The 288,358-nt window shown below is 34.8% G+C and overlaps 16 protein-coding genes, 1 long non-coding RNA gene and 8 pseudogenes across 19 annotated transcripts in view; 7 read left to right on the top strand and 18 right to left on the bottom strand.

The window, feature by feature from the left end:
• Nucleotides 1-8,287: 8,287 nt before the first annotated feature.
• Nucleotides 8,288-17,615, top strand: LOC133877115 (linoleate 13S-lipoxygenase 2-1, chloroplastic-like). Its single transcript, XM_062315355.1, has 9 exons — nt 8,288-8,688; nt 10,286-10,554; nt 12,092-12,329; nt 14,033-14,359; nt 14,460-14,545; nt 14,700-14,810; nt 14,977-15,278; nt 15,418-15,684; nt 16,754-17,615. Exons 1-9 carry the CDS (start codon nt 8,337-8,339, stop codon nt 17,511-17,513), a joined length of 2,712 nt encoding a protein of 903 aa, XP_062171339.1. The 5' UTR covers nt 8,288-8,336; the 3' UTR covers nt 17,514-17,615.
• Nucleotides 17,616-20,242: 2,627 nt separating this feature from the next.
• On the top strand, nt 20,243-29,771 carry LOC133878294 (linoleate 13S-lipoxygenase 2-1, chloroplastic-like). Its single transcript, XM_062316827.1, has 9 exons — nt 20,243-20,640; nt 23,308-23,576; nt 23,719-23,956; nt 26,676-26,999; nt 27,082-27,167; nt 27,269-27,379; nt 27,486-27,787; nt 28,193-28,459; nt 28,921-29,771. The coding sequence occupies exons 1-9, from the start codon at nt 20,298-20,300 to the stop codon at nt 29,678-29,680; spliced, it is 2,700 nt and encodes an 899-aa protein (XP_062172811.1). The 5' UTR covers nt 20,243-20,297; the 3' UTR covers nt 29,681-29,771.
• Nucleotides 29,772-40,789: 11,018 nt separating this feature from the next.
• Nucleotides 40,790-48,089, bottom strand: LOC133877458 (beta-glucosidase 12-like). Its single transcript, XM_062315771.1, has 13 exons — nt 47,887-48,089; nt 46,607-46,676; nt 45,833-45,891; nt 45,589-45,664; nt 44,658-44,735; nt 44,443-44,530; nt 43,111-43,366; nt 42,875-42,990; nt 42,340-42,557; nt 42,173-42,204; nt 41,743-41,845; nt 41,507-41,615; nt 40,790-41,277 (listed from the first exon to the last, which is right to left on the bottom strand). The coding sequence occupies exons 1-13, from the start codon at nt 48,043-48,045 to the stop codon at nt 41,109-41,111; spliced, it is 1,533 nt and encodes a 510-aa protein (XP_062171755.1). The 5' UTR covers nt 48,046-48,089; the 3' UTR covers nt 40,790-41,108.
• LOC133877462 (uncharacterized) lies at nt 46,785-47,785 on the top strand. Its single transcript, XM_062315772.1, has one exon. It carries the CDS (start codon nt 46,892-46,894, stop codon nt 47,708-47,710), a length of 819 nt encoding a protein of 272 aa, XP_062171756.1. The 5' UTR covers nt 46,785-46,891; the 3' UTR covers nt 47,711-47,785.
• Nucleotides 48,090-60,191: 12,102 nt separating the features above from the next.
• Nucleotides 60,192-84,189, bottom strand: LOC133877660 (beta-glucosidase 13-like; annotated as a pseudogene).
• A 599-nt stretch (nt 84,190-84,788) lies between these two features.
• LOC133877459 (beta-glucosidase 13-like) lies at nt 84,789-100,341 on the bottom strand (annotated as a pseudogene).
• LOC133877463 (uncharacterized) lies at nt 92,130-95,118 on the bottom strand. 2 transcript variants are annotated; one of them, XM_062315777.1, is made up of 7 exons: nt 94,213-95,118; nt 93,865-94,109; nt 93,535-93,767; nt 93,315-93,406; nt 93,104-93,205; nt 92,517-93,009; nt 92,130-92,408 (listed from the first exon to the last, which is right to left on the bottom strand). In XM_062315777.1, exons 4-7 carry the CDS (start codon nt 93,390-93,392, stop codon nt 92,353-92,355), a joined length of 729 nt encoding a protein of 242 aa, XP_062171761.1. In that variant the 5' UTR covers nt 93,393-93,406; nt 93,535-93,767; nt 93,865-94,109; nt 94,213-95,118; the 3' UTR covers nt 92,130-92,352. The 2 variants fall into 2 exon arrangements, with proteins under 2 accessions (XP_062171761.1, XP_062171757.1); XM_062315773.1 differs by having other exon boundaries at nt 94,246-95,118.
• Nucleotides 100,342-105,352: 5,011 nt separating the features above from the next.
• LOC133877658 (linoleate 13S-lipoxygenase 2-1, chloroplastic-like) lies at nt 105,353-112,234 on the top strand (annotated as a pseudogene).
• A 1,522-nt stretch (nt 112,235-113,756) lies between these two features.
• LOC133877456 (beta-glucosidase 13-like) lies at nt 113,757-118,961 on the bottom strand. 2 transcript variants are annotated; one of them, XM_062315768.1, is made up of 13 exons: nt 118,748-118,961; nt 118,541-118,610; nt 118,053-118,111; nt 117,819-117,894; nt 117,411-117,494; nt 117,217-117,304; nt 116,457-116,712; nt 115,886-116,001; nt 115,349-115,563; nt 115,178-115,209; nt 114,555-114,657; nt 114,300-114,408; nt 113,757-114,060 (listed from the first exon to the last, which is right to left on the bottom strand). In XM_062315768.1, exons 1-13 carry the CDS (start codon nt 118,913-118,915, stop codon nt 113,892-113,894), a joined length of 1,545 nt encoding a protein of 514 aa, XP_062171752.1. In that variant the 5' UTR covers nt 118,916-118,961; the 3' UTR covers nt 113,757-113,891. The 2 variants fall into 2 exon arrangements, with proteins under 2 accessions (XP_062171752.1, XP_062171753.1); XM_062315769.1 differs by lacking the exon at nt 114,300-114,408 and having other exon boundaries at nt 113,944-114,060.
• Nucleotides 118,962-122,042: 3,081 nt separating this feature from the next.
• LOC133877465 (uncharacterized) lies at nt 122,043-122,736 on the bottom strand. Its single transcript, XR_009901742.1, has 3 exons — nt 122,705-122,736; nt 122,281-122,383; nt 122,043-122,152 (listed from the first exon to the last, which is right to left on the bottom strand). It is a non-coding gene; the product is annotated as an uncharacterized LOC133877465 (long non-coding RNA).
• Nucleotides 122,737-131,711: 8,975 nt separating this feature from the next.
• On the top strand, nt 131,712-134,877 carry LOC133877657 (linoleate 13S-lipoxygenase 2-1, chloroplastic-like; annotated as a pseudogene).
• Nucleotides 134,878-136,275: 1,398 nt separating this feature from the next.
• On the bottom strand, nt 136,276-141,765 carry LOC133877457 (beta-glucosidase 12-like). Its single transcript, XM_062315770.1, has 13 exons — nt 141,552-141,765; nt 141,345-141,414; nt 140,861-140,919; nt 140,627-140,702; nt 140,225-140,302; nt 140,033-140,120; nt 139,272-139,527; nt 138,712-138,827; nt 138,171-138,388; nt 138,021-138,052; nt 137,070-137,172; nt 136,838-136,946; nt 136,276-136,598 (listed from the first exon to the last, which is right to left on the bottom strand). Exons 1-13 carry the CDS (start codon nt 141,717-141,719, stop codon nt 136,430-136,432), a joined length of 1,542 nt encoding a protein of 513 aa, XP_062171754.1. The 5' UTR covers nt 141,720-141,765; the 3' UTR covers nt 136,276-136,429.
• A 4,193-nt stretch (nt 141,766-145,958) lies between these two features.
• On the bottom strand, nt 145,959-154,316 carry LOC133877656 (beta-glucosidase 12-like). Its single transcript, XM_062316047.1, has 9 exons — nt 154,279-154,316; nt 149,939-150,085; nt 149,708-149,745; nt 147,829-147,887; nt 147,637-147,680; nt 146,751-146,968; nt 146,624-146,655; nt 146,200-146,302; nt 145,959-146,071 (listed from the first exon to the last, which is right to left on the bottom strand). Exons 1-9 carry the CDS (start codon nt 154,314-154,316, stop codon nt 145,959-145,961), a joined length of 792 nt encoding a protein of 263 aa, XP_062172031.1.
• A 1,331-nt stretch (nt 154,317-155,647) lies between these two features.
• LOC133877655 (linoleate 13S-lipoxygenase 2-1, chloroplastic-like) lies at nt 155,648-158,872 on the top strand (the record flags this gene model as incomplete). Its single annotated transcript, XM_062316046.1, is given in 7 exon segments — nt 155,648-155,984; nt 156,074-156,160; nt 156,262-156,371; nt 156,480-156,781; nt 157,185-157,451; nt 157,915-158,248; nt 158,250-158,872. Coding segments are annotated over 7 exon segments (1,866 nt in total), but the record flags the coding sequence as incomplete, so codon positions are not given.
• A 1,340-nt stretch (nt 158,873-160,212) lies between these two features.
• LOC133877461 (beta-glucosidase 12-like) lies at nt 160,213-164,876 on the bottom strand (annotated as a pseudogene).
• A 3,080-nt stretch (nt 164,877-167,956) lies between these two features.
• LOC133877379 (beta-glucosidase 12-like) lies at nt 167,957-175,000 on the bottom strand (annotated as a pseudogene).
• Nucleotides 175,001-179,562: 4,562 nt separating this feature from the next.
• On the bottom strand, nt 179,563-185,690 carry LOC133877802 (beta-glucosidase 12-like). The gene is made up of 13 exons (XM_062316215.1): nt 185,532-185,690; nt 185,335-185,404; nt 184,312-184,370; nt 184,103-184,178; nt 183,786-183,863; nt 183,610-183,697; nt 182,149-182,404; nt 181,416-181,531; nt 180,829-181,046; nt 180,695-180,726; nt 180,132-180,234; nt 179,918-180,026; nt 179,563-179,822 (listed from the first exon to the last, which is right to left on the bottom strand). The coding sequence occupies exons 1-13, from the start codon at nt 185,688-185,690 to the stop codon at nt 179,654-179,656; spliced, it is 1,533 nt and encodes a 510-aa protein (XP_062172199.1). The 3' UTR covers nt 179,563-179,653.
• A 4,040-nt stretch (nt 185,691-189,730) lies between these two features.
• LOC133877652 (cytochrome P450 714C2-like) lies at nt 189,731-190,597 on the top strand. Its single transcript, XM_062316042.1, has 2 exons — nt 189,731-189,982; nt 190,070-190,597. The coding sequence occupies exons 1-2, from the start codon at nt 189,731-189,733 to the stop codon at nt 190,595-190,597; spliced, it is 780 nt and encodes a 259-aa protein (XP_062172026.1).
• A 1,672-nt stretch (nt 190,598-192,269) lies between these two features.
• On the bottom strand, nt 192,270-198,597 carry LOC133877641 (beta-glucosidase 12-like). Its single transcript, XM_062316029.1, has 13 exons — nt 198,415-198,597; nt 198,201-198,270; nt 197,165-197,223; nt 197,009-197,084; nt 196,837-196,914; nt 196,652-196,739; nt 194,422-194,677; nt 194,213-194,328; nt 193,885-194,102; nt 193,202-193,233; nt 192,877-192,979; nt 192,680-192,788; nt 192,270-192,592 (listed from the first exon to the last, which is right to left on the bottom strand). The coding sequence occupies exons 1-13, from the start codon at nt 198,562-198,564 to the stop codon at nt 192,424-192,426; spliced, it is 1,524 nt and encodes a 507-aa protein (XP_062172013.1). The 5' UTR covers nt 198,565-198,597; the 3' UTR covers nt 192,270-192,423.
• A 1,961-nt stretch (nt 198,598-200,558) lies between these two features.
• LOC133877250 (beta-glucosidase 13-like) lies at nt 200,559-218,137 on the bottom strand (annotated as a pseudogene).
• Nucleotides 218,138-220,406: 2,269 nt separating this feature from the next.
• On the bottom strand, nt 220,407-228,196 carry LOC133877249 (beta-glucosidase 12-like). The gene is made up of 13 exons (XM_062315491.1): nt 227,883-228,196; nt 227,697-227,766; nt 225,980-226,038; nt 225,810-225,885; nt 225,590-225,667; nt 225,409-225,496; nt 224,150-224,405; nt 223,257-223,372; nt 222,898-223,115; nt 222,428-222,459; nt 222,088-222,190; nt 221,861-221,969; nt 220,407-220,778 (listed from the first exon to the last, which is right to left on the bottom strand). The coding sequence occupies exons 1-13, from the start codon at nt 228,045-228,047 to the stop codon at nt 220,574-220,576; spliced, it is 1,575 nt and encodes a 524-aa protein (XP_062171475.1). The 5' UTR covers nt 228,048-228,196; the 3' UTR covers nt 220,407-220,573.
• Nucleotides 228,197-239,831: 11,635 nt separating this feature from the next.
• LOC133877554 (beta-glucosidase 13-like) lies at nt 239,832-245,273 on the bottom strand (annotated as a pseudogene).
• A 1,818-nt stretch (nt 245,274-247,091) lies between these two features.
• Nucleotides 247,092-253,952, bottom strand: LOC133877303 (beta-glucosidase 12-like). The gene is made up of 13 exons (XM_062315556.1): nt 253,753-253,952; nt 253,567-253,636; nt 251,727-251,785; nt 251,557-251,632; nt 251,330-251,407; nt 251,160-251,247; nt 250,020-250,275; nt 249,154-249,269; nt 248,803-249,020; nt 248,353-248,384; nt 248,017-248,119; nt 247,790-247,898; nt 247,092-247,492 (listed from the first exon to the last, which is right to left on the bottom strand). The coding sequence occupies exons 1-13, from the start codon at nt 253,915-253,917 to the stop codon at nt 247,324-247,326; spliced, it is 1,539 nt and encodes a 512-aa protein (XP_062171540.1). The 5' UTR covers nt 253,918-253,952; the 3' UTR covers nt 247,092-247,323.
• A 26,407-nt stretch (nt 253,953-280,359) lies between these two features.
• Nucleotides 280,360-285,769, bottom strand: LOC133877632 (beta-glucosidase 13-like). Its single transcript, XM_062316022.1, has 13 exons — nt 285,608-285,769; nt 285,418-285,487; nt 284,616-284,674; nt 284,405-284,480; nt 283,311-283,388; nt 282,961-283,048; nt 282,542-282,797; nt 282,051-282,166; nt 281,412-281,629; nt 281,296-281,327; nt 281,029-281,131; nt 280,800-280,908; nt 280,360-280,528 (listed from the first exon to the last, which is right to left on the bottom strand). Exons 1-13 carry the CDS (start codon nt 285,767-285,769, stop codon nt 280,360-280,362), a joined length of 1,536 nt encoding a protein of 511 aa, XP_062172006.1.
• A 1,855-nt stretch (nt 285,770-287,624) lies between these two features.
• LOC133877630 (beta-glucosidase 12-like) overlaps nt 287,625-288,358 on the bottom strand; it is a 6,812-nt gene continuing 6,078 nt past the window's right edge. Inside the window, exons 12-13 of the mRNA XM_062316020.1 lie at nt 288,302-288,358; nt 287,625-288,021 (exon numbers count right to left, since the gene is read on the bottom strand). The exon at nt 288,302-288,358 is cut by the window's right edge and continues 52 nt beyond it. Coding sequence (XP_062172004.1) covers nt 287,853-288,021; nt 288,302-288,358 — 226 coding nt within the window. The 3' untranslated portion in view covers nt 287,625-287,852. The remainder of the gene's footprint in view (nt 288,022-288,301) is intronic.

Here is a 288,358-nt window from a genome sequence, read left to right as displayed (position 1 = left end):
TAAAGGGAAGCAAGATTGGAAATGGGCTGCAACTCATCAAATCTAACTCGGTCATTAGGGGTTTGGCGGTGGCCGCTAATGAAGAGAGATGAGACGAAAATCGGTGCGACAATGAGGGTATTTACCTCAAAATAATGTTAGGAGTATGTCTTTTTGTTTTTCTAATCTCTTCTTAGGTTTTCACTAGGTAAGAGTTGGCAAATTTTTTTTTTTTTTTACAAGAGCCAATGACATGGGCTTATTTTGAACCGTTAAGATACAATGAATTGCAGCTGCAATACCTTAAGTATTATACAAAATCTCAATCTTCGATATATCGAGTTATTTATTTATTATTATAAAAATAAAAATTGGTAGAGTTAGTTGGTGCTTGTACATAGCTTGGTTACCAAAGCCGCATAATTAAGCTGATTAAATCGTACCAAAAGTATATATGGTGCCCTGGTTTTAATTAAGACCATGCTGACAATAACTATGTTGTACGTTCATATTTGTTTATTTTTTTGTTAGGGTGCCTATCCAGTATCTTGGTGGTGGCGCTACATACAAAGCCAACAATGATATGAAATAATATTATTATGGATCTATCATTTTGAATCTCGCAAAATATTGGGTACGATATATATATATATAGGACACCAACACCAACACACTCTCCTAGGGATAAACCAGATAGGGTTGTTGGCATGTTGCTGACTTGCTGTAATCCCCAAAGAAACGCCAATCTTACATCTTCATCTCTTTCAGCACAAACCACCAGAAGATAGGAGAAAAAAGTATTGGGTGGCTGGAGTTAAATTAAGAAGGGCTTCCATTGGTCGTCCATGTCCATTTTGTCCATTTTGTCCACGGGGTCATTTGGTCTGTGAGACTGTGATGGAGAGGATGGCACATCGTGAGGAATCATATTCCATCGACTTTTCAATGCGAAAGGACAGCAACGAAAAACATAACCATATAACAAAGAGTTATGAGATGATTTGACTATTGAATAAGGAATAACTTAACTTATAATCATTTAACTTTTATTCATTTTAAAAGGTGCGTAAATTTTAAAATGTCTTAATTTAAGGTATTTATTATTTTAGAAAGTTTCAATCTCAGTTCTTATTTTTTCCAGGAAGATTATTATTCGTCTCTAAGGCTGGTCTTTTACTCGTCTCTCTCGAGAAAACCCTAGCTGTTAGGGGGGCTCTCGTTTTGCTAGTTTTAAAGGGGGGGGTTGCCTTGCCCCTGACCCTCTGTTTGTTTTAGTCCTTGTTTTTCGTATTCGTCCAGCCTTGGGTTGCTATCTGTTCTTCTCTCTCAATGTTGTTCTATGACACAAATAGGTGAAGGTCTTATTCTCTAATCCTTTTGCAGATTGGGAGTTTGAGGTATTCAATCTATTGTTGGGTTGTATGGGTAAGGCGCCAATGACCACCCAATGGAAGAAAACATGGGCTTGTTTGTTAAGCTCATGTGCATTACAGAATAGTGCTGGTCACCGGCCATTCACATTTTTTTTTTTTTTTTTTACATTTTTCAATAACAATCAACATCAAAATATTATCACTTTTTTTACTTTTTATATCACATCAATAATTTTTTATTATTATTCAAATAAAAAAAATTCACTACAATACAAAACTTTTTCACTTTTTTATACAAATTCTTTTTATTTTATATCACATCATCACTTTTTACTAATTCCAAAATTAACAACCCACTACTCTGTTCTGTTCTGTTCTTTGCCAAGCAAGCCCTATATCTCTTGATATTTTTGGCTTGGTTTTCAGGCCGCATCTTTGAAAGCAGATCTGTACTTTCCTGCCAGTCTCTGCATGACACGCGCTTCTCCATGGCGTTCGTTGTCATCCTCTGCCTCTGTCGCCAACATGCGCACTCTCCCCGATCGTTCTCGCATCGGAGCGTGGTGTGCATGTGCTAGTAAGTGCTACTCATTCGCTAGCGCGTGATGGCCCCACCATCTCTTCCAGCTTGCAGTTGGCAGTTCCCGGAGGTTTCAATGGTTTCTTTGATGGTGAGAGATCTTCTGGTGAGGGTGTGTGGTCTTTTCAGCTTGTTAGTGTTGTTTTTGTTTTTGTTCTGTTATTACCCTTTGCAGCTTTTACGGGTAGACTTTAGATATAAACTGGATTGTAATGGTTATTTTTAGATCAGAATCTACACTCTCTTATCTACTCTTAGGGGTGTGCAAAACCCACCCGCACCCGCAAACCGGCCCCGCCCCGCCCCGCACCAACCCGCCCCGTCAATAACGGATATAAGACATTTCTAAAAAAGTGCGGATCCTAAATATGCCAATCCGTGATTTATGGGGCGGGTTGCGGTATGAAATTTTTTCTCACCCGCACACCCGCCCCGCCTCGCAATCCCTTTATACTCGTACCATCAAATTTTCTCCAAAAAAATTATAAGAATCATGACTAGGGGTGTGCCTTTGATTTCATCAAATTTTCTCCAAAAAAATTATAAAACTCACGAATTGCCCAGATTGTGTACCTTTGATTTCATTCAATTCTGCACTATTCATTTCATCTCTATTCTTATTCCATTTTTATATACACTTTCATTTCTACATTCTCACATACACATATTCATTTAATCTACAATCACATAAAAGAATAAAAAAATTATTTATAGTTAGGTTTGTTGGTAATTCTAGTTCTTTCTTCTTGTTATTGTTTGCTGGTGAGGTTGATTCAATTGGGATTTTAAAATTTTGAATTGGGTTAACAAGATTGTGAATTATTTTTCTGGTTTTAGGCCCATTAAAAAAAAAAAAAAAAAACCCGAACCCGCATGAACCCGTCCCGATCCGCACTACCCAAGGCCTAGCGGGTTGACCATTCACTATGCGGGTTGCGGATCTTGATTTTCAAACCCGTTCATTGCGGGGCGGGTTGTGGGAAACATGCAAATCTGGCCCAATCCGGCCCGCGCCCACCCCTATCTACTCTAGTGAAACTCGTGAAAAGAAAGGCTTTACTATTGTCCATTTACTAGGCAGTTGCTCCCAAGTCAGAATTGAGTCTCTGACTTTGTTTTTAGGGAGTTTTTGTACCCCTAATCTTTGTCATTGGCCCTTGGGTCTCAAATTATAATGAATGGTTTATTTGTTAAAAAATAAATAAATCTCAGTCATCTGTTAGAATTTTTCGTTAAATTTTGTCAAAATTTCTAAAATATGTACCCATCATTTTTTTTAGGAAAAAAGAAAAGAAAAGAAAAAATGCAACATAGAATCATTACACTCACTGTATGTCTTGTAACCTTGTAATGATGAAAACTAGCCAGAAATCAAACTAGTAATAAAATCACCATTCTCTCCATGATAATGACCTTCATGCTGCAGCTAGCTAGATCGAGCTATTTGTTAGCGATCGATCGATGCAGGTGGAAGAGGAAATGAATAGTTAGCTTATCTTTTTCGGTAATAAGGAAAGACATTATATAAACCAGGAAATTGAGCTGGTTAATTAAGAAATTAACGAGTTTTTGTACGAACAACATGGGAAAAATTTGAAGGAACGACCTTAATTACTTCTGTCTTCCTTAACTAGCTAGCACGTCCGAACATGCTAGCTAAGAGAGAGCATTATAAATTGGTTAGTAATTTGAGGAGGATAAAATTAATTTTTTTCCCTTTTTTTTTTTTTGTTTAATAAGAGCAGGTGAAAAAAACGAGTAAAATATTGCGTAAGATAGAATTAAATAATTAAGGTAATTGACAGCGGACAATTTTATTATTTTTCAATTATCTTTTTTAATCATAATTAATCTTGTTTGCTAATTTAATAAAGGAAGGTCCAATGCCGCTTCAAACGTACTGTTTTTTTTTGCTTCGAGGTTTCTATTCCTTTTCCTCTATAAATTAAACAAGATATTATAATCCTTAGGCATGATCAGCATGTTCAGTATTTTATTATTTTTTTTTAAAGAAAAAAAAATATTCAATCTTTTTACTTCTCGGAGAAGATATTTTTTATTGTTTACTTTGCATTACTAGTGGATTTCAAGATTGATGAGTGTGATTTCTCTGTATCCTACTCCCATAGGACGGTCAGTTTTTCTTAAATTTCTATTATTTATATTGTAGTTTTACCTCAATTTATTAAGATTAAAATATGTGGTTTTTTTTAAGATATTAATTAAATGATTAAATATATTACTTTTTATAAATTTAAATTTTTAGAATAAATAATGATTTAATATTATATATATATAAAATGCTATGAATTGAAATATAATCTTCGTTATTCACTATCCATCCCAATAAAATATCTTTTAAGTATTAGGCCTCCCTTGGTATATACATAATACAACCACCTAATTGATCATTAGAGCATCTTTAACAGAGTTGCTACTTTAGCCAAAATAGTCAAATTAGACTATTTTGGCCCTTCTTTTTTTTTTTTTTTTTTTTTTTTTTTCCCACCAGATTAGCCTCTTTAGCTTTTTTTTTTTCCTTAACAGTATTCACTGTTCATCAGCTAAAACTTTGTTTATTAATATTTTCTCTCTCCATCTCTCCCTCTCCGTCCACACCGCTATCACCCCTTCCATTGAGTCTTCGACGACACGTATAGCTGACTTCACTGTCTCCGTCTCCAGAAACTCCACAATCTCTGGCTTCCCCACTATTAGATCACCCACCACATGGTACAAAAATATCGATACCATTCTCAATCCCTCGTTTATCTGCTGAGATTCCGAGAAACACCAAGGAGAAGCAAAGAAAATGTTGAATCCAGCTTCTCCACTGTCAAATCGCCCACTACATGGTACAAAAATACCGATACCATTCTCAATCCCTCATTTGTTTGTCGAGAAACACTAAGGAGAAGCAAAAAAAATGTTGAATTTATGACAAATTATCTCAATACACCGCACCACTGACAATCAACCACACCAGCCACCATCGACCGCATCAGCCACCATCTGGGTGGGTAAGGCTAGTTTGGTTCTAGGCTTTGGGCGTGGGTGGGTAAGATTGGTTTCAGTGGTTTGGTTGTGGGTTTGATGGGGTTGGCCGATTAAGGATGAGGACGAAAGAGAGAGAAAGAAAATAAAACAATAAAAAATATTATTTAAAGAAAATGAAGAGTGCAATAGAGATTATTATTGGAGTGTTTTTAAAAAATTTGGTAGTTAAATAGAGATTTGTACTTTTAAAGTAGTTGCTTTAATTCAAATTGCTAGAGATGCTATTACAAGCTATTTTTTCTAAGGCCTTTAACATCAAAGCCGACCTATGTTAATTGGGAGCTCATTAAGACCAACATTTAATATGTTCAATCAAGTGGACGATGTAATTAGGAAAAAAAAAAAACTAGAAAATCCCCCTAATTTTCCTAGATAGTTAAAAATAAAAATTGATAATTTCTTCAAAGATTTGAATATATCCTTAATTCCCTTAAAATCTAAAAAAAATGAGAAATGATACTTACACATCGATCACCCTCACAATAACTACACTCATACAAGACACATTGGAGTGGGTCCCAGTGTGTGGACCCTACCCTAATGTGTCTTGTGTGAGTGTAGTTGTTATGCACAAAAAGTGTAAATATCATTTCTCAAAAAGTATTTAAAGTAAATATTATGGGTTCAAACTCTAAATATATAATTTATCCTAATTTTAATTAAAATAATCTATATTTTTTTTAGCCTCACAAAAAAAAACTTCAAGCAGACAACGACGAGACTAGCTACAGTGCAAAAGTCGAAAAATGCACCTAAAGGGAAAGCAAGATTGGAAATGGGTTGCAACTCATCAAATCTAGCTCAGTCGATAGAGTATTCGGTCTTAGTAGTTTCATCAAATTTTATTCATTAAAGTAGTTAAAAAATAGTGTTTTTTTTTTTTTTTTTTTTTTTTTTTTTTTTTTTTTTTATTTTGATGAACCATTTTTTAAAATTCTCCAAGCAGTCTCACCATTTTAACTATTCACTATCAATATTTTATTTAAATAATATTTTTTCCAGATTTCTTTATTTTTTTTATTTAATCTTTTTATACAACAAGTTACCTTACACCTTACACCTTCATCTTTATCTTTTTTTTTTTTTTTTTGAATTTCATACACCTTCATCTTGAGATTAGATCATTGTTAAGAAATTCACAGAAGTTTTCATTTGCTTCTCAACCAAATTCAAAAAAGAAATAAAGAAAAGATAAATGAAATAACCACAAAGTTTATGTCAGGGACAAATAAACCATCATGTCTATAAAATAAAGACATCATCGTGTGAGAAAGATGGGAGAAGAAAATGAGAGAAAAAAAAAAAGAAAAAAGTGTGATGATCGAGAGAGAAATGAGAAACAAAATTGGAGAGAGGGTTGATGAGTGAATATTACTCATTGAAATTGATGAGTATTTTCACTTACAAAAACTTTTTAGTTAAAGTGGTAAGGCTGCTGGGAGTGATTTTTTAGTGTTTTCATCAAATTAACTCACCAAAATAGCTAAAAATTTATTTTGGTAAACCTACTAGGAATGCTCTTAGGGGTTTGGTGGTGGCTGCTAATGAAGAGAGATGAGACAAAAAAAACGGTGCATAATGTTAAGAGTATGTCTTTTTGTTTTTCTAATCTCTTCTTAGGTTTTCACTATACTATGGTATAAGTTGGCAATTTTTTTTTTTTCTTTTTGACAAGAGCCAATGACATAGGCTTATTTTGAACGGTTAAGATATAATAAATTGTGAACTAGTAATCTTTGGTTCATTAGGCATAATTTTTAATCGATTAAACTATTCCTTAGAGACATATAAAAAAAAAAAAAAAAAACAAAAGAAAGCCGTATAAGCTGATTAAATCGTACGAAAAGTATGGTGCCCTGGTTTTAATTAAGACCATGCTGACAATAACTATGTTGTACGTACGTTCATATTTGTTTAATTTTTTGTTAGGGTGCCAAGCTTGGTGGTGGCGCTATATACAAAGCCAACAATGATATGAAATAATATTATTATGGATCTATCATTTTGAATCTCGCAAAATAATGAAAATATTGGGGACGAGATATATATAGGACACCAACACACTTTTCTAGGGATAAACCTGCAGATAGGGTTGTTGCTGACTTGCTGTAATCCCCAAAGAAACGCCAATCTTACATCTTCATCCCTTTCAGCACAAATTAAACCACCAGAAGAAGAAGAAGAAGAAGAAGAAGAAAGGAGAAAAAAAGGATTGGGTGGAGTTAATTAATTTCCATTTTGTCCACGGGGTAATCATTTGGTCTGTGAGACTGTCTGTGATGGAGAGGGCACATGGTGAGGAATCATATTCTATCGACTTTTCAATACTGCGAAAGGACAGCAACGAAAAACATAACCAAATAACAAGGAATTATGAGATCGATGATCTGACTATTAAATAAGGAACAATTTGCTCTTGAACTTTCACTTATTTTAAAATAAAATTTTTAAACTTTAAAATGTCTCAATTTAAGGTGTCAATTTTTTAAAAAGTTTCAATCTCAGTCATTTGTTATAATTTATTGATAAATTCTGTTAAAATTTTCAAAATACCCCTAGTTTTTTTAAGAAAAAAAATTGAAAAAAAGCTACGATTTAGATGTTGGTTAGAATTTAACAGAATTTACAAAAATACATATTTCTGAATCTTTGAAAATTTTTATAATTTTTTTTTTTCAAAAAAATAAACACAGGGACATTTTGAAAATTTTGATAATTAACGGAGGACTTAAATTGAAACTTTATGAAAAATGAATAACATAAACTGAGACGTTTTAAAGTTTAGGTACCTTCTTTTAAAAGGATTTTGATAATTAACGGAGGGCTAAAATGACCATATTTTTATTTATAATTTTAATGGAAGACGCTTTAGGGGTACTGGTTTTTGATGATCTTTCTGACTATTTGCAAGTAATAGCCAATAGGCAGCTTGTTTGGGTGGCCCTTAACTATTTATTTCCATATAACTACTCTATATAAAAAACTATAGGGGACCAAAAAAAAAAGACAAGAAGAAATAAAAGCCAAAAATAACTTCATTTTCATTATTTATTTATCCCAATATTCTATTGAATCAATCCACATAGTGACATAGATAATATAATATCCTTCTAACTCAATGAGGATAAAAAAAAAAAAAATTTGGTTTGACGATTATTTAATTTGAGCCTCATTTTCCAATGTTTTTCACGTGCAAACGACTTAACAAAAGCGCGTATGAATAACATACTCATTTTCCCCGTTTTCTACAGATTTAAGTGCGCCAATCAGCCACCACAACTCCTATAAAACCCTAACACAAAGTCTAACCACATACAACTCAAATATCTCCCACTGCACAAAGATCGATGTTGAAACTACAGCTAACCCAGCAGTCGCAGTACTCCACCCAAACCCCCTTCCTACAACATTTCAAGCCGTTCATCCATGGCCATGGCAATGGCAATGCTTCGCTTCCGATCTCAAGGCAATCATTCCACAAAAAGAACAAAAGTGTTCGAGTCGGCTTCATCCCCGGCAACATAAAAGCTGTGGCAAGCTCTACCGAGAAGGCCACTTCTGTTAAAGCCATTGTAACTGTGAAACCTACTGTTGGTGGCTTCCTCTCAAACCTTGGGATAACCCGAGGGCTTGATGATATAAGAGACTTACTTGGTCAAACACTCCAATTGGAGCTTGTTAGCACCGAGCTTGATCCTAGTAAGTACCCATTCAAGAAAATTATACCGCAACAATTTAACTATATATATATATATATATATATTCATCAAAAAAAAAAGAAAAAAGAACGGGTTAATTTCTGGTTTTTCCCTCCATTTTGATGTATAAATCTGACGTTTAATTGGTTTGATTTTTCGAATTTATACTTTGGTATGAAAATTTGATTCCAGCAGTCAATATATATGATCAGTTACTATTTCTTCGACTCACACTTCTCTCCAAAAATCTTCAAACTAGATTGGGGTTAATTAGTACCTTCACAGGAGGCCGGGCTCTACTGAGGATTACCTCCAACTTCATTCAGCAGTCATTTAGAGTATATTTTAATTTACTTTATTCGGATTATGAATCCCGCAGCTATATATTTTGGGTATTATATTTTATTTTTCTTCATTTTATAACTGTTGTGAAAAGTAACTTTCGAGGATTAATTCAATTATTAAACGATAATGGGTTGGTTTGATAATTAACGTTTTTTTGTTAGACGATATGTTTTATGTCTTAATTTGGATAAGTGTTTTGATATAACATAAATGTGAAAGTAATTTTTTAATTTTTAATTTTTATAGAATATTTTGGTGTTTACTAATATTTTTACTTTAGTAAGTAGAAACAAGAAAAATGGAAGAGATCTTAATCTCTCAATCTTAAAAGAGTTGTAGGTACACACTTTTGATAACCCATATTTAAGAGGAGGTTTTCGATATTTTGATTAGCAAAGTTTTTTGATATGACATAAAGTTGAAAGGAGTTTCAAATTTATTTATTTATTTATTTTATTTTAATAGAGTTTCAAATTTTTTTAAGTGTTCTATAAGAAAATTAAGTTGTTTGTTCATATTTTCACTTTGTTGATTAAAAAAAAAAAAGAGAAAAAGAGAAAAAAAAAGGAGGAAGGCTTAACAATCAAGCCCGTAATTTCAATTTTCTCTTTGAACATATTATATATACTAGCTAAAACTTAAATTACTCTCATGGAAGCCCTATATATAACTATGATTCTTTGTCTTCAACCTAATTATTGAGAAAGAAAAAGATTATTTGGAACCAACTCACTCATCGAAGCGAAACAATTAAGAACATCTCCCCCACCCAACACAAAGATTAATTAGAGTTGTTTTGTTTTATTTTTATCTTCTCGATCAGTACTGTTTGTCCTCGTCAGCAATGTAAGTGTACGTGTGTTTATTTATGTCTGTGTACGTCGGAGAAAGTGAGAGAAAAAGATATATCGCCAGTTTTCAAACCAGCATGGCCATTGGCCAGACAGTACTGAAATGAGAGGGCATGCATCTAGTACTGATCCTTCACATGGTCCCCCGGCTAGGACATATAGGCGAAGTTGAAAATGACTGTGGTCCCATGGCTAGGGATATATATAGGCAAAGTTGAAAATGACTATGGTCCCAGTTTGTCCGAGAAAGCTAGGCTAGGTTTCAATTAAGTACCAATTAATTAAGGAAGGAGGACATGATCGAATAAATGCAATATGTATATATGTACGTGCCCTATGGGCTATGGAAGTATGTATTAGTGTAAACTGTGCATGTAATTAATGTATTTGTGTATTTTGAAGGGACGGGATTAGAGAAGGAGACAATTAAAGGGTACGTACACAGGACGAGCGACGCGAAGGAGGAAGTGAAATACGAGTCAAGTTTTGATGTTCCAGCAGATTTCGGGGAGGTTGGGGCCATTTTGGTGGAGAATGAGCACCACAAGGAGATGTTCCTCAAGGATATTATCCTCAATGGCTTCCCTAATGGTCCCGTTCATATAAACTGTAATTCATGGGTTCATTCAAAGCATGACGATCCCCAGAAGAGGGTCTTCTTTGCAAACAAGGTCAGCCTGCAGGCCTCCTCCTCTAATTAAGCTTCAAACACGCATGCATGCTATGTGATATATATGTTACCAACCATGATATAATTATTGACTCTTTTTTTAATTACACAAATAAATTACAAAATCATCAAAATGAGATGGGTCTGATTTTGTTTTTGTTTTTGTTTTTTTTTTTAAAAAAAAAAAAATTAGAAAATAATAATAATTATGCCAATAATTATTTTTGGGCGGCATCATATGAGGATATGTCATTTGAGGACGAGAATGAGTCTAATCAACGATGAATCGCTTTATTAGTGATGTCACAATTTTGCTTTTATTTATTTCTAAGTACATAGGTGGAGGGCCATCAGATGTTAGATCTGAGTGCAAAAAAAGTCTAAAGAGCTGTCGTGATTTGAGTGTCATGCCTATGAGTAATTAATGATATATATAAATAAAATTATTTTATAACTTTTAATACCTGTCATTATATAATTAGAGAAAATGTTATTATTAATTTAATACCCTTTAATAGTACTACTCTTCAATTATATGCTAGCACATGTTAAAAATTTGTAAAAAAATCTGTACTGTAAAGTATTACTGAAAACCATCAAATATAATATGAAGTTTCGAAGCAATAAAATTGGTTAACTACAGAGATCAGGTATTATTTATAGTAGAAACGACTGTAACATGCATTTTAGTTCAAAATTAACCCATTTATTTTGTAAATTTAATTAGAATTTATTTTGTGAGATAACAAAATAGGAAAAGTATTTTTGAAGGTATGTTAAGGGACATATATATAGGTGACGACGGTATGCTTGCCCTGCTGTTAATTAGTTCACAAAATATTTAATTAGCAATTTTAATTTCCACTAATTCCTCTTGTTTTTGTTCAGTGGAAAGTTAGCCTACAGGGATTTTTTTTGCCCATGCATGCAGTACTTCATCATTTAATTTCTTCGTTGAAAATTTTGCTCCAATTGCAAAGTGATTTTCTCTTGAACAAAGCTTTAATTTTCTTCTTAATCTTGTTTGTTTTACCCTCGATAACACGTCGCAGTAATCTAAATAAATTGATCTAATTAAGTTTTTATGCAGGTAATTAAATGAAAAAAATTTCGCACTCTGTTTCTCCTACCTATAAATTAATGCAAAAAGTTTATTGGCCCAAGTTGTAATGACGTAAACGGCTTCTGACTTTGGCATTCATTCACGTACGTACTGTATGGTCCAGCTAGCAGGCAATTTCTCAAGTTTTATTTATTTATTTTTTTAAAATTCAAAATTGGTCCCCCTTCAAATGGAATATGTCCTCTCAACCAGTCAATGACTCATACTTCGAAGCAAATAAGATTCCGCATGAATTGATTTTTCTTTTATTTTTTTAAGCCTTTAACCTAACCAACTTATAGAATAATTCCAAGCCAATTAATCCACCATATTTTTATTTTAAGCCTTTTATGGGAAATAAAATAAAATCACATGCATATCATAAATTTATGTTTTTGTCAGATTTCGAAACTTATGTTTGATTTGTGTGGAGCAGTCATACTTGCCATCCCAAACACCAAGTGGGCTAAGGAGGCTCAGAGAAGAAGAACTTGTGATTTTGCGAGGCAATGGGCAAGGAGAACGCAAGACCTTCGAGAGGGTGTATGATTACGATACGTACAACGATCTTGGAGATCCTGATAGTAGTGCTGATCTTAAACGACCTGTGCTCGGCAGCAAAGACCACCCCTATCCTAGACGTTGTCGGACTGGACGGGAGCGCACTAAAACAGGTGTCAAATAATTAATTAGTACAAACTTAATAATTTAAAAAGTTAAATTGTGTTTTTAAAACAAATTGCACGTTTTAAAATTTCAGACAGTCGCTTAATTAACAAGAAAGTTTGAATATGATATTGAGTAGACAAATGACAATGCATATATATATATATATATGGTTGATTCTTATTTCATTAATTATGATGCTAGCTAATTAGCTATAGTTAAGATAGGAATTAATTTTAATCTCTCTGACATTTATTTTCTGAGAGACCCAGACACGATAATCATCATAATTGTGAGAGTCCCGTGACAACTAGTACTGATCACAAGCAATTGTGTGGTTGTAAGATAAAGGATAAACCATATGGATGTGGTAGATCTTAATTATCACCTCTGTTTTCTGATCATGATAGTGATTGATGAGGTGACAAGGAAGCCATACTAGCTCGGTTGCAGTCACTGGGTCCATCTAGCGCGTGCATCTAGATGGTTATGGAGTGAATTTTTTAATTATCGCAAGTTAAACGTACGATGTTGAATTTTTTTTTTTTGTCCTTTTTTGTCACATTGTCGTCGCTTTCTCTCGGTGGTTGATGTGATAATTTAAGGTATTATAAATTTTAATAAGAGTCATTTACAAAAATTGATACCATAGTTTATAATTTATAAAATATATATATAAAAAAAAAAATGGTAAACTGACTTTTTTGTTTCATTATTATACTAATTATTAACTTTCACATTGATCAATTTTGTATATTGTAGGGTTTGTTTGCGCATATGCGAGTTTATACATATATATATTGTTTTGAATTGTTTTTAAAATTGTGAATACTAAAAGAAATTGATTTAAAATTATGTTACGATGATTTAGAGAATAAAAAAAAAAATTAAAAAATTAAAATTAAAACTGAAATAAAAAATAATAACAATAAAAAACTCAAAAACCTAAAACTAAAAAAATAATAATATAAGGGGTGGTTTTCGAACTATATGTATACCCCATGTGTCTAGAGGTGATTGAGCCAAAAATCGATCGGAGGTGGCTCTCAGCCACCTAAGGTGTCCTAGGGGTGGTCAAGCCTTGGTTTAGATATTCATTTATTGCCCCTTTTTTTTTTTTTTGGGAGATGTGTTACATATTCTTCTATTGTTTTTCTTCCATTCGTCCAACTTTAGAAAATTGCTATTACATTTGTAGGGTTCATATGAGGGACTCACATGGACTCCACATATCCAATAATGATTTTCAAAAGTGATAGCGTTAGGATGGGAGAAGATTAGGAGGAAATGAATATTTCTCTTCTAAAAATAAGTAAAAGAGAAATGATAGAACTCATTTTAGTGTCTTTTAGAGATTCTTCTACACTTTCTTCTTCTTCTTCTTTTTTTATAATAAAAATAGGAAAGAGAAATTAAGTTGTACTTTTTTTTTATTATTATTATTAATAATAAAGTGTCATGTCACCATAAAATGATCTAAAAAAGAAGTAAAAAAAATTCTAACATTTTTCATCATAAAATAGGGTAGAGCCCATGGTCCATGGTCATCATGTTTTGAAAGACATGAGACGTCTACATGCATTTTTTTTTTTTTTTCAATTTCCTAGGGTTCAGGAAAATAAATAAAGAACAAATAAAAATATATAAAATAACATTAGAGTAATTATGTAATTGTAGGCATTCATGCATTTCAATTGTTTTGTACATATAGATTCGTCGTCGGAGAAAAGAAGCAGCAGCGTCTATGTTCCCCGGGATGAGAGCTTCTCGGAAGTAAAGCAGCTAACGTTCTCAGCCAAGGCAGTATACTCGGTGTTGCATGCAGTGGTACCGTCGTTGGAGACGGCAATCATCGACGCTGATCTCGGATTCCCGTACTTCACGGCAATCGATTCGCTTTTTAACGAGGGGGTTAACTTGCCTCCCCTTAAAAACCAAGACACACAGTTCCTCCGCACCCTGCTGCCCAGGCTACTCAAGGCTCTCACTGATACAGGAGAAAATGTGTTGCGGTTTGAGACCCCAGAGACAATGGATAGTGAGAAAACAACACATTCATTAAACTTAATTTACGCGTAATCATCTCTTTATGCCCCTTCTCTCTAAATGGTTGTTTTTTAATTTGCGCACACATGCAGGAGACAAATTCTTTTGGTTTAGGGATGCCGAATTTGGTAGGCAGACTCTTGCTGGTCTCAACCCCTACAGCATACAGTTGATCACGGTATGATTTTTGGACATTTAATATTATGAAAGCAATGACCATAAGTGGAGGCCAAGTCTATATGTATATAAAGGAATTTTTAAATCTTTGGTCTAAACACAAAAGTACGATATGCACTTTCTCGATACTAAAAATTTGTATGAAAATTCTGCAGGAATGGCCATTGAAGAGTAAACTCGACCCAAAGGTCTACGGCCCGCCAGAATCAGCAATCACTACAGAAATGATTCAACGAGAGATCGGAGGTTTAATGAGCGTCAAGGAGGTAAAACAATATCATATATATATAAAACTTATAAATGGTGATTATTATGGAGTATGTAAGATCCTCGATCTCCATCTGAAATGAAAGGGTTAATATTCATTTTATGGTATTCAACGTTGACCTTTAATTTGTTTTAAAAAAATTTGTGTCATTTGTGTACATACAGGCCATAAAGCAGAAAAAGTTATTCATTCTAGATTACCATGACCTATTGTTACCATTTGTGAGCAAAGTGAGAGAGATTAAAGGGACAACTTTGTATGGATCACGGACAGTGTTCTTCCTAACCCCCGATGAAACCTTAAGGCCGTTGGCCATTGAGCTGACTCGGCCACCAATCGATGGGAAGCCACAGTGGAAAGAGGTTCGCATGCCTTGTTGGGACGGTACAGGTATCTGGCTATGGAGGCTTGCAAAAGCTCACGTTCTTGCCCATGACTCTGGTTATCACCAACTTGTTAGCCATTGGTATATATGCTCGATCCGTTTCTAAATTTTGCTTAGCATTTGTTCTCATCTATACCCTGCAAGGTGTCGGTGTACATAGCTAGCTTAATTACCAATGACTATATATATATTAACATGGAAGTTTTCATCTCTTTTGTAGGCTAAGAACTCATTGTGCTACAGAACCTTATATAATTGCGACAAATAGGCAACTCAGTGTGGTGCACCCTATCTATAGACTGCTGCACCCTCATTTCCGGTACACTATGGAGATTAACGCTCTCGCTCGAGAAGCACTTATTAATGGAGGAGGGATCATTGAGTCCTCATTCTCACCTGGCAAATACTCCATGGAGTTGAGCTCCGCTGCTTATGACCAGCAGTGGCAGTTCAACTTGGAGGCATTACCAGCTGACTTGATTAACAGGTGACTTGATAACTAAACCTTTTTATGACAAGTATAATTTAAGCTTATAAAAAATAAATAAATTTAAGATAAATCCGAGAAATTAAACTTAATTATCACACAATACTAGTATGACAGAACTAACCATGATATCTGATCCAAGAGATAGTTTAGACCGATACGTTAACATTGTAAAATAATCGTGAGATACAAATATAGTTTCTAACATTACTCTAAATTTAATTATTAATAGCATGTTTGGGTTTTTAAAATCTAAATTAAACCATAATTGATTGTGCGAATTTTGAAAAAAATAAAGTTAAAAAATATATTTAGATGGTTTGACATTTTGAGATAAAATTAGAAAAAGTTAAATCAAAATCTGATTTGTTTTTGAAAAATTGTGAATATCAATAGAATTTGTTTTTGAAAAACAATGCATCTAAACATCACATTAATCAATATTTTAACACTCAGCCTTACGTGTAAGATCAAACTCTTATTTAATAAGTAGGGCCTAACACATGAAGTATTTAACAAAGATGAGATGATTTGATAGAGATAAAGTTTTAACTTATAGCCTTAAATATTTACTTTAATATCAAATTAAATCACTATTTACCTTAAAAGCTTAACCTAATAAAAAAATATAAATAATAATTTAAATTATATTCTTACGTTATTCTCCATGGAGAGGACCAATATATATGTTCACTAAGAGTAGTAGCAGCATTTACTTTATATTGATTTTTTTCTTTATATTTAAAAAAAATTCATGAAAAACATAAAAGAACTTCCCACAGCAAATGCCTATACATATCTACTATCGTTCCCTATGTATTATTTTGATATAAAAAAGGTATATTTAATTGATATAGAAAAGAGAAAAAAAAAAAAAGTAAGAAAAAGAGAAAAAATAATATAAGAGTAAAAAAATAATATTTAATTAATATATATATAAAAAAAGAGAATCTATTGTAAAATGTTTTTTTACATAGAAATAAAAAATAATTTTATTCTTTAAATATTAAAAAAAATAGTTAAAAATTTACTGCTAGTTCTATATGTCGTTGATTTTGCTGCTTGGCAGGGGAATGGCTGTTGAAGATCCAACTGCTCCACATGGCCTAAAGCTCACAATTGAGGATTACCCCTTTGCCAATGACGGCCTCGTCCTTTGGGACTCAATAAAAGAGTGGGTGAGTGACTATGTGAACCACTATTACCCGAACCCAAGGCTGATAGAGTCTGATCAGGAGCTACAAGAATGGTGGACAGAAATCCGAACAGTAGGCCATGCTGACAAAAAGGACGAACCATGGTGGCCGGTTCTCAAGACCCCAAAAGACCTAATCGAAATCATCACAACGATTGTATGGGTGACATCTGGTCACCATGCAGCCGTGAACTTTGGACAATACACTTACGCAGGTTATTTCCCTAACCGGCCTACCATTGCCAGAACCAATATGCCCACTGAAGAGCCTTCCGAAGAATTTTGGAAAAACTTCTTGCAAAAGCCTGAAGGTGCACTCTTACAATGCTTTCCTTCACAAATTCAAGCGACAAAAGTGATGGCTGTTTTGGACATACTATCAAATCATTCTCCAGATGAGGAGTATCTAGGGGATACAATAGAGCCTGCTTGGGCTGAAGACCCGATCATTAAGGGGGCCTTTGAAAGGTTTAACGGGAGGTTACTTGAGCTTGAAGGGACTGTTGATGAGAGGAATGCCAACAGGAACTTGAGGAACAGAAACGGAGCTGGGGTTATGCCATATGAGCTTTTGAAGCCATTCTCGAAGCCTGGAGTGACTGGGAAGGGTGTTCCCTATAGCATTTCCATTTGAAGTTGAAACTAATGTGTATTTCCAGAACGTATTTCAAACGTATCAGATGGCATATTAAGAGAAATAAGAACATATATGTATTGCTTGATATTTCAAGAGTAATGCTAAAAATACAACTCAATCCAACTCTTTCACAACTCCAATGCATAATGAGATGAAATTTATTATGTGACTTCAACCCAATGTGCTTGGAGTTGTATAAGTGGTTTCTGAATCAAGGCCCATATATCAATGGGATGAAACAGATGATCTCTTTCTTCTTCAAATCCAAGGAGAGTTTAGCAACGTAAGAAAATTTACAGAAACCATTATTTAATAGGACAGGAAACAGTGATTGACAAGGTCATTGATCATGAAAAGGAAATGACAAGTGACAGAAACACTTTGAAACTTTGGTTGCGTAATCTACAAAAAAAAATTAAAAAAAAAAGTAACAAAAAATTAAGAATGATGAATGTGATATAAAATATAAATAATATATATAAAAAAAAAAAAAAAAATTGTATGATAGTAAGATTTTTTATTTAAATAAAAAAATTATTGATATTATACAAAATTAAAATATTTTAAAATTAATTATTTTTTAAAAAAAAGTGAAGAATACACCCTTACCAAACGAGGCTGTGAAGTGTCAATTTTCTGAATCAACCAATCAAAAGTAGGAAGCTAGCTTTGTCCTTCTAAATGTAGTGCAGAACTTTTTTATGGCGGAAATGGACTCATGCCGTGTTGTAGTCCTCATGTCCACGTGATGAAGTACCTTACTCTGACAAATCTTTCATCAAAAACTACAAGATCCAAATAAATGGGACAGGTTGAACTGGAGCTGTGAGATTCTTATGTATGATTTATTGGTTACTGTATACCGTACCTCTCAATTATTTTATTGAAGAGACCTGCTATACACGTCTCATCAAAAGTCGTGCAACTTAAAAATGAGTATGTTTATAAAAAATTTAAAAGGTATTTTTTTTTTTTTTTTCTAAAAAGAGGTGAATACACACTTTTTAAAAAATCTTGAAAATATAACTTCTTTTTCAAAAACACTTTTTATTATAAGTTCTAAAAATCCTCATCCTCGTCTTTCCCAAATAAGCTCTAAAAGCCCTCGTTTTTCCCAACTCTATTAACCACTCGGATCTGGCTTCCATGCAGTAAAGAAAATTACCTGACATCTGCGGTAGAAAAAAGTAACGGTCCAGATTCATCTTAATATATTTTAACTCAAACAACGTCGTGGAAAAACGTTTTGATGAAAAACACCTTAACAGCGTTTCAAAGGATGTTAAAAAAACACATCCACATACGTTGCCTCCTTCAACAACCTTCACTCTGCTCTCCTCTGTTCTTCGCAATCTAAACAGAGGCCACCCATGAAGCTGGAGCTTCCTGCTTCACGTCCCTTGTCAATGCGGGTAAAAGATGTAGTGGCAGCAGGGCTTGCCTTTTAATTCCGCGAACTGGGTTTAGGGTCTGGTTCAAGAAATGGGACAGGTTGGATTTGAATCCTGCTTGGCTTGGACAGGTCATGGTCAACTCCTATCTCTTGGATCTCTATGGAGACAAGTGGGATCGTGGACCAACGTAAAGTCTTGGGTCCTTCTGATGGTTTAGGGCTTCTGTAGGGCTGAATGCCAACACATGGATCCTTCTCCCAGTTTTAACACACTTTTTTTTTTTTTTTTTTTTTTTTTTTTTTTTTTTTTTAACGATTCAAAAAAAAAAAAATTGCTAATTATATTTGTGTTATCACAGTAGACAATTTAAAATTTTCTTAAAATTCTTTATAAAGTTTAACTTCACTCAGTAATAGGTAATGTAAAACTTATTACTCATTATTATCTTTATAAAGCACCAACTTTATTTGTGTTACTTCTCATTTTTCAATATGAGATTGGAGTGTTACAAACTATTCATTTTAAACTCTTGATGTCCTCTTCAGACCCACGTCATGCAGTGTTCCAGTATTATATGACTTGATGTTATTAGGTGGCTCTGATATTATTTGTAATAACAAAAAAAAAAAAAATGCTAGTCTATTTGCACCATCACCTCAAAAGAAATAGTCAATTCTAAAGTCCAGTTTCACTTAGAAACTAATTAAGTAATGTTGAATTTAATACTCATAACTATTTTTATAAACTATTCACTTTACGTGGACTACCCCTCATTTTTCCATTATATAGAACCGACACTTCCCCCTTTCTTTTTCAAGTGAAATAATTCCCTTACATTCAAGCAAATAAGCTTAACATAGGATATGATCGAGATAATCGTTTGCAGTGAGGGGGAGAAGCCAACCCCTCACAAACAAGATGGCTAAAAGACAGAAAGAGCCAACACAAATTATCGAGTTCTTACAAGAAATTAAAGCAAAATTAATAATAATAATAATAAAAAAAAATACAAGATCCAACTAGAGAACGATTAACGAGATTGAACATATATATATATATATAGAGGAGTATCATTTGTTTTAAAAGAATTGAGGTCTTTTCATTGGTTTCTAATTTGAGCATGATATCCTCCTATCTTGGATATTCTTCTTTAATTTTTAATTATATGATTACTCGCTAAGCAAAAATGAAAAATTAACAGTTCCTCTATATATATGATTACACACTAACAAATCAAAATTAACGTCTCTTTCTCTCTCTCTCTCTCTCTCACATACACTCTCTATATATACAGATACCGGTGCTTATGCACCACATATATTCAACTCTCAGAGTATCCAACAGCAAAAACAAAATATCTGAGACACCCTTCTCTAGCCCCACGAAAATGTTGAGGCCTCGAGTTTACGAATCTCACAGTTCCAAAACCTTCTTCCTACTAAACAAGCCATTCATCCATGGCAATGGCAGTGCTTCGCTTTCAATCTGGTCTAAATCCTTATTCCAAAAACACCACAAAAAAATTCGCACTGGCTTCGTTCCTAGCAACATAAAAGCTGTTGCAAGTCCTGCTACCGAGAAGTCCGTTAGTGTTAAAGCTGTTGTCACCGTGAAACCAACGGTTCGTGGATTTTTATCAAACCTTGGGATAGGACGAGGGTTGGATGATATAAAAGATTTGCTTGGTAAAACACTTCTCCTGGAGCTAGTTAGCACTGAGCTTGATCCCAGTAAGTATTCTCTTAAGCTAAGGAACCAACCTTATATAATTAATGTGACTATGATATCATGGACTGGACATTAGGTCAACATATTTCTGTTTTTTTTTTTTTTTTTTTTTTTTTTTTTTTTTTTTACTTAAAAATAAAATAAAAAAATTACTCTAAGCTACAAGCAGTTAGTGAAAGTTTTGCTTGCTGTGTTAAATAACTTCGTAAACTCACTCCCCGCCAAATGAAAAACCGATGATAAAGTTTGAGCTAGAAATTGTATTCAATTATCAATTAATTTCCAAGTTGGTCTTAGTGAGATTTTTCTGCCAGATTGGTAGCTTGTTCCTGTTGTTTTGTAAAGTGTTTAATTGTGCTGTGCAATATTTTTGTGGTTCCGTTTGGGATCCTGAGGAGGGTCTCTTTTTTGTTATAAAGTTGAGTTTTTTTTTAACACATTTATTCTTCTTCATTTGAAAAAAAAAAAAAAAAAAACCGAGTATAAGTGTTAATAATAATAAAAAAAATTAGGGATAAAACTTCACGTAAAGCTACCGAAGTATCGGCCGTTTTGATTTAGGGGTACTGAACTTCCAAACGTCTCAAACTAGGGTATCTAATTTTCTAAACGCCTCAATTACAAGTCCTCCGTTAGGATTTGCTGTTAAATTCGGCAAAAATTTTCAAAATACCTCATTGTTTTATAAGAAAAAAAAAAAGAAAAAAGAAAAAAAATTGCTAAGATTTAGATGTTGTTAAGAATTTAACGGAATTTGCAAAAATACCCATACTTAAATCTTTGAATATATATATATATATATATATATATATATATATATATAAATAAACATAGGGATATTTTGAAAATTTTGACGGGATTTAATGGCAAATCCTAACGAATTACCCTTTATTGAGACGTTTGGAAACTTGGATACCCTAATTTAAAACGTTTAAAAGTTTAGTACCCTTAAATTAAAACGGTCCATACTTCGGTACTCTTATTTCAAGTTATCCCAAAAAATATATATAACTGTTAAAAAACAAAGTATTTGAAGTTAAAGATTGTGTGGTCAGAGTTGGCTAAAGTAAAAGCTTTGGGTTTGAACCTTAACTCTAAAATTTATCTTATTCTTAACCTTAACTCTAAAATTTATCTTATTCTTCTTCTTCTTCTTCTTCCTTTTTTTTTTTTGGTTCTAATTGAATAATATTCCACTTGTTTAGAATTTCCTAATAAAAAACCATCAAAATCGGCACTTTTTTTTTGAAAGAGTTGTAGTTCTATTTTTTCCTTTCTTTTGAAGGACAAGCGGAACTTTATAGCTATTCTAATGAAAAGGGAAACTTGGCAAAATAAATGTAGGAAAAATTACAATTTAGACCCTCAAACTGTCAGCTGTTTTATAAGTAGTCTCATGAATTATTAACGTTTGGACTCTGCCCTCCAAACTACTAAAAAGTTTTAAAAATGTCAATTTTGTCGAAATATGCCTATAATACCCCTGTCACATGTCATTTTTCAAAATAAAAAAACTTAAATTTTATTTTATTTTTTTTAAAAAAAATAAAATAAAATGAGTGTTTAAGGGTGGCTTGCAGGCCACCTCCAAACACCCATTTTCTTTTCTTTTTTTTTTTTAAATAAAATTAAAAATAATTTTTTTTTAAAAAAATTGAAAAGTAATATGTGACAAAAGTATTATAAGCATGTTTTGATAAAATGGGTATTTTTAAAACTTTTGGTAATTTAAAAGACAGGGTCTAAGCGTTGACATTTTGTGAAATGTCCTCCTTGCAAAACGATTAGCAGTTTGATGGATTAAATTGTAATTTTTTAATAAATGGTACTCCTCAGGCTTTGGTCCCAAGTAACGTTGGGAAAGGCATCATATGGAACTCTAGCTAGTACTCCTTAGGCTATGGTCCCCAGTAACGTGGGAAAGGAATGTCGTCATTGATGACTAGTACTATGGTCCCAACTCCCACTAAGCAAAATGGAAATTATATATATTATACCTTATTGAAATGATTATTATTATATTTTTTTTATAGTTGAATGGTTAAATAATCACTTATCTAAAAATTTTAAATTAAAAAAAATTTTAGTTATTTAATTAATAATTTAATATAAGACAATAAAAAGGACAATTTATCATGCATTCTAGAGTTACTATTGGACAAATTTTTTACTCGATATTATTGCACCTACGACACTTAGTTGTTGTGGGGGTTGCATTTTTTGTGGTGGGTGTAATTTCTGTTTTTTTTTTTTTTTTTTTTTTTTTTTGAGAGGAAACTGTAACTTTCCATTAGAATGATTGGTGGGTGTAATTTCTGTTAATCCTTGGTGTAGTTATCATATTTTGTTGGCCTTGTATGGCCGGTTGTTGTCTGCCGCCTGCTTGGATGTGTACGTTGCTTTCCCTCCGTTTGCTGCTTTTGTACGTGTACGTTCTCTTTGTATTATTTGGTTCGTCTTTTAATCATATAAGATTATTCAATTAATATTCTAAAAGTTTAATTAACGTTGATTGAATGATTTAATTAATATTTTAACTTCTCACTAACGTGTGAACTTAAATTGATCCTCTTAATAAGTGAAATACGGCCAACACGTGATAAAAAAATAATTGATTTAATCAATCATTTAATTAATATTTTAACATTGTCAACAATATCTTGTTGAAGAGACCGGATTAGAGAAGGATACGGTTCAAGGATTCGCTCATAAGGCAGGCAGGGGGGATGATGGGGTAAAGTACGAGACCAGCTTTGAAGTTCCAATTGATTTTGGGGAGGTTGGCGGTGTGTTGGTTGAAAATGAGCACCACAGGGAGATGTTCCTTGAGGATATAGTCATCGATGGGTTCTCTCATGGCCCCATATATTTGACATGTCGATCATGGGTTCACTCAAAGTTCGACAATCCCCAAAAAAGGGTATTTTTCACCAACAAGGTGATCATTCGATCGATCTCCTTGAAAGCATATATGTTTGATTCTATATATCATCGATCTTAAGAAAAATAGCTCTCTACAAATTAACACTTGCACCAATTTTAATCTAGCTTGGTTTTCCTTTTGGATTGTGAGCATGCAGTCATACTTGCCATCACAAACACCAAGTGGGTTGAGGAGGCTAAGAGAAGAAGACCTCGAGAATTTGCGAGGGAATGGTGAAGGAGAGCGCAAGAGCTTTGAGAGGATATATGATTATGATGTCTACAATGATCTTGGAGATCCTGATAAGAGCCTCTCACTTCAAAGACCAGTTCTTGGCGGCAAGGATCTCCCCTATCCTAGACGTTGTAGGACGGGGCGCCCCCTTTGTGACTCAGGTACCCTAATATATATATATAGCATGCATTAACGTACTAATTAATTCAACTTTCCTATCCATATCTTATTCGTTTTGTTCCAAATTATTTTTTAGTTTTGACTGGCAACGTATATATTTTACTACTAATCTTTTTTTACTTCATTCGATCATGATAATCATAAAGAAAGAGTATGTTGCTCTAATACAAGAATGTACAAATATAAGTAGGATTAATCTCTTGTATTCAAATGTTATATGACCTGTTCAACTGTTGTTTTAACTAATCCACACGCGGTAGAATTAGCTTCTCTTTTGGCGTGACAAACCCGTCAACTTGTAGTAAAAATCGTAGTATTTTGAGCATTTTTCATGATTATTTATTTTTTAATTTCTTTAATGTCAAACATGAATGCATAAATATCTTGTTTGTTTCTATTGTATATTCTTTTAATTTTCTGATTCCTCAATAATTTACTTACCAAAATTATGGCGATTCCTCAATATTTCATATATAGAGAAATTTTGAATTTGTGTTTCTTTCTGTTTGAAAGCGTCACAGACTCACAATGACATATCCAGTTTTTGATAAGCAATTGTGTAGTTAAGGACACGGCGTAGTTTGTCTGGTTTATAGTTATATATATTCTCTTCTCTCTCTCTCTCTTTTTTTTTTTTTTTTGGGTAAGTATATTCCATTACTAAAAAAGATGGGTCACAACCAAACAAAAAGCCAAAAATGGGCAGGCTCTCCAACAATAGAACCAAACAGAATAAACAGTGACGAAACAATAAAAAGAAAATAGCCAATGGGTCCAATAATGATCCCGATGAACCATAAATATATCTTTGGCAAAAGACAATAAAGGGGCCGCATAAAACAGCTAAATCACCAAAACAAAGGACACATAAGGGCTGTGATCATCACGAGACCCTTCAACTCTACCCGAACCTCAAAAAAGAGTCACGAATAGAGGCATGACCTTCAAAATACCTTTGAACCCTACCCATACCATTGCTAGCTAAGGACAACAACCACTAGGAGAAGGTTGAGGGGGGAGGCACTGCTACATAGAACATGATCTGTCATCAAGGAGAACAAACTCCATAAGCAAAGAATCTCCTCCAACAGATATTATTGATCATGAGACCGTAAAAGGCTTGTGAGATTCAAACCCACGAACAACACACAAAAGAAAAGAAAAGAAAAAACAAAAATAAAAGGCAACTACAAAAAAAGCACAACAAAAACAACAAAAATATAGAAAAAAGAACATAAATAAAAATTCAGGCCAAAAAATAAGCAATACTAGATGTAGAGGTGGATGCGACATGGTGGTGCATGTGATCCACGCACCTGCGCATGAAAACCACGAGGAGGCGCATGAAAGCCATGATGATGTGCGTGAGGCGGCTACGGGTTGCAGGGAGGTCAACGGAGAAGCGGGAGGGGTGCGTTGTTAGCGGGACTAATCGAGAATGACAGATCGAGCTTAAAAAAAAATGTCAAAACTGAGACCCAAGTTAGATCTAGACGAATGAGGCGTTACAGCAGCTCTAAGGAAGCGAAACAACGGCCGTGAAGGAGCTCAGACTGCGTTTTTTGAGAGGATAAGGGATAAATCGCCAATGACAATGGATAAAGCCTCATAAGAGATAGATTGGGCTAAAAAAAATCTAGCTAAAGGAAATTTGAAGGCATATAAAGAGTGGGAGGAAAAGGATAAAGAAAGGTGAGGAGGAGGGAAGAAGGCTTCCTCAAGCTTTTTCCTCGGTGTGGCGGGCGCTAAAGAGTGGCCATTTATGGAAAGTTGGAAGAGATATACAAAAGGAGGAGTAAAATTTACAATATATACAAAAAAGAAAAGAAAAAAGAAAGTAGAATATCTTTGTAACTAGTTTTAGAGAATGATCTTAATCCTACGCTTGTCGACTTGAACGTCTAAAGCACATAAATTTTAGTGTTGTTAAGAGTATTACAACTTGTATTACAAAGTTATTTACCAACTGATGTGGCGATTCATAATTAGAGAAATAATTAAACAAAAAAATATAACTTATCAATTTCTCTTAATTATTATTATTATTATTATTTTATGAAAGAAAACTTTATAGAACCAAACACCAAAAACAATATCCCACCAAAATGATGCAAACTACACACAGGGCAAAGGAGAACAAATAACTCATTAAGTGTAACACCTCGGTCCCATATTGGAAAGAGATGAATAGCACATATAGAGTGAGCGGTTTATAAAGATATTCATAGGTGCTAAGTTTCATATTGCCTAGTTACTAGGTGAAACTGGGCTTTATAAGAGATTCTAGGAAAATTTCAAATTAAATAGTCATTTTGGGGTGATAGTGTAGATGTGACTAACGCTTTTTCTTGTGTCGTTACACTACCAACAGACAACAATAACCAAAACAGGGCAAATACAAGCCCAAACCAACAAGCCTTCAAGGAAAAACACAAACCGAGCCCAACAAAAAAGAAACCTGCGTTCTGCAGAACCACAAAACCCTAAACCCTACAATCCATTCTGCATTCTGCAAAATAAGCCAATTAAACTGCAATCTGCATCCAGCAAAACAAACCATTCTGCATTATGCATTCACTTATAATAATTGCGAAATCAGTTTGTAAATGAGCATTTTTCTTTTATAAAAGGCAAAAAGATCCTAAATATATATGCATAATATAAGTTTAATCCATTGATTCATTTTGACCATCGACGCAGATCCACTATCGGAGAAAAGAAATAGCCGATTTTATGTTCCTCGCGATGAATGCTTCTCGGAGATAAAGGAGCTAACATTTTCAGCAAAGACAGTATATTCAGTGTTGCGAGTATTGGTGCCATCCCTAGGAACGGTGATGAAGGACAGAGATCTTGGATTCCCTTACTTCACAACCATAGACTCGCTTTTCACTGAAGGAGTTAACTTGCCATCTGAAGAAAACCAAGAAGGGTTCCTCAAAGCCATCATGCCCAGGCTTGTCAAAACCATTTCCGAAACAGGAGGAGATGTTTTGCGCTTTGAGACTCCCGAAACGATGAACAGTGAGAAAATCACAAAACTTTCTTCCCCCCCTTCTACATACCTAAATGATAATATATAGTTGGTCGGCTTTTGGAATTGCAGGGGACAAATTCTTTTGGTTTAGGGACGAGGAATTTGCCCGACAGACTCTTTCTGGTCTCAACCCATATAGCATACAGTTGGTCACGGTATGATTTAAATAAAAAATTCTCATGTAAATACAATTTTTTATTTAATTTTATTTTTCTCTATGTACAGATGCTTTAAAACTTGTATATAATTCATGCAGGAATGGCCATTAAAGAGCAAACTTGACCCTGAGATCTACGGTCCACCAGAATCAGCCATCACAACAGAAATGATTGAGGAGGAAATTGGAGGTCTAATGAGTGTTAACAAGGTCAGCAAAATGATTAATTATCATATATATAAATTTCATACAGGAATAGCCATCACTTGAATTTCTCTTATATATAAATATGTATAATTTCAATGCATGCATGCAGGCCATACAACAAAAGAAGTTGTTCATACTAGATTACCATGACCTTTTGCTACCATTCGTCAACAAAGTAAGACAGCTTGAAGGCACTACGCTTTATGGTTCACGGACGCTATTCTTCTTAACCACAGATGGCACATTGAGGCCACTGGCTATAGAACTCACTCGGCCGCCTATGGATGGAAAGCTGCAGTGGAAGCAAGTTTTTAGACCTTCTTGGCATTCAACGTCTATCTGGCTTTGGAGGCTTTCCAAAGCTCATGTCCTTGCCCACGACTCTGGCTATCACCAACTTGTTAGTCACTGGTATGTGCCACTCTATAGGCCCGCTTGTCTGTGATATATGCTAAGGTTAGGGTTGTTAATTTTTCACACAAAATTAATTAGCTAGTTAGGATTAAGGGGTACTCTAACTTGTATAATTTTATACCCATGCATTTATACGACTCATTCCTAACACGCAATGTTTAGGGTTGACATTTTATGGCACAACCCGCAAACCTAACACGAAGTTAGCGGGTTAGGGTTGAAGGATCTAACTTTCATACCCATGCCCAGATACGACTCGAACTCGACACACGAACATGTATTGTCACGCTCTTAGCTACGGTCGAACCAGCAAATGATTATCACAACAAACTTTTATATTTGAGTGGGATTTAATTTGAAATATTTTTATTAACATGGGAAATTGTGTGATCTCTTTTACAGGCTGAGAACTCATTGTGTAAGTGAACCTTATGTAATTGCGACAAATAGGCAACTTAGTGTGATGCATCCAATCTACAGACTGTTGCACCCTCATTTCCGTTACACCATCGAGATCAATGCTCTTGCTCGAGAGGCGCTTATCAATGCAGGTGGAACCATTGAGACCGCATTCACACCTGGCAAATATTCCATGGAACTCTGCTCCGTCGCCTATGATCTCCAGTGGCGATTTGACCGGCAAGCATTGCCCGTTGACCTAGTTAGCAGGTAACTTCATAGCCAGCTTTTCATAAAAACCTACAATCCTTTGGAGATAGACTAAACTTCAAAAGATTTTGATATTCTTTTCTGTAATTAATTACTCTGCAACATGTTTGCGATTTTCAAATTAGTTTTGGGGATAAGTGGTGATTAATCGGGAATCAGAGCTATCGACTAACGTCAATCTTCGAATATCCCTAATGGTCATGTAGATTCAAACTTTTATTTTCTTTCGTCTCCTCATCATCCTGACTCTGATTTTCACATGGTATCAGAGAGTAAAATAATATGTGCTCCGAGAGTCCATGTCTATGATATCATGCATTTTAAATCGCCATTTGTCGTAGAACCTTAAGCTTATAGGAATGTATAAATTTATTCATTTAATTAACACTTTAACATTACTATGGCTTATCATTTTACGTGTCCAAACTAACTTCCATATCAATTTTTTTGCAATTGTGTAGGGGAATGGCTGTTGAGGATCCAACTGCTCCTCATGGACTAAAGCTAACAATTAAAGACTACCCTTTTGCTAATGATGGCCTGATCCTTTGGGATGCCATCAAATTATGGGTCACTGATTATGTCAACCACTATTACCCAAACCCTAGCCTTGTAGAGTCCGATCGAGAGCTCCAAGCATGGTGGACAGAAATTCGAACAGTCGGCCATGCTGACAAGAAGGACGAACCGTGGTGGCCGGTCCTCAAAACCCCCCAAGACCTAATTGACATCATCACAACAATTGCATGGGTCACTTCTGGTCACCATGCAGCCGTGAACTTTGGACAATATGCTTACGGGGGTTATTTTCCTAATCGGCCTACCATTGCTAGAACCAACATGCCCACAGAAGAACCTACTGAAGAAGAATGGAAAAAGTTCATGAAAAAACCTGAACATGCACTCTTGAAATGCTTCCCTTCACAACTTCAGGCAACAAGAATAATGGCTGTTTTGGACATATTGTCTAATCATTCACCGGACGAGGAGTACCTTGGGGAGAAGATGGAGCCCTCATGGGCTGAAGATCCATTCATAAAGACGGCTTTTGAACGGTTTAATGGGAGATTGAAGGAGCTTGAACGGATTATTGATGAAAGGAACTCAAACAATGATTTCAAGAATAGAGTAGGAGCCGGGATTGTGCCGTATGAGCTTTTGAAGCCATTTTCGCAGCCTGGGGTGACTGGAAAAGGGGTTCCATATAGTGTCTCCATTTGAATTTGAAATGTGTTTTTATAGTTTCAAACTCTTGAGTGGTGCCCACCGAGGAAAAAAAAAATTTGAACAAAATGCTTCCATGCCTTATAAATATTCAAATGCTTGAATCACAATGGTGATAATTGATTTGTGTGTCTAGGCAAGGTTCAAAACTAGGACCTATCCTAATCCAACAGTACTTGGCTTGCTTGTCACTTGTTGTTTGGAACAATGCCGTCTAATAAAAAAATAAAAAAATAAATTTGAAATGGGGTTTGGTAGGGGAGATAAAGTGAAAGGAACATTTATTTTTTGAATGTGGGTGAAGCAAAAGATTATGGAGTGAGATTATGCTCAAATTCCTTGTAATCCCCATAAGATATGCTTGGGATGAGATTATGAACGATGATGAAAAGAATTGGAAGGGGAAAAAGTTGAAAAGCATTCTTTGCAAGTTGGCTTTTGGTGCTATCGTGTACAATATTTGGAAGCATCAAAATAGTCTCAAATTTTGCAATAATGTGAAATCTGAAGAACAAATTCTGCAAACCATTTGTTGGGAGATTGGTTCAAGAATCATGAGAAAGGGGAAAGGGAAATTCAATTACAACTCAATGAATGTTGAGCTTTGTGAAAATTTGGGCATTCTGTTGAGAGTGTTGGCAGAGAATGGATAACAAAGTTTTTTTTTTCTGTGTTTCATGGTTTCGTTGTTTGTTCTTGTGTTTGTTAGGGATTTACCTTTTTGCTGGGATTGGGCTATGTGAGGGTATATAGTAGGTAGCTTAATTGGTTTGTATGGTAGTGAATTTTGTTTTCTAGGTTCGAGTTTGGTGTTATAAAACTTCTGGAATGTGAGTTGTAATCTTTGTGTTTTTGAATGAAAAGCTAATTTATCCAAAAAATAAAATAAAATCTGCCTAGAACAAACCTATTGGGCAGGTAATCGACAGCCGATCGAGAGGGGCCGTCAGTTCATGAATCTTCCAACTGACCGACAATATATCAGTTGGTGGTTTAATTTGTTGACCATTCCACTTCCTGAGGAGCGACCCGTCGGTCGGGGTTCCATCGATCAACAAGGAATTTCCATTCTCTATCTGTATATATATCCAACCAAATTTCTCTTCTTCAAGCTCATCAACGACAATAATTGATATTAAGTGCTTAGCTTTTTTTTTTTTTTTTTTTTTTTTTTTTTTTTTTTTTTGTGAAAGTGAAATTGTGAAAGACCGCAATTTCACTTTCTTAAAAACTTTTAGTATGTAATCAAGTTTTTATACTAATCTATATATGTAAACTTTTATATTCAGATAGCTCTTTTAAATTAATTATTTATCAATTAATATACACTATTTTGGTTACATATTTTAATTATATGAAATATAATTGTAGTTACTTGAAATTGCAGAGAAAGCAATGATTCCATTTAATTATAAGCAATTTACGCCAAGCATGACAAAATAAATTGTAAATTGCATTTATATATATGTTTTAATCAATAACTAAATTTTGCTGGATTGTTTATTTATTTCATAAGTTATATTCTTTAAATCATAACTAGCCAGATTCTTACTGCCATTAGTAGAATTCTCAGGACAAGTAAAAGATGACGTATTACGATTGGACATGAAATGGCCTCCAATTTATTCAACAAGCATTTGAGTCTTATACAAATTAACAATAATGACATTATTAAAAGATCAAGAAGAAACTTTCTTGATCAGTTTATTGATTGGACAAGGTCCGATAACAGATAGGTCTATCATTTTCATGTCTACTTCTTCAGGAAATTCTTGAGCTAACGGGTTGAAAGCTTAGGGTGTCTTTTCAGTCCATTCTTATAGTCTACATAGTGGATGCCAAACCGAACGGTGTAACCTTTACTCCATTCGAAGTTGTCTAATAATGACCATGTAAAGTATCCTTTAATGTTTACGCCTTCCCTGTTAAAAACAAAAACAAAAGAGTCAAAGGCAGCAAGATTTGTGAGCGAGAGAGATAAAGAGAGTGATTGTTAAGTGAGTAATGGTACTCTTCATAATTATTTAATATTCGCTGATGTGGCATTTTTAAGTGATTTTTTTTTTAAGTAAATAATATGAAAAACCATTTAAAATATGATGACGTGTGAAATAGGTGTAAAGCTAGAATAACATTAATTACTCTTGTTAAGCACTTACATGATAGCCCTATGAAGATAGGAAAGATGGCTATGGTGATATTCAATTCTTTGATTGTCCGCAAGGGCATCCTCGAGCGACAATGTGTCATTATTGAACTCATCAACTCCTATAATATAGTTGTAGATATTTAGGTTCAAATGGACATCTAATGTCTACCGCTATGTTCCAATTTGTCATGATGTTATGTGAAAATAATTGAACAAAAAGAAAAAAAAAATATAGAACTTACCATTCTCGGTAATATAGATAGATTAGTGGATTATGGTACTTCTCCTTGACATAAAGCATAAAATCCAGAATTCCTTTAGGGTACATATAGAGCGAACTTGATGAAGCCTACGATTTAGAGAAAATTTTCATAATTTCGTTAGAATTTTAATTAAAAGATTAAATTTTTTATTTTTTATAAGCTTAATTAAGCTTTTGAGATAAACAATGTTTTAGCATGATATGGTATCAAAGTGCGCAAATGTTTTGAATTTAAACCTTATTTCTGTCATTTAGTTTTCATTTTCAATTAAATATTCTATGTGAATAAATCCCTTTCCTTTGCAACTATATGATTGTGTCCGACGGGAGTTGTCTGAGGATATATAAATTTGGGAGGTCAAGGCATAACATAGGTCAAAGCTAGAAAAAGAGAAAGAATAGGAAACTAACAAAATATTGCTTCTTTTTTTTTCTTTCTTTTTAAATATGTCCACACTGTTAAGGAAGTAAACCTAGTGGAAACAGAAAAGCAGAATGCAAAGGAAAACCTAGTCACTACCGAGTAACGTCTAGTAGCCGTTACTCAGCTCCTGCTCTCCTTTGGCTACTCTTCCATCATTTCTCAGCATTCATCCTTGGGACTCAGCATACACATGAACCTAAGATTGATCATCAGTATCCTAGACTAGTCTGCACAGCCAACCTACAGCAGCATTCCTTCCAGGATTTGAGCTGCATTTTCACCTCTTGGTATCCTGCCTTGTTACACGGACCAAGACATCCTCTTCTCTCTTTGTTTTCTATTTATTTAATTTAGTTGTTGTAAAGTATTGTGTTAGTTTTCCAAAAACCAATGTACATTGATCAATATAAATAACACATCTTCCCTGGTTTGGTCAAGTAACCAAAACCAGTTTTTGTTTAAACTTTCATGGTATCAGAGCCAACCCAAAGCCAACGCTCATCCATGGCCACTCCTAACTCTCCTACCAACTCAGCCTCCTCCTCTCAACACAATGCTCCACCAGCTACCAACCATCCAATAACCAACCTCAACAACTCCACTGCCTCTTCCAACCCATCAACTGATTTCACATCACCACTATCCAACGTTCCCTCCTTCTCTCAACTTTTCAAACTTGAAGGGCCCAACTACCTGGCCTGGGTTGCACAATTTCAACCCATCCTCCGAGGCAATGACCTCCAAGGACTTGTGGATGACACTGATCTTTGTCCCACCCAATTCCTCACCAATACTGACAACACTCAAGTTCTGAATCCTGCCTATGTTGCATGGCAGAAGAAAGATCAGCTTCTCCTAAGCTGGATCATTTGCTCACTTTCGCCTTCTATTGTATCTACAATGTATGGCCTGAAAACATCATCTGAAGCATGGACAACCTTGGCAACTAGATATGCCTCTCAGTCCAAGTCCCAAATTTCCCACCTCAAGCGGCAGTTACAAGGCTTGCAACAGGGAAATAAATCATGCACTGAGTACTTGAATTTGGCCAAACAGTGGGCTGATCAACTCGCAGCTGCGGGAAAACCTATTGATGATGATGACCTCATCTCATTTGTTGTAAGTGGCTTAAACCCCATCTTTCATACCTTTGTCACCATTCATTCCTATGCAACCCGTGACCATGACATGACATTTGCTGATTTTCAAACTGAACTTCTTAACCATGAAACCCTGCTAGAAAACCAACAACGTCCCACCATCACACCAGAAACTGGCCCTTTTGCTTTGTACACTAACAAGCACGTCAGTCTCTCCAATCCCAACACAACTGACCCCACTCAGTTTAAGAGATCCAGATTTCCACCTAGACCCAACTTTCGTCCTCAGTCATTTGCACCAAGAAGCCCATTTAGAGGGAGTAGTGGTCCTCATGCTCCCAATCTACCTTACCCTGCACCCAACCAGCGCTTCAGGCCTTCCAACCTCAGGCCTAGCTTTCTCAATCACCAGGGAACTGCTCCAATGCGCACTGTCCCTACCACTACAGCTCGTCCACCCTGCCAAATCTGTGGCAAAAGCAGCCACAATGCGTTGGACTGCTTCCATCGCATGGATTTCTCCTATCAGGGCCGACACCCTCCTCCTCAACTAGCAGCTATGGTGGCTCAACTCAATGATGGCTTTGAGACTTAGGACTGGCTTGCTGATTCCGGTGCTAACACTCATGTCACAGTCGATCCTTCAAACATTGCCAATCCTCAGCCTTTTGATGGAGGAGACACTGTCGGTGTAGGTAATGGGGCAGGTTTGAGTATCAAAAATTTTGGTTCATCCTTGGTGCATGGCAAATCCTCCTCCCTATCTCCCCTTCTTCTCACAAACATCCTTCACTGTCCGAATGCCTCGGCCAATCTCCTTTCCATTAACAAGTTTTGCTTAGATAACAACTGTTGGTTTGCTCTTACTGGTTCAAGCTATTCTGTGCAGGACAACCTGACGGGAACTGTGATACTTCAGGGACCAAGTGACAATGGCCTATATCCCATTCCTCTGTACTCCCTTAAATCCAAACTTGTCAATCACTGGAAAGGTCTCACAGCTCACCTAGGCGTTAAAACCTCGGATATGGTGTGGCACCAACAGCTTGGACACCCTTCACCTGCTGTTCTCCAGCAACTTTTGAAGCACCAACACCTCCCACTCTCTGGTTCAGTAGATAGGACAAGGGTTTGTGACTCATGTCAGCTAGGCAAGTCCAAACAATTGCCCTTTTTTGATTCAAACAGGGTCTCTACCAAGCCCTTAGAACTTATCCACTCTGATGTTTGGACATCCTCTGTTGCTTCCCTAAGTGGTTGTAAGTTCTATGTTTTGTTTATAGACGATTATAGCCGGTTCACCTGGTTATATCCTATCCTAAATAAAAGTGATGTTTATGCTTGCTTTGTAAAGTTTAAATTGTATGCTGAAAATCTCTTCTCCACTACCATCAAACAATTTCAATCCGATAATGGAGGTGAATACACCTCTACTCACTTCAAACAATTCTTAAATCAACATGGCATTGTGCACCATCTCACTTGCCCACACACCTCTCAGCAAAATGGCATTGCTGAGAGGAAACATAGACATGTCATGGAAATGGGACTCACCCTTCTTGCTTAATCCGGCTTGTCACCTAAGTACTGGGTGGATACCTTCCTCACCTCCATTTACCTAATTAATCGCCTACCCTCCCCTGTGCTGCAACAAGAATCTCCCTTTTCCAAGCTCTTTCATCACCCTCCGGACTACTCTCTCCTTAGAGCCTTTGGGTGCCTTTGCTATCCTCTCTTGAGACCCTATGCCGCTCACAAACTGTCCTTTAGGAGCAAGCCCTGCATCTTCATTGGCTATGGCTCTAACCAAAAGGGATATAGATGTCTAGATCCTCTCACCCACAAAGTCTACCTATCCAGGAGTGTTATCTTCGATGAGACCAAGTTTCCTGCCAAGAGTCATTCTTCCCCACTTGGTTCCTGCAAGGTCACGACTTCTCCAGGTAACTCCCTAGTTCTCATTCCATCTCAGTTGCACCCTGACTTCCCTTCTGTTGCAGCACCCTCTACCCGTTTTGAAGATATGATCACTCCTGTGGACACATCGCAGCCACCTTCCATTTCCACACCTTCACCTCTATCATCTCATCTTGACCCTCCTGCATCTCCACCTGAACACTCTGCCCCCTCCACCACATATGACGGGTCCTCTACTCCTTTGGACACACCCTCAGACTCTTCTCCTTCCCATCTTCACCTTCCTCAACCTTCCCTTTCTCATTTTCCCTCAGCCCCTCACTCCCCACCTTCTGAACCCCTACCTACCCGGATTGTGACTAGGTCTCAAACTGGTCACTCCAAACCAAAACACTTTCCTGACTTCAAAATGTTCCATTCCATTAAATATCCTCTCCAAGCTCTACACACCATTCACCTTCCACCAGAACCCTCCACCTTCAAACAGGCTACCTCCAAACCCGAATGGATTCATGCCATGAACCTTGAATATCAAGCCTTGCTCTCAAACCAAACATGGTCTCTCTGCCCGCGACCTTCCAGTCACAATGTGATCAGAAATAAATGGGTCTTTAAACTTGGTGGGATTGATTATTATGAAACCTTTAGCCCAGTCATTAAACCAGCAACCATTCGTCTAGTCTTAGCCTTAGCAGTCCAATTTGATTGGCCAATCCACCAACTGGATGTCTCTAATGCATTTCTCCATGGGGTGTTGGATGAAGAGGTCTATATGGAACAACCCCAAGGTTTTGTTCATCCTTCCTACCCGAACTATGTGTGTCGTCTACATAAGTCAATCTATGGTTTAAAGCAGGCCCCGAGAGCTTGGTTCACTCGGTTATCTCAAGCTCTTCTTGACATTGGCTTCACCGGCTCTCAATTGGATCCCTCCCTTTTCACCTATCATGCCAACTCTGTTCACATTTATCTATTGGTCTATGTAGACGATATCATACTCACTGGCAACAACAAAGTCACCATTTCCTGGATATTCAGCAAGCTTAAATCAGAATTTGCTCTCAAAGACCTTGGTGAACTCAGCTACTTCCTTGGGATTCAGTCTATCCGAGACTCAACTGGCCTCCACCTTCGACAGTCCAAATATATTACTGACCTTCTAGACCGCACTCAGATGACAGATGCCAAACCTTACCCGGCTCCATGTGTTGCTGGCACCAAAATGTCCAAATTTGATGGAGCACCACTGCCTAATCCGACTCTCTATCGCCACATTGTTGGAGCCCTCCAATATGTGACCCTCACCCGGCCAGACATAGCCTATTCAGTCAATCAACTATGTCAACATATGCATGCCCCCACTACCACTCATTTCACAGCCGCCAAACGTGTCTTACGATACCTCAAAGGCTCCATTGATTCTGGCCTTCACTACACGAAAGGCCCCATCAAGCTCACTGCTTATTGTGACTCGGATTGGGCAGGGGATCCGGATGATCGGCGGTCTACCTCCGGCTTTGGTGTATTCCTTGGCTCTAATCTCATATCCTGGTCTGCCAAGAAACAGCATATTGTCTCCAGATCAAGCACTGAAGCCGAGTATAGAGCCTTATCATTGGCTACTGCAGACATGTACTGGCTGCGTATGCTGCTTCGAGAACTTCATGTTACACTTCCTTCTCCTCCGGTTCTGTGGTGTGACAACTCAGGAGCCCTTGCTCTGGCCTCCAACCCAATCCATCATGCCCGCACCAAGCATGTCGAAGTCGACATCCATTTTGTTCGGGAGAAAGTTGCCAATCGGGATCTCCAACTCCATTATATTTCCACCCTTGATCAATTGGCTGACATCTTCACCAAATGTCACACCGCTGCTCGGTTTTGCTTCCTCCGTGACAAACTAATGGTTCTTCCTCCCATTAGTTTGCGGGGGGGTGTTAAGGAAGTAAACCTAGTGGAAACAGAAAAGCAGAATGCAGAGGAAAACCTAGTCACTACCAAGTAACGGCTAGTAGCCGTTACTCAGCTCCTGCTCTCCTTTGGCTACTCTTCCATCATTTCTCAGCATTCATCCTTGGGACTCAGCATACACATGAACCTAAGATTGATCATCAGCATCCTAGACTAGTCTGCACAGCCAACCTGCAGCAGCATTCCTTCCAGGATTTGAGCTGCATTTTCACCTCCTGGTATCCTGCCTTGTTACACGGACCAAGACATCCTCTTCTCTCTTTGTTTTCTATTTATTTAATTTAGTTGTTGTAAAGTATTGTGTTAGTTTTCCAAAAACCAATGTACATTGATCAATATAAATAACACATCTTCCCTGGTTTGGTCAAGTAACCAAAACCAGTTTCTGTTTAAACTTTCACACACAAGAAGGGAGATGAGAAATTCAAATAAGAACGACCGGGAGACCAATGCGTAGACAACCTTGAAATGCCATCACTAATTTGGGTTATTGTGGGTACGTAAAAGGCACTGTTGAGCTTCTTATATTTGGTATAAGATTTATATATACTTGTGAACCCATCTTATATATATATATATATGAATTTCACGCCGAATATAAGAATTATAATAGACATTGCTTTTTCTTCACGTGGAACACGTCCCACCTCACATCAATGCATCAAAGGACGATCTTTTAATATATTCGTTTGTCCACTCAAATAATGGTTGATTGGTTATTGTGCCATATGTATATTTCCATGATTTGTGTAATTAGGCCATCTCCAGCAGTTGAAGTTAAAATAGCTACTCAAAAAGTACCAATCTTTACTTTAACCACTGTTTATCTCATATTCTCTCCAACAGTTCACTCTCTACTTTTTTTTTAAATATTATTTTTTAATCATTTTGTTTTATTTTTTTTTCATTTCCCTCTCACTCTCCGATCTCCCTCTCACTCTCCAGTCTCCCCCAACCCCCAACCCGTCTCCCCAATCCCAACAGAGCCGAGCGATTACTGTTCGACTTCTGGCGCACGTCATCGTGGACTAGTACTGGCTCATCGCCCTCCTTCCCTGCCTCATCCTCTTCACCTTCCTCATCGTCTTCGCCTTCTACCAGTACTTGGAGAATCGGCGCGTGCGCTTCAAGCTCGTCTCATCCGGGAAGCTGCTGGCGCTGATCGAGGCCCCTCTGCTACAGGGGAAGACCCTCGGAGGAGGGGGGATGTGGTCGGTGGCGAGGATCGGCGGGGCTGTGCTCTTCGGGGTGAACTCGGCCATCGCGTACCTGCTGATGCCGGCGGTTATGTCCTTCAACGGAGGGGTCTTCGTGGTTGTGGTGCTGGGCCTCGCGGATCTCCCATATCCATCTCTCTAGTTATGTCCTTCAACAGGGAGGGACGGAGAGGCCCGGAGCAGAGAGAGACGAAGAGGGAGAGGGAGAGAGAGAGAGAGAGAGAGAGAGAGAGAGAGAGAGAGAGAGAGAGAGAGAGAGAGAGAGAGAGAATTAATAAAAAAAAATGTGTAAACAGATGAACAGTGAATAGCCAATAGTGACTATTCACTATTCATGAAGTTAGGAAAAAAGCTAGAGTAGCTATTCTGCTGGAGGAAGAAAAAGAGACAAAAATAGCCAAATTTAACATTTTGGTTAAAATAGCACTCCTGTTGGAGATGCCCTTATATATACGTTGTAACAGCAGTATATATAGCTGCTTTTGTATATATACAGATAAGTGAATCAAATCATTTTCTTCATATAAGAGCTATTATTCTTTCATTGTATCATAGCAATTCTACTAACGTATACTCTTATTATTATTTTTATTATTATTTTTATTCCGTTTTATTTCTCTCTTCATAAATTTCTACTTCCTTTATCTTATTCTCCTTAATATATGGCTTCTTCATAGGGAAGTAACACAGGGTTCTCCCTCCTCCTTTGGCACGAGTCGCACGACAGTCTAATTAACTTGGACCACAGTTCGGGAGAAAACTTTTAGTGGAGATCGAGAAATCCAAGTTTTTTACAATGTCCTCTTTGAGAAATTATATTTAGTTACCTGTTTACTAAGATCAAATTAATGATTCAAATTAATTTATCATCGTTGGACATGGACTTGATCATGCGATCGGGAATATTGATCATTAGATTCAAGAACCCATTCTTATAAATCATTTTAGTAAATTCTTAATTTTTTATTTGATGAATAGGTAATTATTTAACAAGACCTTTCACTAATTGGTCTTTAACCCAAGCGGGCTGGGAAGAACTTATAAAAAAAAAACCAATTAACCGTACGTTAATTTAGATTTTTAGGGATAGTTTGGTTGTTCAATTTTTTGTATTGTATTCTACTATTTTTTATATATTTAAAATTATGAATACTGAAAAAATTTGCTTTTTGAAATTATGTTTTGATGGTTTAAAGAATCTCAGACAAAATTGAAAAAAGTTGGATATTAATACTTTAATAGAATTTGCATTTAAAAAATCTACCCAAACAAGTTTTTCAAAAATAATTAAAAAACATGGGTTACCCGTCCCAAACACGCCCTTAATTCTTAAATTGTCAAGAGTACAATCAAATATTTGATATTTACACATTAGACATGCATGAATTTTTCTCTCCTCCCGAATAAGGTTATACATTTTGTCTTTATATATTTAAATTTGAAAATTGGGATGTGTTATACATCATTCTCTAGTCTTTCTCTACTGACGTTAATTAGAAAGCCCTAACTTTCTAATCAGCTAGATTAAGACAGACCCAAAAAATCTAATGCATGTGAATATTGATTATTATTCTAAAATCTTGTACAACTATATACAAAAAAGGAATATTTCTAGATTTCGCAAATATTGTACAACTATATATATATATATAATTGAATGTTTGATCCCGACGTTTCTGTCTTCCCGAAAGCTCCATGAATTAATCTGTTATTAGATTATCTATAAAAAAAAAAAAAAAAAAAAAATCTGTTATTAGATCCAAACAAAAAGCTCCAAATTTGGTTTTATGTGCGTTCTGTATTCAATTTGTTTTGGTTGTTCTCGAGTTTTTTTTTTTGTGGTGTGAGTACTACCCAGTCCCCATAAATAACAGAGGAAAACACATTATTTCATGCAACTTTTCGTCATTTTCGAGCAGTATGGTCCTTCTCCTTTGAATCATTATCCACATGCGGCAATAGCTTGGCTGGAATAGGATCTTCTCCGAATAATATCTATTTTAAATGAAGGGTTATGATTTAAAATTGATGTATCTAATGGTATGTATGAAGTCAATATTAGCACGTCTTTTAAAAATTTAAATAATGTAAAAATCATGTGCACCATTAGATGCATTAACTTTAAATTTTGACCATAAAATATATAAGGAAAAATTACAATTTAGCTCACAAACTATCATCCGTTTTGCAAGTAGTCCCATGAACGGCTAACACTTGGACTCTAGCCCCCCAAACTATCAAAACGTTTGAAAAATGCTCAGTTTTGACGAAATATGCCCATAATACCTGCCACGTGTCATTTTTCAATTAAATAATAATAAATAAATAAAACTAAAAACTTAAAAAAAAAACTTACATATATATATAGTTTGATCATTTTCATGTCTATTTCTTGAGGAAATTCTTGAACCAACGGGCTGAAAGTTTAGGGTGTCTTTTCAATCCGTTCTTAAAGTCTACATAGTGGATGCCAAACCGAACTGTGTAACCTGAATTCCATTCGAAGTCGTCCAACAATGACCATGCAAAGTATCCTTTAACGTTTACGCCATCCCTATTTCCCCCACACCGCACGCACCAAAACATGCAAAAGAAGAAGTCAAAACCAACTAGATTTAAGAGAGAGAGAGAGAGCTATTTAGTATACTGATATATGATTGTTATACAATTACCCGAAATGACAATAAAAATCATTTTTTTTTTTAAAGTACTAAATTTTACTGTTATAATTTAAAGTTGTATAGTAGTTGTATAACAATTTAATACGTTTGTTAAGCACTTACATGATAGCCCTACGAAGATAAGAAAGATGGCCATAGTAATATTCAATTCTGAGTTTGTCGATGAGGGCTTCCTCAAGAGACAAGGTGGCGTTATTGGACTCATCAATTCCTACAATATAGTTGTAGATCGATTGATATTTAGGTTCACATGGAATATCTAATGGCTACCACTTTGTTCCAATTTTTCATGAAGTTATTTGAAAATTTATAATTAGAAGAAAAAAAAATAGACTTACCGTTCTCGGTAATATAGATTAGCGGATTATGGTACTTCTCCTTGACATAAAGCAAAAGATCCCGAAGTCCTCTAGGATAAACATAGAGCCAACTTGATGCAGCCTGCGATTTAGATAATATATATATATATATATATATATAAAATTTAATTTAATTTAATTTTTTTTTCTATCAACTTAATTAAGCTTTTAAGATAATAATGATAATATTGTATCAGAGTAAATGTTTTGAGTTCAAACATTGTCTATGTCATTCACCTCATATTTTCAATTAAATCATATTCATTATTCCACGTGAGGAGAAATGTTAAGATTTTAGTTAAATTTTTAAATTACACATTTCATGTACAAGTAATTAGCCCCACCATGAGACTAGGTATACCTTCAATTAATACAGTAAGAAAGAAATGTTGAAATATTTAATACACACCTGTGGACCAATGGGGATCCCATTGCGCTCAGCTGCCACGACAAAAGTTAATTAGTATAATTAATTAGATACATAAGAAACACAGAAAAATTGATTCCAAGTGTTATATATATATATATATATATATATATATATATATATATATATATATATATATATATACTTACTGGTGCGATTAACAAGAGAATCTGTCAAGTAGCTTGGATTTCTAGAATTAAGGCCAGGTGCGTAGGTTGCATAATTGGAAGTATAGTAGTTTAATCCGATGAAGTCAAATGACCCTTTTACCAACTTGGATTGCTCTTTCGTGAACTTGGGCAATCGCTTTCCAACAAGAGATTGCATGCTATAGGGATAGTCACCATTTGTCAAGGGGTCCAAATACCTGCAGTAAACCATGGACAATTTTAAATATGTAGGCCTAGCTAGCTGCCCGAATTGGCTGTAATTTGGTCAGTAAATTGCAACCAATCCCGATCTTCTTTAATCTCTCATGTATTCCAAGACGAGAAATTAGCTAATTAAAAAGAAAGCCAACAATAGGAACCCTAATGATCATAGAGATTGTAGGGTTAGAGATTCAATCGAAGTTATCGAATTAAAAAAAAAAAAAAAAATTATACGAAATGAGAATTGGAAATGGAACAAAAAGAAAGAAATTAAAGTGTGTACTCTAGAAAAAAGACTTAACGAGCTAATTACCATCCCAACACGAAATCAAGGGCACGGAGCGCGGCATTGCGATTGTGCTTGGCATTAGAGATTGGCACAAACCAGCTTGTCACTAGCGTAATCCCTATAACACCTTTTTGTGCGGCCTGAACACATAATGAACTAAACATGATGATTAAATATTTCTTTTGCATAATATATATATAATTTCTGTTTTATAACTAATCATTACATTATAAAAATGGGCAAGATTTGCAAGATGGAACCTGATATTTTTGCTTGTAGACTTGAACAGCGGCTGCATGAGCAAGAAGCAGGTTATGGGTGACCAAATATGGCTCTGTGCCTGAATCTCCACCGGTGCAGTTCAGCTTTTGCCAACTGGAACATCGACCAGGTGCTAGTTGCCCGGTTGCATAACCACCATCGCTGAAGGTGTATGGCTCATTTATTGTGATCCAATGCTTTACACGGTCACCAAATTCCTTGAAGCAAAGCTCAGCGAAATCCCGAAAGTCATCACTGAAAATTAACGTTAACATGCATTTGGTCATGATTACAGCTAAGGTTACAATTCATGGGAATTGGTCTGGGCTTACTGGTTTAATTGGGTTGTGAAAATATTAAACCCAGCCTGCCCATATTTCACTTGGGTTAGAATTTTTCTATCCTCCCCCAATCATCCTCTTTTACCTCATTTTTCTACTATTAGAGTAATGCTATTTAGTAAAATATTATATGACTGCTGTATAACTTGATGATGTGATAGTGAAAGCCAGCACTTGTTAAAAAAAATAAAATAAAATTAGGGTTGATTTGTACTACTACGTTATTAATTCCAGTTGTATATTATTCTACTAAATATCATTACTCTTTCTGTTAAGGGCTGATTGGGAGCAAAGTGAGATAATGGTAGGATAAAAGTGTGGTTTTTACTCTCTAGCATACATGACGCTACATACTTTACTCTCATTCCACTGGGTAGATGTGGTAGTACCAATCAGTTATTGAATAGTTTTATTTTTAACTAGGGTTAATGCAATGGCTGATGGACACTACATACCACATCAGCTCGGCGGGATGAGGTGGCCGGGATGGAGGTATAGTACTATGCAACTCTACTCTTTAAAATAATAATAAAAAAATGTTATATACTATATCTTCTATCCTGTAGTAGTGACCATAAACCCTTGGAGCAACCATTGTTAAAAAATAAATAAAAAAATTAAAAATTAAATTCAAAAATTGATGGGCATAGCCACATCAATCCAATGAAATAAGAGTGAGATCAATATAATATAATATGTAACATTACTCTTAAAATAATGTACTGCATCAAAGAATATAATCCTCTCAATTTTTTACAATCAAATTAATTTTTCTTTTATTCTTGTATCTAATTACATTATACACGGTTCCGGTCATTTACCCATGCACCAAATTAATGGGTCCTCAATCTTTCTCTTTTACCTCTTTTTTCTAACCCCAAAATGGTCCTTATTGAAATCATAATTATGATAGTATTATTATTACAGAAAAGGGTCCTCGATTAATGAAAATGGGGCAAACAATTATATGATTTATTAATAGTCACTTACGCAATGCGGGGACTTAAGAAACCACCATACTCATCCTCTAAGGTCTGGGGGAGATCCCAGTGAAAGATTGTCACGAAGGGCTTTAAACCTGCGTTTAGTTAAAAATTAATAGAAAAATTATAAAAAGCAAGATAAGTTGATGATACATGCATATATATATATATATATATATATGTATGCTGGAATTTTACAAAGGTTGAATCGATCATGTGTACCTTTGTCAAGGAGCTCATTGATGAGGTTGTTGTAGTATTTTACTCCTTCTCGGTTCACACTCCCACTTAGCTTTCCTTCTGAAATTAGACCCCAAATAAATTGTAATATAATGATTATATAGAAGGGTCAGAAATATTGTTTCCAAGGATTCCGATTGTTTCTTGTTGAGAATTTTTGTTATTGTCTCTATAAAGAAAAACTTCACTTATCTTTCCTGATTTTTCTTCGCTTTACAATTATACTTTTAAATTTTAAAAAGTGTCAATTTAGTGTATATATTCATCTTTCAATTTTTTTCAATTTTAACCACCCGTTAGCTTTTTCTGTTAAATCCTGACGGAGGGGTGTCAAAATTTCTAAAATACATTTTTTTTAAAAAAAGATCAGGAAAAAAATGTGCAAGGATTTATGCGCTGATTAAGATTTAATAGAATTTACAAAAATACCCATGTCTGAACCTTTTGTTTTGTTTTGTTTTTGCTTTTTTTTTTTATTATTATTTTTTGCTTTTTTTTTTTTTTTTTTTTTTTTTTTTTTTTTTTAAATGCAGGAATATTTTGAGAATTTTGACAAGATTTAATGAAAAATCTAAATAGATGGGTGAAATTGAAAATAAAAATAAAGATAAATACATTAATTGACACTTCATAAAGTAATAAAGCTTAAAGAGTATAATTGCAAAATTCATGAAAGATGAGCGGTGGTAAGTGAATTTTTTTTTTATTCTTATTATTGGGAGTCAACTCGCCTGAATTTTTTAGACAAGGAGCTCCATTTAGTTTACGTGTCCCTCCTCAACTGACAGGAAATTGTAGATGATTATTTCCAAAATCTCGACATAGATTTGGGTTGTACCCCATTTATTGTCCTTTTGTTTTGTCTAAAGTTTAATTAGGTCAGAAAGTAGCAACAAGAATAGATCTTACGTACTTGGTAAAACTCTAGTCCATGAGATTGAGAACCTGTATGCATCTGCACCCATCTCCTTCATTATTCCAATATCTTCCTATAATATACATATATAATGTGAAAAATTAATTTTGTTGCCAAAATCTTTTACGTTCCTTTTGATCATCTAGTGTTTAGTTAGGCTGAATAATTAGACAAATCAGACTGTGACATTGTTGTTCTTTAATTTTTATTTATTTATTTATTTTAATTATGTGCACTATACCTTGTAGCGATGATATTGATCAATAGCCACATCTCCATTACTGCCGTCCAATATCCTACCTGCATATTTCATATATCTATAAATCTTAATTATTTCGGAAGATATAAAAGATTAATATATTCTACACGCTACCTATATACTTTGAGCTATTATTTAACGAAGATTAATACACATGCATGCCTAACCACTAAAATACAGACGATATATTAACTTAATCAAGAGAAAACTTTTGTTTTTTAAAAGATACTTTCACTTTGTTTTGGTCTCCTGCTACGACCCCTAATTTCGGCCATTAGAACAAGTCCGTTGTTGTGGGCTTTAGGACCATACCTTTTCTCACTGTTTCAATTCAATTTGGCAATAATGTCAGGGTATTATAACTTTTTAAAAAACCTTCTACAAACTCACTGTACAGTTTACATTTTATAAAAGTAAATATCTCGTAAACTGTCATATAATTGTCCGAATGAGTAATTGACTTGTTAAGAATTACGTAAATTTTTACGTCAGTTTATAAATATGGTAAGTACGATCGATGCTATTACCACATAATAGTCTACATTGATTTTACTGTAGCATGAACTGATAAAGCAATTTGTAAAGTACTAGTAAAATTACACTAACTCTTAATTAACCACACTCATTTGTTGAATTTGTCCAGCTGTGTGGGTTCTTATTCCATGTACTTTGTTTTAAAAAATGTTTTTGAAATTCCTGTGCCCAACAAACAGACGATACTTTGTTTTCAATGAAGAGACAGTGAGAGAAAGAAACCCGGATATCTATGGGTGTAAGTGTCCCATATGCTTGCTCCTCTGCCACCTTCACGTGCTGCACCTTCATACTGGATTTTAAACATACATTGGCACATATGCATCATGCTTGGCATCTCTGGACGACACTTGAAGAAAAACTCTACTATGATACAAACATATGCTGAAAGGGAGGAGTTTTTGGAGTGTGAGCATTCCCCAAAGTTGCTCTTGGTGTTGGAGAAAGATTCTTAAACTTAGGAGTATTGCTAAGAATTTTATTAAATTTGAAGTAGGTAATGGAAAGATGATTCATCTTTGGCAGGACAACTGGCATCCTCTTGGAGTGTTGTATGAGAGGTTTGGCTCCCGTGTTATCTATGATGCTCATAGTCGGTTGGATTCTAGACTTGATTCTGTTTTAAGTAATGGCATTTGGTGTTGGAAGCCTGCTCGGTCAGAGGAGCTTGTTGATATACAGAGTCGTCTTCCTGAAGTTCAGCTTGGTTATGTTGATAAACCGATATGGACGGTTGCTCGTAAGGGTTCCTATGTAAGTGCTGACACTTGGGATTTTTTGAGGGATAAGAAATGTGAGGTTGATTGGTGGCATGTTGTTTGGTTCCCTTTTGCAATTCCAAAACATGCTTTTATCATGTGGCTGGCTGTACAGAATAGATTAAGTACGGGTGATCGGCTGTTGGCTTGGGGTTTTCAAGGTGATGCACAATGTGTGTTCTGCAGGAATGGTGTTGAGACCCGAGATCATATTTTTTTCATGTGTAGTTTCAGTGCTCGTATATGGAAAAATTGTATGCAAAGGTGTAATGACTTGGCTCCTTCTCTTGATTGGCAGAGGGTGTTGAATGACGATTGTAGAACTTGGAAGAAGAAGACGATGGCAGGAGTTCTTTGTCGTTTGGTATTGAGCTCTGTTGTCTATAATATCTGGAAAGCCAGGAATGCTATTAAGTATCAAAATGCTCCTAAATCTGAAGAGCAGATACTCAAGCAGATTTTTTGGGAAGTTAGATCAAGAATTTCTGGAAGAGAAAAGTTTAAGAAAAATAGAGAGAATGTTAAATTTTGTCATCTCTGGAATGTAGATGTCTCTATTCTTGTATAATCCTAGTTGTAAGACTTTTTTGGTTGTTTTGGTTCTGCAGTAGTTTTCTGCTGTGTTTGTTGTTCTGGTTGTTTCTTGTTGGTTTGTTGTTTGTAACTTTGGTTCTTAGTTGTTAATAATATTGATTACTTATTCATCAAAAAAAAATATGTGGAGGAAATCTAGGACTTAATTACCTGGTAAGACGCTGATCCCGTCCCGAAAATAAAACCTGCCGGAAAACTGCTCCGGTTGAGTGAAGCAGTGGTAAGGCTTGGAGTAACAGCAATGCTATTACAAGTCAATGAGCCAAGAACGACCACGAGACCAAGGCATAGATAGCCTTGAAATGCCATCACTGATTTTGGTTATTGTGGGTGGGAGGCACTGTCAGGCTCCTTTTACATTGGTGAGATGTCCTGGCTTCCTATATATATAAATAGAGAGAAGCACCACTCAGAATAATTAATTGTTTAAATAAAAGAAGCACCACTCAGGCTAATTATTTAAATAAAAGCACCGTCTGAATGATTAATGTTTAATTAGTAAAAGAAGAAAGACGTACTGATTGGTTAAATAAAAGGAGTAAAGAAAGACAAGGAAATTGATCACCGTCATTTATGTAAGTTACTACAGAGCTAGTTCTTCAATTCATTAATTCGATCGGTTAAAACGCAATGATCATTAAGATATTGTCTTTTTCAATTCATTAATTTGGTATCTTAACATACCAAATGTTAAGCATAAGAGACACGCGAAAAAGACAGAAAAGGTTAGAGTGGCTTGTCAAAGATAGCGGCAGAATGTACTATTTCCGATCCTTGCGTTAGTATCGTAGGTTAACGGAGAGATAAATTGGCAGAATATAGGTGAAGAGAATGAAAGTGCATGTGCATACCTAATTAGCAAGCTCTCGATGTCTCCCTTCAATTTATGGATTAAAATCCTCTATAATATTTGAGAGATTTCAGATAAGTGATTGTGAGAAACCACTTATAGAACTTACCTAACTGGATAAGTAGTTGGACACGCAATCTAATTTTTATTTGGTCATGTGAATTTTATAAGTGGTCTATCACATTCCACTACAAAAATACTGACAATTGGACGCGTGTCTACAGTACCAGTTACTGTAGACACGCGTCCAATTTGACACGTGTCTTATGAGACACGTGTCTAATTGTACAGCCGCCACAATTGGACGCGTGTATGTAATACACGTGTCCAATTGGACACGCGTATTAAATACACGTGTCAAACTGTTATTTTTTTAAAATATAATTTTTTTTTATTAAATAGAATTTCAACAATTGGACACGCGTATTTAATACGCGTGTCCAATTGGACGCTTGTATTTAATACGCGTGTCCAATTAGACACGTGTATTAAATACGCGTGTCCAATTAGACACGTGTATTAAATACACGTGTCAAAATGTTATTTTTTTCCAAATATAATTTTTTTTTAATTAAATAGAATTTTAACAATTTCCAATTGGACGCGTGTGTTTAATACGCGTGTCCAATTGGATACGTGTATTAAATACACGTGTCAAAATGTTATTTTTTTTAAATATAATTTTTTTAATTAAATAAAATTTTAACAATTGGGGACGTGTATTTAAATACACGTCCCGGAATGGTGTAGGTAGGCGCGCAGGAGTTATCCCGCGCCCACCTGATGAGCATTCAAAAAGAATTTTTTTTTTTTTTTTTTTTATACACTCTCGTAACTCTCGTTCGCTCTCTCTCTCTCTCTCTCTCTCTGCGCGTTCTCACCTCTCTCTCTCGCCTCTCTGTCTCTGTCTCTCGCGGGGTCACGCCGGAGGGCCGGCTGGGTCGCGGTTCTGGTATCCTCTCCTCACGGGTTTCGCTGGAAGATCACTGGAGCCGCCGGAAGTCAGTCGGGTTCCGTAACGGCTTTGCGCCGTTCCTGGAGTGGAACTCGGCGAGGTGGGGGCAGGGCTGGGTTCCCCTGAGCTCACCGATCCGATCAGCCCTCCCTCTCACGCAGGTTCACAGCCACTCCAACCCACTCTCGATCTCTCACTCTCTCTGTCTTTGTCTCTCGCTCTCCGTCACTCTCTCTGTCTCTGTCTCTCGCTCTCTCTCACTCTCTCGCTCTCTCTCTCTCGCTCTCTCTCACTCTCTCGCTCTCTCTCACTCTCTCGCTCTCTGTCTCTCGCTCTCCGTCACTCTCTCTGTCTCTCGCTCTCTCTCACTCTCTCGCTCTCTGTCTCTCGCTCTCCGTCAACACCCTCTCGCCTCTCTGTCTCTGTCTCTCGCTCTCTCTCACCCTCTCGCCTCTCTGTCTCTGGTATATACCGGACCACCGGCCAGTTCTAAGTGGACGACGACTGGTTCTGCATGTGTTTCGAAACTGGCCGGTTCTGCATGTGTTTCGAATTCATATTTTTGATTTTAGCAATATTTTAAATAACAATTTTCTTTTAAATAGCAATATTTTAGCAATATTTTAAATAACAAGTTTCGAAACTGGTTCTGCATGTGTCAATTTTTTTTTTTTTTTAAAAGCAATACATTTAGCCACGTGTATACATACACGTGGCTAACAATTTAGAATTTTTTTTAAAAAAAAAACGGTTTGACACGTGTATTAGAATACACGTGTCAACCCGTTTGACACGTTATTATAATACACGTGTCAAACCGTTTTGACACGAGTATTTTCATACACGTGTCAAACCGTTTGACACGTGTATTCTAATACACGTGTCAAATTGTGCAGTTCGTAACATGCACATTTGACACGCGTATCACGCGTGTCAAAATGCACGTGTCTAACTGTTTGACACGTGTACGACACTGTACACGTGTCAAACTGCACGTGGCTATTTGCATGCATTTTTGTAGTGTTCACCTATTTAAATTCTCTTAAATTTGAATAAATAATTGTGTAGAACATAATCCTCGTGTTATATATAGATTTGCCATCTTGAACACTGACCGAGTGATTTTCAGAGGTAAAGAAATAGGAATAGAGATAAGTGTGAAAATTGTGATACATGCATGGAAGGCAGCCACCCATGGGGTTTGTTTTCCCTTTAATAGAGCCCCCAACGTGCGGTGAGTCCCCCAGCAAGACCAACACTAAATCAACAAGATAGTGCTGGGTGGATTGCGTTTGCCTCGTATGATCATATTTAGTTCATTACATAAATGGGGAAGAAATGTGACTTCCATGTCACTTGTGTATGTGAATGGGATGTGCTTATATGTATATTTGCAATATTTTTGAGACAAAGCATTTTAAAGCCGTAATGACTATGAACCTATCAGGACTCCGTAGTTAAGCGTGTTTCTGCGAGAGTAGTACCATGATGAGTGACTTCTTAGAAAGTTTGGTTCAGGGGAGCCAAAAGCGAATAATATTGTATCGTTGAAAATAAGTCGTTACAAATGGTATCAGAGTTATTGCTCAGCTTGAGATAGGAGTGTGCATAAGCCCATGGGGGTCGCTAGCGGGTACTCGTTGGGATGCCAAGAATGGGGTGATCCCATGAGGGTTGAAAGCGGGAATTCTGGGTCCCAAGAGGGAGTGATTAATGTGACATCCCACATCACCTGGGTATAGAAATGATGATGTGCTTATATGTATATTCGCATCATTCTTGACACAACTCGTTTTAATGCCGTGATGGCTATGAACTTATTAGAATTTTACAGTTAAGCGAGCTTCTGCGAAAGTAGTATCAGGATGAGTGATCTCCTCGGAAGTATAGTTCGGAGGATCCAAAAGTAGACAATATTATATCGTTGAGGATAAGTCTTTACAAGAAAGTATCTGATATGTCGTACCCATGCACATGGTGTCCTGTGATCGATCAGATTCTTCCAATTTTGTTTTCCCTTATATGATCATGACGGAGGGAGGAGGGAAGTAACAGAGGGTTTTACCTACACCTCTAGCACGACAGTCTAACTTGGAGCACAAGTCGTAGAAAACTTTTCGTGGAGAGGAAGCCAAGTTTTTTACACCGTCCTCTTTGGGAAATCATATTTAGTTACATATTTACTAAAATTTCTTTCCGTGTTAAAGAAAAAAAAAATTAATCCACATAAGATTAAATTTATTATAGTTGGACTTGATCATACGAGATTGCATCATTAGATTCACGAACCCATTCTTATAAATCATTTTAAAAAATTCTTAATTTTTATTTGATGAATATATAGGTAATAATTTATCGTTAAGGTCTGTGACGGCTTGCGAAAATAATTCAAATCTTATTAAGAAAAACAATTAAATTTTAAGATCGCGTACAATCAAATATTTGATATTTACACACTAATCATGAATTTTCTCCTCTTCATAAACTGTCTCCTCCCGAATGCTTTATAGTACCCTGAAATAAAAAGTAACTGAATTTTATATCAAAAATGCTTTCATAGCTTAGTTGGACTTGTCCGACCATTTTTTTTTTGTCTCACCACTGCTCGTCCGGCCCTCCTGTCTAAAAGGACATGTTTTTGTTGTTGGAATAGGGTTTCTTAATTAGGGTTTGTTGTAACAATCCTTTCATCATTATCGGCATGTTTTGGAAACTTTATATTCTCTGAATAAAAATTACATGCCCTGCCTATCGTGGCATATACAACTTTATTCGAGCAATAATAGACAATTAATTTTTATTAATTTATGTTCATCACGTGAAACATATATATATATATATATACAAAAGATGCCTGCCGATCCATATATATATATATATACACAAAAGATGCCTGCAGATCCATGCATGGATAGCGTGTGGCCCTTTTCCTTGAATCACGATCCATTTATCGCATATAATATTTAAGCAATGGCAATAGGCTGGGGGTCTATTGTCTGAGTCTCAAATCCATATATATATATATATATATACACAAAAGATGCCTGCAGATCCATGGATAGCGTGTGGCCCTTTTCCTTGAATCACGATCCATTTATCGCATATAATTAAACAATGGCAATAGGCTGGGGGTCTATTGTCTGAGTCTCAAACGCTTAGCCGTCCACCGACAGAAAAAATGTACGCGAATCCCATCTAAATTCTAAAGAAAAAAAAAACCCAAGTCATTGCTCCAAAGATCCATCTAATTGAATGTGTGTTTACTCTAAATTTACTCAATTAGATAAGGATTTTTAACCACCCACTGCTAAATTCTTTTCATAAAATTTGTCTACTTATATTCAACAGTGGGAAAAAAAAAAATTAAGAGATGTGATTTACAATTTTTTCACTTTTAAATTGAAAGGCTAATCAGCTCAAAGGAAAACAAAAATTTGATCAAAGTGATATGCATCCACGGTGTTCGTGCGTGCATAGACTAACTAGAATATTCCCCCGGCCACCACGCGTACGATCGAAGCAAATGGTCCAGTGGCCAAAACTTGGCCTATTCATAGGAAAAAAGTCTTGCCAAATATGGAAGGGAGATGAGTTCCTTGTCTTGGTGTGTAAATAGTTTGCACCTTTATGTTGTGCACCTTTATATTCTACCTTGTTAGGGAAATTATCATCCTCTAGGCAAATGGGTCTATACCTGAATCAGGGCCCAGTTGATATTGCTGGCCCAACTTGACCCGCTCAGTCACTATGGCTTAACAGAGTCTTATAACACCTTGAATGCTATGTTTGGAACACATGGAATAAATACATTATCCCATGAGGAGTAAGTGTCCCACTCCTCCACTCTCCCACTTAACCTCTATCTCATCCCACTAAGAGTCCCACTCAGCCATGACATGAAGGTGAAACAATGCGGTTGAGAATTATGTGCTTATAAATAAGCTACTACCCCAGGTACAAAATATATTCTGAATATATGCTGAAAATATACTAAACTTTCGACTCTCAATACTCTCCAAAATGGCCCACTGACTTAGGCATCGGAGAGGGGACGTCGGGAGACCCCTCCTCTGATGTATTGTTTGTTCTTCCTTGCAGATTATGAAGAACACGGCAAATCAAAGATCTACACGTCACCGGACTGAAAACTATTCTAACAGTTTGGCACCGTCTGTGGGAATCGATGAATCGTTTCTTGCGAAAAAGAAATTCAGAACGGTGACTTGTGATCAAATCACATCTTTCATCAACATAAGAAGTAGATTCACGCAGATCTAAGCTTACACATAATGGATCCGAACAGCGGAACAAATCTATGCTAGGCCTACATGTGATAATTTTGACAAATCAAATCTCACTCCAGATCAAAAGCTTTGATGCGCGCTCGGCTCGGCCATGATATGATGATTGCACTATCGAAGCAGTTGGTGGGGGGTCCTACCCCTGGTGCTATCACAATCTCCAAATTAAACGAAAACGGATGCTGAGTTCTAGCAACAATGCCCTGAACAACTGCAGGTTTGGAGAGACCCGATTTCACTGTATCAGCGAAAACTGCCAGTTCCGTGAATGGCTTGGCCGGTTACGACGATAGCTATAACGAGGCCATCATATCCAGATTCAATCTGGTACTCACGTCCCATGTTCATCCAGGCCACCGAAGTCCTTGCCAAAAATCCGCGAGGTTCTCCTGCCCAAGCGGAGGGCCGAGGTGGACCCATCCACCACGGGGCACTGATCTTCTTCGGCCGCTCCATGCCAGTTTCCCCATGCAAGACCAGAATATGGAGAAACGAGTGGGTCGGACAACTAGGTTCTTTCAGATCTTCGTCACATTCGACAATACCAAATCTGTGTCAACACACATCAGATCCATGTTTTTTCATGAAAAAAAAAAATACAAAATGATATGGGTTTATGTAAAAAAAAAATAGAGGCATGATGCTGTCACTCACGGTCTAGAGATACTATGCCATTTTCGCCGGATTTCCAGATAAGTTAACTATTTGTTTTGTGATTTACATCACTTAATCGTTTCATAAACATAGCCTATGTAGATGCTTTGCTATTTCCTTCTTTTTAAGATAAAGACAAAAGGTCACATATCAAAAGCAAAAAGAGAGTTGATTAAATCCTCTTCAAAAATGGGCAAACTTTACGTGAGATTTTTATAATTAAAAAACCTCATTGAAACAAGGAATTTGATTCTTATACTACATCATCACAACAACTGCACAACAACCTCTCACATGAGGGTGGGCTCCAGTGTGTGGAACCCACCCTCATGTGAGGGGTTGTTGTACAGTTGTTGTATTAGTGTTGTAAATCTAACATTTTCCTTGTTACAATATAATTGTAAGGCCATGGAGTAGTTCACGATGCTTGCCAAGAGAAATCACGTGCGTACCTGACACCTGTACATACTCGTGATGTAGATGGCCTACCGCCCACATTAGGTTCATCCTAAAAGTATCAAGTGTTGACAATGTCTCAATTTGCCTAGTAAAATATACACGGTTTATATATTTATTGTCTTCACTTTTACATATCATCATGTTATCTTTAATCTCAAAAAGAAGATTTTGATCCAAAAAGAGGATCCTAGTCTTCCCATTCTGTTCTTTTGTAGCTTCGGACATTCTACAAAGAACCAAATCGTATGCAATTTGATATCGCAACTCCAGGTGCTGCATTCTGTGCTCTGGAGAATACGATCCACAACCGACCAACCGACTGGAGAGTACTTAAAACAGGAGTTCTTCGCCCTTGATCCTTTCCAGCCGGTATACAAAAAAAAATGTTGTTACCTCCTCGGTGATCTGATTACAAACAAAGATAAGCTATTAGAAGCTGTCAAGGCGACTATCCGAACATCCAAGGCACAAGAAGTTCATTTTCGAAGCGGTCAAGGTGGATTCCTGAGAGGCCCAACTCAGTTCTAGTCATCTAAAACAAACGGTATCCAAGTAGTCAGATCTTAAAAATATTGAAAGGAAGCAACCGGTTCATCTACACTCCTCACATGGGCAAATGTCATTAAAGAGAAGTACTCCAATAAAAAAATTCAGGAGTCTAGAAAAAACCATACGGAAAGTCCCTCGGTTCTATTAGGGCCAGAAGTAATGAATAAGATAAAAATCTAAACTGAAGATACATTCCGAGCCTAAGGTCCAATTTGACAGAGAGTCCAATTTGACCGAGGCTCCAATCCAACGAAGGATAAAATCCGAGCCGAGAATAAATTCTACCGAGACTCCAATTCGATCGAGGGTCCAATTTTCCCGAAGGTGAAATCCGAGCCGAGGATCCAATCCGAGCCGAGGATCCAATCCGAGCCGAAGACACATTTCGAGCCTAATGTCTAATTTGACCAAAGATAAAAATCCGAGTTGAAGATAAATTCAGAGTTGTGGAAACATTCCGAGCCAAGGGAGCAATTCAATCGAGGCTCAATGCACAACTTCATCAGAATATTGAGATAAGTTCACTCTTTGCATTTTTCGTTTATGCTAGCGTACTCATAAATTTTTAGATAGTCAAATATATCTCATGCATTGATTGGTAAAGTTTAAAATTAACTTTTCACCGCAACATATAAAAATGATTACACATCAAATATCCTAAACTTTCATACTCAGCTAAAAATCAGCTAAGTATAAAAGTTGGGGGGTACCAACCCGGTGAAATAGAAAACTGAAACAGAAGACTATATTAAGTCGCTTAATTGAATCTTAGTGCAATTTTGCATACTTTGCATTAATAAATTGTTAATTGCTAGATTTTGCTGCATATATGCATACCTATGTGCCTTTTAGACACAGGCAAGGCTAATATTTCATATCATAGGTCTCTATCGAGCAAGATCGGAAAATTCTAAAAAAATAAAAAAAATACCCATGCTTTGTCAAGCTTCTCTTACGCAGGTCTTCCTTGGCCACAGAAGTTAAGAGCTCGTCAAGAGGGCCCGTCGAGAGAATTCTGATGGCAACCAACTAAAGAATATTCTTTGGAAGACAGGTGGCTTCTAGAAGACCCTGTGTTGCATACTAAAACGCAAAAAGCCATCACAACAAACTTATATGACTCGAATCACGTTGAGGGGATTCGAGCCAGCCAAACTCTGAGACTCGGATCACGTTGAGGGGATTCGAGCCAGCCAAACTTTGAGACTTGGATCACGTTGAGGGGATTCAAGTCGCAGAAATGCCGAGACTTGAATCACGTTGAGGGGATTCAAGTCGAAAAAATTCCGAGATTTGAATCACGTTGAGGGAATTCAAACCGGACAAATGCCGAGACTTGAATCACGTTGAGGGGGTTCAAGTCGGAAAAATTTCGAGATTTGAATCACGTTGAGGGGATTCAAACCGGACAAACTCTAAGACTTGGATCACGTTGAGGGGATTCAAGTCGCAGAAATGCCGAGACTCGAATCACGTTGATGGGATTCAAGTCGGAGATACTTATATAACTCGAATCACGTTGAGGGGATTTGAGTCGAGACTTGAATCACGTTGAGGGGATTCGAGCACTACAACCTCATCCTGCCTCGAGATTACTCGGCATGATTTGAACACAAAAAAGCCTCAACACCAGTCCGAGCATCCAAAGCCTCAGCCAAGGCTCCAAAAATCATCAAACGCCAACAACCACAGTTGCTTGGAAATCAGCCTATCAACTCAGGTATGCAAATTGATCATACTATTCGATACATATATACATATGTTCTAACAGATTTCAGGGATCCTGCTTCGGCAAAAGTCATCAAAACAAACCAAACAGGGAGACAACCCTTACAAAAAAATGTCTCCGAGAAAAAAAAAAAAAAAAAAAAAAAAATTCCGAGACTAAAAAAGTCTCCGAGATAAAAAATTTTCCGGGACTAAAGAAGTCTCCGAGACGAAAATTTTTTGTCTTTAAAAAAGTCTCCGAGATGAAAAATTTTCCAAGTCTAAAAATGTCTCCGAGACAAAAAAATTTCCGAGACTAAAAAAGTCTCCGAGATAAAAAATTTTCCGAGACTAAAGAAGTCTCCGAGACGAAAAATTTTCCAAGTTTGAAAAAGTCTCCGAGACAAAAAAAATTTCCTAGTCTGAAAATGTCTCCGAGACAAAACATTTTCCGAGACTAAAAAAAGTCTCCAAGATGAAAAATTTTTAAAGACTAAAAAAGTCTCCGAGATAAAAAATTTTCCTAGTCTGAAAATGTCTCCGAGACAAAAAATTTTCCGAGACTAAAGAAGTCTCCGAGACGAAAAATTTTCCAAGTTTGAAAAAGTCTCCGAGACTAAAAATTTTCCTAGTCTGAAAATGTCTCCAAGACAAAAAAATTTCCGAGACTAAAAAAGTCTCCGAGAGGAAAAATTTTCCGAGACTAAAGAAGTCTCTGAGACGAAAAATTTTCCAAGACTAAAAAAGTCTCCGAGACAAAAAATTTTCCTAGTCTGAAAATGTCTCCGAGACAAAACATTTTCCGAGACTAAAGAAGTCTCCGAGACCAAAAATTTTCCAATTTTGAAAAAGTCTCCGAGACAAAAAAATTTTCCTAGTTTGAAAATGTCTCCAAGACAAAAAATTTTCCGAGACTAAAAAAGTCTCCGAGAGGAAAAATTTTCCGAGACTAAAGAAATCTCTGAGACGAAAAATTTTCCAAGTTTGAAAAAGTCTCCGAGACAAAAAAAATTTCCGAGACTAAAGAAGTCTCCGAGACGAAAAATTTTCCAAGTCTGAAAATGTCTCCGAGACAAAAAATTTTCCGAGACTAAAAAAGTCTCCGAGATAAATTTTTTTTTCCGAGACTAAAGAAGTCTCCGAGACGAAAAAGTTTCCAAGTTTGAAAAAGTCTCCGAGACAAAAAAAAATTTCCGAGACTAAAGAAGTCTCCGAGACGAAAAATTTTCCAAGTCTGAAAATGTCTCCGAGACAAAAAATTTTCCGAGACTAAAAAAGTCTCCGAGATAAATTTTTTTTTCCGAGACTAAAGAAGTCTCCGAGACGAAAAATTTTCCAAGTAATTTTCCGAGACTAAAGAAGTCTCCGAGATGAAAAATTTTCCAAGTTTGAAAAAGTCTCCGAGACAAAAAATTTTCCTAGTCTGAAAATGTCTCCGAGACAAAAAATTTTCCGAGACTAAAAAAGTCTCCGAGACAAAAATATCCCGAGGCCGAGATAGCCCGTGTATCTCGAATAGAACATTGTCAAATGAAAAAGATTGTCATATTGACGCAGCTAGGAAATCTTCCGATTTGTCAACGGCGAGTGAAAAGCTTCAACTGCGAACAACTTCGGGCATTCAAAATTACTACCTCATGCAAAAAGTCACAAGCACAAGGGGGTAAAAGCTATGCCGCTTACTAGACACTCCGACAACCATGGTCTCCACAAGCGTCTAACCATCAACATTGAATCCTCATTATCAACGGACAAAAATAGCCCCAACTGCAAGTACAAAAGAAGATTCCCAATGCCTGACCAGTTGGACAAATCAGCCAATGGGAATCAGGGGGTATCTGTTAGGGAAATTATCATCCCCTAGGCAAATGGGTCTATACCCGAACCAGGGCCCAGTTGATATTGCTGGCCCAACTTGACCCGCTCAGTCACTAAGGCTTAACAGAGTCTTATAACACCAGGCTATGTTTGGAACACATGGAATAAATACATTATCCCATGAGGAGTAAGTGTCCCACTCTTCCACTCTCCCACTCTCCCACTTAACCTCTATCTCATCCCACTAAGGGTCCCACTCAGCCCTGACATGAAGGTGGAACAATGCGGTTGAGAATTATGTGCTTATATATAAGCTGCTACCCCAGGTACAAAATGTACTCTGAGTATATGCTGAAAATATACTAAACTCTCGACTCTCAATACTCTCCAAAATGGTCCATTGACTTAGGCATTAGAGAGGGGACGTTGGGAGACCCGCCCCTCTGACGCATTGTCTGTTCTTCCTTACAGATTATGAAGAACACGGCGAATCAAAGATCTACACGTCACCGGACTGAAAACTGTTCTAACATACCTAACTACCACCCAATGTTAATATCTCCCCAAATTCATAATTGGTATTTGGGAGACATTGACAAATTTAGTAGTTTAGAGAAACATTAACTCAAACAGTAGTTTGAGAGATATATTAATAATGAGATGATAGTTTGATAAGGATACGTGTACTTTTTTTTTTTAAAAAAAAACCCTTCTAAGATTATTATTCACAAGAAAAGATCGATTAAAGGTTTGTTCATTTAGCTTTTATATTTGGAAATGCGTCCTTAACAAAGGTAGACGTACCCTAGAGTCTAATATATTTATTTTATTGTTAATATTCTTAATTAGTATCAACAAGAACTTTTGTACCATTAAATAATTTTACAGCATCTAGTAGCTTTTGGATTTTTTTTTTTTAACAAGGGTTCATTAATTCAAAGATTACTACACCCTACTAGGTTGTCATAGTGAGATATATAGTTGTGTATTTACAAGCATTACTCCAATATCGTTAACAAATAGTTCAAATTGAAGGGCTTTCTCATGTAGTACATACTAGCTACATATATATAAAGCAATTCATTACTTGACAAGCATATAGGACTGCCTCCAAAGAGAACAGTGACATTATTTAAGGTTAAGCCAGATAGCTAGATAGAGATCGAGGATATGATCTTCTGTTTATTTATAATTGGACATTAATTGCCCTTTACGAATAGATATAGTTCAGATTAAGCAAGCATCATGTCTGGCTATTTCTTCAAGAAGCTTCTGAACCAATGGGCTGACAGTTTTGGATGTCTTTGCAACCCGTTCTTGTAATCCACATAGTTGATACCAAATCGAACGGTGTAACCATTAAGCCATTCGAAGTTGTCCAACAGCGACCATGCAAAGTATCCCTTCACGTTAACCCCATCCCTATACATAAGAGGAACGTCAAAGAAATTAAACTTGCAAAAACTAGGGAGAGAGAGAGAGAGAGAGAGAGAGAGAGTTGTTAAGCACTAGCTTAATTAATATTACTTGATAGCTCTATTGAGGTAGGAAAGATGGCGATAGTAATAATCAATTCTATGGTTATCCACAAGGGCTTCCTCAAGCGACAATGAGGCATCATTAAACTCATCAATTCCTGTGAGAAGGGGATCTTATCTTAGCTTTAAAGGAAATATAATTAACTAGCTACCATATAATTCTTGTTGTGGTATATATTGAAAATTTTGATGGAATTAATTACCATTCTAGGTGATGTAAATTAGTGGATTATCATACTTTGTCTTTGTGTAAAGCAAAAGATCTCGTATTCCTCTCGGATAGACAAAGAGCCAATCGGAAGCAGCCTGCATTATTGTCATATAAAGAAATGGAGCTGGTTAGGAGTTTTACAAAGATAATTTTCTCGAGGTTTTTCTGACTTAAAGACTTGTACCATGCATGTATGAAGAACTGTCGCGATATTTTTCTTTTGCAAAAAACATGCATGGAGCAAGTAAATGATAGTTTCCAACCATACACCTATGTAGGATGGGAATAGCTTTTTAATCAATCTAAATGCAAGTATTTTGATATATATACGTATACGTATGTCAAGACTCTAAGCTATTCTAATTAACAAAATTAGCAAAGCTAAAAAGTATTTCTGTTATATAGGCAAATTAATTAGTACCATATTGTATGTTCAATTAAGTACAAGAAAAGGGATTGATTTATTTGGTACGTACACACCTTTGGACCAATGGGAATCCCATTTCGCTCGGCTGCAGCCACATCCAAAAGGCATGGTCTAATTTGATTAGTTTCATATATAAGCAAATTATAATCATAACATCAAGCGTTACGTTGAGTTTTGTACGTTGTACTTACTTGAAAGATTAACACGCATATCTGTTGTGTAGCTTGCATTTACAGCATTGCGTTGAGGTGCATGGGCTGCATAATTAGAGGTATAGTAGTTTAATCCAATAAAATCAAACGACCCATTTACAATATTGGATTGCTCTTTTGAGAACTTGGGTAATCGGTTTCCAACAAGAGATCGCATGCTATGTGGATAGTCACCATTGGTCAAGGGGTCCATAAACCTGCAATAATCCATCGATCTAATAAATGTCGTGCCTACCAATTAATATAGGATAAAACCTTAATTAATTGTCCTAGGCAGATTAGACCATAATGAAATTAGTGGATATGCAATATATGGACCAAAATATATCTAGGATAAAAGTAGGGAGTTTCTAAATGCATGTTATTGTAAAACCAGCCAACTACAAGTGTTTTTGGCCTTGTTTGGCCCGTGCTTAATTGTTAGTCGTTGATCGAACCCATATGTTCTCTTTTTTTCTTTTTCTTTTTATTAGTTTGTTTTTTTTTTTTTATTATTATTAAAGCCTACTCATTAAAAAAATAAAATAAAATTATATTAAAAAAATAAAATAAAATTCAAGCAGTTAGCACTTACCACCCCAACGAGAAATCGAGGGCTCGTAGTGCGGCGTTACGATTATGTCTGGAGTTAAGAGTATGGCACCATCCAGCCTGCCACTAGTGTTATCCCTATACACCCTTTCTGTCTTTCCTGTAATATTTAGCATTTTAGAATTAGCACTATATAGTAGTGAAATAAAAGTATAGTTTTTAGAGCATTAATCATTATTTTAATTAATATAAAATAATTTTCGATCACCTATTTATAATTGATCATTCGATGCATATGGTGAATATTATTTAGGATATACATAAATTAAAACATTTTGAAGAAAAATACACATATTGCCCTCAAACTAATTAACAAAGCAATTTGCAATGTCCTCTCTAAATTAAACTATCAATTGAAGTAATGTCTCCCCAAACTATCAAAAAATTGTAATATACAACAAATGACAAAAATACCCTTAATAACAAACAAATAAAAAATTAGAAAAAAAAAAAAAAAAAAACTGGTGACCCACGGCCACTGTGGCTCTTCACTATGCCTTTTCTTTTTTGAATTTATAAAAGTATTTTTATCTTAATGACAATTTTATGGGCATTTTTGTGTTTTTGGGGACAAAATGAGTACTTTGTAATTTTCTGGTAGTTTGGTAGGGAGACATTGCTTCAATTAAAAATTTGAAGAGACATTACAAATTATGTGTTTGAAAGGAATATGTGTACTTCTCCAAACATTTTGATTTCAATTTATATAGGGAACCTGATATTTTTGCTTGTAGACTTTAACGGCGGCTGCATGAGCAAGAAGTTGGTAGTGTGTAATCAAATATGACTCTGTGCCGGAATTTCCGCCGGTGCAATTCAGAATTTGCCCATCGGAATATCGATCCAGTGCTGACAACCCAATTGTATAAAAATAAACACTGTAGTTCATTGGCTCATTTAGTGTAATCCAGTGCTTCACACGATCACCAAATTACTTGAAGCAAAACTCAGCATAGTCCCGAAAATCATGGCTTTTGTTTATACATGAATAAAAATAAAAAATAAAAATAAAACACAAATTATGTAGACTTTGACTTCAGAGTATGCATTTAATTTGTTAAATACTTGTCTTATGGGGATTTCATTGCGTTGAGCTACCAAAAAAAAAAAACAATAAATAAATAAAAGACAAAAAACAAAAAATTGAAAAAAGAAAAAAAAGAAAAGAAAAAGTAGTTAACATGAATGCATAAGAAAAAACAAAGGAAACCTTTACTTACATCTTTCATCATTTTTGCAATCATACCCTTAAATATTAAAAAGTGTTAATTTAGAGTTACCATCTTTCAGAAGTTTGCAATGTCAACCATCCCGTCCAAATTCAGAGTTAGATCAAACGGTTAATGAATGAATTTTTTTTAAAAAAACCCCTAATATATTTGTAAAATAAAAAAAAATACCTTGATTTAATAATTAAAAAAAAAATATAAATCTTAGCCTCTCAAAAATACCAGACCCACGGCATGTCACCTATGACTCATGTTGAGTCACTTTGTTATTCTTTTGTTTTTTTGTAAAGAAAAACGAGAGCTAACATTTTGGGGATTTCACTTCCTCCATTAGGATTTAACGCTGAATTTGGAAGAGATGGTTGACATTTGAAACTTTTGAAAGGCAATAATCTTAAATTGTCATTTTTTTTAAGTTGAAAAGTATAATTGAAAAAATGACGAAAGATTAAGAATGTTAGTGAAGTTTTTCTAAAAACAAATGAAAGCTCTCTAGCATTGATTGAATTTGTACTGGAAAGATTGGCACGTGAATCAGTCAAGCAGCCTGCATTTTCAGCATTAAGGCCAGGTGCATAGGCTGCGTATCTAGCAGTATAGTAGTTTAATCCGATGAAGTCAAATGACCCTTTTACCAGCTTCGATTCTTCTTTGCTGAACTTGGGTAATCGGTTTCGAACAAGAGATCGTATGCTATGTGGATACTCACCATTGGTCAAGGGCTCCATAAACCTGCATGCATGCAGCCATAAACCCCATGGAAACTGTTAAAAAAATGATGTCTAGTGTTAGATTATATTCGTATTGTCCCATTGTCCCACATGGGCTACGTTGTATATTTGTCCTTTATGTACTAGCCTATATATAGGCCTCTCATGTACAGTATTTGGTGTGATTCAATATATATTATTTCTCTCAACATGGTATCAAAGCGCAGGTTCTGAATCACCTATTTATTTTATTATTCTTTTTCTTTGGCCTCTTCCCGGAAATTTTCCGGCGCCGCCGCCGCTGCTTCCGCCGAACCTCATCGCTCTGTCTTCCTCGGTTCTCTGTCTTCCAGTCCCTGTTTCAACTTGGTTCATATACCAATCGAAACCTTGGGAGACCACCATGCAAGAGCCGTCGAGAACAGCCCTATCTACCCATTCACGCGCCTCCACGCGCCGCCTGAAGTTTCTGCTGCCGCTCCGCCACCAGATCCCTAGACAAGCCGCCTAGCTGCTCGGGGACACCTCTTTGGTCCAAATCTGACGGTCCACGCGCCGCCACGCGCCACTAGAAGATTGCAGCACGCTGTTCACGCGCCCACGCGCCGCCACCCATCGCGCGTGTCATTCACGCGCCAACCTCTGCAGTGCCACGTCAGCCCTAGCGCCACGTCAGCCCTAGTGCCACGTCATCCCTAGTGCCACATCAGCCCTAGTGCCACATCAGCCTGGTGCCACGTCAGCCTGGTGCCACGTCATCGTTGACCGTTGACTTTGACCGTTGACTCGGCTGACCAGGTGTTTTCTACTTATTTTCTCGTTCTGATTTCATTTTTCTGGTCTATTTCTGCTTTTGGCATCTCCAGATGGCACAAAACGAGATTCTTACTCATATTCATGCTACATTGGATGGCACCAACTACATTGTTTGGTCCCAATCTATGAGGAGCTTTCTTAAAGGCCGCAAGCTCTGGCTTTATGTGACTGGGGATATCCCCAAGCCTACTAAAGTCGATGCCGAAACTGATGCTGCCTTCCACACTCGTCTTATTGATTGGGACAGCAAACATCATCAGATTCTTACGTGGTTCCGTGCCTCCACCATTCCCTCTATTGCGGCTTTATTTGGCAGTTTTGATGATGCACAGGGTGCTTGGGATATGCTTGCTTCTCGCTACTCGTCGATTGATGGTTCTCGCGAGTACCAGATTATTCTTGATCTCTATCGCCTGAAGCAAGAATCAAATCAGACTATTACGGATTTCTTTGCTCACATGGAGTTCTTATGGGATCAGTTGGCTCTTTCTGATCCTGCTTTGAGGGACCCTACCGATGCTCAGATGTATGCTGCCCGCAGGGACCAGCATCGTCTCTATCAGTTTCTGATGGCTCTGCGGGATGATTTTGAGCATGTTCGTGGGCAACTTTTGCATCGCTCTCCTCTTCCCACTTTGGACCAGGCTGTCTGTGAGCTTGTTCGAGAGGAGACCAGATTGTTTACTTTGCGCTCTCAGCACACTCCGCATACTCATTCTGTATTAGTTGCTCCATCTCCTCAGACCGAGCACTCTGACAAGTCTGTTCGTGGACCCTCCAAGAATCGTGACAATCCTTTTTGTCTCTATTGTCGCCGTCGTGGGCATACCATTGACAAATGTTGGCGCAAGGCCAAATCTTCTACACATGCTGCAGCTGTTACCACTACTGAGAGTGCTTCTTCTTCGGCTGCCCCAGCTGCTCCCTCTGGCGACTCTACCGGATCTACTCTCACTTTATCTTCAGCTGACTTTGAGGCAATTATCAACCAGGTCCTCGCTCGTTCTGGTAATGCATCTTCCTCTGTCCTCTCCGTTTTGCCAGGTAAATCTTCCTCTTAGCTTTTTGACTCCGCCTGCTGCAACCATATGACGCCATATGCCTCTTCATTTACCACTTCTGTCCCTCCCCCACATACATCTTTAATTCACACAGCTGATGGCTCTTCTATGACGGTTCAATCCTTAGGCACTGTTCATACGCCTTTCCTTTCTGTCCCTGATGTCTTTCATGTGCCTAAATTATCCTTTAATCTCTTATCTGTTGGGCAATTGTGTGAATTGGGCTATAGACTTGTTTTTGACTCCTCTGGTGTGTATGTGCAGGATCCTCGGACGGGCCAGACACTTGGGACCGGGCGTAGAATTGGGCGACTGTTTGAGCTTTCCTCCTTACACCTTTCCATCCCCGGTGTCTCTGCTGCTGTCACTTCATCGTCGCCATCTCTTGCTCTTTGGCATTCGCGTCTTGGTCATGCATCTCTGTCTCGGGTACAGATTTTAGCTTCTAAGGGTTCTTAGGTTCAGTGTCCAATAAGTCATTTGATTGTATTTCTTGTCAACTTGGGAAACAACCAGCTTTGCCTTTTAATAATAGTGAGTCTATTGCATCTACTTCTTTTGATTTAATTCATTCTGATGTTTGGGGACCTTCCCCTGTTCCTAGTATGAGTGGCTCACGCTATTTTGTGATTTTTGTGGATGATTTTTCTCGTTACACTTGGGTGTTTTTAATGAAATCACGCTCTGAATTATTGGATATCTATCGCAATTTTGCAAAAATGGTTGAAACCCAATTTTCTAAACACATTAAAGCTTTTCGTTCTGATAATGCCTTAGAATATACTCAACAAGCTTTTCAAAATATTTTAAAACACTATGGCACTGTTCCTCACTTGTCTTGTCCAGGCACCTCACAGCAAAACGGAAGAGCTGAACGTAAACTTCGGCACATTCTAGACACTGTTCGTGCTCTTCTTCTTTCCTCTTTGGTTCCTACTCCTTTTTGGGGTGAAGCCACTCTCACAGCTGTCTACACTATCAACAGGTTGCCTACCCCTCTCCTTGCAAATTGTACCCCTCACGAGCGGTTGTTTGGCTCTTCTCCCACTTACCATCAACTCCGTGTGTTTGGTTCCGCCTGTTTTGTTTTACTCCAACCTCATGAACGTACCAAACTCGAGCCTCGTTCTCGATTATGTTGCTTTCTTGGATATGGGGTAGAAAAAAAGGGTTATCGGTGTTATGATCCCGTGTCACACCGCCTTCGCATCTCCCGTCATGTGGTCTTCTGGGAGCATAAGTTATTTCACGACGTTGGGAAATTTTGCATGCCCTCTTTTCCTCCCTTTACCACACTTTTCGAGACGCCTCTCTCTCACTCTACCTCTGGTGAAATTTGTCCCGAGTCTTCCTCACTTGAGCCGCAGTCTTCAATTGCTCATGATGTCGCTACACTTGAGTCTCAAGATTCTGTTCCATCCGAGGCTCCAGCTCCTGCCTCCCCACCTACTCTTCGCCGATCCACTCGGGTAAAGTCTCTTCCATCTCATCTCCAAGACTTTCATTGTTTTCATGCCTTAGCTGCCTTACATGAACCTCACTCCTATCGTGAGGCTTCCACTAACCCTCTTTGGCAGGACGCGATGAAAGAGGAACTTGATGCATTACACAAGAACCATACATGGGATCTGGTTGACTTGCCTCGAGGAAAGTTTGTTGTTGGGTGTAAGTGGGTCTACAAAATCAAGACTTGTTCTGATGGTTCTGTTGACAGATACAAGGCTCGTCTTGTGGCCAGAGGTTTTACTCAGGAGTATGGTGTGGATTATGAGGAGACTTTTGCTCCTGTTGCTCGCCTCTCTTCTGTGCGTGCTCTTTTGGCTGTTGCCGCTTCTCGCCATTGGTCACTTTCTCAAATGGATGTCAAAAATGCCTTCCTTAATGGCGATCTCAGTGAAGAAGTCTATATGCAGCCACCTCCTGGCCTCTCTTCTCCTCCGAACAAGGTCTGTCGTCTTCGCCGGGCTCTCTATGGTCTAAAGCAAGCTCCACGGGCATGGTTTGCTAAGTTTAGCGCCACTGTCTCTGGTCTTGGCTACTCCATCAGCTCGTATGACTCTGCCTTGTTTATTCGTCGCACAGATCGAGGCATCATTCTTCTGTTGTTATATGTTGATGACATGATTATCACTGGCGATGATTCTCTTGGTATTCTGGAGCTCAAACAGTTTCTCAGTCAGCATTTTGAGATGAAGGATCTTGGCACTCTCAGCTATTTTCTTGGTCTTGAGATTTCTTCTTCTTCTGATGGTTTATATTTGACACAGGCCAAGTATATATCTGATCTGCTTTCACGGGCCAATCTCACAGACTGTAAGATCGTCGACACACCGACTGAGCTCAATATCCGCCTCAATCTACAGGATGGCGAGCCTCTCCGTGATCCCTCTCTCTATCGGCATTTGGTTGGTAGCCTTGTTTATCTTACTGTTACTAGACCTGATATCTCATATGCTGTACATCAGGTGAGTCAGTTTATGGCTGCTCCCCGTTCTACTCATTTCTCTGCTGTCCTTCGCATCCTTCGCTACCTCAAGGGGACTTTATTTCATGGGATCCACTTCTCCTCTCTGTCTCCTCTTGAGTTGTATGCTTATACTGATGCTGATTGGGCAGGTGATCCTACAGATCGTCGCTCTACCACTGGTTATTGTTTTCTACTTGGCACTTCTCTTATTTCTTGGCATAGTAAGAAGCAGTCTGTTGTTGCTCGCTCTAGCACTGAGGCAGAATATCGTGCTTTAGCTGACACCACCTCGGAGCTCCTTTGGTTGCGATGGCTATTACAGGATATGGGTGTCACTTTTTCTTTTGCTACTTCTGTCTACTGTGATAATAGAAGTGCTATTCAGATTGCCCATAATGATGTCTTTCATGAACGGACCAAACATATTGAGATTGATTGTCACTTTGTCCGTCATCACCTTCTGTAATGCCCTGTATTTTAAGATATTAAATACAATATCTTAAAATATTATTTAAGACCTAATAATAATGAAAAAGAATAAATATGAATATTTATAGAAATAAATATTTATTTAGAAGCCTTTATAGTTTTAATTTGATAAAAAACTCAAACGGATCTTCAAATTTGGAATAACGAAAATTGGGTCAAACGAACTCCGTTTTCGTCGATTCAAAAGTCAGAACGCTCGTCTCAAAGTTCTCTAACTACCCTCCGAATTTCATAATTTTTGGACTCCATTTAGTATCTAAAAACATCCGCTAAAAATTATACCTCTGAATTGGACGAAAATTCAGATATATAGATTTTGTAGGCCCATTTCTATTTCTATAAAAACTCAGCCAAGCCCATGTTAGCCCAGCCCATCTCATCCCAGCCTCCTTACACGTTGATACTGCCCAGTTACTGCCTAGTTTAATTGCAAAGAGAATCAAAGCATCTAGTTAGAAGCTAAGATTTAGTTAGGAAAAGATAAGAAAATTATGCAATCTAATGATTGAGATTCCTTTAGATGAGATGAGTCACCTAGCTATTCTCCTACCTTGATGAATCATGTGCGACTCCTTCCTCTCTTTTCCTTCTCTGATTTTTATCCTTCCCTTGAGATGAGTCACGAATGCCCAGCTCACTTCTACAAGCCCAAACTTGCTGCCCAAGTAGCATTCTTGACCATCAGATCAGATTAAAAATCAAGCGATCTTGACCGTCCAAAAATGTATAAATTGAGGTGCATCCCCCTTTACATTTCACGCACAAGCTGCCCCATTCTTCTTCTTTCTTTCTTTCTACGTTTTGCAGAATTCTCTAGCTTTCTCCCTGTCTTCCTCTATTTTACAGCAGGAAACCAGAAACTCTTCATCTTCTATGTTTCTCTTCCAACCCGCAGCAACTCTCTCCTTCCTTCTTCTTTCTTCTCTGACTCTCTTTCTCTCCCTTTCTCTTCACTGTCTTTCTCGGGTGTCACCTGCAGTATAAGAAAATTAATAAGGTAAAGAAGAAGGGGAAAGTCTTGAGTCAACTTTGATAAAAGGTAATGGAAAAGAAATAAAAGACAAAAGGAGACTCAAGGACCCACTTTTCTCTCCCTCTCTCCCGTAAGTCTCTCCCTCAACTCTCTGTTTTCTTCTTTATGCGTATGTGTGTGACAGGTTGTGTAAGTAAAGAAAAGAAGACAAAAGACTAGATAAGAAAGGAATAGGTAAAAGAAATGATTATATATAAAGGAAGTAAAGAACAATTCTAAATGGACCCATCTCCTTTTCTTTCCCACGTAAGTCCTCCTTTTATTTTGGTTAGTCAACTTAATAGTTAAATAAGACAAAAGGAAATGGACCACTTCTCTTTTTCATCATATGCCCTTTTTAGTTTAATTCTTTTGTATATATATATATATACATATATATATATAAAAGAATGAATATTTGGTAAGTTTTTAATTAAATGCTTTGATTTATTTTATGTAATTTTTAAGTTATTAACTTTATTTTAATACTTTGTGATTTTACTATACTTATTATTTTAAGTATCTAATGTTTTAAATTATGTTTTAACAGGGTATTCCAAATGGCATATTTAAACAATAAATCACGTCATTGTGATACCCAAGTAAAAAGTAATATTTTACAAAAGTGTTGTTGTGCTGCCAAAAATTCTAAAAGTATTTTTAGGCATTAGTGTTACTAATGCCATTATTCTGCCCGGATTTTAGAAGAATAAAATAATGTTATTATTCTATTCACTTGTTTTGAAACATAAAGTTCATTATTTATATTTGGTAAGTTATTATGTTTGTTTGATATAAAAATAAATATATATGCTTTTTCATGTTAAAGCTTTTATAATACCATTTTAACTAAAATGAGTGATTTGGTTATTATTTATAAATACCGTAATAATGCCCACACGAAATACGTGGTAATATAATTAACCTATTTTATGCCGTTATAATATTTAAGCAACATTAGAAATTGGGATAAGTGATAAAATATTAAAATAGGTTCTTAGTATTTTATACTAATATATTATCAAATGTATATAACTGTGCAGTCATTTTTCCTGTGGATCTTTCTTTGTAGCAGAGAACTGTGAGTATTTCTTACTCACTGAGGGTGATGCTGATTTTCCATAACGTTATGATTTATGCTTTATTTAATTGGTTGCGCATGTGGAATTTGCATATTTTGTTATTTAATTAAAGAATTTAATTATAGCAAAGTTGGGAGTGACGTCTGCCAACGGGTCAGGGAGTGACGTCTGCCTGAGCCAAAAATATTTAATAAACAACAGAGTAGGGAGTTACGTCTGCCTACGGAACAGGGAGTAACGTCTGCCTGTGCCAAAAAGATAATAATTATTAGAGGAGTTACGTCTCCTTAGAACGCGCTAAACGGGAGTTACGTCTCCTATCATTCGCTAAACAGGAGTTACGTCTCCTATAACACGCTAGACAGGAATTACATTTCCTTGAATCTATGTGTTAGAGTTACGTCTCTAAAGATTGAACGCAAGAAGCTCATGATTTATTTTATAATAAGACTGTGCATATAAAGCTCTCATTTTATTATGTCATTGCATTGTGATATTTATTTATAATAAATCAGCAATTATATTATTATTGAAAACAGTGGACTCACTAGGTATTTTTGTATTATTATTTCTCTCTATATTATATATTAATACAGGATATGAGGATGAAGAATATCAGGACTATCCAGATGCTTAGATGGATATGAGTAGCAGTCTTTTTTTAGGCTAGGTTACCTCGTGTTGTGGTCTCTTGGATGTGATGGACTACCCTGCTTAGTTTATCCTTTCATGTACATATGTCAAACTCTTTTTATGTTCCTGATGCTATAATATTTTGGTATTACTGATACTTTATTATGTGCCGCTTGTGGCACATATGTTATTATTTTGGATGTAATTATTATATCAGAACAAAAGGTTATTATTTTTATATATTGAGGTTATTTAGTCAGCTCTGATGTGTCATTGTTAAATAAAAATTATATTCCGCTGCTAATTTATAACTCTGATGAGTTAGTAATGTCACGTGAAAATCGAAAAAAAATTCACTTACGCTTTTTATAAAAGGCGGGGCGTTACAGAGTGGTATCAGAGCAGTTCGCTCTGAGGACCGTTAGACTTGACCATAGAAGTCTAGAAATGACACAAGAGCTATAGGTAAAATAAACTTTTTATAAAAGTTTTATGTGAAATGTTATGGTTGGCAGGATTAATAACTGTTGTCTACAGTTAGGATTTCTTAAATATGTTTTTCTATGCTTGCATTGTGTAATGTTAATGATGATAAATATAATGATGTATGCATGATATGACTTTGGTGTTTATGTGTTACCTTGCTAAATGTGATCATATATGCATTGTATGATCTTTATGGATATATCTTTCTTGCTAATCATGTTAGTCGATATGTCAATATCATTTATGTGTTAGAGAACATGTATGATTTTCAAGATTAGTAGCTCATAGATTTGATTAGCATGTATATATATATATTTTTGCATGATTGCATGCTAAATAAAGGATTTGCAATTGAAACTGTTTTGGTTTTGGACCCAAGAAAATGTTTTAAGTATATTGAGTATATCTTTTAACATTATTACTTTTGATTGTGAAATGATTTTCTGACGCGAAGAAATGATATTTGGGCGCGATGAAAATGTTGTTAAAACAAAAGTTTTATGAAACCAATATATCTATATTATAGACATATTTTTGTTTTACACTTGTCTCTAATAGCAACTGAGATACTCCATTAAATAAGAGGGAGGAAACTCATATTTCTCCTCTGAACGCAAGGAGTAAAACTTTTGTTCCTCCTTTGAATGCGAGGAGTAAAACTCTTGTTCCAAAATGGGAATACCCATTCGTGTAAAACAATCCATTAAATAAGAGGGAGTTAAACTCTTATTTCTCCCAATGAATAGATGGAGTTAAACTCTTATTCCGGAATGAGACTACTCATTCTTGTATTAATATTGTATGTTTTCAAAAAGTTTAGAAACAAAGAAAATTTTTATGAAACTTTTTTTGAGTATGTGTGCTATGCATGTGTATGTACACTTAGCACGTAACGCTACTTTAGGTTATGTGCCTAGTGTTGTAATGTTGTGAATGATTGTGTTCATTTACTTTTTTAGAGTCACTAGGTAAATTACAAGATTATCATTTAGAAAAGATTGAATAAACACTCTTTTGCTAAGTTTAATAAGTTAGATGACATAGTACTAGAAAATCCCCTCCTGAATAATAATTTAGATAGGAAATATCTATGTGATCTTCAATGGTTCCGAATCTTTATTTTGTTAACGTAATAGCTTGACGCAGAAAAGATGCCGCCTTATCGACGTCGTAAGAATCAGGACAAACATCACCATGAAAACGGTAACGGAAGGATTCCACCTCCACCTCCACCGCCACCATACAACGATGGAATACACCCGGCCTTAGTACAATTTATAGCTGATGCCACTAGACACCTTACTGAAGCAATATCACGAATTCCACGACCTAACGAACGAGCTGAACCCATAGGTTGTTCGTTGCGTGATTTTGCTAGTTTCCATTTTCGAACTTTTGAAGGAACTGAAGGACCGAATGCCGCAGAAGCATGGCTCACAGACATAGATGCATTGTACACTACTCTCGGCTGTACCGACGAGCAGAAAGTTCAGTATCTCGCACTACAGCTGACGGGTGAAGCTGGGAGATGGTGGAATGCAAGGAAAGTGCTACTTGGGGAAGAAACGGTGATCACTTGGGAGATGTTCAAAGTGGAGTATAATCGGCGCTTTTTCCCTCGATCCCAGAGACAACTTCGAGCAATAGAATTCCAAAATCTGGTTCAAGGTAATATGACCGTAGAACAATATTCTGCTAGATTTATGGAATTAGCCAGGTTTGCAGCCAACCTCGTTCCAGATGAAGAATCAAAGGCTGAACGTTTTGAGAACGGTCTCAATCCACGAATCAAAGAACGAGTTATATGCCTCGAGATTAAAGACTACGCCAGGTTAGTGGAAGTAGCGTCTCTTGCAGAGAGAGGAATTCGCGAATCAGCAGCAGCCTACGATCTGAAGAGGCGATTAAAGCAACAAACATTGTATTCAGAAAAGAGGCTAGCAATTGAGAGTGATTCCAAACTAATTGACAGCAGGAATTTCTCGCCCGCACTAGGAAACCAAAAAGTCCTCTGTGACAAGTGTGGAAAGCCGCATGGGGGAGAATGTAGGATGACGAATCCAAACTGCTTCAAGTGTGGTAAGCCTGGTCATGTCCAAAAGTATTGTCCCATGAATTCTACTAAAGGATCAAAGCCGCAAGGAGGCGAATCTCGACAACAGTATCCTGCCCAAGCACGAGTATATTCACTTATCCCTGGTGGTGCTGAAGAAGATGAGGAATATACAGATGCGGCGGCAGGTAACATTCTTTAAATAGATAGCATTTGGCTTACTATTTATGATTTAGGACTTTCGCATTCATTCACTTGCGCCGATCATGTGAAATTTATAATGGTACGCAATCGTTAAAATAGTACTACGACGGAGCAATAAAATAGATCATGGTACTATATAAAATTTTGTACCTAGACAAAACATTATTTTCTTACACCCTTTTTGATGAGTAGAAATAACCCATATTGAAATCGAGACTTTAAGCTCAGTAATAAGATTCTCTCATAGGAATGGTAGATATAATTTCAACAATAGGAGAATAAGATAAAAGACTTCTAATGAAACAAACGATAGGAAGATTATTTTCTTATGTCGTTTCTCTCCCGTAATGATCAAGGTTAGGATAACCCATGATTAGTAATTAAAATGTTACACTTAAAATTGGTATCGCTAGACATAAACATTAGTAATCTAAATCTTCCCTTAATGTAAACTTTATGCGATATAAGGTTTACGAATTTCGGGGACGAAATTCTGTTAAGGGGGGAGGGATGTAATGCCCTGTATTTTAAGATATTAAATACAATATCTTAAAATATTATTTAAGACCTAATAATAATGAAAAAGAATAAATATGAATATTTATAGAAATAAATATTTATTTAGAAGCCTTTATAGTTTTAATTTGATAAAAAACTCAAACGGATCTTCAAATTTGGAATAACGAAAATTGGGTCAAACGAACTCCGTTTTCGTCGATTCAAAAGTCAGAACGCTCGTCTCAAAGTTCTCTAACTACCCTCCGAATTTCATAATTTTTGGACTCCATTTAGTATCTAAAAACATCCGCTAAAAATTATACCTCTGAATTGGACGAAAATTCAGATATATAGATTTTGTAGGCCCATTTCTATTTCTATAAAAACTCAGCCAAGCCCATGTTAGCCCAGCCCATCTCATCCCAGCCTCCTTACACGTTGATACTGCCCAGTTACTGCCTAGTTTAATTGCAAAGAGAATCAAAGCATCTAGTTAGAAGCTAAGATTTAGTTAGGAAAAGATAAGAAAATTATGCAATCTAATGATTGAGATTCCTTTAGATGAGATGAGTCACCTAGCTATTCTCCTACCTTGATGAATCATGTGCGACTCCTTCCTCTCTTTTCCTTCTCTGATTTTTATCCTTCCCTTGAGATGAGTCACGAATGCCCAGCTCACTTCTACAAGCCCAAACTTGCTGCCCAAGTAGCATTCTTGACCATCAGATCAGATTAAAAATCAAGCGATCTTGACCGTCCAAAAATGTATAAATTGAGGTGCATCCCCCTTTACATTTCACGCACAAGCTGCCCCATTCTTCTTCTTTCTTTCTTTCTACGTTTTGCAGAATTCTCTAGCTTTCTCCCTGTCTTCCTCTATTTTACAGCAGGAAACCAGAAACTCTTCATCTTCTATGTTTCTCTTCCAACCCGCAGCAACTCTCTCCTTCCTTCTTCTTTCTTCTCTGACTCTCTTTCTCTCCCTTTCTCTTCACTGTCTTTCTCGGGTGTCACCTGCAGTATAAGAAAATTAATAAGGTAAAGAAGAAGGGGAAAGTCTTGAGTCAACTTTGATAAAAGGTAATGGAAAAGAAATAAAAGACAAAAGGAGACTCAAGGACCCACTTTTCTCTCCCTCTCTCCCGTAAGTCTCTCCCTCAACTCTCTGTTTTCTTCTTTATGCGTATGTGTGTGACAGGTTGTGTAAGTAAAGAAAAGAAGACAAAAGACTAGATAAGAAAGGAATAGGTAAAAGAAATGATTATATATAAAGGAAGTAAAGAACAATTCTAAATGGACCCATCTCCTTTTCTTTCCCACGTAAGTCCTCCTTTTATTTTGGTTAGTCAACTTAATAGTTAAATAAGACAAAAGGAAATGGACCACTTCTCTTTTTCATCATATGCCCTTTTTAGTTTAATTCTTTTGTATATATATATATATACATATATATATATAAAAGAATGAATATTTGGTAAGTTTTTAATTAAATGCTTTGATTTATTTTATGTAATTTTTAAGTTATTAACTTTATTTTAATACTTTGTGATTTTACTATACTTATTATTTTAAGTATCTAATGTTTTAAATTATGTTTTAACAGGGTATTCCAAATGGCATATTTAAACAATAAATCACGTCATTGTGATACCCGAGTAAAAAGTAATATTTTACAAAAGTGTTGTTGTGCTGCCAAAAATTCTAAAAGTATTTTTAGGCATTAGTGTTACTAATGCCATTATTCTGCCCGGATTTTAGAAGAATAAAATAATGTTATTATTCTATTCACTTGTTTTGAAACATAAAGTTCATTATTTATATTTGGTAAGTTATTATGTTTGTTTGATATAAAAATAAATATATATGCTTTTTCATGTTAAAGCTTTTATAATACCATTTTAACTAAAATGAGTGATTTGGTTATTATTTATAAATACCGTAATAATGCCCACACGAAATACGTGGTAATATAATTAACCTATTTTATGCCGTTATAATATTTAAGCAACATTAGAAATTGGGATAAGTGATAAAATATTAAAATAGGTTCTTAGTATTTTATACTAATATATTATCAAATGTATATAACTGTGCAGTCATTTTTCCTGTGGATCTTTCTTTGTAGCAGAGAACTGTGAGTATTTCTTACTCACTGAGGGTGATGCTGATTTTCCATAACGTTATGATTTATGCTTTATTTAATTGGTTGCGCATGTGGAATTTGCATATTTTGTTATTTAATTAAAGAATTTAATTATAGCAAAGTTGGGAGTGACGTCTGCCAACGGGTCAGGGAGTGACGTCTGCCTGAGCCAAAAATATTTAATAAACAACAGAGTAGGGAGTTACGTCTGCCTACGGAACAGGGAGTAACGTCTGCCTGTGCCAAAAAGATAATAATTATTAGAGGAGTTACGTCTCCTTAGAACGCGCTAAACGGGAGTTACGTCTCCTATCATTCGCTAAACAGGAGTTACGTCTCCTATAACACGCTAGACAGGAATTACATTTCCTTGAATCTATGTGTTAGAGTTACGTCTCTAAAGATTGAACGCAAGAAGCTCATGATTTATTTTATAATAAGACTGTGCATATAAAGCTCTCATTTTATTATGTCATTGCATTGTGATATTTATTTATAATAAATCAGCAATTATATTATTATTGAAAACAGTGGACTCACTAGGTATTTTTGTATTATTATTTCTCTCTATATTATATATTAATACAGGATATGAGGATGAAGAATATCAGGACTATCCAGATGCTTAGATGGATATGAGTAGCAGTCTTTTTTTAGGCTAGGTTACCTCGTGTTGTGGTCTCTTGGATGTGATGGACTACCCTGCTTAGTTTATCCTTTCATGTACATATGTCAAACTCTTTTTATGTTCCTGATGCTATAATATTTTGGTATTACTGATACTTTATTATGTGCCGCTTGTGGCACATATGTTATTATTTTGGATGTAATTATTATATCAGAACAAAAGGTTATTATTTTTATATATTGAGGTTATTTAGTCAGCTCTGATGTGTCATTGTTAAATAAAAATTATATTCCGCTGCTAATTTATAACTCTGATGAGTTAGTAATGTCACGTGAAAATCGAAAAAAAATTCACTTACGCTTTTTATAAAAGGCGGGGCGTTACACCTTCTTCAGGGCTCTCTACAACTTCATTCTGTCACGTCTCATGATCAGTTCGCGGACCTCTTCACAAAGTCTCATCCTCCAGGGCGGTTCCGCGATCTTGTGTCCAACCTCAAGATGGTCTCTTGCACTCCACCTTGAGTTTGAGGGGGGGTGTTAGATTATATTCGTATTGTCCCATTGTCCCACATGGGCTACGTTGTATATTTGTCCTTTATGTACTAGCCTATATATAGGCCTCTCATGTACAGTATTTGGTGTGATTCAATATATATTATTTCTCTCAACATCTAGAATAGGTTTTGAAGAAAGCCATAACATCAAAGAGTTAGGCAATTAATGGCACCATCCAAGCATGAAATCAAGGGCTCTTAGCGCCGCATTGTGGTGGTGCCTCGCGTCAGAGAGTGGCACCATCCAGTGCGATACCAACATTATCCCTACAACGCCTTTTTGTGCTGCCTGCGCGAAGTAAAAGTTTTCTTAATCAAGACAAGCACTCAAGCCAATTCATCGTCAATGAATAAAGCCAGAGTTCTTTTAATTATCTTGAACCTGATATTTTTGCCTGTAAACTTGAACAGCAGCTGCATGAGAAAGAAGCTGGTGGTGTGACACTAGATATGGCTCCGTCCCGGAATCTCCAGCGATGCAATTGAGATGTTGCCAATTGGAACATCGAGCCGGCGCTAATACCCCACTTCCATAACCACCAAAGCTGTAGCTCCATGGCTCATTTAGAGTGATCCAATACTTCACACGATCGCCAAATTCCTTATAGCAAAGCTCTGCGTAGTCCCGAAAATCATCCCTACATGATATAATGCACAAATATCCATACTATTTAGAACATCACACATGACAATATCGTGCATTTATTTATCATTGTTTTATGTGTGTGGTCTAAAGATCTAGTGAGAGCCGACTCAAATGGGGTAAGGCGAATAAAGCTTTTGCTTAGGACCCCTAAAATATGGATCTTTATATTAAATTTGTTAAAATTAAAAAAAAAAAAAAAAAAAAGAAAAAAAAAAAAAAAAAGAAGAAGAAGTTAAAAGGCCTTAAGAAATATAAAATGAGAGGAGATCACTATTGGACATGCTACTAGGGTTTTGAAAGAAAGTTTTTTTTTTTCAAAAAAAAAAAAGTGACGTAATTTAACATGTTTAAAGTCTTTTTGTTACTATATATGAGAAGCTGATGATTTTAGTTGGTCATTGTTATGAGTTTTGCCGTTGATTTTATTAAACAACTAATTAAATCCTAGTTATTACAATTGACTATCTTATTAAGAAATATAAAATGTATTAACCATATTATCTATTGAGAATAAATAAAATAACAAGACTTGAACATAAAAATTTGGTTAGTAATTTTACAACTCAGAAAGCTAAAAACAAAAAAGGATTTTTTTAAATTAATTTTTTAACATTTAATATAAAATTTTATTATATTAATATTTTAAAATTAAAAGGCTCCATTTTAAAATTTTTACCTTAGTTTTCACAAAGAATAAAAGGGCACAAAAGAGGATTACATTTTGCTTTCTAAATCATTAGACCTATGAATTCCTCCTGTAACCAGAAAGAAAATATATAGACGAAATCATGAACAAATAAAGTTTCACTTCAAATTCGGAGCATCGATCCCTTAGCTTTTGCAATGCCTATGTTAACATCCATGATCAAATGGGTCCTCGATCATTTTAAACTATATATATAAGTTATCATCATAGTAATAATAATAAATTTGATCATGTCAAGCATTAGATGCTTACACAATGTAAAGACTTAAGAAACCACCGTACTTCTCTTCCAAGGCTTGGGGAAGATCCCAGTGAAAAAGTGTCACAAAGGGCTGTACACCTGCATTCATCAGTCATGTATAGCAAACTATAGCGATTGAATTATAACCTCATTATGTTAAGTTGATGACACATAATTAATAACAATAAATCATGACCTTTTGCTACTAGCTCATTGATGAGGTCATTGTAATATTTTATTCCTTCCCTGTTAACACCCCCACTTAGTTTTCCTTCTGAAATAATTAGAGCTCCAAAGTGAGATATACTTGATAATTTCCATTTTTATTTCAGAAAGTTGGGATTAATAAAAACGAGAATTCTACTTGGTAGCAATCGAGACCATGAGATTGAGAATCTGTATGCATCTAAACCCATCTCTTTCATAATTCCCACATCTTCCTGTAACATATAATCACAAAAAGACAAGTTACAGAAATTCTGATCAAAATATATTTTTTCGTTGTCTTATATATATATATATATATATATATATATATATATATATATAAGAAAATTTATTTTGAAAAAATATATATATAGGTAATTAATTAGGAGTTGATAAATTAAAGTGAATTTTTTCTTTTCATTTTTTTATTATGAGGGCGATTCCTACCTTGTAGCGATGATATTGATCAATGGCTACATCTCCGTTGCTTCCATCCGTTATCCTACCTGCGATTAGTTTCATCTTAAGTTCACATTATATTTAGGGGATAATAAAGGGTTTTTTTTGTTCACTACTGTCCAGTCATTTGAGCTATAACTAAAACTAGTACTTAATTACTCCTCACGGCCAGTACTATCATACGGGCATTTCGGTCGCCTCGCCTATATACATATATATGTTCAATTAAGGAAGAAATTAAGGAAAGGAGAACAGAAAAATAAATATAATAATAATAAAAATATATTATATAATATTGAAGAAGACGTACGATAGAAATATGGTTATATATGGGCTCGTTAGCGACAAAATAAACAAGCACGAAGTCATGAATGATATCAATTATCAATCAAGTGACCCACCACTTTGCCACATGTGATGCCATCGCTGGTCATGAATAGTTACAATTTTCAAAAACCTTATCGCGATCGGGAAGTCTTGGCTTTTTCATTCAATATTTTCCTTTATTTAATTTCTTAGTTTTTCTGTTGAAAGAAGATAATGCATGTTTTTCATGATTCATGATTTTGGAGTGTTATATTTACTCCCACGTCGGCTTATCCTTAATTTCATAAAAGTAGCTTCACAAGTTCATAATCTTACCGACTTAGTTTTTTTTTTTTTTTTTTTTTTTTCATTTCCCCAATGTCAGCTGAACATTTGGACCAATTTTTTTATTTTTTATTTTATCGAAAATAATTTGGACAGATTACGAATACATATACTAAATTAATTTTATCAAAACTTTAGGAACAATAATCAGCACTAGCATATTAACTGAAAAACAAGACATTGAAGAAAGCCAATACTTTGTGAAAAAGAAAAATATTATAAAATCCAGTAGATTGTAAGAATAAACTCATATATATATATATATATATATATATATATCATTCAACGTTCCAAAGATTTTGCTTGTTCCTGATCTGTATAACCTTTTGGATCCTCAATCAACTGAAAGGTTTTTTTTTTTTTTTAAAAAAAAAAAATAGGGAATTTTCGTCTTTACTATCAGCAGTAATATTATTTAATGCAATATGGCATAATATTAATATATACTTTGATTTGATTGAAGAGGGAGAGTCTGGAGAGAGAGACCTGGATATTTATGGGTGTAGGTGTCCCAGATGCTTGGTCCTCTACCACCTTCTTTTGCACCACCTTCATACTGGAATATATATACACTTGGCATCTCAGGAAATTAAACTTGAAGAACAACTCTCTCTCTCTCTCTCTCTCTCTCTCTCTCTCTCTATATATATATATATATATAATGAAAATTTAAGACAAATTAACCTAGTAAGACGATGATGCCGTCCCAAAAATGAAACCTGCCGGGAAACTGCTCCGGTTGAGTGAAACAGTTTCATGGGCGCCGGTACTGCTAGTCAATGAACCAAGAAGCACCAGAAGGCCTAAGAGTAGATAGCCTTCAAACGCCATCATAGTTTTGGTTTCCCTGGCTGGAATTTTTTCGTTGGCCTTTTTGTAGTGGAGCACTAAAAGAAAAAGAAAAGAAAAGAGAAAAAACAAAACAAAATTTAAATGATTATTAGTCTCTCAAAAATAAAAATACATACAACAAATGTCTGGGCCAGATTTACATTTCTTGCTATGTTATTGAGACTAAAATTCCTTTTGCAAAGGCCCAAAGATCGATCTCCCCTAGGGTTGGCAATTCGGGTCGGCGGGTCGGGTTCGTGTCGACCCGACTGACCCGATTACATAATCGGGTCTGACACGAACCCGACCCGATTATTAATCGGGTTGAAAATCTGAAACTGAACACGACCCGCCTGCAAAACGTGTTACCCGAACACGACCTGGGCAACACGTTTACCTTCAACCAAACCGGCAAACTCCAGTTCAGAGAAGACTGAGATTCTGGGAAGTAGAGAACCCAATCAACCCATTGTTTATCAAAACAAAACCAATACAAGCCCTAACAGTAACAGATATAATGGGAAATTCTGAAATTCACCTAAATCAGCACGATTAAGCTCTGAAAACAGGTTGATTCCAGATTCGTGAGGATGTGAGGGCCGAGGCTATGTGAACTGTGAAGGTTGATTCGCGAAGGTGGCGTGAAAGTGAGAACAAAAAACTGAAAAGAAATGAGATGCGAGTCGTGGGTCTTCCGGCGGTCGTGGGTCAAGCTCTTTCGGTCGTGAATCAGACGTGGGTCTTCTTCCGTTCTCCTCCCTTGCCGGCTCCGGTTTTGAATCTGACAGAAGCTCTTCCGGCGGTCGTGGGTCTATCATCTTCTGAGGGCGAGCCAAGCTTCTCCGGCGGTCGTGGGTCTGAGAGGGGGGAGGGAAAAGTTTGGCGCAGACTGCAGAGAGAGGGGGAAAAGGCCGGTCCGGCCGGATGATTGGCGAACTTGGCGGTCGGGCGTGCGGCCAGTGGCGGGCTCCTGGTCTGGTTCACACTTCACAGAATCAGACTATCAGACGATTCAGACTCAGTGTCTCAGTGAATCACAAATGGAAATGGGCAATTGCCGCATTTCGTAGCTTTCGTTTCGGGTGGGTTTTTTTTTTTTTAATAACCGGTTCAAAATCGTGTCATAATCGAGTTGACCCGATTATGACCCGAACCCGATTATATAAAACCCAAACCCTATTTTCCCGTGTCGTGTTTGTGTCGAGTTCACGGGTCGTGTCAAAAATTGCCAACCCTAATCTCCCCCCTCCCTCAACTCGTTTGGGCCAATCTCTCTCACAACCTCTCTTCCTTTGTTTTTGCAGGTCCAAGACTCGGGCTTGCCTCGTGCATGAGTTCCCATGTGGCTTTTTTTTTTTTTTTTTTTGTAAGTACGAACTCTCATTCAACTGGAAATTATACAAATATTAATGCAGAGGAGTGGGTTCCCCAACAATAAACCCAAATCTGAAAAAAGTTGTACCAACGTAAAGAGTAACATGGTAACCAAGAAGTGAATGGTGAGTTTTCAGTTCCAGAGAAACTGAAAATGTTTTGGCCCTATCTACCTTGAACAAAGCCAAGGCTTGGTCCGCACAAGGCGGATTAAAGATCAAATCAGTGGTAAGGGCATGACCCATGCAGAAGACTTCAACCAAGTCCAAAACAAACCCTTTGAGAGGGTTGGGTGGCCACTAATCTAGATATGGGAGAGGATTGGCACCATAAATAACATAACAAAACTTCCAGTGAACGGATCTCCAAAAGAAACCATAACCCAGCAAAGAAAAAATACAGATAAGGAAAAACATAAAGCATAAACCTATCACAAAGCATCAGAGGTGAAGAAACCTTGTTGGAAATTGTTCTTGGCAGTAGATAGCGGTGTGAATCAGTACGCTCAGTGTCCAGATCTGGAGCGTGGGCTGCACACTCCAACACCGAAGTGTCAGGCGATGAAACGGCTGACAGTAGGTTGAAGGGGGAAGAGTTGTGGTTCCAATGGAGTGGGTCGCTTGGTTGAGAGGCCTTCTGAAGTTAGTAAATCTAAGGTGAAAAACGTCAGATCTAAAAACTTCAAAATACTAAGGGATCCATGGCCATGAACGAGAGGAAGCTCACAAGTCCGATCCGATGGAGGAAAACCCACCAATGATGCTATAGCAACAAGTCTGAGGAGGGGCTAGCGAGAAATCTAACAAGAAAAGTATCACAAAGAAAGATAAGGACCTCAAAGAAGGCATGTGCAGGGCAAACAGGATGGAGAGAAGAAGAGGGGGGAAGAAAAGATGGGGGGAGAGAAGCTCCAAAAGCTTGGAGCTGCTCTCCCATGACAAGTTTGATGGAGGAAGTTGCAGAGAGAGTTGGGGGCGAAGCCTCAAGGATTTTTCCCATGTGGCTTTGATTTGATGCTGAGTTTGAATTTTGTTTTTGTCATTTACGTTTTATTTTAATTAAATATTTTATGTATTGGATCTTACTTATTAAGGGAGAATCTGAGCCCGATTGTGAGAAGAAGTATTAGAATAATAATTAAATGATTAAAATCAATCATTTTGAAATAAGTAGTAATTTAAGAAACTAACCTTAAATTGGGGCTGCTCATATTAAAGTACACAAAAAACACTATTTTATCATTGATGACCTTGCCCTATGGGTTTTTTCTTACCATACATATCTTAATTTTCTCCCTTCTCTCATTGTCTTATTATCTTTGATCTCTTTATAAACTCAGCTGATAGTCCATATATTAGTGTCATGTGATACAAAATGGATTGAAAAAAAGTCGACAAAAAATTTGACAAGAAAATTTAAATATTAGGCCATATGCATGGCGTAATATTATTTTTGCATTGATTTCTAAAAGTTGAAGTGCCTTCTCATGTAGAATGTATAAACCCATTTCATGAGTATGTACAAATAGAAATCAAACTATTTATAGAGCATATAGATGGAGAAGAATTATAATACATCATGAGCGTCAATCGTTATGTCTATTTCGTGAGGAAAGTCTTGAACCAATGGGCTGAAAGTTTAGGGTGTCTTTTCAGTCCGTTTTTATAGTCTACGTAGTTGATGTCAAACCGAACTGTGTAACTTGAGTTCCATTCGAAGTTGTCCAACAATGACCATGCAAAGTATCATTTAATGTTTACACCTTTCCTGTTCCCAAAACAAAAACGAGTCAAAGCCAACAAGATTTGAGAGCAAGAGAGAGTTATTGTTAAAGGGGATCCATATTTTTAGCAATTCAGACAGCAAGTGTGAAAGACTTCTTTTGATTGGGTTCACCTGTCCGAGCAAAAAATGTGCTACTCAAGATTTGTATAGGTATGTGAATTTCAAAAAAAAAAAATCTCACATTTGTTACCTGAATTGCTAACAATTCAAACAGTAAAACTGTTGTGGATTTCTATTCATTATTAAGAACTTACTTGATAGCCCTCCAAAGATATCGAAGATGGCTATAGTAATACTCAATTCTTTGGTTGTCCACAAGGGCTTCCTCAAGCGACAATGTGACATTATTGACCTCATCAATACCTACAATATACTTGTAGATATTTAGGTTCAAATGGGACATCTAATGGTACCAATCTATTCCAATTTGTCATGAAGTTATGTGAAAATAATTGAACAAAAAATAAATATGAAACTTACCATTCTCGGTAATATATATTAGCGGATTATGGTACTTCCCCTTGACATAAAGCAAAAGATGCAGAAGTCCTCTAGGGTAAACAAAGAGCCAACTTCATGCAGCCTATGATTTAGAGAAACTTTTAATTATATAGATAATGATGATTTAACATGATATCAAAAAAAAGGTTTTGAATTTAAACTTTGTCTCTCTCATTCATCTTCCATTTTTAATTAAATATTTTGCATGGGAAAGTGTTAGGATATTAATTAAATTGGCTTCAACAAGGTAAAAAATAAATGTTGGTAGATTTAGCACACACCTATGGACCAATGGGGATCCCATTGCGCTCAGCTGCCACGACAAACGTTAGTCTAATTAAGATACATAAGAAACCCGGCCATAAAAATTGATTCAAAGTGTTGTATATCTACTTACTGGTGAGATTAGCAAGAGAATCTATCAAATAGCTTGGATTTCCAGAATTAAGGTGAGGTGAGTTGGCTCCTTGGCTGCATAATTGGAAGTATTGTAGTTTAATCCAATGAAGTCAAATGACCCTTTTAACGACTTAGATTGCTCTTCCGTGAACTTGGGTAATCGCTTTCCAACGAGAGATCGCATGCTATGGGGATAGTCACCATTTGTCAACGGATCCAAAAACCTATAGTAAACCATGGAATATTATAGTTTAGAGGTAATTTGATCATTTCACGTTTTAAAAAATATATAAATAAATAAATAAACATTTATAATTAACATATTACAATTTTTATTCAAATTAACATGAAAATCCGCAACAAATTCTTCAAATAAATGGTTTGTTTGGGCTTGCAGTTTCAAAATGTACAATTTTTGAAAACGCTGTTAAGCTAGTCGTAAAATTGGAGTGTTTTTAAAGACGCACTCCTTTATTTGTGATTTTGAAACATATATTTTTCTATATTTTTCAAACTCTAAATTTTTAAAAAACAGATTTCCAATTGATTCATTTTTTACCATTTTGTTTAAAATTACACTTTTACCCTGCAAAAATTACAAGGCCAAACGGACTCTTACTATACTAAAAAAAACACCCAAATAAGAACTTACCATCCCAACATGAAATCAAGGGCACATAGCGCGGCATTACGGTGGTGCCTGGCAACTGAGAATGGCACCATCCAGTTGGTATTTAGCGTAATCCCAATAACACCTTTTTGTGCTGCCTGAACAAATGAACATTGATTAAGAAATTCTCCCAATTATGCAACAGCAGAGCAAAAAGAATTTGTACTTGAAGTTCGAATAATAACCAATTAGCAATATGTGTGTAACAAAAACTGTATCTATCAAATTTAAAAAAATTCTGTCAAGATTGACAAAAACATTGGCAGTGTTTAATAACATTAGGATCGATTAACAGTTTTTTACAAGATCCACAAATCCGACACAAATTCAACCCGAAATTCAGGGGTTAGAGTTGAGATCATAAAAATGAGATAAGATATTATATAATTACCCCTAACTAATATAGGTTTTTCATATAAGTACCAAAAAGTTTTGAATAAATATCATTTAGAGTAAGATGGAACCTGGTAATTATGCTTGTAAACTTGAACAGCGGCTACATGAGCAAGAAGCTGGTAATGAGAAGTCAAATATGGCTCTGTGCCTGAATCTCCACCGGTGCAGTTCAGATTTTGCCAACTGCAACATCGACTAGGTGCTATTTACCCGCTTGCATAACCACCATTGCTGTAGCTCCATGGCTCATTTAGTGTGATCCAATGCTTTACACGATCACCAAATTCCTTGAAGCAAAGCTCAGCATACTCCCTAAAGTCATCACTGAAAAGAAACGTGCTCAAAGGTTGCAAGTTGAAACCCATGGGGAATATTATATTACTATTACAGAAAAATGGGGGAAAAAAAATCTACTGATCAGATGGACAAAATTAAGGGGCAAATAAACAATGTGATCTTGAGTTAGTCACTTACACAATTTGAGGACTTAAGAAACCACCATACTCATCTTCTAAGAGCATTACTAGCAGCTTCCCTACAAGGGATTTGTTCCCTAAATTTTAAGGAAAATTTTAAGAAAGTCAAAAAAACCATCCCACAGCAGCTTCCCTACAATTATCTATTCCCTAGGAAGTGAACAGTGCTTCCCAATGCATTGGGAAACACTGTTCACCTCCCATTCAATTGTTTATTCTAAAAATATAATCTCTCTCTTACTTTATCTCTTTCTTTTCTTACTTTTAATTAAAGTAAAAGTAACAAAATAATATTTTAATGATATAGGGAAAAATGAAGGGAAGCTACTGTGGGGTATTTTTTTATAGGGAAGTAAAAGGTAGTTTTATTCCCTACATTTAGGAAAAATGAAGGGAAAGGGAAAGGAAGCTGCTAGGAATGCTCTAACACTTGGGGAAGATCAAAATAAAAAAAAGTGTCACAAAGGGCTTTAGACCTTCATTTGGTAAGAGAAGAGTGAATTATAAGCGCAAGTTATATAGGTTGACAACATATGATGGAAGATAAATGTTATTCTTCACATTCATTTATTACACTTATTTTATACTAGCTGATGTGAGGTACTTTAAGTAGCTAACTTTCTATGTTAGCCACTACTTAAAACATGTCATCCATGTTGGCCGATATAAAATAGGTGTGATAAATAGATATGAATGGTAGTATATATTAATTGTGATGGACTTATGATATTGTGTGACCTTTATGCAGGAGCTCATTGATGAGGTTGTTGTAATATTTGATGCCTTCCATGTTCACACCCCCACATAGCTTTCCTTCTGAAATTTAAACCCCAAATAAACTTGTTATAATTTCATATATATATATATATATATATATATATATATATATATATATATATATATATATATATATATATATATATAGTGTTAGAATATATTATGCGATTTCATTTTAGATTATGGGATTTGATTTCAGCATTGAATATTATCTTGTAATTGAATATAATATCCTAGAATCATATTTGATTGTACTCAAATATATATGATTTTATTCTCTCCACCTACAATTTTGTATTCACTGTACCTCCTTATAAATAGGGACATTTTGTATTGTAAATATTATCAAGTGAATAAGAATAAAATATAGTTCTTATGGCTTTAACCAGTGGACGTAGGTAATAGATCGAACAACGTGAAATTCTTGTCTTCTTCTTCTTCATTTTTTTTTTTCTATTTATTTTCTCATTTCCATATAAAAGGGTGTTACGTGCTTACGTAACGTAGGATGAGAACTTGACAAGAGTGATAGATATGGTACGTATGATTTTTGAGGAATCCTATTCCTCCTATGAGCAATTTGAGGCCTCTTAATTCACAAACACAATGTTTGATAATTTACTTGATTAATTACTTTTATTCAACAACAAAATAGAACTTTCATTTGACTCATAACTCAATAACATAACCTGCTGACAACAGACTCGATCTTAAAAAAGATAAAAGAGATAAACATAATCATATCCAAATAACAACATAAAAAGATAAACATAAGACATCTAGCCACACAACAATAGTAAACTAATAAAAACTAATGAACTAAACAACTAGTAAAGCAATAAAATATTATTAAACTGAATAACCTAATAGACAATACTTCCTAACAAACCCAATACCTAACAAGGACTATACACCTAACAGAGGGTTAGAAAATAATATTGATATCAAATTAAACCTTGATCATGTATATTTTGATTCTACCCTATTTATTATCTTTTTATTTTATCTGTATTTTTATGCAAGAAAGTAGCTAGCTAGAGATTAATCTTACTTGGCAACACTCGGGACCATGAGATCGAGAACCTGTATGCATCTAAACCCATCTCCTTCATAATCACAACATCTTCCTATAATATATAATATGAAAAACAAAATTGTTATCAAATTGTCACGAACCTTAAACTGGGTTAAACCATTAGAAAAGTGATCAAAATACAAGTGACATATATGTTCTTTAATTTTTTATTATGTGCACCATACCTTATAGTGATGATATTGATCAACTGCGACATCTCCATTAATTACTGCCATCCTTTATCCTACCTGCAATTTCATATAAATTTTATATACTTAAGATATAAAAGATTTATATGCGCGTCTTACTTTGAGCCTCGCTTTTAAGATATTAATTAAATGATTAAATTTATTATTTTTAATCAACTTTACATTTTAGATAAGTAATAATTTAATAAGGTATCAGAATAAAAGTAATGACTTCAAACCCTTTACACTTTGCCGTCATTTCAATAAATATTGAGAGTACGACGGTAATGTGTTGGATGGACAAGCACGTGCTTGCTCCTATAATACTACAAGCTTGGATCTCAAGTCATCGTGACTTTAATTTCTATCTTCACTTTTTTAACAAAAAGAAAAAAACTTTTGGAATCCTCAATAGTTAAATATCTTGCATTTTCCATTCCCATCTCTACCCAAAAACTAAAAAAGTGAAATATTTTTTCAATGCTTATAAGTACTAGTATCTAACCCAATATTGCATACAATACATATAATCAGGGCATCTGACTAGATCCTTCGAAGTTAGAACACCGTGTAAAATACTTTCTCCACACAGATCAGATAAAATCTAGACTTTCGCCTACTCGAGCCAATTAATCTCTATAGGTTAATGTTGCATACAATATTGGTAATTCATACTTTGAGAGAGAGAGAGAGAGAGAGACTTGGATATCTATGGGCGTAAGTATCCCATATATCCTAGAATCATATTTGATTGTACTCAAATATATATGATTTTATTCTCTCCACCTACTATTTTGTATTCACTGTACCTCCTTATAAATAGGGACATTTTGTATTGTAAATATTATCAAGTGAATAAGAGTAAAATATAGTCCTTATGGCTTTAACCAGTGGACGTAGGTAATAGATCGAACAACGTGAAATTCTTGTCTTCTTCTTCTTCATTTTTTTTTTTCTATTTATTTCGCTATTTATTTATTTTCTCATTTCCATATAAAAGGGTGTTACGTGCTTACGTAACGTAGGATGAGAACTTGACAAGAGTGATAGATATGGTACGTATGATTTTTGAGGAATCCTATTCCTCCTATGAGCAATTTGAGGCCTCTTAATTCACATGCAAACACAATGTTTGATAATTTACTTGATTAATTACTTTTATTCAACAACAAAATAGAACTTTCATTTGACTCATAACTCAATAACATAACCTGCTGACAACAGACTCAATCTTAAAAAAGATAAAAGAGATAAACATAATCATATCCAAATAACAACATAAAAAGATAAACATAAGACATCTAGCCACACAACAATAGTAAACTAATAAAAACTAATGAACTGAACAACTAGTAAAGAAATAAAATACTACTAAACTGAATAACCTAATAGATAATACTTCCTAACAAACACAATACCTAACAAGGACTATACACCTAACAGAGGGTTAGAAAATAATATTGATATCAAATTAAACCTTGATCATGTATATTTTGATTCTACCCTATTTATTATCTTTTTATTTTATCTGTATTTTTATGCAAGAAAGTAGCTAGCTAGAGATTAATCTTACTTGGCAACACTCGGGACCATGAGATCGAGAACCTGTATGCATCTAAACCATATCCTTCATAATCACAACATCTTCCTATAATATATAATATGAAAAACAAAATTGTTATCAAATTGTCACGAACCTTAAACTGGGTTAAACCATTAGAAAAGTGATCAAAATACAAGTGACATATATGTTCTTTAATTTTTTATTATGTGCACCATACCTTATAGTGATGATATTGATCAACTGCGTCATCTCGATTAATTACTGTCATCCTTTATCCTACCTGCAATTTCATATAAATTTTATATACTTAAGATATAAAAGATTTATATGCGCGCCTTACTTTGAGCCTCGCTTTTAAGATATTAATTAAATGATTAAATTTATTATTTTTAATCAACTTTACATTTTAGATAAGTAATGATTTAATAAAGTATCAGAATAAAAGTAATGACTTCAAACCCTTTACACTTTGCCGTCATTTCAATAAATATTGAGAGTACGACGGTAATGTGTTGGATGGACAAGCACGTGCTTGCTCCTATAATACTACAAGCTTGGATCTCAAGTCATCGTGACTTTAATTTCTATCTTCACTTTTTTAACAAAAAGAAAAAAACTTTTCACTACAAAAAAAAATGTTTTTTGCCACTTGCAATTCGCCACGTGTACGGTCACTGTACACGTGGCAAACTGTTAGCCACGTGCAAGTGGCCACGTAAATACACATGGTGAATCCGGGTGACACTAATTGCACAATTGGCCGCGTGTATAATAATACACGCGGCCAACAGTTAGCCGCATGTATTATATACACGCGGTCAATTGGCCACGTGTATATTAATACACGCGGCCAACTGTTGGCCGCGTGTATATTAATTCACGCGGCCAACAATATTAATATTTAATTCTATTTTTAATTTCTTTTTATTTAAAATATATATTTAAAAATTCTCCAAAATTCTTTTTAATTCTGTTTTTAATTCAGTATATTTTTTTTTTTACTAAAATTCTCCAAAATTATTTTATCTAAAAATATCACAAAATCAAATTACACAAATTAATTAAAACAACAATATTTAAAAATTTGAATACCACGTACTAATAAATGTATTCGTTACTAACAACAAATACTTACACAACAATATTAACAAATTTAAAAATCTTGATCTAATAAAGTTATTCGTTACTAACAAAAAAAAAAATACACAAAATATCTACAAATCTGGAGGACGTCGCTGCGGATCACGAGGTGCAGTCCCCGGCGTGAACTCGCCAACCGGCGATTGTCCCGCAAGAGATGGTGTAACGGGCGATGGAGTCCCGAAAGGGGATTATTGGCTCAGCAATTGTCCAACAGGCGACACCGGACCAATCGTTGTCGCATTACCTGCAAGTAATAAAAATAATTAACCTATATAATATTATATGCAAATTTAAACAAGTAATGAGAACAAATTAAAAATAAACCTAAGTGTATACATAATATGAACCATACCTGCAGGCGCACTACTAACAGACGACGTACTACCTACGTGTGCAGGTGAAGACTGCTGAGCACCAGGGCATACGAACGATAATCCTGTAGAGGACATGAAGGCCTCAACCTGTCGCATGCGCTGCTCCATAGCATCAAACTGTCTTAGGCGCTGCTCCATGCTGTCAGCCCGCTCTCTCTCGGCCCGCACTATGCCCTCCAACCCGTCATTCCTCTCTCTCTCGGCCCATAACATGATATCCATCTCCGCAATTTTGTGGGCAGCCCAATCCTGAGACGTGCCCTCGGCCGGTCGCCCCCGTGTGCAGGCCTTATACGAGAAACAAGTCCCGCGAACAGAAGTAACGTTCGGCCCAACCTGCCGAACCCTACCCTCATACTCGGGTCGCCCAACTGCCTGCTCGTACGCGTCGCCAGGTGCCCAACGCACCGTATCTGATGAAACGGAATCCGTGGCAGTAGGATTAGTGGACAAACTCTGTGTCATCCGCTCCTGTACGTCGTCAACATACAATACATTAGTAATTAATAAATACTTTATCACACGCATAACTAATAAATATTAATAACATAGAAGAGTAGCATACACATAGGTTCCGTGTCCGCTCGTTCAGATAAGTGCCGTCTTTCCTTGTGTGCGTCTTCACAAACGACTCGGTGCGAGTGGGGGGCGTGCCAGATGTAGATGCCTGTCGCCATACAGTATAAATATATAACAAACATTGGATATTCATTTAATGTTAAGAAAGAAAAATTACGCACAAATAAGAATTAAAACATTTACATATTGTTGCATACCTCATTGTGATTAAATCTGGCATAACTTTTGGACCCCAGACTATGGGGGATGTCATTCTGCTCCCGCAGCCGCTTCATTCGTTCAGACCTCGCTTTTGCATTGAGCATTCCGAAAAAAAATATAAGAATTGACACACTTAATTACTTATGTGCTATAATTAAATGAACTGTTTATTAAAAAAACACAACATTATAGTAATACATTCAAAGACCTACATACCTGATTTCTTTTTGTGCACCACTCGTGCAGTACGTCATTCACATCCGTTTGGTCATACTTATCAAAAAACGTATCTGGCATTCTCGCACATATTGTCAATGGCGTGTCACCATCTCGAATATTTAGCTGGGTCCTCAACTTCGACTTCCACGAATGGTGCTTACGGCCCATATCACCCCAGAATTCGTTCTGTGCGAGACGCTGGTCGACGGATACAGGTACATAAAATCTTGCTGCACATTCAATTTAAGGATTAATTTTAGCAGTTCAACAAAAACTTAATCTTAACTTTAATTTCACTAAATACATATATTAGTTTCATACACATACCATTATGGCATCCCACATTGCCCGCTTAATCTGCTTATCTACCTTTGCCCATTCGTCCCGCAAGTGAATGTGGGACCTGCTCAGTAAAAGCTTGCCCGCAGCCCGTCTATAACGTTTGCATGCTCGTCCCACGGGTTGTGTTGCAGCATTGTACTGCAACACAACTTTCTTCCCCCTCGGGAGCACCCAATTTCTCTCTGGGTCCTTAATCACCTCAAAATAGATGCTCCCGTCTGGGTTATACCCTAGTCAATAAATATAAAACGTTAATATATTAACACTAAATAACTTAATTATATTAATATATTAATAAAATAAAAATTCAATTTAAATATTATACGAACTTACTAAATTAAGATATAATGATGTATAAAAATGTACTTATCCATCAGCCGAATATGATCGATCGCTATGAGCTCGGTCGCTGGGTCGCCAGCATGCTCCTCGCCTACCTCATCTGCCGGGTGAGGCTCATCATGATGATCGTCATCCGAAGACATATCCTGGGGGACATCATGGGCCAACTGATCAAGACTCAACATCACATCGTCCCCCTCATGGGGCATCTGGCTCTCCCCCACATCTGGGTCCTGACTCTCCCCAGAAAGCGGCAACTGGCTCTGTCCATAAACAGGCACCTGACTCTCCCTAGGTGTCGGGCCTTGGCTCCCTGCCGGTGCCGACATCTGTCCCGACCGCATAGCCGGCATAGGCATCCCCCCCCCCCCCGCTGTGACAGCGGGAATCTGTCATCCTGAGTCTCACTATCAGGGTTGACTGGCATAGGTGGTGTAAGGGGGTATGGATAGTACAACGGGAATCTGCTTAGATCATGACACTCTCGCGCCCACCATCGATCAATATGACCCGGTGTGGTGATCCCCAACTGCGAGAACGTCGTGTATGGAGAAGGAGAATATCCAACTGAGCTCGTCTGGCCGGGATCTGACCTGCTCATCCCCGCCGTACCCGGGGACAGTGGTCTATAAACGGCGTCCGGGTGGTGTGGCCACGGTGTAGTATGTAGTGCCGCTGACATCGCCGGTGTGGACGTAGGCGGGTATGGAGAAGGAGAATATCCAGCTGCGCTCGTCTGCCCGAGATCTGACGAGCTCATCCCCGCAGTACCCGGGGGCAATGGTCTATAAACGGCGTCCGGGTGGTGTGGCCAAGGTGTGGTATGTAGTGCCGCTGACATCGCCGGTGTAGATGTAGTCGTGCAAGGCATGGGTAGGCGTGCGTTTTAAGGTTAGGGTTTAGTTTTTAAAGTTAGGGTTTTAAGGTTAGGGTTTAGGGTTTACCTCACCATAAAAAAGTTATAAAAAAAAAAAAAAAAAAAAAAAAAAAAAAAAAAAAAAGATCTGTCTCTTTTTTCTTTTATGTTTTTTAATATTCTTCTTTCTATTTTTAGGGTTTAGGGTTTTAAGGTTAGGGTTTAGGTTTTTAGGGTTTAGTTTAGGTTTTAGGGTTTTAAGGTTAGGGTTTAGGTTTTAAGGGTTTAGTTTTTAGAGTTAGGGTTTTAAGGTTAGGGTTTAGGTTTTAAGGGTTTAGTTTTTAGGGTTAGGGTTTTAAGGTTAGGGTTTAGGTTGTTAGAGTTTAGTTTTTAAGGTTAGGGTTTTAAGGTTAGGATTTAGGGTTTACCTCACCATAAAAAAATTATATAAAAAAAAAAAAGATCTGTCTCTTTTTTCTTTTATGTTTTTTAATATTCTTCTTTCTATTTTTAGGGTTTAGGGTTTTAAGGTTAGGGTTTAGGTTTTTAGGGTTTAGTTTTTAGGGTTAGGGTTTTAAGGTTAGAGTTTAGTTTTTAGGGTTAGGGTTAAAAAGGTTAGGGTTTAGGTTTTTACGGTTAGGGTTTTAAGGTTAGGGTTTAGGTTTTAGGGTTTTAAGGTTAGGGTTTAGGGTTTAGGGTTTTAAGGTTAGGGTTTAGGTTTTTAGGGTTTAGTTTTTAGGGTTAGAGTTTTAAGGTTAGGGTTTAGGGTTTAGGGATTAGGTTTTAGGGTTTAGGGTTTAGGGTTTAGGTTGTTAGGGTTTAGTTTGAAGGGTTAGGGTTAAAAAGGTTAGGGTTTAGGTTTTGAAGGGTTAGGGTTTTAAGGTTAGGGTTTAGGGTTTAGGTTTTAGGGTTTTAAGGTTAGGGTTTAGGTTTTTAGGGTTTAGTTTTTAGGGTTAGGGTTTTAAGGTTAGGGTTTAGGTTTTAGGGTTTTAAGATTAGGGTTTAGGTTTTTAGGGTTTAGTTTTTAGGGTTAGGGTTTTAAGGTTAGGGTTTAGGGTTTAACTAAAATAAAAAAGTAATAAAAAAAAAAAAAAACAAAATCTCACTCTTTTGTAGGGTTTAGGGTTTTTAGGGTGTACGGTATTTTGGGTTAGGGTTAGGGTTTATGGTTTTTGCTTGTTTTTTAGAGTATAAAGTTTAGGGGTTTGGTTTTGAGATTAGAGTATAGGGATTTTTATATTGGTTTTGATTTAGGGTTTAGGGTTTATTGTTTAGACCTTTGTTATAAATTGAATAATAAAAGAAATTATTATAAATGGTAGACGGTGGCCAAATTTAATTTTCTGTATCTATCCAATAATTGTTGGATACGATCATTTTATTATAAAATGATTGCGAGTTTACTTTGAAATGTTTTTTTTTTTTGTTTGTAAAAAAATTACCTGAAAATGAACAATTAAACTTTTTTTTTTGTTCTTAAAAAACCAAAAAATTGTTGAAATAGTACCGCATACTTATTTATATTTTATTGGTTTGCATCATTGATTTTATGATGAAGTTAATAAAATAATGGTGAGATTGTTTAATCTGTTCAAATGTTTTAGCATAAATTGCCACAAATAATAATCCACACACCAATTCGTAGTACAGTAAAACATATTACAAAAAAGAAAAATAACACAACTGTAAGAATATTTTCCATGCATAACGACCAACCACATCAAAACACATAAAATTACACAACAATAGATATTCAAACCCAACAAAATTAACAGCATTGCATAGACCATTATTAATTGCTAAATCCACAATTATTATATGAAACTATTAAAACAATTAGAAACAGATTTTAAACAAATTAATTTAAATGCACCAAGTTTATTATAGCCAAAAATAAAGAAAAAATATTAATGCTAAAATTACTCACAAATATTTTTTTTGGGTGTATTTTATGCTCCTTAGCCAAAATGTACCAGCATTAAAACATATTAGTCCCAAAATAATATCCCAAAACAAGTCCCAAAATAGCAATCACGTACAAGGCAAAGAGAGAGAGAGACCCACAGACTGGGAGAGGTTTCAGAGAGAGAGAGAGAGATGTAGAGAGAGAGAGAGACGTAGAGAGAGATAGAGACAGAGAGATGGATGTAGAGAGAGAGAGGTCCGGACCTAGGGTTAGGGTTCCTACTGTGGTTCGGTTAGAGAGAGAGAGAGAGAGATAGAGAGAGAGAGAGCTAGAGAGAGAGACAGAGAGATAGAGAGAGAGAGAGACAGAGAGGAAGATGTAGAGAGAGATAGAGACAGAGAGACGGATGTAGAGAGAGAGAGGTCCAGACCTAGGGTTAGGGTTCCTGGTTCGGTTAGAGAGAGAGAGAGAGAGCTAGAGAGAGAGACAGAGAGACAGAGAGAGAGAGAGAGAGAGAGAGAGAGAGAGAGAGCATGCACCTATAGGTTGGTGCACGCGTGGTGCAGTGACGGCCGGAGAGGGAGCTAGCCGGAGAAGACAGCGGAGGACGGTGGTCGGTGCGGACTCCGTGATCGACGGAGATGGAGAGGGAGAGAGAGAGAGAGAGAGAGCTGAGTGAGAGAGATGAGTGGATCAAGAAGGGTAGCTTCCTCTGGAAGCTACCCTTTTTTTATTATTAAATTTTTTTTATTTAAAAAATAGGCCAGGTGGTGCGCGGGAATTGTCCCGCGCAGGTCACTTGGCCAAAAATTGGCCGCGTGGCGTAATACCACGCGGCCAATATAGTATACACGTCTCTATCTGTTTTTTTTTTTTTTTTTTTTTGAAAAACGAAAAATTATATATATATATATATATATATATTTGTATTTGTAAACACAAACACAAACACAAACCCTAATCCGACCCTAAGTGTATGTAATATATATAGTGTTAAGGTTTACGTAAACTCTAACCCATAAAACTAAACCCTAAACGATAACCCTAAAACTAATTCTTAAACCCTAAGTCTGTGTTAAGGTTCATATATATATATATATATATATATATATATATATATATATATATATAGGTCCTATATATATATAGGGTTGGGTTTTTTTAGATTAGTATTGTATTAACGCAAATCCTAATTAGAGTTAGGGTTTACTTATAAGTATACCATATATATGTAAAGTACTCAACACGTAAAACGTAAATATACTATAAACATATTGCACGTAGCCCATAACCCCTAACCCTATGTCTATATATTATATATAGCCATAAACCCTAACCCTAAGTGTATGTACTTTGTTATGTTGCATTTTTTTTTTTGTTCCTCGCCGTATAATTATGCATATATATATAGCACAAATTTGGTTTTATTATGCATTTAGTACTCTATATAAACATAAACCTTAACACTAAGTGTATATACCTATTATATATATCTATAAACCCTAACCCTAAGTGTATATACTATATATAGCTATACTGTATATAGCTATATAAGTATACTATATATATATAGCCATAAACCCCAATGTTAGGGTATATACAAGTAACTATAAATGTATATAGTTTCGGCACGCCGTTTACATACATGCATGCATGCATATATTATATATATGTATATACAAATATGACAAGATAGTTTTGAAATACAAATACAAATACAAATACAAACACAAACACATGCAACCCTAAGTGTATGTACTGTACAAATTGCTAAACCCTAAGCCATAAAACTAAACCGTAAACTATAAATTAAAACTAAATCCTAACCCTAAGTATATATATATATATATATACTATACTAAACCCTGACCATAAAATTGAACCCTAAAACCCATAATCTTAACCCTAATCTTAAGTGTATGTACTATATGTAAGCCATAAACCCTAACCTTAACCCTAATCTTAAGTGTATGTACTATATATAGTTATAAACCCTAACCCTAAATATATATACTATATATATAGTTATAAACCCTAACTCTAGGATCAAATGATAGTTCGACCAAGTTTTGAATATTGAACTGGATCAAATGATAGAGGCATGCAATTTTATACTTGTGTAAGGTATGCTATAATGATCGGGACCACAAGGCCAACACATTCAAATGGATGTTCTACGAACCCTAACCCTGAGAGTATGTACTACACATACAATAAATTAAGTCCAAACGCATAAACCATATTCAAGAAACTCAACCTACATGTAAACCCTAAAACATAACCATAAGTACAATACATACTAAATATAGCACAAATTTATTGTTGGGGGTATATAATAAGAATTTTTTATATAAATAAATTCAAAAAAATTTAAATACAAGTACTGTACAAAACTAATTAGTTTATAAACTCTAATTTGGTATAGGGTACATAGTAATATTATCATGTACATACTATTTGTTTGTTTTTTTTTTTTTTTTTAAAAAAAAAAAAGAATTCCAAAAATATTTTTTCAAAAAACACCAGTTGGCCACGTGTATTTTTATACACGTGTCCAACAAAATGCCACGTGTAATTTATACACGCGGCCAATTGTTTCTACGTCGCATATGGCCACGTGGCCAGAAAAACACACTGCCATCTGGCCGCGTGTCTACAGTAACCAGTACTGTAGACACGCGGCGATTTTCAGTGTTTTTTGTAGTGTTTGAAATCCTCAATAGTTAAATATCTTGCATTTTCCATTCCTATCTCTACCCAAAAACTAAAAAAGTGAAATATTTTTTCAATGCTTATAAGTACTAGTATCTAACCCAATATTGCATACAATACATATAATCAGGGCATCTGACTAGATCCTTCGAAGTTAGAACACCGTGTAAAATACTTTCTCCACACAGATCAGATAAAATCTAGACTTTCGCCTACTCGAGCCAATTAATCTCTATAGGTTAATGTTGCATACAATATTGGTAATTCATACTTTGAGAGAGAGAGAGAGACCTGGATATCTATGGGCGTAAGTATCCCATATACTTGGTCCTCTGCCACCTTCATTTGTTGCACCTTCATACTGGATTTTAAAAATAAATTGGCATATATACAGAGATGCAGATATATGTGTTATGCTTGCTTGATATCTCAGGACACTTTAATAAACCCAAGCCCTATTATGATACAAACACGTAGGACTTACCTGGTAAGACGCTGATGCCGTTCCAAAAATGAAACCCTCCGGAAAAATTCTCCGGTTGAGTGAAGCAGTGCTATGGCTTGGTATTACAGCAATGCTTTTATCAATTAATGAGCCAACAAAGACCAGGAGGCTAAGGAGTAGTAGATAGCCTTGAAATGCCATTGCTGATTTTAGTTATTATATGGGAAGGAGGCATTGTACGTCAGGGCCTTTTACAAAGGAGTAGAATGTAGATAGCCTTGAAATCCCAAACTGATTTTGGTTATTAGTGGAGGGAGGCACCGTCAGGGCCTTTTATTGACAAGTGCCGCTCAAAAAAGAAAGAAAGAAAAGGTAAATGACTCATAATAATAATAATAATAATAATAATAATAATAATAATAATAATAAAAGAAGATAAATGACACCCAAAGATTCTTGTTCGGTTCTCTATTAAATTACTACTTGATGCGGGTCAGTTTTATTAATTTTTTTAAGATTTATTTTATTTAAAAATATCTTGTCCTTTGACTCTAACATTGGATTGAGACAAACTTCATGGCGTTTAAAAGCTTATTAATAGGGTTATAATTTTGTATTTCATGAAAATTTCGTAATTCTAATGTTTACGAGGAAAAAGTTGTCATTTTGTATTATTTGTACTGAAAAGTGTTTTTATTTCGTTTTTTATTATTTTTTATGGTTTCGAATTTAGGAATTATATAAGCCTATTAAGATGGCTTTATCCTGCGGCTTATGTATTTTCTATCAATTTATCAATATGAAACATTATATAAATCATTTTCTATCTTTTTTGACTTTTGCCTTGATTGCTTGATGGAGTCTTGATTTGAGAAGAATTGTATTTCTATTGTTGCTTGACCCCGCGAGAAAAGCAAGACATTGAAGAAAGCCAACATTTAGTGGAAAAGAAAAAGAATTCTATAAAAATCTCTCTCTTTTTTTCTTTTTTAACAAATAAGTAAGGAGATTGTAACATTTAATGCAATATTACATAATATATATCATTGATTATATAGCACCAGAAGGCCTAAGAGTACATAGTTTTTCAAGCTATATTTGAAGTTTATCAAATAATACGTTCATAATTCTCCTATAAATAGGAGTCTGTTATATTGTAAACATTACTTAAAAACATAAGAATAAAATGTAGCGCTTTAAACTTTATTATGTGGATGTAATCCTGTGGATTTTATTTTATTTTTTGCCGGTTTTTGTATTTTACGGTGACTGTCCCTTGATGTTTTGCAACGAGATTCGACTTTGCGGCCAAATCCGACCGCCCCGTCAGTAGTCTTCGGGCCAATTTTCAAAAAAAAAAAAATAAATAAAATTGAGTTTGAGGAGATGTTACAGTTAAAGACTATCATACTTGAAGATTGTGACCTAATTACAGATGAAGACTATCACATAATTACAGTTGAAGATGGTGACCTACGGTCCTAGCTAATTCTTCTATAATTAAAAGTCTGTGACCTAGCTACATATCCTAATTCTCCTATAAATAGAAGTATGTTATATTGTAAACATCCCTCAGAGACCAAACCACGTAATTCTTTGTGTATACTATTTATATTCCGCATTATATTATCTTTCAATATGAGGAAAAAATCCCTTAAATTAGGGTTAACAAATCCCTTAGTCTACCATAATCAAATTGTCTAAATCTCTTAATTTATGAAATCCAAATCAACATTTATCACAAAAAAAAAAAATTTCTTTCCTTAACAATATCGAGCAAGCTATCCTGCCATTACAATTACCGGCCCCTACCATTATTACGATTTTTATTAGAACCCAATCATAAATCAATTTGCATGTTGCGAATCTCATAGATCGGAGCCTATGGATCATTCTCTCACCAATTGCAGAATTAGGCAGCAAATATATATATATAAAAATTTAAAATTTAAAAAAAAAAAAAAAGAAAAAAAGAAAAAAAAGAAAGGAAGAAGACAAAAAGAAACAAAGGCAGAATTTGTGCATTGAATATATAATTAATACTCCTCATGAAAGCGGAAGAGCCGTCTCATGTACGTAGAATTTATAAAGCGATTATTATTTACCAAGCGTACGTTTGAGTCTGTACACAAAAGAATCACATTATTTAAAGAGCTTAAAGATTGAGAAGAAATGATATCTTCAGTTTAATTATTGATTGGAATTAAACGGTCCAATATTATTATATAGATAGCTGATAATTATATGAGCGTCGATCGTACGTCATGTAAGTCGATTTCTTGAGGAAATTCTTGAACCAACGGGCTGAAAGCTTAGGGTGTCTTTTTGGTCCGTTCTTGTAGTCCACGTAGATGAAGCCAAACCTAACCGTGTAGCCTGAATTCCATTCGAAGTTGTCCAACAATGACCATGCGAAGTATCCTTTAATGTTTACTCCTTCCCTGTTCTAAAAACAAAAAAACACAAACGAAAACAAAAACAAAATAATCAAAGCCAGCAAGATTTGAGAGCGAGGGAGATAGAGAAAGCGATTGTTAAGCGATTTATAGTACTTTTTTTCACACCCATTTCATACTCGATGATCATGTGTCGTGTTTTAAGTAAGTTTTTTTTTTTTTTTTTTTTTTTTTTTTTTTAAAAACAAATTAATTAATATGGAAAGCTACTTAAAATACGTACGTCACGATTATGTAAAATAGATGTAAAAAAATATTTTTACTCTTGTTAGAGCATTTGTAGTAAAGTCATCAAAAAGACGAAATCACCAAAATCAGACGAGAAACCTCAAAAATACCTCCACAACAAACTCTCTACTGCTACCGTAAATCAGCTGAGTGTCAGAGACCATCGTCTCTTCAGCCGAGTGGAGAGACCCTCGTCTCTTTTCTTTTTTTCTTTTTTTTCTTTTTTTTTCTGTTTTTTATTCCATTTTCGCGGGTTCCAACTTCCTTCGTCTCTTTCCTATCCTCTTCTTTGTTCCACTTCCTGCTCATTTCTTTTCTCGCAAACTCAGACAATAGAAACTGAAGAAGAAGAAGACACAATCTCACTCCCAACCTCAAACCAAACCCGTTCAGACCCAACCCTCCACCAAAAGTACCTATCCATCGAGGCCCATATTGCCCAGTCCCAACTCCACAAACCTCCTCTTGATCATCCCCCTCGTAAGTGAAACCATAGACAGTAAGCCTATTCTTTGTGAAGTGGGTTTTCTTTTTCTTCTTCTTTTGATAAATGGGTTTTTAATTTTTGTTTAATTTGGGAAAGAACAGAGGATTCTAGAAGAGGGTTGGGTCTTTCTCAAAAAAAGAAGAGGGTTGGGTCCGGTGGATAGCAGGGGGTTCTAGAAGAGTGAAATGTTGGTCGGTTGAAAAGTTAATAAAAAATTAATATTTATTTGAAGTAGAGAATATTTGAAGAATTTGATATTTAGAGGTTTGTAAAAGCAGATAGCTAAAATAACAAAAGTGAATAAAGTTTTCCTTCAAATTGAATTGGGGTATTTTAAAAATTTTATTTTATATTTTAAAATAATAAACATAGGGGTATTTTAAAAATTTTGACAGGATTTAATGGCAAATCCTAACGAATTACCTTTTATTGAGACGTTTGGAAACTTGGATATCCTAATTTAAAACGTTTAAAAGTTTAGTACCCTTAAATCAAAACGGTACATACTTCGGTACTCTTATTTCAAGTTATCCCAAAAAATATACATAACTGTTAAAAACCAAGTATTTGAAGTTAAAGATTGTGTGGTGAGATCGTTAACTCTAGAATTTATCTTCTTCTTCTTCTTCTCTCTCTTTCTTTCTTTCTTTCTTTCTTTTTTTTTTTTTTTTTTTTTTTTTTTTTTTTTTTTTTTTTGTTCTAATTGAATAATAATCCACTTGTTTAAGAATTTCCTAATAAAAAACCATCAAAATCGGCACTTGTTTTTGAAAGAGTTGTAGTTCTATTTTTTCCTTTCTTTTGAAGGACAAGCGGAACTTTATAGCTATTCTAATGAAAAGGGAAACTTGGCAAAATAAATGTGGAAAAATTACAATTTAGACTCTTAAACTGTCAGCTGTTTTACAAGTAGTCTCATGAACTATTAACGTTTGCACTCTGCCCTCCAAACTACTAAAAAGTTTTAAAAAATGTCAATTTTGTTGAAATATACCTATAATATTTCTGTCACATGTCATTTTTCAAAATAAAAAATAAAAAAACTCAAATTTTTTTATTATTCTTTTTTAAAAAAATAAAAATAAAATGAGTGTTTAGGAGGTGGCTCCGAAATGGATCTAGGGGTGGCCCAAAAGCCACCCCCAGGGTCGGGGTTGGCTCGCAGGCCGCCCCCAAACACCCATTTTCTTTTCTTTTCTTTTTTTTAAATAAAATTTTAAAAAAAAATTGTTTTTTTTTTTAATTTTTTTAAATTGAAAAATAACACGTGACAAAAGTATTATAAGCATGTTTTGATAAAATGGACATTTTTAAAACTTTTTGGTAATTTAGAAGACAGAGTCTAAGCATTGACAATTCGTAAAACGTGTTACTTGCAAAATGATTAGCAGTTTGAAGGATTAAATTGTAATTTTTTAATAAATATAATAAACCGCCATTTCAAGTACAAACTAAGATTATTGCTTTTCGATCTCACGTGTACGTGTACGCATGAGAGAGAGAGAGACCGTATCAAATTTGGATCACAATCAATATGGAGACGCAGACGCTTGAATGAGAGAGCATCTCTAGTACTCCTTAGGCTATGGTTCCCAAGTAGCGTTGGGAAAGGCATCATATGGAACTCTAGCTAGTACTCCTTAGGCTATGGTCCCCAGAACCTTGGAAAAGGCATGTTGTCATTTATGACTAGAACTATATATGGTCCCAACTCCCCACTAAGCAAAATAGAGATTATATATATTCTAACTTATTGAAATTATTATTTTATAGTTAAATTATTAAATTATCACTTATTTAAAAATTTTAAATTAAAAATAAAAATAAATTTTAGTTATTTAATTAATAATTTAATATGAGACAATAAAGAGGACAATTTATCATGCATTCTAGAGTTACTATTGGACAAATTTTTTACTCAATATTATTGCACCTACGACACTTAGTTGTTGTGGGGTTGCATTTTTTTGTGGTGGGTGTAATTTCTGTTTTTTTTTTTTTTTTTTTTTTTTTTGAGAGGAAACTGTAACTTTCCATTAGAATGATTGGTGGGTGTAATTTCTGTTAATCCTTGGTGTAGTTATCATATGTTGTTGGCCTTGTATGGCCGGTTGTTGTCTGCCTGCTTGGATGTGTACGTTGCTTTCCCTCCGTTTGCTGCTTTTGTACGTGTTCTCTTTGTATTATTTGGTTCTTCTTTTAATCATATAAGATTATTCAATTAATATTCTAAAAGTTTAATTAACGTTGATCGAATGATTTAATTAATATTTTAACTTCTCACTAACGTGTGAACTTAAATTAATCCTCTTAATAAGTGAATACGGCCAACACGTGATAAACAATAGTTGATTGAATCAATCATTTAATTTATATTTTAACATTGTTAACAATATCTTGTTGAAGAGACCGGATTAGAGAAGGATACGGTTCAAGCATTCGCTCATAAGGCAGGCAGGGGGGATGATGGGGTAAAGTACGAGACCAGCTTTGAAGTTCCAATTGATTTTGGGGAGGTTGGCGGTGTGTTGGTTGAAAATGAGCACCACAGGGAGATGTTCCTTGAGGATATAGTCATCGATGGGTTCTCTCATGGCCCCATATATTTGACATGTCGATCATGGGTTCACTCAAAGTTCGACAATCCCCAAAAAAGGGTATTTTTCACCAACAAGGTGATCATTCGATCGATCTCCTTGAAAGCATATATGTTTGATGATATATATCATCGATCTTAAGAAAAATAGCTCTCTACAAATTAACACTTGCACCAATTTTAATCTAGCTTGGTTTTCCTTTTGGATTGTGAGCATGCAGTCATACTTGCCATCACAAACACCAAGTGGGTTGAGGAGGCTAAGAGAAGAAGACCTCGAGAATTTGCGAGGGAATGGTGAAGGAGAGCGCAAGAGCTTTGAGAGGATATATGATTATGATGTCTACAATGATCTTGGAGATCCTGATAAGAGCCTCTCACTTCAAAGACCAGTTCTTGGCGGCAAGGATGTCCCCTATCCTAGACGTTGTAGGACGGGGCGCTCCCTTTGTGACTCAGGTACCCTAATATATATATATATATATATATATAGCATTAACTAATTAATTCGACTTTCCTATCCATATCTTGTTCGTTTTGTTCCAAATTATTTTTTAGTTTTGACTGGCAACGTATACATTTTACTACTAATCTTTTTTTACTTCATTCGATCATGATAATCATAAAGAAAGAGTATGTTGCTCTAATACAATAATGTACAAATATAAGTAGGATTAATCTCTTGTATTCAAATGTTATATGACCTGTTCAACTGTTGTTTTAGCTAATCCATACGCGGAAGAATTAGCTTCTCTTTTGGTGTGACAAACCCGTCAACTGGTAGTAAAAATCGTAGTATTTTGAGCATTTTTCATGAATATTTATTTTTTAATTTTTTTTTAATGTCAAACATGAATGCATAAATATCTTGTTTGTTTCTATTGTATATTCTTTTAATTTTCTGATTCCTCAATAATTTACTTACCAAAATTATGGCGATTCCTCAATATTTCATACATAGAGATATTTCGAATTTGTGTTTCTTTCTGTTTGAAAGCGTCACAGACTCACAATGACATATCCAGTTTTTGATAAGCAATTGTGTAGTTAAGGACACGGCGTAGTTTGTCTGGTTTATATATAGTTATATATATTCTCTTCTCTCTCTCTCTCTTTTTTTTTTTGGGTAAGTATATTCCATTACTAAAAAAGATGGGTCACAACCAAATAAAAAGCAAAAAATGGCGAGCTCCCCAACAACAGACCCAAACAGAATAAACAGTGACAAAACAATAAAAAGAAAATAGGCAATGGGTCCAATAATGATCCCGATGAACCATAAATATATCTTTGGCAAAAGACAATAAAGGGGCCGCATAAAGCAGCTAAATCACCAAAACAGAGGACACATAAGGGCTATGATCATCACAAGACCCTTCAACTCTACCCGAACCCCAAAAAAGAGTCACGAATAGAGGCATGACCTTCAAAATACCTTTCAACCCTACCCATACTATTGCTAGGTAAGGACAACAACCACTAGGAGAAGGTTGAGGGGGGAGGCACTGCTAAACATAGAACATGATCTGTCATCAAGGAGAACAAACTCCATGAGCAAAGAATCTCCAACAGATATTATTGATCATGAGACCGTAAAAGGCTTGTGAGATTCAAACCCACGAACAACACACAAAAGAAAAGAAAAGAAAAAACAAAAATAAAAGGCAACTACAAAAAAAGCACAACAAAAACAACAAAAATATAGAAAAAAGAACATAAATAAAAATTTAGGCAAAAAAATAAGCAATACTAGATGCAGAGGTGGTGGCACGTGTGATCCACGCACCTGCGCATGAAAACCACGAGGAGGCGCATGAAAGCCATGATGATGTGCGTGAGGCAGCTACGGGTTGCAAGGAGGTCAACGGAGAAGCGGGAGGGGTGCGTTGTTAGTGGGACTGATCGAGGATGATAGATCGGGCTTAAAAAAAAAAATGTCAAAACTGAGACCCAAGTTAGATCTAGACGAATGAGGCGTTACAGCGGCTCTAAGGAAGCGAAATAGCAGCCGTGAAGGAGCTAAGACTGTGTTTTTTGAGAGGATAAGGGATAAAAATCGCCAATGACAATGGATAAAGCCTCATAAGAAATAGATTGGGCTAAAAAAAATCTAGCTAAAGGAAATTTGAAGGCATATCAAGAGTGGGAGGAAAAGGGTAAAGAAAGGCGAGGAGGAGGGAAGAAGGCCTCCTCAAGCTTTTTCCTTTGTGTGGCGGGCGCTAGAGAGTGGCCATTTATGGAAAGTTGGAAGAGATATACAAAAGGAGGAGTAAAATTTACAATATATACAAAAAAGAAAAGAAAAAAGAAAGTAGAATATCTTGGTAACTAGTTTTAGAGAATGATCTAAATCCTACACTTGTCGACTTGAATGTCTAAAGCACATAAATTTTAGTATTGTTAAGGGTATTACAACTTGTATTACAAAGTTATTTACTAACTGATGTGGCGATTCATAATTAGAGAAATAATTAAACAAAAAATATAACTTATCAATTTCTCTTAATTATTATTATTTTATGAAAGAAAACTTTATAGAACCAAACACCAAAAACAATATCCCACCAAAATGATGCAAACTACACACAGGGCAAAGGAGAACAAATAACTCACTAAGTGTAACACCTCGGTCCCATATTGAAAAGAGATAAATAACTCATATAGAGTAAGTGGTTTATAAAGATATTCATAGGTGCTAAGTCTCATATTGCCTAATTACTAGGTGAAACTGGGCTTTATAAGGAATTCTAGAAAAATTTCAAATTGACTAATCATTTTGGAGTGATAGCGCAGATATGACTAGCGCTTTTTCTTGTGTCGTTACACTAAGCCCTACCAACAGACAACAATAACCAAAACAGGGCAAATACAAGCCCAAACCAACAAGCCTTCAAGGCAAAACACAAACCGAGCCCAACAAAAAAGAAACCTGCGTTCTGCAGAACCACAAAACTCTAAACCCTACAATCCATTATGCATTCTGCAAAATAAGCCAAACTGCAATCTGCATCCTGCAAAACAAACCATTCTGCATTATGCATTCACTTATAATAATTGCGAAATCAGTTTGTAAATGAGCATTTTCCTTTTTATAAAAGGCAAAAAGATCCCAAATATATATGCATAATATAAGTTTAATCGATTGATTCATTTTGACCATCGACGCAGATCCACTATCGGAGAAAAGAAATAGCCGGTTTTATGTTCCTCGCGATGAATGCTTCTCGGAGATAAAGCAGCTAACATTTTCAGCAAAGACAGTATGTTTAGTGCTGCGAGTATTGGTGCCATCCCTAGGAACAGTGATGAAGGACAGAGATCTTGGATTCCCCTACTTCACAACCATAGACTCGCTTTTCACTAAAGGAGTTAACTTGCCATCTGAAGAAAACCAAGAAGGGTTCCTCAGAGCCATCATGCCCAGGCTTGTCAAAACCATTTCCAAAGCAGGAGGAGATGTTTTGCGCTTTGAGACTCCCGAAACGATGAACAGTGAGAAAATCACAAAACTTTCTTCCCCCCCCCCCCCCCCCCCTCTACGTACCTAAATGATAATATATAGTTGGTCAGCTTTTGGAATTGCAGGGGACAAATTCTTTTGGTTTAGGGACGAGGAATTCGCCCGACAGACTCTTTCTGGTCTCAACCCTTATAGCATACAGTTGGTCACGGTATGATTTAAATAAAAAATTCTCATGTAAATACAATTTTTTATTTAATTTTATTTTTCTCTATGTACAGATGCTTTAAAACTTATATATAATTCATGCGGGAATGGCCATTAAAGAGCAAACTTGACCCTGAGATCTACGGTCCACCAGAATCAGCCATCACAACAGAAATGATTGAGGAAGAAATTGGAGGTCTAATGAGTATTGACAAGGTCAGCAAAATGATTAATTATCATATATATAAATTTCATGCAGGAATAGCCGTCACTTGAATTTCTCTTATATATAAATATGTATAATTTCAATGCATGCATGTAGGCCATACAACAAAAGAAGTTGTTCAAACTAGATTACCATGACCTTTTGCTACCATTCGTCAACAAAGTAAGACAGCTTGAAGGCACTACGCTTTATGGTTCACGGACGCTATTCTTCTTAACCACAGATGGCACATTGAGGCCACTCGCTATAGAACTCACTCGGCCGCCTATGGATGGAAAGCTGCAGTGGAAGCAAGTTTTTGGACCTTCTTGGCATTCAACGTCTATTTGGCTTTGGAGGCTTTCCAAAGCTCATGTCCTTGCCCACGACTCTGGCTATCACCAACTTGTTAGTCACTGGTATGTGCCACACTATAGGCCAGCTTGTATGTGATATATGCTAAGGTTAGGGTTTTTAATTTTTCACACAATTAATTAGCTAGTTAGGATTAAGGGGTACTCTGACTTGTATAATTTTATACCCATGCATTTATACGACTCAAACCTAACACGCAATGTTTAGGGTTGACATTTTATGGCACAACCCGCAAACCTAACACCAAATTAGCAGGTTAGGGTTGAAGGATCTAACTTTCATACCCATGCCTAGATATGACTCAAACTCGACACACGAACACGTATTGTCACGCCCTTAGTTACGGTCGAACCAGCAATGATTATCACAACAAACTTTTATAATTGAGTGGGATTTAATTTGAAATATTTTTATTAACATGGGAAATTGTGTGATCTCTTTTACAAGTTGAGAACTCATTGTGTAAGTGAACCTTATGTAATTGCGACAAATAGGCAACTTAGTGTGATGCATCCAATCTACAGACTGTTGCACCCTTATTTCCGTTACACCATCGAGATCAATGCTCTTGCTCGAGAGGCGCTTATCAATGCAGGTGGAACCATTGAGACCGCATTCACGCCTGGCAAATATTCCATGGAACTCTGCTCCGTCGCCTATGATCTCCAGTGGCGATTCGACCGGCAAGCATTGCCCGCTGACCTAGTTAGCAGGTAACTTCATAGCCAGCTTTTCATAAAAACCTATAATCCTTTGGAGATAGACTAAACTTCAAAAGATTTTGATACTCTTTTCTGTAATTAATTACTCTGCAACACATTTGCGATTTTTAAATTAGTTTTTGGGATAAGTGGTGATTAATAGGGTATCAGAGCTATCGACTAACGCCAATCTTCAAATATCCCTAATGATCATGTAGATTCAAACTTTTATTTTCTTTCTTTTGTCTCCTCATCATCCTGACTCTGATTTTCACATGGTATCAGAGAGTAAAATAATATGTGCTCCGAGAGTCCATGGCTATGATATCATGCATTTTAAATCACCATTTGTCGTAGAACTTTAAGCTTATAGGAATGTATAAATTTATTCATTTAATTAACACTTTAACACTACTATGGCTTATCATTGTACATGTCCAAACTAACTTCCATATCAAATTTTTTGCAATTGTGTAGGGGAATGGCTGTTGAGGATCCAACTGCTCCTCATGGACTAAAGCTAACAATTAAAGACTACCCTTTTGCTAATGATGGCTTGATCCTTTGGGATGCCATCAAATTATGGGTCACTGTTTATGTCAACCACTATTACCCAAACCCTAGCCTTGTATAGTCCGATCGAGAGCTCCAAGCATGGTGGACATAAATTCGAACAGTCGGCCATGCTGACAAGAAGGACGAACCATGGTGGCCGGTCCTCAAAACCCCCCAAGACCTAATTGACATCATCACAACAATTGCATGGGTCACTTCTGGTCACCATGCAGCCGTGAACTTTGGACAATATGCATGCTTACGGGGGTTATTTTCCTAATCGGCCTACCATTAATAGAACCAACATGCCCACAGAAGACCCTACTGAAGAAGAATGGAAAAAGTTCATGAAAAAACCTGAACATGCACTCTTGAAATGCTTCCCTTCACAACTTCAAGCAACAAGAATAATGATTGTTTTGGACATATTGTCTAATCATTCACCGGACGAGGAGTACCTTGGGGAGAAGATGGAGCCCTCATGGGCTGAAGATCCGTTCATAAAGACGGCTTTTGAACGGTTTAATGGGAGATTGAAGGAGCTTGAACGGATTATTGACGAAAGGAACTCAAACAATGATTTCAAGAATAGAGTAGGAGCCGGGATGGTGCCGTATGAGCTTTTGAAGCCATTTTCGCAGCCTGGGGTGACTGGAAAAGGGGTTCCATATAGTGTCTCCATTTGAATTTGAAATGTGTTTTTATAGTTTCAAACTCTTGAGTGGTGCCCACCGCGGAAAAAAACAATTTGAACAAAATGCTTCCATGCCTTGTAAATATTCAAATGCTTGAATCACAATGGTGATAATTGATTTGTGTGTCTAGGCAAGGTTCAAAACTAAGACCTATCCTAATCCAACAGTGCTTAGCTTGCTTGTCACTTGTTGTTTGGAACAATGCCGTCTAATAAAAAAATAAAAAAATAAATTTGAAATGGGTTTTGGTAGGGGATATAAAGTGAAAGGAACATTTATTTTTTGAATGTGGGTGAAGCAAAAGATTATGGAGTGAGGTTATGCTCAAATTCCTTGTAATCCCCATAAGATATGCTTGGGATGAGATTATGAACGATGATGAAAAGAATTGGAAGGGGAAAAAGTTGAAAAGCATTCTTTGCAAGTTGGCTTTTGGTGCTATCGTGTACAATATTTGGAAGCATCAAAATAGTCTCAAATTTTGCAATAATGTGAAATCTGAAGAACAAATTCAATTACAACTCAATGAGAAAGGGGAAAGGGAAATTCAATTACAACTCAATGAATGTTGAGCTTTGTAAAAATTTGGGCATTCCGTTGAGAGTGTTGGCAGAGAATGGATAACAGAGTTCTTTCTTTCTTTCTTTTTTTTTCTTTTTTTTTTTTTTTTTTTTTTTTTTTTTTTTTTTTTGTGTTTTATGGTTTCGTTGTTTGTTCTTGTGTTTGTTAGGGATTTACCTTTTTGTTGGGATTCTGCTATGTGAGGGTAGTAGGTTGCTTGGTTTGTATGGTAGTGAATTTGTTTTCTAGGTTCGAGTTTGATGTTATAAACCTTCTGGACTCTGGAGTGTGAGTTGTAATCTTTGTGTTTTTGAATGAAAAGCTAAATTATCCAAAAAAAAAAAAAAAATCTGCCTAGAACAAACCTATTGCGCAGGTAATCGACAGCCGAGGGGCCGTCAGTTCATGAATCTTCCAACTGACCGACAATCAGTTGGTTGTTTGTTGACCATTCCACTTCCTGATGAGGAGCAACCCGTCGGTCGGGGTTTCATCGATCAACAAGGAATTTCCATTCTCTGTATAGCCAGCCAAATTTCTCTTCTTCAAGCTCATCAACGACAATAATTGATATTAAGTGCCTAGCCTTTCTTTTTTTCTTTTTTTTCTTTTTTTTGTGAAAGTGAAATTGTGAAAGACCGCCTAGAAGGCTAGAACAAAACAAAAAGTCAGCCCTCTTGTTGACAATTTCTATTTCTTGAAAATTTTTAGTATGTAATGAATTTTTTTATACTGATCTTTATATATAAACTTTTATATTTAGATTGCTCTTTTAAATTAATTATTTATCAATATACACTATTTTGGTTACATATTTTAATTATATAAAATATAATTGAAGTTACCTGAAATTACGGAGAAAGCAATAATTCCATTTAATTATAAGAAATTTATGCCAAGTATGACAAAATAAATTGTAAATTACATTTATATATATGTTTCAAACGATAACTAAATTTTGCTAGATTATTTATTTATTTCGTGTAAGTTATATTCTTTAAATCATAACTAGCCAGATTCGTACTGCCATTAGTAGAATTCTCAGGACAAGTAAAAGATGACGTATTACGATTGGACATGAAATGGCCTCCAATTTATTTAACAAGCATTTTAGTCTTATACAAATTAACAATAATGACATTTTGAAAAGATCAAGAAGAAACTTTCTTGATCAGTTTATTGATCGGACAAGGTCTGATAATAGATAGGTCTATCATTTCCATGTCTACTTCTTCAGGAAATTCTTGAACCAACCAGCTGAAAGCTTAGGGTATCTTTTCAGTCCATTCTTATAGTCTACATAGTGGATGCCAAACCGAACAGTGTAACCTTTACTCCATTCGAAGTTGTCTAATAATGACCACGCAAAGTATCCTTTAATGTTTACGCCTTCCCTGTTAAAAACAAAAACAAAAGAGTCAAAGGCAGCAAGATTTGTGAGCGAGAGAGATAAAGAGAGCGATTGTTAAGTGAGTAATGCTACTCTTCATAATTATTTAATATTCGCTGATGTGGCATTTTTAAGTGATTTTTTTTTTTTAGGTGAATAATATGAAAAACCATTTAAAATATGACGACGTGTGAAATAGGTGTAAAGCTAGAATAACATTAATTACTCTTGTTAAGCACTTACATGATAGCCCTATGAAGATAGAAAAGATGGCTATGGTGATATTCAATTCTTTGGTTGTCCTTAAGGGCTTCCTCGAGCGACAAGTTGTCATTATTGAACTCATCAACCCCTACAATATAGTTGTAGATATTTAGGTTCAAATGGACATCTAATGTCTACCGCTCTGTTCCAATTTGTCATGATGTTATGTGAAAATAATTGAATAAAAAGAAAAAAAAAAATATATATATATATATATATATATATAGAACTTACCATTCTCGGTAATATAGATTGGCGGATTATGGTACTTCTCCTTGACATAAAGCATATAATCCAGAATTCCTTGAGGGTACATATAGAGCGAACTTGATGAAGCCTGCGTTTAGAGAAAATTTTCAAAATTTTGTTAGAATTTTAATTAAATGATTAAATTTTTCATTTTTTATAAGCTTAATTAAGCTTTTGAGATAAACAATGTTTTAGCATAATATGGTATCAAAGCAAATGTTCTGAATTTAAACCTTATCTCTATCATTTAGTTTTCATTTTCAATTAAATATTCTATGTGAACAAATCCCTTTCCTTTGCAACTATATGATTGTGTCCGATAGGAGTTGTCTGAGGATATATAAATTTGGGAGGTCAAGGCATAACATAGGTCAAAGCTAGAAAAAGAGAAGGAAAAGGAAACCAAAAAAATACTGCAATTTTTTTTTTTTTTTTAAGATATGTCCACACAAGAAGAGAGAGGGGGAATTCAAACTAGTGACATCCACTTCATGAGGCGTGGTCTCCAGCCGATTGAGCTTATACCCTTGGAGACAAAACAAAAACACTGCTCTTATGTAATTACCATGATATAGTAAAACATAAATGTTAATTTATTTAGCACACACCTGTGGACCAATGGGGATCCCATTGCGTTCATCTGCCACGACAAAAAAGTGTGGTCTAGTTAGTACGTATATCTAGAAACACATAAAAAAAAGTTGCTTCTTCAAGCAGTGTTATATATATATATATATATATATATATATAGATATATATATATATATATTTGTACTTACCGGTGAGCTTAACAAGAGAATCAGTCAAGTAGCTTGGGTTAGTATTAATGTCAGGTGCGTCGGCAGCATATTTGGCAATATAGTAGTTTAATCCGAGAAAGTCAAATGACCCTTTTACCAGCTTCGCTTGCTCTTCCGTGAACTGGGGCAATCGCTTTCCAACGAGAGCTCGCATGCTATGGGGATAGTCACCATTTGTCAAGGGGTCTAAAAACCTGCAGTAAACCATGCATGGACAAGTTAAAATATGTAGGGCTGCTTGAATTGGCTACATTAATTTGGCCAGCGAATTGCATCTAATCCCGATCTTCTTCAATCTCTAACGATAGAGATTGTTGGGTTAAAAGCTCTAAGGGCTGCCATTGAGCCCCTCTCTTTTCACAAATATTGCTAGACAAACAATATTGCAATAAGTTCTTCATACAGAGGTAATCAATCAAACAAATTAAAAAAAAAAATACGAAATGAGATCAATTGTAAGTGGCCGGAACAAGCTAGAAGAAACAATGAAAAAAGCGCACCAGCAGAACTAATTACCATCCTAAAGAGAAATCAAGGGCACGTTGCGCAGCATTACTGTCTTCCGTCGAATCAGATAATGGCACAAACCAGGCAGTCACTAGCGTAATCCCTATTACACCTTTTTGTTCGGCCTGAACACATAATGAACTAAACCTGATGATTAAATATTTCTTTTGCATAATATATAATTTATGTTCATTATATAATAGTAGAAGAAATTGAATTAATGGATGTGTAACAAAAACTGTATCTAATTATCTATTAATTAAACTTGACAAATTTATACTAAGATTGACAAAAAGATTAATTGGGTGTCTTCCATTAATCTCTACTTATTTATTTTGCAGGTATAGAAAAACATAAAAATTATTTCGTGTTTTTCAATTTATTTTGACGTAATACTGCTAAGATAGTCATAGTAATTATATGAAAAATTAATCAATCAATCAATTTAAACTGTTTTATGGAGTTTTTGCTTCTTTTTTTTCTTTTTTTTCTTTTTTGTCATTTTGTTAGTAGTGAGTAATTGTTCTATACATAACTGATCATAACACAATAAAAATGGGCAATATTTGCAAGATGGAACCTGATATTTTTGTTTGTAGACTTGGACAGCGGCTGCATGAGCAAGAAGCTGGTGATGGGTGACCAAATATGGCTCTGTGCCTGAATCTCCACCGGTGCAGTTCAGATTTTGCCAACTGGAACATCGACCAGGTGCTAAATCCCCACTTGCATAACCACTACTGCTGAAGGTGTATGACTCATTTAGTGTGATCCAATGCTTTACACGGTCACCAAATTCCTTGAAGCAAACCTCAGCGTAGTCCCGAAAGTCATCACTGAAAATTATCGTTAATGTGCATTTGGTCATGAATACAACTAAGGTTGCAAATTGCATTCCATGGGAATTGGTCTGCACTTACGGGTTTGGGTTGTGACAATATTTCTACCTACACCCAATCTTTCTCTTTTACCTCATTTTTCCTAATGTTATTTAGTACAATGTTATACGACTGGCGTATAACTTGATGATGTGGTAATGCAAATTAGGATTTTTTTTTAAAAAAAAAAACAATAGATGATTTGCACTGCAATGTGTCATCCCAACTGTATAGTATAATATATAGTATTACTCTTAAAATAATATACTCCGGCCATCAAGGAAATAGACTCCTCTCAATTTTTTTAGGGTCAATATTTTATTTTAATGAATCTAATAAATTAAAGTGTTTCCTTATTTTTTAAGGCCTAAAGTGTTAATGGGCTTATAAACTTTTTAATATTATTATTACAGAAAAAGGAGGTCTTCGATTAATGAAAAAGTGTCTTTACTATTTACTTACGCAATGCGAGGACTTAAGAAACCACCATACTCATCTTCTAAGGTTTGGGGTAAATCCCAATGAAAAAGTGTCGCAAAGGGCTTTAGACCTGCATTTATTAATAGAAAAATAAAGAGTGAATCATAAAAGCAATATAAGTTGATGACATATATATATATATATATTGGAATTTCACAAGGTTGAACCATGAGTACCTTTGTCCAGGACTAGGAGCTCATTGATGAGCTTGTTGTAGTATCTAATTCCATCTTGGTTCACACCCCCACTTAGCTTTCCGTCTGAAATTAGACCCCAAATGAGTTGTTATGGGTTAGAAATATTCTTGTTGAGATTTTTTTTTTATTATTCCTACTTATTATTGGGCTTAATTTGAGAGATGACTTTTTGTCTGAATAAGGACTCCTTGCTCAAACAGAGAATTCACAGTTTCTCGGACAAGGAGCTCTTCTCATATATATATATAGAGAGAGAGAGAGATCGATTCAAATCATGTTATCTTGATGTAGATTTGGGTTGTACCCCATTTTTTGTCCTGTTGTTTTGTCTAAATTTTATGTCAGAAAGTAGCTCAAGATCGAGATTGATGCAAACAAGAATCTTACTTGGTAAAATTCGAGACCATGATATTGAGAACCTGTATGCATCTACTTCCATCTCCTTCATAATTCCGACGTCTTCCTATAATAAATAATGTGAAAAATAAATTTATTGCCAAAATCTTCAAGTTCCTTTTCATCATCTTGTGCTTAGTTAGGCTGAATAATTAGAAAAATCAGATTGCTGTGACATTGTTTTTCTTTATATATTTTTATTTTTTATTATTATGTGCACTATACCTTGTAGCGATGGAATTGATCAACAGCCACATCTCCATTACTGCCATCCGATATCTTATCTGCAATTTCATATACAAAGTGTTTTGATGTAATATACAAATAAAAATAATTTTACATATTTTACATTTGGAATTATTTACTAATGCTTTTGTTTTTTTGCTAAAAAAAAAAAAAAAAAAAAAAAAAAAAAAAAAAACTCCACAAAAAGAACGTTGTGAAATGAGGCCGGCCGCTTTATTTTGGTCTTGTTGATCGACCCTTGAACTCAACCATTGGTCTCCTACTACGACCCCCTAATTTCGGCCTTTGGAACAAGTATGTTTTATTAGGCTTTCGGCTCATACCTTTTATCACCTTTTCTATTGAATTTGAAAGATAAATTTGGAGTACCGTACTTTTTTATTTTATTTTAATGTTTTTGAAATTCCTGTGCCCAACAAACAGACAATACTTTGTTTTCACTGAAGAGACAGCTGAGAGAAAGAAACCTGGATATGTATGGGTGAAAGTGTCCCATATGCTTGGTCCTCTGCCGCCTTCATTTACTGCACCTTCATACTGAATTTTAAACACACATTGGCACATATGCATCATGCTTGACATCTCTGGACGACACTTGAAGAAAAACTCTTCTATATATATATAGGTCTATGATTCAAAAATATATGGAGGAAACTTAGCTAGGACTTAATTACCTGGTAAGACGCTGATGCCGTCCCGAAAATGAAACCAGGAGGAAAACTGCTCCGGTTGAGTGAAGGGATAGGGGTAGGGGTAGGGCTTGGAGTACTAGCAGCGCTTTTACAAGTAAATGAGCCAAAAACGACCGGGAGACCAATGCGTAGACAGCCTTGAAATGCCATCACTAATTTGGGTTACTGTGGGTACGTAAAAGGCACTGTTGAGCTTCTTATATTTGGTATAAGAATTATACTTGTGAACCCATCTTATATACACGCCGAATATAAGAATTATAATAGATATTGCTTTTTCTTCACGTGGAACACGTTCCACCTCACATCAATGCATAAAAGGACTATCTATTAATATATTCGTTTGTCATCAAATGAAAGGGCTAGTTTGGCAACCCATTGTCATTCCCCTCTTATATTTTTTTTCACTTCTTTCAAAAATATCAAATAAAAAATATTTTAACTTTTTTATATTTTTTATATCACATCAATCATTTTTTATTATTATTCAAATAAAAAAATTCACAACAAAACAAAACTTTTTCACTTTTCTATAAAACATTCACAAATTTTATATCACATCAATCACTTTTTACTACGCAACACACAAATATTCCACAACCTCAATCACTTACTAAACATATTTCCATGATTTGAGTAATTATATATAAGTTGTAACAGTACTATAGCTGCTTTTGTATATATACAGATAAGTGAATAAAATCCTTTTCTATTATTCTTTCATTGTACCAGAGCAATTCTGCGAACGTACAATTTTTTATTTTTATTTTTTTTTTTTTAATTCCGTTTTATTTCTCTCTTCACAAATTTCTACTTAGTTTATCTTATTCTCCTTAATATATGGCTTCTTCATAGGGAAGTAACACAGGGTTTTCCCTCCTCCTTTGGCACGAGTCGCACGACAGTCTAATTAACTTGGACCACAATTCGGGAGAAAACTTTTATATAGTGGAGATCAAGGAAGCCAAATTTTTTACAATGTCCTCTTTGAGAAATTATATTTAGTTACCTGATTACTAAAACAGGATAAGATCAAATTAGTGATTCAAATTAATTTATCATTGTTGGACATGGACTTGATCATACGATTGGCAATATTGATCATTAGATTCAAGAACCCATTCTTGTAAATCATTTTAGTAAATTCTTAATTTTTATTTGATGAATAGGTAATTATTTAACAAGACCTTTCACTAATTGGTCTTTAACCCAAGCGGGCTGGGAAGAACTTATCCAAAAAAAAAACCCAAGCATACGTTTATTTAGATTTTTAGGGATTGTTTGGTTGTGCAATTTTTTGTATTGTATTCCATTATTCTTTATAAATTTAAAATTGCGAATACCAAAAAAATTTGCTTTTTGAAATTATATTTTGATGGTTTAAAGAATCTGTGACAAAATTGAAAAAAGTTAGATATTAATACTTTAATAGAATTTGCATTTAAAAAATCTACACAAAAAATTTTTTTAAAAAAAATAAAAAAAAAAAAAAAAAAAAAAAAAAAAAAAAAAAAAAAAAAAAAAAACATGGGTTACCTGTCCCAAACACGCCCTTAGATTGTCAAGAGTACAATCAAATATTTGATATTTACACATTAGACATGCATGAATTTTTCTCTCCTCCCGAATGAGGTTATACATTTTGATTTTATATATTTAAATTTGAAAATTGGGATGCATCATTCTTTAGTCTTTCTCTATTGAGCTTAATTAGAAAGCCCAGACCCAAAAAATCTAATGCATGCGAATATTGATTATTATTCTAAAAACTTGTACAACTATATACAAAAGGAATATATATATATATATATATATATATATATATATATATATTATTTTATATATATATAATATGTATGGAGTTAATATTAGTATGTTTTTAAAAAATTTAAATAATATAAAAATTATGTACATTATTAAAAGCATTAACTTTAAATTTTGACTATAAAATATATAAAAAAAAAAAATTACAATTTAACCTCTCAAACTATTAGCCGTTTTGCAAGTAGCCATGTGAACTGCCAACACTTGGACTCTGACCCCTAAACTATCAAATGTTTGAAAAATACCCAATTTTGACGAAATATGTTCATAATACCTTGTCACGTTTCATTTTTTAATTAAATAATAAATAAATAAAACTAAAAATAAAATTGAAAAACTAAAAAAATTAAAAAAATCTTATTCCTGAGGAAAAATCTTATCAAATATGGAAACTATGCACTCCATTCGATTTTTAAAGTCTTATCTGCCTAGCTAGCTCAACAATTATAAAGTCTTGTACATAACAGAGCAAAAAGTCGGTCCTCTTTTGATAATTTTTCTTTTTATTTATTTTTTTATTAAATAATAAAAATGTCTACGTAAACTTCTATATTTAGATTATTTTTTAAAATTAATTGCTTAATATTTTAATTATATGAAATATATAATTGTAGTTATCAAGATTATGGAGAACAACAATGATTCTATTTACTTTTATGAAATTTAAGTTAAGTGTGAAAATAATTTATTTATTTTAGATAAATTATTTATTTCGTTAGTTATATTGTTAAATATTTTTAATCAATTTTCATGACAAGTACTAAAAGATGACGGTTACGTTGGGGATGAAATGGCCTTCAGTTTATGTAACAAGCATTTGAGACTTACACAAAATTAACAATAATGACATTATTTAAAGAGCATACTCATGAAGAATTAGAAACGATCTTGATCCGTTTATTGATTTGACAATGTCTGATAATATATATATATATATATATATATATATATATATATATATATATATATATATATATATATATATATATATATATATATATATATATAGTTTGATCATTTTCATGTCTATTTCTTGAGGAAATTCTTGAACCAGCGGGCTGAAAGTTTAGGGTGTCTTTTCAATCCGTTCTTAAAGTCTACATAGTGGGTGCCAAACCGAACTGTGTAACCTGAATTCCATTCGAAGTTGTCCAACAATGACCATGCAAAGTATTCTTTAACGTTTATGCCATCCCTATTTACCCCACGCCGCACACACCAAAACATGTAAAAGAAGAAGAAGTCAAAACCAACTAGATTTAAGAGTGAGCGAGAGAAAGAGAGAGAGAGAGAGGGAGCTATTTAGTATACTGATATACGATTGTTATACAATTAGCCGAAATGACGTGACAATGAAAATCATTTTTATTTTTTTAAAGTACTAATTTTTATTGTCGTAATTTTAAATTGTATAGCAGTCGTATAACAATTTAATACGTTTGTTAAGCACTTACATGATAGCCCTACGAAGATAAAAAAGATGGCCATAGTAATATTCAATTCTGGGTTTGTCGATGAGGGCTTCCTCAAGAGACAAGGTGGCGTTATTGGACTCATCAATTCCTACAATATAGTTGTAGATCGATCGATATTTAGGTTCAAATGGAATATCTAATGGCTACCACTCTGTTCCAATTTTTCATGAAGTTATTTGAAAATTTATAATTAGAAGAAAAAAAATATAGACTTACCGTTCTCGGTAATATAGATTAGCGGATTATGGTACTTCTCCTTGACATAAAGCAAAAGATCCCGAAGTCCTCTAGGATAAACATAGAGCCAGCTTGATGCAGCCTGCGATTTAGATAATATATATTAATATATTAAAATATTAATTAAATAATTATTATTTTTTTTCTATCAACTTAATTAAGCTTTTAAGATAATAATGATAATATTGTATCATAGTAAATGTTTTGAGTTCAAACATTGTCTATGTCATTCACCTCATATTTTCAATTAAATCATATTCATTATTCCACGTGAGAAGAAATATTAAGATATTAGTTAAATTTTTAAATTTACACATTTCATGTTCAAGTAATTAGCCCCACCATGAGGCTAGGTATACCTTCAATACAGTAAGAAAGAAATGTTGAAATATTTAACACACACCTGTGGACCAATGGGGATCCCATTGCGCTCAGCTACCACGACAAAAGTTAATTAGTATAATTAATTAGATACATAAGAAACACAGAAAAATTGATTCCAAGTGTTATATATATATATATATACTTACCGGTGAGATTAACAAGAGAATCTGTAAAGTAGCTTGGATTTCCAGAATTAAGGTCAGGTGCGTAGGCTGCATAATTGGAAGTATAGTAGTTTAATCCGATGAAGTCAAATGACCCTTTTACCAACTTGGATTGCTCTTTCGTGAACTTGGGCAATCGCTTTCCAACGAGAGATCGCATGCTATAGGGATAGTCACCATTTGTCAAGGGGTCCAAATACCTGCAGTAAACCATGGACAATTTTAAATATGTAGGGCTAGCTAGCTGCCCGAATTGGCTGTAATTTGGTCAGTAAATTGCAACCAATCCTGATCTTCTTTAATCTCTCATGTATTCCAAGACGAGAAATCAGCTAATTAAAAAGAAAGCCGACAATATGAACCCTAATGATCATAGAGATTGTAGGGTTAGAGATTCAATCGAAGTTATCGAATAAATAAAACAAAAAAGTTATCGAAATGAGAATAAATAAAACAAAAAGATAAATACATTAATTGACACTTCTTAAAGTAATAAAGCTTAAGAGTATAATTACAAAACTGATAAAAGAGGAGCGGTGATAAGTGAAATTTTTTTTATTCTTACTTATTATTGGATATGAGGTTATGAGAAACGGCTTCTTGTCCGGCCGGGTAGGGACTCGTGGGAGTCAACTCGCCTGAATTTTTTAGACAAGGAGCTCCAACTCATAATTCCTACATTTAACGTGTCCCTCCTAAACTGACAGGAAATTGTAGATGATTCAAACCATGTTTCCAAAATCTCGACATAGATATGGGTTGTACCCCATTTATTGTCCTTTTGTTTTGTCTAAAGTTTATGGCAGAAAGTAGCTACAAGAATAGATCTTACGTACTTGGTAAAACTCTAGTCCATGAGATTGAGAACCTGTATGCATCTGCACCCATCTCCTTCATAATTCCAACATCTTCCTATAATATACATATATAATGTGAAAAATTAATTTTGTTGCCAAAATCTTTTGCGTTCCTTTTGATCATCTAGTGTTTAGTTAGGCTGAATAATTAGACAAATCAGACTCTTCTAACATTTTTTTTTTTTAATTGTGTTGCACTATACCTTGTAACGATGATATTGATCAATAGCCACATCTCCATTACTGCTATCCAATATCCTACCTGCATATTTCATATATATAAATCTTATTTCGGAAGATATAAAAGATTAATTCTACACTACAAGAAAAATGAAAAATGGTCTTCAGCGACCAATTTTTTAGCGACGACCCAAAAGTCGTCGCTAATAGTGACTTATCAGCGACGACATTTTGGGGTCGTCGCTAATGTCATAAAAAGTTTCAACAATAGCGACGACAATTTTGTCGTTGCTAATATGTCATCGTTAATATTATGACAGTAATTTTTTTTCCACGTGAAGTATTAGTGACAATATTTAACTTATTAGTGATGACTATGTTGTCGCTAATAACAGACGTTATTAGCGACCACAATAGTCGTCGCTAATACTTTTTTATTAGCGACGACTATGCATGTTGTCGCTAATAGCCAAATATTAGCGACAACTATGTTGTCGCTAATAATCGACATTATTAGCGACCACAATAGTCGTCGCTAATACTTGACCATTAGCTATTCAAGTCGTCGCTAAAATCAATCATAAATAATATATTTGACTCAAATTAGCAACGACACTCATGTATTTAACTTACATTTTTTTTTAAAAAAAAAAAAAAAAAAAAAAAAACAGAAAAAAGAAGAACTTTCACAAAAATATTCATCATTTGCTAACGTCCTAGTGCATTACTCCTATGGATCAAACATCTAATCGATCCTAGTGCATTAGTCTGATCGATTGTAATAGAGTTTGATCAATCAAACTTACACAGTGAAGGTTCGATTCAACATCCGATCAAACTATATGAATTTTGAATTATTTTATTTTTGTGCAGTAGTCCGATTGACTGTGTTACGATCAAATGATCAATCAAACTTAATATGATTAAAGGTTTGATCAAACGTCTTGTCAATTTTCCCTCTAATTAAACTACAAAAAAAAAAAAAAAAAATGTCAATGTTAACCCCTCAATGACAAAAATATGCTTCATAAAATTAATAAAATTCTTAAAATTATATCAAAATAAAATAAAATATAAAAATAAACAAGTAAGAAAAAAAATCAAAAACCAAGGGGGTCATTTTAATTTTTTAAATTTTGTTAAACAATTTTTTTTCTTCGAATTTCTAAGAATATTTTAGTCTTATTGAATGTTTTTTAATATTAATAAAGAAATATTGTTATAAAAAAAATAAAAAATAAAAAAATAAAAAAGAAAGAAAGAAAGAAAGAAAGAAAGAAAAAGAAGCCAAAACAGTGCCATTTTAATAATAATATTGCGGCAAAAACTGGCGCTAAGGTGAAAATTGAAAAATTCTATCCGGCAAAAACTGGCGCTAAGGCGGAGAAGGAAATTTTTTTCTTCAAAACCTATCTCCCGTCCTCTCATCTCTCTCTCTCTCTCTCTCTCTCTCTCTCTCTCCCATCTGGTGCTTCTTTTCTTCATTCGATTTGGGTACTACACCTCTATTTTCGCTTTTTCATTGCCCCCAAGGTAAATTGTTCCCATCCTTATCGTTTAAAGTAGGGTTGGCAATTCGGGTTTACGGGTCGGGTTCGTGTCAACCAGGCCGACCCGATTACACAATCGGGTCAGACACGAACCCGACCCGATTATTAATTGGGTTGATTTCTGAAACCCAAACACGACCCATATATCAACCGAGTTACCCGAACACGACCCGGGTAACTCGTTGCGAAGAAGAAGCACCAAAGAAGGCAAGACTCAAGAGCTAAGAAGCTTCGTCCGAGACTCCCGAATCGTGACAATCGTCCGAAGAAGAAGAAGGATGAAGGATCGTCTTCGTCTCTGTCTGAAGACTCTGAACCCCAATTCGTACCCACGGCAGAACCCCAAATCCTCAATTCGCAGTGCAGTCACACTGTCACAGGAGAAAACCAAACAGGTAAACAACACAAACTACACAATCCGGCGAGAGAAGCAACCCAATCCGGCGATCCCTGCAGTTTCCAAACCCAGATCGTACGGGAAACCGTGTTCACAGCCAACAAGCAGTCAAGCGCCAAATCTAGGGCTCCCAAGTCGCTGAACCTCAGATGGCGTGAACGGTGAACAAGCCATTGAGGGCGATGCTGTTTTGGAGGGTTGTGTGGTGGAGCTCGACTTCGACTTCAAGAGCTGAACTTCGACGGTCTTGACTGCGTGAAGTTTCTGCCTTTCTGTTTCTGGTTATATTTCCACTTTCCAGACCATCGAAGTTTCTGGTTATACACAAAGAAATATAACCACAAAAGACCCGCTGACCCAGTGACCCGACTAGGTTCCACCGTTTCCTCACTTCCTGAAGTTTTTTTTTTTTTCATCTAACCGTGTTATAATCGAGTTGACCCGATTATGACCCGAACCCGATTATCCCAAACTCAAACCCTATATTTTCGTGTCGTGTTCGTGTCGGGTTCGCGGGTCGTGTCAAAAATTGCCAACCCTAGTTTAAAGTATGCATTTTATTTTATTTTTGAGTTTTATACTTAATCTGAGGATTTTGATTGACCCTCTACGTAATTTTCTGCTGAATTTGACGTTTTTAGGGGTTGAGTATATGAAATTTTGAAACTTTTGATATCTAGGGCGAATTGGGTGTTCTTCTGGGTTCCTGTTTTATTGATTTTTGGGGACATTTGGATGATTTGTCTGTGTATTCTGTGTTTTCGAGAGTCCCCATTAATTGCCTAATAGCTGCATCAGATTCAATATTTATTTTTTTTTTTTTTTATGGGAAATACTTGGAAAAAAATTATCGTTTAAAAGATCAATTTTTAATTCGTTTGTTTTTTTTGTCCTGCATTTCTCAGCAGCAAAAGAGCTACAAGGGTAACCATCCAATTTTTTGGCTAGAAAATGGAGGAGGATTATTCTAAGACAAATTTTTTCTTCAAATAGGTTGATTGCAAGGGTTATTTGTATTTCTATATAAGTTTGTTGGGTTTTGTATTTCTCTATATATTTAGTGTAATATTGTTTATGTTAATTGATGTTATTCCCGGCTAATATTGTTTGTTGTTTTTTATGTTAAATATTGTGTAATGTCTACAAGTTATCATTGTCAAAACTGAATACAAGCTGTGTACATGTACAAATGCCCGAATCACAAAATAGTCATGTGATAACACCAAATACCACCTAGTACCATATATATGTTTGTAGAAATGCCTATATATATAACCATGTCAATGACACCAAATACCATATGCCTTATTGACAAAATAGTCATTTCAATGAGATCAACCCAATCACATGGTTGTAGAAATGCGGCATGCCTACAATGAAGCAGAGTTTTAATTACATGCTTAGACTTTAATAGCAATGGACCACATAAAATTGTGTGCTTCTTTCAGCAATGGAATGAAGTTGCATGAAGTTGCATAACTTGTATATTTGGATGTTTTATTCGAATGAGAAGATATAAAAAAGGTATTTAAAATAGAGCTACTTGTATTTTCACTTCAGATGCGTTATTTCTTGAAATCTACTTTATGGTCAGTTATGTTCTTCATAAAATAGTTTCGTATCCATGTCCTTGCTTTATTTACTTTGAGAGATTATGGGCCTAGTTGATTTTAGCATATGCTCTAGTAATTTTACCTATAAAAAAAATAAAAAAAATTGTACTGTTTCTTGGTACAATTTTGTATCTATTTATTATTTGACTTAGGTACATATCCTTTTACACTTTTAATTTATGTTGGTTTCATAAGTTTAGAAAATGGCTATGCATGCTGTAGTATTTGTATTTTGAAACCTTCTATTCCATTGGCACAAGTACTTTATATTTCCTTAATATCCATAAACAAGGTTTTTTTTTGTTTGTTTTTTTTAAAGACTGTCCTTTCTACTACAGATTCATTGGCATTTTTTTTTTATGCCCAGCCAATACATTAAGACCATAAGAGCTTTAAGTAGTTTAATTATGCAGTATTCAGCTGTTGGATTTTGTGCGCTGAACATGCTTTAGTGTTCCAATATATTTTTGAAGGAGGATCCTAATGTTTGCTTACTAAAATATAGTTTTATTTTTATTTAAAGTGAAGTGTTATAATTCTATTTGGACTTCGGTTTGCTAATAGTGATAATTTATTTGTTCTTTTGGCAGGGAATCTACCTCCGCCAGAACTCTTATGCTTATGTTAAATTCTGGTTACATTAGTTAAATTTTGGATACACCTAATGTTTTATCAGATTTTTGGATCCACCTATTGTTTTAGAGACTTAGTTTTTCAATACCTAATGTTTTATCAGATTTCATTTTGAGAATGATTGTTATGCTTAAACAATTTGGCAGTTGGGACTGCATTTTAGTAATTTCTTTTTGTTCTTTCTTATTATTTTTTTTTTAACAAATATAGATAGATGCATTGCTTAAAGATGTGAGCCCAAGCAAACCAAAATTCTATTTTTGGTTTGTTATCTTTTATGCATATTAATAAATGCAATTCAGATAATTCATACCAAACATTAAAATATTAATTGGCAAAAAAAAAAAAAAATGCAATTGGCACATTTTTTTTTTTACTAAAAGAAATTATTTATCTTTAGTGACGACTTACGTAGTCGCTAATTAATATACAAAATATTATTAATGACAACTTTTGTTGTCGCTGTTGTGTGCACTATTTGCGACGACATAATGCCGTTGCTGATGTATACATCATTAGCGACGACATTGCCTTTTGTGAAGCATTTTTAGCAACCATTTTTGGTGATATTAGCGATGACAATTGTCGTCGCTAATAGTCATTATCAGCGACGACATAGAAAGTCGTCGCCATTTAGTCTTTAACGACGACTTTTCAGCGACCACTTTTGCGACGATCAAAGTCGTCGCTAATAGTCAATAGCGACCACTTTTAGGGCTGTAGTGATGACTCAGTGTCGTTGCTAAAGACCATTTTTCTTGTAGTGCTACGCGCTACCTACTTTGAGCTATTATTTAATGAAGATTAATAGACATGCATGCCTAACCACTAAAATACAGACAATATATTATAACTTAATCAAGAGAAAACTTTTGTTTTTCAAAAGATACTTTCACTTTGTTTTGGTCTCCTGCTACGACCCCTAATTTCGGCCATTGGAACAAGTTTGTTGTTTTGGGCTTTAGGACCATACCTTTTCTCACTGTTTCAGTTCAATTTGGCAATAATGTCGGGGGTATTATAACTTTAATGAAAATCTTTTACAAGCTCGCTCCACAGTTTACATTTTCTAAAAGTAAATATCTCTTAAACTGTAATATAATTGTCCAAATGAGTAGTTGACATAATAAGTATCACGTAAATTGTTATTTCAATTTGTAAACAAGATAAGTACGATGCGTATTATAACCATATAAGAGTATACATTAATTTTAGTGTAGCATGAACTGATATAGCAATTTGTAAAGTACTAGTAAAATTTACACTAACTCTTAATTAACCACACTCATTTGTTGAATATTTATTTTTTAATTTTTTTTAATGTCAAACATGAATGCATAAATATCTTGTTTGTTTCTATTGTATATTCTTTTAATTTTCTGATTCCTCAATAATTTACTTACCAAAATTATGGCGATTCCTCAATATTTCATATATAGAGATATTTTGAATTTGTGTTTCTTTCTGTTTGATAGCGTCACAGACTCACAATGACATATCCAGTTTTTGATAAGCAATTGTGTAGTTAAGGACACGGCGTAGTTTGTCTGGTTTATATATAGTTATATATATTCTATTCTCTCTCTTTTTTTTTTTTTCTTTTTTTTTGGGTAAGTATATTCCATTACCAAAAAAGATGGGTCACAACCAAATAAAAAGCAAAAAATGGCGGGCTCCCCAACAACAGACCCAAACAGAATAAACAGTGACAAAACAATAAAAAGAAAATAGGCAATGGGTCCAATAATGATCCCGATGAACCATAAATATATCTTTGGCAAAAGACAATAAAGGGGCCGCATAAAGCAGCTAAATCACCAAAACAGAGGACACATAAGGGCTATGATCATCACGAGACCCTTCAACTCTACCCGAACCCCAAAAAAGAGTCACGAATAGAGGCATAACCTTCAAAATACCTTTCAACCCTACCCATACTATTGCTAGGTAAGGACAACAACCACTAGGAGAAGGTTAAGGGGGGAGGCAACATAGAACATGATCTGTCATCAAGGAGAACAAACTCCATGAGCAAAGAATCTCCAACAGATATTATTGATCATGAGACCGTAAAAGGCTTGTGAGATTCAAACCCACGAACAACACAGAAAAGAAAAGAAAAGAAAAAACTAAAATAAAAGGCAACTACAAAAAAAGCACAACAAAATCAACAAAAATATAGAAAAAAGAACATAAATAAAAATTTAGGCAAAAAAATAAGCAATACTAGATGCAGAGGTGGTGGCACGTGTGATCCACGCACCTGTGCATGAAAACCACGAGGAGGCGCATCAAAGCCATGATGATGTGCGTGAGGCAGCTACGGGTTGCAGGGAGGTCAATGGAGAAGCGGGAGGGGTGCGTTGTTAGTGGGACTGATCGAGGATGATAGATCGGGCTTAAAAAAAAAAATGTCAAAACTGAGACCCAAGTTAGATCTAGACGAATGAGGCGTTATAGCGGCTCTAAGGAAGCGAAATAGCAGCCGTGAAGGAGCTAAGACTGTGTTTTTTGAGAGGATAAGGGATAAAAATCGCCAATGACAATGGATAAAGCCTCATAAGAAATAGATTGGGCTAAAAAAAATCTAGCTAAAGGAAATTTGAAGGCATATCAAGAGTGTGAGGAAAAGGGTAAAGAAAGGCGAGGAGGAGGGAAGAAGGCCTCCTCAAGCTTTTTCCTTTGTGTGGCGGGCGCTAGAGAGTGGCCATTTATGGAAAGTTGGAAGAGATATACAAAAGGAGGAGTAAAATTTACAATATATACAAAAAAGAAAAGAAAAAAGAAAGTAGAATATCTTGGTAACTAGTTTTAGAGAATGATCTAAATCCTACACTTGTCGACTTGAATGTCTAAAGCACATAAATTTTAGTATTGTTAAGGGTATTACAACTTGTATTACAAAGTTATTTATTAACTGATGTGGCGATTCATAATTAGAGAAATAATTAAACAAAAAATATAACTTATCAATTTCTCTTAATTATTATTATTTTATGAAAGAAAACTTTATAGAACCAAACACCAAAAACAATATCCCACCAAAATGATGCAAACTACACACAGGGCAAAGGAGAACAAATAACTCACTAAGTGTAACACCTCGGTCCCATATTGAAAAGAGATGAATAACACATATAGAGTAAGTGGTTTATAAAGATATTCATAGGTGCTAAGTCTCATATTGCCTAGTTACTAGGTGAAACTGGGCTTTATAAGGAATTCTAGAAAAATTTCAAATTGACTAATCATTTTGGGGTGATAGCGCAGATGTGACTAGCGCCTTTTCTTGTGTCGTTACACTAAGCCCTACCAACAGACAACAATAACCAAAACAGGGCAAATACAAGCCCAAACCAACAAGCCTTCAAGGCAAAACACAAACCGAGCCCAACAAAAAAGAAACCTACGTTCTGCAGAATCACAAAACTCTAAACCCTACAATCCATTATGCATTCTGCAAAATAAGCCAAACTGCAATCTGCATCCTGCAAAACAAACCATTCTGCATTATGCATTCACTTATAATAATTGCGAAATTAGTTTGTAAATGAGCATTTTCCTTTTTATAAAAGGCAAAAAGATCCCAAATATATATGCATAATATAAGTTTAATCGATTGATTCATTTTGACCATCGACGCAGATCCACTATCGGAGAAAAGAAATAGCCAGTTTTATGTTCCTCGCGATGAATGCTTCTCGGAGATAAAGCAGCTAACATTTTCAGCAAAGACAGTATATTTAGTGCTGCGAGTATTGGTGCCATCCCTAGGAACAGTGATGAAGGACAGAGATCTTGGATTCCCCTACTTCACAACCATAGACTCGCTTTTCACTAAAGGAGTTAACTTGCCATCTGAAGAAAACCAAGAAGGGTTCCTCAGAGCCATCATGCCCAGGCTTGTCAAAACCATTTCTGAAACAGGAGGAGATGTTTTGCGCTTTGAGACTCCCGAAACGATGAACAGTGAGAAAATCACAAAACTTTCTTCCCCCCCCCCCCCCTCTACGTACCTAAATGATAATATATAGTTGGTCGGCTTTTGGAATTGTAGGGGACAAATTCTTTTGGTTTAGGGACGAGGAATTTGCCCGACAGACTCTTTCTGGTCTCAACCCTTATAGCATACAGTTGGTCACGGTATGATTTAAATAAAAAATTCTCATGTAAATACAATTTTTTATTTAATTTTATTTTTCTCCATGTACAGATGCTTTAAAACTTATATATAATTCATGCTGGAATGGCCATTAAAGAGCAAACTTGACCCTGAGATCTACGGTCCACCAGATTCAGCCATCACAACAGAAATGATTGAGGAAGAAATTGGAGGTCTAATGAGTATTGACAAGGTCAGCAAAATGATTAATTATCATATATGTATAAATTTCATGCAGGAAGAGCCGTCACTCGAATTTCTCTTATATATAAATATGTATAATTTCAATGCATGCATGCAGGCCATACAACAAAAGAAGTTGTTCATACTAGATTGCCATGACCTTTTGCTACCATTCGTCAACAAAGTAAGACAGCTTGAAGGCACTACGCTTTATGGTTCACGGACGCTATTCTTCTTAACCACAGATGGCACATTGAGGCCACTGGCTATAGAACTCACTCGGCCGCCTATGGATGGAAAGCTGCAGTGGAAGCAAGTTTTTAAACCTTCTTGGCATTCAACGTCTATCTGGCTTTGGAGGCTTTCCAAAGCTCATGTCCTTGCCCACGACTCTGGCTATCACCAACTTGTTAGTCACTGGTATGTGCCACACTATAGGCCAGCTTGTATGTGATATATGCTAAGGTTAGGGTTTTTAATTTTTTACACAATTAATTAGCTAGTTAGGATTAAGGGGTACTCTGACTTGTATAATTTTATACCCATGCATTTATACGACTTAAACCTAACACGCAATGTTTAGGGTTGACATTTTATGGCACAACCCGCAAACCTAACACCAAATTAGCGGGTTAGGGTTGAAGGATCTAACTTTCATACCCATGCCTAGATATGACTCGAACTCGACACACGAACACGTATTGTCACGCCCTTAGCTACGGTCGAACCAGCAAATGATTATCACAACAAACTTTTATACTTGAGTGGGATTTAATTTGAAATATTTTTGTTAACATGGGAAATTGTGTGATCTCTTTTACAGGTTGAGAACTCATTGTGTAAGTGAACCTTATGTAATTGCGACAAATAGGCAACTTAGTGTGATGCATCCAATCTACAGACTGTTGCACCCTCATTTTCGTTACACCATCGAGATCAATGCTCTTGCTCGAGAGGCGCTTATCAATGCAAGTGGAACCATTGAGACTGCATTCACACCTGGCAAATATTCCATGGAACTCTGCTCCGTCGCCTATGATCTCCAGTGGCGATTCGACCGGCAAGCATTGCCCGCTGACCTAGTTAGCAGGTAACTTCATAGCCAGATTTTCATAAAAACCTATAATCCTTTGGAGATTGACTAAACTTCAAAAGATTTTGATACTCTTTTCTGTAATTAATTACTCTGCAACACATTTGCGATTTTTAAATTAGTTTTTGGGATAAGTGATGATTAATAGGGTATCAGAGCTATCGACTAACGCCAATCTTCAAATATCCCTAATGGTCATGTAGATTCAAACTTTTATTTTCTTTCTTGTCTCCTCATCATCCTGACTTTGATTTTCACATGGTATCAGAGAGTAAAATAATATGTGCTCCGAGAGTCCATGGCTATGATATCATGCATTTTAAATCACCATTTGTCGTAGAACTTTAAGCTTATAGGAATGTATAAATTTATTCATTTAATTAACACTTTAACACTATTATGGCTTATCATTGTACATGTCCAAACTAACTTCCATATCAAATTTTTTGCAATTGTGTAGGGGAATGGCTGTTGAGGATCCAATTGCTCCTCATGGACTAAAGCTAACAATTAAAGACTACCCTTTTGCTAATGAAGGCTTGATCCTTTGGGATGCCATCAAATTATGGGTCACTGATTATGTCAACCACTATTACCCAAACCCTAGCCTTGTAGAGTCCGATCGAGAGCTCCAAGCATGGTGGACAGAAATTCGAACAGTCGGCCATGCTGACAAGAAGGACGAACCATGGTGGCCGGTCCTAAAAACCCCCCAAGACCTAATTGACATCATCACAACAATTGCATGGGTCACTTCTGGTCACCATGCAGCCGTGAACTTTGGACAATATGCATGCTTACGGGGGTTATTTTCCTAATCGGCCTACCATTGCTAGAACCAACATGCCCACAGAAGACCCTACTGAAGAAGAATGGAAAAAGTTCATGAAAAAACCTGAACATGCACTCTTGAAATGCTTCCCTTCACAACTTCAAGCAACAAGAATAATGGCTGTTTTGGACATATTGTCTAATCATTCAACGGACGAGGAGTACCTTGGGGAGAAGATGGAGCCCTCATGGGCTGAAGATCCGTTCATAAAGACGGCTTTTGAACGGTTTAATGGGAGATTGAAGGAGCTTGAACGGATTATTGACGAATGGAACTCAAACAATGATTTCAAGAATAGAGTAGGAGCCGGGATGGTGCCGTATGAGCTTTTGAAGCCATTTTCGCAGCCTGGGGTGACTGGAAAAGGGGTTCCATATAGTGTCTCCATTTGAATTTGAAATGCGTTTTTATAGTTTCAAACTCTTGAGTGGTGCCCCCCGCGGAAAAAAACAATTTGAACAAAATGCTTCCATGCCTTGTAAATATTCAAATGCTTGAATCACAATGGTGATAATTGATTTGTGTGTCTAGGCAAGGTTCAAAACTAAGACCTATCCTAATCCAACAGTGCTTAGCTTGCTTGTCACTTGTTGTTTGGAACAATGCCGTCTAATAAAAAAATAAAAAAATAAATTTGAAATGGGTTTTGGTAGGGGATATAAAGTGAAAGGAACATTTATTTTTTGAATGTGGGTGAAGCAAAAGATTATGGAGTGAGGTTATGCTCAAATTCCTTGTAATCCCCATAAGATATGCTTGGGATGAGATTATGAACGATGATGAAAAGAATTGGAAGGGGAAAAAGTTGAAAAGCATTCTTTGCAAGTTGGCTTTTGGTGCTATCGTGTACAATATTTGGAAGCATCAAAATAGTCTCAAATTTTGCAATAATGTGAAATCTGAAGAACAAATTCTGCAAACCATTTGTTGGGTGATTGGTTCAAGAATCATGAGAAAGGGGAAAGGGAAATTCAATTACAACTCAATGAATGTTGAGCTTTGTGAAAATTTGGGCATTCTGTTGAGAGTGTTGGCAGAGAATGGATAACAAAGTTCTTTTTTCTGTGTTTCATGGTTTCGTTGTTTGTTCTTGTGTTTGTTAGGGATTTACCTTTTTGCTGGGATTGGGCTATGTGAGGGTAGTAGGTTGCTTGGTTTGTATGGTAGTGAATTTTGTTTTCTAGGTTCGAGTTTGGTGTTATAAACCTTCTGGAGTGTGAGTTGTAATCTTTGTGTTTTTGAATGAAAAGCTAATTTATCCAAAAAAAAAAAATCTGCCTAGAACAAACCTATTGGGCAGGTAATCGACAGCCGATCGAGAGGGGCCGTCAGTTCATGAATCTTCCAACTGACCGACAATCAGTTGGTGGTTTGTTGACCATTCCACTTCCTGAGGACTCCGTACAGCCAGCCAAATTTCTCTTCTTCAAGCTCATCAACGACAACAATTGATATTAATTGCTTAGCTTTTTTTTTTTTTTTTTTGAAAGGAAATTGTGAAAGACCGCCTAGAACAAAGCAAAACGTCAGCCCTCTCGTTGACAATTTCTCTTTCTTGAAAATTTTTAGCATGCAATCAATTTTTTATACTGATCTATATATGTAAACTTTTATATTTAGATTACTCTTTTAAATTAATTATTTATCAATATACACTATTTTGGTTACATATTTTAATTATATAAAATATAATTATAGTTATCTAAAATTACGGAGAAAGCAATGATTCCATTTAATTATAAGAAATTTATGTCAAGTATGACAAAATAAATTGTAAATTGCATTTATATATATGTTTCAAACAATAACTAAATTTTGCTAGATTATTTATTTATTTCATAAATTATATTCTTTAAATCATAACTTGCCAGATTCTTACTGCCATTAGTAGAATTCTCAGGGCAAGTAAAAGATGACGTATTACGATTGGACATGAAATGGCCTCCAATTTATTTAACAAGCATTTGAGTCTTATACAAATTAACAATAATGACATTATTAAAAGATCAAGAAGAAACTTTCTTGATCAGTTTATTGATTGGACAAGGTCTGATAATAGATAGGTCTATCATTTTCATGTCTACTTCTTCAGGAAATTCTTGAACCAATCAGCTGAAAGCTTAGGGTGTCTTTTAAGTCCATTCTTAAAGTCTACATAATAGATGCCAAACCGAACGGTGTATCCTGCATCCCATTCGAAGTTGTCTAATAATGACCATGCAAAGTATCCTTTAATGTTTACGCCTTCCCTGTTAAAAACAAAAACAAAAGAGTCAAAGGCAGCAAGATTTGTGAGCGAGAGAGTTAAAGAGACTGATTGTTAAGTGAGTAATGCTATTCTTCATAATTATTTAATATTTGCTGATGTGGCATTTTTAAGTGAATTTTTTTTTTTAAGTGAATAATATGAAAAACCATTTAAAATATGTCGACGTGTGAAATAGGTGTAAAGCTAGAATAGCATTAATTACTCTTGTTAAGCACTTACATGATAGCCTGACGAAGATAGGAAAGATGGCTATGGTGATATTCAATTCTGTGGTTGTCCACAAGGGCATCCCCGAGCGACAAGTTGGGATTATTGACCTCATCAACTCCTACAATATAGTTGTAGATATTTAGGTTCAAATGGACATCAAATGCCTACCACTCTGTTCTAATTTGTCATAATGTTATGTGAAAATAATTGAACAAAAAGAAAAAAAAAATATAGAACTTACCATTCTCGGTAATATAGATTAGTGGATTATTGTACTTCTCCTTGACATAAAGCAAAAGATCCAGAAATCCTGAAGGGTAAACAAAGAGCCAACTTGATCCAGCCTGCGATTTAGAGAAAATTTTCATAATTTTGTTAGAATTTTAATTAAATGATTAAATTTTTCATTTTTTATAAGCTTAATTAAGCTTTTGAGATAAACAATGTTTTAGCATGGTATGGTATCAAAGCAAAATGTTCTGAATTTAAACCTTATCTCTGTCATTTAGTTTTCATTTTTAATTAAATATTCTATGTGAACAAATCCCTTTCTTTTGTGAAGGTGTAAGGCGATCAATAAGACCAAAGAATATTACATGACTAATTGTACTGTGGACGCTTTTATTTGCAAATAACTTGAGGGAAGAAATTGATATATTTTGCAATCAAAAAGCTATATATATATATATAGTTGGTCATTGATTGTTTTGAGATTCAGAATGATCATTTTATTTGTTTTGCATGAGTGGCTGTGACCAAAAGGTGTATTAACATTAAGTTATATGTTGATTCTCAATTACCCAAGAAAAAATAAAATATTAAACTATACATATTCGTGTTTGGTAAAATTAAATATTCTATGTGAACAAATCCCCTTCCTTTGCAACTATATGATTGTGTCCGATAGGAGTTGTCTGAGGATATATAAATTTGGGAGGTCAAGGCATAACATACGTCAAAGCTAGAAAAAGAGAAAGAAAAGGAAACCAAAAAACACTGCTTTTTTTTTTTTTTTTACATGTCTACACAAGAGGGGAAGGGAAGATTCAAACTAGTAACCTCCGCTTCATGAGACATGGTCTCCAGCCGATTGAGTTTATACCCTTGGAGACAAAAAAAAAAAAAAAAACACTGGTCTTATGTTATTACCATGATATAGTAAAACATAAATGTTAATTTATTTAGCACACACCTGTGGACCAATGGGGATCCCATTGCGCTCAGCTGCCACGACAAAAAAAGTGTGGTCTAGTTAGTACGTATATCTAGAAACACATAAAAAAAAGTTGCTTCTTCAAGCAGTGTTATATATATATATATATATATATATATATGTACTTACTGGTGAGATTAACAAGAGAATCAGTCAAGTAGCTTGGCTTGCCAGAATTAAGGCCAGGTGCGTCGGAAGCATAATTGGCAGTATAGTAGTTTAATCCGAGAAAGTCAAATGACCCTTTTACCAGCTTCGCTTGCTCTTCTGTGAACTGGGGCAATCGCTTTCCAACGAGAGCTCGCATGCTATGGGGATAGTCACCATTTGTCAAGGGGTCTAAAAACCTGCAGTATGAAAACCATGCATGGACAAGTTAAAATATGTAGGGCTGCCTGAATTGGCTACATTAATTTGGCCAGCGAATTGCATCTAATCCCGATCTTCTTCAATCTCTAACGATAGAGATTGTAGGGGTAAAAGCTCTAAGGGCTGCCATTGAGTCCCTCTCTTTTCACAAATATTGCTAGACAAACAATATTGCAATAAGTTCTTCATACAGAGGTAATCAATCGAACAAATTAAAAAAAATACGAAATGAGATCAATTGTAAGTGGCCGGAACAAGCTAGAAGAAACAATGAAAAAAGCGCACCAGCAGAACTAATTACCATCCTAACGTGAAATCAAGGGCACGTTGCGCAGCATTACGGTTGTCCGTCGAATCAGAGAATGGCACAAACCAGCTAGTCACTAGCGTAATCCCTATTACACCTTTTTGTTCGGCCTGAACACATAATGAACTAAACCTGATGATTAAATATTTCTTTTGCATAATATATAATTTCTGTTCATTACATAATAGTAGAAGAAATTGAATTAATGGATGTGTAACAAAAACTGTATCTAATTATCTATTAATTAAACTTGACAAATTTATACTAAGATTGACAAAAACATTAATTGGGTGTCTTCCATTAATCTCTACTTATTTATTTTGCAAGTATAGAAAAACATAAAAAGTAATTATTTCGTGTTTTTCAATTTACTTTGACGTAATACTGTTAAGATAGTCATCGTAATTATATGAACAATTAATCAATCAATCAATTTAAACTGTTTTATGGAGTTTTTGCTTCTTCTTTTTTGTCATTTTGTTAGTAGTGAGTAATTGTTCTATACATAACTGATCATAACACAATAAAAATGGGCAATATTTGCAAGATGGAACCTGATATTTTTGTTTGTAGACTTGAACAGCGGCTGCGTGAGCAAGAAGCTGGTGATGGGAGACCAAATATGGCTCTGTGCCTGAATCTCCACCGGTGCAGTTCAGATTTTGCCAACTGGAACATCGACCAGGTGCTGATGTCCCAACTACATAACCACTACTGCTGAAGGTGTATGACTCATTTAGTGTGATCCAATGCTTTACACGGTCACCAAATTCCTTGAAGCAAACCTCAGCGTAGTCCCGAAAGTCATCACTGAAAATTATCGTTAATGTGCATTTGGTCATGAATACAACTAAGGTTGCAAATTGCATTCCATGGGAATTGGTCTGCACTTACGGGTTTGGGTTGTGACAATATTTCTACCTACACCCAATCTTTCTCTTTTACCTCATTTTTCCTAATGTTATTTAGTACAATGTTATACGACTGGCGTATAACTTGATGATGTGGTAATGCAAATTAGGATTTTTTTTTTTAAAAAAAAAACAATAGATGATTTGCACTGCAATGTGTCATCCCAACTGTATAGTATAATATATAGTATTACTCTTAAAATAATATACTCCGGCCATCAAGGAAATAGACTCCTCTCAATTTTTTTAGGGTCAATATTTTATTTCAATGAATCTAATAAATTAAAGTGTTTCCTTATTTTTTAAGGCCTAAAGTGTTAATGGGCTTATAAACTTTTTAATATTATTATTACAGAAAAAGGAGGTCTTCGATTAATGAAAAAGTGTCTTTACTATTTACTTACGCAATGCGAGGACTTAAGAAACCACCATACTCATCTTCTAAGGTTTGGGGTAAATCCCAATGAAAAAGTGTCGCAAAGGGCTTTAGACCTGCATTTATTAATAGAAAAATAAAGAGTGAATCATAAAAGCAATATAAGTTGATGACATATATATATATATATTGGAATTTCACAAGGTTGAACCATGAGTACCTTTGTCCAGGAGCTCATTGATGAGCTTGTTGTAGTATCTAATTCCATCTTGGTTCACACCCCCACTTAGCTTTCCGTCTGAAATTAGACCCCAAATGAGTTGTTATGGGTTAGAAATATTCTTGTTGAGATTTTTTTTTTATTATTCCTACTTATTATTGGGCTTAATTTGAGAGATGGCTTTTTGTCTGAATAAGGACTCCTTGCTCAAACAGAGAATTCACAGTTTCTCGGACAAGGAGCTCTTCTCATATATATATATAGAGAGAGAGAGAGATCGATTCAAATCATGTTATCTTGATGTAGATTTGGGTTGTACCCCATTTTTTGTCCTGTTGTTTTGTCTAAATTTTATGTCAGAAAGTAGCTCAAGATCGAGATTGATGCAAACAAGAATCTTACTTGGTAAAATTCGAGACCATGATATTGAGAACCTGTATGCATCTACTTCCATCTCCTTCATAATTCCGACGTCTTCCTATAATAAATAATGTGAAAAATAAATTTATTGCCAAAATCTTCAAGTTCCTTTTCATCATCTTGTGCTTAGTTAGGCTGAATAATTAGAAAAATCAGATTGCTGTGACATTGTTTTTCTTTATATATTTTTATTTTTTATTATTATGTGCACTATACCTTGTAGCGATGGAATTGATCAACAGCCACATCTCCATTACTGCCATCCGATATCTTATCTGCAATTTCATATACAAAGTGTTTTGATGTAATATACAAATAAAAATAATTTTACATATTTTACATTTGGAATTATTTACTAATGCTTTTGTTTTTTTGCTAAAAAAAAAAAAAAAAAAAAAAAAAAAAAAACTCCACAAAAAGAACGTTGTGAAATGAGGCCGGCCGCTTTATTTTGGTCTTGTTGATCGACCCTTGAACTCAACCATTGGTCTCCTACTACGACCCCCTAATTTCGGCCTTTGGAACAAGTATGTTTTATTAGGCTTTCGGCTCATACCTTTTATCACCTTTTCTATTGAATTTGAAAGATAAATTTGGAGTACCGTACTTTTTTATTTTATTTTAATGTTTTTGAAATTCCTGTGCCCAACAAACAGACAATACTTTGTTTTCACTGAAGAGACAGCTGAGAGAAAGAAACCTGGATATGTATGGGTGAAAGTGTCCCATATGCTTGGTCCTCTGCCGCCTTCATTTACTGCACCTTCATACTGAATTTTAAACACACATTGGCACATATGCATCATGCTTGACATCTCTGGACGACACTTGAAGAAAAACTCTTCTATATATATATAGGTCTATGATTCAAAAATATATGGAGGAAACTTAGCTAGGACTTAATTACCTGGTAAGACGCTGATGCCGTCCCGAAAATGAAACCAGGAGGAAAACTGCTCCGGTTGAGTGAAGGGATAGGGGTAGGGGTAGGGCTTGGAGTACTAGCAGCGCTTTTACAAGTAAATGAGCCAAAAACGACCGGGAGACCAATGCGTAGACAGCCTTGAAATGCCATCACTAATTTGGGTTACTGTGGGTACGTAAAAGGCACTGTTGAGCTTCTTATATTTGGTATAAGAATTATACTTGTGAACCCATCTTATATACACGCCGAATATAAGAATTATAATAGATATTGCTTTTTCTTCACGTGGAACACGTTCCACCTCACATCAATGCATAAAAGGACTATCTATTAATATATTCGTTTGTCATCAAATGAAAGGGCTAGTTTGGCAACCCATTGTCATTCCCCTCTTATATTTTTTTTCACTTCTTTCAAAAATATCAAATAAAAAATATTTTAACTTTTTTATATTTTTTATATCACATCAATCATTTTTTATTATTATTCAAATAAAAAAATTCACAACAAAACAAAACTTTTTCACTTTTCTATAAAACATTCACAAATTTTATATCACATCAATCACTTTTTACTACGCAACACACAAATATTCCACAACCTCAATCACTTACTAAACATATTTCCATGATTTGAGTAATTATATATAAGTTGTAACAGTACTATAGCTGCTTTTGTATATATACAGATAAGTGAATAAAATCCTTTTCTATTATTCTTTCATTGTACCAGAGCAATTCTGCGAACGTACAATTTTTTATTTTTATTTTTTTTTTTTTAATTCCGTTTTATTTCTCTCTTCACAAATTTCTACTTAGTTTATCTTATTCTCCTTAATATATGGCTTCTTCATAGGGAAGTAACACAGGGTTTTCCCTCCTCCTTTGGCACGAGTCGCACGACAGTCTAATTAACTTGGACCACAATTCGGGAGAAAACTTTTATATAGTGGAGATCAAGGAAGCCAAATTTTTTACAATGTCCTCTTTGAGAAATTATATTTAGTTACCTGATTACTAAAACAGGATAAGATCAAATTAGTGATTCAAATTAATTTATCATTGTTGGACATGGACTTGATCATACGATTGGCAATATTGATCATTAGATTCAAGAACCCATTCTTGTAAATCATTTTAGTAAATTCTTAATTTTTATTTGATGAATAGGTAATTATTTAACAAGACCTTTCACTAATTGGTCTTTAACCCAAGCGGGCTGGGAAGAACTTATCCAAAAAAAAAACCCAAGCATACGTTTATTTAGATTTTTAGGGATTGTTTGGTTGTGCAATTTTTTGTATTGTATTCCATTATTCTTTATAAATTTAAAATTGCGAATACCAAAAAAATTTGCTTTTTGAAATTATATTTTGATGGTTTAAAGAATCTGTGACAAAATTGAAAAAAGTTAGATATTAATACTTTAATAGAATTTGCATTTAAAAAATCTACCCAAACAAGTTTTTTAAAAATAATTAAAATACAATAATAAAAAAAAAAAAAAAAAAAAAAAAAAAAAAAACATGGGTTACCTGTCCCAAACACGCCCTTAGATTGTCAAGAGTACAATCAAATATTTGATATTTACACATTAGACATGCATGAATTTTTCTCTCCTCCCGAATGAGGTTATACATTTTGATTTTATATATTTAAATTTGAAAATTGGGATGCATCATTCTTTAGTCTTTCTCTATTGAGCTTAATTAGAAAGCCCAGACCCAAAAAATCTAATGCATGCGAATATTGATTATTATTCTAAAAACTTGTACAACTATATACAAAAGGAATATATATATATATATATATATATATATATATATATATATATATATATATATATATATATATATATATATATATATATATATATATATATATATATATATATATATATATTATTTTATATATATTTTATTTTATATATATATAATATGTATGGAGTTAATATTAGTATGTTTTTAAAAAATTTAAATAATATAAAAATTATGTACATTATTAAAAGCATTAACTTTAAATTTTGACTATAAAATATATAAAAAAAAAAAATTACAATTTAACCTCTCAAACTATTAGCCGTTTTGCAAGTAGCCATGTGAACTGCCAACACTTGGACTCTGACCCCTAAACTATCAAATGTTTGAAAAATACCCAATTTTGACGAAATATGTTCATAATACCTTGTCACGTTTCATTTTTTAATTAAATAATAAATAAATAAAACTAAAAATAAAATTGAAAAACTAAAAAAACTAAAAAAATTAAAAAACTAAAAAAAATTATGGTTGATTGTTGATCGATTGTGCCGCGTATGCATATTTCCATGATTTGTGTAATTATATATAAGTTGTGACAGTACTATAGCTGCTTTTGTATATATATATATATATATATATATATATATATATATATATAATTAGAAAGCCCGAACCTTCTAATCAGCTAGATTAAGACAGACCCAAAAAATCTAATGCATGCGAATATTGATTATTATTCTAAAAACTTGTACAACTATATACAAAAGGAATATATATATATATATATATATATATATATATATATATATATATATATATATAATTGAATGTTTGATCCCAACATTTCTGTCTTACCGAAAGCTCCATGAATTAATCTGTTATTAGATCCAAACAAAAAGCTCCAAATTTGGTTTTATTTGCGTTCTGTATTTAATTCGTTTCGGTTGTAGTCGAGTTTTTTGTGGTGCGAGTGCATTAGAAATTTAGAATCATACACAACTTTATCCGAGCAATATACAATTAATTTTTATTAATTGATTTTCATCACGTGAAAAATATTGGGTTCTGTACTCCCCTGTCCCCATCAATAACAGATGAAAGCAACATTGCATGCAACTTTTCGTCATTTTCAAGCAGTGTGGTCCTTTTCCTTTTAATCATTATCCACGGGTGGCAATAGCTTGCTGAAAATGAAATCTATATTATCTATTTCAAATGAATGGTGATGGTTTAAAATTGATGTATTTAATAATATGTATGGAGTTAATATTAGTATGTTTTTAAAAAATTTAAATAATATAAAAATTATGTACATTATTAAAAGCATTAACTTTAAATTTTGACTATAAAATATATAAAAAAAAAAAAAAATTACAATTTAACCTCTCAAACTATTAGCCGTTTTGCAAGTAGCCATGTGAACTGCCAACACTTGGACTCTGACCCCTAAACTATCAAATGTTTGAAAAATACCCAATTTTGACGAAATATGTTCATAATACCTTGTCACGTTTCATTTTTTAATTAAATAATAAATAAATAAAACTAAAAATAAAATTGAAAAACTAAAAAAATTAAAAAAATCTTATTCCTGAGGAAAAATCTTATCAAATATGGAAACTATGCACTCCATTCGATTTTTAAAGTCTTATCTGCCTAGCTAGCTCAACAATTATAAAGTCTTGTACATAACAGAGCAAAAAGTCGGTCCTCTTTTGATAATTTTTCTTTTTATTTATTTTTTTATTAAATAATAAAAATGTCTACGTAAACTTCTATATTTAGATTATTTTTTAAAATTAATTGCTTAATATTTTAATTATATGAAATATATAATTGTAGTTATCAAGATTATGGAGAACAACAATGATTCTATTTACTTTTATGAAATTTAAGTTAAGTGTGAAAATAATTTATTTATTTTAGATAAATTATTTATTTCGTTAGTTATATTGTTAAATATTTTTAATCAATTTTCATGACAAGTACTAAAAGATGACGGTTACGTTGGGGATGAAATGGCCTTCAGTTTATGTAACAAGCATTTGAGACTTACACAAAATTAACAATAATGACATTATTTAAAGAGCATACTCATGAAGAATTAGAAACGATCTTGATCCGTTTATTGATTTGACAATGTCTGATAATATATATATATATATATATATATATATATATATATATAGTTTGATCATTTTCATGTCTATTTCTTGAGGAAATTCTTGAACCAGCGGGCTGAAAGTTTAGGGTGTCTTTTCAATCCGTTCTTAAAGTCTACATAGTGGGTGCCAAACCGAACTGTGTAACTTGAATTCCATTCGAAGTTGTCCAACAATGACCATGCAAAGTATTCTTTAACGTTTATGCCATCCCTATTTACCCCACGCCGCACACACCAAAACATGTAAAAGAAGAAGAAGTCAAAACCAACTAGATTTAAGAGTGAGCGAGAGAAAGAGAGAGAGAGAGAGGGAGCTATTTAGTATACTGATATATGATTGTTATACAATTAGCCGAAATGACGTGACAATGAAAATCATTTTTATTTTTTTAAAGTACAAATTTTTATTGTCGTAATTTTAAATTGTATAGCAGTCGTATAACAATTTAATACGTTTGTTAAGCACTTACATGATAGCCCTACGAAGATAAAAAAGATGGCCATAGTAATATTCAATTCTGGGTTTGTCGATGAGGGCTTCCTCAAGAGACAAGGTGGCGTTATTGGACTCATCAATTCCTACAATATAGTTGTAGATCGATCGATATTTAGGTTCAAATGGAATATCTAATGGCTACCACTCTGTTCCAATTTTTCATGAAGTTATTTGAAAATTTATAATTAGAAGAAAAAAAATATAGACTTACCGTTCTCGGTAATATAGATTAGCGGATTATGGTACTTCTCCTTGACATAAAGCAAAAGATCCCGAAGTCCTCTAGGATAAACATAGAGCCAGCTTGATGCAGCCTGCGATTTAGATAATATATATTAATATATTAAAATATTAATTAAATAATTATTATTTTTTTTCTATCAACTTAATTAAGCTTTTAAGATAATAATGATAATATTGTATCATAGTAAATGTTTTGAGTTCAAACATTGTCTATGTCATTCACCTCATATTTTCAATTAAATCATATTCATTATTCCACGTGAGAAGAAATATTAAGATATTAGTTAAATTTTTAAATTTACACATTTCATGTTCAAGTAATTAGCCCCACCATGAGGCTAGGTATACCTTCAATACAGTAAGAAAGAAATGTTGAAATATTTAACACACACCTGTGGACCAATGGGGATCCCATTGCGCTCAGCTACCACGACAAAAGTTAATTAGTATAATTAATTAGATACATAAGAAACACAGAAAAATTGATTCCAAGTGTTATATATATATATATATACTTACCGGTGAGATTAACAAGAGAATCTGTAAAGTAGCTTGGATTTCCAGAATTAAGGTCAGGTGCGTAGGCTGCATAATTGGAAGTATAGTAGTTTAATCCGATGAAGTCAAATGACCCTTTTACCAACTTGGATTGCTCTTTCGTGAACTTGGGCAATCGCTTTCCAACGAGAGATCGCATGCTATAGGGATAGTCACCATTTGTCAAGGGGTCCAAATACCTGCAGTAAACCATGGACAATTTTAAATATGTAGGGCTAGCTAGCTGCCCGAATTGGCTGTAATTTGGTCAGTAAATTGCAACCAATCCTGATCTTCTTTAATCTCTCATGTATTCCAAGACGAGAAATCAGCTAATTAAAAAGAAAGCCGACAATATGAACCCTAATGATCATAGAGATTGTAGGGTTAGAGATTCAATCGAAGTTATCGAATAAATAAAACAAAAAAGTTATCGAAATGAGAATAAATAAAACAAAAAGATAAATACATTAATTGACACTTCTTAAAGTAATAAAGCTTAAGAGTATAATTACAAAACTGATAAAAGAGGAGCGGTGATAAGTGAAATTTTTTTTATTCTTACTTATTATTGGATATGAGGTTATGAGAAACGGCTTCTTGTCCGGCCGGGTAGGGACTCGTGGGAGTCAACTCGCCTGAATTTTTTAGACAAGGAGCTCCAACTCATAATTCCTACATTTAACGTGTCCCTCCTAAACTGACAGGAAATTGTAGATGATTCAAACCATGTTTCCAAAATCTCGACATAGATATGGGTTGTACCCCATTTATTGTCCTTTTGTTTTGTCTAAAGTTTATGGCAGAAAGTAGCTACAAGAATAGATCTTACGTACTTGGTAAAACTCTAGTCCATGAGATTGAGAACCTGTATGCATCTGCACCCATCTCCTTCATAATTCCAACATCTTCCTATAATATACATATATAATGTGAAAAATTAATTTTGTTGCCAAAATCTTTTGCGTTCCTTTTGATCATCTAGTGTTTAGTTAGGCTGAATAATTAGACAAATCAGACTCTTCTAACATTTTTTTTTTTTAATTGTGTTGCACTATACCTTGTAACGATGATATTGATCAATAGCCACATCTCCATTACTGCTATCCAATATCCTACCTGCATATTTCATATATATAAATCTTATTTCGGAAGATATAAAAGATTAATTCTACACTACAAGAAAAATGAAAAATGGTCTTCAGCGACCAATTTTTTAGCGACGACCCAAAAGTCGTCGCTAATAGTGACTTATCAGCGACGACATTTTGGGGTCGTCGCTAATGTCATAAAAAGTTTCAACAATAGCGACGACAATTTTGTCGTTGCTAATATGTCATCGTTAATATTATGACAGTAATTTTTTTTCCACGTGAAGTATTAGTGACAATATTTAACTTATTAGTGATGACTATGTTGTCGCTAATAACAGACGTTATTAGCGACCACAATAGTCGTCGCTAATACTTTTTTATTAGCGACGACTATGCATGTTGTCGCTAATAGCCAAATATTAGCGACAACTATGTTGTCGCTAATAATCGACATTATTAGCGACCACAATAGTCGTCGCTAACACTTGACCATTAGCTATTCAAGTCGTCGCTAAAATCAATCATAAATAATATATTTGACTCAAATTAGCAACGACACTCATGTATTTAACTTACATTTTTTTTTTAAAAAAAAAAAAAAAAAAAACAGAAAAAAGAAGAACTTTCACAAAAATATTCATCGTTTGCTAACGTCCTAGTGCATTACTCCTATGGATCAAACATCTAATCGATCCTAGTGCATTAGTCTGATCGATTGTAATAGAGTTTGATCAATCAAACTTACACAGTGAAGGTTCGATTCAACATCCGATCAAACTATATGAATTTTGAATTATTTTATTTTTGTGCAGTAGTCCGATTGACTGTGTTACGATCAAATGATCAATCAAACTTAATATGATTAAAGGTTTGATCAAACGTCTTGTCAATTTTCCCTCTAATTAAACTACAAAAAAAAAAAAAAAAAAAAAAATGTCAATGTTAACCCCTCAATGACAAAAATATGCTTCATAAAATTAATAAAATTCTTAAAATTATATCAAAATAAAATAAAATATAAAAATAAACAAGTAAGAAAAAAAATCAAAAACCAAGGGGGTCATTTTAATTTTTTAAATTTTGTTAAACAATTTTTTTTCTTCGAATTTCTAAGAATATTTTAGTCTTATTGAATGTTTTTTAATATTAATAAAGAAATATTGTTATAAAAAAAATAAAAAATAAAAAAGAAAGAAAGAAAGAAAGAAAGAAAGAAAAAGAAGCCAAAACAGTGCCATTTTAATAATAATATTGCGGCAAAAACTGGCGCTAAGGTGAAAATTGAAAAATTCTATCCGGCAAAAACTGGTGCTAAGGCGGAGAAGGAAATTTTTTTCTTCAAAACCTATCTCCCGTCCTCTCATCTCTCTCTCTCTCTCTCTCTCTCTCTCTCTCTCTCTCTCTCTCTCTCTCTCTCTCTCTCCCATCTGGTGCTTCTTTTCTTCATTCGATTTGGGTACTACACCTCTATTTTCGCTTTTTCATTGCCCCCAAGGTAAATTGTTCCCATCCTTATTGTTTAAAGTAGGGTTGGCAATTCAGGTTTACGGGTCGGGTTCGTGTCAACCAGGCCGACCCGATTACACAATCGGGTCAGACACGAACCCGACTCGATTATTAATTGGGTTGATTTCTGAAACCCAAACACGACCCATATATCAACCGAGTTACCCGAACACGACCCGGGTAACTCGTTGCGAAGAAGAAGCACCAAAGAAGGCAAGACTCAAGAGCTAAGAAGCTTCGTCCGAGACTCCCGAATCGTGACAATCGTCCGAAGAAGAAGAAGGATGAAGGATCGTCTTCGTCTCTGTCTGAAGACTCTGAACCCCAATTCGTACCCACGGCAGAACCCCAAATCCTCAATTCGCAGTGCAGTCACACTGTCACAGGAGAAAACCAAACAGGTAAACAACACAAACTACACAATCCGGCGAGAGAAGCAACCCAATCCGGCGATCCCTGCAGTTTCCAAACCCAGATCGTACGGGAAACCGTGTTCACAGCCAACAAGCAGTCAAGCGCCAAATCTAGGGCTCCCAAGTCGCTGAACCTCAGATGGCGTGAACGGTGAACAAGCCATTGAGGGCGATGCTGTTTTGGAGGGTTGTGTGGTGGAGCTCGACTTCGACTTCAAGAGCTGAACTTCGACGGTCTTGACTGCGTGAAGTTTCTGCCTTTCTGTTTCTGGTTATATTTCCACTTTCCAGACCATCGAAGTTTCTGGTTATACACAAAGAAATATAACCACAAAAGACCCGTTGACCCAGTGACCCGACTAGGTTCCACCGTTTCCTCACTTCCTGAAGTTTTTTTTTTTTCATCTAACCGTGTTATAATCGAGTTGACCCGATTATGACCCGAACCCGATTATCCCAAACTCAAACCCTATATTTTCGTGTCGTGTTCGTGTCGGGTTCGCGGGTCGTGTCAAAAATTGCCAACCCTAGTTTAAAGTATGCATTTTATTTTATTTTTGAGTTTTATACTTAATATGAGGATTTTGATTGACCCTCTACGTAATTTTCTGCTGAATTTGACGTTTTTAGGGGTTGAGTATATGAAATTTTGAAACTTTTGATATCTAGGGCGAATTGGGTGTTCTTCTGGGTTCCTGTTTTATTGATTTTTGGGGACATTTGGATGATTTGTCTGTGTATTCTGTGTTTTCGAGAGTCCCCATTAATTGCCTAATAGCTGCATCAGATTCAATATTTATTTATTTTTTTTTTATGGGAAATACTTGGAAAAAAATTATCGTTTAAAAGATCAATTTTTAATTCGTTTGTTTTTTTTGTCCTGCATTTCTCAGCAGCAAAAGAGCTACAAGCGTAACCATCCAATTTTTTGGCTAGAAAATGGAGGAGGATTATTCTAAGACAAATTTTTTCTTCAAATAGGTTGATTGCAAGGGTTATTTGTATTTCTATATAAGTTTGTTGGGTTTTGTATTTCTCTATATATTTAGTGTAATATTGTTTATGTTAATTGATGTTATTCCCGGCTAATATTGTTTGTTGTTTTTTATGTTAAATATTGTGTAATGTCTACAAGTTATCATTGTCAAAACTGAATACAAGCTGTGTACATGTACAAATGCCCGAATCACAAAATAGTCATGTGAATAACACCAAATACCACCTAGTACCATATATATGTTTGTAGAAATGCCTATATATATAGCCATGTCAATGACACCAAATACCATATGCCTTATTGACAAAATAGTCATTTCAATGAGATCAACCCAATCACATGGTTGTAGAAATGCGGCATGCCTACAATGAAGCAGAGTTTTAATTACATGCTTAGACTTTAATAGCAATGGACCACATAAAATTGTGTGCTTCTTTCAGCAATGGAATGAAGTTGCATAAAGTTGCATAACTTGTATATTTGGATGTTTTATTCGAATGAGAAGATATAAAAAAGGTATTTAAAATAGAGCTACTTGTATTTTCACTTCAGATGCGTTATTTCTTGAAATCTACTTTATGGTCAGTTATGTTCTTCATAAAATAGTTTCGTATCCATGTCCTTGCTTTATTTACTTTGAGAGATTATGGGCCTAGTTGATTTTAGCATATGCTCTAGTAATTTTACCTATAAAAAAAATAAAAAAAAATTGTACTGTTTCTTGGTACAATTTTGTATCTATTTATTATTTGACTTAGGTACATATCCTTTTACACTTTTAATTTATGTTGGTTTCATAAGTTTAGAAAATGGCTATGCATGCTGTAGTATTTGTATTTTGAAACCTTCTATTCCATTGGCACAAGTACTTTATATTTCCTTAATATCCATAAACAAGGTTTTTTTTTGTTTGTTTTTTTTAAAGACTGTCCTTTCTACTACAGATTCATTGGCATTTTTTTTTTATGCCCAGCCAATACATTAAGACCATAAGAGCTTTAAGTAGTTTAATTATGCAGTATTCAGCTGTTGGATTTTGTGCGCTGAACATGCTTTAGTGTTCCAATATATTTTTGAAGGAGGATCCTAATGTTTGCTTACTAAAATATAGTTTTATTTTTATTTAAAGTGAAGTGTTATAATTCTATTTGGACTTCGGTTTGCTAATAGTGATAATTTATTTGTTCTTTTGGCAGGGAATCTACCTCCGCCAGAACTCTTATGCTTATGTTAAATTCTGGTTACATTAGTTAAATTTTGGATACACCTAATGTTTTATCAGATTTTTGGATCCACCTATTGTTTTAGATACTTAGTTTTTCAATACCTAATGTTTTATCAGATTTCATTTTGAGAATGATTGTTATGCTTAAACAATTTGGCAGTTGGGACTGCATTTTAGTAATTTCTTTTTGTTCTTTCTTATTATTTTTTTTTAACAAATATAGATAGATGCATTGCTTAAAGATGTGAGCCCAAGCAAACCAAAATTCTATTTTTGGTTTGTTATCTTTTATGCATATTAATAAATGCAATTCAGATAATTCATACCAAACATTAAAATATTAATTGGCAAAAAAAAAAAAAAATGCAATTGGCACATTTTTTTTTTACTAAAAGAAATTATTTATCTTTAGTGACGACTTACGTAGTCGCTAATTAATATACAAAATATTATTAATGACAACTTTTGTTGTCGCTGTTGTGTGCACTATTTGCGACGACATAATGCCGTTGCTGATGTATACATCATTAGCGACGACATTGCCTTTTGTGAAGCATTTTTAGCAACCATTTTTGGTGATATTAGCGATGACAATTGTCGTCGCTAATAGTCATTATCAGCGACGACATAGAAAGTCGTCGCCATTTAGTCTTTAACGACGACTTTTCAGCGACCACTTTTGCGACGATCAAAGTCGTCGCTAATAGTCAATAGCGACCACTTTTAGGGCTGTAGTGATGACTCAGTGTCGTTGCTAAAGACCATTTTTCTTGTAGTGCTACGCGCTACCTACTTTGAGCTATTATTTAATGAAGATTAATAGACATGCATGCCTAACCACTAAAATACAGACAATATATTATAACTTAATCAAGAGAAAACTTTTGTTTTTCAAAAGATACTTTCACTTTGTTTTGGTCTCCTGCTACGACCCCTAATTTCGGCCATTGGAACAAGTTTGTTGTTTTGGGCTTTAGGACCATACCTTTTCTCACTGTTTCAGTTCAATTTGGCAATAATGTCGGGGGTATTATAACTTTAATGAAAATCTTTTACAAGCTCGCTCCACAGTTTACATTTTCTAAAAGTAAATATCTCTTAAACTGTAATATAATTGTCCAAATGAGTAGTTGACATAATAAGTATCACGTAAATTGTTATTTCAATTTGTAAACAAGATAAGTACGATGCGTATTATAACCATATAAGAGTATACATTAATTTTAGTGTAGCATGAACTGATATAGCAATTTGTAAAGTACTAGTAAAATTTACACTAACTCTTAATTAACCACACTCATTTGTTGAATATTTATTTTTTAATTTTTTTTAATGTCAAACATGAATGCATAAATATCTTGTTTGTTTCTATTGTATATTCTTTTAATTTTCTGATTCCTCAATAATTTACTTACCAAAATTATGGCGATTCCTCAATATTTCATATATAGAGATATTTTGAATTTGTGTTTCTTTCTGTTTGAAAGCGTCACAGACTCACAATGACATATCCAGTTTTTGATAAGCAATTGTGTAGTTAAGGACACGGCGTAGTTTGTCTGGTTTATATATAGTTATATATATTCTATTCTCTCTCTTTTTTTTTTTTTCTTTTTTTTTGGGTAAGTATATTCCATTACCAAAAAAGATGGGTCACAACCAAATAAAAAGCAAAAAATGGCGGGCTCCCCAACAACAGACCCAAACAGAATAAACAGTGACAAAACAATAAAAAGAAAATAGGCAATGGGTCCAATAATGATCCCGATGAACCATAAATATATCTTTGGCAAAAGACAATAAAGGGGCCGCATAAAGCAGCTAAATCACCAAAACAGAGGACACATAAGGGCTATGATCATCACGAGACCCTTCAACTCTACCCGAACCCCAAAAAAGAGTCACGAATAGAGGCATAACCTTCAAAATACCTTTCAACCCTACCCATACTATTGCTAGGTAAGGACAACAACCACTAGGAGAAGGTTAAGGGGGGAGGCAACATAGAACATGATCTGTCATCAAGGAGAACAAACTCCATGAGCAAAGAATCTCCAACAGATATTATTGATCATGAGACCGTAAAAGGCTTGTGAGATTCAAACCCACGAACAACACAGAAAAGAAAAGAAAAGAAAAAACTAAAATAAAAGGCAACTACAAAAAAAGCACAACAAAATCAACAAAAATATAGAAAAAAGAACATAAATAAAAATTTAGGCAAAAAAATAAGCAATACTAGATGCAGAGGTGGTGGCACGTGTGATCCACGCACCTGTGCATGAAAACCACGAGGAGGCGCATCAAAGCCATGATGATGTGCGTGAGGCAGCTACGGGTTGCAGGGAGGTCAACGGAGAAGCGGGAGGGGTGCGTTGTTAGTGGGACTGATCGAGGATGATAGATCGGGCTTAAAAAAAAAAATGTCAAAACTGAGACCCAAGTTAGATCTAGACGAATGAGGCGTTATAGCGGCTCTAAGGAAGCGAAATAGCAGCCGTGAAGGAGCTAAGACTGTGTTTTTTGAGAGGATAAGGGATAAAAATCGCCAATGACAATGGATAAAGCCTCATAAGAAATAGATTGGGCTAAAAAAAATCTAGCTAAAGGAAATTTGAAGGCATATCAAGAGTGTGAGGAAAAGGGTAAAGAAAGGCGAGGAGGAGGGAAGAAGGCCTCCTCAAGCTTTTTCCTTTGTGTGGCGGGCGCTAGAGAGTGGCCATTTATGGAAAGTTGGAAGAGATATACAAAAGGAGGAGTAAAATTTACAATATATACAAAAAAGAAAAGAAAAAAGAAAGTAGAATATCTTGGTAACTAGTTTTAGAGAATGATCTAAATCCTACACTTGTCGACTTGAATGTCTAAAGCACATAAATTTTAGTATTGTTAAGGGTATTACAACTTGTATTACAAAGTTATTTATTAACTGATGTGGCGATTCATAATTAGAGAAATAATTAAACAAAAAATATAACTTATCAATTTCTCTTAATTATTATTATTTTATGAAAGAAAACTTTATAGAACCAAACACCAAAAACAATATCCCACCAAAATGATGCAAACTACACACAGGGCAAAGGAGAACAAATAACTCACTAAGTGTAACACCTCGGTCCCATATTGAAAAGAGATGAATAACACATATAGAGTAAGTGGTTTATAAAGATATTCATAGGTGCTAAGTCTCATATTGCCTAGTTACTAGGTGAAACTGGGCTTTATAAGGAATTCTAGAAAAATTTCAAATTGACTAATCATTTTGGGGTGATAGCGCAGATGTGACTAGCGCCTTTTCTTGTGTCGTTACACTAAGCCCTACCAACAGACAACAATAACCAAAACAGGGCAAATACAAGCCCAAACCAACAAGCCTTCAAGGCAAAACACAAACCGAGCCCAACAAAAAAGAAACCTACGTTCTGCAGAATCACAAAACTCTAAACCCTACAATCCATTATGCATTCTGCAAAATAAGCCAAACTGCAATCTGCATCCTGCAAAACAAACCATTCTGCATTATGCATTCACTTATAATAATTGCGAAATTAGTTTGTAAATGAGCATTTTCCTTTTTATAAAAGGCAAAAAGATCCCAAATATATATGCATAATATAAGTTTAATCGATTGATTCATTTTGACCATCGACGCAGATCCACTATCGGAGAAAAGAAATAGCCAGTTTTATGTTCCTCGCGATGAATGCTTCTCGGAGATAAAGCAGCTAACATTTTCAGCAAAGACAGTATATTTAGTGCTGCGAGTATTGGTGCCATCCCTAGGAACAGTGATGAAGGACAGAGATCTTGGATTCCCCTACTTCACAACCATAGACTCGCTTTTCACTAAAGGAGTTAACTTGCCATCTGAAGAAAACCAAGAAGGGTTCCTCAGAGCCATCATGCCCAGGCTTGTCAAAACCATTTCTGAAACAGGAGGAGATGTTTTGCGCTTTGAGACTCCCGAAACGATGAACAGTGAGAAAATCACAAAACTTTCTTCCCCCCTCCCCCCCCTCTACGTACCTAAATGATAATATATAGTTGGTCGGCTTTTGGAATTGTAGGGGACAAATTCTTTTGGTTTAGGGACGAGGAATTTGCCCGACAGACTCTTTCTGGTCTCAACCCTTATAGCATACAGTTGGTCACGGTATGATTTAAATAAAAAATTCTCATGTAAATACAATTTTTTATTTAATTTTATTTTTCTCCATGTACAGATGCTTTAAAACTTATATATAATTCATGCTGGAATGGCCATTAAAGAGCAAACTTGACCCTGAGATCTACGGTCCACCAGAATCAGCCATCACAACAGAAATGATTGAGGAAGAAATTGGAGGTCTAATGAGTATTGACAAGGTCAGCAAAATGATTAATTATCATATATATATAAATTTCATGCAGGAATAGCCGTCACTCGAATTTCTCTTATATATAAATATGTATAATTTCAATGCATGCATGCAGGCCATACAACAAAAGAAGTTGTTCATACTAGATTGCCATGACCTTTTGCTACCATTCGTCAACAAAGTAAGACAGCTTGAAGGCACTACGCTTTATGGTTCACGGACGCTATTCTTCTTAACCACAAATGGCACATTGAGGCCACTGGCTATAGAACTCACTCGGCCGCCTATGGATGGAAAGCTGCAGTGGAAGCAAGTTTTTAAACCTTCTTGGCATTCAACGTCTATCTGGCTTTGGAGGCTTTCCAAAGCTCATGTCCTTGCCCACGACTCTGGCTATCACCAACTTGTTAGTCACTGGTATGTGCCACACTATAGGCCAGCTTGTATGTGATATATGCTAAGGTTAGGGTTTTTAATTTTTTACACAATTAATTAGCTAGTTAGGATTAAGGGGTACTCTGACTTGTATAATTTTATACCCATGCATTTATACGACTTAAACCTAACACGCAATGTTTAGGGTTGACATTTTATGGCACAACCCGCAAACCTAACACCAAATTAGCGGGTTAGGGTTGAAGGATCTAACTTTCATACCCATGCCTAGATATGACTCGAACTCGACACACGAACACGTATTGTCACGCCCTTAGCTACGGTCGAACCAGCAAATGATTATCACAACAAACTTTTATATTTGAGTGGGATTTAATTTGAAATATTTTTGTTAACATGGGAAATTGTGTGATCTCTTTTACAGGTTGAGAACTCATTGTGTAAGTGAACCTTATGTAATTGCGACAAATAGGCAACTTAGTGTGATGCATCCAATCTACAGACTGTTGCACCCTCATTTTCGTTACACCATCGAGATCAATGCTCTTGCTCGAGAGGCGCTTATCAATGCAAGTGGAACCATTGAGACTGCATTCACACCTGGCAAATATTCCATGGAACTCTGCTCCGTCGCCTATGATCTCCAGTGGCGATTCGACCGGCAAGCATTGCCCGCTGACCTAGTTAGCAGGTAACTTCATAGCCAGCTTTTCATAAAAACCTATAATCCTTTGGAGATTGACTAAACTTCAAAAGATTTTGATACTCTTTTCTGTAATTAATTACTCTGCAACACATTTGCGATTTTTAAATTAGTTTTTGGGATAAGTGATGATTAATAGGGTATCAGAGCTATCGACTAACGCCAATCTTCAAATATCCCTAATGGTCATGTAGATTCAAACTTTTATTTTCTTTCTTGTCTCCTCATCATCCTGACTTTGATTTTCACATGGTATCAGAGAGTAAAATAATATGTGCTCCGAGAGTCCATGGCTATGATATCATGCATTTTAAATCACCATTTGTCGTAGAACTTTAAGCTTATAGGAATGTATAAATTTATTCATTTAATTAACACTTTAACACTACTATGGCTTATCATTGTACATGTCCAAACTAACTTCCATATCAAATTTTTTGCAATTGTGTAGGGGAATGGCTGTTGAGGATCCAACTGCTCCTCATGGACTAAAGCTAACAATTAAAGACTACCCTTTTGCTAATGAAGGCTTGATCCTTTGGGATGCCATCAAATTATGGGTCACTGATTATGTCAACCACTATTACCCAAACCCTAGCCTTGTAGAGTCCGATCGAGAGCTCCAAGCATGGTGGACAGAAATTCGAACAGTCGGCCATGCTGACAAGAAGGACGAACCATGGTGGCCGGTCCTAAAAACCCCCCAAGACCTAATTGACATCATCACAACAATTGCATGGGTCACTTCTGGTCACCATGCAGCCGTGAACTTTGGACAATATGCATGCTTACGGGGGTTATTTTCCTAATCGGCCTACCATTGCTAGAACCAACATGCCCACAGAAGACCCTACTGAAGAAGAATGGAAAAAGTTCATGAAAAAACCTGAACATGCACTCTTGAAATGCTTCCCTTCACAACTTCAAGCAACAAGAATAATGGCTGTTTTGGACATATTGTCTAATCATTCACCGGACGAGGAGTACCTTGGGGAGAAGATGGAGCCCTCATGGGCTGAAGATCCGTTCATAAAGACGGCTTTTGAACGGTTTAATGGGAGATTGAAGGAGCTTGAACGGATTATTGACGAAAGGAACTCAAACAATGATTTCAAGAATAGAGTAGGAGCCGGGATGGTGCCGTATGAGCTTTTGAAGCCATTTTCGCAGCCTGGGGTGACTGGAAAAGGGGTTCCATATAGTGTCTCCATTTGAATTTGAAATGCGTTTTTATAGTTTCAAACTCTTGAGTGGTGCCCCCCGCGGAAAAAAACAATTTGAACAAAATGCTTCCATGCCTTGTAAATATTCAAATGCTTGAATCACAATGGTGATAATTGATTTGTGTGTCTAGGCAAGGTTCAAAACTAAGACCTATCCTAATCCAACAGTGCTTAGCTTGCTTGTCACTTGTTGTTTGGAACAATGCCGTCTAATAAAAAAATAAAAAAATAAATTTGAAATGGGTTTTGGTAGGGGATATAAAGTGAAAGGAACATTTATTTTTTGAATGTGGGTGAAGCAAAAGATTATGGAGTGAGGTTATGCTCAAATTCCTTGTAATCCCCATAAGATATGCTTGGGATGAGATTATGAACGATGATGAAAAGAATTGGAAGGGGAAAAAGTTGAAAAGCATTCTTTGCAAGTTGGCTTTTGGTGCTATCGTGTACAATATTTGGAAGCATCAAAATAGTCTCAAATTTTGCAATAATGTGAAATCTGAAGAACAAATTCTGCAAACCATTTGTTGGGTGATTGGTTCAAGAATCATGAGAAAGGGGAAAGGGAAATTCAATTACAACTCAATGAATGTTGAGCTTTGTGAAAATTTGGGCATTCTGTTGAGAGTGTTGGCAGAGAATGGATAACAAAGTTCTTTTTTCTGTGTTTCATGGTTTCGTTGTTTGTTCTTGTGTTTGTTAGGGATTTACCTTTTTGCTGGGATTGGGCTATGTGAGGGTAGTAGGTTGCTTGGTTTGTATGGTAGTGAATTTTGTTTTCTAGGTTCGAGTTTGGTGTTATAAACCTTCTGGAGTGTGAGTTGTAATCTTTGTGTTTTTGAATGAAAAGCTAATTTATCCAAAAAAAAAAAATCTGCCTAGAACAAACCTATTGGGCAGGTAATCGACAGCCGATCGAGAGGGGCCGTCAGTTCATGAATCTTCCAACTGACCGACAATCAGTTGGTGGTTTGTTGACCATTCCACTTCCTGAGGACTCCGTACAGCCAGCCAAATTTCTCTTCTTCAAGCTCATCAACGACAACAATTGATATTAATTGCTTAGCTTTTTTTTTTTTTTTTTTGAAAGGAAATTGTGAAAGACCGCCTAGAACAAAGCAAAACGTCAGCCCTCTCGTTGACAATTTCTCTTTCTTGAAAATTTTTAGCATGCAATCAATTTTTTATACTGATCTATATATGTAAACTTTTATATTTAGATTACTCTTTTAAATTAATTATTTATCAATATACACTATTTTGGTTACATATTTTAATTATATAAAATATAATTATAGTTATCTAAAATTACGGAGAAAGCAATGATTCCATTTAATTATAAGAAATTTATGTCAAGTATGACAAAATAAATTGTAAATTGCATTTATATATATGTTTCAAACAATAACTAAATTTTGCTAGATTATTTATTTATTTCATAAATTATATTCTTTAAATCATAACTTGCCAGATTCTTACTGCCATTAGTAGAATTCTCAGGGCAAGTAAAAGATGACGTATTACGATTGGACATGAAATGGCCTCCAATTTATTTAACAAGCATTTGAGTCTTATACAAATTAACAATAATGACATTATTAAAAGATCAAGAAGAAACTTTCTTGATCAGTTTATTGATTGGACAAGGTCTGATAATAGATAGGTCTATCATTTTCATGTCTACTTCTTCAGGAAATTCTTGAACCAATCAGCTGAAAGCTTAGGGTGTCTTTTAAGTCCATTCTTAAAGTCTACATAATAGATGCCAAACCGAACGGTGTATCCTGCATCCCATTCGAAGTTGTCTAATAATGACCATGCAAAGTATCCTTTAATGTTTACGCCTTCCCTGTTAAAAACAAAAACAAAAGAGTCAAAGGCAGCAAGATTTGTGAGCGAGAGAGTTAAAGAGACTGATTGTTAAGTGAGTAATGCTATTCTTCATAATTATTTAATATTTGCTGATGTGGCATTTTTAAGTGAATTTTTTTTTTTAAGTGAATAATATGAAAAACCATTTAAAATATGTCGACGTGTGAAATAGGTGTAAAGCTAGAATAGCATTAATTACTCTTGTTAAGCACTTACATGATAGCCTGACGAAGATAGGAAAGATGGCTATGGTGATATTCAATTCTGTGGTTGTCCACAAGGGCATCCCCGAGCGACAAGTTGGGATTATTGACCTCATCAACTCCTACAATATAGTTGTAGATATTTAGGTTCAAATGGACATCAAATGCCTACCACTCTGTTCTAATTTGTCATAATGTTATGTGAAAATAATTGAACAAAAAGAAAAAAAAAATATAGAACTTACCATTCTCGGTAATATAGATTAGTGGATTATTGTACTTCTCCTTGACATAAAGCAAAAGATCCAGAAATCCTGAAGGGTAAACAAAGAGCCAACTTGATCCAGCCTGCGATTTAGAGAAAATTTTCATAATTTTGTTAGAATTTTAATTAAATGATTAAATTTTTCATTTTTTATAAGCTTAATTAAGCTTTTGAGATAAACAATGTTTTAGCATGGTATGGTATCAAAGCAAAATTTTCTGAATTTAAACCTTATCTCTGTCATTTAGTTTTCATTTTTAATTAAATATTCTATGTGAACAAATCCCTTTCTTTTGTGAAGGTGTAAGGCGATCAATAAGACCAAAGAATATTACATGACTAATTGTACTGTGGACGCTTTTATTTGCAAATAACTTGAGGGAAGAAATTGATATATTTTGCAATCAAAAAGCTATATATATATATATAGTTGGTCATTGATTGTTTTGAGATTCAGAATGATCATTTTATTTGTTTTGCATGAGTGGCTGTGACCAAAAGGTGTATTAACATTAAGTTATATGTTGATTCTCAATTACCCAAGAAAAAATAAAATATTAAACTATACATATTCGTGTTTGGTAAAATTAAATATTCTATGTGAACAAATCCCCTTCCTTTGCAACTATATGATTGTGTCCGATAGGAGTTGTCTGAGGATATATAAATTTGGGAGGTCAAGGCATAACATACGTCAAAGCTAGAAAAAGAGAAAGAAAAGGAAACCAAAAAACACTGCTCTTTTTTTTTTTTTTTTACATGTCTACACAAGAGGGGAAGGGAAGATTCAAACTAGTAACCTCCGCTTCATGAGACATGGTCTCCAGCCGATTGAGTTTATACCCTTGGAGACAAAAAAAAAAAAAAAAACACTGGTCTTATGTTATTACCATGATATAGTAAAACATAAATGTTAATTTATTTAGCACACACCTGTGGACCAATGGGGATCCCATTGCGCTCAGCTGCCACGACAAAAAAAGTGTGGTCTAGTTAGTACGTATATCTAGAAACACATAAAAAAAAGTTGCTTCTTCAAGCAGTGTTATATATATATATATATATATATATATATATATGTACTTACTGGTGAGATTAACAAGAGAATCAGTCAAGTAGCTTGGCTTGCCAGAATTAAGGCCAGGTGCGTCGGAAGCATAATTGGCAGTATAGTAGTTTAATCCGAGAAAGTCAAATGACCCTTTTACCAGCTTCGCTTGCTCTTCTGTGAACTGGGGCAATCGCTTTCCAACGAGAGCTCGCATGCTATGGGGATAGTCACCATTTGTCAAGGGGTCTAAAAACCTGCAGTATGAAAACCATGCATGGACAAGTTAAAATATGTAGGGCTGCCTGAATTGGCTACATTAATTTGGCCAGCGAATTGCATCTAATCCCGATCTTCTTCAATCTCTAACGATAGAGATTGTAGGGGTAAAAGCTCTAAGGGCTGCCATTGAGTCCCTCTCTTTTCACAAATATTGCTAGACAAACAATATTGCAATAAGTTCTTCATACAGAGGTAATCAATCGAACAAATTAAAAAAAATACGAAATGAGATCAATTGTAAGTGGCCGGAACAAGCTAGAAGAAACAATGAAAAAAGCGCACCAGCAGAACTAATTACCATCCTAACGTGAAATCAAGGGCACGTTGCGCAGCATTACGGTTGTCCGTCGAATCAGAGAATGGCACAAACCAGCTAGTCACTAGCGTAATCCCTATTACACCTTTTTGTTCGGCCTGAACACATAATGAACTAAACCTGATGATTAAATATTTCTTTTGCATAATATATAATTTCTGTTCATTACATAATAGTAGAAGAAATTGAATTAATGGATGTGTAACAAAAACTGTATCTAATTATCTATTAATTAAACTTGACAAATTTATACTAAGATTGACAAAAACATTAATTGGGTGTCTTCCATTAATCTCTACTTATTTATTTTGCAAGTATAGAAAAACATAAAAAGTAATTATTTCGTGTTTTTCAATTTACTTTGACGTAATACTGTTAAGATAGTCATCGTAATTATATGAACAATTAATCAATCAATCAATTTAAACTGTTTTATGGAGTTTTTGCTTCTTCTTTTTTGTCATTTTGTTAGTAGTGAGTAATTGTTCTATACATAACTGATCATAACACAATAAAAATGGGCAATATTTGCAAGATGGAACCTGATATTTTTGTTTGTAGACTTGAACAGCGGCTGCGTGAGCAAGAAGCTGGTGATGGGAGACCAAATATGGCTCTGTGCCTGAATCTCCACCGGTGCAGTTCAGATTTTGCCAACTGGAACATCGACCAGGTGCTGATGTCCCAACTACATAACCACTACTGCTGAAGGTGTATGACTCATTTAGTGTGATCCAATGCTTTACACGGTCACCAAATTCCTTGAAGCAAACCTCAGCGTAGTCCCGAAAGTCATCACTGAAAATTATCGTTAATGTGCATTTGGTCATGAATACAACTAAGGTTGCAAATTGCATTCCATGGGAATTGGTCTGCACTTACGGGTTTGGGTTGTGACAATATTTCTACCTACACCCAATCTTTCTCTTTTACCTCATTTTTCCTAATGTTATTTAGTACAATGTTATACGACTGGCGTATAACTTGATGATGTGGTAATGCAAATTAGGATTTTTTTAAAAAAAAAAAAACAATAGATGATTTGCACTGCAATGTGTCATCCCAACTAAATAGTATAGTATATAGTATTACTCTTAAAATAATATACTCCGGCCATCAAGGAAATAGACTCCTCTCAATTTTTTTAGGGTCAATATTTTATTTTAATGAATCTAATAAATTAAAGTGTCCCCTTATTTCTTAAGGTTTTTTTTTTAAAAATGTTAATGGGCCTATAAACTTTTCACAATTATTGATATTATTATTACAGAAAAATGAGGTCCTCGATTAATGAAAAAGGGTCTTTATTAATTACTTACACAATGCGATGACTTAAGAAACCACCATACTCATCATCTAAGGTTTGGGGCACATCCCAATGAAAAAGTGTCGCAAAGGGCTTTAGACCTGCATTTATTAATAGAAAAATAAAGAGTGAATTATAAAAGCAATATAAGTTGATGATATATATATATATATATATATATATATATATTGGAATTTCACAAGGTTGAACCATGAGTACCTTTGTCCAGGAGCTCATTGATGAGGTCGTTGTAATATTTAATTCCTTCTCGGTTCACACCCCCACTTAGTTTTCCGTCTGAAATTAGACCCCAAATGAGTTGTTATGGGTCAGAAATATATATTCTTGTTGAGAATTTTTTTTTTTTTATTATTCCTACTTATTATTGGGCTTAATTTGAGAGATGGCTTTTTGTCTGAATAAGGACTCCTTGCTCAAACAGAGAATTCACAGTTTCTCGGACAAGGAGCTCTTCTCATATATATATAGAGATCGATTCAAATCATGTTATCTTGATGTAGATTTGGGTTGTACCCCATTTTTTGTCCTTTTGTTTTGTCTAAATTTTATGTCAGAAAGTAGCTCAAGATCGAGATTGATGCAAACAAGAATCTTACTTGGTAAAATTCGAGACCATGATATTGAGAACCTGTATGCATCTACTTCCATCTCCTTCATAATTCCAACATCTTCCTATAATAAATAATGTGAAAAATAAATTTATTGCCAAAATCTTCAAGTTCCTTTTCATCATCTTGTGCTTAGTTAGGCTGAATAATTAGACAAATCAGATTACTGTGACATTGTTTTTCTTTATATATTTTTATTTTTTACTATTATGTGCACTATACCTTGTAGCGATGGTATTGGTCAACAGCCACATCTCCATTACTGCCATCCGATATCTTATCTGCAGTTTCATATACAAAGTGTTTTGATGTAATATACAAATAAAAATAATTTTATATATTTTACATTTGGAATTATTTACTTATGCTTTTGTTTTTTTGCTAAAAAAAAAAAAAAAAATCCACAAAAAAAAAACGTTGTGAAATGAGGCCGGCCGCTTTATTTTGGTCTTGTTGACCCTTGAACTCAACCATTGGTCTCCTACTACGATCCCCTAATTTCGGCCTTTGGAACAAGCTAGTATGTTTTATTAGGATTTAGGCCTACACCTTTTATCACCTTTTCTATTGAATTTGAAAGATAAATTTGGAGTACCTTTTATCCGAGCAATAGACAATTAATTTTTATTAATTGATTTTCATCACGTGAAAAATATTGGGTTCAGTACTCCCCAGTCCCATCAATAACAGATGAAAACAACTTTAATTCATGCAACTTTTCGTCATTTTCGAGCAGTGTGGTCCTTTCCCTTGAATCATTATCCACATGCGGCAATAGCTTGGCTGGAATAGGGGCTTGTTTGGCAAGTGACATTACATAACAGAATAGTAGATTGTTAATTTTTTAAATTAGTAAAAAGTGATGATGTGATATAAAATAAAAAGAATTTGTATAAAAAAGTAAAAAAATTTTGTATTGTAGTGAATTTTTTTATTTGAATAGTAATAAAAAATTATTGATGTGATATAAAAAAGTGAAAAAAGTGAGAATGTTTTGATGTTGATTAGTAATGAAAAGTATAAAAAAATGAAAAAAAAAAGAAAAGAAAAAAAAGTACATGAACAGTATTGTAATGTATTGTTCCTTGACAAACAACCCAGGATTTTCTCGAATAAATGAAACGAATATTATCTATTTTAAATGAAGGATTATGATTTAAAATTGATGTATCTAATGGTATGTATAAAGTCAATATTAGAACGTCTTTTAAAAATTTAAATAATGTAAAAATCATGTGCACCATTAGATGTATCATTGTATCAATTTTAAATTTTGACCATAAAATATATAAGGAAAAATTACAATTTCGCCTTCCAAACTATCAGCCGTTTTGCAAGTAGCCCCATAAATTGTCAACACTTGGACTTTGGCCCCTCAAACTACTAAAACGTTTGAAAAATGCCCAATTTTGACGAAATATGCCTATAATACCTTGTCACTTGTCATTTTTTAATTAAATAATAATAATAAATAAATAAAACTAAAAACTAAAAACTAAAAAAATTAAAAAACTTCCAAAAAAAAAAAAAAAACTTATATTTTTTTAAAAAAAGAAGAAAATGCTTGTGGAGGAGCAAGCCACCCCTAGAGGTGGCCGGCGCCACCCCCTAGGGCCGGGGGCCGCTGCTTCCTCTCCGACTCTGACCACACCTTCGTTGGCGTGTGGAACTACAACGACCAGGACATGCTCCACAGATCCAAGCGAAGGCTCTGTGTCCCAAGCGTCGTTGATATCCGCGACGTGGTGGAGGAGAAAAAAGGGTGGAGTAGGAAGCTCTCGATGGAGACTCTGGCAGAGGATCTTTTCGGTTTCAAGGACTTTGACAAAGCGGGCGTGGGTTGGGAGGAGTGACTGGGAAGCTTCTTGGCTTGAGGAGCAGGTTCAGTATGATTCCGTCGACGCTTTTCTTTCGTTCAGAATGGGAAAGGCATTGTATGTCTGGAACTAGTAACTGCTGGTTTTTCCTTTTGGGTTGGCTGATGTGATTAATGGCACTATTTTACTTATGTGTACATGATCAGTCTCTGTTTCTATGTATATTTGGTGGATCTGATTTTTGAATCTAGTTGTTCTCCACCTGAATGAAACGTATTTGACTCGACTTATGAAGATAAAGCAAATCCTAACATAACGCCATGTTAATCTGGTAAACTTTTTCAAAACTATCTTTCACTCCATGGGTCATCCCCACAATTACCATCCCGTATGAAGAAAACATATTTACAGTATCTTCCGGTTGCCCATTACGGAAATAGCCGGACATCATCGAAGTCCAAGAAACAGAGTCTCTTTTAGGCATTTCCTCGAACATCTTCTCTGCCTCACTCATCCGACCCGACCCAAGCAACCCACTAATCATCGTATTCCAACTATAACCATTACGATGATCAATATTAGTTTTTTAATTTTTAAGTTTTTTATTATTTTTTTTAATTGAAAAATGACACGTGACAGGAGTATTATAAACATATTTTGACAAATTAAGCATTTTTGAAATTTTTTGGTAGTTTAGGAGACCAGGGTCTAAGCGTTGACAGTTCGTGAGGTTACTTACAAAACGGCTGGCAGTTTGGAGGGCTAAACTATAATTTTTCTAATATATAATATCCATTTCATTTCAAATGGAGAGGATCCGTCCACCAACAGAAAAATGTGAAAAACACTATACTTTCCTTTTTTAACTATTCCAGATATGTATATTTCCATGTATTCTTCTGAATAATAAAAACAATGAAATCCATCCTAACGAAAAAAAAAAAATCCAAGCCAAAACAGGATTATTCCTGAGGAAAAAATCTTATCAAATATGGAAACTATGCACTCCATTCGATTTTTAAAGTCTTATCTGCCTAGCTAGCTCAACAATTATAAAGTCTTGTACATAACAGAGCAAAAAGTCGGTCCTCTTTTGATAATTTTTCTTTTTATTTATTTTTTTATTAAATAATAAAAATGTCTACGTAAACTTCTATATTTAGATTATTTTTTAAAATTAATTGCTTAATATTTTAATTATATGAAATATATAATTGTAGTTATCAAGATTATGGAGAACAACAATGATTCTATTTACTTTTATGAAATTTAAGTTAAGTGTGAAAATAATTTATTTATTTTAGATAAATTATTTATTTCGTTAGTTATATTGTTAAATATTTTTAATCAATTTTCATGACAAGTACTAAAAGATGACGGTTACGTTGGAGATGAAATGGCCTTCAGTTTATGTAACAAGCATCTGAGACTTACACAAAATTAACAATAATGACATTATTTAAAGAGCATACTCATGAAGAATTAGAAACGATCTTGATCCGTTTATTGATTAGACAATGTCTGATAATATATATATATATATATATAGTTTGATCATTTTCATGTCTATTTCTTGAGGAAATTCTTGAACCAACGGGCTGAAAGTTTAGGGTGTCTTTTCAATCCGTTCTTAAAGTCTACATAGTGGATGCCAAACCGAACTGTGTAACCTGAATTCCATTCGAAGTTGTCCAACAATGACCATGCAAAATATCCTTTAATGTTTACGCCATCCCTATTTCCACCACGCCGCACACACCAAAACATGTAAAAGAAGAAGTCAAAACCAACTAAATTTAAGAGTGAGCGATAGAAAGAGAGAGAGAGCTATTTAGCATACTGATATACGTGTTATACAATTAGCCGAAATGACGTGACAATAAAAATCATTTTTATTTTTTTAAAGTACTAATTTTTATTGTCATAATTTTAAATTGTATAGCAGTCGTATAACAATTTAATACGTTTGTTAAGCACTTACATTATAGCCCTACGAAGATAAAACAGATGGCCATAGTAATATTCAATTCTGGGTTTGTCGATGAGGGCTTCCTCAAGAGACAAGGTGGCGTTATTGGACTCATCAATTCCTACAATATAGTTGTAGATCGATCGATATTTAGGTTCAAATGGAATATCTAATGGCTACCACTCTATTCCAATTTTTCATGAAGTTATTTGAAAATTTATAATTGGAAGAAAAAAATATAGACTTACCGTTCTCAGTAATATAGATTAGCGGATTATGGTACTTCTCCTTGACATAAAGCAAAAGATCCTGAAGTCCTCTAGGATAAACATAGAGCCAGCTTGATGCAGCCTGCAATTTAGATAATATATATTAATATATTAAAATATTAATTAAATAATAATTTTTTTTTTTCTATCAACTTAATTAAGCTTTTAAGATAATAATGATAATATTGTATCATAGTAAATGTTTTGAGTTTAAACATTGTCTATGTCATTCACCTCATATTTTCAATTAAATCATATTCATTATTCCACGTGAGAAGAAATGTTAAAATATTAGTGAAATTTTTAAATTTACACATTTCATGTTCAAGTAATTATCCCCACCATGAGGCTAGGTATACATTCAATACAGTAAGAAAGAAATGTTGAAATATTTAACTAACACCTGTGGACCAATGGGGATCCCATTGCGCTCAGCTGCCACGACAAAAGTTAATTAGTATAATTAATTAGATACATAAGAAATACAGAAAAATTGATTCCAAGTGTTATTTATATATATACTTACTGGTGAGATTAACAAGAGAATCTGTCAAGTAGCTTGGATTTCCAAAATTAAGGCCAGGTGCGTAGGCTGCATAATTGGAAGTATAGTAGTTTAATCCGATGAAGTCAAATGACCCTTTTACCAACTTGGATTGCTCTTTCGTGAACTTGGGCAATCGCTTTCCAACGAGAAATCACATGCTATAGGGATAGTCACCATTTGTCAAGGGGTCTAAATACCTACAGTAAACCATGGACAATTTCAAAATATGTAGGGCTAGCTAGCTGCCCGAATTGGCTGTAATTTGGTCAGTAAATTGCAACCAATCTCGATCTTCTTTAATCTCTCATGTATTCCAAGACGAGAAATCAGCTAATTAAAAAGAAAGCTGACAATAGGAACCCTAATGATCATAGAGATTGTAGGGTTAGAGATTCAATCGAAGTTTTCGAATAAATAATATATAAAAAAATTATACGAAATGAGAATTGGAAATGGAACAAAAAGAAAGAAATTAAAGTGTGTACTCTAAAAAAAAGACTTAACGAGCTAATTACCATCCCAACGCGAAATCAAGGGCGCGGAGCGCAGCATTACGATGGTGCTTGGCATTAGAGATTGGCACGAACCAGCTAGTCACTAGCGTAATCCCTATAACACCTTTTTGTGCGGCCTGAACACATAATGAACTAAACATGATGATTAAATATTTCTTTTGCATAATATATATAATTTCTGTTTTATAACTGATCATAACATTATAAAAATGGGCAAGATTTGCAAGATGGAACCTGATATTTTTGCTTGTAGACTTGAACAGCGGCTGCATGAGCAAGAAGCAGGTTATGGGTGACCAAATATGGCTCGGTGCCTGAATCTCCACCGGTACAGTTTAGCTTTTGCCAACTGGAACATCGACCAGGTGCTAGTTGCCCGGTTGCATAACCACCATCGCTAAAGGTGTATGGCTCATTTATTGTGATCCAATGCTTTACACGGTCACCAAATTCCTTGAAGCAAAGCTCAGCGAAATCCCGAAAGTCATCACTGAAAATTAACGTTAATATGCATTTGGTCATGATTACAGCTAAGGTTGCAATTCATGAGAATTGGTCTGGGCTTACTGGTTTAATTGGGTTGTGAAAATATTAAACCCAGCCAGCCCAAATTTCACTTGGGTTAGAATTTTTCTACCCTCGCCCAATCATCCTCTTTTACCTCATTTTTCTACTACTAGAGTAATGTTATTTAGTAAAATGTTATACGACTGCTGTACAACTTGATGATGTGATAGTTAAAGTCACCACTTGTTTAAAAAAATTAGGGTTGATTTGTACTATTACGTTATTAATTCCAGTTGTATATTATTCTACTAAATATCATTACTCTTTCTGCTAAGGGCTGATTGGGAGCAAAGGGAGATAATTGTGGGATAAAAGTGTGGTCTTTACTCTCTAGCATACGTGACGCTACATACTTTACTCTCATTCCACTGGGTAGATGTGGTAGTACCAATCAGCTATTGAATAGTTTTATTTTTAACTAGGGTTAATGCAATGGCTGATGGACACTACCACATCAGCTCAATGAGATGAGGTGGCCAGGATGAGGTGTAGTACTATGCAGCTTTACTCTTTAAAATAAAAAGAAATGTTATATACTACACCTTCTATCATGTAGTAGTGACCATAAACCTTTGGAGCAACCATTGTTAAAAAATAAATAAAAAAATTAAAAATTAAATTCAAAGATTAATGGGCACAGCCACGTCAATCCAATGAAATAAGGGTGGGAATATAATATAGTAACATTACTCTTAAAATAATGTACTGCATCAAAGAATATAATCCTCTCAATTTTTTACAATCAAATTAATTTTTCTTTTATTCTTTGTATCTAATTACATTATACACGGTTCCGGTCCTTTACCCATGCACCAAATTAATGGGTCCTCAATCTTTCTCTTTTACCTCTTTTTTCTAACCCAAAAATGGTCCTTATTGAAATCATAATTATGATAATATTATTATTACAGAAAAGGGTCCTCGATTAATGAAAATGGGCAAACAATATGATTTATTAATAGTCACTTACGTAATGCGAGGACTTAAGAAACCACCATACTCATCCTCTAAGGTCTGGGGGAGATCCCAGTGGAAGATTGTCACAAAGGGCTTTAGACCTGCGTTTTGTAAAAAATTAATAGAAAAATTATAAAAAGCAAGATAAGTTGATGATATTGATATATATATATATATATATGCTGGAATTTTACAAAGGTTGAATCATGCGTACCTTTGTCAAGGAGCTCATTGATAAGGTTGTTGTAGTATTTTACTCCTCGGTTCACACCCCCACTAAGCTTTCCTTCTGAAATTAGACCCCAAATGAATTGTAATATAATGATTATATAGAAGCTAGGGTCAGAAATATTGTTTCCAAGGATTCCGATAGTTTCTTGTTGAGAATTTTTGTTATTGTCTCTAAGAAAAACTTCACTTATCTTTCTTGACTTTTCATCACTTTACAATTATACTTTTAAACTTTAAAAAGTGTCAATTTAATATATACATTTATCTTTTAATTTTTTTCAATTTTAACCATCCGTTAGATTTTTCTGTTAAATTCTAACGGAGAGGTGTCAAAATTTCTAAAATACCTTTTTTTTTTTTTGAAAAAAAATTTGCAGGGATTTAGGTGTTGGTAAAGATTTAATGGAATTTATAAAAATACCCATGCCTGAACCTTTTTTTAAAAAAAAAAGAAAAAGAAAAAGAAAAAGAAAAATGCAAGAATATTTTGAAGATTTTGACAGAATTTAATGAAAAATCTAAACAGAGGGGTGAAATTGAAAAAAAAAAAAAAAAAAAAAGATAAATACATTAATTGACACTTCTTAAAGTAATAAAGCTTAAGAGTATAATTACAAAACTGATAAAAGAGGAGCGGTGATAAGTGAAATTTTTTTTATTCTTACTTATTATTGGATATGAGGTTATGAGAAACGGCTTCTTGTCCGGCCGGGTAGGGACTCGTGGGAGTCAACTCGCCTGAATTTTTTAGACAAGGAGCTCCAACTCATAATTCCTACATTTAACGTGTCCCTCCTAAACTGACAGGAAATTGTAGATGATTCAAACCATGTTTCCAAAATCTCGACATAGATATGGGTTGTACCCCATTTATTGTCCTTTTGTTTTGTCTAAAGTTTATGGCAGAAAGTAGCTACAAGAATAGATCTTACGTACTTGGTAAAACTCTAGTCCATGAGATTGAGAACCTGTATGCATCTGCACCCATCTCCTTCATAATTCCAACATCTTCCTATAATATACATATATAATGTGAAAAATTAATTTTGTTGCCAAAATCTTTTACGTTCCTTTTGGGGATAATTGTACCGTTGGTCCTTGTGGTATGTCATAATTATTTTTCACTCCCTATAGTTTAAAAAGTGCATGAAAAGTCCTTGTGGTATGTAATAATTACAAATCAATCCCTGACGTCAAATTCTGTTTAAATTTTTAACAGATTCCGTCAAATGCTACGTCAGCGCCACATGTCGCCATCTTATTGGCGACACGTGGCGCTGACGTGGACATCTTAATAAAATAACATAAATTTATTAAAAAAATAAATAAACTTATTTTAAAACAAAAAACAAAAAAAACAAAAAACAAAAAAAGAAAAAAAAATGGGGCAGGGGGTGGCAGCCCCTGCCCCATTTTTTTTTTTTATTTTTTTTATTTTTAAAATAAGTTTATTTATTTATTTTTTAATAAATTTATATTATTTTATTAAGATGTCCATGTCAGCACCACATGTCGCCAATAAGATGGAGACACGTGGCATTTGACGGAATCTGTTAAAAATTTAAACAGAATTTGACGCCAAGGATCGATTTGTAATTATTACATACCACAAGGACCTCCCATGCACTTTTTAAACCATAGGGAGTGAAAAATAATTATGGCATACCACAGGGACCAACAGTGCAATTATCTCTTCCTTTTGATCATCTAGTGTTTAGTTAGGCTGAATAATTAGACAAATCAGACTCTGACATTTTTTTTTTTTTAATTGTGTGCACTATACCTTGTAGCGATGATATTGATCAATATCCACATCTCCATTACTGCCATCCAATATCCTACCTGCATATTTCATATATATAAATCTTATTTCGGAAGATATAAAAGATTAATTCTACGCGCTACCTACTTTGAGCTATTATTTAACGAAGATTAATACACATGCATGCCTAACCACTAAAATACAGACAATATATTAACTTAATTAAGAGAAAACTTTTGTTTTTCAAAAGAGAGTAGTGATTCAATGTCATCAAAATATGTAACTTTTCACCACCTTGTCTATGTGGCAAGGTGGTCTCTCACTACTTTTTGAGTTTTTTAATTTTTTAAAAATAAATTAAGGTGAGGGACCACCCTGCCACATGGACAAGGTGGTAAAAAGTTGTATATTTAGGTAGTAGTGAATCATTACTCTTCAAAAGATACTTTCACTTTGTTTTGGTCTCCTACTACGATCCCTAATTTCGGCCATTGGAACAAGTTCGTTGTTTTGGGCTTTAGGACCATACCTTTTCTCACTGTTTCAATTCAATTTGGCAATAATGTCGGGGGTATTATAACTCTTAAAAAAATCTTTTACAAGCTCGCTCCACAGTTTACATTTTATAAAAGTAAATCTCATAAACTGTAATATAGTTGTCCAAATGAGTAGTTGACATAATAAATATCACGTAAATTATTACTTCAATTTGTAAACATGGTAATACGCATATAAGAGTATACATTAATTTTAGTGTAGCATGAACTGATACAGAAATTTGTAAAGTGTTAAGGATATGCTCCCTACCGTATCAATCAAGGGAACCATTCAAGAAAATTATGCAGCAAATAATGCTGCAAATTATGAGAAGAAGCGATCACCAGCTCATGGTACATATAAGGAAAGCTATGCAGCAAATCATGCTGCATGCTATCAATACACGCCGCTTGACCATCACTCTAAGTCCTAGAAGGCAAGCGCAGCAAATGCATGCTACCACGCAAGGCAAGAACACAATCACAGTAATGAAAATATTCGGCCTAAATAGAAACTTTTCAATCATCACTGATTTGGTGAATTGTAACCATCAATACTTTCCATTTTTTGTACACCTCAATACTTGTATATATTGTGATAGATATCACATTGTAATTCAATTCAAACAGTTGAAATATTACAGCATCCTCTAAATTCAAACTTAAAGTACTAGTAAAATTTATACCAACTCTTAATTAACCACACTCATTTGTTGAATTTGTACAGCTGTGTGGGTTCTTATTCCATGCATGTACTTTGTTTTAAAAAATGTTTTTGAAATTCCTGTGCCCAACAAACAGACGATACTTTGTTTTCAATGAAGAGACAGTGAGAGAAAGAAACCAGGATATCTATGGGTGTAAGTGTCCCATATGCTTGCTCCTCTGCCACCTTCACGTGCTGCACCTTCATACTGGATTTTAAACACACATCGGCACATATGCATCATGCTTGGCATCTCTGGACAACACTTGAAGAAAAACTCTACTATGATACAAACATATATGGAGGAAATCTAGGACTTCATTACCTGGTAAGACGCTGATCCCGTCCCGAAAATGAAACCTGCCGGAAAACTGCTCCGGTTGAGTGAAGCAGTGGTAAGGCTTGGAGTAACAGCAATGCTATTACAAGTCAATGAGCCAAGGACGACCAGGAGACCAAGGCGTAGATAGCCTTGAAATGCCATCACTGATTTTGGTTATTGTGGGTGGGAGGCACTGTCAGGCTCCTTTTACATTGGTGAGATGTCCAGGCTTCCTATATATATAGAGAGAGAGAAGCACCACTCAGAATAATTAATTGTTTAAATAAAAGCACCGTCTGAATGATTAATGTTAAATTAGTAAAAGAAGAAAAACTGATTGTTTAAATAAAAGGAGTAAAGAAAGACAAGGAAATTGATCACCGTCATTACGTAAGTTATATAGAGCTAGTTCTTCAATTGATTAATTCGATCGGTTAAAACGCAATGATCACATACCAAATGTTAAGTAAGCATAAGAGACACGCGAAAAAGACAGAAAAGGTTAGAGTGGCTCGTCAAACATAGCGGCAGAATGTACTATTTCCGATCCTTGCGTTAGTATAGTAGGTTTACGGAGAGATAAATTGGCAGAATATAGGCCAAGAGAATGAAAGTGTGCATACCTAATTAGCAAGCTCTCGATCTCTCCCTTCAATTTACGGATAGGTAATTGTGAGAAACCACTTAAAAGACTTATCTAATTGGATAAGGAGTTGGGCATGCAGCTCAATTTTTATTTGGTCAGGTGAGTTTCATAAGTGGTCTATTACAATCACCTATTCGAATTCTCTTAAATTTGAACAAATAATTATGCAAGATCATAATTCTCATGTTATTTATAGATTTACCATCTTGAACACTGACCGAGTGATTATTAGAGGTAAAGAAATAGGTATAGAGATAAGTGTGAAAATTGTCATACGTGCATGGAAGGCAGCCACCCATGGGGTTTGTTTTCCCTTTAACAGAGCCCCCAACGTGCGGTGAGTCCCCCAGCAAGACCAACACTAAATCAACAAGATAATGCAGGGTGGATTGCGTTTGCCTCATATGATCATATTTAGTTCATTACATAAATGGGGAAGAAATATGACTTCCATGTCACTTGGATATGTGAATGAGATGTGCTTATATATATATTTGCACCATTCTTGAGACAAAACATTTTAAAGCTGTGATAACTATGAACCTATTAGAATTCCGTAATTAAGCGTGTTTCTGCGAGAGTAGTACCATGATGAGTGACTTCCTGGAAAGTTTGGTTCAGGGGAGCTAGAAGCAAATAATATTGTGTCGTTGGGAATAGGTCGTTACAAATGGTATCAGAGTCATTGCTCAGCTTGAGATAGGAGTGTGCATAAGCCCATGGGGTCGCTAGCGGACACTCGCTGGGATGCCAAGAATAGGGTGATCCCATGAGGGTCGCTAGTGAAAATTTTGGGTTTCAAGAGGGGGTGATTAATGTGACATCCCACATCACCTGGGTATAGAAATGATGATGTGCTTATATGTATATTCGCATCATTCTTGACACAACTCGTTTTAATGCCGTGATGGCTATGAACTTATTAGAATTCTACAGTTAAGCGAGCTTCTGCGAAAGTAGTATCAGGATGAGTGATCTCCTCGGAAGTATAGTTCGGAGGATCCAAAAGTAGACAATATTATATCGTTGAGGATAAGTCTTTACAAGAAAGTATCTGATATGTCGTACCCATGCACATGGTGTCCTGTGATCGATCAGATTCTTCCAATTTTGTTTTCCCTTATATGATCATGACGGAGGGAGGAGGGAAGTAACAGAGGGTTTTACCTACACCTCTAGCACGACAGTCTAACTTGGAGCACAAGTCGTAGAAAACTTTTCGTGGAGAGGAAGCCAAGTTTTTTACACCGTCCTCTTTGGGAAATCATATTTAGTTACATATTTACTAAAATTTCTTTCCGTGTTAAAGAAAAAAAAAATTAATCCACATAAGATTAAATTTATTATAGTTGGACTTGATCATACGAGATTGCATCATTAGATTCACGAACCCATTCTTATAAATCATTTTAAAAAATTCTTAATTTTTATTTGATGAATATATAGGTAATAATTTATCGTTAAGGTCTGTGACGGCTTGCGAAAATAATTCAAATCTTATTAAGAAAAACAATTAAATTTTAAGATCGCGTACAATCAAATATTTGATATTTACACACTAATCATGAATTTTCTCCTCTTCATAAACTGTCTCCTCCCGAATGCTTTATAGTACCCTGAAATAAAAAGTAACTGAATTTTATATCAAAAATGCTTTCATAGCTTAGTTGGACTTGTCCGACCATTTTTTTTTTTTTTTTTGTCTCACCACTGCTCGTCCGGCCCTCCTGTCTAAAAGGACATGTTTTTGTTGTTGGAATAGGGTTTCTTAATTAGGGTTTGTTGTAACAATCCTTTCATCATTATCGGCATGTTTTGGAAACTTTATATTCTCTGAATAAAAATAACATGCCCTGCCTATCGTGGCATATACCTTAATTGTTTATTCGAGCAATAATAGACAATTAATTTTTAATAATTTATGTTCATCACGTGAAACATATATATATAAACAAAAGATGCCTGCAGATCCATATATATATATATATCCAAAAGATGCCTGCAGATCCATGGATAGCGTGTGGCCCTTTTCCTTTAATCACGATCCATTTATCGCATATAATTAAACAATGGCAATAGGCTGGGGGTCTATTGTCTGAATCCCATCTAAATTCTAATGAAAAAAAAACACAAGTCATTGCTCCAAAGATCCATCTAATTGAATGTGTGTTTACTCTAAATTTACTCAATTAGATAAGGATTTTTAACCACCCAATGCTAAATTCTTTTCATAAAATTTGTCTACTTATATTCAACAGTGGAAAAAAAAAATAAAAAAATTAAGAGATGTGATTTACAATTTTTTCACTTTTAAATTGAAAGGCTAATCAGCTCAAAGGAAAACAATAATTTGATCAAAGTGATATGCATCCACGGTGTTCGTGCGTGCATAGACTAACTAGAATATTCCCCCGGCCACCACGCGTACGATCGAAGCAAATGGTCCAGTGGCCAAAACTTGGCCTATTCATAGGAAAAAAGCCTTCCCAAATATGTAAGGGAGATGAGTTCCTTGTCTTGGTGTGTAAATAGTTTGCACCTTTATGTTGTGCAAAAATTATTTTTCAATTATGGGAACTATCAATTAGTCTATTGGATTTTTAAACCCTGCAGCATACTGCATGCATGGATCAGCCTCTGCAATGATAAAGTCTGTTAACCACTGCATCGGCATCACCTGTAGCTGGTTGTTTGTACGTTCCTTGCAACTTGACAGATAATGGGGAGAGTCTTGACAAATGGAGCTCGATCAATATCTATCCGGCCGGGCCGATCTGTAAAACATGTATTAGAACTCTCCCAATACTTTTTCAAATAGGTGAGCCAAGGGCCCGGCATCACCTCTACGGATCGAGATTCGTTGCAATTTGTTGATCAAATTACATTTTGTCACATGTTCGAATAGTTTATAATGTAAAACCTTTGTATTCATATAAGTAAATCCCATCAAAACTCTCTCTCAATTAATTATATTTCAGACAACCAATTGTAGAAAGTCTCTATCGATCCCGGCCTCCTCCACTAGATTGTTTTCGCATAAAACTATTTCGCCAATGTGCCATGCATGTAACAATCTTACAACTAATCTATCTTGCTGAGGTAAAAATGTCTAGTGTAGGTGTGTGTGTTACAAACATCTTTTCTTATTCAGCCCAATTTTTTCTTTGAAGTTCCAGCTGCTAGTAGTGTTGATATGTAGCTGGCACCAGTCATTGAATTACACACCGTTCATGACCGTTTGGTCATTAACTATTTTTCAATGTTTTCATGACCATTGAATTTTCCAAACTTTTATGACCGTTTGGTCATTAAACATTTTTATGACCTTTAGTAAAAACACCAGCTTACATTGACGTCTATAAAAAAAAAAGGTTAACCAAGAGGAATTTAATATGAACTTCATCATATACTTTCTTTATTCTCTCTATTGCTCTTAAAAAAAAAAAAATTAAAAAACTGGGAAAACATATATACTACCTAACTACCACACAATGTTAATATCTCCCCAAATTTATTGGCCTTTGGGAGACATTGACAAATTTAGTAGTTTAGAGGAACATTAACTCAACCAGTAGTTTGAGAGATATATTAACAATGAGATGGTAGTTTGAGAATGATACGTGTACTTAAAAAAGAAAAAAGAAAAAAAGAAAAACCCTTCTAAGATTATTATTCACAAGAAAAGATTAAAGGTTTGGTCATTTAGCTTTTATATTTGGAAATGCGTCCTTAACAAAGGTAAGCGTACCTAGAGTCTAATATATTTATTTTATTGTTAATATTCTTAATTAGTATCAACAAGAACTTTTGTACCATTAAATAATTTTACAGCATCTAGTCGCTTTTGGATTTTTTTTTTTTTTTTTTAACAAGGGTTCATTAATTCAAAGATTACTACACCCTACTAGGTTGTCATAGTGAGATATATAGTTGTGTATTTACAAGCATTACTCCAATATCGTTAACAAATAGTTCAAATTGAAGGGCTTTCTCATTTAGTACATACTAGCTACATATATATAAAGCAATTCATTACTTGACAAGCATATAGGACTGCCTCCAAAGAGAACAGTGACATTATTTAAGGTTAAGCCAGATAGCTAGATAGAGATCGAGGATATGATCTTCTGTTTATTTATAATTGGACATTAATTGCCCTTTACGAATAGATATAGTTCAGATTAAGCAAGCATCATGTCTGGCTATTTCTTCAAGAAGCTTCTGAACCAATGGGCTGACAGTTTTGGATGTCTTTGCAACCCGTTCTTGTAATCCACATAGTTGATACCAAATCGAACGGTGTAACCATTAAGCCATTCGAAGTTGTCCAACAGCGACCATGCAAAGTATCCCTTCACGTTAACCCCAACCCTATACATAAGAGGAACGTCAAAGAAATTAAACTTGCAAAAACTAGAGAGAGAGAGAGAGAGAGAGTTGTTAAGCACTAGCTTAATTAATATTACTTGATAGCTCTATTGAGGTAGGAAAGATGGCGATAGTAATAATCAATTCTATGGTTATCCACAAGGGCTTCCTCAAGCGACAATGAGGCATCATTAAACTCATCAATTCCTGTGAGAAGGGGATCTTATCTTAGCTTTAAAGGAAATATAATTAACTAGCTACCATATAATTCTTGTTGTGGTATATATTGAAAATTTTGATGGAATTAATTACCATTCTCGGTGATGTAAATTAGTGGATTATCATACTTTGTCTTTGTGTAAAGCAAAAGATCTCGTATTCCTCTCGGATAGACAAAGAGCCAATCGGAAGCAGCCTGCATTATTGTCATATAAAGAAATGGAGCTGGTTAGGAATTTTACAAAGATAATTTTCTGGAGGTTTTTCTGACTAAAAGACTTGTACCATGCATGTATGAAGAACTGTCGCGATATTTTTCTTTTGCCAAAAACATGCATGGAGCAAGTAAATGATAGTTTCCAACCATACACCTATGTAGGATGGGAATGGCTTTTTAATCAATCTAAATGCAAGTATTTTGATATATATACGTCGATTATTGAATTGAAATGGAAGGTGACTACATGTCAACGGAGACACATTAGTTATTGTGATACCATATTCAATCACTATTTATCTCAAAACTCTAAGCTATTCTAATTAAAAAAATTAGCAAAGCTAAAAAGTATTTCTGTCGTTATATAGGCAAATTAATTAGTACCCTATTGTATGTTCAATTAAGTACAAGAAAAGGGATTGATTTATTTGGTACACACCTTTGGACCAATGGGAATACCATTTCGCTCGGCTGCAGCCACATCCAAAAGGCATGGTCTAATTCGATTAGTTTCATAAGCAAATTATAATCATAACATCAAGCGTTACGTTGAGTTTTGTACGTTGTACTTACTTGAAAGATTAACACGCATATCTGTTGTGTAGCTTGCATTTACAGCATTGCGTTGAGGTGCATTCGCTGCATAATTAGAGGTATAGTAGTTTAATCCAATAAAATCAAACGACCCATTTACAATATTGGATTGCTCTTTTGAGAACTTGGGTAATCGGTTTCCAACAAGAGATCGCATGCTATGTGGATAGTCACCATTGGTCAAGGGGTCCATAAACCTGCAATAATCCATCGATCTAATAAATGTCGTGCCTACCAATTAATATAGGATAAAACCTTAATTAATTGCCCTAGGCAGATTAGATCATAATGAAATTAGTGGATATGCAATATATGGACCAAAATATATCTAGGATAAAAGTAGGGAGTTTCTAAATGCATGTTATTGTAAAACCAGCCAACTACAAGTGTTTTTGGCCTTGTTTGGCCCGTGCTTAATTGTTAGTTGATCGAACCCATATGTTCTCTTTTTTTCTTTTTCTTTTTATTAGTTTTTTTTTATTATTATTATTAAAGCCTACTCATTAAAAAAATAAAATAAAATTATATTAAAAAAATAAAATAAAATTCAAGCAGTTAGCACTTACCACCCCAACGAGAAATCGAGGGCTCGTAGTGCGGCGTTACGATTATGTCTGGAGTTAGAGTATGGCACCATCCAGCCTGCCACTAGTGTTATCCCTATACACCCTTTCTGTCTTTCCTGTAATATTTAGCATTTTAGAATTAGCACAAGATAGTAGTGAAATAAAAGGATAGTTTTTAGAGCATTAATCATTATTTTAATTAATATAAAATAATTTTCGATCACCTATTTATAATTGATCATTCGATGCATATGGTGAATATTATTTAGGATATACATAAATTAAAACATTTTGAAGAAAAGTACACATATTGTCCTCAAACTAATTAACAAGCAATTTGTAGTGTCCTCTCTAAATTAAACTATCAATTGAAGTAATGTCTCTCCAAACTATCAAAAAATTGCAATATACAACAAATGACAAAAATACCCTTAATAACAAACAAATAAAAAATTAGAAAAAAAAAAAAAAAAAAAAAACTGGTGACCCACGGCCACTGTGGCTCTTCACTATGCCTTTTCTTTTTTGAATTTATAAAAGTATTTTTATCTTAATGACAATTTTATGGGCATTTTTGTGTTTTTGAGGACAAAATGAGTATTTTGTAATTTTCTGGTAGTTTGGTAGGGAGACATTGCTTCAATTAAAAATTTGAAGAGACATTACAAATTATGTGTTTAAAAGGAATATGTGTACTTTTCCAAACATTTTGATTTCAATTTATATAGGGAACCTGATATTTTCGCTTGTAGACTTTAACGGCGGCTGCATGAGCAAGAAGTTGGTAGTGTGTAATCAAATATGGCTCTGTGCCAGAATTTCCGCCGGTGCAATTCAGAATTTGCCCATCGGAACATCGATCCGGTGCTGACAACCCAATTGTATAAAAAAAAATACTGTAGTTCGTTGGCTCATTTAGTGTAATCCAATGCTTCACACGATCACCAAATTGCTTGAAGCAAAACTCAGCATAGTCCCGAAAATCATGGCTTTTGTTTATACATGAATAAAAATAAAAAATAAAAATAAAAATAAAACACAAATTATTTAGACTTTGACTTCAGAGTATGCATTTAATTTGTTAAATACTTGTCTTATGTCTAGTTTCAATTAGACCTAGACTGTTGGGATTGGGCACATATCCCATAAGAGAATACCAAAAAAGCGTATTCCAATCCCAATGAGTCTACTTGTAATTGAAACTCGACCCAAGTCTGATCCACTTGTTTATATATAATTAGAGCAAGGCAATTTTTAGTTTCCTTAAATTATATGATCTATAAGGCTAAAACCAATAAATGATAAAAGAGTCCAACTTGGAAAATGCTTCATTAGGTCTGCCTGAGATTGTAAAGAGGAAACGTCCAATAAATGAGTATTTTAATGGAATTAACCTTAAGAGAAAATAAATTAAGTTTGATCAAATTTGGAGAATCCCAAAATGTTAGCAATCTCAGGTACGAACAGACGAACAACACAGAATAGTATTAGCTAGCTATATAGGCCAATCGATCATCTGGGTTAATTCTCCATATTTGTATTTAGAGAAAACTACACTTAATTAATTATCTATCTCAATTTATTATACAATTTGCAAAGTCCTCTTAAAATTTTTAATTTGATTAATGTACCATACGGATCTATCATTAGGATTGGAATGTCCTACTTTTGCCCCCAAAACACAAAATACCCATAAAAATCCTTAAGAAAACAAAAAAGAAGAAAGAAAGCAAAGAAAAAAACTAACCCGGCCACAGCGTTGCAACAAGTTAGTTTTTTCTTCTGGGCTTTTTTTTTTTTTTTTTTTTTTTTTTTTTTTTTTTTTTTTTTCATTTTTGTCTTCTTCGGAACAAAAGAGAGACATTACAATCCCAATATTAGATTGGTAGGGTACATTAGCCAAATTGAAAAATAGAAAGACATTGTAAATTGAGTAATAAATTAAAGGGGATAAATATAGTTTTCCCTTTAGCTTTTATGTTTTTCCCTCAAAAATGGGTTCGGAGCAGTGAAGAGAGAGAATTTGATATTCTCCCTCTCCTCGATCTGCTCACTAAGACCTAGCCTTGTTAACCTTCTGTCAAGTGAGTGAAGTGACCGATCAACTTAAAATTGTGATCGAGATATTAATAATATGTGCAAGTCTGTTTATAATCAAGTGAATAGAGGATCATAAAGGTAATTTGTCACTCACACAATTTGAGGACTTATGAACCCGCCATACTCGTCTTCTAAGGCTTGGGGAAGATCCCAGTGGAAGAGTGTCACAAAGGGCTTTAGACCTGCATTCAAATATAGTAAACTACAGAGAGTAAATTATGAACACATGATAATGAAATTGATGATATATGATCGAGATTGAATCATGACCTTTGGATAGGAGCTCGTCGATAAGGTTGTTGTAGTATTTAATTCCTTCCTTGTTCACTCCCCCACAGAGCTTTCCAGCTGTCACATTTAAAGAAAGAATAAACCAACCCGGTCCAATCGTGTGATTATGGTTAAATTCTCTCTTAATAAGTGAAATTAAATACCTAAAATATTTAATTAAATTAAAAAATGAATTACGGAGATAAAATTCTAATTTAGAACCTTTGCTTTAAAAATGAAAAATGGATGATTTAATTAATATTTAATCAGATTTTTATGACAAAGAATAGATTAATCGATATAAACGAGAAACTTACTTGGTAAAACTCGGGACCATGAGATTGAGAATCTGTATGCATCTAAACCCATTTCCTTCATAATGTGAACATCTTCCTGTATCATATAATTTAGAAAATATTAAATGTTACAAAATCATAAAAAAATATTTCTCTTTAAAGTTAATAATTCACAACTAGGGGTTAATGTGAGTGACTTTTCTTTGTTTCTTTTATATTGTGCATCATACCTTGTAGCGGTGATATTGATCAACAGCTACATCTCCATTACTATGATCCATTATTCTACCTGTAATTTCATTGTAAAGCATGTTAAAAGTGATCAATAGATCTTGGAAAAAAAAGTTAAAAAAAATGGAGTTTTATTTGAAATGACTTGAAGAAAAATTTGGTGTTTTCTTCCTACACTCTTTCGTTGTTTCATAAAATCGTGTTTATCTTTTAATCATTAACGGGCATTAAAAAAAAATAAACTAAATTTATTTCAATTTCTTATAAGAGTTATTCTGGTACGCAAGATTAAAAAAGAATTTATGGGGACCGTCATTCATCATTGCTTGCGGTGAACATGCACAAATTATAAACTAATTAATTTCTATCATTAAGTGGACAGCTACTTTGCCGTATGTGGTGTCTTTGCTGGGAGTCTTGACCTATATACAATTTATTCTTTTTCGTTCTTGGGTTTTTTATGGGGAAGATGGGAAGTTTATTATTAATTATTGATTACTGTTTTTTATTCAATAACATTGGCTTATCCTTTTCTGAGCACGACTCTGATGACATGAATATAATTTGGCCAAATGCAGTTTGTCAATTTCCATGCCTGTATTATTCGATTCCAACGTTAACAAGTGCGCATGTGAACCGATTTAAGGCACTTGGAGCATTTACGGTGAATTCTCAATATTTTTATCTTAATTAGTTAACTATCCGTGGTGGTAGTTTATTGGACTCAAAGTAATCCCCAGGCCAAGTAGTACTTGGACAAGTATTAGGGTTCGACTTTCACAATAGAAATTTTCAAACCTTATTTGCATTAGTAACCTTGGATCCCACACGTTTGACCTATGAAATCAGAGATATTTCACGTACTAAACGAAATCTAAATGCGCAATCCAATTCCAAAAAAGTTGGGGTTATATTTTTTTTTTCTTTTGAGCGATGACATTGGATGTACAAAATATCAATAATATGCATTTGTAACTCAAAATTTCATTTTATTTGAGAAGAGAGAGAGATTAGAGAGAGACCTGGATATCTATGGGTGTAAGTGTCCCATATAGATTGTCCTCTACCACCTTCTTTTGCTGCACCTTCATACTGGATTTAGAAAGAATGCACTTCACATGGGAACATAATAGTACTCATCATGCATGCATGCTTGAGAAATCTTAGGACAGGAGAAGAAATACTATAATATAGCTAGAAACCTAACGGAAAAACTTACCTGATAAGACGATGATGCCGTCCCAAAAATGAAGCCTACCGGAAAACTGCTCCGGTTGAGTGAAGCAATACTGTAATGGTTTGGTCTAACAGCAATGCTGTTAGTCAATGAGGCATGAAGAACTAAGAGACACAAAAGTAGGTTACCCTGGAATGCCATACTGCTTTTGGTTATCCTCTGCAGCTTTGGATAGGCCTTTTTATAGAGAAGTGCTAAATAATTTAGTTCAAAAGAAAAAATAAATAAAATAAGGGGACATGTATGCGCGCCCTTCGAATCATAATATGACAAGGACAAATATTTCCTTCAAATTGGGTTGGAAAAATTTTCTTTAATCTAATTTATAAAAATGTCATGTATTCCTTAACATGTAAGAAGCACTTTTATTTTTTATTTTTTTCAGTTCCAAAGACGAAGTTAAAAGAGCAAATGCATTTTTTTTTTATAAAAATTTCTTTCAACTTTGTTCTTGTAATTAAAAAAAAAAAATTGTACTTCTCACATACAAATGAATATATGACGTTTTTATAGACTAAGTTGTCCTCCTATTTACATATATAATAACATTAAATTATTTAATTTAATTGTACTAAAAAAAGAGAAACAAACAAATTAGAAATATAATTACTCATGCCGTCACATCAAAATTTACAATAATTAATCTATAAAATAAAAAAAAATTACAATAATTAAATAAGTGTTGATATATAGTAAGAGAACCGATTTTCATAAAGTATTTCCGGAGCTTTTTAACTATTGCGGTGATTCAATTATATATTGATGGTTTTGGTGAGCATGGAGTAGTTTTTAAGCTGAAATTGTCGATGAAGGAAATTTGAGCAAAGAGGAAAGCAATTAAGACTCTAAGAGCAAGGTCTGCGCACCTACGACAAATTAACCAAGGAATCTCTAGCCAGGAATTAAATGTAAGCGAGAATATATACCATGAGTCCAGCTCATGGTCCAGACAAGCTTAAGCCACGTACCAATCACCACGGGATCCCACGACAGCTTAAGCCTCTCCAACGGCTACAGAAATCTTCTCCGGCCACCAACGGCTACACTGATTTGTTTCTCTTAATATCACCACCAACGGCTAGCTACTTCCTTCTGTTACATATATAACAAGCATCACAACATTCCTGCTTTCATATGTATGTACGCCCACAAATAGTTCCCATGGATGGTTACTTGCCTTGTATCTATATTGTAAAACCAAACACTTTACTCATACACTAAAAATAAGACAATTTGCACCAATTCTTTCATTATATCGCTCACCTACCGGCTACCAAGTTTCCAGAAAGAAAGATATAATATCGATCTTCCTTTTTACAGAAATGTCTTCCATGTATGTATAGAATAATCACGCAGTTAATTCCCACCGATTATATATGTCTCCTATTTTTCTTTTATAAATACTCCATCATGTAAATCGATCAGGCATCAATAAATACATATAGTTGGTACAAATTTTTTTTTTCTTTTATTGTTTACTTTCTTCGTTTTTTTATCTCTGATTTCTAACCGAAATATTACAGGGAAATGAAAATCCAAAAAAAATTAAAAGAAAGTCAAATATTGTAAATAAGAACCATATAGCTGAATTTATATACAATCATATATATAGACACAATACTTGCTCTAGGTTATTGTTGCAGAGAGACTAGCTACTTTTCTTTTTAATTTTAGTACTCCGGCCTGTATGTCTTCTTGTATGTGTTAGTTTTTCTGTGGGGTCTCGTTTGCGAGTATGCCGGTTATTCCTTCGATCCAAACGTCTGTTGGTTGTGACTTGTGTGAACAAGTCGGCTAGTCAATGCCGGCAATTGATTAAGTCGACGAAAAGTCCGATGGCATGCAGTTCCATCTGCTAAAAGGGAAGTATATCGATGTCACGATGGAGTCACATGTGAGGGGGGAAATTGTAAGTATACATGATGTATGTACGTGCGAGTATATATACAAGATTAAGTCTCACCTTATATAGATATAATAAATATGAATTATTAATCTAATATAATGGAGAAATTATACTTTTAAGAAAAAATTTATATATTTTCTCAAACTATCACCTAATTGGCAATGTCTCTCTCCCAAGCTATCAAAATATTGTCAATGTCCCTTCTAAGACCAGCAAAAAGACAAAAAATACCCTAATTTTTTTTTTCAATAAAACAAAAATACCCTTATAAGTTTGAAAATTTTAATTTAAAAAAAAAATGAAAAATTTTTAATTTCCTTAAAAAAAAAAATTAATTAGAAAAAAAAAAACGAAAGCTTTTTAATTTTTATTTTTAAATTTGGCCACCCTTGGTTTTTATGTATTTATTTTTTATTTTAGTTTTTAGTTTTACTTTTTTGTATTTTTTTAATTTTATTAAGGGTATTTTCGTTATTGGTGGGAACATTGGCAATTTTTGATAGTTTTTTTTTTGGGGGGGGGGGGGACATTGTCTAAATTGAAAGTTTATGGGAAACATTGTCAATTGAGTGAAAGTTTGAGGAGAATTTGTGGACTTTACCCTATTCGTCATCTCATAAACTGTAATGTCCCCTTAAACTTTTGATTTTAGCACCTACTTAACTACCAAAGGGGGTGCAATGCTCGCCTTCTATGCCCCAAATGACCAAAAAAAAAAAAAAAAAAAAAAACCGTATTTTATGGCTTTTGTTCTCTTCATATGTTTTTTTTTTTTTTTTTTTTTTTTTTTTTTTTTTTTTTTTAAGAAAGTACATTTTACTCTCCTTAAAAATTGGTAGATAACCCCCCTAATATAACCAACTTTGGTACTTTAAACCTTCTGTCTTAATCTGTCCAAAGAGACGGAAAAGAGGTTACGTCCAACGCACGTCACCACTTAAAGCTTAGCTTTTTTAATACCCCTATTCAAAACAGTAAGTTTCACACCTGGGACCATCTTCAAGCTCTCCTCTCCCAAGCTCTAGCTTTGCCATTCTCCTGGAACATTCCAATCGGGTCTCCCGTGTTTGGGTCCTTGAGAGGCTCCATCCTCCGACTCGGTTTCTGCAGCGTGCCTACGACCCCGACCCGGGCCGCCCCTTCCCGTCCTGGAATCGGGTACCTTGCTATTTGGGAGCCAGGTTGCCATCAACGAGCTCTCCAACTTCGCCAATGACTTACCGGCAAGGCTCATCACCGGCACCAACGACTTCAATATTGATGCAGGAGGGTCCGAGTCTGATGACGCTGATTTGTCAGATTGCACAATAAAGGCGCTGAATTACTTGGAGCAGGCGGATCAGCGCAAAATTAGCAAGAAATCGTAATCTGACCTAATTGGGGCAATTTCCGAGTGCGCCGCAGTAATTTGGCCATAACTTTGGCTACGTGTATCTGTTTCGCGCATATGACCCCAATTCGGAAAGCTCTCTTCGGCGCGCACGTCGTGGCCACCAGCTTCGCTCGGTGCGCCTCGTTTCGAGCCCCAAAATCCGCTGTTTTCCTTGTCAAAACCTTAATTTTAGATATTTTTTGCCATTTATGGTAACTTTTCGCTTATTGTTTTGGAGGTGATTCTGAGCCCGATTTGGACCAGATTTTCGACAGAATAATTATTTTATTAAGTATTTCGTTTTATTAGGGTTTTCAGGATTTTGCTATTTTTGGCAAAAATTCTCCTAAACCTAATTTTCAGCTATTTAAGCCCGGCTTGTGGGTGTTTTTCGACAGTTCATTGTTATTGATCAATTATCAAATTTCAGAGTTTTATCTCTGTTTTGGGGTGAATTTCTTGTTTCTTCCTTGCAAATTACTTACTGATTAGCCTACAGAATAATCGCTATTCTGTTCCGGCGTCAAATATTCACTGTATTCACAATATGTATCACATTTTCACTGAGATAGCCTTCATCTTCAGTCTTCACCGCCGCATATTTGATCTCTTTGACAAGAACAACGATGGCATCATCACCGTCGATGAATTTAGCCGAGCCCTGAACCTTCTTGGCTTGGAAACCGACCTCTCCATTTTGCATGTTCAACAATAGACGTGTATAAAAAGTCCCAAGAAGTGAAAACGCAGCGTTTGTATTATTTCCCTCCTTGATTTCCTGCAAGCCTGGTTTTGTTCAGTTCTGCTACGTAGTGCAGTACAACAACCTGTTGGAAGAAAAACAGTGATAACAAATAACCTGAGAACCTGTTGTACATGACCTACACTTGATCTCAACCATCCATGATCAGTTCTTTCGTGAAGAACTACACTCTTCAACGGCTAGTAACTGTTGCTCGGTGTAGTTCTTCACCCCTTTTGCTACTCCGGAATCCTCTAAGCATATGCACTTCCTTAGACTTTGGAAGGCCTTCCAATCAATCCAAAGAGCGTAGTGATCCTTTGGTTGGCCAAGGGATCGTGACATCAAATGAAGCAAAATGGGCTCACCAGAGGAAAATCATTGCTCCCGAACTATATATGGAGAAGGTTAAGGTATATATGCTTCATATTTAACGTACATGACTACACTTTTCTGAAAAATATGAAGCTAACGCTAATGAATGTGATTCCAGTATGTAGGGCATGATGATCATAATGGTGGAGTCGTCGATGACAGTAGTGAACTCATGGAGGGTAGAAAGTGAGGGTGGAGTTGCAGATATTCACATTGATGAATATATGAGAAGCTTTTTCGGAGATGTGATTTCAAGAGCCTGCTTTGGGAGCAGCTATTCCAAAGGGGAAGAGGTCTTTTTAAAGCTTAGAGCACTTCAAGAGCACATGTCTAAAAAGGTTGCAAAGGGTATTCCTGGAGTGAGGTTTAATCTTTTCCAACCCAAGCACTTACAGTATCTTCCAACTAAGAGTAACAGAGAAACATGGAGGCTAGAAAAAAAGGTCCGAACTTTGATTCTCAAGGCAGTGAAGGAAGGAAAGGAAGCGGCAACAGGGAACAATCATCAAGATGGAGCATTACTTGAACTGGGCACAAGCTTTAGGCTCAGCATGGGCCTTCATGTTGCTTGTGGGTCTCATTTGTTGCTGCCTCGCCACCAACAAGGCAGCACAAGCGGTCATTTTCATCCTCTATTCTCCCCTGTTTTATAGTGTGCGAACAGATGACCTGTTTTTGCACTTGGAGCTCATTTTCATCATCTCTTTCTCTGTTTTTGCAATTCTCATGCAACTTCTAGACTACCCTGACTGAATTAAGCCAGCCATAACTAGAACATGCACAGTATTAAGAGTCCAAGTTAAGCATTTCTAAACAAAGACACGAGAACATGCACAACCCTTAAGAGGAGAATGAGAATGATAGCGAATGGGTGGAGCTTGAAATGGGTCGCCATGGCTATGGTGAGTGAGTAACTGAGTGTGTATTGAACTCCTATTATCTCAATTAAACAAGAAAAGCACCTTAGCAGGCCAAGAAGAAAGATTCTACACAAAATTGAAGAAGTTACTGGAGGAAGACTTCTTTTTCTGCAAATCAAAGTAAAAAAGAAAATGTTAAAGAAGAGTACTGTGCAGTGCAAAGTAGTTGTTGAGTTAGGAGAGTTGGAGTAGATGAATATGTGAACCTGTAAAAGATGATGGAAGCTGCAAGAAGGACGAAGATGGCAAGGGCGTTTTAGTAAACAACAAAAACAAAGTTACTCATCCCTACGATCATGGCAGCTTTTAATATAGTGTTCATGCCCACGTCCACGAACTGTGTTGTCACCATTGCTGCTGTTACTCCTAAGTCCTATATATATGGGTCGTGGAGTCTTTGCTGGAAACGACCACATCTACGTACTGAAGACCGGTAGAGGTGGAGGACAAAGAAACTCTTTCTTTACGGGGATGATTGCCTTGGCCGCCAACTCTTCCTACGTTGGCTGAGTATCGTTCGATGGCGATGACACCACCGAGAACTTCTCCGTGTCCACAACTAGCTCCGCTGGAGACTCGTCGATGGCGGGTACGACTCGACTTGGAACTTAGTTGCTATGTATGAGAGTGTAGAGTGGAAACTCACCGTTTTGAACGGGGGTATTTTTGAAAAGCTAGCTAAGCTTTTAGTGTCATGTGCAACGCATGTGACATCTTTTCCGTCTCTTTGGACGGATTAAGCCGACGGAAAGTTTAAAGTGCCAAAATTTGTTATATTAAGGAGGTTATCTACCAATTTTTAAACATTGGACGTCAAATTGCCAATACGTTAATATATTAGGGGGTAAAGTGTACTTTCCCCATTTTTTTTTCCTTTTCATTTATTTTTCTAAATATTTTCCTTTTCTTATTCTTTTTCTAAAATTATCCTCTCCTTGTTTTGAATCTATGTTTTTTTTTTTTTCTATTTTTTTTTGCTTCTTTTTTCGTTCTAAATTTTTTTTCCCTCTTTAATTTTTTTTTAATTATTTATCTCATGTAAGGTATTTTTCACTTAACCCCTTTGGCAGTTAAGCATAGTACATACATTGCAAAAATTAAAAGTTTAGAAGAAACATTACAAGTTGAGACCAATTTGAGAGGTTAAGTAGAGTTTTTTTCTCGAATATATAATATAATTGGATTCAAACTTATAGTTTTAAGATTTTAAGTTTGGTAATGTACGTCCCAATTATATATATATATATAGGTGGTAAAAGATGAGAAAAACGATTATAAAGTGCTGTATAGATAACTTATATATTTGAGCTTGCCTGCAGTTAGCAGGACATTCAAGCTAGCCCGCATTACGATTAGCTGCTTACAATCATTAGGAGAAATCGGGAACAGGTGATAAGAACTCAGATCAGTGTAAGATTTCACAATAAGTTAATTAATGTAGTGTCATATAAAACATTTCATCAAATGATCATCATAAGTTTATTGTGTTGATGCATGTTTTGGACACGATCCAATATTAGTAGATCGATTGTTTAAACATGAGGATTGTTGCATGTCTATTAATTCTTGAGGAAATTCTTGAACCAATGGGCAGAAAGTTTTGGATGCCTTTTCAACCCATCCTTGTAGTCTACGTAGTTGAACCCAAAACGAACCGTGTAACCTAAATACCATTCAAAGTTGTCCAACAATGACCATGCAAAGTAGCCCTTAACGTTAACACCATCCCTATATGTACCAAAAAAAAAAAAATTAAAAGAGAGAGAGAGAGAGAGAGAGAGAGAGAGAGAGAGAGATTTCTTAAGTACAGCTTACTTGATAGCACTATTAAGATATCGAAGATGATGATAGTAATAATCAATTCTATTGCTGTCTGCAAGGCATTCCTCAAGCGGCAGGGAGGCATCATTAAACTCATCAATTCCTTTCAAATTTTGTATTTCTCTAGTTAGTACGATGATTTTATATATATGTGTGTGTGACCAAGATTAAAGAACTCAAAAGAAAATTACCATTCTCTGTGATATAAATTAGTGGATTACGGTACTTCATCTTTGTGTATAGCAGAAGTTCTCGAATTCCTCTCGGATAGACATAGAGCCAATATGAAGCAGCCTACAACATCTCTTAAAGAAATTGAGCAAAAAATATTCGAATTCAAATGGATTCAAGAATTTTCTAGCTAGGTTTAGTTGTGTACTCACCATATCTATATATTACTATATACGATGGTGCGTTAAAAGGGACACTTGTGCTATACTATAAGGTATATATATGTTCCATTAACTATGAATTTTTCTATTTAAAAAAAAAAAAAGTGGTTTATTTTATACAAACCTGTTGACCGATGGGGATTTCATTGCGCTGAGCTACCAAAAAAAAAAAACAATAAATAAATAAAAGACAAAAAACAAAAAATTGAAAAAAGAAAAAAAAGAAAAGAAAAAGTAGTTAACATGAATGCATAAGAAAAAACAAAGGAAACCTTTACTTGCATCTTTCATCATTTTTGCAATCATACCCTTAAATATTAAAAAGTGTCAATTTAGAGTTACCATCTTTCAGAAGTTTGTAATGTCAATCATCCCGTCCAAATTTAGAGTTAGATCAAACGGTTAATGAATGAAACTTTTTTAAAAAAACCCCTAATATATTTGTAAAAAAAAAAAAAAAAATACCTTGATTTAATAATTAAAAAAAAATATAAATCTTAGCCTCTCAAAAATACCAGACCCACGGCATGTCACCTGTGACTCATGTTGAGTCACTTTGTTATTCTTTTGTTTTTTTGTAAAGAAAAACGAGAGCTAACATTTTGAGAATTTCACTTCCTCCATTAGGATTTAACGCTGAATTTGGAAGAGATGGTTGACATTTGAAACTTTTGAAAGACGGAAATCTTAAATTGTCATTTTTTTTAAGTTGAAAAGTATAATTGGAAAAATGACGAAAGATTAAGAGTGTTAGTGAAGTTTTTCTAAAAACAAATGAAAGCTCTCTAGCATTGATTGAGTTTGTACTTGAAAGATTGGCACGCGAATCAGTCAAGCAGCTTGCATTTCCAGCATTAAGGCCAGGTGCATAGGCTGCGTATCTAGCAGTATAGTAGTTTAATCCGATGAAGTCAAATGACCCTTTTACCAGCTTCGATTCTTCTTTGCTGAACTTGGGTAATCGGTTTCGAACAAGAGATCGCATGCTATGTGGATACTCACCATTGGTCAAGGGCTCCATAAACCTGCATGCATGCAGCCATAAACCCCATGGAAACTGTTAAAAAAATGATGTCTAGAATAGGTTTTGAAGAAAGCCGGCCATAACATCAAAGAGTTAGGCAATTAATGGCACCATCCAAGCATGAAATCAAGGGCTCTTAGCGCCGCATTGTGGTGGTGCCTCGCGTCAGAGAGTGGCACCATCCAGTGCGATACCAACGTTATCCCTACAACGCCTTTTTGTGCTGCCTGGAAGAAGTAAAAGTTTTCTTAATCAAGACAAGCACTCAAGCCAATTCATCCTCAATGAATAAAGCTAGAGTTCTTTTAATTATGTGGAACCTGATATTTTTGCCTGTAAACTTGAACAGCAGCTGCATGAGAAAGAAGCTGGTGGTGTGACACTAGATATGGCTCCGTCCCGGAATCTCCAGCGATGCAATTGAGATGTTGCCAATTGGAACATCGAGCCGGCGCTAATACCCCACTTCCATAACCACCAAAGCTGTAGCTCCATGGCTCATTTAGAGTGATCCAATACTTCACACGATCGCCAAATTCCTTATAGCAAAGCTCTGCGTAGTCCCGAAAATCATCCCTACATGATATAATGCACAAATATCCATACTATTTAGAACATCACACATGACAATATCGTGCATTTATTTATCATTGTTTTATGTGTGTGGTCTAAAGATCTAGTGAGAGCCGACTCAAATGGGGTAAGGCGAATAAAGCTTTTGCTTAGGACCCCTAAAAAATGGATCTTTATATTAAATTTGTCAAAAAAAAAAAAATTTTAAAAAAAAAAAATTTTAAAAAAAAAAAAAGAAAAAAGAAAGAAAGTTAAAAGGCCTTAAGAAATATAAAATGAGAGGAGATCACTATTGGACATGCTACTAGAGTTTTGAAAGAAAGTTTTTTTTTTCAAAAAAAAAAAAGTGACGTAACATGTTTAAAGTCTTTTTGTTACTATATATGAGAAGCTGTTGATTTTAGTTGGTCATTGTTATGAGTTTTGCCGTTGATTTTATCAAACAACTAATTAAATCCTAGTTATTACAATTGACTATCTTATTAAGAAATATAAAATGTATTAACCATAATATCTATTGAGAATAAATAAAATAACAAGACTTGAACATAAAAATTTGGTTAGTAATTTTACATCTCAGAAAGCTAAAAACAAAAAAGGATTTTTTTTAAATTAATTTTTTAACATTTAATATAAAATTTTATTATATTAATATTTTAAAATTAAAAGGCTCCATTTTAAAATTTTTACCTTAATTAGACCTTAATTTTCATTCCGCCCTGGATCAATTAACTTTAGTTTTCACAAAGAATAAAAGGGCACAAAAGAGGATTACTTTTTGCTTTCTAAATCAGTAGACCTATGCATTCCTCCCAGGGACGGAGTAGACATTTTAATGGGAGGGGGCCAAACAAATTTTTTTCTTAAGTAGAGGTTAAAGTATGAATATATATTAAGGCAAATTTTAAGTAAATTAAACATAACCCAGTTTTGATATTTTTATTATTCCCTTCAAATTAAAAATTAATAAGCAAAATTGAAAAGAGTTTTTTGGAAAAAAAAAAAAAAAAAAAAAAAAAAAAAAAAAAAAAAGATCTCAGTTTCTGTACTAAAATTGAGAAATTTGAGTTAGATGAATTGTGTGTTTCTCGACGTTTTCGCAAGAGTTTACTTGAATGACATGGATCTTAAAACTAATATTTCCTTGCTCATTTTGTTAGAACAATCCACTCTAACTAACACAATAGCCCACTAACTGTTATACAAAACACACTATATTCTACACAAAACACATTATGCTAAACGCAACACAACAAATGAAATACATATCTTCTAGACTTTTCTAATGCCATCTAGTTATATTGAAATGAGTCTCTATTTCACGTTATCTTTGGCCACACATCCTTAGGAAATTGAACTTTGTCAGGCGTGCGACTCTTCAAATCCACATTTGTCTTCTTCCAATACACTGATTTACTAAACCATTTTCATTTACTTTGAACAAAATCTCTACAACTTTGTAAACCTCCTTCCATTGTTACCATTCTCAAACATGCATGTCCGTTACTACCCGTGAAATATTAAAAGAAAATTTTTTGACAATAAAGCTATCGTTCCAAATGAGATGAAACTAGTTGAAGAGATGATAAAAAGGAAGGACCAAGAATTGAGCCACAAAAATTTCTTACTATGGGCCAATAGGTCAAAAAAAACTTTATTTTTTTTTTTTTTTTTTTATTTTACTTTATTTTTTTTTTTCTCAAGAGTTGGGGTGGGCCATGCCCCCCCCCCCCCCCCCCCTCTCTCCGTCCCCCTCTCTCCGTCATTGATTCTTCCAGTAACCAGAAGAAAATATATAGACGAAATCATGAACAAATAAAGTTTCACTTCAAATTTGGAGCATCGATCCCTTAGCTTTTGCAATGCCTATGTTAACATCCATGATCAAATGGGTCCTCGATCATTTTAAACTATATATATAAGTTATCATCATAGTAATAATAATAAATTTGATCATGTCAAGCATTAGATGCTTACACAATGTGAAGACTTAAGAAACCACCGTACTTCTCTTCCAAGGCTTGGGGAAGATCCCAGTGGAAAAGTGTCACAAAGGGCTGTACACCTGCATTCATCAGTCATGTATAGCAAACTATAGCGATTGAATTATGACCTCATTATGTTAAGTTGATGAAACATAATTAATAACAATAAATCATGACCTTTTGCTACTAGCTCATTGATGAGGTCATTGTAATATTTTATTCCTTCCCTGTTAACACCCCCACTTAGTTTTCCTTCTGAAATAATTAGAGCTCCAAATTAAGTGAGATATACTTGATAATTTCCATTTTTATTTCAGAAAGTTGGGATTAATAAAAACGAGAATTCTACTTGGTAGCAATCGAGACCATGAGATTGAGAATCTGTATGCATCTAAACCCATCTCTTTCATAATTCCCACATCTTCCTGTAACATATAATCACAAAAAGACAAGTTACGAACATAATTTTTCTATTCATTTTTTTTATTATGAGGGTGATACCTACCTTGTAGCGATGATATTGATCAATGGCTACATCTCCGTTGCTTCCATCCGTTATCCTACCTGCAATTAATTTCATATTAAGTTCACATTATATTTAGGGGATAATAAAGGGATTTTTTTGTTCACTACGTACTATCCAGTCATTTGAGCTATAACTAAAACTAGTACTTAATTACTCCTCACGGCCAGCACTATCATACGGGCATTTCGGTCGCCTCGCCTATATATGTTCAATTAAGGAAGAAATTAAGGAAAGGAGAACAGAAAAATAAATATAATAATAATAAAAATATATTATATAATATTGAAGAAGACGTACGATAGAAATATGGTTATATATGGGCTCGTTAGCGACAAAATAAACAAGCACGAAGTCATGAATGATATCAATTATCAATCAAGTGACCCACCACTTTGCCACATGTGATGCCATCGCTGGTCATGAATAGTTACAATTTTCAAAAACCTTATCTCGATCGGGAAGTCTTGGCTTTTTCATTCAATATTTTCCTTTATTTAATTTCTTAGTTTTTCTGTTGAAAGAAGATAATGCATGTTTTTCATGATTCATGATTTTGGAGTGTTATATTTACTCCCACGTCGGCTTACCCTTAATTTCATAAATATAGCTTGACAAGTTCATAATCTTACCGACTTAGTTTTTTTTTTTTTTTTTTTTTTATCGAAAATAATTTGGACAGATTACGAATACATATACTAAATTATTTTTATCAAAACTTTAGGAACAAGAATCAGCACTAGCATATTAACTGAAAAACAAGACATTGAAGAAATTAAGCCAATGCTTTGTGAAAAAGAAAAATATTTTTATAAAATCCAGAAGATTGTAAGAATAAACTCACATATATATATAGATCATATATATTTTGCTTGTTCCTGATCTGTATAACCTTTTGGATCCTCAATCAACTGAAAGGTTTTTTTTTTCGTCTTTACTATCAGCAGTAATATTATTTAATGCAATATGGCATAATATTAATATATACTTTGATTTGATTGAAGAGGGAGAGAGAGACCTGGATATTTATGGGTGTAGGTGTCCCAGATGCTTGGTCCTCTACCACCTTCTTTTGCACCACCTTCATACTGGAATATATATACACTTGACATCTCAGGAAATTAAACTTGAAGAATAACTCTCTCTCTCTCTATCTCTCTCTCTCTCTCTCTCTCTCTCTATATATATATATATATATATATATATATAATGAAAATTTAATACAAATTAACCTGGTAAGACGATGATGCCGTCCCAAAAATGAAACCTGCCGGGAAACTGCTCCGGTTGAGTGAAACAGTTTCATGGGCGCCGGTACTGCTAGTCAATGAGCCAAGAAGCACCAGAAGGCCTAAGAGTAGATAGCCTTCAAACGCCATCATAGTTTTGGTTTCCCTGGCTGGAATTTTTTCGTTGGCCTTTTTGTAGTGGAGCACTAAAAGAAAAGGGAAATGATATTTCCCAAAAGAAAAAGACAAAAACAAAACAAAACAAAATTTAAATGATTATTGGTCTCTCAAAAATAAAAATACATACAACAAATGTCTGGGCCAGATTTACATTTCTTGCTATGTTATTGAGACTAAATTTCCTTTTGCAAAGGCCCAAAGATCGATCTCCCCCTCCCTCAGCTCGTTTGGGCCAATCTCTCTCACAACCTCTCTTCCTTTGTTTTTGCAGGTCCAAGACTCGGGCTTGCCTCGTGCATGAGTTCCCATGTAGCTTTTTCTTTTTTTTTTTTTTTTTTTTTTTTTTTTTTTTTTTTTAAGTACGAATTCTCATTCAACCGGAAAGGATACAAATATTAATGCAGAGGAGTGGGTTCTCCAACAATAAACCCAAATCTGAAAAAAGTTTTACCAACGTGAAGAGTAACATGGTAACCAACGAGTAAATGGTGAGTTTTCAGTTCCAGAGAAACTGAAAATGTTTCGGCCCTATTTGCCTTGAACAAAGCCAAGGCTTGGTCGGCACAAGGCGGATTAAAAACCAAATCAGTGGTGAACAGGGGCATGACCTATACAAAAGACTTCAACCAGGTCCAAAACAAACCCTTTGAGAGGGTTGGGTGGCCACTAATCTGAATATAGAAGAGGATTGGCACCACAAATAACATAACAAAACTTCCAGCAAACGGATCTCTAAAAGAGACCATAACCCAGCAAAGAAAAAATATAGATAAGGAAAAACATAAAGCATAAACCTATCACAAAGCATCAGAGGTGAAGAAACCTTGTTGGAAATTCTTCTTGGCAGCAGATAGTGGTGTGAATCAGTGCGCTCAGTGTCCAGATCTGGAGCGTGGGCTGCACGCGCCAACACCGAAGTGCCGGGCGATGAAACGGCTGACAGTGGGTTGAAGGGGGAAGAGCTGTGGTTCCGATGGAGTGGGTCGCTTGGTGGAAAGGTCTTCTGAAGTTAGTAGATCTAAGGTGAAAAACCTCAGATCTAAAAACTTCAAAATACTAAGGGATCCACGGCCATGAACGGGAGGAAGCACACCAGGCCGATCCGATGGAGGAAAAAAACCCACCAATGATGCTATAGCAACAAGTCTGAGGAGGGGCTAGTGAGAAATCTAACAAGAAAAGTATCACAAACAAAGATAAGGACCTCAAAGAAGGCATGTGCAGGGTAAACAGGATGGAGAGAAGAAGACAGGAGAAGAAAAGAGGGGGGGAGAGAAGCTCCAAAAGCTTGGAGCTGCTCTCCCATGACAAGTTTAATGGAGGGAGTTGTAGAGAGAGTTGGGGGCGAAGCCTCAAGGATTTTTCCCATGTGGCTTTGATTTGAAGCTTAGTTTGAATTTTGTTTTTGTCATTTACATTTTATTTTAATTAAATATTTTATGTATTGGATCTTACTTATTAAGGGAGAATCTGAGCCCGCATGTGAGAAGAAGTATTAGAATAATAATTAAATGATTAAAATCAATCATTTTGAAATAAGTAGTAATTTAAGAAACTAACCTTAAATTGGGGCTGCTCATATTAAAGTACACAAAAAATACTATTTTATCATTGATGACCTTGCCCTATGAGCTTTTTCTTAACATACATATCTTAATTTGCTCCCTTCTCTCATTGTCTTATTATCTTTGATCTCATTATAAACTCAGCTGATAGTCCATATATTAGTGTCATGTGATACAAAATGGATTGAAAAAAATTCAACAAAATTTGACAGGAAAATTTAAATATTATGCCATATGCATGGCGTAATATTATTTTTGCATTGATTTCTAAAAATTGAAGTGCCTTCTCATGTAGAATGTATAAATCCATTTCATGAGTATGTACAAATAGAAATCAAACTATTTATAGAGCATATAGATGGAGAAGAATTATTAATACATCATGAGCATCAATCGTTATGTCTATTTCGTGAGGAAAGTCTTGAACCAATGGGCTGAAAGCTTAGGGTGTCTTTTCAATCCGTTTTTATAGTCTACGTAGTTGATGCCAAACCGAACTGTGTAACCTGAGTTCCATTCGAAGTTGTCCAACAATGACCATGCAAAGTATCATTTAATGTTTACACCTTTTCTGTTCCCAAAACAAAAACGAGTCAAAGCCAACAAGATTTGAGAGCAAGAGAGAGTTATTGTTAAAGGGGATTCATATTTTTAGCAATTCAGACAACAAGTGTGAAAGACTTCTTTTGATTGGGTTCACCTGTCCGAGCAAAAAATGTGCTACTCAAGATTTGTATGGGTATGTGAATTTCAAAAAAAAATTTCTCACATTTGTTACCTGAATTGCTAACAATTCAAGCAGTAAAACTGTTGTGGATTTCTATTCATTATTAAGAACTTACTTGATAGCCCTCCAAAGATATCGAAGATGGCTATAGTAATACTCAATTCTTTGGTTGTCCACAAGGGCTTCCTCAAGCGACAAGGTGGCATTATTGACCTCATCAATACCTACAATATACTTGTAGATATTTAGGTTCAAATGGGACATCTAATGGTACCACTCTATTCCAATTTGTCATGAAGTTATGTGAAAATAATTGAACAAAAAAAAAATATGAAACTTACCATTCTCGGTAATATATATTAGCGGATTATGGTACTTTCCCTTGACATAAAGCAAAAGATGCAGAAGTCCTCTAGGGTAAACAAAGAGCCAACTTGATGCAGCCTGTGATTTAGAGAAAATTTTAATTATATAGATAATGATGATTTAACATGATATCGAAACAAAGGTTTTGAATTCAAACTTTGTCTATCTCATTCATCTTCCATTTTTAATTAAATATTTTGCATGGGAAAGTGTTAGGATATTAATTAAATTGGCTTCAACAAGGTAAAAAATAAATGTTGGTAGATTTAGCACACACCTATGAACCAATGGGGATCCCATTGCGCTCAGTTGCCACGACAAAGGTTAGTATAATTAAGATACATAAGAAAGCCGGCCATAAAAATTGATTCAAAGTGTTGTATATTTACTTACTGGTGAGATTAGCAAGAGAATCTGTCAAGTAGCTTGGATTTCCAGAATTAAGTTGAGGTGAGTTGGCTCCTTGGTTGCATAATTGGAAGTAACGTAATCCCAATAATACCTTTTTGTGCTGCCTGAACAAAATGAACATTGATTAAGAAATTCTCCCAATTATACAATAGTAGAGCAAAAAGAATTTGTACTTGAAGTTCAAATAATAACCAATTAGTAATATGTGTGTAACAAAAACTGTATCTATCAAATTTAAAAAAATTCAGTCAAGATTGACAAAAACATTGGCAGTGTTTGATAACATTAGGATCAATTAACAGTTTTTTACAGGATCCACAAATCCGACATGAATTCAACCCGAAATTCGGGGGTTAGAGTTGAGATCATGAAAATGAGATAAGATATTATATAATTACCCCTAACTAATATAGGCTTTTCATACAAGTACCCAAAAGTTTTGAATAATATCATTTAGAGTAGGATGGAACCTGGTAATTATGCTGGTAAACTTGAACAGCGGCTACATGAGCAAGAAGCTAGTAATGAGAAGTCAAATATGGCTCTGTGCCTGAATCTCCACCAGTGCAGTTCAGATTTTGCCAACTGGAACATCGACTAGGTGCTATTTGCCTGCTTGCATAACCACCATTGTTGTAGCTCCATGGCTCATTTAGTGTGATCCAATGCTTTACACGATCACCAAATTCCTTGAAGCAAAGCTCAGCATACTCCCTAAAGTCATCACTGAAAAGAAACGTGCTTAGAGGTTGCAAGTTGAAACCCATGGGGAATATGATATTACTATTACAAAAAAAGGGGGGGAAAAAAGTCTACTGATCAGATGGACAAAATTAAGGGGCAAATAAACAATGTGATCTAGAGTTAGTCACTTACACAATTTGAGGACTTAAGAAACCACCATACTCATCTTCTAACGCTTGGGGAAGATCAAAATGAAAAAGTGTCACAAAGGGCTTTAGACCTTCATTTGGTAAGAGAAGAGTAAATTATAAGCGTAAGTTATATAGGTTGACAACATATGATGAAAGATAAATGTTATTCTTCACATTCATTTATTACACTTATTTTATACTAGCTGATGTGAGGTGATTTAAGTAGCTAGCTTTCTATGTTAGCCACTACTTAAAACATGTCATCCATGTTGGGCGATATAAAATATGTGTGATAAATAGATATGAATGGTAATATATATTAATTGTGATGGACTTATGATATTGTGTGACCTATATGCAGGAGCTCATTGATGAGGTTGTTGTAATATTTGATGCCTTCCATGTTCACACCCCCACTTAGCTTTCCTTCTAAAATTTAAACCCCAAATAAACTTGTTATAATTTTATATATATAGTGTTAGAATATATTATGGGATTTGATTTCAGCATTGAATATTATCTTGTAATTGAATATAATATCCTAGAATCATATTTGATTGTACTCAAATATATATGATTTTATTCTCTCCACCTGCTATTTTGTATTCACTGTACCTCCTTATAAATAGGGATATTTTGTATTGTAACCAATGGACGTAGGTAATAGATCGAACAACATGAAATTCTTGTCTTCTTCTTCTTCTTCTTCTTTTTTTTTTTTTTTTCTATTTATTTCGCTATTTATTTATTTTCTCATTTTCATATAAAAGGGTGTTACGTGCTTACATAACGTAGGATGAGAACTTGACAAGAGTGATAGATATGGTAGGATTTTTGAGGAATCCTATGCCTCCTATGAGCAATTAGAGGCCTCTTAATTCACAAACACAATGTTTGATAATTTACTTGATTAATTACTTTTATTCAACAATAAAATAGAACTTTCATTTGACTCATAACTCAATAACATAACCTGCTGACAACATACTTGATCTTAAAAAAGATAAAAGAGATAAACATAATCATTTCCAAATAACAACACAAAAAGATAAACATAAGACATCTAGCCACACAATAATAGTAAACTAATAAAAACTAATGAACTGACCAACTAGTAAAGCAATTAAATACTATTAAACTGAATAACCTAATAGATAATACTTCATAACAAACCCAATACCTAACAAGGACTATACACCTAACAAAGGGTCAGAAAATAATATTGATATCAAATTAAACCTTGATCATCACTACAAAAAATTTGCTCATTAGCGGCCAGCAAATTTGGCCGCTAATTGTCCGACGCTAAAGACTATTAGCGGCCACTTTTTTTGTTCACCGTTAATAATTGTTTTATAGTGGCCACCAAATTCGCCGCTAAAAGTAATTTTATCCTCCGCTAATAATTGTTAACTGAGTCTAAAGTCGCCACTAATACTAGACTATTAGCGGCGACATGTATGTGGCAGCTAATAGTTAAAACAGTCGGGTATTATTAGCAGTCACACATGTGACCGCTAATAATACCTGAGTGTTTTAACTATTAGTGGCCACATGTGTGGCCGGTATTACTATAAATATATATATATATATATATATATATATATATATATATATAAATTCAAATCCACCCATCCTTACTTATGAATTAAATCTTTACATGCATATTGCAATGTAGAAATTCTAAATGAGAGCAAATATACCCTAAAAAAAAATTAAAAAAAATTAATTAATTTTTTTAATATGCCATTAGTAATTTATACACAAATTTCGTATATATTTCGTAATTTATACACAAGAAAAAAAAATAATAAAACATACAAATAGATGGGGAACTTAATACAATTCAAGCTCAGTCAGAAGCTAACCATAATCCAACACAATATATTTACTTTAGTATCCTAAAACTGATATATATATATATGTGTGTGTGTGTGTGTGTGTGTGTGTGTGTGTAAAGTGTTTTTGTTTCTAGGCACTCTCTAATATGTCTTAGTAATTTATAAAGTGCAATCAGAAAACCGAATAACATAAAATTAGCCACTTTGCATTTCTTTTAGTTACTTAAAAGTTGAATTCCTTTCATTTAACACTATTGGGCAGCACAGATCACCCCATTCCTTTCATTTCATCCCATAAGTTGGTAATAATCCAAACTCTCATTTACAGTATAGATTATCAATTGAAATTTGAGAAAAATGAGCATTTCTGTCCAACCACAACCATTAAGTCATTTGAATAATTTAACCACAACCTTAGTTCATCTTCATTGCCAATACAGCTAATCAAAGAAAACTTAACATCACTCACCTTCAACTTTGAATATTGATCAGCCAACAATAAATCATGATGGACCATGTCAACCAACCTAAGAAAGGATTAGACAAAAATCATACATATGGTAAGCCAAAAATGATAGAATCTTGATTCTGGCAGCATCAAAATGATTACATGAGTTGCAGTATACCCAACAAATTTCCTAGTGTTCATTCTTTGTTTTGTTGTGTGTGTGTGTGTGGGGGGGGGGGGGGGGGGGGGAGATATTTGAGCCTATTGCCGTGATACCAAGCCAGATAATAAAACCAAAAACAAACTAATGTTCAAAAACCAGATTTTGAAAGCAATAACTAAACCTGTAAAGTAAATCTCGAATTGATACAATCAATCACAATTTATATACATTCCATTGTCATTAGGGCCAACCATTGTCACAATTCACAAATCAATTAATTCATAACGCAGAGGAGATCTTATAATTTTGAGCAACCAAATTCCAAGCCCATAGTACACTCACCTCATCTTCCTGATTAGGGGTAGGCGTCGGTTCGATAGACAATTAAGTCAGTTAATTCTGTCGGTTAACCGACTTTTGTCGGAATGTAGTCGGTGAATTTATTTCGGTTAAGCGGTTAATAGGTGGTCGGTTAAGTCGGTTAAGCGGTTAATAGGCGGTCGGTTTAATCGGTAAAGCGGTTAATAGGCGGTCGGTTAAGTTGGTAAGGCGGTTAATAGGCGGTCGGTTAAATCGATTAACATTCAGTTAAAATGGGTAATGAAACGACGTCGTTTTGATTTTTTTAAAGGAAAAAAAAAAAAAAAAAATGATCATACGTTTCGTTCTTACTAAAACGACGTCGTTTCGTTTTATGTCGATTCAGTTAATCGGTCGGAATAGAATGCTGTTCGGTTCGGCTGCCGATTCGGCTTTCGGAATAAAATTTTATACCGACTACCGAACCAAAATTAGTCGGTTAAAGTCGGTAGGCGGTCGATGGCGGTTCAGTTCGGTTCGGTTCGGTAATGAGTCGGTAGGCGGTAGGCGGATAATTTGCCCACCCCTATTCCTGATGGGTTGACAATCCCATCTTAGGATTGGTGCTCCTGTGAGACTTGTCATTTGTGTCATCCGAGAACAAAGTAGTAGTATTGTTTGTATTAGCATCACGAGGGTTCAAGGCCACCAAATCAAATTCATAGTTCAAAATGTTCTTCTCCGCAAGTCCAAGCTGCCAACATAATCATATGAATGAACATTTCAATATTGATCTAGGGAGAGATAAACAACAAAGCAAAAAGTTTATATAAGCTTTAAACAACAAATGATTACTCACTCAGCTTGTAATCGATCTATACCCAAATAATTTGATTTGGATTTTCATGTAAACTTCTATGCTTTTCTCAATTCAACCAAGCAGGAGTTACTAAACATTTTTCAACTATTGGCTATATATATAATTCGAATGTGAGCCAAATAGTATTGAAACCAGATCTACTTGACAATGGCATACCATGAACCCAAGATAAAATTCTATTCCATCAGCCATCACATTGGTCTAATAAAAGATGCAGTAAAGTTCAATTGTTGTCACCAAGAACATCTTTTAAGCAGCTTATAATAGTTTCATTTGTTATTTTGAAGCTAATCATGAATACCCTTTTCTGATTTTGAAAGCTCCTCTTTCCCCTTCAAAGATCCTTCCACGAACTCAAAGTAGTCCTTGTAATTCTGCTTGTAATAACTTTCTAGCCTCTACAAAAAATGAAGAAAAAACAAAATTCCAGGACATATTTTGCTCAAAATATGCATCTAAAAATTGCCCCATGAAATAGAATGGTTCAATTCTGCTTGAAAAAGGAAATCTCGTGCTTCAAGTTTTGCCCAACCTTAAAATAATTTTCTTCCATGATAACTATGTGAAAAGCACAGCAGTTTCAGCATGGCTCACAACATCAAGGATGTACTTGGTTCTTTTTTCTTTTTCATATATGAAAATAACAAATCATGCTTAAGCTTACTAAAATTAGATTTTGATAATAATTTTGCAAACCCAAAACATTATTATTTCCAAATATAGAGCCTGCTACGGAAAATCAATAAATCAATTTCCTAATCTTGTCCTCTTGTTTCAGTTTTCTCAACAACCAATCAGAAAGTGAAGATCCTCTCCAATTACACACACATCCAATAATATCCTACAATCAGCCCCGTAATTGCACTGTTTGTAATTAATCAACAATAGATCTAATTGAACCTAATCACATATAGTAAGGAATCATCAACAAGACCAAAATGTGCAGTAAGTTAACCAAAACATCCAGAGAAATGCCCGAAAAATCAGCAAAAAAGTGCAGGAAAACCCAAAAGAAAATTTCAATACCCATTTAGTCTTACAGAAAAATCTTGTACAATCAACCCAAAAACTTCAACATTTACAAATCCAAAAGGATCCAACAATACCCATTCGGTGTCACCGAAATCCACACAAAATAAAACCCAAAATCATGATACCCATATGGTTTCTCTACAAAATCTTTCCAAAACAAACTAAAAAAATGGAAATCAAAGCCCTACTTACCGAAAAATGAATTGCTCCATGTTTGGGTGCTGAGAAAACGCCGGAAAAAGACGTCCCTTGGCTTTACCGGCCTCGGGCCATGACCCACTGGCCTCTGGCGCCGTCTTCCACCCCCAATGGTGGCTAGTCCACCGCGTGTCTCTCTCAGGTTCTCTCCAGTTCTCTTTCCAGCTCTCTCTCCAGCTCTCTCGGCCTCCCTCTCCGATCTCCCTCTCTCGGTCTCTCGGTGGAAGAAAAGAAAATAACGGAAAGAAGGAAGTCAGGGGAGAAGGAAGAAAATAAAAATAAGATCGAAAAGAACAAGAAAGGGCATGCGTGATTTCAAAAAAAAAAAAAAAAAAGACCTTAAGCATAAGGGAGTCAACTGTGTGCCGGAGGAGAAAGAAAGAGGAGGAGGGAAAAGGAAATAAATCGGCCCAAAATTTCAAATCCCGCAAATAACACGCGCCAGCTGTTTTAGTATCAGTTGATAAATACATTATCAGCGCCACATTGAAATGTCGCCGTTGATAAGTGGTCAATAGCGGCGACACCCTGAAAAAAAAAAATTGACAAATTAGTTCGCTATTAGCGGCCATATAAAAAAGTGGCCGCTAATAATCAATTATTAGCGGCCACTTTTTTGGCGGCTAATAGTTTTATTATTAGCGGCGACTTTAGTTGCCGCTAATAATTTATATCTCACCGCTATATATATATATATATATATATATATATATATATATATATATATATATATATATATATATATTATAAAAATAGGATTTAAAAAATTAAAAATTAAAAACTTTTTTTTTTGTTATATGACAAAAAGTCTGTTAATAATTTCCAAAAAAAAAAATTATAAAAAAGTGATTTTTTTAAATGATTAAATCTTTTTTTTAAAAAAAAAAAATAATAATAAGTTCATATTTTTATTCCAAGAAAGACTTAAAAAAAAAAGTAAAATAAAATTTTAATCGTAAAATTTTTTAAATGATTAAATCTATTGATCGATCACGATCGATCGGATGATCTGTCGATCCTATTGGTCTATCAAGATCGATTGGATGATCTATCGATCCTATTGGTCAATCAAGATTGATCGAATGATCTATCCATCCTATTGATCGATCGGATGATCTATCGATCCTATTGATTGATCAAGGCCGATCTAATGATCTGTTGGTCCTATTGATCCATCACGATCGATCGGATGATCTATCGATCCTATTGATCAATCATGATCGATCAGATGATCTATCGATCCTATTGATCCATCACAATCGATCGGATGATCTATCGATTCTATTGATTAATCACAATCGATCAGATGATTTATCGATCCTATTGAGCCATCACGATCGATCGGATGATCTATGAATCCTATTGGTCTATCAAGATTGATCGGATGATCTATTGATCCTATTGATCGATCACGATTGATCGGATGATCTATCAATGCTATTGATCTATCACGATCGATCGGATGATCTATCGATCCTATTGCTTGATCAAGGCCGATCTAATGATCTATTGGTCCTATTGATCCATCACGATTGATCGTATGATCTATCGATCCTATTGATCCATCATGATCGATCGGATGATCTATCAATCCTATTGATCCATCACAATCGATTGAATGATCTATCGATCCTATTGATCAATCACGATCGATCTGATGATCTATCGATCCCATTGATCAATCACAATCGATCAGATGATCTATCGATCCTATTGATCCATCACGATTGATCGGTCATATTGATCCGTCACGATCGATGGGATGATCTATGGATCCTATTGGTCTATCAAGATCATTCGGATGATCTATCGATCCTATTGATCCATCACGATCGATCGGATGATCTATCAGTCATATTGATCCATCACAATTGATCGGATGATTTATGGATCCTATTGGTCTATCAAGATTGATCAATAGGATCGATAGATCATCCAGGATCGATCGATCCTATAGGTCTATCAAGATTGATTGGATGATCTATCGATCCTATGGATTGATTGTGATCGATCAATAGGATTGATAGATAATTCGATCGATCAATAGGATCGATAGATCATCTGATCGATCTTGATAGACCTATAGGATCGATAGATCATCCGATCTATCTTGATAGACCTATAGGATTGATAGATCATCAAATCGATCGTGATAGATCAATAGATCGATCGATCGTGATCGATCAATAGAATTGATAGATCATCCGATCGATCTTGATAGACCAATAGGATCGATAGATCATCCAATCGATGTTGATCAATCAATAGGACCGATAGATCATCCGATCGATCGTGATCGATCAATAGGACTGATAGATCATCTGATCGATCATGATCAATCAATAGGATCGATAGATCATTCGATCGATCTTGATAGACCAATAGGATCGATAGATCATCCAATCGATCGTGATCGATCAATAGGACCGATAGATCATCCGATCGATCCTAATCAATCAATAGGACCAATAGATCATCCAATCGATCGTGATCGATCAATAAATCATTCGATCGATCTTAATAGACCAATAGGATCGATAGATCATTTGATCGATCGTGATAGAGTTCGACTGATCAGACTTCACACAATGAAGGTTTGATCAATTAATATGATTGATAAACCAACTGGTCGACCATAGTGCATTAATTATGAAAACAATTTTTTTTTTTTTTAAAAAAAAAAAAAAAAACCTAGTTTTCTATTATTATTTTTTTTAAAAAAAAAAAAAAGGAAAAAGAAAGATTTTTTTTTTGTTTTGTTGAAAGAAAAACCAAAAATTAACTTCTTTTTTTTAAAAAAAAAAAAAAAAAAAAAAACCAATTTTTTACAAACAAATTAAAAAAACTATAGAAAAACAAAAAAAACTGAAAATTTTGAAAACATAAAAAAAAAAAAAAAAAAAAAAAAAAAAAAAAACGAAAAAAGAAAAAAAGTAAAAATATTATTAGTGGCCATATAAGTGGCCGCTAATAATCCATTATTAGCGGCCATATAAAAAAGTGGCCGCTAATAATCAATTATTAGCGGCCACTTTTTTGGCCCCTAATAGTTTCCTGGAAAACAATTTTTTTAAAAAAAAAATAAAAAATAAAAAATAAAAAAAGAAAAACTAGTTTTCTATTAATCTTTATTTTTTTTAAAAAAAAAAAAAAGGAAAAAGAACAATTGTTTTTTTTGTTGATAGAAAAACCAAAAATTGACTTTTCTTTTTATTATTTTAAAAAAACCAAATTTTTTTTTTAAAAAAATATTTTTTACAAACAAATTAAAAAAATTAAAGAAAAAAAAAAGAATGAAAAATATATATTTAAAATAAAAACAAAAAAAAAATGAAAATTTTGAAAACATAAAGAAAAAAAAATGAAAAAAGAAAAAAGAAAAAAGTAAAAATATTATTAGCGGCCATATAAAAAAGTGGCCACTAATAACTTGGCGGGGGAGTTGAGGGAAATTCCGGGAAACTATTAGCGGCCAAAAAAGTGGTCACTAATAATGGATTATTAGCGGCCATATAAAAAAGTGGCCGCTAATAGTTTTATTATTAGCGGCGGCAGTAATCGCCACTAATAGTTTCTCGAAATTTCCCGCAACTCCCCATCAAGTTATTAGCGGCCATTTTTAGTGACCACAATTAGGTGGCCACTAATAGTTTACAAATAACGGCAACTATTAGTGGCCAATTGTGTTTGGCCGCTAATAGTGTATTATTAGCGACCACTATGCGTTGGCTGCTAATAATGTGGCCGTTAATGATCAAATTTCTTGTAGTGCATGTATATTTTGATTGTACCCTATTTATTATCTTTTTATTTTATCTGTATTTTTATGCAAGAAAGTAGCTAGCTAGAGATTAATCTTACTTGGCAACACTCGGGACCATGAGATCGAGAACCTGTATGCATCTAAACCCATCTCCTTCATAATCACAACATCTTCCTATAATATATAATATGAAGAACAAAATTGTTATCAAATTGTCACGAACCTTAAACTGGGTTAAACCATTAGAAAAGTGATCAAAATACAAGTGACATATATGTTCTTTAATTTTTTATTATGTGCACCATACCTTATAGTTATGATATTGATCAACTGCGACATCTCCATTAATTATTGCCATCCTTTATCCTACCTGCAATTTCATATAAATTTTATATACTTAAGATATAAAAGATTTATATGTGCGCCTTACTTTGAGCCTCGCTTTTAAGATATTAATTAAATGATTAAATTTATTTATTTTTTTATCAATTTTACATTTTAGATAAGTGATGGTTTAATAAAGTATCAGAATAAAAGTAATGTTTTCAAACCCTTTACACTTTGCCGTCATTTCAATACATATTGAAAGTACGACGGTAATGTGTTGGATGGACAAGAACGTGCTTGCTCCTATAATAGTACAAGCTTGGATCTCAAGTCATCGTGACTTTAATTTCTATCTTCACTTTTTTAACAAAAAGAAAACTTTTGGAATCCTCAATAGTGAAATATCTTGCATTTTCCATTCCAATCTCTACCCAAAAACTAAAAAAGTGAAATGTTTTTTCAATGCTAATAAGTACTAGTATCTAACCCAATATCACTGTTAGAACAGTTTTCAGTCCGGTGACGTGTAGATCTTTGATTCGCCATGTTCTTCGTAATCTGCAAGGAAGAACAAACAATGCGTCAGAGGGGGGGTCTCCCGACGTCCCCTCTCCGATGCCTAAGTCAGTGGGCAATTTTGGAGAGTATCGAGAGTCGAGAGTTTTGTATATTTTTAGCACATATTCAAAGTGTATTTTGTACCTGGGGTAGCAGCCTATTTATAGGCACATAGTTCTCAACCGCATTGTTCCACCTTCATGTCATGGCTGAGTGGGACCCTTAGTGGGATGAGATAGAGGTTGAGTGGGAGAGTGGGAAAGTGGGACACTTACTCCTCATGGGATAATGTATTTATCACATGTGTTCCAAATATAGCCTTCAAGATGTTATAGGACTCTATTAGGCCCTAATGATTGAGTGGGTCAAGTTGGGCCAGCAATATCAACTGGGCCCTGGTTCGAGTATAGGCACATTTGCCTGAGGGATGATAATTTTCCTAACAGATACCCCCCGATTCCCATTGGCTGATTTGTCCAACTGGTCGGGCATTGGGAATCTTCTTTTGTATTTGCAGATGGGGCTATTTTTGTCCCGGAAAAATATGTCTCGGAGACTTTTTGTCTCTGAAAATTTTTCGTCTCGGAGACATTTTTAGACTTGAAAATTTTTTTGTCTCGGAGACATTTTTTTTTGACTTGAAAATTTTTTCGTCTCGAAGACTTTTTTAGTCTCGGAAAATTTTTTGTAGAGACTTTTTTAGTCTCGGGAAATTTTGTCTAGGAGACATTTTCAGACTTGAAAATTTTTTTGTCTCAAAGACATTTTCAGTCTAGGAAAATTTTTTGTCTCGGAGACTTTTTTAGCCTCGGAAAATTTTTTGTCTCAGAGACATTTTCAGACTTGGAAAATTTTTCATCTCGAAGACTTTTTTAGTCCCGGAAATTTTTTTTGTCTAGGAGACATTTTCAGACTCGGAAAATTTTTTGTCTCAAAGACATTTTCAGTCTAGGAAAATTTTTTTGTCTCGGAGACTTTTTCAGTCTCGGAAAATTTTTTGTCTTAGAGACATTTTCAGACTAGGAAAATTTTTCATCTCGGGGACTTTTTTAGTCTCGAAAATTTTTTTGTCTCGGAGACTTTTTTAGTCTCGGAAAATTTTTTGTCTAGGAGACATTTTCAGACTTGGAAAAATTTTTGTCTCAAAGACATTTTCAGTCTAGGAAAATTTTTGGTCTCGGAGACTTTTTTAGTCTCGGAAAATTTTTTGTCTAGGAGACATTTTCAGACTTGGAAAATTTTTTGTCTCAAAAACATTTTCAGTCTAGGAAAATTTTTTGTCTCGGAGACTTTTTCAGCCTCGGAAAATTTTTTGTCTCAGAGACATTTTCAGACTTGGAAAATTTTTCATCTTGGAGACTTTTTTAGTCCCGGAAAATTTTTTTCCTCGGAGACATTTTCTTTTGTAAGGGTTGTCTCCCTGTTTGTTTTGTTGTGATGACTTTTGCCGAAGCCGGATCCTTGAAATGTATTAGAACAGATGTATATATGTATCAAATAATAATTAGTTTGCAAACCTGAGTTGATAAGCTGATTTCCAAGCAAATGTGGTTGTTGGCGTTTGATGATGTTTAGAGCCTTGGCTGAGGCTTTGGATGCTCTGACTGGTGTCGAGGCTTTTTTGCGCTCAAATCGTGCCGAGTAATCTCGAGGCAGGATGAGGTTGTAGTGCTTGAATCCCCTCAACGTGATTCAAGCCTCGGCATTTGTCCAATTTGAATCCCCTCAACGTGATTCAAATCTCGGAACTTGAACGACTTGAATCCCCTCAACGTGATTCAAGCCTCGGTATTGGTCCGGTTTGAATCCCCTCAACGTGATTCAAAACTTGGAGCTTGAACGACCTGAATCCCCTCAACGTGATTCAAGCCTCGGCATTGGTCCGGTTTGAATCCCCTCAACGTGATTCAAAACTCGGAGCTTGAACGACTTGAATCCCCTCAACGTGATTCAAGCCTCGGCATTGGTCCGGTTTGAATCCCCTCAACGTGATTCAAATCTCGGAACTTGAACGACTTGAATCCCCTCAACGTGATTCAAGCCTCGGTATTGGTCCGGTTTGAATCCCCTCAACGTGATTCAAAACTCGGAGCTTGAACGACCTGAATCCCCTCAACGTGATTCAAGCCTCGGCATTGGTCCGGTTTGAATCCCCTCAACGTGATTCAAAACTCGGAGCTTGAACGACTTGAATCCCCTCAACGTGATTCAAGCCTCGGCATTGGTCCGGTTTGAATCCCCTCAACGTGATTCAAAACTCGGAGCTTGACCGACTTGAATCCCCTCAACGTGATTCAAGTCTCGGCATTGGTCCGGTTTGAATCCCCTCAATGTGATTCAAAACTCGGAGCTTGAACGACTTGAATCCCCTCAACGTGATTCAAGTCTCGGCATTTCTGCGACTTGAATCCCCTCAACGTGATCCAAGTCTCAGAGTTTGTGATGGCTTTTTGCGTTTTAGTATGCAACACAGGGTCTTCTGGACGCCACCTGTCTTCCAAAAAATATTCTTTAGTTGGTTGTCATCAAAATTCTCTCGACGGGCCCTCTTGACGAGCTCTTGACTTTTGTAGCCAAGGAAGACCTGCGTTGGAGAAGCTTGACAAAGCATGAGTATTTTTTCAGAATTTTCTGATCTCGCTAGATAGAGACCTCTGGTATGAAATATTAGCCTTGATTGTGTCTAAAAGGCACATAAGTATGCATATATGCAGCAGAATCTAGCAATTAACAATTTATTAATGCAAAGTATGCAAAATTGCACTAAGATTCAATCATGCGATTTGATATAGTCTTCTGTTTCAGTTTTCTCTATTTTACCGAGTTGGTACCCCCCAACTTTTATACTTAGCTAATTGTTAGCTAAGTATGAAAGTTTAGGATATTTGTTTTGTACTACCGGAGGAAAAGTTTGTGAGTACCCCCCAATTGTTAGACTTGAAGAATTTTTTGTCTGTTGTAGTGAGAAGTTAATTTTAAATTTCACCGATCAATGCATGAGATATATTTGATTGTCTAAAAATTTATGAGTAGGCTAGCATAAACGAAAATGCAAAGAGTAAACTTATCTCAATATTCGATGAAGTGGTGCATTGAGCCTCGATTGGATTGCTCCCTTGGCTTGGAATGTTTCCACAGCTCTGAATTTATCTTCGTCTCAGATTTTTATCCTCGGGAAAATTGGAGCCTCGGTCGTATTTACCCTTGGCTCGGATTTTTCACCCTCGGCTCGGATTTCACTCTCGGTGAAATTGGACCCTCGGCTCGGATTTATCCTTGACTCGGATTTTCACGACTTCGGATTTTTCACCCTCGGGAAAATTGAACCCTCGGCTCAGATTTTCATGGTTCGGATTTTTCACCCCCAGCTCGGATTTTCATTGCTTCAGATTTTTCAACCTCGGCTCGGAATTTATTCTTGGTTCGGGTTTTTTTTTCAGCTCGATATTTGACCCTCGGTCAGAATTTATCCTCGGCTCGGATTTTCATAGCTTCGGATTTTTCACCCTCGGCTCGGATTTCACTCTCGGTGAAATTGGACCCTCGGTTCGGATTTATCCTTGACTCGGATTTTCACGACTTCGGATTTTTCACCCTCGGGAAAATTGAACCCTCGGCTCAGATTTTCATGGTTCGGATTTTTCAACCTCGGCTCGGAATTTATTCTTGGGTCGGGTTTTTTTTCAGCTCGGAATTTATTCTTGGTTCGGGTTTTTTTTTTCAGCTCGATATTTGACCCTCGGTCATAATTTATCCTCGGCTCGGATTTTCATAGCTTCGGATTTTTTTTCAGCTCGATATTTGACCCTCGGTCAGAATTTATCCTCGGCTCGGATTTTCATAGCTTCGGATTTTTCACCCTCGGCTCGGATTTCACTCTCGGTGAAATTCGACCCTCGGCTCGGATTTATCCTTGACTCGGATTTTCACGACTTCGGATTTTTCACCCTCGGGAAAATTGAACCCTCGGCTCAGATTTTCATGGTTCGGATTTTTCAACCTCGGCTCGGAATTTATTCTTGGGTCGGGTTTTTTTTCAGCTCGGAATTTATTCTTGGTTCGGGTTTTTTTTTTCAGCTCGATATTTGACCCTCGGTCATAATTTATCCTCGGCTCGGATTTTCATAGCTTCGGATTTTTTTTCAGCTCGATATTTGACCCTCGGTCAGAATTTATCCTCGGCTCGGATTTTCATAGCTTCGGATTTTTCACCCTCGGCTCGGATTTCACTCTCGGTGAAATTGGACCCTCGGCTCGGATTTCACTCTCGGTGAAATTTGACCCTCGGTTCGGATTTATCCTTGACTCGGATTTTCACGACTTCGGATTTTTCACCCTCGGGAAAATTGAACCCTCGGCTCAGATTTTCATGGTTCGGATTTTTCAACCTCGGCTCGGAATTTATTCTTGGGTCGGGTTTTTTTTCAGCTCGGAATTTCATCCTCGGCTCGGATTTTCTTAGCTTCGGATTTTTCACCCTCGGCTCGGATTTCACTCTCGGTGAAATTGGACCCTCGGCTCGGATTTATCCTTGACTCGGATTTTCACGACTTCGGATTTTTCACCCTCTGGAAATTGAACCCTCGGCTCGGATTTTCATGGTTCGGATTTTTCAACCTCGGCTCGGAATTTATTCTTGGGTCGGGTTTTTTTCAGCTTGGAATTTCACCCTCGGTGAGAATTTATCCTCGGCTCGGATTTTCACAGCTTCGAATTTTTCACCATTGGAAAAATTGAACCCTCGGCTCGGATTTTCCTATACACGGATTGCACCCATGAAGCAGTAGATCTTCAAGAAGTCGTAAATTTAATTGCCTCATTTTTGATGGGGTGAGTTTCGATTTGGTGCCAACTGAGAATAAATCTGTCATATTTGTTGCATGTAAGCCCAGATCTGTGCGAATTCGCTTATGTTGATGAGAGACGTGATATGATCGCAAGTCACCATTCTGATTTTTTTTTTTTGCAAGGAACGATTTGTCGTTCCCACAGACGGCGCCAAACTGTTAGAACAGTTTTCAGTCCGGTGACGTGTAGATCTTTGATTCGCCATGTTCTTCGTAATCTGCAAGGAAGAACAAACAATGCGTCAGAGGGGGGGTCTCCCGACGTCCCCTCTCCGATGCCTAAGTCAGTGGGCAATTTTGGAGAGTATCGAGAGTCGAGAGTTTTGTATATTTTTAGCACATATTCAAAGTGTATTTTGTACCTGGGGTAGCAGCCTATTTATAGGCACATAGTTCTCAACCGCATTGTTCCACCTTCATGTCATGGCTAAGTGGGACCCTTAGTGGGATGAGATAGAGGTTGAGTGGGAGAGTGGGAAAGTGGGACACTTACTCCTCATGAGATAATATATTTATCACATGTGTTCCAAATATAGCCTTCAAGATGTTATAGGACTCTGTTAGGCCCTAATGATTGAGTGGGTCAAGTTGGGCCAGCAATATCAACTGGGCCCTGGTTCGAGTATAGGCACATTTGCCTGAGGGATGATAATTTTCCTAACAATCACATACAATACATATAATCAGGGCATCTGACTAGATCCTTCGAAGTTAGAACACCGTGTAAAATACTTTCTCCACACAGATCAAATAAAATCTAGACTTTTGCCTACAGTCATGGCCGTAATAAATTGTATGCACTTATGTGACTTACTACTCGAGCCAATTAACTTCTATAGGTTAATGTTGCATACAATATTGGTAACTCATACTTTGAGAGAGAGAGAGACTTGGATATCTATGGGCGTAAGTATCCCATATATTTGGTCATCTGCCACCTTCATTTGCTGCACTTTCATACTGGATTTTAAAAATAAATTGGCATATATACAAAGATGCAGATATATGCGTTATGCTTGCTTGACATCTCAGGACACTTTATGAAACCCAAGCCCTATTATAATACAAACACGTAGGACTTACTTGGTAAGACGCCGATGCCGTTCCAAAAATGAAACCTTCCGGAAAAATTCTCCGGTTGAGTGAAGCAGTGCTATGGCTTGGTATAACAGCAATGCTTTTATTAATTAATGAGCCAACAAAGACCAGTAGGCCAAGGAGTGGTAGATAGCCTCGAAATGCCATTGCTGATTCTAGTTATTATATGGGAAGGAGGCACTGTACGTCAGGGCCTTTTATAAAGGAGTAGAATGTAGATAGCCTTGAAATCCCAAACTGATTTTGGTTATTAGTGGAGGGAGGCACCGTCAAGGCCTTTTATAGACAAGTGCCGCTCAAAAAAGAAAGAAAGAAAAGGTAAATGACTCGTAATAATAAAAAAAAGGAAGCTAAATGACACCCAAAGATTCTTGTCCAGCTCTCTCTTAAATTACTACTTAATGCGGGTCAGTTTTATTAATTTTTTTAAGATTTATTTTATTTAAAAATATCTTGTCCTTTGAATCTAACATTGGTTTGAGACAAATCTCATGACGTTTAAAAGCTTATTAATAGGGTTATAATTTAATTTGTATTTCATGAAAATTTCGTAATTCTAATGTTTACGAGAAAAAAGTTGTCATTTTGTATTATTTTTACTGAAAAATATTTTTATTTTTTATTTTTATTATTTTTTATGGTTTCAAATTTAGGAACTATATAAGCCTATTAAGATGGCTTTATCCTACCGCTTATGTATTTTCTACCAATTTATCAATATGAAACATTATATAAATCATTTTCTATCTTTTTTGACTTTTGCCTTGATTGCTTGATGGAATCTTGATTTGAGAAGAATTGTATTTCTATTGTTCCTTGACCCCACGAGAAAAGCAAGACATTGAAGAAAGCCAACATTTAGTGGAAAAGAAAAAGAATTCTATAAAAATCTCTCTTTTTATCTTTTTTAACAAATAAGTAAGCAGGTTGTAACATTTAATGCAATATGACATAATATATATCATTGATTATAGAATAATGATTCAATGCCACCAAAATATACAACTTTTCACCACCTTACCTATGTGGCAAGGTGATCCCCCACTACTTTTTGAGTTTTTTTTTTTTTTTTTTTTTTTTTTTTTTTTTTTAATTTTTTAAAAATAAGAGTAATGATTCACTACCACCTAAATATACAACTTTTCACCACCTTGCCTATGTGGCAAAGTGGTCCCTCACCTTAATTTATTTTTAAAAAATAAAAAAACTCAAAAAGTAGTGGGGGATCACCTTGCCACATAGGCAAGGTGGTGAAAAATTGTATATTTGGGTGGCATTGAATCATTATTCTAAAAATAAATTAAGGTGAGGGACCACCTTACCACATAGACAAGGTGGTGAAAAGTTATATATTTAGGTGGTAGTGAATCATTACTCTTGATTATATAGCACCAGAAGGCCTAAGAGTACATAGTTTTTCAAGCTATAGTTGAAGGTTATCAAATAATTCGATCTTAATTCTCCTATAAATAGGAGTATGTAATATTGTAAACATTACTTAAAAACATAAAAACAAAATGTAGCGCTTTAAACTTTATCATGTGGACGTAATCCTGTGGATTTTATTTTATTTTTTGCCGGCTTTTGTATTTTACGGTGACTGTCCCTTGGTGTTTTGCAACGAGATTCGACTTTGCGGCCAAATCCAACCGCCCCGTCAATAGTCTTCGGGCCAATTTTTTTTATAAAAATAAATAAATAAAATTGAGTTTGAGGAGATGTTACAATTGAAAACTATCATACTTGAAGATTGTGACCTAATTACAGATGAAGACTATCACATATTTACAGTTGAAGATGGTGACCTACGGTCCTAGCTAATTCTTCTATGAATAAAAGTCTGTGACCTAGCTACAGGTCCTAATTCTCCTATAAAAATAGAAGTATGTTATATTGTAAACATCCCTCAGAGACCAAACCACGTAATTCTTTGTGTATACTTATTTATATTCCGCATTATATTATCTTTCAATATGAGGAAAAAATCCTTTAAATTAGGGTTAACAAATCCCTTAGTCTACCATAATCAAATTGTCTAAATCTTTTAATTTATGAAATCCAAATCAACATTTATCACAAAAAAAAAAAAAAAAAAAAAAAAATTTCTTTCCTTAACAATATCGAGCAAGCTATCCTGCCATTACAATTACCGGCCCCTACCATTATTACGATTTTTATTAGAACCCAATCATAAATCAATTTGCATGTTGCGAATCTCATAGATCGGAGCCTATGGATCATTCTCTCACCAATTGCAGAATTAGGCGCCAAATAAATATATATATATATATATATATATAAAATTAAAAATTAAAAAAAGAAAAAAAAAGGAAGAAGACAAAAAGAAACAAAGGCGGAATTTGTGCATTGAATAATTAATACTCCTCATGAAAGCGGAAGAGCCGTCTCATGCATGTACGTAGAATGTATAAAGCGATTATTATTTACCAAGCGTACGTTTGAGTCTGTACACAAAAGAATCACATTATTTAAAGAGCTTAAAGATTGAGAAGAAATGATATCTTCAGTTTAATTATTGATTGGAATTAAACGGTCCAATATTATTATATTGATAGCTGATAATTATATGAGTGTCGATCGTACGTCATGCATGTACGTCGATTTCTTGAGGAAATTCTTGAACCAACGGGCTGAGAGCTTAGGATGTCTTTTTGATCCATTCTTGTAGTCTACGTAGATGAAGCCATACCTAACCGTGTAACCTGAATTCCATTCGAAGTTGTCCAACAATGACCATGCGAAGTATCCTTTAATGTTTACTCCTTCCCTGTTCCCAAAAAGAAAAAAAAAAAAAAAAACACAAACAAAAACAAAATAGTCAAAGCCAACAAGATTTGAGAGCGAGGGAGATAGAGAAAGCGATTGTTAAGTGATTTATAACACTTTTTTTCACACCCATTTCATACTCGATCATGTGTTGTGTTTTAAGTAAGTTTTTTTTTTTTTTTTTTTTTAATTTTAAAAAAAAGACATTAATTAATATGAAAAGCTACTTAAAATACGTATGTCACGATTATGTAAAATAGATGTAAAAAAATAGTTTTACTCTTGTTAGAGCATTTGTAGTGAAGTAGTCAAAGAGACGAAATCACCAAAATCGGACGAGAAACCTCAAAAACACCTCCACAACAAACTCTCTACTGCTACAGTAAATCAGCCGAGTGTCAGAGACCATTGTCTCTTCAGCCGAGTGGAGAGACCCTCGTCTCTTTTTTTTTTTTTTTCTTTTTTTTTTATAATTTTTTTTTTCTGTTTTTTATTCCATTTTCGCGGGTTCCAACTTCCTTCGTCTCTTTCCTATTCTCTTCTTTGTTCCACTTCCTGCTCCTTTCTTCTCTCGCAAACTCAGACAATAGAAACTGAAGAAGAAGTAGAAAAAGAAACACTCTCACTCCCAACCTCAAACCAAACCCTTTCAGACCCAACCCTCCACCAAAAGTACCTGTCCATCGAGGCCCATATTGCCCAGTCCCGGCTCCACAAACCTCCTCTTGATCATCTCCCTCGTAAGTGAAACCACAGACAGTAAGCCTATTCTTTGTGAAGTGGGTTTTCTTTTTCTTCTTCTTTTGATAAATGAGTTTTTGATTTTTATTTAATTTGGGGAAGAACAGAGGATTCTAGAAGAGGGTTAGGTCCGGTGGATAACAGGGGGTTCTAGAAGAGTGAAATGTTGGTTGGTTGAAAAGTTAATAAAAAATTAATATTTATTTGAAGTAGAGAATATTTGGAGTTTAATATTTAGAGTTTTGTAAAAGCAAGTAACTAAAATAACAAAAGTGAATTTTTTAGCTAAATTTTGAAGAAACTTTGACGACTTCACTATAAATGCTCTTAAGCGGTACTTACATGATAGCCCTGCGAAGATACCAAAGATGGCTATGGTGATACTCAATTCTTTGGTTGTCCACAAGGGCTTCCTCAAGCGACAAGGTGGCATTATTGAACTCATCAACCCCTACAGTATAGTTGTACGTAAATATTTGGGTTCAAATGGTTATCTAATAGCTACCATTCCATGAAAAGCTCCAATTTTCCATGAAGTTATGTGAAAATAATTTAAAAAGAAAAATTACCATTCTCGGTAATGTAGATTAGTGGATTATGATACCTCCACTTTGTGTAAAGCAAAAGATCCAGAAGGCCTCTAGGATACACATAGAACCCATCAGACGCAGCCTGTGATGTAGAGAAAATAATGGAGGGTATTTAATTATAAGAGAATCTGCTCAAACCCTTTCCTTTGCTTGCAGAGAACTAGCTAGCTAGCTAGCTAGAGGGAACAGATTTATATATTTTGCAATCAAACAGCTATACAATATGTTTTGGCCCCTCGTATAATAAATCCTAGTTTTGTTATGAGGCTAGGAACTTTCAATATACCAAAAGAGAAACGTAGATTTATTTATCACATACCGGTGGGCCGATGAGGATCCCGTTGCGCTCACCTGCCACGATAAAAAAAAAACGTGGTCTAGTTAGTATAGATACACAAGAAACACATAAAAATTGGAATAAAGTTTTTCTTCAAATTGAATTAAAAGAATCATATGTTATTAAGCTGACTAATCAACAGAATCTATGAAGGTTATATATGTGTGTGTGTGTGTGTGTGTGTTCAAAATGCACATTTAGGTCGACTGGTCATTATGCACCTGCATAGTACTATTAAAAATGTGTGTGTGTGTGTGTGTGTTCAAAATGCACATTTAGGTCGACTGGTCACTATGCACCTGCATAGTACTATTAAAAATGCGTATGAGAAAAACTTTGTTATAGGAATTTTAAAATACGTTAGCTTGATACACTGAGTTATTATGAAACGTTACTTCAATCCAGTTTGAAAGAAAACATTATTCTAAAAATTAAGTGTTGTATCTACTAACCTGTAAGATTGGCAAGAGAATCTGTTAAGTAGCTTGCATGTCCCGCAACAAGGTCAGGTCCGTATGCTGCATAATAGGCAGTATAGTAGTTTAATCCGATGAAGTCAAATGACCCTTTTACAAGCTTCGATTGCTCTTTCGTGAACTTAGGCAATCGCTTTCCAACCAAAGACTGCATGCTATGGGGATAGCCACCATTTGTCAAGGGGTCTAAAAACCTACAGTAAATTAACCATGAAATATTACAATTTTCATTCAAATTAACATAAAAAAAAAAAAAAAAAATTTAAAAAAAAATTGTAACAAATTCTTCAAGTACAGGGGCAATCGAACAAATTGACACGTAGTGTAGAACTTACCAACCCAACATGAAATCAAGGGCACGTAGCGCGGCATAGCGGTTGTGCTTGGCATCAGAGAATGGCACCATCCAATGGCTTATTAGCGTAATCCCTATAACACCTTTTTGTGCTGCCTGAACATAATTAATGAACATTGGTTAATTAATAAATTCTCCCAATTATGCAACAGCAGAGTAAAAAGAATTTTTATTTGAGGTTCGAATAATAGCCAATTAGTAGGTGCATGTGTAACAAAACTGTATCTATCAAACTTGCCAAGGTTGATAAAAATGTTGGTAGTCTTTACTAACAGTAGGGTTGACATTTTTTCGACATGATTCGTGAACTCACTATGAAATTAGTGAATTATGATTAAAGGATTTTGCCCATTTAATTTAAATGGGTCAGGCTAGCTAGGGTTGACCTATATAGTTTATACCTATGTCTTAACATAAGCCGAACCCGATATGTGACATTTTAGAGTTGACAATTTTTTACACGACTCATAAACCCAACATGAATCAAACTAGAAATTAATTAACGGGTTATGATTAACGGTATGGATAGAAATTTAACTTGAGGGGCCAAAGTAAGAAAAGAAAGACCTAAAATAATTTTTAATCAAACTTAATGGCATAGCCTCTTTTTCTTTTTCTTTTTTGGGTGCGTGGAAGGCCGGCTCCTTGATCCGTCATTGATTGAGGAGTCTGACTCTTTTAATTAAATGGATCAAGTTAAGATTGACGTATATAATGTTATAAGCATGGCTCGATATAATTTGAACCCAATACGCGAATACAAATTGCCACGCGTAACTATCAAAGGTTTTTCATACAATTACCCAAAAGGTTTGATCAGGTATACGTCGCTGCAATCATGCACATTGAATATCATTTAGAGTAAGATGGAACCTGATATTTTTGCTTGTACACTTGAACCGTGGCTGCATGAGCAAGAAGCAGGTTATGGGTGACCAAATATGGCTCTGTGCCTGAATCTCCACCGGTGCAGTTCAAATTTTGCCAACTGGAACATCGACCAGGTGCTAATATCCCGGTTGCATAACCACCACTGCTGAAGCTCCATGGCTCATTTAGTGTAATCCAATGCTTTACACGGTCACCAAATTCCTTGAAACAAAGCTCAGTATAATCTCGAAAGTCATCACTGAAAAGCAACATGCACACACACATATATGCATAAATTAGACTGCAACCCCAGAGTTTGAATTAATTTGGTCATGATTAGAGCTAAGGTTGCAACCCATGGGAATTGGTCTGGTTTGCAACCCATGTTATCGTCCAACTCAATTGGCAAGACAACTTATTTTGGCAAAAATAAAGTACGTTTATTTGACAAGAATAAAATATTCTTCATTTCAAAAAAATGTATTCTCTATTTAGGAAAAAAGAAAGAGTATTCTTATTCTCCAAGTAATATAATCTTATTTATTAGGTACTATCTTTCCTCTTAAATGTAGGAAATCAGGGATAGTTAGAGCTTGTAATAAGGGGTCTTCTATAAGAACCCGAGAGGTATTGAATAAGAGCATGGTACAATTTCTTCCGCTCTCTTGAAGCAGTCACCAATTTCAATGTTGTTTACCCTAACCGATCTTGATCCTTTATGGCTTGATATTGGTTACATGGCGGAGAGCAACAAATTAAGCAATGACCAGAAGAGACAAACAGTGTAAATAAACAAAGAAAAATGAATATAAATAAATAAAAAAGTTCAAAATGTCTCAGATTCAGATGGTAAAATCTTTTGACCTCGTGCCAATTATAAGTAAACGAGGGATTAGATTCAATGTTTATCGAAGATAGAGGCAAAGGATATATATTAAACAAAACTCCAGGACAAATTTGTAGCTAGCTTTCTTAATTGCTAAAGTCATTAACAATAATGCACTCCATCAAATGGGTCCACAATATTTCTCTTTTCCTCCTTTTTTTTACCCCCAAAAATGGGTCCTCATTCAAATCATAATTATGATAATATATTACAAAAAAAAAAAAAAAAAAAAAAAGTCTACTGATCAGATGGACAAAAGGGGATCGAGGACAATATATATATATATATATATATATATATATATATATATATATATATATATATATATATATATATATATATATATATATGTCATGATCATGAGCTAGTCACTTACACAATGTTAGGACTTAAGAAACCACCATACTCATCTTCTAAGGCTTGGGGCGTATCCCAATGAAAAAGTGTCACAAAGGGCTTTAGGCCTGCATTTATTAATAGAAAAATAAAGAGTGAATTATATAGGCAATAAAACTGGATGACATATATACGACGGAATCATGAGATTGATTTATGACCTTTATCCAGGAGCTCATTGATGAGGTTGTTGTAATATTTAATTCCTTCCCTATTCACACCCCCACTTAGATTTCCTTCTGAAATTTAGACCCCAAATGAAATTGTTATGATTACATACAAGGTCAGAAAATAATATTTACTTCAAAACCTTGTACCCTATTTATTATCTTTTTTATTTTATCATATGCAAGAAAGTAGCTAGCTAGGGATAAATCTTACTTGGCAACACTCGGGACCAAGAGATCGAGAACCTGTATGCATCTAAACCCATCTCCTTCATAATCCCAACATCTTCCTATAATATAATATATAATATGAAAAACAAAGTTGTTATCAAATTGCCGCCAACATCAAACTGGCTTAAACCATAATTAGAAAGGTGATCAAACCTTATAGCGATGATATTGATCAACGGCTACATCTCCATTACTGCCATCCTTTATCCTACCTGCAATTTCATATACTTCTTATATTCGATCGTAAAATATATAAAAGAGATTGATTTCTATGCGCTACTTTGAGCCATAAGTTAACCAAGTACTAGTCGAACATTGTACACATGCCAAACTACCCAAATACAGACAAAAAAGCAGACAATTAACTTTGTTGTTTTAGCTAGTCATGTGAAGATGACAATAAACGTTCGGTAGTCATGGAGAAAAACATATGAAGACGAAGGATATATAGAGCTTTTCCATTGGCCTCACTTGATTCGAAGAACCAATAAAATTAACCCCAAGGTTAAACTAATCCCCATATTATTGCATCTTGTAGAAGTATTTCTAATTCCTTAAGAACAAGCCTAGCTAACATTTTATTTTATTTTTTAGAAACTTTGCTTAACACTTATGAACTTTCATCACTTTTGTAATATTCTCTAAAAGTTTAAGAACTGTCAATTTAGTATTTCGAACTTTAAAAAAATTGCAATCTCACTCATCCATTAAATTTTTTCGTAAAATCCTAACGGAGGGGTGAAAAATTTCTAAAATACCCTAAAAGAAATATTGTAATTTAATGGTAATTTTGTAGTTTTATAAAGTTTACAGAGATATATAGGTCATTTTATCCTTTAATTATTTGAGTTAACCACAAACACTAATAGGAGGAGTGAGATTATAAAAAATTAAAAGTTTAATATATTAAATTGAAAGTTTCTTAACTTTAATTAAAGAAGAGATTGATTACAAAAATGATAGAAGTGATGAGAAATAACTAAAGGTTTTTTTTTATTATAATTTTTTTATTTTCTAGCAAAGATACCGTAGGAGTTTGTGCTAGCTAGGGTAGGCACGAAACCCAATTGAGTTTTGACTTCAGAAATTTATGCGGCTTGTTAGTCAAGATACCAATTTAAACTATTAAATTTTTTTTTTTTAATTTAACTTCACTTTTGAAATAAGTAAGAATTTAAACATCAAATTAAAGATTTTTTTTTTACTATGTCTATATAAGAGGAGGAAATGAGATTTAAATTAGTAATTTCTGCTTCATGAGCCATGATTTTCAGCCAATTAAACTATCACTCAGATCAAAATAAAGAATTTTAATCCAAAACTTAACTCAATACTTGCACCATTTCAATAAATATCGATTCTTTTTTCAGCAATTTTGCATCCACTAAAAGCTGATCAACAAAAACCAATTTGGCACCAAATTTTTTCCATTTTTTACAGAGATTAAGATTTTTTTACATCTTTTATACATATCTTTTTTAAATTAACCATTGAATCTCTAGAACTTTTAAAAACCTAAATATAGATCTTACAGATTTAATAATAATTTTTTTTATAAAATATATATATATATATAAAATATACATGTACCATGTCTCTTTTACAAGAGATCTGCCAAGAGCATACATTCACATCCCCATCCCCTCAAGAAAATTAAGTTCTTGGGTGTCGTTTCTGTAAGAAACAAGTCAAGGACAATGGAAACAACAAAGCCATTTAAAGCGTCCAAATATGCAAGATCTTTGCATTTCATTATTTTTTGTACAAAAAAAAATGTGAATATATAAAGAAAGAAGTTATAATATAACCCAATATATATTGCATACAATATTGGTAGTTCATACTTTGTTTTCAAGAGAGAGAGAAAGACCTGGATATCTATGGGTGTAAGTATCCCATATATTTGGTCCTTTGCCACCTTCATTTGCTGCACCTTCATACTGGATTTTAAAATCAAATTAATTGGCATATATACGTACATGATATATAGATGCGTCATGCTTGACACTTTATGAAACCCTATTATGATACAAACAGGTACGTACGTAAGACTTACCTGGTAAGACCCCGATGACGTTCCGAAAATGAAACCCGCCGGAAAATTGTTTCGGTTGAGTGAATCAATACTGTTTAGACATGGTGTAACAGCAATAATGCTATTATCAATCAATGAAGCAAGAAAGACGAGGAGGCCTAGGAGTAGATAGCCTTCAAATGCCATCACTGATTTTGGTTATTGTGGGTGGGAGGCACCGTCCGTCAAGGCCTTTTTATAGATAAGAATCACTCAAACTGACGGGTGCAATTGTGCAAACTAACAAGCCCGCAAGTACTCCAGGAAACTAAATGCCGGCAAAGGATTAAGTTTGAATTTAATTTTACTTTATATTCACATATATAGATGACGGGTGCAATTAAACTAACTACCATTCTACCTAAGAATATCTTCATATATTATTAGCAATTAGTAGTGTCAAATCCCATGGCCAGGATTTTGCACGAGCCACTCGACAAAGAAAATTAAACATTTATATATCCATTAATGAGTAATGCTAAAATATTCTCCTTGTGTTTTCTTATATCTTCTAAAACTGACTAATGTGGTTTTTAAAATTAAAATTGGATCAATATTTAATAGTAATTTATCACAAATTCAATTATGATTTTAAATTAAAGCCATATCAATTTTAAAGGAGTAGAAGGAGAACGTGCATGTAGCATTACTCATGTATATCGATCTTCGATCTTGATCTTCAATATGTGACAAGTCCAATGGCCAAAAATACAAGAAGAAAAACACCAAAAAAAAAAAAAGAAAAAAAAAAGGAAGTCTTATTTAAAATTTCGTAGGGAGAATTTTACATGTTAAAGAATCAAAAAGTCAAGAATACTGATATTGACCCTAGAAGAATGACATTTTTGCTTAATTGTTAGACCGACCTGGTGCAAAATGCATGCCCTAATATTCAAAACTGGTTGGCGCAGTTTTGAGTAGTGATTGATTAATATAACGGATCCTAAATTATTTACTTTTAGTCAAATTTTGCTTGGGTTCATTGAATTTGATACAATTAAGGGTATCAGTGGATTGTAAGCCCCATTAGTTGATGTTGATTCAAATTTATTGTCCTTTTAATGGCAATGATATGGACTAGTTTATTTGCAATACTATTTAAAATAAAAAATAGTAAATTTTTTGAAAATTTTTAATTATAAAAAACCAATATTGAAATTATTTGTAATCAATATATATACTTCCTTCTCAAGCTAGCCATCAATATATTTATACCGTGATCTTTGTTAATATATATATATATATATATTCCAATTTTCACATCATGCACTTTAAAATCCTAGAGATGATTAAGTTTGAAGCCAATGAACTTGTTGTATGTATATACATAGGTCGATCTAGTCCATAATAATAGCTGTCTGGATAGGGAAATATATTTTTTTCGAGAACTTTAGTAATTAATATATAATCAAATTAACCTTGCATTTTTAGGATTTGTGTGCTCCCTTGTCCAATAATGAGTCTTTCACAATAAGATCCACCTATACAACTAGTAACAATATTTAATTATAAAGATTAACTGTATAGCTGACTTGTTAGGCTGTTCACCACTTTAACATGGTAAAGCTTGATAATTAGGTAAGCCATTGAACTTGTCATATCCACGTAAGCCCATAATGGTAGGTGATTGGATTGGGATAAGGCTCTAAATAAAGAAATGGAGCCTCTTTGTCCTAATTAATTTTGGAATGATTTTAGTCTTTGACATGAGAACTTTATTTGTATCATACTTTTATTGAATATTGTAAAAGAATATTGTTGTTCATAGTCCGTCATTTTGTTGACAATAATTCTATTGTTTGGTAAAAGGAACAATTGTATTGAATATATCAACTTCAAGCTGTTTTTTTTTTTTGGCACCCTCAAGAGTCATGACACTCAATAAGGTGGGTTCTTAATTAAATAGAAAAGGCAGTCATTAAAATGTTTGAATTTCAACTAATTATTACTTTTGTGCAATTCACAAATAACCCAAGAATTAATTCGATCGATCCGTATATTCTGATTGGTAAAATTGTAAGCTCCTTCATAATTAATCATAGCTAGCGAGATCCATCTAATTAGATCGATGCATGTAGTACTTTACTCTAAATTTATTCAATTAAGGTACGTAGGTTTTTGACCACCCAATATTGCAAAACTCTTCCATAAAAATCGTCTGCAAATATTAAGTTTGGTTGGAACCATAAGATATTGAATTTGCAGTTTTTCTCTTATTGATCGAAAGTGTTAATCAGCTCCAGGTGAGACGTATGTAAAATAACCAGAAATTAAAATGAATTATGCAAATATTTATTTTCGCGTCATATATACATGCATATATAGTACTACTATGCGTGCATAGACGTCCTGAGTCTACTGACTAGATCCCCGGCCACCAAAATTGAAGCAAATTAATTTATTTCCAGCCGGCGGCCAAAGCATATAAGTTTAATTAAGATTCTTTGGAGGAAAAATCTGGTTTATAGGAAATTTTTTACGACCCACATATAAAAATGACATGTATCTTTTAAATATGTGAGAAGCATATGGTTTTTTATTAATGCTATTAAAAATACATATAAGAAGTACATGTTATTTAAATAACATGTGATTCTCACATGCCAAGGGATACTTGTCAATCTTATATGTGTGTTGTAGAAAATTTCTTACAAATCGATTTGTAAGAAATTTATGTCCTCTATATATATATATATATAGGGTTAATTATAGTTTTTGTAAGAACTCAGTCCCACATTAAAAAATTGATTGGTACATATAGAGCGGATGGATGGTAAAAGAGCTTGTGGATGTTAGATTTCATATTGATTTCTTATTATGTAAAACTGAGCTTTATAAGCGATTATAGAAAACTCGAATTGTAACTTGAACTAGCCAGTTTTTTTTCAAGCGCCTCTTTCTCAAATCTCACATAGCCAATATAGAGCAGGTAGATTATAAATGAATTCATTGGTGCTAATTAATCTCATGTTGGTTTGTTTCTAGATGAGACCGAACTTTATTAGCGATTATAAAGAACTCTAATATTACAAATTGACTAGTCTTTTTTTCGAGTGATAATGCGCATATGTCACCTCTTTCTTACATTGGAAAGATATATGATTAGCCCACGTAGAATAAGTGGATCATAATTATTCATGGATGCTAAATATCACACACGTTAGTTATTTTTTAGGTAAAACTACACTTTTATAAACGATTTATATATAGGAAACATTTTAACTTATCCTGCTAAGCTTGGTCAAAGCATGGTCTGCATCTTTCATTAAACAACGCACTACGCACGTATGAATCTGCCTAAAATTTGACTCTTTTTAGGGCAGCCTCAAAATTATGAAATTTAGTCTTTTAACCGATCGACATTGACCCGGGCGTAGACCAATATTTTGTCAATGGAAAATACGTGCAGACAAGATTTTGCCAAGGCAATGTCCTTTTAGTGGAATTAATTAAGTTGAAAAACCCCCCTTTGTAAGCTTTTCCCACTTGATTATAAAATAAATAAATAAAAAATTTGAAAATATTATTTATTAACAGAATAAAAAAGTAAAATAAATGATAAATCCGACGGGGCGTGGACCAATTTGTCATTGTAGTTAACAAGTTAAATTCTATTACATTGATGACTGGGCTTGCCATGCATGAAACCATTTAGATTAAGATTTTCTTAATCTAGTCCATACGACTCCATATAGGATAGGATAGACACTATGGCATAGATTCGACCACGCACGTTGTTTTAATTTGATATTAATATTATATATGAGATGCTTGACTGTTTTCAAAAAAAATAAAATAAAATAATTGATATTAATATTACATATGATCATCTCTTTTGAGCAAATCGCGTTTTTATAATTCACATAATCTTAAGATTATATTTTGTCTTGTACGATCGATTTCTTTTATTAATTAAGCAGACAGATTTACTTTAAAACCTATATTTTCTTATGAAGATTCTTAGTAGCCACACTAAAATAGTTAAAAAGTTATTTTAGTGAGTCAATTTGATGAAAACACTAAAAAATCACTTTCAACAGCCTCATCACTTTAACCAAAAAGTTTTGGTGAGTGAAAATACTCACCAATTTTGATGAGTAATATTCATTCACCAACTCTCTCACTAATTTTGTTTCTCCTTTATCACTAATTAGATGATCAACACACTTTTTTTCTTTTTCTTTTTTCTCCTGTTTTCTTCTCCCGTCTCTCATCTCTAATCTCTCATACGCGATGATGTCCTTATTTAATGGACATGAAGGTTTCTTTGTCCTTGACATAAACTTTGTGGTTCTTTCATTTATCTTTTTTTTTTTTTTCTTTCTTGAATTTGGCTGAGAAGCAAATGAAAACTTCTGTAAATTTCTTAGCAATGATCTAATCTCAAGATGAAGGTGTATAAAAAGATTAAATAGAGAAAGAATAAAGAAATCTGAAAAAATATTATTTAAATGGAATAGTGATATTGAATAGTTAAAATGGTGAGGCTGCTAGGAGAATTTTTAAAAAATGGCTCACCAGAATAGAGAAAAGTGGGTTTTAGCTACTTTAGTGAGTAAAATTTGATGAGACTACCAGGAATGCTCTTAGGTGTCAAATGTTTGCTTCGTGAAAACTAAGAATATATAATAGCATATTCGGAGGAAAAATATTATCCAATATAAAACCATAAAGTCCCTTCATGTTCCCCCCCCCCCCCCCCCACCCTACACACACAAGTGAAAAATAATAATAATAGATTTAATCATTTAATTAATATTTTAATATAATGAGACAACGTGCAAAATATTTTAATTAAAAATAGGAGGCAAATTGTAACTCAAAATTTCAGCTTTAAAATCATGGTAAAGAACGGAAGGAAATGACCAAAATATGAATAAAGGGTAAAAAATAGAAGATAATTTTAAAACTAACGAAGGTCATGACTACCCTTGACTTATATGTATTTTGTCATTAATCATGGTACCAGGGGCAGACCCATGTTGGTGGTCCCCCCAAAAATTTTGAAATTTCACTTAAAATATATAAAATTATAAATTTTCCCTCCAAAATTATTTTTTGTCCCCCCTAAAATTTTTTCTTTCCACTTTAATCCCATATTTTCTCCTCCCACTCACTTCCTCCCCTCTACCAGCCTTTTGCTTTTTGCAGACCCTTTCAACTTGTTTTTTTTTTTTTGCCCTTTTTACCCCTCTCACCCATTTCTTTTTCCCCTTTTCCACGCGTAGCATCCCCTCCCCCAACGCCTCTCTCTACACCCCATCTGCCCTGGCCATCTCCATGATCTCCTTTTTCCCCCTTTCCCCCTCGCATGGCATCCCCATGAATCCATGATGGTCGAATGGTGGTCGAATCGAAGTCAAGCTATGAGGACTGAGGAGTATCGGCGACAGAGGCTGGAAAAGGACAAGAGCAGACTAGAGGAGCTGAATCTGGAAAAGTTTTCTTAAAATTAAAACTTTTTTTTCTAGTGTATTTGGCTGTAGAAAATAGAAATCCCACTTGGATTCTGGATTTATATAGTTAGTTTATAAATTTTCATTGCATTGTAATGAAAGGTTATGGTTCAATTATCTCGGTCAACCGTCAACCCATATAGAAAAAAAAAATTAAAAACTTATTCTCAGTCATAGATAAGGAGTTTGCTTTACAGTTTCCAAGTATAGATTTTTTGTACAATTTTTTGTTGTAAATACTGGACTTTATTACTCTATTCATGGTCTTGGCACCTAGATATCTCTTAACCAAGCTTAGAATGTGTTATTTCCTTTATTTCAGGTAGAGGCTCACCCCCTGAGCCTTTTTCTTTCTTATATTTGGTTAAATATGTCTCGACTTTTAAATGGGTTTATCATTTAAGCTTTTCACGTTATAACATTGTTATGACTTGACTTTCATTATTGTTGTTGTTTGGAGTTTTGGAAAATCTTATTAAGAGAAAGAGTCTACGTTCAAAGGTATCCTTTTTCTTAAATCCTATAAATTATGCTTAGTTTATTTTACTAGTAGTTTATACTATTGTGTGTTTGTGATATCATAAAAATTTGAAATTTTAATTTCGAATCGAATAGGTACTTTGATGTAATAAAATTATACAAGTTCGTTCCTCCTAACCAAAAATCTTGGTTCCGCCCCTACATGGTACGACACTAATTATTTTAAGAGTTTAAGATAATAAAAAATAAAAATTTAATAATTAATTTAGTTAATTGAGTCTTAAAAAATCTTAAAAAGCCTCTCGACTTGGAACCTATTCAAACTAGACTACTGTCAATTTTTCAAATTGATCTCTGCCCTCTATAATGAAAGTGGCATTTCAACCCAACAACCGTCGTTGTTGACTGGTCATACCATTGTGAATTACGTGCCACCGTGACTTCTATACAATTGTTTTTATTACAATTCAAATATCTAAACTTGTACATCAACTTGTCAACTATGATGGGATATTCGGATGATTTGCATATGCTTAAAAAGTGTAGCTAATTCACAAGGTGGGGACAAACAAATTTGGACTAATTAATTACAATTAGTTGCTCGTATTACATATGGTATAAGTAACATTACGAGCAATTTAAATTTCTGTTTAGACATGTGAGTTTTGCATTTGCTCTCTTTCTAGAGCTGCCGGCATGCAATACGCACAACTAATTTCAACTTATGGTCAATCTTGAATTATTTGAATCACCTTCATAGATTAATTCAGTTGATAAAATGTTTTAATATTATTTTAAAATATTTGATTCTTACCTGTATTTTTAAAAATAATAACTAACCCAATCTAGTAAATTAAAATATATTAATTATATTAAAAATACATATAAAAATCACATGGTGTAAAAGCAAATGTCAATTTAACAAGCCCAATTGAATAATTGACCAATTAATGCTATGGATTTGGAGCCAATTAATTGGATTGGGCTGCCACTTGGTCTTTCAAGAACTTATCTAGAACCAAGTAGTCGGATCGTTAAGGCCTATGTGACTTGGGCCAACCACAACCCCTACCCTTTGAACCTCAAGTTCAACCAGTAATTAGGGATGTTTGAGTGACATTTTTTTTATTATATTTTATTATTTCTGAAATACACGTTTAGATTGTTTTTCTAAATTTGAATTGAATTATGCTCAAGTTTTATTCAACTTTTTTTAATTTCGTCTCAGGTTTTCTAAATCATCCAAACTTAATTTCAAAAAATAAATTTTATCGGTATTCACAATTTTGAATATAGTAAAGAATAATAGAATATAATACCAAAAAATCGTACACCCAAACGTACTCTTACATTTTCTAAAAAATTCAAAAACCTGATAATAAGGATAAAGTTATCCTCCAAATTAGGGCAGTGAAAATTCAATTTATTAAATTAACACATATTCAAAATGCATAAGATTCTCGCATGTACTTTTAGAAATCATTTGACCACCGGATAATGGGAGATGGCTTAAAACCATGCAAGAGGTTAATCATAACTCTAATCTTGAAGATAATTTAATTTCTAAGAGAGTTCTAGCAATATTACAGTATTTTCCACCTAAAAAATTCTAGAATTTTTCTCTCCACAAAGAGTAAACTGTAGCAACAACCATCAGCCTGACAACTAAACAAAGAAGGTTCTCTTCAAAATCAGTCACCATATTTAAAATCTATCTTAAGCCTTGATTTGGTTTTCTTATGGGCCTATAATAAATTCCTTACTTTATTTAGCCAACATAACCATATTTACCACACCTTAACTTCTCTATAAATACCTTACATTGTAAAACCATTTCAAACGGTTGAATACAATAAAGATGTAGTACTCATAAGGGCACTTGACAGTAATGAACATAAGCCTCTAAGGCTTAACCACCCCAATTTTTATTTTTATTTTTTATCTCTTTTCTCTTTCTTTTGCTTCTTCAATTTCTCCTCATTTTGTTCAAACAGCTGGAGTTCAACTTGAAATCAACCTATTGTCAAATTCTCCCATTCCACAGCATGAACTAGCTAGCAATTTAAAAAGAAAATAATAATAATAAAAAATCAAATCAAATCTTTACAATTTACAGAAAGTGGTTAGAGTTTCACAATATTCTAATGATAAACATAAAGAATCATATGGTCGATCATTAATATTTTACGCCATACCAAATATTCAAAAATAAAAAATAAAAATAAAAAAATTTACGCCAAAACAGACGGTGTCTAAATCCCCTCGGGTGTGTCTTTACCCCATGGCTCATCAATGCCCTAGCTTGATTTATCTAGCACGGGAAAAGCTATTTCTTAAGAGCATTCATAACAGCTTCTCTTCCCTTCCCTTCCCATCCATTTTTCCTAAATGTAGAGAACAAAACTACTTTTTGTTTCCCTCTAAAAAAAAATACTCCGCAGCAGCTTCTTTTTACCTTTCCCTTTATCAATAAAATATTATTTTTTACTTTTATTTTAATTTTTTATTTATTTATTTTAGTCTCTCTCTCTCTCTCTCTCTCTCTCTCTCTCTCGCTCTCTCGTCCTCTTCGTCAAACAGATGCAAATTTCCAAGCCTCCTTTCCCCCATAAATGAGCCAAAGCTGGATTTGACCAAAGGTGAATCAATCCTACGCATCTTGCATCGAATCAATGGCTACAATCCAAGATGACTTTTGTCTCTCCCCTTCCAAATCTTGTAGTTGGTTCTCAATCTCTCACTCAAATCAGAATATCCAAGCAAAAGCTGCCATGAATCAAGTTGCTCTGCTGCTTCTTAACAAGAAATGAATATGAATGTGGAAAAGGGAAAAACTTCATAGAGAATTCAGAGAGTTTGGAAACTGAAATGAGAATCCCATGGAACACTTCACTCTGCAAATAGTTTCAGCCCACACCCACCTCCCAATACGAAACAAACAAAACATCGTTCTGCCAAAACCTCCTCTCCCTTTTCTATTCACTGGAACAAATGTTATGAATCTTGGTGACGTGTTTGATTTTGGCCGCTTATTTGTAAGCTTGAGCTTGCTACAAAAGTCCCAGCCTAATGTGAGTTGTGAATTGTGACTTGATCCAATTCCTTCCGGCCAGTATATTTTTCCTCCTTCCGATTTTTCTCCTGTTGCAAAGAGGTGGCCATGGTGGTCTGAGTTTGGATGAAGAACGGACAGCCATGGACAAAGAAGAAGAAGAATGGACGATAAAAAAAAAGAATGAAGAAGAAAGGAGTGGGGCTATGTGAAAATGCATGACATGAGAGAGTGTTTTCTTTTAATGATCCCAGTGGAAAAGTCTCACAAAGGGATGCACACCTGCATTCATCAGTCATGTATAGCAAACTATAGTGATTGAATTATGACCTCATTATGATAAGTCGATGACACATAACTAATAACAATAAATCATGACCTTTTGCTACTAGCTCATTGACAAGAATGTATACTTGTCAATGTAATATTTTATTCCTTCCCTGTTAACATCCCCACTTAGTTTTCCTTCTGAAATAATTAGAGCTCCAAAGTGAGATATACTTGATAATTTCCATTTTTATTTCAGAAAGTTGGGATTAATAAAAACGAGAATTCTACTTAATTGGTAGCAATCGAGACCATGAGATTGAGAATCTGTATACATCTAAACCCATCTCTTTCATAATTCCCACATCTTCCTGTATCATATAATCACAAAAAGACAAGTTACAGAAATTCTGATCAAAATATTTTTTTTAGTTGTCTTATATATATATATAAGAAAATTTATTTTTTCAAAAAAAAAAAAAAGAAGAAGAAAATTTATAGGTAATTAATTAGGAGTTGATAAATTAAAGTGAATTTTTCTATTCATTTTTTTTTATTATGAGGGCGCTACCTACCTTGCAGCGATGATATTGATCAGTGGCTACATCTCCGTTGCTTCCATCCGTTATCCTACCTGCAATTACTTTCATCTTAAGTTCACATTATATTTAGGGGATAGTAAAGGGTTTTTTTTTTTTTTTTTTTTTTTTAAATTAACTGAAAAACAAGACGTTGAAGAAAGCCAAGCAGTTTCATGGGCGCCGGTACTGCTAGTACTCAATGAGCCAAGAAGCACCAGAAGGCCTAAGAGTAGATAGCCTTCAAACGCCATCATAGTTTTGGTTTCCCTGGCTGGAATTTTTTCGGTGGCCTTTTTGTAGTGGAGCACTAAAAGAAAAAGAAAAGAAAAGAGAAAAAACAAAACAAAATTTAAATGATTATTGGTCTCTCAAAAATAAATATACATACAACAAATGTCTTGTCTTGGCTGGATTTGCATTTCTTGCTATGTTATCGAGACTAAATTTCCTTTCGCAAAGGCCCAAAGATCGATCTTCCCCTCCCTCAGCTCGTTTGGGCCAATCTCTCTCACAACCTCTCTTCCTTTGTTTTTGCAGGTCCAAGACTCGGGCTTGCCTCGTGCATGAGTTCCCATGTGGGTTTTTTTTTTTTTTTTTTTTTTTTCTTCTTCTTTTTCTTAAGTACGAATTCTCATTCAACCGGAAATGATACAAACATTAATGCAAAGGGGTGGGTTCCCCAATAATAAACCCAAATCTGAAAAAAGTAGCACCAACGTGAAGAGTAAAATGATAACCAATGAGGGAATCGTAAGTTTTTAGCTCTAGAGGAACTGAAAATGTTCCGACCCTATCTACCTTGAACAAAGTCCAGGTTTGGTCCGCACAAGGTGGATTAAAGACCAAATCAGTGGTGAACAGGAGAATGACCTATGGAGAGGACTTCAACCGGCGGTCCAAAACAAACCCTTAGAGAGGGTTGGGTGTCCATTAATCTGGATATGGAAGAGGATTGACACCACAAATAACAGAATAAAACTTCCAGTGAATGGATCTCCAAAAGAGACCATAACCCAACAAAGAAAAATACAGATAAGGAAAAACATAAAGCATAAACCTATCACAAAGCATCGGAGGTGAAGAAACCATGCTGGAAATCGTTCTTGGCAGCAGATAGCAGTGTGAATCAGTGCGCTCAGTGTCCAGATCTGACGCGTGGGCTGCACGCTCCAACGCCGAAGTGCCGGGCGACAAAACGGCTGACAGTGGGTTGAAGGGGGAAGAGCCTTGGTTTCGATGGAGTGGGTCGCTTGGCCTCTGAAGTTAGTAGATCTAAGGTGAAAAACCTCAGATCTAAGAACTTCAAAATACAGGGGGATCCAAGGCCATGAACGGGAGGAGGCACACCAGTCCGATTCGGTGGAGGAAAAACCACCAACGATGCTATAGCAACAAGTCTGAGGAGGGGCTAGTGAGAAATCTAGCAAGAAAAGTATTACAAAGGAAGATAAGGACCTCAAAGGAGGCATGCGCAGGGCAAACAGGATGGAGAAAAGAAGCGAGGAGAAGAAAAGAGGGGAGGAGAGAAGCTCCAAAAGCTTGGAACTGCTTTCCCATGGCAAGTTTGATGGAGGGAGTGGCAGAGAGAGTCGTGGGCGAAGCCTCAAGGATTTTTTCCATGTGGCTCTGATTTGATGCTGAGTTTGAATTTTGTTTTTGTCATTTATATTCTATTTTAATTAAATATTTTATGTATTGGATCTTACTTATTAAGGGAGAATTTGAGCCCGCTTGTGAGAAGAAGTATTAAAATAATAATTAAATGATTAAAATTAATCATTTTGAAATAAGTAGTGATTTAAGAAACTAACCTTCAATTGGAGATGCTCATATTGAAGTACACAAAAAACATTATTTTATCATCAATGACCTTGCCCTATGGGCTTTTTCTTACTATACATCTCTTTGCTCTCTTCTCTCATTGTCTTATTATCTTTGATCTCTTTATAAACTCACCTAATAGTCCATATATTAGTGTCATGTGACACAAAATGAACTAAAAAAAATTAAACTAAATTTGACAGGAAAATTTAAATATTATGCCATATGGCGTAATATTATTTTTGCATTGATTTCTCAAAGTTGAAGTGCCTTCTCATGTAGAATGTATAAATCCATTTCATGAGTCTGTACAAACAGAAATCAAACTATTTATAGAGCATATAGACGGAGAAGAATTATTAATACATCATGAGCATCAACCGTTATGTCTATTTCGTGAGGAAAGTCTTGAACCAATGGGCTGAAAGCTTAGGGTGTCTTTTCAGTCCGTTCTTATAGTCTACGTAGTTGATGCCAAACCGAACTGTGTAACCTGAGTTCCATTCGAAGTTATCCAACAATGACCATGCAAAATATCCTTTAATGTTTACACCTTTCCTGTTCCCAAAACAAAAAAGAGTCGAAGCCAGCAAGATTTGAGAGCAAGAGAGAGTTATTGTTAAAAGGGATCCATATTTTTAGCAATTCAGACAGCAAGTGTGAAAGACTTCTTTTGATTGGGTTCACATGTCTGAGCAAAAAAATGTGCTACTCAAGATTTGTATGGGTATGTGAATTTCATAAAAAAAATTCTCACGTTTGTTGCCTAAATTGCTAACAATTCAAGCAATACAACTGTTGTAGATCTCTATTCATTATTAAGAACTTACTTGATAGCCCTCCAATGATACCGAAGATGGCTATAGTAATACTCAATTCTTTGGTTGACCACAAGGGCTTCCTCAAGCGACAAGGTGGCATTATTGACCTCATCAATACCTACAATATACTTGTAGATATTTAGGTTCAAATGGGACATCTAATGGTACCACTCTGTTCCAATTTGTCATGAAGTTATGTGAAAATAATTGAACCAAAAATAAAATATATGAAACTTACCATTCTCGGTAATATATATTAGCGGATTATGGTACTTCCCCTTGACATAAAGCAAAAGATGCAGAAGTCCTCTAGGGTAAACAAAGAGCCAACTTGATGCAGCTTGTGATTTAGAGAACTTCTAATTATATAGATAATGATAATTTAACATGGTATCGAAAGAAATGTTTTGAATTCAAACTTTTTCTATATCATTCATCTTCCATTTTTAAAGTTAGTATAATTAAGATACATAAGAAACCCATAAAAATTGATTCAACGTGTTGTATATCTACTTACTGGTGAGATTAGCAAGAGAATCTGTCAAGTAGCTTGGATTTCCAGAATTAAGGTGAGGTGAGGTGAGTTGGCTGCATAATTGGAAGTATAGTAGTTTAATCCAATGAAGTCAAATGACCCTTTTAACAACTTAGATTGCTCTTTCGTGAACTTGGGTAATCGCTTTCCAATGAGAGATCGCATGCTATGGGGATAGTCACCATTTGTCAAGGGATCCAAAAACCTGTAGTAAACCATGGAATATTATAGTTTAGAGGTAATTTGATCATTTCACGTTTTTTTTTTAAAAATAAAAATAAAAAATTATAATTAACATATTACAATTTATTTTCAAATTAATATGAAAATCCGCAACAAATTCTTCGAATAAATGGTTTGTTTGGGTTAGCGGTTTCAAAATACCCAATTTTTGAAAACGTTGTTTTGCTATTGGTAAAATTGCTGTGATTTTAAAGACACTCCTTTATTTGTGATTTTAAAACATTTACTTTTTTATATTTTTCAAACTCTAAATTTTTAAAAACAGATTTCCTAATGATTCATTTTTTACCATTTTGTTTAAAATTACACTTTTAGCCCGCAAAAATTAGAAGGCCAAACGGACTCTTACTATACTAAAAAAACACCCAAATAAGAACTCACCATCCCAACATGAAATCAAGGGCATGTAGCGCGGCATTACGGTGGTGCCTGGCAACGGAGAATGGCACCATCCAGTTGGAATTTAGCGTAATCCAAATAACTCCTTTTTGGGCTGCCAGAACAAAATGAACATTGGTTAAGAAATTCTCCCAATTATGCAACAGTAGAGCAAAAAGAATTTGTACTTGAAGTTCGAATAATAACCAATTAGCAATATGTGTGTAACAAAAACTGTATCTATCAAATTTAAAAAAATTCTGTCAAGATTGACAAAAACATTGGCAGTGTTTAATAACATTAGGATCGATTAACAGTTTTTTACAGGATCCACAAATCCGACATGAATTCAACCTGAAATTTGAGAGTTAGAGTCGAGATCATAAAAATGAGATAAGATATTATATAATTACCCCTAACTAATATTTTTTCATATAATTAAGTACCCAAAAGTTTTGAATATATATATATATATATATATATATATATATATATATATATATATATATATATATATATACTTGAACAGCGGCTGCATGAGCAAGAAGCTGGTAATGAGAAGTCAAATATGGTTCTGTGCTTGAATCTCCACCGGTGCAGTTCAGATTTTGCCAACTGGAACATCGACCAGGTGCTATTTGCCCGCTTGCATAACCACCATTGCGGTAGCTCCATGGCTCATTTAGTGTGATCCATTGCTTTACACGATCACCAAATTCCTTGAAGCAAAGCTCAGCATACTCCCTAAAGTCATCACTGAAAAGAAACGTGCTCAGAGGTTGCAAGTTGAAACCCATGGGGAATATGATATTACTATTACAAAAAAGGGGGGGAAAAGTCGATCTACTGATCAGATGGACAAAATTAAAGGGAAAATAAACAATGTGATCTTCAGTTAGTCACTTACACAATTTGAGGACTTAAGAAACCACCATACTCATCTTCTAACGCTTGGGGAAGATCAAAATGAAAAATTGTCACAAAGGGCTTTAAACCTTGATTTAGTAAGAGACGAGTGAGTTCTAAGTGCAAGATATATAGGTGGACGACATATGATGGAAGATAAATGTTATTCTTCATATTCATTTATTACACTTATTTTATACTAGCTGACGTGAGGTGATTTAAGTAGCTAGCTTTCTATGTTAGCTACTACTTAAAACATGTCATGCACGTTGGCCAGTATAAAATAGGTGTGATAAATAGGTATGAATGATAATATATATTACTTGTGATGGAATTATGATAATGTATGACCTTTATAATATATATTACTTGTGATGGAATTATGATATTGCATGACCTTTATAATGTATATTACTTATGATGGAATTATGATATTGTATGACCTTTATGCAGGAGCTCATTGATGATGTTGTTGTAATATTTGATTCCTTCCATGTTCACACCCCCACTTAGCTTCCCTTCTGAAATTTAGACCCCAAAATAAACTTGTTATAATTTCATATATATAGCGTTAGAATATATTATCAGATTGCATTTTAGATTATGAGATTTGATTTCAGCAATGAATATTATATTGTAATTGATTGTAATATCCTAGAATCATATTTGATTGTACTCAAATATGATTTTATTCTCTCTGCCTACCATTTTGTATTCTTTGTATCTCCTTATAAATATGAACATTTTGTATTGTAAATATTATTAAGTGAATAAGAGCAAAATATAGTCCTTGTGGCTTTAACCAGTGGATTTAGGTAATAGATCGAACCACGTAAAATTCTTGTCTTTTTTCATTTTTTTTTTCTTCTTCTATATGTTTCGCTATTTATTTATTTTCTCATTTCCATATAGAAGGGTGTTACGTGCTTACGTAACATACAATGAGAACTTGACAATAATGATAGATATGGTAGGATTTTTAAGGAATCCAAGACCTCCGATGAGCAATTAGAGGCATCTGAACTCACAAACACAATGTTTGATAATTTACTTGATTGATTACTTTTATTCAATAACAAAACAGTATTTAAAAGAATGAAATACAATAGAAAATAGAGTCGGACATAAAATAGAATTTTCATTTGACTCATAACTCAACAACCTAACCTGCTGACAACAGACTCGATCTTAAAAAAGATAAAAGAAATAAACCTAATCATATCCAAATAACAACATAAAAAAATAAACATGAGACATCTACCCACATAACAATAGTAAACTAATAAAATAACTAATGAACTGAATAACTAGTAAAGCATTAAAACACTACTAAACTGAATAACTTAATAGATAATACTTCCCAACAGACTCAATACCTAACAAGGACTATACACCTTACAAAGGGTCAAAAAATAATATTGATATCAAATTAAACCTTGATCATATATATTTTGATTGTACCCTATTTATTATCTTTTTATTTTATCTGTATTTTTATTGAAGAAAGTAGCTTGCTAGAGATTAATCTTACTTGGCAAGACTCAGGACCATGAGATTGAGAACCTGTATGCATCTAAACCCATCTCCTTCATAATCCCAAAATCTTCCTATAATATATACTATGAAAAACAAAATTGTTATCAAATTGTCACGAACCTTAAACTGGCATAAACCATTAGAAAGGTGATCAAAATACAAGTGACATATATGTTCTTTAATTTTTTATTATGTGCTCCATACCTTATAGTGATGATATTGATCAACAGCGACATCTCCATTAATTACTGCCATCCTTTATCCTACCTGCAATTTCATATAAATTTTGTATTCTTAAGATATAAAAGATTTATATGCGCGCCGGCCCTACTTTAAGCTGTGCTTTTGAAATATTAATTAAATGATTAAATTTATTACTTTTATCATATTTACTTTTTAAATAAGTGATGATTTAATAGGATATCAAAACAAAAGTCATGACTTCAAACCCTTACTCTACACTTTGCCGTTATTTCAATAAATATTGAGAGTGCGACGGTAATGTGTTGGATGGACAAGCACGTGCTTGCTCCTATAATACTAAAAGCTTGGGTCTTAAGTCATTGTGACTTTAATTTCTATCTTCATGAAAAAAAAAGAAAAAAAAAAAAGGGGAAGCTTTTGGAATCCTTAATAGTTATATATCTTGAATTTTCCATTCCCATCTCTACCCAAAAACCAAAAAAAAAAAAAAAAAATGAAATATTTTTGCTATGCTTATAAGTACTAGCTAGTATTTAACCCAATATCGCATACAATATATATATATAAACACTTTCTCCACACGGATCGAATAAAATTTAGACTTTCACCTGCAGGCGTGACCGTAATAAATTGTTTGGACTTAAGTGACTTACTACTCAAGCCGACCTGACGACCTCTATAGGTTAATGTTGCATACAATATTGGTAATTCATACTTTGAGATAGAGAGAGAGAGAGAGAGAGACTTGGATATCTATGGGCGTAAGTATCCCATATACTTGGTCGTCTGCCACCTTCATTTGCTACACCTTCATACTGGATTTTAAAATAAATTGGCATATATACAGACAGTCAGATATATGCGTTATGCTTGCTTGACATCTCAAGACACTTTATGAAACCCTATTATGATACAAACACGTAGGACTTACTTGGTAAGACGCCGATGCCGTTCCAAAAATGAAACCCTCCGGAAAAATTCTCCGGTTGAGTGCAGTAGTGCTATGGCTTGGTATAACAGCAATGCTTTTCACAATTAATGAGCCAACAAAGACCAGGAGGCCAAGGAGTAGTAGATAGCCTTGAAATGCCATTGCTGATTTTAGTTATTATGGGAAGGAGGCACTATACGTCAGGGCCTTTTATAAAGGAGTAGAATGTAGATTGATAGCCTTGAAATCCCAAACTGATTTTGGTTATTAGTGGAGGGAGGCACCGTCAGGGCCTTTTATAGACAAGTGCCGCTCAAAAAAAAAAAAGACAGAAAAGGTAAATGACTCGTAAGAATAAAAAAAGGAAGATAAATGACACCCAAGCATTCTTATCCGGCTCTCTATTAAATTACTACTTGATGCGGGTCAGTTTTATTAATTTTTTTTAAGATCCATTTTATTTAAAAAAATCATGACTTTTGAATCTGACATTGGATTGAGACAAATCTCATGGCATTTAGAAGCTTATTAATAGGGTTACAATTTTGTATTTCATAAAAATTTCGTAATTCGAATGTTTACGAGGAAAAAGTTGTCATTTTGTGTTATTTATACTGAAAAGTGTTTTTATTTTGTTTTTTTATAATTTTTTATGGTTCCGAATTTAAGGATTATATAAGCCTATTAAGATGGCTTTATCCTACAACTTATGTATTTTCTATCAATTTATCAATATAAAATACTATATAAATGATTTTCTATCTTTTTTTGACTTTTGCCTTGATTGCTTGATAAAATCTTGATTTGAGAAGAATTATATTTCTATTGTTGCTTGACCCCACAAGAAAAGCAAGACATCGAAGAAAGCCAACATTTAGTGGAAAAGAAAAAGAATTCTATAAAAATCTCTCTTTTTTTCCTTTTTAACAAATAAGTAAGCAGATTGTAACATTTAATGCAATATGACATAATATATATCATTGATTACCTGCCGAGAAACTGCTCCGGTTGAGGGGAGGAGTGAAGCAGTATGATGGGCGCTAGTGCCGCTAGTCAATGAGCCAAGAATTAAGCACCAGATCGAAGGCCTAAGATTACATAGTTTTTCAAGCTATAGTTGAAGTTGATCATATAGTTCGATCTTAATTCTCCTATAAATAGGAGTATGTTATATTGTAAATATTATTCAAAGACATAATAATAAAATGTAATCATTTAAACTTTATCATGTAGACGTAATCCTGTATATGGATTTTATTTTATTTTTTGCCGGCTTTTGTATTTTACGGTGACCGTCCCTTGGTGTTTTGCGGCGAGATCTGACTGTCCCTTGGTGTTTTGCAGCGAGATTCGACTCTGTGGCCAAATCCGACAGCCTCATCAGCAGTCTTCGGGCCAATTTCCAAAAAAATAAATAAATAAATAAAATTGAGTTTGAGGAGATGTTATAATTGAAGACTATCATACTTGAAGATTGTGACCTAATTACAGTTAAAGACTATCACTTAATCACAGTTGAAGATGGTGACCTACGGTCCTAGCTAATTCTTCTATAAATAAAAGTCTATGACCTAGTTACAGGTCCTAATTCTCCTATAAATAGAAGTACTATGTTTTATTGTAAGCATCCCTCAGAGACCAAACCATGTGATTCTTTGTGTATACTTATTTATATTCCACATTATATTATCTTTCAATACGAGGAAAAAATCCCTTAAATTAGAGTTAACAAATCCCTTAATCTACCAAAATCAAATTGTCTAAATCTCTTCATTTATGAAATACAAATCAACATTAATCACAAAAAAGTTTCTATCCTTGACAATATCGAGCAATCTATCCTGCCATTACAATTACTGGCCCCTACCATCATTACAATTTTTATTAGAACCCAATCATAAATCAATTTGCATGTTGCGAATCTCATAGATCGGAGCCTATGGATCATTCTCTCACCAATTGCATAATTAGGCAAAAAAAAGAAAGAAAGTATAAAGCGATTATTATTTAACAAGCATTGGAGTCTGTACACAAAATAATCACATTATTTAAAGAGATTACAGATGGAGAAGAAATGATATCTTCAGTTTATTGATTGGAATTCATGTAAACAAAAAAAAAAAAAAAGGTTTATTGATTGGAATTATACGGTCCAATATTATTATATAGATAGCTGATAATTATATGAGCATCGATTGTACGTCATGTCCGTTTATTTCTTGAGGAAATTCTTGAACCAACGGGCTGAAAGCTTAGGGTGTCTTTTCAATCCGTTCTTGTAGTCCACGTAGTTGATGCCAAACCGAACTGTATAACCTGAATTCCATTCGAAGTTGTCCAACAATGACCATGCAAAGTATCCTTTAATGTTTACACCTTCCCTGTTCCAAAAAAAAAAAAAAAAAAACACAAATGAAAACAAAAACAAAATACTCAAAGCCAGCAAGATTTGAGAGCCAGAGAGATAAAGAAAGCGATTGTTAAGCGATTTATAGTACTATTTTTCACACCCATTTCATACTCGATGATCATGTGTCATGTTTCAACTATGTTTTTTTTTTTGTTTTATGAAAAAAAAAATAATAATAATATAAAAAGTTACTTAAAATACATACATCACGATTATATTGTAAAATAGATGCAAAAAAATAGTTTTACTCTTGTTAAGCGGTACTTACATGATAGCTCTGCGAAGATACCAAAGATGGCTATGGTGATACTCAATTCTTTGGTTGTCTACAAGGGCTTCCTCAAGCGACAATGTGGCGTTATTGAACTCATCAATCCCTACAGTATAGTTGTAAGTAGATATTTAGGTTCAAATGGTCTTCTAATAGCTGCCATTCCATGAAAAGCTCCAATTTTCCATGAAGTTATGTGAAAATAATTTAAAAAGAAAAATTACCATTCTCGGTAATGTAGATTAGTGGATTATGATACCTCCCCTTTATGTAATGCAAAAGATCCAAAAATCCTCTAGGATAGACATAGAGCCAATCAGACGCAGCCTGTGATGTAGAGAAAATAATGGAGGGTATTTAATTATAAGAGAATCGATCTGCTCAAACCCTTTCCTTTACTTGTAGAGAACTAGCTAGCTAGAGGGAACAGATTTATATATTTTGCAATCAAACAGCTTTACAGTATGTTTTGGCCCCTCATATAATAAATCCTAGTTTTGTTCTGAGGCTAGGAACTTTCAATATACCAACAGAGAAATGTAGATTTATTTAGCACATACAGGTGGACCAATGAGGATCCCGTTGCGCTCAGCTGCCACGATAAAAAAAATAAAAAAGAAAAAAAAAAAGGGTGGTCTAGTTAGTATAGATACACAAGAAACACATAAAAATTAGAATAAAATTTTCTTCTAAATTGGGTTAGAAGAATCATATGTTATCAAGCTGAATAAATCAATAGAATCTATGAAGCTGATATGTGTGTGTGTGTGCGTGCGCGCGTGTGTGTTCAAAATGCACATTTGATTGAATATGATAGCTGAACCAGTAAGTTAGGTCAACTGGTCACTATGCACCTGCATAAAACTATTAAAAATGCGTATGAGAAAAACTTTATATAGGAATTTTGATTTACGTTAGCTTGATAGACTGAGTTATTATAAGAAGTTACTTTAATCCAATTTGGAAGAAAACATTAATTATTCTAAAAATTATGTGTTGTATCTACTAACTTGTAAGATTGGCAAGAGAATCTGTTAAGTAGCTTGCATGTCCCGCATTAAGGTCAGGTGCATTGGCTGCATAATAGGCAGTATAGTAGTTTAATCCGATGAAGTCAAATGACCCTTTTACAAGCTTCGATTGCTCTTTCGTGAACTTAGGCAATCGCTTTCCAACCAGAGACTGCATGCTATGGGGATAGTCACCATTTGTCAAGGGGTCCAAAAACCTACAGTAAATTAACCATGAAATATTACAATTTTCATTCAAATTAACATAATAAGTAAATAAATAAATAAATTGTAACAAATTCTTCAAGTACAGGGGCAATCAAACAAATTGACACGTAGCACAGAACTTACCAACCCAACATGAAATCAAGGGCACGTAGCGCGGCATTGCGGTTGTGCTTGGCATTAGAGAATGGCACCATCCAATGGCTTACTAGCGTAATCCCTATAACACCTTTTTGTGCTGCCTGAACATAATTAATGAACATTGGTTAATTAATAAATTCTCCCAATTATGCAACGGCAGAGTAAAATGAATTTTTATTTGAGGTTCGAATAATAGCCAATTAGTAGGTGCATGTGTAACAAAACTGTATCTATCAAACTTGCCAAGATTGATAAAAATGTTGGTAGTCTTTACTAACAGTAGGGTTGACATTTTTTCGACACGATTTGCGAACTCACTATGAAATTAGTGAATTAGGATTAAAGGATTTTGCTAATTTAGTTAAATGGGTCAGGCTACCTAGGGTTGACCTATATAGTTTATACCTATGTCTTAACATAAGCCGAACCTGATATGGGACATTTTAGAGTTGGCAATTTTTTACACGACCCATAAACCTAACATGAATCAAACACGAAATTAATTAGCGGGTTATGATTGACGGTATGGATAGAAATTTAACTTGAGGGGCCAAAGTGAGAAAAGAAAGACCTAAAATAATTTTTAATCAAATTTAACGGCCTAGCCTTTTTTTTCTTTTTCTTTTTTCGGTGTGTGGAAGGCCAGCCCCTTGATCCATCATTGATTGAGGAGTCTAACATTGACTTATATAATGTTATAAGCATGGCTCAACATAATCTGAACCCAACACGCGAACAAAAATTGCCACCGGTAACTATCAAAGGTTTTTCATATAATTACCCAAAAGGTTTGATCAGGTATACGTCACTGCAATCATGCACATTGAATATCATTTAGAATAAGATGGAACCTGATATTTTTGCTTGTACACTTGAACAGCGGCTGCATGAGCAAGAATTTGGTAATGGGAAGCCAAATATGGCTCTGTGCCTGAATCTCCACCGGTGCAGTTTAGATTTTGCCAACTGGAACATCGACCAGGTGCAAATTGCCCGGTTGCATAACCACCACTGCTGAAGCTCCATGGCTCATTTAGTGTAATCCAATGCTTTACACGGTCACCAAATTCCTTGAAGCAAAGCTCAGTGTAGTCCTGAAAGTCATCACTGAAAAGCAACGTGTACACATACATAGATACATAAATTAGATTGCAACCCCAGAGTTTGCATTAATTTGGTCATGATTAGAGCTAAGTTTGCAACCCATGTGAATTGGTCTGGTTTGCAACCCATGTTATCGTCCAACTCAATTGGCAAGACAACTTATTTTGGCAAAAATAAAGTACGTTTATTTGACAAGAATAAAATATTCTTCATTTCAAAAAAATGTATTCTCTATTTAGGAAAAAAGAAAGAGTATTCTTATTCTCCAAGTAATATAATCTTATTTATTAGATCCTATCTTTCCTTTTAAATGTAGGAAATCAGGGATAGTTAGAGCTTGTAATAAGGGGTCTTCTATAAGAACCCGAGAGGTATTGAATAAGAGCATGGTACAATTTCTTCCGCTCTCTTGAAGCAGTCACCAATTTCAATGTTGTTTACCCTAACCGATCTTAATCCTTTATGGCTTGATATTGGTTACATGGCGGAGAGCAACAAATTAAACAATGACCAGAAGAGACAAACATTGTAAATAAACAAAGAAAAATGAATATAAATAAATAAAAAAGTTCAAAATGTCTCAGATTCAGATAGTAAAATCTTTTGACCTCGTGCCAACTATAAGTAAATGAGGGGATCAGATTCGATGTTTATCGAAGATAGAGGCAAAAGGATATATATTAAACAAAACTCCATGACAAATTTGTAGCTAGCTTTCTTAATTGTTAGAGTCATTAACAATAATGCACTCCATCAAATGGGTCCTCATTCAAATCATAATTATGATAATATATTACAAAAAAAAAAAAAAAAAAGTCTACTGATCGATGGACAAAAGGAGATCGAGGGCAATATATATATGTCATGATCATGAGTTAGTCACTTACACAATGTGAGGACTTAAGAAACCACCATACTCATCTTCTAAGGCTTGGGGCATATCCCAATGAAAAAGTGTCACAAAAGGCTTTAGACCTGCATTTATTAATAGAAAAATAAAGAGTGAATTATATAGGCAATAAAACTGGATGACGGAATCATGAGATTGATTTATGACCTTTATCCAGGAGCTCATTGATGAGGTTGTTGTAATATTTAATTCCTTCCTTGTTCACACCCCCACTTAGCTTTCCTTCTGAAATTTAGACCCCAAATGAAATTGTTATGATTACATACAAGGTCAGAAAATAATATTTACTTCAAAACCTTGTACCCTATTTATTATCTTTTTTATTTTATTAGTATTTTTATGCAAGAAAGTAGCAAGCTAGGGATAAATCTTACTTGGCAACACTCGGGACCAAGAGATCGAGAACCTGTATGCATCTAAACCCATCTCCTTCATAATCCCAACATCTTCCTATAATATAATATATAATATGAAAAATAAAGTTGTTATCAAATTGTCGCCAACATCAAACTGGCTTAAACCATAATTAGAAAGGTGATCAAACCTTATAGCGATGATATTGATCAACAGCTACATCTCCATTACTGCCATCCTTTATCCTACCTGCAATTTCATATACTTCTTATATTCGATCGTAAAATATATAAAAGAGATTTATTTCTATGCGCTTCTTTGAGCCATAAGTTAACCAAGTACTAGTAGAACACCGTACACATGCCAAACTACCCAAATAAGTACAGACAAAAATGCAGACAATTAACTTTGTTGTTTTAGCTAGTCATGTGAAGATGACAGTAAACGTTCGGTAGTCATGGAGAATATATGAAGACAAAGGATATATAGAGCTTTTCCATTGGCCTCACTTGATTCGAAGAACCAATAAAATAACCCCATGGTTAAACTAATCCCTATATTATTGCATCTTGTAGAAGTATTTCTAATTCATTAAGAACAAGCCTATCTAACATTTTATTTTATTTTTTAGAAACTTTGGTTAACACTTTTGAACTTTCGATCGCTTTTGTAATATTTCTCAAAGTTTAAGAACTCTTAATTTAGTATATCGATAAAAAAGTTACAATTTCACTCATCTATTAGGATTTTTCATTAAATTCTAATGGACAGAAAATCCTAACGGATGAGTGAAAAATTTCCAAAATACCATAAAAAAATATTGTAATTTAATGGTAATTTTGTAGTTTTATAAAGTTCACAGGAATATAAAAGTCATTTTATCCTTTGATCATTTGAGTTAACCCCAAACGGTAATAGAAAAAGTGTGATTGCAAAAAAATTAAAAGTACGATACACTAAATGGAGAGTTCCTGAACTTTAATTAAACAAACAACTAAAGGTTTTTTATTATTATTATTTTTTTATTTTCTAATAAAGATGCCGTAGGAGTTTGTGCTAGGTTAGGCACGAAACCCAATTGGGTTTTGACTTCAGAAATTTATGCGGCTTGTTAGTCAATCGGGACATGATTGGGTTACAACCCCATCACAACTCCCTCACAACCCCCACTCACAATGGTGTGGGGCCCATGTGTGTGGGCCCCACACCATTGTGAGTGGGGTTGTGAGAGAGTTGTGCAAAGGGGTTGTGGTTTTATCATTTTCCTAGTCAAGATACCAATTTAAACTATTAAATTTATTATTTTTAATTTAGCTTCACTTTTGAAATAAGTAAGAATTTAAACATCAAAATAAAAAAAAAAAAAAAATTTTTACCATGCCTACACAAGAGGGAGAAGTGAAAATTTAAATTAGTAACCTCCACTTCATAAGGCGTGATCCCCATCCGATTAAACTGTCCCTTAGAATGAAATAAAAAATTTTAATTCAAAACTTAACTCCATACTTTCTATTTCAGTAAATATCGATTCTTTTTTCAGCAATTTTGCATCCACTAAAAGCTGATCAACAAAAACCAATTCGGCATCAAATTTTTCCCTTTTTTACAAAGGTAAATAATTTTTTTTGCATCCCTCGTACATCTCTTTTTTAAATTAATCATTAAATCTCTAGAACTTCCAAAAACTCACATATAGATCTTACAGATTAATTATAATTTTTTTTTTAAAAAAAATATACATGTAATTATAAATCTCTTTTACAAGAAATCTGCCAAGAGCATACATTCACATCCCCATCGCCTCAAGACAATTAAGTTCTTAGGTGTCGTTTCCGTAAGAAACAAGTCAAGGACAATGAAAACAACAAAGCCATTTAAAGCGTCCAAATATGCAAGGTCTTTGCATTTCATTATTTTTTGTACCAAAAAAAAAAAGTGAATATATAAAGAAAGAAGTTATAATATAACCCAATATATATTGCATACAATATTGGTAGTTCATACATTGTTTTCAAGAGAGAGAGAAAGACCTGGATATCTATGGGTGTAAGTATCCCATATATTTGGTCCTTTGCCACTTTCATTTGCTGCACCTTCATACTGGATTTTAAAAACAAATTAATTGGCATATGTATGTGCATGATATATAGATGCGCCATGCTTGACACTTTATGAAATCCTATTATGATACAGACAGGTACGTACGTAAGACTTACCTGGTAAGACGCCGATGCCGTTCCGAAAATGAAACCCGCCGGAAAACTGCTCCGGTTGAGTGAATCAGTATTGTTTAGACTTGGTGTAACAGCAATAATGCTATTATCAATCAATGAAGCAAGAAAGACGAGGAGGCCTAGGAGTAGATAGCCTTCAAATGCCATCACTGATTTTGGTTATTGTGGGTGGGAGGCACTGTCCGTCAGGGCCTTTTTATAGACAAACTGATCGTTTAAATAAAAGAAAGAAAGAAAGAAAGAAAAGGACAACGAAATTGAGAGGCAATACGCAAGTTAATTATCATAACTCTCAATTTAAGAGCATCTCAATAACCAAATGACTCATAATTTGACTATTATGAGCCTCAATTAGACATTTTTACTTTTTAGCTTATTTACGGTAGACACTATAACGAATAAAAAATTAAGAAAAAAAGAAGTGACACTTTTCTTTGTTTATTATTTTCTCCTCAATCACCCATATCTCCACTACAAAAAAAAGGGGGGGGGGGGGGGGGGGGGGATTTTCTGTTGATTCATTTAGCGATAATTGAACAGTAAAAAGACGTTAAATTTAGCGTAATTTACTGTACAAACGACGTCAAATTGAAGTTAGCACCGTTTATTATTTAAGTGGTACTAAATTTAAAATTAGCGTCTTTTGAACAATAAACAACACAATATTTATTTTGGCACCATTTACTGTTCAAACACTAATTCTTATGGTGAAAAATTTAGTTATATATTTTTGTTTAACCTTTTTTTTAGGGAGAGAAAAAGAGAGAGAGATATCACAGAGAGGAGCTCTCTTGGGCTCCTGTGCACGCAGGAGCTTCAAAGCTCCCGCACAGTCCCTTCATGCACTCCTGCGTAGGAGGCTCAAGAAAGAAGAAGAAGGAGGAGGAGGAAGCTCCAGGAGCTTCTACAGGAAGATAAGAAGAAAAAGAGGAGGAGGATCCTATTATTTTTTTTTTATTCACATTAATGTCATTTCACTGTTTAAACGACACTATCCAAGTAGTTTCATTTGAACAGTAAAACGGAGCCACTGGGGTAGTGTCGTTTACTGTTCTAGATAGTGTTGTTTGGACGGAAATGGCGTTAATTAGGGCCATTTGAACAGTAAACAACATTAATTTGGAATCTCATCCTTATGCTTTGCTCCGTTTTTAAAACAATATTATTCAAACGACACTAAGTGCCTATTTTTCTTCTTCTTCTTCTTCTTATTTATTTATTTTTTTTGGGTTGTGATTCATCTTCCCCATTCTTCTAATTTGCACATCGAGAGAGATACAGTGAGTTTGAGAGAGAGAGATTTGTCAATCCTCATGACCCATATCCTCTTCTGATCCCACTTTTCTTCCCACGACATTTCCAAAACGCACAACGTACCGTCTCTCGCCGACATGATCATCAATCTATTTGATGGGATCACTTCGGATAATTTTTATAAGTGTTGATCAAATAGCTGATTTTTATTACTATATTATCAAATTATATCACAGTCGTATATTGATTTATTTACTAAATAGGAAAATCAAATTAACTTACAATAGAGTTGTACATGATCATACGAGATTGATCATTATTGGATCCAACTTTCAAGAACCCATTATTAAAGTATTTTAAAAATTCTTAATTGTGGTTTGATGAATACTTCAATTATTTAAAAGGAACATAATTTCAGGCTTTTCAGCCTTTTGGGACTATATATATGTTAGCTTTCAAGATCATTTTGGAACTATTCTACTCTTTCGTTGCAAACCTATGTTGGTTGTGGTCATGAGGGTCGGTTGATCAGGACTCAGTCCACACACTCCAATAAACAAGCCCGCAAGTACTCCAGGAAATTAAATCCTGGCAAAGGATTAAGTTTGAATTTAATTTTGCTTTATATTCACATATATAGATGGCGGGTGCAATTGTGCAAACTGATGACTAGCTACCATTCTTTTTTTCTTTTTTCTTGAAGCAATTAAACTAACTACCATTCTACCTAAGAATATCTTCATATCTTATTAGCAATTAGTAGTGTCAAATCCCATGGCCAGGATTTTCCACGAGCCACTTGACAAAGAAAATTAAACATTCATATATCCATTAATAAGTAATGCTAAAATATTCTCCTTGTGTTTTCTTGTATCTTCTAAAACTGGCTAACGTGGTTTTTAAAATTAATATTGAATTAATATATAATAACAATTTATCACAAATTCAATTATGATTTTAACTTAAAGCCATATCAATTTTAAAGGAGTAGAAGGGAAACGTGCATGTAGCATTATTCATGTATATCGATCTTCAATCTTGATCTTCAATATGTGACAAGTCCAATGGCCAAAAATACAAGAAGAAAAATACCAACAAAAAAAGAAAAAAAAAAAAAAAAGAAGGAAATCTTATTTAAAATTTCGCAGGGAGAATTTTACACGTTAAAGAATCAAAAAGTCAAGAATACTGACTATTCCTCAAACAAATTAATTGTCTGGGGAATATGATATATATTGACCCTAGAAGAATGACATTTTTGCTTAATTGTTAGACTGGCCTCCTGGTGCAAAATGCATGCCCTATCTACCACATCAAAAAATTATTTCCATCCAAATTAAAAGAATTAATATTCAAAACTGGTTGGCTCAGTTTTGAGTTGTGATTGATTATAACGGATCCTAAATTATTTAATTTTAGTCGAATTTTGCTTAGCTTCATTGAATTTGATACAATTAAGGGTATCAGTGGATTGAAAGCCCCATCAGTTGATGTTGATTCAAATTTATTGTCCTTTTAATGGCAATGATATGGACTAGTTTATTTGCAATACTATTTTTTTAAAAAAAATATTATTAAATTTATTGAAAATTTTTAATTATAAAAAACCAATATTGAAATTATTTGTAATCAATATTGTTGGGGATAAATCCCACTCAACCCGATCCAAAGAGGAGATTCAAAAGTCTAATAAGGTCCAAACAGATAAGAATAATGATAAGATAAGAATAATGATCATATCAGAGGTCTAAGAAGATATCAGATCAGAAGTCTAAAAAGATATCAGATCAGAAGTCTAAGAAGATATCAGATTGGAAGTCTAAGAAGATATCCAATTAGAAGTCTAGTAAAGGATTGAAGTCCAATTAGAACTCGGACAGCAGTTCTAGATCAACAAGGAGCAGGAGTCCTAATCCAGGTTTGACTCCACCTCTATGCCTATAAATAGGCCCATACCCCAGGTATAAACTAAGACTCAATTTTATACACAAAGCATTATTTCCTCACAGAAGCTAACTTAGGCATCGGAGCGGGACCCCCGGAAGGGTCCCTAGGTTTTGTTGTTTTGCAGAGTTATTGAGAAGCGTGAAGAACATCAAAGGAACGTGCAGATTCACACCATACCGGAAACTGTACCAACAGTTTGGCGCCGTCTGTGGGAAACGATTATTCGTTCCTCATAAAAGAAAAAGAAGATCCAGCATGGTGATGAACACACGTTCCGGAAGCCAGACCAACCGACAGCCCGTGGCCCCACAGGAACCGGCTATTCAGAATAATTTGCAGCCTCCACCGAACCCTCCCCCGGGGGATGGAGATCAAGATCACATAGCAGCGTTGGAAGCCCAGATTGAAGACTTAAATGCAGAATTGTTACGCATAAGGCAGAGACAGCCCAATCCCGAGATGAACAGGGATGAGCGTGAGGAAGCAGAAGCCCTAGGCATAGAGAGCCGAGGCAACAACAGTATCTGCCCGTGATCCCATAAAAAGGACTCTCAGGAATTTCAGGCTTGCTTTTATTTTTTAGTATTTATATTTGCAAAGAACTAGACTTTTATTTTTAATTCAGACTAGACAGAAAATTCCCCAGATTTTGGGAATAAGTATTTTCAGAATAAATGAATAAAGCTGACTTAAGCATCGGAGTGTTCCCGGTCTAGGGACCAGGAACCCGTTGATGTTGTTTCTTTTGCAGGCAAAAACTCTCGGATCAGTCCTAGCCGAGAGTCTCGGATCAGTCCTAGCCGAGATCAAGAAGAAAGGGGGGTCGTCTCGGATCAGTCCTAGCCGAGAGTCTCGGATCAGTCCTAGCCGAGAGTCTCGGATCAGTCCTAGCCGAGATCAAGAAGAAAGGGGGGTCGTCTCGGATCAATCCTAGCTGAGACCAAAACTTCTCGGATCAGTCCTAGCCGAGAAGGAGCCTCTCGGATCAGTCCTAGCCGAGAGCAAGAACAACTTCTCGGATCAGTCCTAGCCGAGAAGGAGCCTCTCGGATCAGTCCTAGCCGAGAGCAAGAACAACTTCTCGGATCAGTCCTAGCCGAGAAGGAGCCTCTCGGATCAGTCCTAGCCGAGAGCAAGAAAAACTTCTCGGATCAGTCCTAGCCGAGAAGGAGCCTCTCGGATCAGTCCTAGCCGAGAGCAAGAAAAAACTTCTCGGATCAGTCCTAGCCGAGAAGGAGCCTCTCGGATCAGTCCTAGCCGAGAGCAAGAACAACTTCTCGGATCAGTCCTAGCCGAGAAGGAGCCTCTCGGATCAGTTCTAGCCGAGAGCAAGAAAAACTTCTCGGATCAGTCCTAGCCGAGAAGGAGCCTCTCGGATCAGTCCTAGCCGAGAGCAAGAAAAAACTTCTCGGATCAGTCCTAGCCGAGAAGGAGAGTCTCGGATCAGTCCTAGCCGAGAGCAAGAAAAAACTTCTCGGATCAGTCCTAGCCGAGACCAAGAAAAACTTCTCGGATCAGTCCTAGCCGAGAAGGAGCCTCTCGGATCAGTCCTAACCGAGAGCAAGAAAAACTTCTCGGATCAGTCCTAGCCGAGAAGGAGCCTCTCGGATTAGTCCTAGCCGAGAGCAAGAAGAAACTTCTCGGGGGGTCGGATTTAACCCTCGGGTTTTGCAGGTTTTTCAAGATACAGGGAGAAAACCCTAAGGAAAAACAAGAAGGTAATTGGGGGGTAAGATTTAACCCTCGGGTTTTGCAGGTTAGCAGGTTTTCAGAAGGAGACAAAGATCGGGTTTCTTTAGACATGGAATTCCCATTATTCAAGCAAGCTTTGGATAAGGGAATTGGGGGGTAACTGTTGGGGATAAATCCCACTCAACCCGATCCAAAGAGGAGATTCAAAAGTCTAATAAGGTCCAAACAGATAAGAATAATGATAAGATAAGAATAATGATCATATCAGAGGTCTAAGAAGATATCAGATCAGAAGTCTAAAAAGATATCAGATCAGAAGTCTAAGAAGATATCAGATTGGAAGTCTAAGAAGATATCCAATTAGAAGTCTAGTAAAGGATTGAAGTCCAATTAGAACTCGGACAGCAGTTCTAGATCAACAAGGAGCAGGAGTCCTAATCCAGGTTTGACTCCACCTCTATGCCTATAAATAGGCCCATACCCCAGGTATAAACTAAGACTCAATTTTATACACAAAGCATTATTTCCTCACAGAAGCTAACTTAGGCATCGGAGCGGGACCCCCGGAAGGGTCCCTAGGTTTTGTTGTTTTGCAGAGTTATTGAGAAGCGTGAAGAACATCAAAGGAACGTGCAGATTCACACCATACCGGAAACTGTACCAACAAATATATATACTTCTTTCTCAAGCTAGCCATCAATATATTTTTACCGTGATCTTTGTTAATATATATTCCAATTTTCACATCATGCACTTTAAAATCCTAGAGATGATTAAGTTTGAAGCCAATGAACTTGTAATTGTATGTATATACGTAGGTCGATCTAGTCAATAATGATAGCTGATTGGATAGGGAAATATATTTTTTCGAGAACTTTATTAATATATAATCAAATTAACCTAGCATTTTTAGGATTTGTTTGCTCCCTTGTCAAGTAATCGGTCTTTCAAAATGAGATCCACTTATACAGTAACAATATTTAATTATGAAGATTAGCCGTAGCTGACCTGTTAGTGTTATTTCTAAATTTTTCTCTTTCTTTTTCACCACTATAACATGGTAAAGCTAGATAATTAGGTTAGCCATTGAACTTGTCGTATCCACGTAAGCCCATAATAGTAGGTGATTGGATTGGGATAAGGCTCTAAATAAATGGGGCCTCTTTGGACGGAGTCCTAATGAATTTTGGAATGATTTTAGTCTTTGAAATGCTAGAACTTTATTTGTGCAATTCACAAATAACCCAAGAAATTCGATCGATCCGTATATTCTGATTGGTAAAATTGTAATTAAGCTCCTTCATAATTAATCATAGCTAGCTAGATCCATCTAATTAGATCGATGCATGTAGTACTTTACTCTAAATTTATTCAATTAAGGTACGTAGGTTTTTGACCACCCAATATTGCAAAACTCTTCCATAAAAATCGTCTGCAAATATTAAGTTTGGTTGGAACCATAAGATATTGGATTTGCAGTTTTTCTCTTATTGATCGAAAGTGTTAATCAGCTCCGATCCAGGTGAGACGTACGTACAATAACCAGAAATTAAAATGAATTATGAAATATTTATTTTCGCGTCATATATGCATGCATTTATAGTACTACTATGCGTGCGTAGACGTCCTGAGTCTACTGACTAGATCCCCGGCCACCAAAATTGAAGCAAATTAATTTATTTCCAGCCGGCGGCCAAAGCTAGATTGTTTGGAGGAAAAATCTTATAAAAGGATAGATCGAATTTCAGATTCAGCATTAATTAGAAAGTCATATAAGTTTATCCGATAAAGAAATTAATTTATGGTCTAAGAAAATGAGATCTTTGAATATATATATATATATATATATATATGAGTAGAAATTTCCTTCAAATTGGTTTGTAGGAAATTTTCTACGACCCACATATAAAAAAGACATGTGTCCTCTAAATATGTGAGAAGCATATGTTTTTTTTTTTTTTTTTTAATGCTATTAAAAAAGCATGTAAGAAGTACATGCTAGCTATTTAAGAGACACATGTCAATCTTATATGTGGGTTGTAGAAAATTTCCTACAAACCGATTTGTAAAAAATTTCTGTCATATATATAAGGTTAATTATAATTTTTGTAAGAACTCAATCCCAGATTAAAAAGATGATTGGCACATATACAGCGCGCGGATGGATGATAAAAGAGCTCGTGGATGTTAAATTTCATATTCATTTCTTATTATGTAAGACTAAGCTTTATAAGCGATTATAGAAAACTCGAATTGTAACTTGAACTAGCCAGTTTTTTTTCGAGTGCCTCTTTATCAAATCTCACATTGGAAATATGATTAGCCAATATAAAGCGGGTAGATTATAAATGACTTAATGAGTGCTAATTAATCTCATGTTGGTTTATTTCTAGATGAGACCGAACTTTATAAGCGATTCTAGAGAACTCTAATATTACAATTTGACTAGTCTTTTTTCGAGTGATAATGCGCATATGTCACATCTTTTTTACATTGAAAAGATATATGATTAGCCCACGTAAAATGAGTAGATCATAAAATAATTCATGGGTGTTAAATATCACGCACGTTAGTTATTTTTTAGTTACCTCTTTTTATCTTAATCTCCTGTCATTACATCTTATCCTGCTAAGCTTGATCAAAGCATGGTCTGTCTCTTTCATGAAACAACGTACTACATACGTTATGAATCTGCCTAAAATTATGAAATTTAGTCTTTAATCGATCGACATTGACACGGGCGTGGACCAATATTTTGTCAATGGAAAATACGTGCAGATAAGATTTTGCCAAGGCAATGTCCTTTTAGTGGAATTAATTAAGTTGAAAAAACCCCCTTTGTAAGCTTTTCCCACTTGATTATAAAATAAATAAATAAAAAATTTGAAAATGTTATTTATTAACAGAATAAAAAAAGTAAAATAAATGATAAATCCGCGGGGCGTGGACCAATTTTTCATTGTAGTTAACAAGTTAAATTCTAGTACATTGATGACTGGGCTTACCATGCATGTGCATGCATGCATGCCATCTTAGCCTCAGCATATATATATATATGCTCCATATTATGTGCAATGGTGTGACAAATATTCAAACTTCAATTATTTTAGATTACTGTCTGAATAAATTAATTGAATATAAAATAGGCCAAGCTAGTGATATTGACTTAAAAAAAAAAAAAAAAACGATTTGACATTGCATTTTTAAAAATTATGATTTGAAAAAGCAGATTGAAAACGCAGAAAATCTAGTTTTTCAAATCGCAGATATGGTATTTTTTTGAAAACGTAAAATTTTAAAGACTAATTTACGATTTTAAATGTTAAACTACGATTTTGCTAAACGCTTAACTGCGTTTTTAAATTTTTTTTTTTTTTTAAATCGCACATTTTAAAATCGTGATTTCAAATCGCACTTTTGAAATTGCAAATCCAAACAAAACGTAGTCCATACGACTCCATAGGATAGGATAGACACTATGGCATTAGATTCGAACACGCAAGTTGTTTTAATTTGATATTAATATTATATATATATGAGATGCTTGACTGTTTTCAAAAAAAAATAATAATAATAATTTATATTAATATTACATATGATCATGATCGACTTTTGAGCGAATCAAGTTTTTATAATTCACAGAATCTTAAGATTATATTTTGTCTTGCACGATCGATTTCTTTTATTAAATAAGCAGACAGGTTTACCTTAAAACCTATATTTTCTTATGTTAGGTGTCAAATGCATGTTTACTTCGTGAAAACTAAGAATATATAATAGCATATTCGGAGAAAAAATATTATCCAAGATAGAAACCATAAAGTCCTTTCATGTTTACCCCCTAACCCCTACACAGAAGGCTTTGTTTGGTTTGCGAAATGACTATTCCATTAAGAAAATGAATAGCTATTCCTAGAAATAAAAGGTTGCGAAATGGAATGGTTATTCATACTCTTTAGTTTGGTAAGAATTTATGTATTTTAATTAGAATCCAATCAAAATTACTAAAAAAAAAACTCAACATTTTTTTTTTAAAAAATAAATAATAATAATAAAAAAAACCTATGGGTGGCCGACCACCCATTGGGATGGTTGGCCACCCATCGGGATGGTTGGCCACCCATCAAGGGTCAGGGGTGGCCGCAACCACCCCCAAAATACCCATCGGGGGTGGCCTGTCTCCGGGGGTGGCCGCGGCCACCCTCAAAATACTCGTTAGGGGTGGCCTCCCACCACCGAGGCCACCCCCATTAGAATCGATGGTGGCCTGTGCTACCCTCAAAAGCGTCCCCCACCCCCGGAACGCCTCGGTGGTCTACTGCAAGGTGTTTCAGGGGTGGTGCGACCACCCCTGGCTTTATATATGGGCTGGCGGCTAGCCAATGAAAGGTTTGGCTTTTTTTTTTTTTTTTTTAAAATATATATATATGGTTTTTTTTGTGAAAAATATTACATTTACTCCAAGGAATAACTATTCTTCTCAGTTTTGAGAGGAATAGATATTTCAATGTGAATAATTATTCCAAAGAGTAGAACCTTACCAAACAAAAGAATGTATATTCCATAAGAATAGTCATTCCATTCCAGGGGTCTATTCCGCTAATCAAATAGGGCCTAAGTAAAAAAACAAAAATAATGAATTTAATCATTTAATTAATATTTTAATATAATGAGACAACGTGTAAAATACTTTAATTAAAAATAAGCGGCAAACTGTAACTCAAAATTTCAACTTTAAAATCAAGGTAAAGAACATAGCAGAATGACCAAAATATGGATAAAGGATAAAAAATAGAAGATAATTTTAAAACTAACGGAGGTCATGACTCCCCTTGATTTATATGTATTTTGTCATTAATCATGGTACGACACTAATTATGTTAAAAGTTTAAGATAATAAAAAATAAAAATTTAATAATTAATTTAGTTAATTGAGTCTTGAAAAATCTTAAAAAGCCTCTCGACTTGGAACCTATCCAAACTAGACACCTGTCTATTTTTCAAATTGATCTCTGCCCTCTATAACGAAAGTGGCATTTCAACCCAACAACCGTCGTTGTTGACTGGTCATACCATTGTGAATCACGTGCCACCGTGACTTCTATACAATTGTTTTTATTACAATTCAAATATCTAAACTTGTACACCAACTTGTCAACTATGATGGGATATTTGGATGATTTGCATATGCTTAAAAAGTGCAGCTAATTCACAAGTGGGACAAACAAATTTGGACTAATTACAATTGGTTGCTCGTATTACATATAGTATAAGTAGCATTACAAGCAATTTGAATATCTATTTAGACATGTGATCATGAGTTTCACATTTGCCCTCTTTCTAGAGCTGTCGGCATGCAATACGCACAACTAATTTTAACTTATGGTTAATCTTTAATTATTTGAATCACATCCATAGATTAATTCAGTTGATAAAATGTTTTAATATTATTTTAAAATATGTGATTCTTATATGTATTTTTTAAAATAATAACTAACCCAATCTAATAAATTAAAGGGAAAAGTACACATTACCCCCTCAAACTACCACCTCATTGTCAATGTACCCCAAACTACCAATTGTGTCAATGTCTCCCCCCCTAAACTACTAAAAAATGTCAATGTCCCTCTAATGACAAAAATGCCCTTCATAAAATTATTAAAATAAAATAAAACTAAAAAAAAAAATTATTAAAAAATATAAAATAATTTATTCCAAAAAATAATAATAAAATTTAAAACTGTTTTTTATATTTTTAAAAAAGAAAAATAATAATTTTCAGTTTTTATTATTTTTCGTTTTTTTTTTCTTTTAAAAAAATTGTTCTTTTTCGTTTTTTTATTTTAATAAAAACTGTTTTTTTTAATTTGTTTTATTTTTTAAAATAAATAAATTTCTGTTATTTTTTGTTTTTTCGTTTTTTTTTTCTTTTAAAAAAATTGTTCTTTTTCGTTTTTTTTTATTTTAATAAAAACTGTTTTTTTTTAATTTGTTTTATTTTTTAAAATAAATAAATTTCAGTTATTTTTTGTTTTTTCATTTTATTTTCTTTAAAAAAAAAATTGTTCTTTTTCGTTTTTTAAGGTTTTTCTTTTTCTTTTTTTCATTTGTTTTATTTTATTTTAAAAAGAAATATAAATTTCAGTTATTTTTTATTTGCTTTTTTTAAAAAAATAAAAAATAAAAAAAAATTGTTCTTTTTCATTTTTCATTTAATTTTTTTTAGTTTTTTTTTTTTTAATTTTTTAGTTTTAGTTTTAATTTTTTTTAATTTATGAGGACATTTTTGTCTTTTTCAAAAAAAATTAAGTTCATTTTTGTCCTTTTGTTGGTCTTAGGGGGGACATTGGCATTTTTTAGTAGTTTAAGGGGGGACATTGACACAATTGATAGTTTGGGGGGTACATTGACAATTGAGTGGTAGTTTGAGGGGGCTAAGTGTACTTTTCCCTAAATTAAAATATATTAATTATATTAAAAATACATATAAAAATCAAATGGTGTAAAAGCAAATGTCAATTTAACAAGCCCAATTGAATAATTGACCAATTAATGCTATGGAATTGGAGCCAATTAATTGGATTGGGCTGCCACTTGGTCTGTCAAGAACTTATCCAGAACCAAGTATTCGGATCGTTAAGGCCTATGTGACTTGGGCCAACCACAACCACTACCCTTTGAACCTCAAGTTCTACTAGTAATTAGGGATGTTTGAGTAACACATTTTTTTTTATTATTTTTGAAATACACGTTTAGATTGTTTTTCTAAATTTGAATTGAATTATGCTCAAGTTTTATTCAACTTTTTTTAATTTCGTCTCAGATTTTTTAAATCATCCAAACATAATTTCAAAATATAAATTTTATCGGTATTCGCAATTTCGAATATAGTAAAGAACAATAAAATATAATACCAAAAAATCGTACACCCAAACGTACTCTTACATTTTCTAAAAACATTTAAAAACCCGATAACAAGGATAAAGTTATCCTCCAAATTAGGGCTGTGAAAATTCAATTTATTAAATTAACACATTCAAAATGCATAAGATTCTCACATGCACTTTTAGAAATCAATTGACCACCGAATAATGGGAGATGGCTTAAAACCATGCAAGAGGTTAATCATAACTCTAACCTTGAAGATAATTTAATTTCTAAGAGAATTCCAGCAATATTACAGTATTTTCCACCTAAAAAATTCTAGAATTTTTCTCTCCACAAGGATTAAACTGTAGCAACAACCATCAGCCTGACAACTAAACAAAAAAGGAACTTCTCTCCAAAATCAGTCACCATCTTTAAAATCTATCTTAAGCCTTGATTTAGTTTTCTTATGGGCCTATAATAAATTCCTTACTTTATTTAGCCTACATAACCTTATTTACCACACCTTAACTTCTCTATAAATACCTTACATTGTAAAACTATTTCAAACGGTTGAATACAACCACCCCAATTTTTATTTTTATCTTTATTTTTTTATCTCTTTTCTCTTTCTTTTGCTTCTTCAATTTCTCCTTATTTTGTTCAAACAGCTGGAGTTCAACTTGAAATCAACCTATTGTCAAATTCTCCCATTCCACAGCATGAACTAGCTAGTTATTTTTTTATTTTTAAAAAATAAAATAATATCTTTACAATTTACAGAAAGTGGTTAGAGTTTCTCTATATTCTAATGATTAACATAAAGAATCACATGGTCGATCACTAATATTTTATGCCATACCAAATATTCAAAAATGAAAAAAAAATATATATATATTTTACGTCAAAACAGACAGTGCCTAAATCCCCTCGGGAGTGTCTTTACCCCATGGCTCAACAATGCCCTAGCTTGATTTATCTCGCACGGAAAAAGCTATTTCTTAAGAGCATTCCTAGCAGCTTCCCTTCTGTTTCTATCCATTTTTCCTAAATGTAGGAAATAAAACTACGTTTTGATCCCTATAAAAAAATATAAAAAAATACTCTGCAGCAACTTCCCTTTACCTTTCCCTGTATTAATAAAATATATTTGTTTTTTTACTTTTACTTTATTTTTTATTTATTTATTTTATTCTCTCTCTCTCTCTCTCGCTTTCTCGTCCTCTTCGTCACACAAATGCAAAATTCCAAGCCCCCTTTCCCCCATAAATGAGCCAAAGCTGGGTTTGACCAAAGGTGAATCAATCCTACGCATCTTGCATCGAATCAATGGCTACAATCCAAGATGACCTCTGTCTCTCCCCTTCCAATTCTTGTAGTTGATTCTCAATCTCTCACTCAAATCAGAATATCCAAGCAGAAGCAGCCATGAATCAAGTTGCTCTGCCACTTCTTAACAAGAAATAAATATGAATGTGGAAAAGGGAAAAACATCAGAGAGAATTTAGAGAGTTTGGAAACTGGAATGAGAATCACATGGAATACTTCACTCTGCAAACAGTTTCAGCCCACACCCACCTCCCAATACTAAACAAACAAAACATCATACTGCCAAAACCTCCTCTTCTTTTTCTATCCACTGGAACAAATGTTATGAATTCGATCTTGGTGACGTGTTTGATTTTGGCCGCTTATTTTTAAGCTTGAGCTTGCTACAAAAGTCCCAGCCTAATGTGAGTTGTGAATTATGACTTGATCCAATTCCTTCCAGCCAGTATATTTTCCCTCCTTCCGATTTTTCTCCTATTGTAGAGAGGTGGCCATGGTGGTTTGAGTTTGGATGAAGAACGGACAGCCATGGACGAAGAAGAAGAACGGACGATGAAAAAAACGAATGAAGAAGAAAGGAGTGGGGCTGCGTGGAAATACGTGACAAGAGAGTGTTTTCTTTTAATGATCCTAGTGGAAAAGTGTCACAGAGGGCTGTACACCTGCATTAATTCATATATATATATATATATATATATATATATATATATATATATATATAGCAAACTATAGCGACTGAATTATGACCTCATTATGATAAGTTTTTTTTTTTTATTATTATTATTTTTGAAGAAACCTCATTATGATAAGTTGATGACACATAATTAATAACAATGAATCATGACCTTTTGCTACGAGCTCATTTATGAGGTTATTGTAATATTTTATTCCTTTTTTTTTTTTTGTTTTTAAGAAAAGATCAATTTTCATTAATCATGAGAAGGGTACAAATTCAACCACCATAAAGGTGTACATAAGAACCACCATAAAGGTGTACATAAGAACCACCGTAGAGGTGTACATAAGCCACCACCATAAAGGTGTATACCCAAGCTGAGCCAACAACCGACTCAGACATTACAGATAGAATGCTACAAATAAAACTTAGCCAACCAAAACGATGCCTCTGCGGTGACATAAAAACAACTAGAGAACAGGGAGTCGGTCACACATTTTGGCCTAAAAGCAAAGACTAAGTTAATAAGCACAAAGCAAACTACCTACACAACCAAACTGGAACAGGAAAAAACCCAAAAAACAGAAACTGCCATCCAAGAGGATTGCCACAAGAGGCGGCGTGTGGGGCCCACGCGCCACCGCAAGAAGACCCCCAGACAGCGGCCGTTCACCAAAAGCCTCTAATATCCACCATACACGGCCAAAACAAACGGTTTGTGTTCATCACGTGCCACACAGACCAGAACCCAACCAAACGCGTGATAACCACGCGTCGACCACCGGGACTAAAAACGATCGTGGAAAGTGGAAGCAGCACCAGAAAGCGACGGCGAACAAGCCTGGAGGGCGCGTGTCCAACAGAAGACGACAGAGAATCGCAGATCTGACCTCCAAGCGTGTGAAAACTCAGCCAAGATCTCCGCCGTCGGCACGCAAGGGACGACCACTCCTCTCCGGCACCTTCTCCAGTGGGTTCACCTGCCAAAACAAACTAAAAAAACAACAAGAAAACTAAACCGTCATAGTCCAAAAGGACTATGAGGACGATAACCACCAACGAAATGAGTCCGTGGGGACTGGAGAAAGGAAAGGGGGGTGGGAGAAAAGAATCGGGGAAACGGAGGGAGAAAGGGAGGAGGAGGGGGAAAGGAATCGGGGAAGGGGGAGGGGGGCTAGGGTTTCGGTGAGGGGTTTCCTACCTCCACACCAACCCGAGGGGCGAAAAAAATTTTATTCCTTCCTTGTTAACACCCCCACTTAGTTTTCCTTCTGAAATAATTAGAGCTCTAAAGTGAGAAATATACTTGATAATTTCCATTTTTATTTTAGAAAGTTGGGATTAATAAAAACGAGAATTCTACTTGGTAACACTCGAGACCATGAGATTGAGAATCTGTATGCATCTAAACCCATCTCTTTCATAATTCCCGCATCTTCCTGTAACATATAATCACAAAAAGACAAGTTACGTACAGAATTTTTCTATTAATTTTTTTATTATGAGGGCGATACCTACCTTGTAGCGATGATATTGATCAATGGCTACAACTCCGTTGCATCCATCCGTTATTCTACCTGCAATTAATTTCATATTAATGCTCCATTTGTTTCGACGTAAAATGGTTTTCGCCGTAAAATGATTTTAAGGAAGTCATTTTTCTGAAAAATATTTTTCACCGAAAGTATTTTTCGGTGTTTGGCGCATACGGAAAATCAAAAATATTTTTAATATTTTTATTCAATCATATTAACCAATAAAAATCAATTTTTATTCAAAACATATAATATATTAATGAAAAATAATATAAAAATTACTGAAGACGAGATTCCATCACTAAGCGATAGGATTTCGGCCACTTTTACTGAATTCCGGCTACTATAGCCAGAATTCAAGATAAATGCCGAAATCCGAACATTTTGGTCAGAATCTGGGTTGGCCGGAATTTGCCAGAACCGCCGGAATCCGGCCGTTCTGGCTAGATCCGGCCAGCCGGTCGGAATCCAACCGTTCTGGCCAGATTCCGGCCGGAATACGGTCGCTGGAAACTAGGCTGACCGGATTCCGGCGACATTGTTCGGAGGCCAGCACAATCATACTGGCATTTCGGTCGCCTATATACATATATATGTTCAATTAAGGAAGAAATTAAGTAAAGGAGAACAGAAAAATAAATATAATAATAATAAAAATATATTATATAATATTGAAGAAGGTGATAGAAATATCGTTATATATGGTTTCCTTGTTTATCTTTGTTTTGGTGTTTGGATCCTTGTGACCCCTCTATACATCTCAAATCACCTTTTTTGGTGATCTCGTTTTTTTAGCATCCGTGTCAGATACTAATGGGCCCGCATATTCGGAAGCATTGCTCCCGCATATTATCATTCTTAGTTTAACTTTTGGGTTGCTCAGCCCTTGTTGTGTAATTTATTTTTAGTTGTAATTTTGTTTCATGTACCCAAAAAAAAAAAAAAAAAAAAAAAAAAAAAAAAAAAAAAAAAAACCACGAAGTTATGAATGATATCAATTATCAATCAAGTGTTGACCCACCACTTTGCCATATGTGATGCCATCGCTGGTCATGAATAGTTACAATTTTCAAAAACTTTATCTCAATCGGATAGTCTTGGCTTTTTCATTCAATATTTTCCTTTATTTAATTTCTTAGTTTTTCTGTTGGAAGAAGATAATGCATGTTTTTCATGATTCATGATTTTGGAGTGTTATATTTACTCCCACGTCGGCTTATCCTTAATTTCATAAACATCGCTTGACAAGTTCATAATCATACCGACTTAGTTTTTTTTTTTTTTCTTTCGAAAATAATTTGGACTACAGATTACGAATACATATACTAAATTATTTTTATCAAAACTTTAGGAACAAGAATCAGCCAATGCTTTGTGAAAAAGAAAAAAGAAAAAAGAAAATATATATATATATACAACTCTCTCTCTCTCTCTCTCTCTCTCTCTCTCTCTCTCTCTCTCTCTCTCTCTCTCTCTCTCTCTCTCTCTATATATATATATATATATATATATATAATGAAAACTTAAGACAAATTAACCTGGTAAGACGATGATGCTGTCCCAAAAATGAAACCTGTCGGGAAACTGCTCCGGTTGAGTGAAGCAGTTTCATGGGCGCCTGTACTACTAGTACTCAATGAGCCAAGAAGCACCAGAAGGCCTAAGAGCACATACCCTTCAAACGCCATCATAGTTTTGGTTTTCCTGGCTGGAATTTTTTCGTTGGCCTTTTTGTAGTGGAGCACTGAAAGAAAAAGAAAAGTACAAAAAAAACAAAACAAAATCTAAATGATTATTGGTCTCTCAAAAATAAATATACATACAACAAATGTCTGGGCCGGATTTACATTTCTTGCTATGTTTTCGAGACTAAATTTCCTTTTGCAAAGGCCCAAAGATCGATCTTCCCCATCCTCAGCTCGTTTGGGCCAATCTCTCTCACAGCCTCTCTTGCTTTGTTTTTGCGGGTCCAAGACTCGGGCTTGCCTCGTGCATGAGTTCCCATGTGGCTGCTTTTTTTTTTTTTTTTTTTTTTTTTGGAAAAGTATGAATTCTCATTCAACCGGACAGGATACAAACATTAATGGAAAGGGGTAGGTTCCCTAACAATAAACCCAAATTTGAAAAAGTAGTACCAAGAAAAGTATCACAAAAGAAGATAAGGACCTCAGAGGTGTGCCCAGGGTAAACAGAATGGAGAGAAGAAGAGAGGGGAAGAAAAGAGGGGAGGAGAGAAGCTCCAAAAGCTTGGAGCTGCTCTCCCATGGCAAATTTGATGGAGGGAGTTGCAGAGAGAGTCGGGGGCGAAGCCTCAAGGATTTTCCCATGTGGCTATGATTTGATGTTGAGTTTGAATTTTGTTTTTGTCATTTACGTTCTATTTTAATTAAATATTTTATGTATTGGGTCTTACCTATTAAGGGAGAATTTAAGCCCGCTCGTGAGAAGAAGTATTAAAATAATAATTAAATCATTAAAATCAATCATTTTGAAATAAGTAGTGATTTAAGAAACTAACCTTAAATTGGGGCTGCTCATATTAAAGTACACAAAAAACACTATTTTATCATCAATGACCTTGCCCTATGGGTTTTTCTTACTATACATGTCTTTGCTCCCTTCTCTCATTGTCTTATTATCTTTGATCTCTTAATAAACTCACCTGATAGTTCATATATTAGTGTCATGTGACACAAAATGGATTAAAAAAAATGGGATAATTACACTTAACCCCCCCTGATTTATTCACGGTGTGGCGATTTACCCTCCAATGTACCAAAATTGGTGCATGACCCCCCCAACTTGCCAACATGTGACAAAATCGACCTTCCGTCCAGTCGCCCATTCGTTTGGACGGAAGGTCGGTCACATGCAAGTCGCGTGACCGTTTAAGACAAAAACCCTCCCCAAAATACCCCCGCCTCATCCAATCTTTATACCCCCGTGCGTGTTAGACTTTTCGAAATGAGAGGGACCAGTTTTCGCACATTTTTCTCATCTCCTTCACCAACGGCTCTTTGCAAGAACTAGGAACTAGGGTTTTCGAAGTGGGCTTCCGATTTTTGATATTTCTGAGCAATTTCACACCATTTCTCGAAGATGCAACCATCAGACACTGCTTCTATGGAGTCGGAGTCGACAAGGAGTGGGGCAACTTTTGCAGTAAAGCCGATTTGTTATTGCGAGCATCCAGCTTGTATGTTAACCTCCTACACCGAAAAAAATTTCGGTAGAAGGTTTGTAAAATGCCAGAATTACAAGGTAATTTAGGGTTTAGACTTTTAAGTGTATATTTTCAGCTGGTTATGTCGCATATCTGTTAACCGAAAATCTACATCAATTTTTAAGAAGAGCAATGCTGCTTAGTTCAATTCTACCTTTTACTGTACTTATATAATTTTTTTTAAAAAAAAAAAAAATTGGACTGGGTCGATATTTATTTGGTAGTAACGTTTCAAATTTTTAGTTGAAAATGTTACTGTACTATGAAGGTCAAGTTGTGGCTTAAGAGATATAATGTACGTTTTTATTTATTTATTTTATGGCCACATTCGTCGTGCAACTATTGTAGTTTTTTTTTTTTTTTTTTGGAGCATGTATTATCCTTTGATAATTTTCTGAAAATTAATGAGTTTTGAAATGATATGGAAAAGTGCATAAATAACGTATGACGATTAATTTTCAAATAACATAAGCCAGAAATAACCTTTGTTTCTGTTTGTTTATTTTTATTTTTTGTTATCGTTTTGCAGATAAACCGAGCTTGTGGTTTTTGGCAATGGGTTGATCTCAAAATGTGTTCGCATGGAGAGAGGGTGGTAGGTCGTTTGCGTGAGTGGCATGTAAGTTTGATTCAAGAAGTTGAACGATGTCGTACAATGGTTGAAACTGAAGTTGCAAAGTTGAAGGCGAATATGGGGATAGAAGAAGCCGAACGATGCAGACTTATAGTTGAAGCTGAAGTTGCAAAGTCGAGGGCAAATATGGAGATTGAAAATGTTGCCCTTCGTAAAGAAATCGAGATTCAGGGGATCAATTACCAAACAATGAAGAAGATTTATAAGACAATAATTATATGTACATGGATATTGATGATTGTGTATCTGTTTATGGTTGGATCAGAATCAAAAGGTGTATTCGATTCCAAACATGATCGTATGTTGTTACCATGAAGATTTAGGGTGATGATGTTTAGGGTTTAGGGTTTAGGGTTCAGGGTGATGTTGTTTTGGGCAGGGTTTATGGTGATGTGTTTATGGTGATGTTTATGGTGATTTTATTTTGTACACATCATCCATTTTTTGTATGTGTTTATGGTGTTGTTGTTTAGGGTGGTGTAAATGTTACTTTATGTGTTGAACATAAACTTATTTGAGTCCGGTTGTATGATATTGTAGCCAAGCATGTCCACTCTAATTTTGTGTTAAGCATAATTACCACACCATAAACCAAACCTGTCCAAACCCATTTACCAAGACCTGCATATCAAAACCATGCATTCACCAATACCATGCATACCAAAACCATGCATTTACCACACCATAAACCAAAATCTGTCCAAAGATACCAAAACAATGCATTTACCAAATCTGTCCAAACATACCAAAACCATGCATTTACCAAATCTGTCCAAACATACCAAACCTGTCCAATTTTCATTAGCCAAACCAAAAGTGTCCAATTTTTTAAAGACATCGAAATCTGTCCAAAAAAAATCAGCATGCAATTCAAACTACTTACATAAACTACATGTCCAACCCTTTCCTATATACAAAATGCCATTATATTCCAAAAAAAAAAAAAAAAAAAAAAACATGTCCAATATCAGAAACTTCAATGCTTCCATTCTAGTCTTTTCCTTTTCGGCTTTGACTCCATGATCTGTAATCCTTTTTCAATGGTATGGGCGATCTTTTTTCCTTTCGCCGGTGTTGAGGATGTTGTCGCCGCACCATGTTTTGCAACTTGTGGGGTTCTTGGGGTCAACCCAAATACTCTCCCTCCTCCATCAGTACTGGTCCTAGCTGTGAGGTCAATCCAAACAGGTGGAGCCTTTTCAATTGGAACACTCTGTACCATGGCCCTAATTCGATTAGAAACTCTTCTAACTGGTATGCATGGTTTGGGTGCTGGCGGTTGCCTGTTCCAGCCGGGCACTCTAAGTACAACAGGATTTTCTTGCCATAAGTTTCAAATATGAGAGATTGATAAATAAACAATATGATGCATTTTAAAAACTAAACTTAAAGTAAGATAAGTACTAAATCTCTCTCAACTGTTGTAGTAGGTGGAGGTGGTCTAGGTGGTAGCGGGTGCCTGTTAGAGTTGGCACTCTAAGTTCAACATGATTTTCCTGCCAAAAGTTTCAAATATGAGATATTGATAAATAAACAGTAGGATGCATTTTTAAGACTAAACTAAAGTAAGATAAGTACCAAAATTTCTCTCAACTGTTGTAATAGCTGGGGCAGTGGGTTGCTGTGTAGCACCAGTAATTGTCCTTAAACCCTTCTAAGAACCAAAACAGACATATGATTAATCAGTATCATCCTCAAGTAATTAATTAACCTGAATTTTTTGCTTGTAATGAATTGCCTACTTTTTTGAGGGCCGGTTGTGCACCCCTCCTTCGACTTTTGGGGGGGCTGGTTGTGCACCTCCCTTTGTACTACTGCCCCTTCGACTGTTGGGGGCTGGTTGTGCACCTCCCCTTGTACTACTGCCCCTTCGACTGTTGGGGGCTAGTCATGCACCTCCCCTTGTACTACTGCTACATCCAACGCTTTGGCTCTGAAGGCCAACATTAATAACACATCAAATAATACAATACCCAAATAAAATAGCACATCAACTATTATACAACTATATTCGTTAGTGAGACTTACACTTGTTGGGGGTGGAGTGGGCAAACTAACTGGGGGTGGAGTAGGCAAATCAACTTCTGTTGAGGGCTGCTTGTAATTAGATGCATGCTCCTTCTTCCTTGGACAGGTCCTGCTGTTGTGTCCAACTAGCTTGCAAAGCCCACATCTACCCTTTAATCCAAACTTTCTCATTCTATAAGAATTCTGAGAAACTCTCGACTCATCAGGACCTCTTACTCTGGCCTTTCGAGGTTTGCCTGGCATCGATCTTGATCTAGGCAGATCCAATACATCATGCGCGGTCTTTACCCACTGTTCCTCACTAGGCATTGGATATATGATGGGAGCATAAGCCTTCTTGTACATCTCAATGCTATAACATGGATCTACATAATCCTCCGGTTTATGCCCATGAAATGTTATGGCAGAATGTCCATGTGCACATGGGATCCCAGTCACCTCCCACTTTTTGCAACCACATGTCCTCCTCCTCAAATCCATAGCATATTGCCTTCTTCCCTACTCTACTTCAAATATGCCATCACCAGCAAAACGGGATAGGCAGTCCGATGCAGCCTCACCAATGGCCTCAAGCTTCTCAACAATTCTAGGGCACAACTTGCCCTTCAATTTGGCGATGCCATCTCTTTTAAGTTGGTACCTTCTCATGAGTTGTTTCCTAATCATCTCAAGCATTGTCAGAATTGGCTTGTCACGTGCCTTTAGGATGTATGAGTTGAAACACTCGCATATATTGTTGACAAGGAGGTCACATTTAGGATAGTCGCTGAACCATGCTTTTGACCATCCGCTAGGGTCAATCTTGTCTAGGTAGTCAAAGGCATCAGGATTGACTTTCTTAATCTCTTCCATCTGAAATCTGAAGTCGACCTCAGTATAAGACGATGTTGCCTTCCACAACAATTCCTTCAAGGCCACCCCCCGAAATCCTTTATCTCGAAAGTTGGCATATAAATGCCTTACACAGATTCGGTGATCCGCCATTGGCATAACAACATCAAAACTTGGCACAAGATCCTACATCAATCCAATGTGCAAAAGGGTAAGTTTATATGTAGAAAAAAAAATAGCAAAAAGTAATATGTAAAATTATACAAGTAATATAACTAACCTTTTGCCGATTAGAAATGAATGTAGGAGCAGTGTGTCTCTCAGAAATGACCAAGATCTGAAACAAGGCACTCCAGGAACCAGGTCCAACTGTCTTTTGTCTCAGATTCTACAACGGCGATTGCAATTGGGTACATGTTGTTGTTGGCATCTCGACCAATCGCAGCTAGTAGTATTCCCTTGTAAGGTCCTTTTATAAAGCACCGGTCTAGGCCTATGACAGGCCTACAACTTTCCAAGAACCCTTTCTTCATGGCTGCAAAGGACAAGTAGAGTCTCTGAAACTTAGCAGGCAAATTAGGGTTTGGTCTTTCAACTTTCATCATTACACAGCTACCCGGGTTAGTACGCCTTAAAGTCTCACAGTAATCCCACAGCCTGCCATACTGTTCACCCAGACCACCGTATATCTTCTTTTCTGCCTTCTTCCTACCCCTATACATTTGACTCCTGCTGACTTCAACATTCCATTTCCTCTTGACTTCATCCTGTATCACTCGCAGTGGCAGGTTGAACCTTAAACTTATCATAAAGTTTATCTGCTATCCACCTCAAATTGACAATTGAGCTCTTGTATACTCGAGTACAAGAATGCTTAGGTCTTAAGGACCTTATTTCAAATGATGCCTCAGTCGCCATCTGTCTACCATACACTCTATTACCACAACCTGGATCACTACACACTGCTACACACTTGGCTCTTTCATTTTTCTCAAACCTTATGTTCTTTCCTCTTCTCACATTGTATTGCTTAACAGCTTCTCTAAATAGTTGAATGTTAGCGAACTTCATTCTAAGCTTCAGGTTTGGATTGACCATGTCAACTTCATGGAACTCCACATCAAGGTGAGATGAAATCCCACCATCCTCTTCATCACTGACAGGTGGTGACAATAGGATGTCACTTCTACCAATCTCAGAGTCATTTTCATCCACCTCAACATCTTCAAATGATGACATTTTTATACTAGATGGCCCACTCTGGCCATCACCATCACCCAAAGTACCCCCACTCTCACCATCATCAACATCCCCATCCCCATCCCCATCCCCCCCATCACCCTCCACGCCCTCATCAGTTTCTGGCATTGTTGAGGGGCCAGCACTATCCACCAAATAATCTTCTTCAAAAACATCGTCATCATCACTGATTTTATCATCCCACCATGGATCATTTAAATCAACCCTACCTCCATCATCTCCCTCTTCATCATTTTCTCAATCTTCCCCATCCCCACCTCTATCATTTTGGAAAGAAACAATATAAAGGACTACAATAGGAGTATCCACATGTTTGGCAACCATATAAGCTACATCATAATCCGATGATACTAGTTGTAGACCATCCACTAGATCTTTGGGAGGGTCTCTAAAGTAAATCAAATCACCTGGACTATACCCATATTGTCCCACAATAGACTCTATCATGACAAATGACACATTATCAGGATCAACATTATCCGGATGGACATCCACTTGACCCCCCACATAAAGACATCCATATTTCCTGTCAAACCTATCCCCATAGTTTATCTCAAAGACCAGCTTCATTCTACACATGCAAACAAAAATATATATTATGCATGGGATAAGGGGACCACTATAATAAGGCACTGCAACTAATATGCAAAGCACAACTCAAAAGCATGAGGGCCCAATGCACATACATTAACCAATTTTTTATTTTGATAGGTACACATACATATTAACCAATGCAGAGACATATTAAATAAGGACCCAATAATGCTCCAAAATCAATTGCAATCGGGACCCACTACATATAAAGTAGTAAACAAAACAAACCATATTGACCCAATGCACTGTAACAAACCAAAACCAACGCACTTTAACAAACCAATTAGGCTTTCGGCAGACAACAAACAAAGCAAAAAAGGATACAATTCGGGACCACGTGCAAAGCAAACTTCACCATGAATGATTATAAAACACATGGACTGAAACACCCAAATCCCGACAAACCCTAACATTTTTTTATACCCAAATCGTAGTCAATTTCTACATTAAAAATGAGACTTAACAAACAACATTAACAAAAACCCCAAAGTCGACAACCCTAAATTAATAAAAACCCCAAAATCTGAAACCCAAGATTAACAAAAACCCCCAAATCGCCTACCCAAAAAAAACTTTCTCCATTAAAAAAGCACTAATCTTTCTTTAACAATGATTATGAACGCCTTTTAGAGTTGAGCGGTATGGATTTTGGCGACTAGGTGTGGGTGGGTCAGTCTTCGTGTAAAACCTTCGAAAGTAGCTGTGCTAAGTGGAAGTGGGGACCTCACACACGAACTGTCTAAGTCTAAGGCAAGTGATGAGTGCCAAATATTGTATATTTGGACCCCTTAATTTGCATTAGTTAGACCTTTAGTTTTGTTATTTTCTAATATTTTTGGTTAGTTTTTGTATTTTGGTATTTTGCAGATCCTGGAGAGAAAACCGTAGTTTTAAAGTGAAAAAGAAAAAAATTCCAAATTTTGGAAGTCAAAATCGGATTGGATTAAATTTCAAGTTCTGCACAAGTCATAGTATTTTGATCATAACTTTTAGATCAAGTATCGGATTGAAGTGAAATCAGCGGCGTTGGAAAGATAATTCAAAATGCTACAAATCATTGTAAAATATAATTTTCCCAATTCGAATGTCTGCCACGTCATAAATGCCTCGCAATATAAGAGCGCGAATTTCCTTGTTCTTGTCGACTGCAGACACTCCAAACCCTAGCATTCTTTTATCTTATTAGGGTTTTTGAGGGGTAGAGGTGCCATTTTGAAAATATGGCCCTAAACCCTAGCGTTCTTTTCTCCTATTAGGGTTTAGAGGGGTAGATGTGCCATTTTGTAAAAGATTGGTTTAACCTAATCTTCTGCTATAAATACCCCCTGCTAGGTACCACTTAGGGCATCAACTTTTCTCTTCAGAGCACTTGTCTTAGCTCTTTTCTTTTCTTTTGTAAGTTGTTACTCTTTCTTTTAATTTTAAGTTATTCAAATTTCAGTTGTTCTTCTTTCTTTTCATTTTTATTTATTGCTTACTTTTTATTTAATTTTCGTTCTTTCTTTATTTGACATTGTTATTTAATTTTCAATTGTTCTTCTTTCTTTCTCATTATTTTAATTTTACTTTTTTTTAAAAAAAAAAAACTTATGTTCTTCTTTTTCTTCTTCGCTTTTATTATTTCATGATTTCATTTCACGAGTTGTTGATATTTTTAATCATGAGAGGCTGAAATCCTCAACTAAGGTTGAGGATGAAACCTCATCAATGATAACACCTATACTCTTGTCATGATATTCATAGATTCATTGTTCTTATATAAATATTCAAATTCCACGCCAATTTATTTTTTTAGATTGATGATCTTTATGTAATGTTTGTTGTAATTCAATCGATGGATACATCGATTGATTTCTTTGAGATTGGGATATCTATTGTGATTTCCGGATACAATAGATGATTTCAATTAAAAAGGGATAATCGTTGTGATTTGTTTGAATTGATTTCTTCAAATGTTTTCATGTTTTGAATTTGAATATTGAGCCCATTGAATTGAATTTTTGAATAAAATGCAAGAGTAGGGTGTTTGATTTGGTTTGGTGAATTCCGATACCTTAGTGTCTTTCTTTATAAATTGTTCTTATTTAGTTTTTTTTTTGTTTATTATTTTGTTAACAAAAATTCCAAAATCTTTGGGTCTAGGTTAAAACAAGATTTATTTAAATAGAAAGTGATTTTCTTTTTTTTCACACACACTTCCCTGCGGATTCGACCTCGCACTTGCACGCACTATACTACATACGATTCGTGCGCTTGCGAGTTAAACAAATTTGCACATCAGCAAGCACGCACTGAATGAGGCAGGGGTATTTTGGGGAGGGTTTCGGTCTTAAACGGTCACGCGACTTGCACGTGATCGACCTTCCGTCCAAATGAATGGGCGACTGGACAGAAGGTCGATTTTGTCACACGTTGGCAAGTTCGGGGGGGTCATGTACCAATTTTGGTACATTGAGGGGTAAATCGTCATACCATGGATAAATCAGGGGGGTTAAGTGTAATTATCCCAAAAAAAATTAAACAAAATTTGACAAGAAAATTTAAATATTATGCCATATAGTGTAATATTATTTTTGCATTGATTTCTCAAAGTTGAAGTGCCTTCTCATGTAGAATGTACAAATCCATTTCATGAGTATGTACAAATAGAAATCAAACTATTTATAAAGCATATAGATGGAGAAGAATTATTAATACATCATGAGCATCAATTTTTATGTCTATTTCGTGAGGAAAGTCTTGAACCAATGGGCTGAAAGCTTAGGGTGTCTTTTCAGTCCGTTCTTATAGTCTACGTAGTTGATGCCAAACCGAACTGTGTAACCTGAGTTCCATTCGAAGTTATCCAACAGTGACCATGCAAAGTATCCTTTAATGTTTACACCTTTCCTGTTCCCAAAACAAAAAAGAGTCAAAGCCAACAAGATTTGAGAGCAAGAGAGAGTTATTGTTAAAGGGGATCCATATTTTTAGCAATTCAAACTGCAAGTGTGAAAGACTTCTTTTGATTGAGTTCACATGTACGAGCAAAAAATGTGCTACTCAAGATTTGAATGGGTATGAGAATTTCATAAAAAAATTCCTCACGTTTGTTGCCTGAATTGCTAACAATTCAAGCAGTAAAACTATTGTGGATCTCTATTCATTATTAAGAACTTACTTGATAGCCCTCCAAAGATACCGAAGATGGCTATAGTAATACTCAATTCTTTGGTTGTCCACAAGGGCTTCCTCAAGCGACAAGGTGGCATTATTGACCTCATCAATACCTACAATATACTTGTAGATATTTAGGTTCAAATGGGACATCTAATGGTACCACTCTGTTCCAATTTGTCATGAAGTTATGTGAAAATAATTGAACAAAAAAAAAAAAATATGAAACTTACCATTCTCGGTAATATATATTAGTGGATTATGGTACTTCCCCTTGACATAAAGCAAAAGATGCAGAAGTCCTCTAGGGTAAACAAAGAGCCAACTTGATGCAGCCTGTGATTTAGCGAAACTTTTAATTATATAGATAATGATGATTTAACATTGGTCTCGAAACAAAGGTTTTGAATTCAAACTTTATCTCTGTCATTCATCTTCCATTTTTAATTAAATTGGCTTCAACATGGTAAAAAATAAATGTTGGTAGATTTAGCACACACCTGTGTACCAATGGGGATCCCATTGCGCTCAGCTGCCTCGACAAAAGTTAGTATAATTAAGATACATAAGAAACCCGGCCATAGAAATTGATTCAAAGTGTTGTATATCTACTTACTGGTGAGATTAGCAAGAGAATCTGTCAAGTAGCTTGGATTTCCAGAATTAAGGTGAGGTGAGTTGGCTACATAATTGGAAGTATAGTAGTTTAATCCAATGAAGTCAAATGACCCTTTTAACGACTTAGATTGCTCTTTCGTAAACTTGGGTAATCGCTTTCCAACAAGAGATAGCATGCTATGGGGATAGTCACCATTTGTCAAGGGATCCAAAAACCTGTAGTAAAGCATGGAATATTATAGTTTAGAGGTAATTTGATCATTTCACGTTTATTTATTTATTTTTTTAAAAAAACATTTATAATTAACATATTACCATTTTTATTCAAATTAACATGAAAATACGCAACAAATTCTTCAAATAAATGGTTTGTTTGGGTTTGCAGTTTCAAAATACACAATTTTTGAAAACGTTGTTAAGCTAGTGGTAAAATTACAGTGTTTTTAACGCACTCCTTTATTTGTGATTTTAAAACATATATTTTTCTATATTTTTCAAACTCTAAATTTTTTATAACCAAATTTTCAAATGATTCATTTTTTACCATTTTGTTTAAAATTACACTTTTAGCTCGCAAAAATTACAAGGCCAAACGGGCTCTTACTATACTAAAAAAAACACCCAAATAAGAACTTGCCATCCCAACATGAAATCAAGGGCACGTAGCGCGGCATTACGGTGGTGCCTGGCAACGGAGAATGGCACCATCCAGTTGGAATTTAGCGTAATCCCAATAACACCTTTTTGTGCTGCCTGAACAAAATGAACATTGGTTAAGAAATACTCTCAATTATGCAACAGTAGAGCAAAAAGAATTTGCACTTGAAGTTCGAATAATAACCAATTAGCAATATGTGTGTAACAAAAATTGTATCTATCAAATTTAAAAAATTTCTGTCAAGATTGACAAAAACATTGGCAGTGTTTAATAACATTAGGATCGGTTAGGGGGTTAGAGTTGAGATCATAAAATTGAGATAAGATATTATATAATTACCCCTAACTAATATAGGTTTTTCATATAATTAAGTACCCAAAAGTTTTGAATATATATATATATATATATATATATATATATATATATATATATATATATATATATATATATCATTTAGAGTAAGATGGAACCTGGTAATTATGCTTGTAAACTTGAACAGCGGCTGCATGAGCAAGAAGCTGGTAATGAGAAGTCAAATATGGTTCTGTGCCTGAATCTCCACCGGTGCAGTTCAAATTTTGCCAACTGGAACATCGACCAGGTGCTATTTGCCCGCTTGCATAACCACCATTGCTGTAGCTCCATGGCTCATTTAGTGTGATCCAATGCTTTACACGATCACCAAATTCCTTGAAGCAAAGCTCAGCATACTCCCTAAAGTCATCACTGAAAAGAAACGTGCTCAGAGGTTGCTAGTTGAAACCCACGGGGAATATGATATTACTATTACAAAAAAAGGGGGGGGGGGGGGGGGGGAAAGTCGATCTACTGATCAGATGGACAAAATTAAGGGGAAAATAAACAATGTGATCTTGAGTTAGTCACTTACAGAATTTGAGGACTTAAGAAACCACCATACTCATCTTCTAACGCTTGGGGAAGATCAAAATGAAAAAGTGTCACAAAGGGCTTTAAACCTTCATTTAGTAAGAGACGAGTGAATTATAAGCGCAAGATATATAGGTGGACGACATATGATGGAAGATAAATGTTATTCTTCACATTCATTTATTACACTTATTTTATACTACCTGGCGTGAGGTGATTTAAGTAGCTAGCTTTCTATGTTAGCTACTACTTAAAACATGTCATGCACGTTGGCCGGTATAAAATAGGTGTGATAAATAGGTATGAATGATAATATATATTACTTGTGATGGAATTATGATATTGTATGACCTTTATGCTGGAGCTCATTGATGAGGTTGTTGTAATATTTGATTCCTTCCATGTTCACACCCCCACTTAGCTTTCCTTCTGAAATTTAGACCCCAAATAAACTTGTTATAATTTCATATATATAGCGTTAGAATATATTATGAGATTACATTTTAGATTATGGGATTTGATTTCAGCATTGAATATTATATTGTAATTGATTGTAATATCCTAGAATCATATTTGATTGTACTCAAATATGAGTTTATTCTCTCCGCCTACCATTTTGTATTCTCTGTATCTCCTTATAAATATGAATATTTTGTATTGTAAATATTATCAAGTGAATAAAAGCAAAATATAGTCCTTGTGGCTTTAACCAGTGGACTTAGGTAATAGATCGAACCACGTAAAATTCTTGTCTTTTTTTTTTTTTCTTTTTTTTTTTCTTCTATTTATTTCGCTATTTATTTTTTTTTTCCTCATTTCCATATAGAACGGTGTTACGTGCTTACGTAATGTACGATGAGAACTTGACAAGAACAATAGATATGGTAAGATTTTTTAGGAATCCTAGATCTCCGATGAGCAATTAGAGGCATCTGAACTCACAAACACAATGTTTCATAATTTATATGATTGATTACTTTTATTAAATAACAAAACAATATTTAAAAGAATGAAATACAATAGAAAATAGAGTCCCACATAAAATAGAATTTTCATTTGACCCATAACTCAACAACCTAACCTGCTGACAACAGACTCGATCTTAAAAAAGATAAAAGAGATAAACCTAATCATATCCAAATAATAACATAAAAAGATAAACATGAGACATCTGGGTACACAACAATAGTAAACTAATAAAATAACTAATGAACTAAATAACTATTAAAGCAATAAAACACTACTAAACTGAATAACCTAATAGATAATACTTCCTAACAGACCCAATACCTAACAAGGACTATACACCTTACAAAGGGTCAGAAAATAATATTGATATCAAATTAAACCTTGATCATATCTATTTTGATTGTACCCTATTTATTATCTTTTTATTTTATCTGTATTTTTATGCAAGAAAATAGCTTGCTAGAGATTAATCTTACTTGGCAACACTCGGGACCATGAGATAGAGAACCTGTATGCATCTAAACCCATCTCCTTCATAATCCCAACATCTTCCTATATTATATAATATGAAAAACAAAATTGTTATCAAATTGTCACGAACCTTAAACTTGCATGAACCATTAGAAAGGTGATCAAAATACAAGTGACATATATGTTCTTTAATTTTTTTTATTATGTGCTCCATACCTTATAGTGATGATATTGATCAATTGCGACATCTCCATTACTGCCATCCTTTATCCTACCTGCAATTTCATATAAATTTTATATTCTTAAGATATAAAAGATTTATATGCGCGCCCTACTTTGAGCCGTGCTTTTGAAATATTAATTAAATGATTAAATTTATTACTTTTATCACATTTACTTTTTAAATAAGTAATGATTTAATAGGGTATCAGAACAAAAGTCATGACTTCAAACCCTTACTCTACACTTTGCCGTTATTTCAATAAATTGAGAGTACGTCGGTAATGTGTTGCATGGACAAGCACGTGCTTGCTCCTATAATACTACAAGCTTGGGTCTCAAGTCATTGTGACTTTAATTTCTATCTTCATTTAAAAAAAAAAAAAAAAAAAAAAAAAAAAAAAAAAAAAAAAACAGCAAGCTTTTGGAATCCTTATTAGTTATATATCTTGAATTTTCCATTCCCATCTCTACCCAAAAACTAAAAAAAAAAAAAAAAAAAAGAAATTTTTTTTCTATGCTTATAAGTACTAGCTAGTATTTAACCCAATATCGCGCATATATATATATATATATATATATATTTAGCTAGTATTTAACCCAATTTCGCATACAATATATATATATATAAACACTTTCTCCACACGGATCGAATAAAATCTAGACTTTCGCCGGCGGGCGTGACCATAATAAATTGTTTGGACTTAAGTGACTTACTACTCAAGCCGACCTGACGACCTCTATAGGTTAATGTTGCATACAATATTGGTAATTCATACTTTGAGAGAGAGAGAGAGACCTGGATATCTATGGGTGTAAGTATCCCATATACTTGGTCGTCTGCCACCTTCATTTGCTGCACCTTCATACTGGATTTTAAAAATAAATTGGCATATATACAGACAGGCAGATATATGCGTTATGCTTGCTTGACATCTCAGGACACTTTATGAAACCCTATTATGATACAAAAAACACGTAGGACTTACTTGGTAAGACGCCGATGCCGTTCCAAAAATGAAACCCTCCGGAAAAATTCTCCGGTTGAGTGCAGTAGTGCTATGGCTTGGTATAACAGTAATGCTTTTCTCAATTAATGAGCCAACAAAGACCAGGAGGCCAAGGAGTAGTAGATAGCCTTGAAATGCCATTGCTGATTTTAGTTTTTATGGGAAGGAGGCACTGTAAGTCAGGGCCTCTTATAAAGGAGTAAAATGTAGATAGCCTTGAAATCCCAAACTGATTTTGGTTATTAGTGGAGGGAGGCACAGACAGGGCCTTTTATAGACAAGTGCCGCTCAAAAAAGAAAGAAAGAAAAGGCAAATGACTCATAAGAATTAAAAAAAAAAAAAAAAAAAAAAAAAAAAAAGGAAGATAAATGACACCCAAGCATTCTTATCCGTCCCTAAGAGATAGCTCAATCGGTTGAGACCACGCTTCATGAAGAGGAGGTCATTAGTTCGAATCCCCCCTCCCCCTCTTGTGTGGACATGTCAAAAAAAAAAAAAAGGCATTCTTATCCGGCTCTCTATTAAATTACTACTTGATGCGGGTCAGTTTTATTAATTTTTTTAAGATCCATTTTATTTAAAAAAATCATGTCGATCTTTTGAATCTAACATTGGATCGAGACAAATCTCATGGCTTTTAAAAGCTTATTAATAAGGTTTCAATTTTGTATTTCATGAAAATTTCGTAATTCTAATGTTTATGAAGAAAAAGTTGTCATTTTGTATTATTTGTACTGAAAAGTGTTTTTATTTCGTTTTTTACTAATTTTTTATGGTTCCAAATTTAGGAACTATAAGCCTATTAAGATGGTTTTATCCTGCAACTTATGTATTTTCTATCAATTTATCAATATAAAACACTATATAAATGATTTTCTATCTTTTTTTTAACTTTTGCTTTGATTACTTGATAGAATCTTGATTTGAGAAGAATTATATTTCTATTGTTGCTTGACCCCATGAGAAAAGCAAGACATCGAAGAAAGCCAACATTTAGTGGAAAAGAAAAAGAATTCTATAAAAATCTCTCTTTTTTTTTTTTTTTTTTTTTTTTTTACTTTTTAACATTTAATGCAATATGACATAATATATATCATTGATTACCTGCCGAGAAACTGCTCCGGTTGAGGGAAGGAGTGAAGCAGTATGATGGGCGCTAGTGCCGCTAGTCAATGAGCCAAGAATTAAGCACCAGATCGAAGGCCTAAGAGTACACAGTTTTTCAAGCTATAGTTGAAGTTGATCATATAGTTCGATCTTAATACTCCTATAAATAGGAGTATGTTATATTGTAAATATTATTCAAAGACATAAGAATAAAATGTAGTCATTTAAAATTTATCATGTTGACGTAATCCTGCATATGGATTTTATTTTATTTTTTGCCGGCTTTTGTATTTTATGGTGACCGTCCCTTGGTGTTTTGCAGCAAGATTCGACTCTGCGGCCGAATCCGACAGCCCCGTCAGCAAACTTTGGGCCAATTTTCAAATAAAGAAATAAATAAATAAAATTTAGTTTGAGGAGATGTTACAATTGAAGACTATCATACTTGAAGATTGTGACCTAATTACAGTTAATGACTATCACCTAATCGCAGTTGAAGATGGTGACCTACGGTCTTAGCTAATTCTTCTATAAATAAAAGTCTATGACCTAGTTACAGGTCCTAATTTTCCTATAAATAGAAGTACTATGTTTTATTGTAAGCATCCCTCAGAGACCAAACTATGTAATTCTTTGTGTATACTTATTTATATTCTGCATTATATTATCTTTCCAATACGAGGAATCTATCCTGCCATTACAATTATCACAAAAAAATTTCTATCCTTAACAATATCGAGCAATCTATCCTGCCATTACAATTACCGGCCCCTACCATCATTACGATTTTTATTAGAACCCAATCATAAATCAATTTGCATGTTGCGAATCTCATAGATCGGAGCCTATGGATCATTCTCTCACCAATTGCAGAATTAGGCCAAAAAAAGAAAGAAAGTATAAAGCGATTATTATTTAACAAGCATTTGAGTCTGTACACAAAATAATCACATTATTTAAAGAGATTACAGATGGAGAAGAAATGATATCTTCAATTTATTGATTGGAATTCATGTCGGAAAAAAAAAAAAAGTTTTTTGATTGGAATTATACGGTCCAATATTATTATATAGATATCTGATAATTATATGAGCATCGATCGTACGTCATGTCCGTTTATTTCTTGAGGAAATTCTTGAACCAACGGGCTGAAAGCTTAGGGTGTCTTTTCAGTCCGTTATTGTAGTCCACGTAGTTGATGCCAAACCGAACTGTATAACCTAAATTCCATTCGAAGTTGTCCAACAATGACCACGCAAAGTAGCCTTTAATGTTTACACCTTCCCTGTTCCCCCCCCAAAAAAAAAAGAAACACAAACGAAAACAAAAACAAAATAGTCAAAGCCAGCAAGATTTGAGAGCGAGAGAGATAGAGAAAGCGATTGTTAAGCGATTTATAGTACTATTTTTCACACTCATTTCAAACTCGATGATCATGTGTCGTGTATTAAGTAAGTTTTTTTTTTTTTTTTTGAAAAAAAAAAAACAAATTAATTAATATGAAAAGCTACTTAAAATAACATAAATGTAAACAAAAAGTTTTACTCTTATTAAGCGGTACTTACATGATAGCCTTGCGAAGATACCAAAGATGGCTATGGTGATACTCAATTCTATGGTTG

Source organism: Alnus glutinosa, chromosome 9 (assembly GCF_958979055.1).
Source record: "Alnus glutinosa chromosome 9, dhAlnGlut1.1, whole genome shotgun sequence".
Classification (NCBI taxonomy): domain Eukaryota; kingdom Viridiplantae; phylum Streptophyta; class Magnoliopsida; order Fagales; family Betulaceae; genus Alnus; species Alnus glutinosa.
The sequence above is the reverse complement of the archived record's forward strand: the minus strand, read 5'-3'. Positions and strand labels throughout refer to the sequence as shown.

Coding starts and splice junctions, on each gene's coding strand:
- LOC133877115 (XM_062315355.1), top strand. CDS start 8,337: ATGTTGAAACTACAGCTAACCCAGCAGTCGCAGTACTCCACCCAAACC. Junction 8,689..10,285: donor TAGCACCGAGCTTGATCCTA/GTAAGTACCCAT, acceptor TGTATTTTGAAG/GGACGGGATTAGAGAAGGAG. Junction 12,330..14,032: donor ACGGGAGCGCACTAAAACAG/GTGTCAAATAAT, acceptor TTGTACATATAG/ATTCGTCGTCGGAGAAAAGA.
- LOC133878294 (XM_062316827.1), top strand. CDS start 20,298: ATGTTGAGGCCTCGAGTTTACGAATCTCACAGTTCCAAAACCTTCTTC. Junction 27,000..27,081: donor GACTCCCGAAACGATGAACA/GTGAGAAAATCA, acceptor TTGGAATTGCAG/GGGACAAATTCTTTTGGTTT. Junction 27,168..27,268: donor ATAGCATACAGTTGGTCACG/GTATGATTTAAA, acceptor TAATTCATGCAG/GAATGGCCATTAAAGAGCAA.
- LOC133877462 (XM_062315772.1), top strand. CDS start 46,892: ATGATTCATCTTTGGCAGGACAACTGGCATCCTCTTGGAGTGTTGTAT.
- LOC133877458 (XM_062315771.1), bottom strand. CDS start 48,045: ATGGCATTTCAAGGCTATCTATGCCTTGGTCTCGTGGTCGTTCTTGGC. Junction 43,367..44,442: donor TTCTTAAGTCCCCGCATTGC/GTAAGTGACTAT, acceptor GTTAATTTTCAG/TGATGACTTTCGGGATTTCG. Junction 42,991..43,110: donor TCTACAAGCAAAAATATCAG/GTTCCATCTTGC, acceptor TTATGTGTTCAG/GCCGCACAAAAAGGTGTTAT.
- LOC133877463 (XM_062315777.1), bottom strand. CDS start 93,392: ATGAAGCGGCTGCGGGAGCAGAATGACATCCCCCATAGTCTGGGGTCC. Junction 93,010..93,103: donor AGCGGACACGGAACCTATGT/GTATGCTACTCT, acceptor GACGACGTACAG/GAGCGGATGACACAGAGTTT. Junction 92,409..92,516: donor TGTTAGTAGTGCGCCTGCAG/GTATGGTTCATA, acceptor TATTACTTGCAG/GTAATGCGACAACGATTGGT.
- LOC133877456 (XM_062315768.1), bottom strand. CDS start 118,915: ATGGCATTTCAAGGCTGTCTACGCATTGGTCTCCCGGTCGTTTTTGGC. Junction 118,611..118,747: donor CGGCATCAGCGTCTTACCAG/GTAATTAAGTCC, acceptor TTTAAAATTCAG/TATGAAGGTGCAGTAAATGA. Junction 114,658..115,177: donor GGATCCCCATTGGTCCACAG/GTGTGTGCTAAA, acceptor CTCTAAACGCAG/GCTTCATCAAGTTCGCTCTA.
- LOC133877457 (XM_062315770.1), bottom strand. CDS start 141,719: ATGGCATTTCAAGGCTGTCTACGCATTGGTCTCCCGGTCGTTTTTGGC. Junction 140,920..141,344: donor TTTCACCCATACATATCCAG/GTTTCTTTCTCT, acceptor ATGAAATTGCAG/ATAAGATATCGGATGGCAGT. Junction 138,053..138,170: donor TTCTCTTGTTAATCTCACCA/GTAAGTACATAT, acceptor TTGTCGTGGCAG/CTGAGCGCAATGGGATCCCC.
- LOC133877656 (XM_062316047.1), bottom strand. CDS start 154,316: ATGGCTTTGATGCGCCTCCTCGTGGTTTTCATGCACAG. Junction 147,681..147,828: donor ATCAATATCATCGTTACAAG/GTATAGTGCAAC, acceptor TGTATATTATAG/GAAGATGTTGGAATTATGAA. Junction 146,656..146,750: donor TTCTCTTGTTAATCTCACCG/GTAAGTATATAT, acceptor TTGTCGTGGTAG/CTGAGCGCAATGGGATCCCC.
- LOC133877802 (XM_062316215.1), bottom strand. CDS start 185,690: ATGGCATTCCAGGGTAACCTACTTTTGTGTCTCTTAGTTCTTCATGCC. Junction 181,532..182,148: donor TCTACAAGCGAAAATATCAG/GTTCCCTATATA, acceptor TAAATATTACAG/GAAAGACAGAAAGGGTGTAT. Junction 179,823..179,917: donor TACCTCAATAGAGCTATCAA/GTAATATTAATT, acceptor TCTTATGTATAG/GGTTGGGGTTAACGTGAAGG.
- LOC133877652 (XM_062316042.1), top strand. CDS start 189,731: ATGATCAGTTCTTTCGTGAAGAACTACACTCTTCAACGGCTAGTAACT. Junction 189,983..190,069: donor TATATATGGAGAAGGTTAAG/GTATATATGCTT, acceptor TCCAGTATGTAG/GGCATGATGATCATAATGGT.
- LOC133877641 (XM_062316029.1), bottom strand. CDS start 198,564: ATGATGGCGTTTGAAGGCTATCTACTCTTAGGCCTTCTGGTGCTTCTT. Junction 194,329..194,421: donor TTTACAGGCAAAAATATCAG/GTTCCACATAAT, acceptor TACTTCTTCCAG/GCAGCACAAAAAGGCGTTGT. Junction 192,789..192,876: donor AATTTATATCACAGAGAATG/GTAATTTTCTTT, acceptor AAAATTTGAAAG/GAATTGATGAGTTTAATGAT.
- LOC133877249 (XM_062315491.1), bottom strand. CDS start 228,047: ATGGCATTTGAAGGCTATCTACTCCTAGGCCTCCTCGTCTTTCTTGCT. Junction 225,497..225,589: donor CAATGAGCTCCTGGATAAAG/GTCATAAATCAA, acceptor TAATAAATGCAG/GCCTAAAGCCCTTTGTGACA. Junction 222,191..222,427: donor GGATCCTCATCGGCCCACCG/GTATGTGATAAA, acceptor TCTACATCACAG/GCTGCGTCTGATGGGTTCTA.
- LOC133877303 (XM_062315556.1), bottom strand. CDS start 253,917: ATGGCATTTGAAGGCTATCTACTCCTAGGCCTCCTCGTCTTTCTTGCT. Junction 249,270..250,019: donor TGTACAAGCAAAAATATCAG/GTTCCATCTTAT, acceptor AATTATGTTCAG/GCAGCACAAAAAGGTGTTAT. Junction 248,120..248,352: donor GGATCCTCATTGGTCCACCT/GTATGTGCTAAA, acceptor TCTACATCACAG/GCTGCGTCTGATTGGCTCTA.
- LOC133877632 (XM_062316022.1), bottom strand. CDS start 285,769: ATGGCATTTCAAGGCTATCTACTACTCCTTGGCCTCCTGGTCTTTGTT. Junction 282,798..282,960: donor TTCTTAAGTCCTCAAATTCT/GTAAGTGACTAA, acceptor GTTTCTTTTCAG/TGATGACTTTAGGGAGTATG. Junction 281,328..281,411: donor TTCTCTTGCTAATCTCACCA/GTAAGTAGATAT, acceptor TTGTCGAGGCAG/CTGAGCGCAATGGGATCCCC.